The 243536-nt window shown below is 39.3% G+C and overlaps 6 protein-coding genes and 5 long non-coding RNA genes across 19 annotated transcripts; 6 read left to right on the forward strand and 5 right to left on the reverse strand.

Moving 5' to 3' along the window:
- Nucleotides 1–2747: 2747 nt before the first annotated feature.
- On the reverse strand, nucleotides 2748–55950 carry LOC117239068. The gene is made up of 4 exons (XR_004494347.1): nucleotides 55655–55950; nucleotides 7610–7729; nucleotides 7412–7526; nucleotides 2748–2922 (listed from the first exon to the last, which is right to left on the reverse strand). It is a non-coding gene; the product is annotated as an uncharacterized LOC117239068 (long non-coding RNA).
- A 23047-nt stretch (nucleotides 55951–78997) lies between these two features.
- LOC117239065 lies at nucleotides 78998–191352 on the reverse strand. The gene is made up of 5 exons (XR_004494343.1): nucleotides 191228–191352; nucleotides 190998–191140; nucleotides 189935–190072; nucleotides 94044–94130; nucleotides 78998–79125 (listed from the first exon to the last, which is right to left on the reverse strand). It is a non-coding gene; the product is annotated as an uncharacterized LOC117239065 (long non-coding RNA).
- Nucleotides 103449–103800, forward strand: LOC117239070. The gene is made up of 2 exons (XR_004494349.1): nucleotides 103449–103533; nucleotides 103635–103800. It is a non-coding gene; the product is annotated as an uncharacterized LOC117239070 (long non-coding RNA).
- On the forward strand, nucleotides 110091–114470 carry LOC117239064. Its single transcript, XR_004494342.1, has 4 exons — nucleotides 110091–111081; nucleotides 111157–111315; nucleotides 112413–112727; nucleotides 113203–114470. It is a non-coding gene; the product is annotated as an uncharacterized LOC117239064 (long non-coding RNA).
- A 172-nt stretch (nucleotides 191353–191524) lies between the features above and the next one.
- LOC117239067 lies at nucleotides 191525–194491 on the forward strand. 2 transcript variants are annotated; one of them, XR_004494346.1, is made up of 3 exons: nucleotides 191525–193815; nucleotides 193890–194049; nucleotides 194104–194491. It is a non-coding gene; the product is annotated as an uncharacterized LOC117239067 (long non-coding RNA). The 2 variants fall into 2 exon arrangements; XR_004494345.1 differs by having other exon boundaries at nucleotides 191525–191821; nucleotides 193659–193815; nucleotides 193890–194491.
- An 8142-nt stretch (nucleotides 194492–202633) lies between these two features.
- LOC117239121 (enolase-phosphatase E1) lies at nucleotides 202634–214020 on the reverse strand. Its single transcript, XM_033504444.1, has 9 exons — nucleotides 213925–214020; nucleotides 213631–213769; nucleotides 212121–213432; nucleotides 207761–207915; nucleotides 207020–207121; nucleotides 205903–206093; nucleotides 205330–205462; nucleotides 205069–205192; nucleotides 202634–204976 (listed from the first exon to the last, which is right to left on the reverse strand). Exons 2-9 carry the CDS (start codon nucleotides 213757–213759, stop codon nucleotides 203430–203432), a joined length of 3693 nt encoding a protein of 1230 aa, XP_033360335.1. The 5' UTR covers nucleotides 213760–213769; nucleotides 213925–214020; the 3' UTR covers nucleotides 202634–203429.
- Nucleotides 214021–214307: 287 nt separating this feature from the next.
- On the forward strand, nucleotides 214308–217755 carry LOC117239116 (gamma-tubulin complex component 4). The gene is made up of 10 exons (XM_033504432.1): nucleotides 214308–214433; nucleotides 214541–214700; nucleotides 214790–214928; nucleotides 215009–215208; nucleotides 215305–215399; nucleotides 215476–215780; nucleotides 215855–216325; nucleotides 216404–216581; nucleotides 216657–216879; nucleotides 216952–217755. Exons 2-10 carry the CDS (start codon nucleotides 214632–214634, stop codon nucleotides 217198–217200), a joined length of 1929 nt encoding a protein of 642 aa, XP_033360323.1. The 5' UTR covers nucleotides 214308–214433; nucleotides 214541–214631; the 3' UTR covers nucleotides 217201–217755.
- On the reverse strand, nucleotides 217621–219678 carry LOC117239120 (vesicle transport protein USE1). 4 transcript variants are annotated; one of them, XM_033504438.1, is made up of 6 exons: nucleotides 219546–219564; nucleotides 218960–219063; nucleotides 218831–218880; nucleotides 218448–218686; nucleotides 218055–218372; nucleotides 217621–217893 (listed from the first exon to the last, which is right to left on the reverse strand). In XM_033504438.1, exons 1-6 carry the CDS (start codon nucleotides 219562–219564, stop codon nucleotides 217853–217855), a joined length of 771 nt encoding a protein of 256 aa, XP_033360329.1. In that variant the 3' UTR covers nucleotides 217621–217852. The 4 variants fall into 4 exon arrangements, with proteins under 4 accessions (XP_033360329.1, XP_033360334.1, XP_033360331.1 ...); XM_033504439.1 differs by lacking the exon at nucleotides 219546–219564 and adding an exon at nucleotides 219229–219333 and having other exon boundaries at nucleotides 217853–217893; XM_033504443.1 differs by lacking the exon at nucleotides 218831–218880 and having other exon boundaries at nucleotides 219546–219678.
- Nucleotides 219538–222511, forward strand: LOC117239119 (sorting nexin-2). The gene is made up of 7 exons (XM_033504437.1): nucleotides 219538–219919; nucleotides 220103–220354; nucleotides 220425–220671; nucleotides 220749–220913; nucleotides 220985–221106; nucleotides 221328–221627; nucleotides 221701–222511. Exons 1-7 carry the CDS (start codon nucleotides 219818–219820, stop codon nucleotides 222046–222048), a joined length of 1536 nt encoding a protein of 511 aa, XP_033360328.1. The 5' UTR covers nucleotides 219538–219817; the 3' UTR covers nucleotides 222049–222511.
- Nucleotides 222512–222811: 300 nt separating this feature from the next.
- LOC117239115 (kinectin) lies at nucleotides 222812–238232 on the forward strand. Of its 2 annotated transcripts, XM_033504430.1 has the most exons (18): nucleotides 222812–223207; nucleotides 223950–224112; nucleotides 224345–224508; nucleotides 226757–226939; nucleotides 227420–227741; nucleotides 228083–228864; nucleotides 229081–229794; nucleotides 229869–230038; nucleotides 230126–230300; nucleotides 230630–230716; nucleotides 230957–231205; nucleotides 231283–231426; nucleotides 231505–231663; nucleotides 231742–231864; nucleotides 232014–232094; nucleotides 233488–233730; nucleotides 235073–235112; nucleotides 237141–238232. In XM_033504430.1, the coding sequence occupies exons 2-18, from the start codon at nucleotides 223965–223967 to the stop codon at nucleotides 237182–237184; spliced, it is 3828 nt and encodes a 1275-aa protein (XP_033360321.1). In that variant the 5' UTR covers nucleotides 222812–223207; nucleotides 223950–223964; the 3' UTR covers nucleotides 237185–238232. The 2 variants fall into 2 exon arrangements, with proteins under 2 accessions (XP_033360321.1, XP_033360322.1); XM_033504431.1 differs by lacking the exons at nucleotides 233488–233730; nucleotides 235073–235112.
- Nucleotides 238233–238785: 553 nt separating this feature from the next.
- On the reverse strand, nucleotides 238786–241908 carry LOC117239117 (integrator complex subunit 11). Of its 4 annotated transcripts, none has more exons than XM_033504436.1 (5): nucleotides 241794–241908; nucleotides 240684–240936; nucleotides 240197–240619; nucleotides 239304–240128; nucleotides 238786–239213 (listed from the first exon to the last, which is right to left on the reverse strand). In XM_033504436.1, exons 2-5 carry the CDS (start codon nucleotides 240930–240932, stop codon nucleotides 238923–238925), a joined length of 1788 nt encoding a protein of 595 aa, XP_033360327.1. In that variant the 5' UTR covers nucleotides 240933–240936; nucleotides 241794–241908; the 3' UTR covers nucleotides 238786–238922. The 4 variants fall into 4 exon arrangements, with proteins under 4 accessions (XP_033360327.1, XP_033360326.1, XP_033360324.1 ...); XM_033504435.1 differs by lacking the exon at nucleotides 241794–241908 and adding an exon at nucleotides 241421–241479; XM_033504433.1 differs by lacking the exon at nucleotides 241794–241908 and adding an exon at nucleotides 241080–241218.
- Nucleotides 241909–243536: the final 1628 nt, after the last annotated feature.

Here is a 243536-nt window from a genome sequence, read left to right on the forward strand (position 1 = left end):
CTATGTACGATGGCTTCAGATGTACAGTTCAGAATGACGCAAGATTTTAGCTGGAACGTTGAGTGTGAATCTCACTATAGCGCGAGGATAGGTTATTAAGTCTTATAATGTATAAACGAAGCGTCAAATATCTTCCTCCTGTACCCTAAGATAGCAAGATTAATACTGGTTAGTATAACTATAAATAGTTCATAGTTGTGACAGATTATTGCCAATATGTTTGGCAACCAGACAGTTTCCCAGTCTCGAGCCTCAGTCTCGAGCCTTTCCAGGTCTTGTGTCTTTTTAGTCTCTTGAGTCTTTATAGCCTCTTGAGTCTTTATAGAGTCTCTTGAGTCTTTATAGTCTCATGAGTCTTTATAGAGTCTCGAGCCCCTCCAAGTCTTGAGTCTTTATAGTCTCATGAGTCTTTATAGTCTCTGGAGCCTTCTCAGGTCTTGAGTTTTTATAGAGTCTCTTGAGTCTTTATAGTCTCCTAAGTCTTTATAGTCTCATGAGTCTTTATAGTCTCTGGAGCCTTTTCAGGTCTTGAGTTTTTATAGAGTCTCTTGAGTCTTTATAGTCTCCTAAGTCTTTATAGTCTCATGAGTCTTTATAGTCTCTCGAGCCTTTCCAAGTCTTGAGTCTTTATAGTCTCTCGAGCCTTTTCAGGTCTTGAGTCTTTATAGTTTCTTGAGTCTTGCTCATCTTGCAGGTCATCCGGAAAATCTTGATCGTCTTTGGTATCTTACAAGTCTCGATCGTGCTGTGTCGTAGAAACGACGATCAGCCACTTTTGTTTCCGTTTATGTTGGAAATGGGCTGTGTGACGTCTTTTTGAAATCGTTCTTCCAGGCACAGAATTTTCTACCTCGCGTCACATTCGCAGCGTCCCAAGTAAATGAACGAAGCAAACAACAAGATACACCGTGTATAGTCGTAGCTGTAGAACCTCGACTGCGGCTAAAAAATCATTTCCACTCTGAGATTCTCAACTCTCAAACTCTTCTTCGTCCCAGGAATATGCAATATCCCGCATCAACACCTCCGAAACGATCGAGACTCGACAGACTGCGGAAGACCCGAGATCGGATCGAGACTTTCGAGCGTCTTGAGGTTCGGCAATGGCGATCGAAACGGTTCGAATTTGCCGGCAATTTCCGATCCCATTGCTAATCAGCTGACCCAATGAATCAGCTAATCGAGCCTCGATCGAACGCGGCGTATTGGTCCGGATGAAAAAAAGCTCGGAGCAGTTGGAATGTGGCAGCGCGCGCGCAAACATTTTAATTGTTGCCTTCCTCTCTGGCCACGTCTGCTCTTTTTCCCGGTGGCCGTCGCGACCAAAAACGCGGACGGATGTCGCGCGGTGAAACGGAGCCCGAATTCACGCACCGGCGAATACTTTCGAAAATGCGTGGCCGCTCAATCAAATCTCGCGAAATTCCTCGGCCGTGCCATAAAGGGATTGCCTCCATTCGCTTCATACCAGCGTGTCCCTGGCAGCCGGCGTTTTGCGAATCGTTCGACCGTCCAGCGCGTCGCCGCGCACGTTCGCTCGCTTTTCGTTCGTCCGACGAAGAATCGTCGCTGGTTCTCGTCGTCAACCATCGCGAAACATAGCAAAAAAGATTGAAACAGGAGAACAACGACGAGAGGGCGACTGCCGCTTGCGACAGTCATTAGACACTCGCCATTAAGTACCGCTACTGATTCTCATCTGCGTAGATTAGGCGATTAAGTTAAGCGAAGAAGGACGCGTCTGCGAATTTCGCCGAGGTCAAGTCGTCGCTGCCAGGTAGCACAAAATTGTCGATCCATATGTTCGTCAAGCGGCAGAATATTCGCATTGAAACTGAATATTATTTTGTTGTTTGAATTTATTTCTGGACCTACACTATGGGTGTGTTTGCACGCTTGCAGCAATCAGGTCGAATCATTACCGGTTTTATGGTCTTTTCAACGTTGTGATAGAAGAACGTTTCTCCGCTGTGAGTTCTTTGCTCAGAGCAGAGTCACTCGAAGTCAGCCCAACTTGATCGCTTAATTTCATTCGTCTTATCGTTCATTCTAGTTAACGCCAACTGGTGTTTTCTAGGATCAGAAATTCCAGGCCTAATTCTAAAAGATTTCTAGATTACCTGGCGAGATCAGATCAGAGGCGAAAGTCGGATCTACGAGCTTCGATCGATCTTTATACAGCTGAGATCGATGGCTGGTTGCTCGTCACCGAGAGTCACTTTTCTCGAGAATAACTTTCGATCGGATGCGGCTATCTGGATTCACAGGGCGGCGGGCAAAGTTGTGCACAGTGACGTACAAAGGAAAGTTTATGAAATAAGAAGTACGAAATGTAGAAGCTGCAACTTCTTCCTTGGCTAATTATTTAGCGTTGCGCGAGCGCTTTCAGCATATTTCCAACAAACTGAAATTTCGAAAAAGAAATTGAAGAATATTTCGCGACAAGCCAACGACCGATTCGCGTTAAAAAGGAATTCTCGACTTACTTGATTTTTTAATTGCTCCAATTCACACAACTTGATCAATCTGAACGAAGCTTTACGATCACCAGCAGTAACAAGCTTGCATCTGCACGTTATTGAAAGCGTCAGCGTTTACCCTTCGACCCTTCGTTTCGTATTTTTTCGTCCCTCGTCGATCGGCGTTCTTTCTCCTTTTTTGTCCCCTTCTTCTTTTATTTCACTCTTTCTCCATTTTGCTTATTCCTGATTGCTTTGTTGGGTTCATTGGGGGCGGAGGGGGGAGGGGCGACTCGAGTGACATAACTCTTGCGGGACTTTTTACAGCGTCCACTTTGAAGCTTGTTTTTCGCCAGTTTCAAGAGGCGTTTTGCGCGATCGCGGCAATTTTTACCGGCAAGTTGTGTCGCACTCTACATTCGCTGGTTAATCAGCCTGATGTGATGCGTATAACGAGACAAATCTACGGATATGCAAATGTTTATTATCGTATTTTTCCTTCCGCATTATCATTTGTGATCGATTAAGCTCTTTTAATTATACGAAGCTTCTTTCCTGCAAAAAATGGATCGCTTCTTTGCCAGAAAGATAGATTACGTTGACAAATGTATCGTAGGATTATTGACATAACGATCACGCTGAAATAGACTATTTAATTACAACGAAATTTTTATTCCACTGGAATTCCACAACTATGTAAACCTCCAGTATATTAAATATAAATTTTATCCATAAATACGCGAGAATTCTCATGTACTCAAATTTCCAGCCCTTTTCCATTACCTGTCCAATGTCATTAAAACCCTCCATCCGCATACCGGGTCGTCCACGAGCAATAGTCTCGCGTAATTTTTCATTTCTCCCACGTTTCTCTCGAAACTTTGCTTTCGATCAAACGAGAGAGGATCAGGGTAAGAAATAGCAACAAATACTATTGCACGATATTCTAGAAACTTGGAAATGTGTTCGAGAATTTTGGAAGATTTTTCCAAACGTGAAACAGCGTACAAATCCGAGCTGACAGAAGATAACACCGTCGCTTGAGAACGAATCTCTGTTTAGCAAGACGATTAACAAACTTCCTTTCCAACGATGATCTTCCAGCCAACGTTTACGTATTTCACGCTAATGGCAAAGCATTACGATTTACACTGAGAACTATAGCGATCTATCTTCCTTCTTCTAACTTACGCGCGAGGAAAAACAGAAAATTGGAACGCCTGAAATACGTGCACACGTGCAATCTATTCGTCACACATCGCCACTGTGTACAGAATTTTACATCTCTATGAACGCGACTGAGTGTTCGAAAGCTAAATAAAGATCACTTCGAATATTTCGCATAATCTTGTATTTGCGCGCGTTCTGTATATTTTTACACCTCTGATTTCCTCGTAAATGGATAGACGCGCGCAGCCTATTGACAGATATCGACGGACAAATCGTAGAGAAAAATACGGAAAACAGCAGACGACAAACTGCAGCTTAAAAACGGTTTGCAAGTCTTCTTTACGAAAGTAACGACAACTGGGATCCGCGTGAAAGGAATACGCAGCTCGCACGCAGCCTCAACACGGCACACGGCCAATAATTATCAAACTAATCAGACTTAATGCGACTGGTTGCGTGACGCAAGTCGAGTTACGCGACGCTTCGAGGAATCGACGATTTCCATCGCACGATGCGACCGCGAAATACATTTTCGCGGTACGATGCCATCGATCAAGGAATTCGCGCGAAAAATGGAAATATCAGCTTGTCCGAAAAGTGTCCTTCTTTCGCTGTTTTTCACAACGATGCAGCTTCGTACAGACGTGAAACCGAGTCTGTGAAATGATCGTACGTAACTCGACGAAATAATATAAAAGAAAGAAAGAAACTTTTCGGACGACCTACTACTCGCCTCGTTAAAAGTAAAATTCCGTACATTTTCTGAGAAGAATATCGAACGATATGTTTCAATCATCGCGAATGAAAAGTTGTAATTATCAGAGTAGAAAGCTTCGACTCGACGTTGTTCCCTATTTCGGTATTATATTTATCGATATTTTTTAATTACAATTATAATACAATTAACCGGCAACATATGTCACGTGAATTTTAATATCCATTGTCCTATCAAAATGGGAAATGTAAGTTACCGTGTAATTGTCCTGTAGTCTTTGTACAGTGCAGACACGTTTGTGAAATCCGCCATTCCAACAACAACAAGCTAATAAATACGCATTTCTGTCTTCGTTTTCCTTTTTCCATTTTCCATCCCTTTTCGTTCGAAAATCTGCCAACGCTTTCCAATTTCCTCGGTATCTTTTCTCAATATCAATTTAAAAAGTGTCACAAATTATTCCAAGTATCGTAATACCGTAATCAACCGCATAATAAAACTAAACGTAAACGCAACTTAAAGTGAACTATGCGAACGACATTTCAGCGCGGAAAGTAGACAACGTTGATAACGTGAAGTTCTCTAATGTTCACGCGTATTGCTATCATAGAAAAAGCTTCGAGTTCTGCATAATTTGATTAATATCCTGCTATCCTGCTATCGTCCGCGAGAATTGATTGTAATTTTAATAAATAAATAAAAAAAAGAATCCTGCTATCGTTGTCCTGCTATCGTTCCAACTTTGATAGAAGAAACCTAAATGCCCTTTGTCGATACATTGAAATCCGAGAAAAAGAGTCTACCGACGAAAAATCTCTGCCAAGCCGTTTCGCGAATGAATGAATTTTGAAATAAGTTGCGATCGCGTGTATCGTCGATTGAAAGTCGCTGAAGGCTTACAATTAGTTTGGTATGGCGAACCGATTCGATCAATGAATTTTCTCGCACGTTAATTTCACATCATCAACCGATTTAGTTAACGAACCTGGCGGAGCGTTAATCGTGCTCATTTTACATGGACGTACACGGAGACAAAGAGCAGGAAAACAAGAGGAACGAATGGAGCCGGAGACAATCGGCACCGCCGGGTTTATTTTAAATCGAACACGAGAAGATATCGCTAGCTGGATGGCTTTTATCGATATTACATATCGATTTTGGCAATGCTTCCTTCGATAGATGTAATTAAGCTCCGTGTAACGCTGTTTCCATTCGCTTTTTCAATCGTATGCTCGCGGTCTTGATAGCCGCTGTACACAGAGAACAAGCAGCTGCATTTGTATTTCGTTTGTCACAAGACGCGTTAACAGCGCTGAGATAGCCAGGCGAGTCGTTTCAAGCGCACAGTCTTTAGCGTAGTATTAAATTGCAAGGTGCGCAATTTTGGAGGGAAAAGACACGCTAAGTTGGAAGATGAGAATTTATGATACAAACCGATCGGTGGAAGATGCAGACGAGATGTTTCTTCGAGTAACTGCCAGTAATATCGTGCACGGAGATTATCGTCGACGACTGGAAAATTGTATTTCCAAGGAATTTTCAGAAACGAATTGAACAATCTTCTCGATGCCGAATATTTGGCCAATCGGCGAGAAGATCTCAAGATGTGCAATTTTTGAATTAGTTTGAAGGAAGCTCGTGCGTGACACGCTGTGTTATAAAGCACAACGTGGCGTAAAGGTATCGCGAAATACAGCGACAGCTTGTAAATGGTGTGCAATTAAAAAGTATGAGCTTTGTATGCGCATTGCGTGGATTGCTATGTGCATCGCATAGATGTAATAAACGTTGGCAGATATTAATAAAAATATGGTCTTTATATGCACACTGTATGTACTATGCAGGTATTTGCAATTGTGTGTACGTGTACGTGTAATATGACGTACCTTTTTCCCCGAGTATCTCTAGTTTCTGTCGTCTATTTCGCCACGTTATACGTCACAGATCGTCCTTGCCGCAAGAAGAAGAAAGAGCCGAATGAAATTTTAATTTTAATTACTCAGGACGATGCGATCTGTAGCTTACGGGAAGATTTCTCTGTCAAAAGCGTTTATTTTAACGGTGACACGAACCTAACGCCATGCGCAGGATTCTAGTGGATGCAGAGCAAGCCATACGGTGGTCTAAGAGCGCGAGATCAGAAAGAAGATATGATGAAATTTTTTTTTTTTTTTATTTATTTGTTGAATTACAATCAATTCTCGCGTTGAGAATTTTCAGTAATTTTTCTGACGTGGCGCAGTGGCATGGCTGTTTATTTACGATAAGTTAATACTTATTATAGATAGGTATAATTTATAAGTATTATAAGTAAGTGCATATGCTTAATTTGGATAATTAAATGTTGAAAATTAGTTTTGAAAAAGGTTTCATTTCGTGCGCCATACTTTAGTAGAATTCGTTTTAGTTTTGGTTTCAGTTCTTTGGATCTATCTACGATGCGCTGTTCCCAGGATCTGAATCATGGGCCAGATATCTGACTGTATGCACCTATGAGGAACAGCGAGTAATTCCAACGATTCCAATGAAAAGCTCTAAGAAATAGATGCACCTTGAAGAAGAAATATGCAAATCCAGTGACAGATATAATACAAGAGTTAACAACAAGTTACAGTACCACGCCAAAATAATAATTTACTCGTAATTCTCAATGAGAATTGATCGTAAAGGGTCTACGAAATAAACAAAAAATATTTCCGAAATAAAAAAACGACCCTCCTTTCGGTCACCTCGAAGAGGATATTCCACTGGAGGTGGCTATGCGCGTATTATTTAGCGATTGAGTTAGAAAAATTTGCCAAATGTCCAGATGGACAAATTGTAAAATACAAAATACTTTCGACTTCGGTAAAAATGTCAAAAATGTGTAAAAAGACTGCGAACTAGAGGAAAATTGAAATATTCCAAGGGATGCACGCTACTCCGCAGTATTGCCAGCAATCAACAAAATAAATTGCTTCTATTTCGGGAAGATAATCCATTGGTAAATAAATAAATAAATGCTGGAAATAAATAAACGAGCTTTTAACAGATACCGTGCTTCAGAGAAACGGATAAAGCGTCTAACCCAGAGATGATCCTCTAATTATCTTGGTCCGCTGACATTTTCAAGCGTCCGCTGCTATCGCGATCAACGTCCCTCGGAGTTTCTGCTCGATGACAGCCCTCCGTCATTGCTTCTTCTTCATCGAAAGATAAGAGCCGCGTAGAATAAATAATATCTGGCCGTGGTTGGCGTTAATGAAACGCTTTCAATGAAACTTACGCGTGCAGGCCGGCTCTCTGTTACTTCTTCGACCAATCAGCGGCTGTTTATTCCGTTGCAAACAAACTTGAACGTGACTCGCGACTACGTCCGCCGTGGATGGTGTGGCAGGATTTTTCCCTGAAACCAAGTTACGTGATATATTTTACGAACAAAGATAAGGGAGAAAAAAAGCTGTACAAACACAGCACAAGAAATAAATTCTTTGTTTGCTATTTATAATGCGAGAAATATTCATTTCGAAATGTTTACCATTTACCAATGGGACAAATTGTAAATGCAAACAACCGAAACAAAGTGACAAGACGACAGAGATTAAAAGAAGCTGCTTTCCCTTTCGTGTCTCGAAAATAAAGACGCGTCAACCCACCGTGTGCGCGTCTTTCGTTCAAAACTCTGTACGAGCTCGCACTTCTTTCTGACCATTTTCCCATTCTTTTTATTGTCTGCGTTTGTGCAACATATCGCACGATAATACCAGCGATATAATTCCAATAATCAAGTGTTGCTACGTATATGTATATCATATGTATCAGCTAATATATTCACAGAGGTTTTCTTAAGCTTTCCCTTTTATTTTCCATATACCGCGCGGCTCGTCCGATGAGAGACATTTGGCGTATCGTTTTAACAGTCACGAAAGGGGAATCTGTTGTTAGAAACAAGTTGCTTAACACGGCAGGAATCGCAGTCCATGTGATTATTAATTATCGTGCGCGATTATTGCGCTGGCGGGCGCAGGATAGCCGTTAACGAACGGTCGTGAAAAATCATACGGGCAAACATATAGAGACGCGGTGCAAATATTACGGAAATTTATTTTTGACGTAAACACCTTTCACGCAAACATTTCGGGAATTTGTTTTCGATAGCAGCGCGGCCCACGACCGACCCCTTTTCCGAGTTCCATATACACACACGGTGAATTCATTTGCCTGCGATAAACTGAATAACTCGATATTTTATTGGGTTCCATGTAACGCAAATTTGTCGAGAGGATCGAGCTGGTCGAGACCTCGACACGCGACCCGTCCAACGGCGAAAAATTGCGCGCCGCCGAAACCCGGAAAATTAGACGATGGAATTAGAGAAGCTTCTTGGACCGTAACCAGGCGCTCGTTTCCGCTTTTCCATTTTTCTCGGCTCTAAACGATTTTCACCAAAGCGTTTCACCTCGCCAGTTAAATATTCCGATACGAGTGCGTATAATACGTTGGCTAGTTTTATCGCAAGCGACAGATCATCCTTTGGTACGTAAAACAAGCGTGAAAGCCCTTGTATCCTTCGATCAGAACGAAACAAACAAAATAAACGATATAACAAGGGGAAGGAAAAAGGAAAATTGTTCCTTTTATTAAATTGGAATTAAAAATCGCGCACGATGACGGCCACGAGGAGCTTCGAAATTACTTGAAGCTCGCTCGACATTTTGATAATTTCTTATTCATCTTTTAAAGTTGCATCAGTTAACTGATAAAACTATACGAAGTTTAATTGATATACTAAAACGTATTTCCATAGGTTTGGAGAAGATTACGTGAATAGAATCGATGGTGATTTTGTTACTCGTTGCACGCTGTATCTCGTTCATCGCTGCTCCTTTTATTCATTTTTTAACGATCTTTCATCCATATGTTTCTATCAAATTCTTATTGCTATCAACATCCGAATGGTTTCATCGATATATTTACGAGTTGATGTTAATAAGTTATTACGATTGGTAATATAATTTGGTTAAAGAATTACCAATAGATTATTTCTAACTTTCTTTTTTCATTTGGTGCACTATTTACAATCAATTCCCATTGAGAATTCTAAATAAAATTCCTAACTTATCGATATCAATTTATAAATATGTCGATAAAATCGCTAAGATATTGATAAAGGAAATAGGAATATCGATATAATAAATATATCGGTAAAATCATTAAGATATTGGTAAAAGGGATATGAATATATGTAAAAATAAGAATGGCAATATAATAAATATATCGATAAAAAAATATTACGATATTTAACATATTGATAGCATCTCTACTTTGTAAGCAAACTGGGTCGTTCAAATGATGCTTGATTTGTTCACTATCTGAATATTCTACCTCTTCTGAGCTTTTAAACGATCTGAAACAATTCCAAGATACCAATCATTGTTTTTAGTTGGTAACTGGTATTTTATGATGGCACGATACTTCCAGTAATGGAACGGACATGATAGTTATTTATGGGATTTCTACGTATGTAACTGTTTAACACCTGGTCTAAAACGAACAGTTACGGTAAATTACATGGAGTGAGCTGCGCGAAGCGTTGCAAAACCGTTGCAAAGTGAGAAAAAGATGGGCTTCTTTTTAATTAAAATGGAACATGGAAAGATTGAGTTCGAGTGAAACAGATGTAAACTCTCGCAGGAACAAAGATATCTCATTGGATAATTTTTTTCTTAAAGTGGCGCATTCTGTTGTTTGGACAGCCGTTAGCGAATAGTAAAATTTATTTGGAAATGTTACGACGCCGTATACACTTTTCGCGCGACATCGAAAAATAACAAAGGCAAATACGCTCTGAATTAAAGATAGTTTTATTAAATGTATATTTGTCAAGTTTTTATTTCCATATACACGTGTCTGTATGTTCGTATCGTTTAATTTCTTTATTCTTGCACGATTTTTACGTTGCATTTTGTTGCAATAGAAAATTCGTGTAGATAAATTTCATCGTCGCTGAGACCAAACAAAATAAACTAATTACGCGCGTCAATCTAATTAATCAGTGCATAAGTAGCGCATTAAATAGGATTTTATTCGAGCAATGGAAATGTGTGAGTTGTAATCATTTTTTTTTTGCCTCGTATGTGTGACTCATAGTATTGAATAACTCAAGAACACGATTCCCTAACTATAGGTGCACGTCGAGCAATACGTTTACACAAAGAGTAACATTGATACTTAATTACTTGAAACTAATATTTATTGCCCTATGCGCGTTTTATTGCAGCACAGCTCGTGATATAAATACGATCATTAAAATGAGCAGCATCAGCGATTTGGAAAGGACGCAATAAATACTCTGGTAAATGTCAAACGCGACTTATACTTCAGCTGCAATAGTAATTTACGAGCTACCGTGTTCCCTATGTGTTAAAACTTATTGTTTTAAACGTTGTCGTAAGAAAAACTGGAAAATGAAATTCTTCTCATGGAGGAAGATAATACGTGAAGATTTTCAACAACATCGCAACAGAATAATACAATAACGCGTTCTAACAGCTGACAAAACTGTACAACACAGATTATTCAGTACAGCATGTAGTTTTGATTGTTTTAAATATTGCAAGAAAAAATTCAGGAAACAACTTTCTTCATGGCAAATGACTAAATGATAAAACAACTTTTACAACGCGGATTGTTCGTCACAGGTTGTTTTCCTTTATTGCTCTAAATATTATCGTAAGAAAGAATTAAATGGATCCAGCAATATGATAACAGAAGGAGCGCATGTCTTGTTTTAAATGTTGTCGTGAGAAAAAATTCAGGAAACAACTTTCTTCCATGGCAAATGACAATATGCGAAGATTCTCGAGAATAAAACAACTTTTACAACGCGGATTGTTCGTCACAGATTGTTTTTCTTTATTGCTCTAAATATTATCGTAAGAAAGAATTAAATGGATCCAGCAATATGATAACAGAAGGAGCGCGTGTCTTGTTTTAAATATTGTCGTAAGAAAAAATTCAGGAAACAACTTTCTTCCATGGCAAATGACAATATGCGAAGATTCTCGAGAATAAAACAACTTTTACAACGCGGATTGTTCATCACAGGTTGTTTTCCTTTATTGCTCTAAATATTATCGTAAGAAAGAATTAAATGGATTCAGCAATATGATAACAGAAAGAGCGCATGTCTTGTTTTAAATGTTGTCGTGAGAAAAAATTCAGGAAACAACTTTCTTCATGGTAAATGACAATATACGAAGATTCTCGAGAATAAAACAACTTTTACAACGCGGATTGTTCGTCACAGTTGTTTTAACTGTTGTTGTTTTGTTGTTGTTGTTGTTTTCCTTTATTGCTCTAAATATTATCGTAAGAAAGAATTAAATGGAAATTCCTTTTAGAAGATAAGCAATATGATAATAGAAGGAGCACATGTCTTAGTTGATCAAACTGTAGAGACCAGCTTGTGCAGCGCAGATTATTCGCTGCAGTGTTTAATTTATTATCACGTGCTTAGAATCGCAGAAACTTCCTCGTACTATAAAACGCGTCGTAAGGGAAACAGAAACAACGAAACTGCGGAGTAAATAGCCATCAATATGCACAATCAGCGTGGATCTCTGCTCGGAATAGCAACTTATCATCCTTTTTATCACTCGTTCTTACTCATACGGAACTATCAATAGTTTTATCGTCGTGCACGCCACACTGAACGATATTTCTGAAATCTTACTAAATCCCATTATATCATTTCGATAGTAAACTGTGAATTAAAAATATATACCATGTAGCTTCGTGTCAGGTTTCGTACCGTATAGATACGAACAAAATTACTATTTGACGAATCAGTAAATTTTGCAAACTGTGTCCCCGAACGAATTGCAAAGTACATGGAAAATAGAGAAAATAAGATGGCTATAAATCATAATTCAAACTCCATGAAACTGGATCGATCGTGTTAATAACGTCATGAGCCAAATAAGCGCGATCGCTCCAATTTCTGTAGATCATTTTGCTAATTGTAATGGTAACGTTTCCCGATACGAAATTTAACTTGTTCTCGCAAATGAACATAAAACGTATTAACAAAATACATCGCGAAATACATCTATTTCAATTTTCCCAAAGATGTTGATTCGTATCAGCAATTACGTTATATCGGCTCGATCTAAGTGCAGATTAATTCTACTGTATCGTATTCTAATTTTACCGTACACGATATATGTTCAACGCGTGCTATTTATTCCAGTTTCATCGTTTTCCTGCTTCGCCTTTTTTTCATTCTTATCGCTTACGAGAGAAACGTTAGCGACGAACGTGAATACACTGCATACGTATATTACGTACGTAACGTTAAAAAAAAAAATAATAAAAAACCAGTTCGTCGCTTGTGTTAGAAGGCTCGCAGTTCTTGGACTTTTTTTCAACAGACAAACCCGGCTGACTGCGTGTAACCGATTATCGCGTAACCTCGCAAACATGTGAAATCACTAATTATGTACTTTCTAGATGGTCGCTAATGGCTTTATCGTTAATGGCGCCGCCTTAAAATAAACTCGTGAATAAATAAACAAAGAGTCGCGGTTTGCCGAATCGACCATAAGCCGCGCGAGCGCTGAGAATTTTTCTGCCAAATGATAACCCCATGTCCAGTCGTGGTGGCGGCCATTTTGTTAACAGACCGTGATATGACGTCACGTGGCCTACATGATAACCTCGCTTTTGCCTTCCAACGATAGCCCGTTTCTTCGCGCTTTCACGCTGATATTTTATTACCAAGCAAGAATCATCGCTTGGAAAACGTCTGATGGACGGAGAAACGGTGGAAAAAATTGCCCGCTCAAGCGGCGAGTTGCTGCGCCACTGGTGATAACCTTGGCGGGAAATTTGAACGCCAAGCGTCGTGATTCCCTCGTAACGTTAAAAATCAAGGATGAAATTCGATTGAAATCGTATTTGGATGTATCGAAGATCGTGTTACGATGAAAATTAGACTCGAAAACTCGGTAAGAGAAAGTTCGAGTTATCGTCGCTTTTCGAGCGGACAGGGACTAGATGGCAGGAATAGGAAAATCAATTGCGCGGCTTTATGAGTGACCATACACGCGACCATTAGTAGTCTAGGATAGCTGAACTGGTTTCTTCGTCTCGTGGATCTGTAAAAATACCTCTTAAACGTATCTACTGGGTGGTAAATATCTTTAAATGGATAGAAACGATTTTGATGTATAATTAAACGATTACATAGTAGAGACAGAATTAATAATTCGTAATAACAAGTATCGTTATCCAGGTATTTTCCGACAGACGAAAATAATTCTCGCATAAAGCAAATGTAATGGAACGATCGGTAAAATGACGAGTAAAAGTAGAATTAACAATTTGTAATGATAATCGATTGCTTGTTAGATGCTCGTTACACGATTTATTACACGAAAATCTGTACACATGTGAAAGAGCTGGCGGAAGTGGCACTAAAAAGATGTTGATATCGCGATCTCGTTACGATCCTCCACAACCTTTGAAACGTGGAAAACGAAGCGCAGAGCGAAATAGAAAAACCGATGAGCTTGTAACTCGAACTAACTATTATTGACTTCGACGATTCGCCTGGGAAACTACTCGAAAACTATCCGTTTCCGTTTCACGAATTCCCGTCGTTTCTGGTCAAATATTAAAACGCGCTAAAATCCCTGAAAAGCGTTCCGGCTCGACGCGGTCCTACGAATACGAAATTATCAGAGGCAAGTAGATGAGATATCGACTTCTCTGTGTCCATCGGCGACTACCTCGCGACTTTTCATAATACGATTCGCCATTTCTGCGTGAATATTACAATTTCACAGCAGTGGCTCGCTGGTCATCCTTAATTGCGAATTTCTTCTCTATCGCAGTTCAATTTCGCATCAAGTACAAGCTTATTGGCGACAACAGAAGAGAATCTGCTATGTATACGTGCGAAATATTAGTATTACATTACACGATATTTATCGAGAAATCTGGCTTTCTTCGTAATTTTATCGACAACATCAGCAAATTTCATTTAACGTCATAGAACCGCTGATATTCGAGATCGATCGCATAAGAGGAAAAAGATCGACACGATTTTTCCTATTCTTCTGCCATTCTTTTCAAGATTATTGTTTTTCTCCGTTCACGTTACCATTCTATTGCTTCTGGTCTATTTCATAATCAAGTTCAATATTCCACAGCCACGTTCCATGTACGTAGGTTCGATGTTAAAGAAAATTAAGTTTCTCGTATATTCGTAAGGTTCGATTCAAACAAACTATGTAACTTCATTGTCGCGTTTCATTGCTTCCAATTGAACGACGACTACCGATACCGATAATATCGATGCTTATAACTTTATTCCCGCTACCGTGTGCATCGATATTCCACCACCTACCTATCAATACGCATCGATGCCAAATAATCGATACGATTCAGTTTGTATCGTCATCGCTCGATCTCGTCCAAGTAAACGTTCCATCCGCGATGCCGCGATGGCGAAGAACTATGAAAATCGATGAGCGACCGTAACTACAAGTGACTATTCGCGGAATCATCGTCCGCCGGTGGAGGAAGGAAGACGGTTGCAGGCAGCAGCTGAAGAATCGAGACCGCTGCGCAGAAACCGCGGCGGCGGTGGCGGCGGCATCGTCGTGGCCTCATCGACCTAACCTACTTTAGCCGAGGGACGCCTGCACGAGGGCGACGGTGGCGCCGTCGCCCGAGGACGTCCGACGGCGACGCCACAAACTGTGTATATCTAACGGCCGTTCTCCAACGTCCTCGTATCAAGCTCCACCTCCTCTTTCTCCTCGCTCTCCTCTCCGCTCTTCCTCTCCAGCTCGCAGTGTCTCTCCTTCTCTTTTTCTTTCTCTTTTTCCTTTTCCTTTGCTCTCGCTCACCTACTCGCGCTCTCACGTTCGCTCGCTCTCTCTCTCCCTCTCTATCTTTCGCTGCTTTTCCTTCGCGCTCCTCGTCCACCCTTCCCTATATATACGTCAGTACGTATGGCCTGGCCGCTTTTTCACCCTAATCGCGACGACCGAAAGCACGGCGACCTTCTTCCCCGTAGCCAACCGAATGGACGACGATTCTCCAGGAAGCGGAGACCAGGAGTTTGCCAACGATCGACGCAAGCCGATGGATGTTCCGGACGGCAGTTTCGCCTGGGTTGGCCAGCGTGGCAACGATTCCATCGACCAGGTGCAAGATCCGCGTTAAGCCAAGATTTTCGCATTGACAATTGGTAGTCTGCGTGGTGTTTGTCGCGCGATTGGATTGGCAGAATTTGGTGAGGCGATTTCAACACTTGAGATAATCGAGGAAATCGTCCGTCTTTCGGTATCTCCAACAATGGATTCTGAAAGTGAATGTTCGAGCACCAGATTGTTACTTTCATCGTTGTTAATAAAATTGTACTATTTGACGAGAAGAACAAGTCGCCATCTGAGGATCCATGAAACCCTAATTTTGCCCCTAAACGATACGCTGTTCGAGACTCTTAAAGACCAAAGCCAAATGGTAAAGACCAAAGCTGAATGGTAAAGACCAAAGCTAAATGGGCATAGCCCGTAGCAGATGATCGGGCCAAACGTAAGTATCACGGGCATAGCCCGTTGTGCGACGATCGGGCCAAATATATAATATATAATAGCTTGTTTACGTTTTCGGTCCAAAATTCTCGAACGTTAATAATTAAATGGCAAGTGGCCAACAATCTTCTATTTCTAATTAATTGCCGTATCAGCCTTCCATCAAACCGATGATAGATACGTAGTATCCAAACTTAATGTTCAAAGAGATATTGCCAGCTGTTTGATCGTAAGATACTTAAGTAGGCAATATACGCGAGCTACTATGAATACTATGCATTGAGCACGTAATTCTGTATCGAGTACTGTACGACGTATCGATTGAGTATATCGTACGTACAACAACAGTAATATTACGTACAACGTATTGGTATTAATTTGTTTTAATAGATTCTTCTCATGGTAGTATTAATATCATTCGACAGACTTAAGAAAAATTAGTTAAAACGAAGTAAAAAGGGAATTAAAATTTGCACGAATTACTATTCGACGAGGGATATTTTCAACTACGTGTTATTCGTTAACTTTACACGAGTACAAAATTCTCACAGATGAATAATCTGTCGCACAATCTGGGTCAATTATCACGCGTTTCGTACAAACTCATCGGATATCCTATACTTACGAGTGCAAGAGTACTCACGTACGTACTTATAATTTATGCCATTCATATTTATCGAGCAATCTGTACGAACTGTAATATTCAAGCAGTCGATGAATCCTGTTAATTCTGACCGATCTTCATTTCGGTCAATTATAATGCTCATGAACCTCGAATAATAGAAACTTAGCGACCAAACTCTGTAATTTCATGCGACTATGCATTTTCAAACTTCTTTCAGCATCTCATTAAAGAATCGATGGATCTTGTTAATTCCAACCAGTCGATTATAACACTCATCGAACCCGAGAATAAAGCAAACTTAATTTTAAAACAGGATAACAAAATCAAAGCTTCCTATAAATTGCGTCTAATCTCCGTCTCGATCAATCGACATACTCGTTAACTTGTGACCAATTAAAATATACTCGACGATCTCGAGACTCGATCGTGAAAGAGGATGAGCCGAACGCGACGAGTTCACGAATTTCCTCGAATATTTCCTTCTAGTCCTACGCTACAGTAATAAATCCTTTTCTTTTCTGTTTCTTCTTTTTTGTGTGTGTGTGTGTGTGTGTGTGTGTGCGTTATCGAGAGTAGAATAGTCCAAGTAGAATGGCGTCGCTTCGGTCTGCGACGTTCCACGTTACGTAATACGGTCGGGTCTGCGTGAAAATCTCTGCCAAGAACAAAGAACATTGACTCGTTGGCTGGCTCGTATCTTCAACGCCACACGTATCGAACTGGACAGGCTCTCGGTTATTTAGACGTCCAACGACGAGCGTACAAGTTCACGGAAGTTTCGCTTCACGGCGCGGATAGCATGCAGACTGATCAACCTGCGGCGTTCCTGCTTTACCCCGCGTCATTCTCCGCTTCCAGCACATTAAATACGACGAAACGAACCGCTGACTCACAGTGAATCACCGATCCTAGGCCTTGCGGCTGCGAGGGGATGATCCGCGGACATTCCGCGCGCATCGCAGGAATTAACAGAGCTCATAGATAACTGATAAAACACGATGAAATGGAACGAAGTACATAATACGTAGCGTAGACGTGATACTTGTTCGTTCTATGGCTTTCTCTGTTATTCTTTCTTCGGATTCAGAAGCGTTTGTCTGGATGAATGATCGTACGTGTTAGGAACGTTAGGGAACTCTCATTTGACTGTTACAGGTAAAAGGTGGGCCCCCGGAATCATCAGAAATGGCACTGCGTTTGTTGCTAGTTATCGATAGGATTGTTATATATTTTTTCTTCTTATCGTATGTGATTATCATTTCGTTGCGATTATGGGGAAAATATAGCACATTTATTATTGCTTAGTCCGTGCCCTTCGGCTTTGGCTTCTTATATGTCTACCTCCGCTCTTATCCACTTTACTATATCGCACTTCCTTAATTATTCCGTCTCTAAAACTATGGCAACTTTTGGGCTTTTGCCTCCTTGCTGTGCTTATCGTCGTTCCTCTCCGTCTTGTATTGCCTTTCTCTTCTCTATTATCGTTTTTAGTTCCATTAGTCCTTCTGCAGTCTCGTTTAGTATTTTTTCTGTGTCCTTTGGTCCTCCCGTTATTTCGCATTCTTCTATTACATGTCTCAGATCTTCTTCTTTCCTTTTGCATACCCTGCACCTTTTTTCTTCCTCTTCTTTCCAGCATTCCCTTGCTTTGGTCTTGTTTGCACATCCGAATCTTGCTAATATCTTTCCGTCCTTCCACTTCATCCTCCCTTCTAAGTATTTTGGTGACTCTTCTTTGGCGATTTTTCTGTAGTGTTTGTTATATTTGGATTCCCTTATCCTTTCCCCCCTCTCTTCTGCTTCTCTCTTTCTTCTTTCTTCTTTCTTCTATAATTTGGTCCGCTGTCATCCTACCTTGCTCTTCTCTTGCTTCCAGCTGTGTCCCTCCATTTCTCACCTCTTCTAGTCCCTTCTTTCTCTTTCTTGCCATTTTCCCTTCTTGGCTATTTCCCTAGTTTCTCTCTCTTTCCTTTATGCACTGCTTCACTCGTTCCTTTTCTCACTCTATGGCTTTCCCTTCATACCTTGCTGCTCTTCTTAATGATTTTTCTTTCCATTCTGTTAGCTTGCATTTTTCTATCGATATATAATTAAGATATAGCACATATTTACCGAGGAGAAACGCCATCCAGCGGTATGCGGGACGAAGAAAGAAGATGAGAAACGTAGACGATAAATCAGACGAGAAAACAAAATGGATAAAGATAATTGAGAACATTTATTACGAGTAACAACTGCTGGCAACGATCAAGTCCGTTTTAGAATCGTAGAAAATATCAATTTTGTTATCAAGCTCGTCGACCGACATACGCACTCGATTAACAGGATTAAATTTACCGTAAGAGGCACGCTGCTGTACAAAAAGCGTAAATGGAAGGTCCGCGAGGAGCATAGATTTTAAACTATTCGAGCATTCCCGCACGATTTATGCCACCATTAAAGACGTTAAGAAAAAAGCAAGATGTCACACATATGGTGCGCCTTTGCTCCACGGTTAACAAGTTCAAAGTAGAAGGAATAGTCGTACGCGTATAGTTTTTCAAGTGAAAAGACACGAGACGAATCATATCAATCGCTCTAATGGCTTATCAGCAGATGATGAGAAGGTTCGTGTGTTTAAGTGTAAGCTTAACACATTTGAATATATTTTTTGGATGAACAGACCAGTACATAGCGTGCAAAATATGAAATTGAATTAAACGAGTCTACTTGTTATTAACATTGCTTTTAAATTAATTTATATTACTACGAGTTGTTAAATAAACACTTCAAGTTTTATGATCTCTTCACGTTGATATGATAAACAGACAGCAAGTGTAGGTAAAGCAAACGTAAACGTAAATTTACGTACATCTTCGTAAACATCCGTAATCTACTAATTGTCTAATTTCATTGATTCCAACTGATCGCATTATTGCGTGAAAACTATCGCTAACAAGTCATGACTTCCGTAATAGCAAGAACAAATTTCAATGCAGCTTCCGTTCCTTCAGTTCTACCAACGTGAACGTGAATTTACATACGTCTTGATAAACATCCGCGATCTATCAATTGGCTAATTTCATTGATTCCAACTGATCGCGTTATTGCGTGGAAACAATTGCTAACAAGTCATAACTTCCGTAATAGTAAAAACAAATTTCAATGGAGCTTTTATTCTACCAACGTAAACGTAAATTTACGTACATCTTAGTAAACATCCGCAATCTATCAATTGTCTAATTTCATTGATTCCAACTGATCGCATTATTATGTGAAAACTATCGCTAACAAGTCACGACTTCCGTAATAGCAAGAACAAATTTCAATGGAGCTTTAATTCTACCAACGTAAACGTAAATTTACGTACATCTTCGTAAACATCCGCAATCTATCAATTGGCTAATTTCATTGATTCCAACTGATCGCGTTATTGCGTGGAAACTATTGCTAACAAGTCACAGCTTCCGTAATAGTAAAAGCAAATTTCAATGGAGCTTTAATTCTACCAACGTAAACGTAAATTTACGTACATCTTCGTAAACATCCGCAATCTATCAATTGGCTAATTTCATTGATTCCAACTGATCGCGTTATTGCGTGGAAACTATTGCTAACAAGTCACAGCTTCCGTAATAGTAAAAGCAAATTTCAATGGAGCTTTAATTCTACCAACGTAAACGTAAATTTACGTACATCTTCGTAAACATCCGCAATCTATCAATTGGCTAATTTCATTGATTCCAACTGATCGCGTTATTGCGTGGAAACTATTGCTAACAAGTCACAGCTTCCGTAATAGTAAAAGCAAATTTCAATGGAGCTTTAATTCTACCAACGTAAACGTAAATTTACGTACATCTTCGTAAACATCCGCAATCTATCAATTGGCTAATTTCATTGATTCCAACTGATCGCGTTATTGCGTGGAAACTATTGCTAACAAGTCACAGCTTCCGTAATAGTAAAAGCAAATTTCAATGGAGCTTTAATTCTACCAACGTAAACGTAAATTTACGTACATCTTCGTAAACATCCGCAATCTATCAATTGGCTAATTTCATTGATTCCAACTGATGTCATTATTGCGTGGAAACAATTGCTAACAAGTCATAACTTCCGTAATAGCAAGAACAAATTTCAATGCAGCTTCCGTTTCTTCAGTTCTACCAACGTGAACGTGAATTTACATACGTCTTGATAAACATCCGCGATCTGCTAATTATCTAATCGCAATCTACCAGGCTGGTTGGGAAAAAAAACAAGCAAAAATTGTTAACAAGTCACAGCTCTTTCGTAATATCGAGAAGAAATCTCCGTTCGGTTTCCGTTTCTTCGATTCCACCAACGTAAACGTGAATCTACATACGTCTTGATAAACATCCGCCGCAATCTGCTAATTATCTAATCGCCTGATCCCCAAGCGATCGCAATTTATCGAACCAGTTGGCGGCAGCAACGAAAAATTGCCAACGAGTCGCAGCTTCCGTAATATTCATAACTATCTTCAACAAATGCAACAACATCTCGTCGTAATTAGCGGATATCACGCGCGATATCGATAACAGGTGTCGAAACAGGTAGCTGCACCGAGAAATCGAGATTCCAGAACGGCGATCTCGGTCAGTCCTGTCGTATCTTTCTACCACGGGCATTAAGTTGCGCTGCGACTGGCCAGTTAGAAAACGCGCGATCCAGGCGCGCCTTCTCTTGCAGCTAACGCTTGAGTCATACCGTGAATCACATACTCCACGATCTATACACATCCGGCGGTGTGCCGTACGCTCGCAACGGTTTCTCAGGCGAGTTAATTTCAGTCGGTATCGCCAGAGTATTTTATAGAGAGCATTAGCGTTCACTGTTCGACCAACGTACGTGTTTTTCCTCTTTCGTTGGTTCGTGTCAGAGCGACGAACGGTGGTTCGATCGTTCGACGTTCTTGTACCAGCGTGAACGTTACTACGAGTCCCGTTACCGCTATTTTTTTCTTTTCTTTTTTCTTTAGGGGCCTTCCAAAGAAACGTTTCGGTCACGGTCGAAAGTGGAGGAATCGAGGAACGTTCAAAAGAGAAAGAGTTTTTACGTGTCTATGCCTTGTTTGGTTTGGTTCGTTTTAGTTTTCCGATTTATCGCTAGTTCGAGATCCTTTGATTCGTCGATAGCTACGACGACGAAAATCGTCAATTTCATTCGGTGTAATAAATGAATGTACTGTGTATAGATAAATGTAATGCGTGAAATCTTTTATTCCTGATGTTCTTATTACAAATCCTAATTGTTTCAGGGTCGACAGAGAATTTTGTGGAAATCTATGTCAAAGTTTGCTGTAAAAGTGAGAAAGTGGTCGTGAGAAAAGAACTGATCTGAGCGAATTGGCAAAAGAAAAGCGGTTGTCTCGCTGATCGCGGTTGCTAATTCCAACAAAATTAAAAATGCAGATACAGATATTTTTTCAATTCAAATATAAGAAACCTTTTTTCTAAACTCCGGTCTTAATAAACATTATTAAGAAGAAAAATTGAATTCTAAAAAGTATAACTGTTCGTTAGGTTTCCGTTTCTGGGGGAAAATAAGCGTTGTATTGGCAAAGATTGGTACAATTGCAATATATAAAAATGGGTTTATTCCTCGATAAAACTATTCCTTCGTTTCTCGTTGATCGATAATAGTTTCGTAGAGGTCAGCGACTATTTTTAATTTCGAATATATCTCAGCTTTCTGTATTCGATTCATCGCTAACTTGATTTTAAATTGCTTAAATTCAAGTAACGTGAAACGCTTTTGTCAGCGCGAGGCTAATTAACCAGAATCGATATTCTAAAATATTACAGGATATTACAATATTACTATATATTAAATTATTTTATCGTACGTGCCCTGTCTCTCTATCTATTCCACGTTAAACCAGATTTCATTTGAAATTTCATCGCTTTCCAGTCTTTCGGTTGCGAGCGACGAATTGAACAATTGCGATCGATCGAGCAAATTAGCCAGGTGAAATGAAAAAGCACGTTGGTGAACAAATAAATTCCAACCTTCACGCCTATTCCTTAACACATTCTCAAGAAATCGAGAAGTACAATCATCTGGAAATTTAGTTTTACGTTTATAAACCAGTACACAGCCAAGAGTGAAACATTTCTAAGCCATCAGACTGAAACAAACAGATACGATATAATATTCCGAAGAAAGAAATCTGCTAGAAAATGAAATTTCTTCGGCATAAAATTCTCTCGTCGCTCCTTTTCTCTTTTTCTGTCTAACAGTTCCCTCGATGCAATTAAACGCAAACAACAAACTGTTAGTTGTTCGCGTCGCCAGTGAATCATCGTTCGTAGCAGTGGACGTAAAGCGGGCAAATTGTTCAAGCGTTTTTCTAGGCGACTCGATCAACGTTGTTGGCTAACGCGTGTCAAGAATAATAACCGCGTTTAGGGGCACGTTACGTTGGACGTGATTTCGCGCAGAAATTCGGCGCGTGAAAGCAAGACCGCCTAAATTTAGAAAGTAGCCGGAGAACAGGCTTCTAGCTGGCTGCTAAGCTAGAGCAACTTTCATCGCAGAGCCAGCAGCTCCGTAGCACTCGGGATGTTTCCTTCTCGACAAGTCTACGCTACACGACTTGTGTTTTAAACGTTGATTATTATCCTTGGGAAAAATAAGACGTTCGACGAGACACATTTCTCTGGTGAACATTCCAAAACGCACGAGCCGCTTTTTTCTTTCGACTGTGAGAGTATCTGCGACGTAAAACAGCGTATTAAAATTGTAGAGTACAGACTTTTCGAATATAACGAAAAAATGTTATAAGAACGAAGTAAAAACAATGTTGAGAAATTGTCGCAAATGAGTCGTAAGAATTTTCCTCTTTTTTTCTTTTTACCATAAGATCCTTTTCCGAGAACTCGAATTAGAATCTAAGTTGTATGTTTGCGCGTTCAGGAAAATGAAAAACCCTAACGATCCGTGTGTGTGTGTTATTCAACAGCGTGAAATTTGTACTGTCGAACGTGCATAATAACATGGTAGTTGTGAAACGGAGTACGTGATAGGAGAAGGATTATTTTTATAAATACGAATATTGAAGTTTCCTAATTATAGAGCTATCGATGTAAAACGAGTCCCAAGAGAGTTGAATTTTAATTCTCGACAGCATTTTAGAAATTCGCAACTTTGTTCCTCTCCTGTCATCCTCCTCTCTCTCCCTCTCTCTCTCTCTCTTTAGATTTCTATCGATAATTGCGTAATTAATAATTATCGTTTAATAGGAGAAGTTGTTTATAATTAAAGGAGTAAATGATTTTCCTAATAGATCGTTTAGAGAATACACTGAAATGCTTGTAATTGGTTTAAAATTAGCTGCGAAATAATTGCTGGTTAGACGAATTACGATAAATCGTTCGTCAACTGTACGCGTTTACCTGGAATTATTAACTTAAGCTGTTCGATAGCGTGAAATTTGCGCCGTCGAATGTGGATAATAACACGGCAGAATATCCTGAATAGAAAAATTATTCTATTTGAAATTACGAGGAAGCGTGGATTTAAACGACTATAGATAAAGCTACTTTCAATGTTTGATATAATATATGCCGTATAATATTGTATGTATTTTAATATATAATCGTTGAATAATTAAAAAAAAATTAATTCTCATTCAAACGTCTACTCTTTTAACTCTTTAAGTTTCGTATGAATCAGCTTTTTAATAAGGAACAATTTTACAAAATACACGCTATTCCTTCTAAATCAGTAGCCCGTGTATCGCTATGATGCACATCTTTGCGAGAGATCTTAATTAACGTATTACCATATATAAGAAGTTAATTTCAAAAAATAACTTCAAAGCGTGGGTAACAATTAGTATAATAATAGTTTATCGGAAAAATTACAGTTTATCGCTTATCGATTGCATACTGCAACGCGGATTAAAATCGCTTTCCTTCAAAGAGAAACACAAAATCAATGCAACCACAGCGTAACATCGTATTTATTATATCACGCTTATCAGGTAAATACATTCTTTCTTTTTTTTTTCACGTCGAAAATGAATGGTACGGTGTATTTTTCAAAGACAAGATTCTCCAGGCGATGTAATCAAACGATTATATAAAATTGAAATTTATCGTGGCGACGAAAGAAGCATCAAATATTCGATTTGAAATCGTTATATCGTAGCTGTGTTAAGAACTCAGTGCGATAAGACATATTGACGTGAAAAATAGCCGTAAAAAAATTTCGCACTTTCGTCCCACCTACGCGTCCAACTCTTTTATAAAACATTGAACAAGGAAAAATTGACATCTAAATATTGGAGAGGTCTCGCTCGTTGGGAATAGAAAATCGACGGTAAATCATACTACTTTTTCCTTTTTTTTCCCCACCGACCATTGCATTCGACTTTCAACGACCACCGAAACGTCGGTATCACATAACAGTACCGCAATTTTTTCTTTCTTTCTGCCTCCTCTTTCTTCTTTTTTCCCGCCAGTTTTATTTACGATTCGCTCTTTATTTCTATTCTTTTTCATTCAATTCTCCAGCAAGAGAAATATTTCGCCCGGATATGCTTGTACATTTTTTTCTAGCGATACGAATTATGAATCATCTTCGTGGAAATTTTAAACAGATTTTAGCAGCGTGGACACGTGCATTAAATTCTAACGTATGGAATTCCCAGCTTTCAATAAGCTGCACACGCTCCATCTTAAATTCGTCTGTACGTGTAACTTTCGCCAGCAAGTTAGGCAATTAAAATCAAATACGAAGAATCCTCAGCCTGAGAACGACGAACAAAATGATGTACGAAGAAGCAGAGAGATATTTCTTGCGAGAAGAAATGTTTGGAAGATTTGGCGACAAAATATTATTGCCATTTATTATGCGATAATATAATAAGGGCGGATCCGATAAAAGCGAATAGAACGATCGGTACAAGCGTGAAAATTACTAAATTTCCCTGCTGCTAGCTCGATGGCACGCTAAACGACTCGCTGTCCACCAATAGACAGATAATAAATTATTAATCACGCGGTGACGCAGAGGAGCGTGCCGCTTTGTTCCTGACAGATTCGCGATATTAAAATCCTACTCGAGTGTCTTTTTCATCAGATTAAATTTCCATCAATGCCTGGTGCTCGAAAGTCTGGTCGCGCGACACGCTGATTTATTATGCTCGAGTACAACTCGCCGGACCACGATGAAAATCGCTTCATTTCGCTCGTTAGAAAAAGAATCGACCAGCACGTTCTATTATCTGTTACTGTCCACTTTTACGTCTCGTTAGGCTATCAAAATTCTAGAGGAAAAAGGAAACACAGAAAGCGAATGGACGAGCGATTTTCTGCGCGAGCAACATCGCTTCGTTTGACAAATGCCAACGTAAGTCGAAATGAATAACGACGCCACGTGTGTATAATGTAACGTGATTGTAACGCGAATGAGGACTGAGAGTTGTCATTAACAGATCGTCAATTTTTATTAAGCTGTTTATTAAACTTAGGCGGATCGGTGAAAGCAAATTTAGCAGGACAAAAATCTGCTAAACGAAATTTTCTTAAAGTATGTACGTGGCAGGAAAATTATTGCATTAACGGCGTTGATCCGGACCATTTCATTTCTTCGAGTATTACGTTTCTACAGGGTGGTTGGTAAAACTGGTGGTACAAGCGGAAAGGGGGCGATTCTACGCGAAAAAAGGAGTCGAAAAAATGGAATAAAAATTTTTCGTTCGAGGCTTTGTTTTCGAGAAAATCGACTTTGAATTTTCGCTCGGTACGAGTGCGGTACGTTATTTAAATAAAATTAAATTAAAATTAATTAAAATAAAATTAAAATTAAAAGAAGAAAAAAGTTTTATTTCATATTTTCGACTTCTTTTTTCACGTAGCATCACCCCCTTTCCGCTTGTACCAACCACCCTGTATATCCAAGTATTTACCGATCAGATTCATCTATTTCGTTGGAATTGTAATAAAATTTTATGGTAAATTGAATAATGTATTAATCAATTACCTCTATCAGTTGTCACATTCCTAGATAACATCGTGGTCAATAATGTTCGTACATTATTCATTTACCTTACGATGTCACGTCTGTGTACGATAGAAGATATGTAGCAAAATAAATATCGTAGATGTAAACAGCTGATGTGTATTCATTACTTATAACGTTTGCCTACACGTTCCATTCATCAGCTGTATATTAAATATCTCGGACAATTTCCTGTAATTAGTTAATCCACTTTTCCGACCTATATCGTTTATTAATAAAACGAATCGATAATTTAGAAAATGTCAAGATTATGCAAAACGGCAGACACTATTGAAAAAATTAACTCGACATGCGATACGATCAACTGACTCATTCGAATTAATATTTCAAGTATTCAAATTCTTCTTTATCTCTTCCTTGCTATTTGAAAATCTCTTCATCTACGTTTCAAGTAGCAAAAATCTTCCTAAGCAATAATAATCGACTTCTTTCAAAATGATCAATCGACGATACTTTGCTACCATGTTATTCGTTTCTCAGAAATGATAGGAAAACAGCAATTTCCTCGCTCGACGATCAAAGCACTCGACTGCGTTTATATAATGTGGTGTTCCTTAATTTTTTTATCGATATTCAACATCTTTCGATTAATATGAAAAATTTATTCCAACGATCGTGTCCTATTCCCCAATTCTTAATCAATATTTTTCCACAAATTGTAACGCAGACAAAAAAGAGGAAAAATTGCTTCGACCATCGACTAGAAACAATTATGTTACAGTTTGTGGGAGGGAAAAATAAAAGGAGAGGGGAGCCGACTAAATAGCTGACGCGCGTAGCTCTGTTCTCATCATACGAGGAAGCTAAATAGACTATCAGTACGGCGCATCGTTCGCGAATAGAGATGCTACATGATAACGTAACCAACAGTGGCACTAACGGTAATGGTAATTTATCGATAACGTTGCCACCCCATTGTTATTCGACACGTAGGTTAGCGTGCGTGCACCTACACGCCAAAACACATACGCTGGGTTCACACGCGTTCACGTCCACCCATGTATACGCGGCCCATCAATATTAATACCGTTTGTTAACGTGTTTTCTATCTTATCAATTACAGGAGTTAACAATTTCCAGCCTGTGCCTGCTCCTTCCTAACTGGACGTTGCATTTTTTATGCGTTGGCAATTTTGGTAATCGCTACGACGAAAATTGAAGATCACTGTGATACAGAGATATCGCGTTTCGCCAACAGCCAACGATATTGTTAGAGATCATTTATCTGGTAGATTGGCTTTGAAAATTTTATTTCCAGGCTTATCTTTTCACCGAGTGTAGCTCGCCTCCAAGTATGTTAACACGTCATTGGTGTTACGTCCCTGCGACCATCGTTGTTTTTTTAAATTTCCTCTTTTTATTTGGCAGAATTTTTACGATCGATTCTCATTGAGAATTACAACTTGCGCTAGAAGAGTTTACAGTATGTTCGATTCTAGTTGAATCTGACGCTCAAATCCGAAGGATAACGTCTTTTTAGTCCTTCAATTCTTTAATCGTGCCAAGTAATTGGGAAACTAATGGATTTTGGTGGCTGTGAACTTTCATATTATATCTGTCATTGAATTTGCATGTTTCTTCCTTAATTAGTTATTTATTAGACGACATAAATACGTTAAATTAAGAACTCTGTTACTCTAGCAACTACTATAGGCAATACTTTACAGACAGTTTCAAAGGGACCAACTAATTCTTCAGAGAAATAGAAACACGACGTTTTCTATTCTATTCGCGAGACCTTTTCAGCCTCTTGGAAGAAAATGATTACAGCAATAAAGTAAACTAAGATTTCAAGTTTCTTTCAAGATTCCAAGCCGAAAAAAGTCGACAAACCCTACCAATCATATTCTTCCCTTCATAGTCTTCATCTCTAGCGCTTGTAATATTCTCGCTTAACCGTATCCCGAGTGTTGCACGATTCACAGAGACCATGGCATGCGTCTATGCTGCATACCGATGACATTCACCGACGCGTAGAGGCGGCCGTGACGCCTAAAGAGTTAAATTCTCCGAGCGATTCCTATCGTCTTTCTACGGTGGCTGACGTGTACGCGGTTAGGCGAGCCGCTCGTTACCAGTAGCGTGCTTTCCATCATCAATCCGGCTGATTTGCGCGGATTCAAAGTGGCTACCGCTGGGTGCAAAGCAGCCGAGAGTGGCGCGGGCGCATCGCCAAGAGAAAACGAGCGTCCGCTTGGCTTTTTACGGGTGCAGGTACCGCGTGCGTATCGATTCGAGCCCTCGAGGATCGTTTTGTCTGTGTTGGCCGATAGCGCGGCTCGTAATGACCGTGGTATGCCAGCCGGAGGACTTGTCGGTGAGGCTTGCAAGGTCCCGACCTTGCACGACAAAGAAGATGAAGAAGGAGGCGAAGAAGAAGAAGAAGAAGAAGAGGAGACACTCGTGGCGGGGTTATACCTCGTGGCAGCTCGTGGAATAGCTAGAGGAATCGATCGTCCGTGAAAAGGATCCCTTTCGAGCAGGGGAGTGCTCGGCAAACGAACCGGCACGGTGAGTTTCCCATGGCGCTCTTTCTGCCGGCCGAAGATGGCGCTGGCTCTTTTATTAAAAATAAATTATCAAGACGAGCATCGGCCAGAGGAGGAGGGCGGAGGGAGGGAGGCAGGAGGCAGGCAGGCGGGAGCTGTTAGTTGAGGTTGGTGCGTGCAGGGAGAACGGCGAAGCCGATGCGAACGACGACGACGAAGAGGAGGAAAAAGAGAGAATCGCGAGGATAGAGGGCAACGGTGGAGAGAAGGTGGTGGAGGAAGCAGAAGTAAGGAGGAGAAGGAGCCACGGCACGAAGGACGAGAGGCAAGAGCATCCTTTGGAACCGGTCCTTCCTCTCCGCTGGTCGCCACGCCGTGCACAGGAAAGCAGAACGCAGGATGCCGCGAGATGCGAGAGCCAGCGAGTCCGCGCCGTTCGAAAAGTTTGACGCGAAACGAAAGGCAATTGGATTTTCCAAGTGTTTTCCAGAGAACTTCATCGGAAACGATTTGACGCAACTTCGGTAACCGAGGCAGGCAAATTTGATAGATCTTGCGATTACTGCGACCACTGTTACGAGCAAAGTATCGTCTTGGAAAATGCTTTACAGAATTCTGCAGCGCTGTGTTGGTAAAGTTTGTTGCGTTAATTCGTTGGCTTATCGAAGAAAGGGGGAGCTTCGGAAAATTCGACCGAGGAATCTCACGAGTCGTCGAAATATTTCGCACGATTCCATATACAGCAGTTTATCACGTTTTCCCCTGTCCATTTGCTGGGCGCGTTAGAAGAAGAGACTCGGCAAAGCAACTGAGATAAAGAAACTCGTTTGACTTTACGATCGATGATAATCGCAATCGGGTAGGAGTGTCAGGTTGCGAAAATATTTTACACGTTCTATGTAGAGCAACGTACGTTAGTAGCTTCTTCTTCATTGGCGGAAGGGGCAAAAAAGATTCCTTTTCAGAAATCGTAAAATCCAGTCGCATTCCCGTGGCGACACGGCGATATCCGTAAATCTCGAAATCGTTTAACTGGTCGAATAAAACCTTCTGGCGAGTTTCATTGCGTACGCTGATCAAGCTGCCTGCCTGCCTGCACCTTCCGCTGCAATTTAACGAACCCGGCTACGCCCTGCAGTCGCGTTCGAATAATAATCCCGCGTTCTAACGTGAAATAACAATATATAACGCTCGTTGGACAGAGAATCGTCGTTTCAAGAAACGGAGACACTATTTCCAGCGCTCATATTCTCCAGGGCTGCGTATCGTCGCACAATTTCAGAATCTTCCCAGTATGTGGCGTTACGATCGTCCTTCGCGCGGAGAACAGCGTTCGCGCGTTGCGCCGTAGACGCGCCTTTCCATGGCCTTTTCCCCGTCTTTGTCATGCAAACGTTCGCCGATGCGAGCTGCAGGCACCGCGAGCGAGCGAACGAGCGAGCAAAGCCGAAAGAAGAAGAAGAAGAGGAGAAGGACCGACGACGACGACGACGACGACAACGACGACGGCGACGACGGCGACGACGACGACGATGAGGAGGAACAGTGGAGCCAGCCAGTCAGGCATCTTTGGTTCTTTTGCTTCTTCTCGCCGGTCTCTCCGTCTTTCTCATTGCCAGCGTGTCACTTCGTCTCTTTCCCATCCCGTCTGCATTTCGCTCTTCTCGTATCTACACGCGCGCCTCTCTTCGTCCTTAGCGAGCGCAAAGTCACACACAGGCTACGAGTCGTCTCTCACGTGCATTTCTCACGTCTCACTCGCTCCCACCAAGTAACAAGAGAGTGGAGAGGAGAGAGGAGAGAGGGAGGAGGCGAGTAGTATGCCTGGGAGCCTTCTTTCTCATGGCCTGATGCCAGTGTCGACTATCCTCGTCCCACCAAACAACCGATGACCTGCCAACCTTGTCTCGTTATAGAGTCCGTGTCTCTTCTCTCTCCGCGACCACTTTTTCCTCCCCCGCCACCATCTCTCCGCTCTGCAGCAGCTACCATCGCCAGTGATGCCAGCGTCGTCATCGTCGTCATCGTCGTCGCTGTCGTCGTTGCTGCGCCTCTCTCAAGCCCGCTTGCTCTCTTCGACGCCGATGATTGCGCGTTTCTCTCGTCTTTGTCGTTTTTTCCCTTCCTCCTTTTCTTTCCTCGCTTGTCCTTCCCCTACCATGGGCCACGGCGATCGCGCGCGTCACAGCTTTTCGTTCTCTTCTCCCGCGCGCCACGTTCCAGCGTGGTTCGTCCGCGTTCAGCGTGTTCACCGGCCGCTCCTTCTCGCTCCGACGGCCAGCCAGTGTTGTTTTTAAAGTGGCTAACTGTAAACTTCGCTTCGTGGCGCGCGTGCACACGCAGCCACCGGCCGAGCATCACGTACAGCCGCTTAGTTATGCCTTTGCCCCTGACCATTGCACCGGCGACCTTAACGAGTACAAAGTGCGAGAGGGAAGAGCGTAGTACCTCCGCTGCGTTCGTTCCACGTTCGTTATTGCGCCGCTACGCGGCCGTCGTCCAGTTCCGCGCAACTTTCTGGCCTTGTTTATATCACTAGCGCCACTTGTTACCAGTTATCCTTAATTCCAAACAGTAAACTCGAACGTGTCGTTGTTTCTTCCTTCGACGAAATCGCCGGGCACCGCAATGCATGTCAGAGAAAATTTCCCGAAAGTCGACGAATATAAATGGAAAATTCTGATCGCAGATACAAAACAGAGTCCCCTTGATGGTAAAATTTTGTTTATTTATTTAAATTTTACAATTTGTCCAGTAGGACATTTGGTAAAGTATTATAGCTTAGTGGTATAATAATATAGCACGTGGGTGGCTACCACCGGCGGGGTAGCATCTTCGTGTTTGTTAGGTTATACCCTTTGTTAGTTGATGGTAAAATAGCAAAGTTTCAAATTATCGAATCTACATTTTCAACATTTTGCGATCTCTGTCCTATACACTGTGTGACATTCGAATGTATAATAGTTCAATTTCAATATCAATCTTGTCGAAAGTTAGAAAATAGTTAGCAGAAGCTTGTAATACATCACTTTGACGTACTTGTTAGTTCTCCCGAGTTATCCCGAGAATAAATCATGATACTTTAGGATTATGAAAATTCCTCTATCAGTCGTATTTCGCGTTACCAGTGTCAGACATAGATACGTATTTCGATCGTAATATCGTGTAACTTGGAAATTCCATATACTCGTGTATTATATATATATTTTTTTATATATATATATATTATTTCGTGCGCACCGAGCAACCTATTTTATAGCAGCTATAAATTCTCGTGCCTCCCATCGTAACGAGAAACCTGCGTAGCCATAATTTTTTCCCTCGTGAACACACACACACACAAAAAAAAAAAAAAAATCGCAGTTGTAGAACGTTAAGTATTTATTTCGCGGTGACTTTGCAGCCAGAGATCAAATTTATGAAACGCGCGCATGTTCACAGGTGCGCGTTAACGTGTCTATGATATTTCATTTTCGTCTTGTTATTAGTAGGCTGAATTGACAGAGTTTTCTAAATTCCTCGTTGTTCTACGATATCGAGGGCCCGCGTTGTTTTTCGAGATTAGCCTTGTTGTATCCTAAAGTCCTGTGTTTCACACGTACATTGCTCAAGGAATGAAACGCTATCCGCGCAACTGCGCATGCGACCTGCACCTTCCTCTACTCGCGCACAGCTTCTTTCGCGTCTCCTTCGAACGTTCAGCACTTTTCTCGCCGAGCTTTTTCGTTTTTCCACTTTTTACCGTAATTTTTGTCACGTGTCTGTGCGTCCTACAACTTGGCGAACGTATTTTGATATGGTTGCTCGACCGAGATCTTCGTTTTATGGAACGGGTTAATTAAAAGGCACGAAACGATTACTTAGACGGAGTTTATCTTTCGATCGAGTCTTTACTTTGATTTCCAGCGCGGCACACAAATTATTTCTCAGTATAATTGTAAACTGTGACAAGGAAGACAGCTACTTTATCGTAGTTCGGAAAACGTTTGCTAAAATAAAAGAAAATACTAATCGCATTTGCGTGACAGCGTATCTTATCTTCTCCCTAAATGATATTATTTTGAAAAACGTGTTTCTCTTTCGTGAAAAATATTATACGATCGCTACAAAAATTGTCAAAGATCTTCAAATCAGAATCGAAGACTATAAATTTTACGATTGCCAGAATCTTGGCGATATTAATGGGAATATTAATTAGAATGAAAACCCGCGATGGAACGAATATACATCTACCTATCTCTCTTTTTATCATCATTTACGCGTAGCATAGCCTTGCTTACGAAAGTCCTCCAACACTTGCAGAAACTTTCTATACACATATTATGTGTTCTCTTAAATTTCATTACACGCGACTACCGTGCTTGTATTGGCAAAAGTGTACACAGAAATGACCAGAAACATATATTTCATAAAAAAATTAGTACGCAGTGCGAATGACCTTCGACGAGTGGCAAGAAGAACGATTCTGTTAAACAACAGATGATTCTTCCAATTTCTGCTAGACAATATCTTCCATGCTGATTCTCTGATTATTTCGAATAGAATGTCAAACTACGTACAATACGCGCGCAAATGTTCAACCACCTACATTCGTGAGTCACTGCGTGCCTTTAGATCTACGTTACAGATTGGCCATCTACTACTAGTGTTCAAAAGAAAACGGATGAAAAGAAACCTAAGGCTGTACACAGAGACGAAAAAACCTTGCTCCCTCCTTGTCCGTCTCTTTCGCCAGCTCTTTGTGTTCTCCTCGTCAGGCGCGTGGCATGCGTTCATCCTTCTCTGATAGCCGGTAAATTGCCTTCCATCTCAATGAGCCTGTCCTTCGGTATCCTCGCTTCTGTCGCTCGCTCCTCTTTCTTCCTGCGGTTGCCTCTCGTTGCCTACCGCTACACGGCGAACACGTTCCCCCGTTCGCGTGCGTTTCTGCCGTTGCCTGGGCGATTTGCCCGGCATGCACACGGCCTCCGGAGTATACACGAGCACAGTATTTACGCACGCATGCACGCATTCCCGCAGTCGCTGCAACAATTCCAGCCATTCGAGCGGGAAAACACTAAGATTCGAACGCGATAAGCGAACTCGCAGTCCGTAGGGGCATCAGCATCGACAGAAACCAACAACATATCGTACACGAGCGTTGCTCGCTCTGCTCTCATCGTTCGTCTGTCTTCTTGCTCGTTCGGAAAAGAAAGAAAGAAAGAAAGAAAGCAATTCTCCCGTGATGCATGCAGCGGTACAAAAAATATTGCCACGCGCGTTTATTTCCCAATGAGAAAGCTTACTTTGTCGTATTCTACGTAGCAAATTTTCCCAGTCGTGTGCAGATGAATGGTAGGAAATTTGACATACTTGCACGGCCAATTAATTAGCAGGGATACGATGTAACATTGAATTTCGCATTTCTGCTGGAAATATCCTCGCCAATGCGACTGAGTAGAAGCAAGTGCAGCTTACAGAGAGTCGTTTCGCGTATTAGAAATCGTAACGAGATTTGTGGATGTGTATTCCTGCGTATGGTACATCGATGTTTTAAATCTAAAATAAATAGGTAAAAATCTAAATAGCAGGCTAGTTACGAAATGCAGCTCGACGAAGTGTCGATTGATTGTTCCATCTTTTCATAGGGATACGCGGTCGACTAATCGACGATATTCATCCTGACAATATGAGTGGGAGCAACGAGAAGACTTTGGCGCCAGAGAAATCTCGATGCAACCGGAACCGTTTAAACGCTGCATCGTCCATTTGCGCTTCTGCATGTAATAACTTAATGCCATGTTGCATCCTGTCGTAATTCACATGGTTAGAGTTGTTGCAGCGGCGGTCACACCGAAACTTTTCACACGAATGGGGTCTGAAGCGCTTAGCACCTGATTAGGGTTATGCATAGCTTCGACAAAGTGAGATTTTTGACAGCTTTAAAGCGAGAGACAGAGGATTTCGTAAGATACTTGGTTAATCGTAACGTGACAGAGACTTGGTTGCAGTTAATTAAATGAAGGGCTTGTGCTTGTATGGCGACGTTAATTTAATCGGCTTTAATTGAAGTCTTCTTCTTCTTATCGATGGTGTTCGCGTGATTGTACGTAGATAAATCAGGGAATGAAAAAATTTACAGAATGATCGATATTTTCAAATTTGCGATGGGAGACTTGAATTAAAAAATTATATTTCCAATATTTTTGTATAGTTTCGTAAAGTCAATCAGACCTACGTATGTATAGTTTGTAATAACTGGAATTATATTTTCCCAGTTTAACTTGTAATTAGATCGGATTTTTGTAGCTGCAAATTCATATCGCTATGAACACAAGCGAAATACCTGGACAGAAATTTGTTTCACCTGCTGAATATTGTAACAAGGACCGTACCTTAAATATTTGATATATTTCTGCATATTATATCTATGCGTACTGTCTATTTCTGAATCTTTAAATTTCCCATAAAAGTTTAAAAATCCACGGTTTACGTATAACGAGTGTCAGCTTCATTTCGTAATTACGTTCGTCCGTGCGTTTCCTAAACAACAATATACCGAGTGTGCCACGATTTATCGACGATAGTACAAGATCTTATAAACTCTACGTACGGTCGTTGTATCTCGAACAAAAAATTAATCACATTACGAAGGAGCATTCTTAATTTACCTTGTTTCAACCTTCGAAAATATATATTCATTTATCCTCTTTGAAATCAATTTTTTTCTTCGTTAATAACATAGCATAGTAGTGTGTGTTATGATATATCCAAATTAAAAAAAAAAGAACATGATCTTTAAAATGACGTGTGCCACGATAGTACAAAATCTTATAAATGAGACTGCACGTATCATTTAAAAAATCATGTCGAACCCATGTTTTCTTCCTAATTTAAATATATCATAACACTACTATGCTATGTTATTAATAAAAAAAAAATTAACTTCGAAGAGGATGAATGAATATATATTTTCGAAGGATAAAATAAGGCAAATTAGCAATGCTCCTTCGTAATGTGTTAATAATTTTTTGTTCAAGACAGAGCAATCGTACGCAGGGTTAATAAGATGGATCTGGTATCGTACTTGCGTCACGGATTATATTAAAGTCATTTCATTTAATCCAGTTTTTGTGGCTACTAAGTTGCAAGCTTTTGTTTGAGAAATGTATATCATGCAAATTTTGCGCGTCGCTCTTTGCAATTTGTTTCGGGGATTACCGCCATGTACTCTTTTCACTTTAATATATAAAAGCGGTAGGGCACAGACGCTGCTTTGTAGAATTTTACATTTTTATTATAGAATTACATATCACAGGACGAAACAACTGACTTTACTAGCTAAAATATTTCGCCCCTTTTGTTACTGAAATATCACGCGATGCACTTTTTATTTACCATATATTTGCACTCGAAACAAAGTGGTTTCGCGTGCTATGCTTTCACGAAACTTGTAACAATATTTCTCCAAAGTTCCGCTCATCGTTTCGTCGCTCTTGCTTCGACGAAAGGGCGACCATGCGTGAGCTAAGGTGTACGAGTAATAAAACCGAGATGTTTGTTTCTGAAATAATAGCTCTTCAAACATTTACTTCGAAACTATAATACTTTATGCCGTTCGAATTTTCCCCGGAAACATCTTTATGTAATGCAATGAGAGAAAGATTGCAAAGTATACGCTTCAACTTGAAGATTCAGCTAGTAAAAGGAAGTTGCACTACTTCAATGAAAAAGAAAAAATATAGATAATACAGTGCATCTTTATATATTCGTTCTTTACGCACGCGAAAGAATGTAAAATTCTTTTCTGCTTTAACTTCTTACGCTTCGAAACAATTTTCAAACTATCTCGTATGATTTGTACATTTGTCTCCGTTCGTTAGTCTAGTTCTTTTGATAGAAGAATAGAAAATGGTACAAAAAATGGTACAAAAAATGGTACAAAAAATGGTACAGAAAATGGTACAGAAAATGGTACAGAAAATTGGAAATCATCGAAGCTATGGATTCTTCGAGAGGACCATTGCTCGTACTCTGGCAAAACACGACCAAGAATCGTAACAGGCCACAGAAAACTCGCTCACCAGTAGATCTTGAGCGAAGAAGAAGTGTCAATTAATGGGAAGTTCACCTAACAGTGGAATACACCATCGTTCATTACAGAAGGTACATCGTCATTCGTCACAGAAGCCATTCCGGACAAGACGAAACTTGGGAGACAGTTTAAAAGGCGTTGAATCAGCCCAAAATCTACTAGGCGTAACAAATACGTGGGACCCACTTCATGAATCGACAGAAGGCAGAGATACAATGAAAGATATTCGCGCGAACGTGTATTCTGTTCGACTTTGTCTCAAAATTAGCCATTTTTCCCGGCAAAATTATATTTATAACTCCGAGGGAGGAATTGATAGCAATTGCCGCAAGTGGATGAAAAAAAAGAAGAGAAAGATAAGAGAGAAAAAGAACGTGGGTGGAATGGAATTTGGAATGCAACAAGAGGAACCTCTATACCTCAAACACGACTCAGGACTTCTACCTGCCGATACATGGAAAATGCATGAACAGAAGAGATAAGGTCTTATTGTTCCGACTAAGAACCGGCCAAAATCATCCATGACCACATCCTCGACGAAATAAACCGACCTTCTGCGAAAATCAGCTGCTAACAACCATCGCACATCACAGTCGAAGCTGGGTAACTGGAACCTCGAGGGAAGAGCTGAGATCCTCGAGTTATCGAGCTTTCGACGTACTGAAATTTCCGAGTGGAAGAGGAGGTTTGGCAAGGGAAAATTCGGCGTACGGAATCTTCGTACAAATGCACAATAATATTCGCCTTAAGCTTTCTCTTGAAGCTCGTTTTATTCGACACACGTAAATGCGAAAGTTAAAGACGCGAGAGACGTTGACGATTATTATAGACGACGGGAAACGATTAGCTTGTTAGCTTGTTTTACGTTATTCGAGACAATCGCAGCGGTTAAAAGAGAGCAGGCAATATCGAACGAATTGTACGTAACGTCACGCTAACGGCCAGCAACATCTAAGAAATACTATTCAATTAGTCAAAGACTTTGTTGGATGGCCAACTCCTCGTTCTTGCTGCAACAGACGTCCTAGACTTAGCCTGCAACAAATATCATAGACTCGTGCTGCAACAAACATCATAGACTCATCCTACAACAAACATAGACTCATGCTGCAACAAACATCGCAGACTTATCCTGCAACAAACGTCACAGACTCATACTGCAAGAAACGTCATAGACTCATGCTGCAACAAACATCATAGACTTATCCTACAACAAACATCATAGACTCATGCTGCAACAAATATCATAGACTCATGCTGCAACAAATATCATAGACTTATCCTACAACAAACATCATAGACTCATACTGCAAGAAACATCATAGACTCATGCTGCAACAAACATCACAGACTTATCCTGCAACAAACGTCACAAGACTCATACTGCAAGAAACATCATAGACTCATGCTGCAACAAATATCATAGACTCGTTCTGCAACAAACATCATAGACTTATCCTACAACAAATATCATAGACTCATGCTGCAACAAATATCATAGACTCATGCTGCGACAAATATCATAGACTCATGCTGCAACAAATATCATAGACTCATGCTGCAACAAATATCACAGACTCATGCTGCAACAAATATCACAGAGTCATGCTGCAACAAATATCATAGACTCATGCTGCAACAAATATCATAGACTCATGCTGGAATAAATATCACAGACTCATGCTGAAACAATCATAGACTCGTGCTGCGACAAACATCACAGACTTATCCCGCAACAAACGCCCTAATCTCTGTTTCTCCTTCCTGAATGATCCTGAACTACGACCCTTTATCCCGTCATTGCTCCCTGACGATTGTCCTCGTCGTACTATCATCGATTAGGCTACGAGAACCACTTCTCGGTAATACACTGAGTTCTGCCTAGTCGGTAGCAGCTCACAGTTGCCCGTTACGAATAAAACCTCCAACTTTCCAACTCGTTGTCAAATTTCCATCAGCCGGAATCCAACAACTTGAACCTACTTAACTCGTCGCTAACGACCAAGGGATCGACTGGACGGAAAGCTCAGAAGGAAAGAGAACGTGTATCGTCCACTTGGAGTCAAAGCTATGACTCGTGTTGTACCATCGCCGTACTCTGGCAATGTTAACCTGTTGGCAGCAACGCGAGAGGCTGAGCGCACGTCGTTTCACGGGACGCAGGAAAAATGCTAACGGGGCTGATAGGACCGAAAGTTTGGTGTAACGGCGCGACTGAGAACAGTAAAACCGTGGTCGGTAGTACGAGGCTCCTCTCGGCAGCGCGGCGCCAACAGATAAATTTACCCTCTCTGCTCTTTCCCCTCTACTCGCTCGTCCGCCACGTACACGCACATATCTACACAGATCAAGCACCCCGATCACTCCCTCCTCTTCCTCTTTTCTAGCTGCTGCAAGACTCGTTCCTCCGTTGCCTCTTTCACGAGACCGGAGTCGCTCCATCCTCGTCCGCCGTCTCTTCGAGGTTCTCGCTCTTCGGTGAGTCGCGCGCGACCGCCTCGCCTTTCCTCCCTCTCGCGCCACGCGATTCTTTCCTCGTCGCGCCCGTTAACCCAAGGAAATATCTCCGCCGACTCTCCTTTCACATACCACCGACAGCAGTCGAAGGCCTCCGCCGCGTTTATGCGCTCTTTGTGGCAGCGACACGCCGCTCGTCGCGGCGGGAAAAGCGCCACGCGGCTGCTCCTTTCGAACGTTCCGCCGCGTTCGCCGCGGAACCCTGTTCCTCATCGCCGCGAAATTCGAAATGGAGAACGCTGTTGATACTGCGTCACGAAAGCCATCGCCATTTTGCCTCAAATATAGTGGGAAAATTATAGTTTGTCTTTGATCGTTCGCATAAACCGGACACGCACCGATATATAGAAAACGACTTTTACGGCAGGTGAATTATTCATCGACGAAACCCGTGTTTTTCGCACTAACGTTTAGCTAATTCTTCGTAGTAGAAAGGTTCGATTTCAAAGGAAAAACGGCGCAAACGATGACCAACGTTGTCTGTTCTCTGGCAAACATGGCACAGTGCACACGACTCAGCTACTCGTCAGCTTCTGCGAAACGGATCGAGATGGAACGTACTTTGTTTGACTTCCTGGTAGCTGTAGTAAGCCATAGAGGAGAAAAGAGACGGTGAAAATTCGCGAAGTAGTTTCTGCGTGGCGCGAGCAGACGGAGGGAAATTGGAAAAATTAATATTTTCCAGTGCGCTGCTAATTACCTACATTTGCCCCACTGTTTCATCTCCTTTTCATTCAATGTACGAACACACAGACCTTCTAACGTTTCACAACATAATAAATAAATAATTAATAATTAAGAAATAATCATAATGGATAAGCAAATAAGAAATTAGAATCGAATGAAGAATAACGTGGCGATAGTTGTTCGAATAACGTTGAACAGTGTCTGAAAGTAACGGTGCGCACTTTGTTAGAGAATGGTTTCGTTCTGTACAGTAAACTGCAATGGAATGCATTCGCCTGAACAATGTAGAGATTTAATTATTGCATTCACGAAACATAATGTTGAACATCGGTAGCACGCGGAAGTAACGTCTCGGCGAAACAATAGTTGAGATCATAGTGTTGATTCTAATCGTAGCCTGTTCTAAATTTAGCCCATCTTTCGTTAGTAACGAAGCTGGTTAATATCGATCATCGGATTTCATTGATTTATACGCAAGATTATATTCGCCGACGCGAGAAATAAATATTGACACGGGATATCAAATTAACGAAGCAATAGAAAAATAAAGAAGAATTCCAAACGATTATTACGGTATTCTTTGCCAAGTCAAATTTCCAATATCGCGGATCTACTTGTCGGCATTACGGTTGCAATATAACAGAAAAACTGTTCATAAATATTCATAAATATTTGGACGTGTGTTACTTTCGTACGAAATGTAAATTAAATAAATTGTTGACGAAGCGACTGATCGGTCAGAATTCCTCTACACGTGCAAGACGGCCATTTGAAGAAATAATATAATTTTGTCGAGACACTGTTCGTATTTTTATAGTAATTTTTACAGTGAAATATGTTAATTAATAAATAAATAAATTATGGTAATTACTTGTCGCAGATTTCTAATCCAAATCCCATAGGGAAGGTTCCATTGGATTCGATTAGGCGAAAAATATCCATTGAAAATCGTTTGCTATGAGATGAGAATCTTGAAACAGTAATCAACTTCCTAATGATTTTCGTAAATGATTTCAATCCCAGAGAAGAACTGTCAGTTTTCAAGGCACATTATCGATATTATTAGTAGCTTATCGATATTATCAGATACGACGATATTTCTAGAAAATAACTTTCCAACGAGTTTTCATATCTATCGCGGTGTTTGTAAGCGTCTTAAACGTTTATGAATGGGATTATACATGCGTCCATCATTTTAATTACAAATGTTTGTTTACGAGTGTCAATTTGCAAAGCAGCTTTATAAATATTTACCAGCAATTGACGTAGCTTATCGATATTCTTGAGAAATCTTCGCACAAATAACGTAAACCTAAGCGATTTTCCAGATTTACCAAAGCCTTTATTACCGTCCTAATATTTATGAATGGGCACGAGTAGAAGCGCATCGATCATTTTAATTACAAAGCGTAAATGTTAGTTCACGTTATCAATATTTATCGTGCATCGGCGTACCTTATCGGAATTCTTAGCAACGACATTCTAATGATTTTCCAGATTCAACTGCGATCTGCGTAACGCGCGATTGATTTTAATTAGAAAGAAACCAACGCATAGGATCGTTACATTATACGAATATCTGTCATGCATTCGTCGCGTATCTTATCGGCTCGATATCTTCATCTGTGAAACGTTTAACAGGTGAAAAAGCAGCCGGTAAATTGTACTGCTATCGAACGTCAACTAATTAATACCGGCGTTTATGGTTTATGCGATAAAACGCGTGTTTTATTTGATCTCGCATTGACACAACAAATCGATGACTGCCGTACACTTAGCGAAATTTACCGAGAATTAGCTTCGCCATCGACCACGCTTTGTTTGCCATTTATTATACCGCCAACGCCATCAAATAGGCGATGATAATTCCTGCATCGGATAGTTCGTCGCTGTTCTAGCAATCTTTTCTTAAATGTTTGATCGCTGCACACGCTGCTTTACTTATTGGTAGTTAAACAAATTTAGAAAGAGATAAGGAAAGAGAACAGAGATTGTGCAAAGAATAATATTATTTTGATTTATATACCTAGAGAGAGATTTAATTGTAGTCATAAATCTTGAATTTCTTGGCGACGTGTAGGTAAGAAATAACTTTCCATTCAATTTTTCGATTAAATTTTGTCTAATAGAATATTTAGTGCGTTGTCTTATTATTGATAGTGATTGGATGTGATATATATATAGAACACAGTTTCGTGGCAAGATTAATCGAATATGATGTAATTTTTAATCATTTAGGTAAATTACTTGATAATTTACTATTAAACTATTAATTTACTCTTTTCAAAGTTTGCAACTTTCTCGCTGTGCTGAAATCTGCAGTTAAAGAGAGGAAGCTGAGAAACTAGTGAAAATTAGCCAATAACGAGTTATTCGGCACAATTATCATCGAAGAAGAAACGTTCTTTTGATATTCTCCTCTGTGCGATTTTTTCCCGAAATTAAATGCAAATAAAAATTGGGACAAACAGAAATAGGAAATAGAAAAATTCGAAAGAACCAGAAGAGATAAAAAATTAAGAAACCTCGACAGCTTCTACAAGGCAATTAAAAAGAAAAGAAAAGAAAATACCAATGACATATTTTCCAAGGAAAAAAAAATAAGAAACAAGCGACGTAAACAAGAAATAAAGATTTTTCTAACTGCAGGCCAGAAGATCCGAAGAAATCAAATGGAAATGAAGAAAGAAGCGGCAGTGCGTAGGCGTCAGAGTCGCGCTACGTGAAACTAAGCGAGGCAGAGAGAAAAGTGAAAAACGCCGACGGTTTCTCATTCCCACGAGGCAGCCTGAATCAAAAAGAAATCGAGCAGAACTGGACCGCGGAGGGAGAAGACAATATTTAATTGCATCGCGGGACAATGAATCATACTTCATGCGATATGTTTCGCCAGAGCCTATCAGATTAGATGTTCCCATCGCGCATTTAAATAATCAAAGTTGCGCGGATCTCCTCTTACGCAATCTCGTCCACGTTTTTGACAGCTTCTCTCAATTTATATCATTTTCTTTCCTTTCTTGTTTATCATCCACGTGGAAAAAAAGAGATCGGGAGAAAGTTGTGACAGGACGTGCGTCAGAAATTAGAAATTTTACCGAAAAGAATCTCCGAATCTTCTCGTCGGTTTCTTTATAGGCGAAATGATTTTCAAGCAACGAGAGAAATATTTTCGAGGCTAATTAAAGAACCATAGGAATTTTTGATATTAATGTTCTTAGTTGTTTCTGGTATGATTTAGTATAATAAAATCTGAAAATTTTATGCTTCCGAGGCTGGGACATTGGGATGTAAATTTCTATGCAACGATTAAATTATAAATTTTATATAAATTTCTACACGATGGTACAGAGTGTAATATTTAAGTTTAATGTCTATTTTATATAAAGTAAATGTATGTGTATTAAAATAAATTTGATAAATGAAATAAATTTCAATATTGTGTATGGTACTCCGTAACAATAGTTGAAAATAGTATTAGATAATGTTGTAAGTAAAATGTTGGTACAGTGAAGAATGTTGATACTTAAATCAAAGTTGATAAGCCGCTCAAGTAAACAGAAAGTTGCGCTAATTTTCCCTATGAATGAAAGTGGAACGGTAGCAAGTGGCGATGTTTTCAGAGGGCTCACTTTCTGCTTCGTTCAACCTCAAATATCACCGATTTTTCTACGATCGTAAATGATACCAACTTTTCTGTGACCGCAAATAGAAGAACCACAAGTGGAGCAATGCGCTCTCAACACACGAGTACAGCTCAGTTATCTCGACGAGACTGTTCTAACTTTTGCTTCTCCAAAAACGTTAACTACCAAACTGTGGCGAAACTTACGAAAAGTGAGCTCGATCACGGTTCCCATACTTTTAGTTTCAACTGAGTTTTCTAGATTTACAGACATTTAATTTTGACAAATTCTATTCAAACACACAATTCGAAGACACAGCTGCAACACATAATTGTAAGATAAAATTCTAAGAAAGAACTCGAAGACAAAATTGGGAAGCTGAGCTCTAAGACAAAACTGGAAGGCAGAACTCGAAGACAAAATTGGAAAGCAGAATTCAAAGATAAAATTCTAAGACAGAACTCGAAGACAAAATTGGAAAGCAGAACTCAAAGATAAAATTCTAAGACAGAACTCGAAGACGGAACTCGAAGACGGAACTCGAAGACGGAACTCGAAGACAGAACTTGAAGATAAAATTCTAAGACAGAACTCGAAGACAGAATTCGAAGACGGAACTCGAAGACGGAACTCGAAGACAGAACTTGAAGATAAAATTCGAAGACAGAACTCGAAGACAGAACTCGAAGACAGAACTCGAAGACAGAACTCGAAGACAGAACTCGACGACAGAACTCGACGACAGAACTCGAGGACAGAACTCGAGGACAGAACTCGAGGACAGAACTCGAGGACAGAACTCGAGGACAGAACTCGAGGACAGAACTCGACGACAGAACTCGACGACAGAACTCGACGACAGAACTCGAAGACAGAACTCGAAGACAGAACTCGACGACAGAACTCGACGACAGAACTCGAGGACGTCTGCAATGATGCAGAAGAGTTGATATTCCTGTTGGTCAATTCTTGGCGTGAGGAATGTTGGCTGGTGGAAAGAAGGTGGGACGAAGGTAACAGAATTGCTGCGGAAGGAAGAGATTTATTGAAGAAGTTTAATAGGTTAATGAAGACTGTTTGTAGATTAAACTTCTTTATTAAATCTAACGACGTATGCGCGCGTAACGAAAATAATCCTCCGCTCTTTTACGACGAATAATTTGAAAGAAATCTGTCTCGTTACTGTTCCGCATCGTCGTACTCTGGCAAATTTGTATAAAATCATTTTTCCAATTTCTGACGCAAACAGTTTCACGCGAACGTACAATACCTGCGTGAAGCATCTCTGAAATTCTTTGCTCGTTGCTCGAGTTATTCACAACGGTTCGTGCAATTACCAAAATTATTTTCGCTCGCGAATTTCTCGAAGAAAACGCTCCGTCGAAGAACGATCGCGGTTTTAAATTGTAAATCGATGTAACGGAGCAAAGGACGCCGCGATCGTATCAAACATCCTCGGCGCACAACAGCTAATTTTACCATCGAATTAATTGTATGTATATCGGAAGAATAATTCGCGCAACGATAATTCCTGTACGAAACAAAACAAGTCGCTGCTAAGCCCCTGCGATTTCGGCATTTATCACATATGGCCAAACCAATACCACTGATGCGTTATTAAATCAGACACCAAAATCCTGCTTTAAATCTATTGCAAATGTACCGTCTCTTTTGTTCCATCCGAGCCGAATTCGATTATTGCGAGCGCGTCCTCCGACTCGCTGTATTACAAAACAATCAACCAACATTTCCTACGATTCTTTTTGCCAATGGCTTGTGAGCGACTCTGACAAAAATGAGCAACTGTTTCTCACGTTACAACTCCGTTACCAGCGCGGTTACAGGAAAAAGGTCAAAGGATGAAGAGAAGAATGCGTTTTCATTTCTTTTTTTTTTTTCTTTTTCTCCAAGTTCAATGGCGCCTGTACGATCAACAGTTGCGTTATTATCTTTCCAGGTGGAAAGGTATCCGTTTTCTAAGCAATGAGTCGCCGATCGAGTGCCCGCGTTGTTTAACGACAATTAAAAAAAAAAAAAAACGCGATAAAATAAACAGGGGGCTATGGACGAAATCGGAGCCATGTAAATACACAGAGAAGAATAAGATAAAATATACGGAAATACGTAAAGCACGCGGATCAAGTGACGCTTAACGAATGAAACAAATCAGCGTTCAGCTTCTCTCTCTTTTTTTTTCTCGGCCCGACAAAAATAAGGAATCGTATAAACATCCGCGGATCGTCGGATTTACAAGTTAACACCTGTTACTGGATTTACACGGTCGCCTATGCTTTTGCAGCGTGCTGCTTCTTTCGCCGCTTTCTCGTCACAGTGAAATCAGCAATATTTTTACACACCGGTGCCGGATAAACGGAGAACGAAAACGAAGCGGATAGCCGTGCAGCAGGGAAACGTGGCCGGCAAAGGTTAGCCGTAAAGGCGTAGAGCGAGGGAATTTGCTCCGCGTGGGCGTCGGATCTGCGTCAGCGAGCTCGAATCGGCGTCGCAACGCTACCTCGTTACGTCGAAAGACGGATAAACGGCAGCGTTATGTCCAATCAGAATCGCGACGTCGAGCCAGACGAGCGTGCAAAGGATGAGGAGGAGGACGAGGACGACGACGACGACGACGAGCTGAAAGGTGCAGCTCCGAGAAGCGGAAACCGGACGATTGGTGTCGTGAAGCGCGCCAAAGGAAAGTCGCCATGTTAAAATATAATGCAAGGAATATAATGGGACGAATATCGAAGCGTGAGAATCTTTGGGCCGAGAGAATGCGGCGGAGAAAAGTGGTTTACACGGCGGATCGATTTCTCCATTAAACCTATCCAATGTTACAGTCATATTGTGGAAATTTCATCGCCGATTCACCGGATACTATCTTTCTTCGTCTCTCTATCAGTGATAACAATTTTATTGCCACGTTTTATCGTTGCTCGACCATGTCTAAGGAACACGCGCGGTACCGAGCTCCGCGTCATTCGATCGTCCGCTGTATGGATTTTTACAGAGACACGTATTGTCCACGAATACGTCTAAAGAACCTCGTACATTCGCTAATATAATTTATACACGATCGGGGAAATTAATACGAAGCGTGTAACATTATAAATTTACGTTGGAAATCTCGTAGGTGGAAACGTATTACGCTGTGCGTGAAAATCGCCGGTCCAATGATCGATGACGCGATGTAGATAAATACGACAATAATAGTAACGCTTTGATATACAAACAAACACACTAATACAGTACATCGAGGTGGTGCAGAAAAATATCAGGTCGTCCGGAAAGTGTCTTTCTTTTACAGACTCGACTTTTACAACAAACATGGATAATATAAAACGAAAAATATTGTGAATCTACTGTTTTCTTATAAAACGAAAGGAACTTTTCCTAAATATAAGAAATAAAAATGATCGCGGTGAATCTGGAGAAACAATCGCTTCGTTAACCCTTCACGGGGCTTGTTCCATTCGCCAAAAAATATTTTCTATCAAACCACGTCGACCGTCTGTCGGATTCGAAATTTGTATCGAAATTTTCCCACCAATTGCAAGTATAAAAATATCGTTGTAAAATGAATACATGCTTTTATCTATTGTTCTATTTGTCCATTGTAAGGTGGACGACATTGTTGTATAAATTGCCACGTTATATATTATTGTAATGGTTTGATAAAATGACTGACGCTTGTTATCGAGAGGGAATTATTTGTTCACCGGAATTATAAATTAAGCGCTGACAGCAACGATTCTACAAAGCGGATGTACCGTGCGTATAATTGTAAATAACGCAAGTGTTGCGAATTTCATTTAACCTCTACCAATACCGAATCCTATTGTATTTTATCCAGCTCCTACGTTTTTCACCGTGTTTTCGTGTACGTATTTTCCAACGATAAACAATCCAATAATTAAATAATTATTTCAACAATTAAATCATATTCGAGTAATTAAATATTTACTCGTTCGGCCTCGTTGTTCGAATAAAAACTTGTCTCTTATCGTTCGACCAAGCTACAGAAAATGAATTTATTCGTTGCCGTGATAACTTCGTTTCTACGTTAATATTTTTAGTATATGAAGCTTCGTTAATTTCAGCCTCCCAAGTTCCATCCATTAACATCGAGGTTAATACGAGTTTTAAACGTTCGTCCGTCCGACTCTTCCTTTTCTTAATCCAACAGCTTAAAAATCAACGTGTTAATGTCGTTCTTTCTCTTTCTAAATATGTCAAATTAATCTCATCGTTGGTTTAACAAATTCTTTGACTCTTCGCGCGAGATCTAACAGTTCCCACACGACTTGGACAAACATCGTTGAAAATCGTGTTCCCTCAATTAATGGGAACGATCGATTTATTTATGTAGAGCGTCGAATTTCTATTAATTTTCAAATGGCGCTCGCTTTGAGAATTCACCACGTTCGCAACAATAGCCAGGATCGAATTGGGGGGAAAAAAAAGGAGAAAAAGAATGGGCTACGATAAACTCAAATACACTGAGCGATGTTTTCGTACGGCTGGAAATTGAAACGCGAGCAAACGGGGGGAAAAAAATGGAAATGATCGTTAAAATTTTCGACACGGAGGGATGATCGCTGATTTTCTATTACTTCCACCTTCTAATCGAGATAATTTCCTCTAAACCGAATGCAACTTTGTTAGCGTAGAAAATAAAAATTCGCCGGGCCAGCTACGAGCCGAGTGTACCGTTCGATATTTTCGAAAAGCCACGTTGCCACGGACAATAGAGAAAAACAATACGCATGGAATAATATTTCCAACGTTATTTTTATACAAGTTTACGCTCCAATCGGTATTCTACTCAAAAAGCTTCGCGATACATTATGATTTTTCGATCATGTTCATTGGCTGTGATATCGGTGCGTGCTACGTGTTGATCCAAAATATTCGAACAAATATAAAACAGATATTACACGCGTGGTCGAAAAGCGGAAGAAGAGAAGAAACAGCTGAAAAATGATTAGTTTCGTACGAAGAGATAAATATAAAATAAGCTAGCGTAACGGAAGGAAATTAATTTGAAAAATACATCGCCAATGGCGAATACGCAGGTACGCGAAAATATTACGTCAGTTTCATAGAAACACTTTGCGCGATTTTATTTTACATCCGTAGAAAGAGACACGAAGGAAATTTATTTTATTCCCTTATTCGTTTAAGCGGTTGATACGATTCCTTTTTTCTATTAATTGCAAAACAATATTTGATACGTTCATCAGGGGGAAAAAATACTTTTTAACAATACGACTCGTTATTTTTCTACATTGCAGTGATACTCGCTGAACTGAATTTAATAAAGTGCGCTCGCACCCTACGCACTTTCCACGTGAATTTGTTCGAAACAAAGCAGCATGGAAATGAACCTTGCCGCCGCGTTTCTGTCATATTTTTTCCACGGAAATCGCTTATCCCTTTGTACCGCCGGGTATATCGAGCATATTCAGATGACAATGGCAAGAAGCAAAGATTAGACGTGATCCTATTTATAGTAACTGCATGTATTATACTTTGCGAATGATCGATACTGGAGGATCATCGAAAGAGAAAGTAGAGGAATAAACGACAAGAGGAAACAAAGGAAAAGAAAACGTCCTTCGGTACTGTCTACTTACGCTGTGAAAAAAGGTGTAAACAATAGGCAGCTTAAAAGAAATTCATAAAAATGTTTACATCGTCGAAGGTGAGCGCAAGACTCGTACAACATACAACAAAGAACGAGGAGAAAGACAGATGATAGAGAAGAAAAAAAAACAAAATAACATTTGTATTTCAAGACTATTTACCTGCGTCGCGGAAGAAGTGCCTACCGTGTGACCAATTTTTTATTTAATTTGTACTTTACAGTTTGTCCATTTGGACAATTTGGTAAATTTTTCTAGCGTATAACCAACTTGTTAGATTTTTTAAATTTCTATTTATTAGACTTATGGGTATTCGAAGTGCCTACCGTGTAACCAATTTTTTATTTAATTTGTACTTTACAATTTTTCCATTCGGACAATTTGGTGAATTTTTCTAGCGTATAACCAACTTGTTAGAGTTTTTAAATTTCTATTTTTTAGACTTATTGGTATTCGAAGTGCCTACCGTGTAACCAATTTTTCATTTAATTTGTACTTTACAATTTTTCCATTCGGACAATTTGGTGAATTTTTCTAGTATATTACCAACTTGTTAGAGTTTTTAAATTTCTATTTATTAGACTTATGGGTATTCGAAGTGCCTACCGTGTGACCAATTTTTTATTTAATTTGTACTTTAAAGTTCGTCCATTCGGACAATTTGGTACATTTTTCTAGCATATAACCAACTTGTTAGATTTTTTAAATTTCTATTTATTAGACTTATGGGTATTCGAAGTGCCTACCGTGTGACCAATTTTTTATTTAATTTGTACTTTACAGTTTGTCCATTCGGACAATTTGGTGAATTTTTCTAGCATATAACCAACTTGTTAGATTTTTTTAAATTTCTATTTATTAGACTTATTGTTATTCGAAGTGCCTACCGTGTAACCAATTTTTCATTTAATTTGTACTTTACAATTTTTCCATTCGGACAATTTGGTGAATTTTTCTAGCGTATAACCAACTTGTTAGATTTTTTAAATTTCTATTTATTAGACTTATTGGTATTCGAGGTGTTTTAAAAAAAGGAAAAATTCCCAAACGTCAGTCGCTTTTATCGTTGGTACGCGAGGATCTGCTGCCCTCGAACGAATGGAATTTAACATAAGAAAAGAGGTGGTTCCATTATCCGAACATTCTTGTCCCCCGTTAGTTCCACTAATTATGGAAGGCTCTACTATATTTCCAAGTTAACAGCGAGTCTTTACATTTTCTTGAAACTTAGAAAGCCTCGCCACGATAAAAACACGGGATTACCATAAACGAGGCGGTAAAAAATAAGCCGGCAGACGTAACAAGGTTGAAACGACGGCCGAATGACAGTCATTTGCGTAATTCTTTCTTAGACAACGGCGAGTACGTTGAACGAGGAAATTTCGAGTAGCAGCGTCGTTCTTCGAGCATCCATCGTCTGCAACATGTGCTTGCGCTGGCCAAGCCAAGTGTATACGGTGCCAGGTGAACGGTGCAACGATCGTCGAGAAAGTAACCGGTGATTCTGGCTCTTGCGTAACGAGTTTCATGGACTCGCGAACGCGCGCCAACGGAGCCGAGCTTTTTCAAAAAGCTTGCGTAACGCGCGTCTAAGAAAACGTTACCCAACCGCCGGCAATTCCTATCGTCGCGATCCGCCTCGAAATCGCTTTTCTCGCAACGATTCCATCAAATCGACCAACGGCCTCTGTGTCTTGGCACAGGACCATTTTACCTCGTCGATCAATCGAGAAAACAATTTTCCCGCCGTACGAAACGTCTTACGCGGGCCAAATGAATTTCAAACGAATTTCGCACGTTGTACAGGAAAATCGTAATAAAAGCAAAGTCACTTGACGCGGTACAGATACCGTGACAGATGTAAAGCACAGTTCGTTCGATACGACCAACGAGGCGTATTGTCGTGGTCGTCGCGTTTCGCTTTCTCGCCAGGAATCCGACGATCTTGTCGAGTCGCACAAGAACACGTGTCCCGTGCACCTGTATCACGCTATGTACTGTATAGTCCATCAACTATTTCACCACGTCTGCTGTCCTCTCGCGTTTACTCCGCTCCCCGTGTAACGTTGTTACGTGGTTGGTCCCGGATCAAGGAGCTTAGCTTGTTGCTCTTCTTGTAACAAGAGTTTGGTTTATCCTGGACACCGCGGTATTTCCATTCTCGTTCATAAGCGTTGCGGAATCTGCTGGCTTCACGGAACGTGTGATCATCGAGCTGGCATTGTTGTCCTCGGAACGATCGTAGTTCAATGGTTTTCAATTTTAATGGAAGAGCGCGAGCGAAAAATGGGCCACTGCGGGTATCGTCCGGAAATAAAATTTCCTTTTGCTTGAGAACGCTGTTTACGTGAAGTACGCTATGCTGCGGATTTTTATGCAAATTCGTATCTCTCAGAATGTAATTGGACGTAAAGGTAAAGAATCTTGATAGAAAATTGTCTTGTTTGTTGGATAGTTAGAACGCGAGATATTTTGCATATTTGATATTTTTTATGCGCATTTTCGAATTCTTTTAAAATGCGGGAAAATCAATGGCACAATTATGGGAACAATTCGCGCAGTATTTCTATGTTACGCGATCAGTTCTCTAAATTAGGCGAGTAGCATGTGCCCCAGTCGTGTGCGGAGAGATAAATCTGCTTCAATTATTCTATCAAATAAGAAAATCTGCACTGCCACTTACTACGACATTCTTAAGAAAACTACGTAACGGGCTTGCATCGTCTCTTAAAATACGAAATTCTTTTTATCGCCGGTCAACGAGTCTTCGAAACATTCAAATTCGAATATTGCAGAGCTTCGCGAGATAGTACGGTGGTACGCTTAACACGTTTCGTTCAATAAATAACATTATTTACTAAACGAAATATTATTTTCCAAAGACACTTCAGTTTTGTACGCTTGTACTTTTCAATTTATCGATTACTTACTGACCTTACTCACTGTGTGAAACGTAAAGTGGAAAATAAAATTCAGAAACTATCGTAGTCGTTAATTAACGATCTAATCAAGCTACCGAGGATGTCTATGAATTTTAGTGGAAATTTAAATGTGTGTGGAAAAACAAAATATCTGAACTGAAATATTTATTGAAATATTTATTGAAATATTCACAGACTGAGAAGAATTTCTGTTCAGGTTTGTCCACTTAAATTTAACTCTTTAAGCTTCATTAATTTCCTAATATTCGTGTTCTGATAATCATAAACGAGGGTGCAATTTTCATGTATACGTACATGAAAATAATTCTCTAATTCCATATTAATAGAAAAATTAAAATTAAATCCTAGACCAGACGAATCTTCCTGTTGCTTCTTCTTACTTTTCCCTACCTTTTGTTATAGCCTTGGTATAGTAGAAAGAAATATAAAGAAATTGTGCATTTTCTATGTCTACCCGTGTCATTAAACGAGCTCAATAGGCAAATGATTATACTTGTCGTAAAAATCTTAACAAATTCTAAACTGTAAATATTGAATACATAATTTATTGTATATTAATATTCTATACAAATATTAAATATATATAGCTTATATATTAATTGTATATGAATATTAAATATTAAAATTGTACGTAAATATCAAATATATAAATTAATTTTCAGAATAACGAACTTGAGAAAATTCATTTTTATTTAGATATACCAACAGAATTAAACAAAATTCTGTAAATCTTCGAAAAATAATCTACAACCCTGTAGAAACATTTGCCTAAGAAACTATCCATTTGAAATCACATTGTATTAGCCAAAAGGATTTTTAATCCGTGACGATAATAATTTCTTCAAGCATCTAATTTATTTATCGATCGATCGAAAAGAGCGAATCGATTATAAACTTAAAACCGAGCGTGCTTTACTTTCCTGAATAATGAATATCAGTATTTGGAATTGAAATATTAACGAGTACTCTTCGTCAGGAAATCTCATGTCATTGTCTACCGTTAGAATCGAATTATTAAATTTCTATCATCATTTGCATACGACGAGTATCGACATTGAAATTCTGATTTTAATACGGTCGCGTGTTATGTCAAACGATGGATTTTTACGACCAGATATCTCGCAGTCGATAAAAAGATAGGCGAAAGGTGGAGAACACGAAAAGTCACGTTTTCTATATTTTTATTTTTTTTTTTTTTTTAAGCGAAATAGTTTTAAAATACAATAATACGTCGTCGATCAATCGTACGATATGAAAATTGTCTTTTTATTTCATTTCGAAGCTAAACGCGACTCTTTTCATTCGCTTTAACGCTCTTACAATATTTCTCGTATTAAATAACATTCAAACGCTGCTTGTCTTAACGATTATGCTTTTTACTTAATCTCCGGTTTTAATTAGAAATCGAGAAAACACTGGCATCTTCGAATGGAGAACAGTAAATCAAGACGAACGTGCTCGTTCATGTTTTCTCCTCCTGTGATCTTCGAACGCAAAAATTTATTACGAATTTTGCTCATCGAAACGTAACTAAGCTCGCGGTATTCGACAAAAATTGTCGCGCTAAACGAATTCTAAAAATCTACTGTAGAACTCCACTTATCTGAATTGTATTCGCTGCAACAAAATTTCAGTTCGCCGATTGAACGAACCGTTGATTGAATTCAGTGACAGTGGCGACCGAGCAAATACGAGAAACAGCCGTAAACTCGACTAATCGTATTGTGAAAACTCTCCTTTCCATTTTCTATAAGTTTCTATAACGTTCGATACAGAACTGGAGAATATTAAGTTGTCTGAAAAGTTTCTTTCCTTTCATAAGACGATAATAGACGAACAATAATTTGTGTTTTATATTATTTTATTGAATTACGTATCATCCATTTTCGTTCTATTTCTATTATTATTTTCCTGCATAATTCAATAAACTAATATAAAACTAAAAACAACGTGCGTCTATTATTTCCCTATAAGACGAAAGGAACTTATCGGACAACCTACTACTATCAATAAAATTTAAGAAACACCATAAAAAGACACCTCGGAATTTCTTTGGAATTTCCAGTAACAACGAACTCCTATTAAATTGTCTGAAAAGTTTCTTTCGATTCATAAGACGATAATAGACGAACAATAATTTGTGTTTTATATTATTTTATTGAATTACGTATCATCCATTTTCGTTCTATTTCTATTATTATTTTCCTGCATAATTCAATAAACTAATATAAAACTAAAAACAACGTGCGTCTATTATTTCCCTATAAAACGAAAGAAACTTATCGGACAACCTACTACTATCAATAAAATTTAAGAAACACCATAAAAAAGACACCTCGGAATTTCTTTGGAATTTCCAGTAACAACAAACTCCTATTATCATCGAAATATAAACGAAAAACATAGTCGATAAATGGACAGGATCAGTTTGGATACAGTGGCTGCTGTATAGCGCAGTTTCTATAACGCGACAAGAGATATTGCGGCTACTGTTTTCATAAAATAGATAATTTCATATAATAAATAAAATAATATTCATAGAATAGATTTATTCGAACGATTGAAAACAAAAAGAACACGTTGCAACGAATAATAAAGATCGTAAAAGTATTACCCGATTTGAACAAATTCAAACGACAAATTTGTATAAATTACACTGTTGTTAAAATTCAAACGACAAATTTGCATAATTACGCTGTTATTAAATTTCAATGAAACAAATAAATAAATAAATAAATAAAAGATTCTTCGCACGCATTGAAAATACGTTTCTATTTTAATCGGCTAAAGTACATACGCCATTTATTTCTAAAATACTATTCGATGAAGCATAGGAAAGAAAATTTGGCATAGTAACGATCGTTGCAAACGCGTTATTTTACATTTCGCACGTCACAGGGAAAAAAATTCCAGTACAACGCAATTTCCCGTAACGCGAATTCGTGTACGACGTATTAATCGCGTTCTACGACGATCTACTGTGTTTCTCGTGCGTGCGTTCGTCCACGGAAACGGACAAATGCAGTTTCGTTTTACGACGTATTCGACGTGAATTAACGCGATATTAATTATAAATGTTAATACGACTTACCAACCGAGGCTCGTTTCCAGCGCAGGAACACGGTGGTGCAGGGATGCTCGTCCGTGGGCCGCAGCTCTTGAAACGTAAGGCACTGAATTGGTAAAACGGCTAATAGGAAGGTAAAACGACGCAACGTATCGTTTAGAAGAAATTTCGCGACGAATATTCGTAACGCGACTGCGAGAACGTGTTACCGAAACCGAAGGTGAAACTCGACTGGCTCGTGCCCTACAGACAAACGAGTAGGACGATCGCGTCGAATTTTCACGACTTTGAACGACACGTACCGCTTCCCTGTTTACACTGTACGATTTACGTCTAATTGCTCTTTCAAAATGAAAACAAACTGTGTACCTGCTACAAAGGCGACGCGGCTCGCGTCCTACACGACGGACGATCCACTGACCCTCGACACGGACGTTGTTTTATATTTTTTTTTTTTTGGACGCAGCGGATTACGAAATTTCGATTTCAATGGAAGACGTTTGCGGTGGACGGGAAATCGGAGAAAATGCGAAGCACAGCGGAAGAGAGTATAAAATCTTCGAGTTATCCAGCTTTCTATCGTAATTTCCGAGTAAAGGAGCTTCAGCGAACGGAAACTCGACGTACAGAAGCCTCGTACAAATACATTCGGTTTAAAGCTTCCTCTTGGAACTCGTTTTACGCGACGAAAGTTAAAGACGCGAGAGACGATGGCAATTACGCGTTCGATCGACGAAAAACCATTAGCTTGCGTGAAAAACCATCTCCTTTAGGCTGTCGGAAAAGTGTCTTTCTTTCGCAGACGTGTGTTTTACGACAATGCAACTTCGTACAAACGAGAAACCAAGTCTGTGAAACGTCGCGGTGCAATTCGACAAAATAATATAAAATACATTGTGCTTCTATTATTTGCTCGTAAAACGAAAGAAACTTTTCGGACAACCTACGTTTCGAGATGCAGAGTCAGTAGACTTAGAAAGCATTAGAAATCTGCAGTTACGATGAAACAAACGAGAATATAAGAGAAAATAAACGAAGCATCGATAATATTAGAGAATTTATTTTCGAATCTTATTCTACGGATAAGAAAGATATTTCTAATACAATTAATGCGACGTGCCCGAATGAAAATATTGAAAATAATGAAAATTCTTGCGTCGATACGAACTTTGAGGAGCCTGTGGGTGACAAGTGCGATAATAATATTGGCAAATATGTTAATAAGGAAGATGTTGCTTGCAAATCTGACAAAGTATCATGAGAAATCAGGTCGAGAAGCAGTGTAATAATTTATATAAATTAACAGAGGGAAAATATGTGTGTACCATTGCAAAAAATAAATATATCGTTCAAGATTCTGAATTACAAGACAATATCGATGTTCTGTCGTTGTTGGCGAGTGTTTCACAGCGTATACCACTTACGAAGCTCAACTTCGACTCGCAGAAGCCTGGCCATTCGAAATTGCAGTCTAAAATAAATAATTCCAGTTGAACCGAGTCTTCCTCCGATCTCTGCAGCGTTTCGCAGCATAATTTTACAAAGGTTTTCGAGTTACGCAGTTTCCAGTTGCCTGGCGTATTTTTATCAATAGCTTTCGTCCAGAGTGTTTACGTTCCGCGATATTGTACCTTCGCGAGCGTCGATCCAGCCCCGTTCAAACAAAGTGAAAACGACCGAGCTCCGCGCGTAACGGGGGACGCGTAAGTCCCAGTAAACAGAGTAGAACACAGATGAAAGAATCGACTCTGTATCGAGGCGAACCCGCAGACCCCGAGAAATCCGTTTCCAAAAAACAATCGCGATGCTGACCGCGGACAACAACGTGTTGTTGTTTATCGCCACAGTTATCGCCTGTGGTTACGTTTTCCGCTCGTTTCTCTGTTTCTTCTCGCCCGGGAAACAGAGACAGTGGCTGAGAATAACGAGAAGATCGAGAGAGAAATTGGAAAATAGCGAGACCGGAAGAGAAAAGGGCGAGGAAGGGATACGACGATGACAAACGGCGACGTTGACGAGCACCGGGATTCCTCGAGCTAACTACAGACTGTCACACTCGCGTATAACACGCTATTGCCCGCACACCTGTGTCTATAGCTGTATTTATGTGCACACGAGGGAACACGTGTTAGGGGACGACGCTCTACATAATAATCTGGCCGCACACACGTAGCCAGGCTTTGCTGCCTTTGTACGCAACGTTGGCTATGCAACAGCAAATACGCGGATAACGCGGTTACGAACAGCGGACGAAGATGACGCGGCTCTCTTTAAAATTCAACCTGGCCGCCCGTACACGCCGCTCTTCGTCTATTATTGCTCGTATTTGCGCGTATTTATGCGGCTATGCGCCGACCCGTGTGCAGCTGAATTCGCTCACCTGTTTGCTCCGCGTCCGCGTCGTTGCGTGTGCGTATGCAAAGCAGGTGAACACGATGATTCTCTGTGGGAAAAGTAAAGCGCGTGGCGCGACTGCACGGTGGAAATTAGACTGACGATTCTTAGCAGGTTAATTATTGGCTCGCTTGGCGGCCAGAGTTGTGGATTAGTCGAGGTGGCGTTTAATACGTCGACTGGCACGCGTCTTTTCAAAGAAATCTCCGTCAGGCTCGAGCGGCGGTTTCAAGAATCTTTCGTTTCGTTTGTTCGCAAGGTTAAAACCACTAGCTATGGTTGAGTATATTGAAAGGAAGTATAGATTATTCTGACCAAATGGTTTCCTATGCCACGACAATTAGAAAAGGAATCAAATGGTACGGAAAACTTGGCATTCGATTCTTTCTGGCAATTTCTGTTGCAACCGCTTCGACGGTTTACAAAATTGCAACAAGGAGAAATATAAATATTAGAGTATTTAGACAATTGTTAGTTGGAAAATTATTTGGCTTGTCTGAAAATACAAAAAATGATTCCGGAAGGAGCATTAGACGCGCGTGCAAACTACGTTATGCGAATAAAAGACGTCGAATGGGCCGAACAAAGGCACGAAAGAATTTGAAGAAAACAACGACTCATTGTCCAACCTCCTATAGAATTCTTTAAAGTTTTACGTTCTAAATAAATTTTTTAATAAACCATTTTCGTATTTTTATTTTATAACCATTCAACTATTGTTACAATTAACTATTAATTAACAATTTAATAGAAGTGCTAGAGTAATAGAATTATATGTAATGTAAGGGCATTATAATAAATAATAAATAAATAATAAAATAATTAACAATTTATTATTATGGAATATCTTTTCAAATACCTACGACGATCTTTGCTGTCACCTGAATACCGGTGTCCAGGCGGTCAACGTATCGAAGGGTGGAAGGAGGGTAAAAAGGTGGATGATTTGGAAGAAACGTTTAAAGGGAAGGTAACGAAAACGACTGGGGGAAAATAACGTTCGAGACGAGCATAGGGAAGAAATATGATTACGAAGGTAGGTGTTGTTTTAAATAAACTTTCCGCCAGCCACGATTTGTGAACTCTTCACGAATGACAGAATGTGGTATTTAATTTTTAGTTTCATTTGTTTAGTGCACGTGACATTATAATGTTAGGATATCAGGCAGAATAAAGCTACGGCTAAATGCTGTTTCTGCATGCAACCATTTTTTACAGGAGAATTTATTTTATCTACTCCTAGAATTATAATAATAACGCGCAATTACGTTTAATAATAGTAATTTAATTATAATATATTCATTATAATAACAATGGGACTGAGGAAAATGTTACGATAAAATATAACCGAGCATTTTTCTTATTAAGCACGTCTGTTTATGTAATAATTGCGAAATAAAACGTTACGAGGAAAATATCGAATTTAGAGTAATTCATCCTCTTATTGCATCTATCAAGTTCGATGTATTTTTTATGAAATTCAAAGGAATTCCATCGCCTGATTTATCATCCTCGTTGCATTTTTATAATTACAAGCTTCCAATTGAAACTGGGTTATAAAACGTGCAAATGTTACACGATCGTTTCGTTGTTATTTTAACGGGACATCTCGACGGGACATTTCGCCAACTAATTTTTATTTCCAACTTTTCGTTCGCAAAATGTTTGACAAAAGAGATATTAAATTATTCTACGAGAGAAAATTCCCATCTGCCAGACGTCGTATCGTAACTTTCAATTGTCTTGGTGGAATTGTAATTCGTAATACGTCGATGATAAAGAACGATCGATCATCGCACGTGGTAAAACCCATCTTCGAGAGTAAAATCACAGTGCCAGGGATATCTGGCGTCCCGACCAGCGCAAGTTAATTTCGAGATACAGGGCAGCAATTAAAAGTAATAGTACACCTACTTCATCAAATTTCCCTAATGATATCAGAGATATGAGATTAAATTTATGGCATATTATATCAGTGCACATATTAAAAGCAATTATTTAATGTAACGATCGTTATTTATTGTCGTTTAAATGTTCGAAATTGGTCGAATGGAAAATAATTTCCCAAGCATAAAGATAATCCCATAGCGTTCTGTATGGCATGTTTGACATTATTTGAAACAATTCACGGCGAATGTTTTGATAAAAAAAAAAAAAAAGAGAGAAAAAAGAGGAAAGAGAAGGGGAGAGAAAAAAAACCATGAAAATGGAGTTGCGAGCATTGTTCAGACGCTAAAAAACGGATTTAATTTTATGGAAATGTGTGTAGTCTAATTGAAGAGATGGTATTGAGAATCGTAAATTGCTTTTTAATCGACGAGTTTCATGAAACATTTCAGGTGAAATATGAATTGTCATTTAATGCGCATCACTTTAATAAGTTATACAGGTTTATACACATACTTCGGTTGATTTAAAAATAATAATAAAACAAAACGGCAAACCGAAATAAATGCTTCGTTCGTTTCATCACTTTCATTTAGGGATTAAACGAAATTGATAGTGACGAGTAAACTTTCCAGTCCCTCCGCCCTTCCATATTATTTTACCTTTTATTTTACAAAATATTTAAAATTCATGACAGTAAACGATAAAGAGTTTCCAATATCGAGAAGTTCGTAGCGAAAATAAATTAATCCCAAATATTTAAACGATGCGCTTTGTAACTCTGCATAATCACAGCACGGTAAAAATACTCTGACAACTTTCCTCTATGAGTTCCCCACCGAATAGAAGTATAACGTACAAACGAACGTCAAAATCAATCGCAAGCTTAATATGAAAACATAGTATCCGTCACGAGCAACGTCTACTCCGAAGCGTAAGAATCTTCGTTTGAAGAAATCGTACTTGTCCAAGTCCTATATATTCTCATGCACTGCCGATTTTGTTTGGTGCAAGAATCGGACGATTCCAGTGCCAATCCCAAATAATTCTTCGACTGATCGCGAGCGACCAAGGTTCCGCTAGATAACGTCGTACCACTCGGCTATTTTGCAACTTTATGTAAGAAAAAAAATACCAGCGGAGAGCTGAGACGTTGGCCGAAGTTGCCGATAAAAATCTTCGTCTCCCAGCAAATACTCGTGGGCGAAAAAAAATGTTGAATTCGCCCTACTCCCTTTACATCTGCATATCCCCGTAACGAACCAAGTTACAGACACGTTTCTTTGGGCAGCAGCTCGTACTGTCGTGCCAAACTTCTACCGCGCAGTTCTCTTGCACGAATTTCGAAAAGCAACGCGAGGAGGGCCGAAAGCCTGTGGATTTTCCGCGGTTTCAATTGTTCGAACGTGGAGCGGCAAAAAGCTGCCGCCTGAAACAGCTCGTGTCCCGTGGACCGACACTTGCCACAAATTCCCAGCTACTTAGTGCACTTGTCATTCAGAGACACGCGGCGAAACATTTACTTTCCCCCCGTTGCATACATCGGCCTGTGCACACAAAGCGCGTGCTTGCGCATGGTACACACGTAAAAGTATGCACGTACGTCGGCAAGGTCGCCGTACAGTGTGCCAGAAGTGCTAGACACGTGGTTTATCGTGCACCTTGATCAATGGGCGAATGAATCAGCCGAATCGCGTCTAAACTCGCTAATCCACGCTATCGGACCAAGCTACTCGCAGCACAGTCTGCGAAACGAGGCAATTTGTCGTTCGAAGAGCATCGGTTTACGCTGTGACAGGATTCGCGAAAGGAATTGGATAACGAAAATTTGAACAACGCATTTTTCCGAATTACATCAGCTACGTGTACGCTGGGAATATTGTTTAGTATAAAAGTAGCATCGTTTTTCCCTCGATTGTTTCCTCTGATTTTCGATTGGCGCCTCTGACTGTGTGCAGCGACCTGTGTGTACACCAACAGGTATATTCGCGGTTAGAAAACGAGAACAGCAGAGGAGAATGTTGTTTTCCTTTTGCCTCTTGTCTCTCTCTTTTGCTTTCTCGCTCGCTCGCTCGCTCTCTCATCGTCGTTTATCGAATCGGGGAATCTGGACAAATTGAACGCGGAACGAGAGAGGCGGATAACTTGATGACGCTGGGATTGTGAGTTACGACGACAAAGAAAAGCGTACGCCACGTGGATCGCTGTATTGGCGATAAATTGAACCAGTTCGGCAATGAACATGCGACAATGCGGATTGTTTTCGTCGATATATCGAATTACGTGGAAATCTGAAGTTTACGATGTCGTTACGACAAGTGTCTCTCCCTTTTCTTTTATCTTTGCTGAGATTAACTTCGGGTAACGTCGAGCCTCGACGAGCAGGTGTCCCTATACGATTTTCACATCAACTTCTTTCTTTATTCATTTATTCACGTTTATCTGAATTCACTGTGGTTCGATTAATTGGCTTCTTAATTGCTTGAATTTTGTTATGTATTTACACGCCAGTTCTTCTTATATTTTTAACGAGAGTTGTATTTTGGGAGAAGAGAACCACTTGTTACATAAAACACCGTTAAAGTGGCTTTCTATCGGCAAAGGATATTAACCTACTCGTTCCCAAGTGAAACATGTTAATCCCGTTGCACTGAGCAAACGCTTTAAAAGCTGCAATTAGCCTGATAGATTTCTGCGTTAAAAGTGTCAATTCGCTGACAACACCAACCGCAAAAAGTGTATGCATCGATCGTTAAAAATGTCGCCTAAGCTATTCCACTAATATCGAAACACCAAACTCTATCGACTCATTAGCTCGTTAACGTTGCACAGTGCAACTTGAAAAGGCCGCGAATTAGGCGCTGCAAGGCCGACTGAAATTCAGCCACTGAACCAAGGTACATGCAAACTCGTACATTGAACGTTTCTGAGCTGTTTCTGCTTTTCCACCGTGTCCTACCATCTTCTCGAGTTTGCAATCGTTCACGGCCCTGTCCCAAACGACTATCGTGAAAATCGAGTGCCTAGAAGCCTGCTAAAAAATGTCAAAAACAAATTGCGAGTGGCGAATGAACCTTAAAACGAGGCTGAGAGACAAGGTCGAGCGTTACAATGGACGCAGCGGCGTCAAAGCACGTAAATCAGAGAAACACAACGTCGACATGAAAATAAAAGTCGTAGCGCGTCCGTGCAAGCTCCGCAGCTTCCTATCGTTGGAGAAATCAATCAAACGAGCGCGATCGAACGATATCGCCTTTGCTCTGTCGCTCTTTCCGTTTCCCCTGGAAAAAAGAAAAAGAAGAAAAAGGAGACCGGTCTCCGGTGCGTCTCTATTTGTTTCACGCTGATTGATCGAGGGATCGACAGCTCGATTCTCGGACGAGGTCGCCGGGAAGAGCGGCACGTGGCGCGTTAAATATGGTAAACGAACGACGTGACAGCCACCGCGCGAGGTCCAGTTTCCTTCTCTTTTTCCCCCCTTCCCCCTGCCCTTTCGTTTTACACGTGCAACGACACCGCAAAGCGCATTCCCCGACCTGATGGCGGATATTCCGCGCGTCACGCGACTCGCTTCTTGCAACGCACGTTCGTCAAGCGCCGATCATCGATCTATCACCGTGTCCCGTTCGTCAATCGGACGAATCGACTCGGTCACGCGCGCTCCTAAGAAACGTGATTGACCGAGTCCCTTTTCCCTACTTTTATCGACGTTTCTGTGGCGTAATGCAGTATCGCCGTTAAAAACTGCGAGTACTCGATACCTGTGCGTGCGTGTGAACGTTTGATGATCGTAGCGGAGATCGAATAGCGAGTCGATGAACTAAATGATCGCGCAGTTTGTCGATACCAGTTAATGACAAAATCAGCAATCACTCGATTGCCAGCCCAATATTATACCGCAAGTAGGGTTTCTTATTGTTATTCAATTTGTACTTTACAATTTGCCCAACTGGACATTTGGTAAATTAGATGTTCGTTGATTTTGGCCTGCAGATGCCGCGAACTGATGGACGTTTAGCATCTTGTCGCATGGTGAAGTCATGGCGATGCAGATTACTGGAAAGACGGGAGGATCTGGTGTAGCATCGTGTGGAAATTGGACTTTAATTGTCGCTTCAACGGTGACTAAATTTTTCGTAAATACAACAGGGACTAGGGCGATGAAACGAGCACCAGGGATCGACGTCAACGCGCGACAGAATCTCGCGGAGAATTCTCCAAATTCTTGCAAATTTCACTGACTTGCGGACGAAATCCCATCCGCGATACTCTCCGTTGCGAACAAATATATTCGCAACGATACGAATATCGAAGCTGAACAATAAAAAAAAAAGAAAAAAGGAAAAGGAAGAAAAACGAACGAACGAAGATAAAATTGAACAAACTATCGCCTGTAAATAAATATCCAAGCGGAAACGCTGTAGGTAGCGGATGTTCGTTAACGCAAAGTGCGAAACTGATATTACAGGTTCTCCGGTAATCGAAAGAGCGGGGAAAAAAGGGTGGAAAAACACGTAAAAACGTGGTTAGTAGGTCGGCGTTGGCGCAGCTATTCAGTCGTTATTCCTTTTAGCCGCTGGAAGCGCCAACGTCCTTCCGCGTGATTACGGAATTTCACCTGTTGCCGGCTATTACTTCTGCCGCGGATTACGTAACAATTATTACGACAATCGATTACCATTTTATCGAGGCCAATGGATGAATACTGAAATCGATATAAACCAGATAGGAACGGGGATCACCTTTTCGTCTTGCGTTTATCGTCGCCGGCCTCGATTCATAGTTTAACGACGTGCAACTGTGCAAGTTCGATTCGTAAATCAGTTGGTCGATTGCTCCTCGAACGATGATCGTAATGATAAAACTTTCTTGAAGCAATGAAATTTAACACCTCGTAATAAACTCGCTGACTCGCCTGTTAATTTCGCGTTTAATTGATTCGCTTTCCGCTGGTACGCTGGTAAGTCGACGATCGTGATTTTCCAGGAATACCAATAACAATAATTTTGGAAAAATGAGAGAGCGTTTTACTTGGACATACAGAATCGTGAGATGGCACCCCGCTGGGCATCGTCATACGCATGTTATGTGAATCGATCTATAATACCATATGAGAGTTTAATATGCATAGAACAAGTGTCTTTCAATTCGAGAGAAAGACTAACACGTAGGATTTTGTAAATAGTGAAACCAAAGCAAAGTAATGGTAATAGTATGTGTGTATATACAGGGTGATTGGTAACTGGTGGTACAAGCGGAAAGGGGGTGATTCTACGCGAAAAAACAAGTGGAAAATATAGAATAAAAATTTTTCGTTCGACGCTTTGTTTTCGAGAAAATCGACTTTGAATTTTCGGTCGGTACGCGTGCACTTTATCGCGTCTGGTTATAGCGGATCTCACTGTAGATCGTTGTCTCGATGGATATTATCGCAATTTAATTTTTGTAATAATAAACTTTATGATTGCTTCGTATTATTTCATTATGTATTCCTAATTTTCCGTTATTAAACTGCGATAATATCCATCGAGACAACGATCTACAGTGAGATCCGTTACAACGAGACGCGATAAAGTGCACGCGTACCGACCGAAAATTCAAAGTCGATTTTCTCAGAAACAAAGCCTCGAACGAAAAATTGTTATTCTATATTTTCCACTTGTTTTTTCGCGTAGAATCACCCCCTTTCCGCTTGTACCACCAGTTACCAACCACCCTGTATAAAATAACAACAGAAGATGGAACAAAAGTTGTTCATCGAAGGTTTAGTTTTCGAGAAAATCGAGTTGGAAATTTGTCGAGTATACTTGAACATGGCTAACGAGTAATAACGTAGATCATGTTATTGTGCAAGTATACTCGATCAATTTTCAAGCTCCATCTTCTCGTAAACTAAGCCTTGAACGAACGAATCTTATTGCACATTTTGTCGTTACTTTTCATGAGAAATCACCTGGCGCCTGCTCGTACCTGTTAATCCACATGAAAAATATTTCCATACTAAGCAGGTTAAAGTTCCAAACTCGAGCAAACGTTTACAAGCAAGCGTGCTGCATGGCAAATGGCGATTCTCAATTCGGCAATGAAAACTACCGCCGATGCGAAAGATCGTTTAAACGAGAAATGAGTGGCGAGGCGTGGCGTTATAAACAAGCTATTTGCATATTGTGCGAGTATTATGCAACGATGACGCGGTTTGTCAGGCTTCTGTTTACCGGCGAGAAACGAGTATACTACGCGAGTACGTAACGTGATTATTACGTTAAAACGTGGAAACGTAATTATAGACGCGTAATGAGCAATCGACTGGTTGCGATGATCCTATTTAAGGAGACAAACGTGTCAGGCATGTGAACCAACAGATATCCATAAAAAATATTTCCATCATTACGATTCTACGAGCACCAGATTTCTTAGCGTGATAGGCGTAATGACTGCTATCTGTCATTCTATAAGACTCGGCTGTCGTCAGGTATTCTGCCGGCAAACGCGTCATTAATCCGATTCGATCGATCGATAAGGTGAAGAGGTAGCCGCACGTGGCACGACAAACATGTCCAACTATTCGAATAGGTGAAATCATCGCGACTTGTCGTTAACCTTCTGCTGTCTTGCCAGTCAGTAAGCCGCTGGAGAAACCTACCAGAGCCTTAGAACGACGTTTAGAGCTACGAATTCTTCGATCAAAGAGCGAAATATGATTTGTCGTGTACGGTGGCCTTCAATGATTACAAATTATCGATTTCTTTAACGAAATTCACTCTGATCTTGTCCTAGCTCTCCACATGGAATGGCAAAGGTCTTCACCTTCGCCAACTTAGGCGAACACTACGTGAGTGTCGTAATTTTCTGATTTTTATTTCTCAATATTTTGCAAAATATTCAGAAACTAAAAACCTCTAGTCGCGTATATCCTATGGTTGGCCTAAATGAAATTCGTGAAAATACCGTGAAGTAACATTGTGAAAGACGATCCCAGCACTCGTATAATGACAATAAACAGTTAGAAGAATGGAAATGAGAAAAAATCACGTTCGTACTTGTAGATCATCTATTTATACCGCGAGATTCTCTAGTTGCACGTGACCAGCGGTTGTTCTAAAATAAATTCATAGGAATCACTTGCTTCTGGCGCTGCTACACGAGAATCGCTCCTTAAGAATCCTGTTGAGCGAAGGTCAAGCTTGCTCGATTGTTTCTCCGTATACAGTGGATACGTAGGCTATTAATCCGGTTTACGATCGATCGATCGATCGATCCGGATCGAGGTAGTCGACAAGAGGCGCACGTGCCAGGTTAAATATGGCAAATGACTCAATCGGAGCTGCAGGTCGCGATGTTTGCCGCGTTTTTTTATCTTTGCCCAGCATGTCGTGTCTGGCACGTTGACTGAATCGCCACACGCTGGTTTATGCCTGCAATATCCCATATCTGCTATTTCCAGATGCGTTTCCATACTAGAAACAGCGAGTTTTATTTTGCCGTTGAAGTTAAACCGACGTTCGGTCGTTTAATAGTTTTTCCTTTTTGTTTCGATCGCGTTTCGAAATATTTTTTAATCGAATACGAAAGGAAATTCTTTGCCCTGGAAATTGGTAACTGGCGGAGTAGCGCGAAATTTGAGAAACACGAAGCTTTATTTTACTATCGAAGTTACACGTATGGATAAAATCCGAATGCTCGGCAGCGTTTTATTTGTCACAGCCAGCATCCTGATTTATAGTTTCGCAGTTTATAGTTCCTTCTCGCTTGGATTTTCAAAATATATCGCGATGTTTATAGTTGAATTAGTACGTTCATCGTAAGATGATGGTATCGTACGATATCCTTTTCGAAAAATTTCATCGGTTTTCGGATTTCTTTGCACGGCGTACAGACCAACAAGAAGATAATTATTTTGAGAGGCGCAAAGAATTTTCCGGCGATGTACCAAACTCGTGTTTCACTCGCGTTAATTGGCCAGCAAATACGAATCTTTATCCTTCGCACTTCGCCGCTAATACAATTCCACGTTCGGACTTGTATAGCTAAGATTTAAAGATTCCATGACGAAACTGTTCCGCAGACAAAATTTACTATACTGATTACTTCTATTATAATATTAATAGTGTTATTAGCATAAGGACGTTAATAGTACCATCGCAATGCTATTACACGTAACCACTGCAAATAACAATCTTCCTACCCTTCATCTGGTACTAAATAATAATAAAATATTTATTTAATTTCCTCTGCGTTTAGATCTGGGAATTCCTTAGACCTGGGAATTAACGAAAAATATGATTAGAAATTATCGATTTCTTTAAAAAATTTACTCTGTTCTTGTCCTATCTCTTTACATGGAATGGCAAAGGTGTTCACGAAGGTGAACACCTTATTAAATTTTCTTTTTTTTCATTGGAAAATGGTGCGAATTTTAATCTGTGAGAATTTTAATCTTGGCGAGTCAGAAATTATCGATATTTTTTGGAAATTTATTCTAAAATTTAGCTAAAGCGCTTAGTAACTTTTTTCCATGAAAAGTGGCGCGAATTTTCACTCGCGATAGTCCGTAAAAATTGGAAACGATCCGTTTCATTTGCGGATGCGTTCTGTTCTCACATTCTTTACTTTACCTTCGCGAGTTTCGCGAGAAACGTAACGTAGATCTCCACTCGTGTCAGCCTCTGGTACTTCAAAATTATCGATTTCTGCTGTCGGTTTTTCAAGCCGAACCGACGTTCTTTTACCATCGCCAGTCCCTTTCGATCATTTTCGCGCGGATTTTCACACGTAACAGTAATTAGCGATTTCGTTGGAAGATGCGCGTTCTGCTGGCTTCTTTTTACACAAAAACAAACGCCCTTGTCCGTACGAGTGTGTTGCGCTTTCTTTGCGCGTCCAGACAATTCCATTCGCAAGCGAAAATGTGTTACCGTCTATAAACGGCGCGGTTTAGCTCGTGCACCTCGCATTCCCGAACTGGACTGCACGCGGATTCTATAAGGTTACGCCCTTTTTGCCACGATTTGCTCGGCTTGTTGGCACGTGAACACGCTTCTTGCCGGCGGCTTAGACAAGCTGACCGTGTTGCAAGGCGTCGGATTAAACGGCTGGTTCTTTCCACCCGAGATGAAGACGTTCCACCGAGCTCGATCATAGAACTCGACGTTGAAACCTCTAGGAATGCACGCGACACGATCTAACTGGTTGAGAGTTTGATAGAGCAGGATGCACGAGGAACAGACACTTCTTATATCGTCGTCTCCTTTTTACTCCGCTTTTGTAACCTGTCTTACAGCTGTAAATACATCGATGTCAGTTTTTCGTTCATCGTCGGCTTGTCGCAAGCATCAGACGATTAAGAAATATTCGTTTCTCGGCGTGTTCATTTCGCACGGAATATTTGCAGTGTAAATTCTCATTGATGGCCATATAAAACACGATTAAGCTAGAAAAATTTACCGAATGTCTGGACAAATTGTAGAGTACAAATTAAATAATAAAAGAAGAATATAAAACAGAAAACATGTGCTCAGTGTCTGACGAGTATACTCGTCATTGCTAACTTTTCGCAGCGCTTTTCAGACAAGTCGCGACAGCTAACTTAGCTGCAGTCGTTTCGCAATAAGAAAAATATATAAAAGTCAAAACACGTGCTCAGTGTTTGACGAGTATACTCGTCATCGCTAACTTTTCGCCACGCTTTTCAGATAAGTTGCAACAGCTAACTCAGCTGCAGTCGTTTCGCAATAAGAAAAATATATAAAAGTCAAAACACGTGCTCAGTGTTTGTCGAGTATACTCGTCATCGCTAACTTTTGCCACGCTTTTCAGACAAGTTGCAACAGCTAACTTAGCCGCAGTCATTCAGCAATAAGAAAAATATATAAAACACAAAACACGTGCTCCGTGTTTGACGAGTATACTCGTCATCGCTAACTTTTCGCCGCGCTTTTCAGACAAATAGCAACAGCTAACTCAGCTGCAGTCGTTTCGCAATAAAAGAAATATATAAAACACGTGCTGAGTGTTTGACGAGTATACTCGTCATCGCTAACTTTTCCCACGCTTTTCAGACAAATCGCAACAGCTAACTCAGCTGCAGTCGTTTCGCAATAAAAGAAATATATAAAACACGTGCTCCGTGTTTGACGAGTATACTCGTCATCGCTAACTTTTTGCCACGCTTTTCAGACAAATAGCAACAGCTAACTCAGCTGCAGTCGTTTCGCAATAAAAGAAATATATAAAACACGTGCTCCGTGTTTGACGAGTATACTCGTCATTGCTAACTTTTCGCCACGCTTTTCAGACAAATCGCAACAGCTAACTCAGCTGCAGTCGTTTCGCAATAAATTGCACGAATCCTCGAGCGTATCAAGTGACTGGCCGACAAAACTGCACGAATTGCCCAGTCGAACGTGACCCACATGCCAGCAATATCGCTGCTAACAAATACGCAAACACCTTGACAATCGGTGATGGAAGAAGAGCGCCAGGGGAATGGCAGGGCAAGCGAGGGTAATTATGCGAGTACGCACCCCTAGCAAACAACGTGCACGTCGGACGATATATGGGCGTAACGTGAAACTGATACAGCGCGTATTCCTGATAAATTGCGCGTAATTACGGCCGCTTATGTAAACAGACGGTAGATCGCGTGAAATCGCCGCGCGTTAAGGGCGAACCGTGGAAACTGGTATCGAGGAAAGAGAAAAGGAACGAAAGAGAGTGGAGAATGGGGAAAGTTGTCGGTTGACGTACTATGCCACGAGCATGTTGCATGCTTGTTCCTCTTTTAATTGATGCCGCGGGCAGCAACAGGACCCACGGGCACACGTTTGAAATTGAAACGCTGAACGAACCAGCTATAATTCACTCGACTGTAATAACGCCTGGCCTGTTCTTGCCCTACACGCGTATTCCTCTCTTTTCTCTTGTCACGATGCGACTTGTTACTATAGCGCAAGGCGATCTTCGTGAATTCGTATGTTCGTGAAAAACAGCTTAGTTTCTACGTAACGTTAAATTCTCCAAACATTGAAATAACTTGCATTCTAAGCGAAGGTACTCGGATATTTGGAGACTTGAAAGGCAAGAAAAGAATATACGTATAATAGAAAATGACAAAGACGAGAACTATGAACGTTGTCCGTGCGGATAGACGTTCTCGAACACGGTACGTGGTGCACGAGGAACGTAGGTAGCATCGACCAGTCCCGTTTACACGTACGCACGGCGAAAAAGCCGGCCAAGCTTCGTTATCCATTCATAAATCCCATTAAAACCATTGAGAGCGGGCTCCGCGTGGCTGACCTTCCTCCCTTCTTGCCACCTCTCGTGCGGCCACCCCCGGCTGCAGGGTCCGACACCGCCCCCTTGTCGTCCCGACACGCTTAACACCTCGCGATCCCAGCCAGAACATAATTAAGTCATTACACGTTCGTTTTACACGGTCGTAGCTCATTTTTCTTGCGGCACGCGGACCAAATCACCGATTTTATTCATGAGATGTTAACAGGTTCTTGCGCCTCTTTTTCGCTCCTGCGCACTTTTCGCTGGCTGGCCGTCACTCCACTGTCTCGCTCACTGTGTTAAACGTTCCACGCGCGAGCATTTTTCCCGCCGCTGTCAACGTTTTTCCTCGCTGGACACGCTACCGGTCGCGCGGAACGATTCGCTAGATTTTCGAAGCTTAGAGGGACGATCCCGCGCTGACTTTTACTCCGTTGGCACACGATTAAACGCTAAGCCCGTTGGTTACAAAATTTAATCGAACATCGTATTTCGTATCTCTGTTGTTCGCCTAACTTTATGTAAATTCCTGTATTTTCCGATTAATGAACTTCTCGATTTTTGTTGATTACGTTAGCGTTAAAAAGTGTTTGTAAATGTAACCTTTGGAAGTTGAAAATTGCGGGCTAAGGAGCAGGTTTAAAGGTTTTTTTTTTATTATTTAATTTCTACTTTGCAATTTGTCCAGCTGGACACTTGGCAAATTTTTCTAGTTTAATTTAAATAAAAGCGCAGATAGAAGGCGAATTCCCTCGCCATCTTAACGACACGTTTACACTACGCGATTTGTATTAATTCGTTTCGCGTTTCAAGCCAATGTTTTTTTTTTATTTAATTGTTTACATTCACAATTTGTCCAGTTTGGTAGAATTTTTTAGCTGTTAGATTATCATGTGGGTGGCTACACCCAATGTTTGTGAGGTCTGCTGGGTGTTTCCTTTTCAGTCTTCTATTCACAAGCCAATGTGACTTGAAATTAACGAGAAACGATAATTCTTCCTTAGAAGCCGATTTCACGGTGGAGGGGACCAATGGGTCAGTTTGGACCATTTATCGACTGGCAAGAATTATCGTCCGCTAGTTTCTAATTTTTTTAATTAAACAATAAACACAAACAAATTTGAACGACAACTTTGATTAAAACGAAGCTTGTCGGATGAAATCCGCTTGTGATAAAACAAACAGGTCCCTCGCACCTGTTCCGTTGAAATTAATCGCACGTTGAAATTAAACTCTCTTCTCTTTAATCTTCTTTTCAAGGTATAAGAAGAATATATTTTATTAAAGATATTCAACCGGCCAGGTGTGTAAAGTCTAACTCAGCAGGAAGCTCATATAATCAAAGCGCCGAGTCCCGGAAGGGACGAAGGGGCGCAAGGTCAAGTGCAATAAAACAGAGAATGCCAAATATAGCGGCGGGTAGGAATACAAAAGAACAGTGGATAAAGCGGAATATCTGGAGGAGGAAGGAGGAAGAGGCAGCCAGAGGCTAATTGCGAGATTTGCAGCAGGAGAAAATGAAAGGTGTTTCACGTTAGTTTAGACGTAGACGCTTTAAGACGCTATAGCAGTTACGGTACACCATGGTTTAGGCCGTTTCATGTCCCTCGAAATACAATATTCCAAGTGAGAAAAAAAACATTCAGATACTTGCGGTGTTTAACAAATAAGAATTAAGAAAAATGAATAAGAAGAGGTTAATTAAGAAAGAAGAGAACAAGCGGCAGAAATAGAAGCAGAAACGCGCGGCTGACGGAAGTTGCAACACCGATAGCTCAAATAATTGCTCGCCGTCATAGTACTCGACCAAACGCGTCGGAGTCTGGTTAAACATAGTATCAATTCACGTAGCACGCGGGCACAATTATGTCATTACCCGCTGTCGATGTTTAATCTTGTCAGCTAATCGAATCGATCCGTAATCGAGTCTTTCCTCCCTCGATTCCCCGCTTCCGGCCAGAAGCTCGCGCCAAACATTCCACTAGAAGTTCGTGCGAACCATCAATGAATCTCCGTTTAATTAACTAGCTATTACCGGCACTGGTATCGCAAGAGGAATGGAAAAAGAAAGAAACCGAGTCGAGTGGGAAATAAGAAAGCAGTTTTTTCGGACACGCCATTGCCATATGCGGGGATTTTTATTCCTTTTGTTTCGTTGATTTTCATCGAAGATACAAATAAACGCGACGAGTCTGATTAATACGGCAACTTTCGACAGTTTCGTGTTTTTGATTTTTTTAAAGACCTGGTTGTAGGAGATTTTTATTTCGGAATAAAAGCAGACACAATTTTTAAATCCTCCACGCGCCCCATATGGAGTTTTATATTTAGCGAAACTCGACGTGCTATTTTATCGTGGTTTTAATAGTTTTTCAAACACGGAATAAATTAGTGACAACGTATTGAAATTTAGTTCACTGGGAATGTACCGATATATGTATTTTAACAAATGGCTTATACCAGAGGAAAATATGAAAATAGGAAAAATGTGATAAAGTTATAAATAGGTTTGAAAATATTTCGCTAAACAGATGAAACTCGCTGGAACGAAGTGTGGAGAACTCGATACAACTGAACGGCATAAAACAATACAGGGAAACTTCATCGATATAAAACGACTGCGTCACGCGAAACTTTTACTTTCAGTGGCACACGACCATTACTCCGCTCACGCATTTTCCACGTATGTACTTTTTCTACATGCTTCTTTACTCGCTTGGAACGAACTGTGCAAATATTTCCTTTCAAAGTCCGCGTTCAAGGTCTGCATGTGAAATCTTCGAAATTCTTCAACTTTTCGAATCGATATTTTTCGACATTCGCGACACGTGTATTACCAATACACAGACAAGAACAACTGTACGCTGAACGAAAGAATTTAATATTTAACAATTACACAGAGACTGGCTCAAAATGCTCAAAATCCCTTTCAATAAATAAAATATAATAAAAAATCCTTTGATAAATCTGAATGGGATTACCATCGAAGTAAACGTCGACGGTTAAGAGAGAAAATAGGGGGGAAAAAGTAGTGGAAATAGGAAGAACAAGAGCGAGATTTTGTATTTGATTGTGCAATTATTAAAATCAAACGAATGCGTCTGATAAGATTAACGTGCGGTTAAACAAGTCGATGAAACAAGACGAAGCATTTAATTGAGTCGCGTGAAGCACAAAGTTTTTTCTTTTTTTTTTTTATTTAGTTGTTTACATTCACAATTTGTCCGATTCGGACATTTGCTAGAATTTTTTGAATGTTTGATTATCGTGGCTACCCCCAGCGGGGTACCATCTTCGTGAAGCACAAAGTATCTTCAAAAATATGCAGAAGGTTCGAGACGAAAATTAGAGACGGACTATGCTGAGATTTATTTACCACGAGGCGACCTTGCAAAGCCTCGACTTCGCCATAAAACGTACAAATAAAATATACAAACGCGATCCTTCGATACACAGCTGACGGTGAAAGAAAACTCGGTCACTGGTTAAAAACATTTACCGGAAAATTCCCAGCATTGCGGAAGCGACGAAAATGACGAGACAAAGACAGACCCCGCGCTGAGACGCGTTCGACCTCGAGGACGATCGTGGAATGTGCGAAACTCGTAGTGAGACACAGCGCGACAAATGCCCGACAGTCAAAACTCAATGACTCGTTATAAACATTTGCTGGAAAATCAGCACGTTACAGAAGCGGCGGTGATTCATCAGCACGAGTCAATAGCACTGGCGCTTCGTCAAATATTTATGTTGATTCGTTACGCGATCGGGCCACGTGTTTTCGTGCGATCGCGAAAGAACCGAGGAATAATAACGAGCACGGGAATAAATGGGATGCGGGAAGGGGCGGAGGAAGGCAAGCCAACGACGGGACGGTTATTAATCACGCGGCCCGGCAATCAAATGTATGTAAATATAATCAAACAATGTAATGACTGTTTTGCTCATGAAATATTTATTACGTTCGACGTTCAGCACCTGTGGCAGGCGGTGTAATTAAGTTGCCGGCGTGCGCCAGGCGTCACCGGCTTTTTCATTTAGAACCGTAAAACCGCGACTTTTCGCATTGAACCGGCTCAGCGATTCTGTTATTTCTCAGTCGGTCACCGCAGACGAGCTTTGGCCGTTCCACGCAACTAGCTCAACGTCCGCCAACATCAACGTGGAAATCGAGTCGTTGGAGCATCGTACGCGATTTCCATCGCCGAACCTTCGAGCAACCTGCTGACCCCAGCGATCAAGTCGACGTCTTTTCTCTTGGTTAATCGTCGAGCGAATCGTCGCCAGCGACTGGAGGCGACTGGAGTCTCTCGAAGCAAACGCGATACATTTTTCCATGGGAATTGTCGTAATTATCGTGGATTACGTGTGACGGAAGATGAAGAAGGCTGGAACTCGCCGCTGTAATTCCGCTCCATCGGATATTCCACGAAGACAGGTAGCACAGATCAATGGGAATGCGCGCGTATGCGTACTATCCGCACACGAGTGCAGTTCTCAAGGACGCGAGGCACCAAGTGTAGGGGTGCAGACAGGGTGCGAGCGAAAGAAAAGGAGAAAGAGAGAGAGAGAGAGAAGCAGGACATTTGCTAGGAAACGAGGTGAACCGTTGAACTGCAGGTGTGTTCTGGCGTTGACGTACTCGCAAAGCTCGTCGGTACACAAAAGTCGACCCATTTTCCATCCTTTCTCCCCTCCAGCCCTCCGTCCTCCTCTTTACGGCTGATGCATCCTCTCTCTCTCTCTGTCTCTGTCTCTGTCTCTCCTTCTCTGCCCCTCTTGTTCTCCCACTCACCCTCTAAATCGTTCTCTCTTCTCCCTCTTTTATCTTTTTTTTTCTTTTTTTTTTCGTTGGTTCATTCCCTACCTACCCAACGCTACGAGCCGTCACACTTGTTGCACGACAGAAAGGGAGAGGAAGGGGTTGAGAGCGGAGGAGAAAGAGGGAGGAAGGTGTGTAAGGCCGTGTATATAAACGACGTCCGCAAGCCCGCGATTGATATCGAACTGATATTCAAGTTCGTCTGTGTGCCAGTTGCTACGTGTTCTGGAAATTGTTGCAGCGCTGTTCATTGTCAAGGTTCGCTGCCCCTAACCTTCTAGCCTCTTACCGAATAAGCTGCCTAAGCCGAAGTGCTGCCTGTTGACGTCTGAACGTTTCTTTCGATTCGCGCCGCTTAGTTAGACATTGAAGGTCTTGGGCTCTTGTTTCTGTACCTTTTTTGGACAAATTCTATCGCCTGATAGTCTGTAAATTATATACACGTGGAGTTCCTTTCCTTGAAAGAATATTTTTTCCTTCAAAGAATTATTTTTCGAACTTTGGACATATTTTTCTTGGCTTAAATGAACTTGAGGTCTGAGAAAATTCAAGGATTCTTGTCAAGGTCGTTAGATCATCGCACAAACGTCCCTGGACAGTTTTCTATAGAAATGAAAAGTGGAAGGTTTTGTCAAACGCGAGATTTAATTTGCCGAGTTGCCGAGGAAGGTTTAACTAGGCGCTATGTTAACGATACATTGGATTTTCCAGAACGATAAATTAGTTGCAAGTTTGCGGAGTAGTTGAGAACACAGAATCCGATTCTCTTAAAAACAACGTTCCTATTGTTCACGAAAACCTGGTGTTTATCGTTTTTAAAACGCGCTACGACTATCGAAGTTCGATGGCTAAGTAGCTGATTTTGAGTCATCGTTCAGCTTTAACATCCGCGCAATCTCATCCCAGCCACACACAGTCTAACCTAAGTACCTGCCATAAATCCACCGAAAAGCAGAACAGCGTCAGGCTAACTGCCTTAAAAATATGGACAACGTTGTAACTGCGAGCCGAGAAATTACAATAATCCGGGCTAAGGGAAGTTGTCAGCGTGTTCTTAGACAGAAAATTTATGACCGCCACTCGAGTAGGCTTACCACGAGGGGCAACGACGCATAGAGCGTCGTTCAAGTTCCCCTTATGCATATAAGAAACATTTTATTCATTTATTTGGAAGAATTTTACAATCGATTCTCGAATATAAGAAACACAGAAAAACTTCTACTTACTCTAAATATTCTGTTTTTCGCCCTAGTATCAAACATACATAGTAATTATTTATTATTATTCACGTTATAGTACCAGAATTGTTTACTTATAATTCTCAATGAGGATTTATTGTAAATAGTCTGCCAAATAATAAAAACAAAAACATTGTCGTGAACGAACTCGCGTTTTCCCAATGAATCTAATTCAAACATTAGATTACATTAGATTCTATTTTACCAAATGTCCTACTGGATAAATTGTAAAATTTAAATAAATAAATAAAAAAAAACATTAGATTCAGCTAGAATCAAACATACGATAATTATTTATTATTATTCACGTTATAGTACTAGAATAATTTACTTATAATTCTCAATGAGGATTTATTGTAAATAGTCTGCCAAATAACAAAAACAAAAACATTGTCGTAAACGAACTCACGTTTTCCCAATGAATCTAATCCAAACATTAGATTACATTTGATTCAGCTATAATCAAACATACGATAATTATTTACTATTATTCACGTTATAGTACCAGAATTGTTCTTATAATTCTCAATGAGGATTTATTGTAAATAGTCTGCCAAATAATAAAAACAAAAACATTGTCGTGAACGAACTCGCGTTTTCCCAATGAATCTAATCCAAACATTAGATTACATTAGATTCACTTAGTATCAAACATACATAGTAATTATTTATTATTATTCACGTTATAGTACCACGCCAGTAAATAACAAAAACAAAAATATTGTGAACGAACTCGCGTTTTCCCAACGAATCTAATCCAAACATTAGATTACATTAGATTCACCTAGTATCAAACATACATAGTAATTATTTATTATTATTCACGTTATAGTACCACGCCAAAATAATTTACTTATAATGCTCAATGAGGATTTATTGTAAATAGTCTGCCAAATAATAAAAACAAAAACATTGTCGTGAACGAACTCACGTTTTCCCAATGAATCTAATCCAAACATTAGATTACATTTGATTCAGCTAGAATCAAACATACGATAATTATTTATTATTATTCACGTTATAGTACCAGAATAATTTACTTATAATTCTCAATGAGAATTGATTGTAAAATACTCCCAAATAAAAAAAAAAAGAACGATAGATCTTATTGAGTTTGATTGTCATAAAAATTTCCTGTAACTCGAATTCTACAGCGAAAAATGTCTCCAAACTGTGATACTGAAGATATATTAATCGCTTAACGTACAAAGACGTCTGGCAGACGGCGTATATCATTTTAAAGGTGGACGTTTAGACGATGCCAAGAATTGTACATAATTTTACGTTGGCCTACATTAAATGGTATTTTTAGTACGCGTAGAGTCTTATTTCGCTTGCGTGTCAACCGGTTAATAATACATTTTTTTATTTAAGCTTTCATCTCGACTTTCTCCATAGAAATATGCTGAAGATATTGTTTTTTTTTTAATATTTATTAAAATTACAATCAATTCTCGCGTTGAGAAGAAGATATTGTTGCAATGATTTTCGGCTGGAAAACGTCTGAACCGTCCATACAACGTTGTGCGTATAGTAATTGATATTGCTAAACGTAAACTTTATATGTAGTTTTTTTAACTATACCAAAAAGTCTACGCGATTAATCGAATAACGTTGCTTGTACCGGATGGCCTTGGACAGTTCAGAGAACAGGATTCGTTCGAAGATCAACGTGGCAGTGACTTGAAAGGAACAAACAAGATTATACGCGGTCATAAAAATTCCCATGTCGATCGAGGAAACAGAAAAAAGGTTGGTCGCGAGAGGAAATGACAAATTAAACAAGCTAATACAAACCTTGTACGCTGCAGATATAGCGAGACCTGTGAAACGCAAAAAGCATCCAGCGGACCTCACACACAGGCGCGCGCATCGCTCTGAAATAAAAAACAAAAACTAAATTAGAGAAACACGCGCCATTAACAAAACAACATTAGAGAAACTCACTGGAGGACTGCTGGCACTGTTAATTCAAAAACCTTCCATTTTCTACCCTGCTCGACAAATTAATTACAAAACGTACCAAATTCCCTCCTCGAAAAAGAAATTGAGAAAGAAACGCGAAAATTTCCACGCTAAGCTCGCTGATAAAAATATTTCACAATATCATCACTGACACTTTCTTCCCGATCCCATGGTATTTCTTCTTAAAAATATATCAAAAAATTACCTACTGGTATTTTCCTCGGCAACACGCCACGGTAAAAAAATATACTAAAATCTAGAGCTTGCGAGTACGTTAGAAAAGAAGAGAAAAAAAGCGAAGATTTGCACGTGAAACTCGTGGAGAAAAATATTGCGCAAAGGTAATTGCTAATCCAATCATCGACGGTGTTTCCTTCTCGTACTTTCGCGTGTTTCTAGCGCATCCTTTGAACCTATCGAACCTATCGGACAACCTATGTATACAAATTGCATCGGCGATGGAACCGGCGTTCTTTAAAGACAGCCACGCCGCAATATAAATCAAAGTAAGTGCGTTCGACTCGTGGACAGAATGGCCGGAAGGTAGGTACATAAAACGGGAGCAGGGGAGTGGCAAAAGGATAGAAATAAAGCGAGAGAAATAAAAGACCGTTGATACATGCACGTACGTAGGTACTCGCGAGAGAAGGAACGTCGGCCGCTTCTCGGCCCCGTCTGACGGCCAAATCGAGCAGCAAGAGACGCGCCAGCACGTGCTTCTGCCGCGTTACGAACCTTCCCAGGAATGCGGTCTGCAAACATACAGGTTAAGGGACTCGTGCGAGCCGGCCGAGCTCGTAAATCACTCAACGATCGTAATCGCCGGGTTCCGCGTATACATTCGCTAAACATCGTGTTGCTTTCGGGGCGAACGTGTGTGCGAGACACTGTTCCGTTTACCGGCGTAAGAAATCACTCGGGGACCACACAGACACGCGCGCGCCTCCTCTTCTGCTTCGAGAGTTGCGGAAGGTAATGGGCTCGCGTCATTCAGCGTCACGTCCATGGATTCTCTCAACTTTCTCGATCAGCGTGAAACGTGTTGCATCGTTTGTCTGGTCGCGGCACTCGGTTCACCCGGTGACTCACTCGCTCGTTGTTCCATTTTATTGCGTACGCGAGACCCAACCGAGGCAACGGCCACGGAATTTCTTCAAGGAGAAACCGTTCCGTGCAAGTGGCTCGGATTTCCTGGCAGACGTAGGATTTGTGGCAGCGAGATTTCCAACCTCTTCTTCCTCTTCGAACATGTACTTTCAGTCGTTGCTTTAAAGTCGTTCCTTGCTGGTTGGTCTAGTGCGTGCGAATTGCTTCGTTTTGTTTCGTTCGACCCAGTCTGTTGCTCTTTCGACACGACGATGCCGACTAATTTGTAGCGGAGCATGAGTCATAGGGCGATCTGGACCGAGAGTGACTCATGTTGTTGTTTTGCCTCCGAGTATCAACGCTGCTTCGATGCACGAGATTTAAAAGTAAACAAACTCCGGGCAAAACAATATCGCCGCTACGTGCAATCGCCAACCGGAGTCAAATTACCGGTACTCCCCCCCCCCCTCCTCTTCCAGTAAAAAATAGACGAACATGGTCTCTAGGACGATCATTATCCAGTATCATTATAGCGAGTAGCACTGAGATTTTTAAATGTATCTGACTATCACAAGTATTCGGTTGTTTCGTCAACATTTTGTTTAAATCAACACGTTTAATGTCCATCGTCGTTCGTGCACTTCGCGAAATTTAATAGCATCGTTTGCGCCCGATGTTATTCTTCTGTTTGATAATTGGAATATTGAATAAATAATGAGAGAATAAATATGTGATAAAATTGGTATATTCAATTTCAAACGGAAAGTGACATTGTTTCGAGAAGTATAAGAAACATTCAACCACATTTCAACGTCTAACACGAGTATTTTAACATTTGACTGGCAATTGTTATCGTCTACATATGTACAAGACGTGCATGGGGAAATTAAAATATTGCTATTATTGTTACAGCAATATTACTATATTTCTCGACACTCTCTTCGACTTGCAATTCCTTTATCAAACAGCACGATAATACACTAAGCTCATCCATCGAAACGTCTCGATCAAACTCGGTCAAACTTAAAAACTTTCGCAGAAAGAAGACTAAAAAGAAAACACCGCACTGACCTCGGTAAAGAAATAAAATAGTCAAACTCGAAGATGGTATCCCGCTGGGGATAACCATCCGCGTGTTATTTAGCAATTAAGCTTGAAAAATTTACCAAATGTCCAGCTGGACATATTGTAAAGTACAAATTAATATAGCAAATTCTACGTCAACATCTTCGTCTCCACGACTACGTCCCTGGCCCTCGAACCTGAAATTCCTCCACCTTTGACACGGAGATAAATACGCTAAGCTCATCCATCGAAAAGTCTCCATCAAACTGCAGCAAACATAAAAAATCGCCCTGGCGCAGAATAGCAAATCCTACGTCAACATCCTCGTTTCCACGACTATTGCGTGTCTCGGCTCGGCCTTGAACTTGGAATTCCTCCATCCATAGCGCATCACGATAAAGCAGCGCAGGTTACCAAGGCATGCCAGTGTCCTCTATGGCGGTCTCGTAAGCAGCAAACACAAAGTGAGCCGTTGCTGCACCCGCACGGATTCGCGATGTTTACAAACGCGAGCGGAAAGGATGAGGGCAGACGGGTCTGTTTAAAGGGCGGGCTAAACGGAGGGATGAAAGCGGTTAGACAAAGACGGAGAAAGAGGAATGTGGAGCGGGGAATCCGTGGGACGGCAAGAGTACAGCGGATTGCGAGCGGAGGTGGAGGAGATGGTTTGAGGAGGATGAGGCGAAGGAGTACGGGGCCAGAAGACGTGCAGTTAGACGCGGAACGGAACTGCAACGGAGCAGAAATGTTATCATAAGCGTGGTGAACTTGACCTACTCCATCGAGTGGTCTCCTACAACCACCACCAGCACGATGATATGAAGTTACGGGCCGCTCGTGCGAACCCGTAACACGATAACAGCTGTTGCATACCTCTCGATTCGCGGGACAGCAAAAGTTTCGACGATCGCGTGCCACTCTCATGTACACACACCGTCGCACGCAGACAACGCGGACGCGTACACGCGTCTCTACAGACAGACAGAGAGAGAAAGAGTCCACGTTCCTGCTCTCCCTCTCGTTCTCTTTGCCTCTTTTTTTTTTACTCTCTTTCTCTTTCTCCGTCGCGCTTTCTCCGGTTTTTTCCCAGCTCCCAGCAGACACGTTCGCGCGTACGCGAGACACTTGGCGTATACGGCCAGCATCCAGAAGCGAGTATTCCATCCACGTCGATCACACGAGAAACCGCACGTGCCCCGTAAGGATCGGCCGATAGAGGGGCAGAAAAAAGTGGTTGTTTGGAACTGGGGCTGAAGGATCTCGACACGCCTAACCTGAGCGAACGTGGCTACCACGCTGGCTGACTTGAACGCGAACGTACGTAGAACGGCGTGTCGGTGATGGCGTTGCGTAAACGTCGATGGCGCGCCTCGATTTGTCTCAATTTGTCGCTAGTCGGAAATTTGTCGAGAGGTTAATTGAAGTCTGAAAACTGTTTAAAATATTGATCGCGTGCTGGCGTGTTTGATTACGGATGATTGATGACGTCTGCCGTAAGTGCGGCATGCTAGCGGTTTTTTCTCGAAGTTATTTACACGAAGTAACTGTAGTTACTCTGTACAGGGCTTATGAACTTTCCATTGGATTCTTCTTTTTGCTCGTCAAATATTTCCAAACAGGACAGCGTTCTTTCGTAGCTTTTTGTCGCTGCTTTACGAGCGTAGCAATTGTTTCGAGAGTTTCAACAGAGAGTTGACGACCTTGCAAAAGAGGGAAATTATCATGTTGATAATAGTTTTTCTAAATGAATATTTATTACCGCAGTAGAAATAAAAGGTAGCGTTTGCCATTGAAAAAATACGGCTGGCTATACAAATATCCGAGAATCATTCACAGGGACATCGAGAACGCAAGATCTATTTGCGTAAATCGAGATACGCGTCGCGTTACGAATAAAGAAGATCTAACTTCTTTCATGGAAGCTGCGTGAAAGTGGGACGAACCTAAGTTCTTTGGCTTTTCAATATCTTTCGTTAAAAGTACTACGTTCTTTTAGGAAATATCCTTTTTGGAACTCGTTTAACGGAGAAAGTTCTAAATTAATATTTGCAGCGATTACAAAGCACAGTTGACCCAATTAAAATTTCACCTGCTATAATAGAAATTTGTAAAGAGCTACAGCATGTTATTTACAGCGTTGATCGAGTTATGGCGGGATAAATTTAGAAGGATGATAGCGGCGAAGTAAAACGTAAAAATCCTCCTACACATTAAATCAGACTCGCGTCCTGAGGAACCCGCAGGGACAAAGATAAATCCCACTAATGGATTTCCTCCCATTCTATTTCCTTTCTCCTTTCATTCTACTCGCCGCTACTCTTTTGTATAACGACGACGATGCAATTTTCGTACGTTCTGAAATAATTTCCCACGTGTTCTACTCTTGTGACTGATCATCTCTGGTGATTGACGATCAAGTTTGAGAGGTACGTTAGCGCGAGAAGCAACTCGAATCATCGAGTTCCATTATTTACCTGTCTCTTCTGTTCGTTTTAACGAACGACTTCACCTGCCGACTAACTTACGCGTAACAAATACAAATACAAAATGTTGGTCAACCACCAAGTCTTGCAACTACCATCGCGTGATAGCAGGATAATCGTTGCATCTGGAGGAGGAAGTGCGATCGTACACGAAGTGCAACAACCTGTTATACAAAGCGTGCGCGAACTAACGTCAGTGACATGACTCATTGTACGATGGCCCGAGAGCGAAAGAAAGCGAAAGCTGGAAGACAGATTGAGATCGTGGAACGAGTAAAAAAGTAAAAGTGAAACTGCTGGACCCAAGGAGACCTGCAGGGACCTGAGACAAGGCTCGGGTTCTCCTTTAAAGAGGAAGGGCAGAAAAAGACGAGACAAGAGAAAAGAAGGATATCTCAATAAGACATCGATTGCTCATTAGTAACACGAGAACGATTCCCTGCTCTCCTTCAGCGCTTTATCCGCCGCGTATACAAAGAGTCGCACTTCTTTATCGTTCAGCAAGATCCTCTTTCGAACGGGGCAAACTTGACCCGGTAAAAATCGCTTTTATCGCCGCAGCTACGTACGTTCGCCAACATTCGTATTTCTTGGTAATTGGAACTTGGACGAAAATGGAGAAGATGATGAAACCAGAATGTTTTGTAGCAAGCTTTAGCGCTCAACTAATGTCACATCGTTGAACGTTGAAGACAGTGAGAAGGACGCGACTTAATTACGAAATGAAACAGCAGTGATCGTTTTGACGTGGACCTGGTTGAATTTGAAAACTGCTCCTCTGTAAAAGAACACAGAGAAGAATAGAAAGAGGAAGCTGGTTTCCAAGAAAACTGGCTGAAAATCCTCCACACGCTAACACTCGTAATCCACCTGTGCCTGCAATTGGAACCAGCCAATCCTCAGAAGAGACGTAGCAACCTGACTTTCCACTAAAATCATCAGAATCATGTAGACGAAATAATATTATCCAGCTAATAGCCAAATCTTCAGAAGCAACCTGCTTTTCGATGGACCCGTGAAAGCTGATACAGGAAAATTCGCAGCTATTAGAGACTCGCATGATCCTCTTAATGGGAATCGGTTAATCTCGAGAGGAGACGTGGCAAAGCTGAGGAACAAGAAGCTGCTGTGCGAATAAACTCGGTGAAAATCCTATATACATCGAGACTCATAGGTTAGAGTCTACTTAGCCGTGTAATCGGAAGCAGCGGATCTTGAGGAGGAAGCCAGTAAAGATCGGGAACAGGACGTGCAACAAGGAAGTCGTACGCGAAAGGGCAGATCGCCGTCGATGTTTACAGGCAGCAGGAGCGATAAGCGGACCGGATTCCTGCAGCGCGCTGCCATCGCGATAAGCCCTTTACCTTCTCTCCGTCTCTTTCTCTTCTCCTGGTTGCTCTTTTTCCCGGCAGCCGGCACGTTCTCTCTATCTCTGTCCGTGCTGTGGTGGCGCGGTCGTGCCGCGAATCTGGAGCACCAGGTATCCGCTAACGAACCGTGCAAACGTGTCAGCCGGTGCTCGTACCGGGCGCACACAGTGTCGCGTGCACACGGAAGTGCATATAAAGCATACACGGACACACGCGTGCACCGGCGTGGTCTCGACGGTAGTTTACCTCGAACCAGGCAAGTTCACCTACATTCGCGTGGGGTGCTGCGCCGCAGAGGGAGAAGATTAAAGAGGGATACTCGGCCGGAGGTAGAAAGAGAACGAGGCAACGAGCTGAATGAACGGCCGACAGAGGGAAGAAGAGAGAGCAAAGGGAAGAGCGAGGGATGGGCAGGGTGGCGACAGGGGGGAATTTAAACCGGCATTCGAAACTTCGCAAACCCCTTATAGCGACCTCGCCTACCTGTTATCTCGATCAACCATCGATCGGTGGTTACTAACGAAAGAACGACTTTAGTCGTCCTTCCTGCCTCCCCCTCACCCTCCTGCTTCTCCTTTCTCTCGTCCTTCTTCCGCGTTCCTCGTCTTTCCGCGTTTCACCGTCTTCCTCGTTTCCAAACAGCCGCCTCCGTCTTACCCAGCGCTTTGAACTTGACCCAGTGAACGAAGAGGGGAACCCGCAGTACAGGACTACTGGAATATTTCAGTTCCAACGGGCCGTACCGTACCGCCACCCTTACGAACCAGCTCTGCCTTGCCAGGTACGCCACGTGTGACACGAACCCCAAGATATCGAACGACTTTTAACCCGTCGATGGAATCTTTCTGACTCGATCGAGCGTCTACTCTCAGTCAGCGAAGCGAAGGATTATTCCGCTTGTGTATCGGCTTTCAGCTCGCTGCTGGCTCCTTCTAAACTGCCGTTTAGCTTCGCTAGACTACCGGCGGATTCATGAAATTTAGAAATTCTCGTTCTTCCAAGTTTCACGGCTACAGCATTGGGTAGGTTCGTTTGAAACTACTAGGGAACATTTCAAAGTGGTGGGAAATAATTCATGGAAAATAATTAATGGAAGTGGCGGTTGCGAATCTCGTTTCCACTCTGTGGACGTTTAGCGGACTGTGTTCGTGCGCTTCTCAAAGATCTAAGGACGTGAACGTTTGCCGAGTACGAAACAATACTCGAAGAAATATGAATTTCCACGAACATCATTCGCACGAGCTACTGATTGCTACTCGTTCGACGAAAATGAATAATTCCAAGCGATATGACGCCGCGTTTAAACTCGATAGGACTGCGAAAGGGTTAGGCAAGGGTTGCTTCGAGTCTCCGCGAAACTTTGGCAGGCTGGAAGTTTCGTTATGAGATACACAGCTCGTTGGAATGATTTAGAGTCGTATTATCGTAGATTTTGGGCGAACGAGGGGAGATATGGTGACTGTGCACGAAACTGTGTCTTGGAAGTAGGCCAGCTGGGACAAGCGTATGAATCCTTAATACCTCGGTAGAATGATCCGACACGTACTAGATTTCATTATTATTTCACACGCTATGCGGTAACTTTAAATTATTATCAATTGTTTTCAACTTATCTCGGCGTATTTGTTGCCAGATTCATAGCAATTGCCTAACTTTCTTTGGCGATAGACAAAAGAACGGTACGTTTAACAAGTTTCGTTGAATCGTAGATTTTCTAACTTACCATGTTTGTACATTCCTCGAGGGCTCTCCTTTTCAAGAAGGAAACACTCGTTTGGTACTCTGGCGAGAACGTTTTCCACCGCTGTCGGATATACTTGGCAAAGATACTTTGCCGGAAAGAAAATGCTCGGGTCAAGGAGACGAGATGTAGGACGCGACTAGGCTGAGTGGTGAGGAGGGTTTAGACATTGAAGATAACAGCAAGTTAGTTTTTAACTATGAAGAATGCTACAGCCTGTAACGGACTGTACTGTACCACTGCCACATTTAATGGTCACCGTTTCGAGTGCAGTTTAACTTTCTTATTCTGTAACGAAAGGAAATATAGGCGACTTTTTCATAGTGTTCTACTATTCAGCAAGATAACAGCCTGTGCAATCTCAGTTGAAAACACTGTATAACGCGTTAACCGTTCCACAATTTTATCAGATGTTGTTCGATCGACACGTGATGAAACGTAGCTTCTGACGACCAGACGAAGGTGACATAACTTCCGCTGAATCTCCTTTTCAGCAGATTTCTCAGGAGAGAAAGCTTATTATGCGTTAACGTAGCTCAGACATCTGCTGCACCTTCCTTTTTTCGATAATAACCGAAGAAAACACTGCAAGTGCAAGGAAACAGATTTTTCACGAGGAAGAGACGACTTCAACCGATCAATCGACATTAACCGTCAACCGGCACTAGTTGGTGGATCAAATCGCGTGTGAGAAGGTACATTGTTCTCTAGGCTTGTTCCATTTTTGCACTCACTGCATTGTTTCTGATCCTGACAGAGCCGTTCAGTAATTATCTTTCAATTCGCCACTTATTTATCCTGTTTGATCCGACCTACTAAGAGTCAGCCACATCAAATGGAAAGATGGAATAGAACGTCGACTACCTGTTTGCCCATCGATCTGCCCATCGGAGTTGGCCGCAAAATTCCAAACGCACGAACAACCAACTACGCCAGGCTGTCCTTGTTCGTAGCGAGCGGCGTCTCTCGTTTCGCTCGAACGGTTAGGATCTCGCGTGGCCGGCAATCGTCTTCCTCGCGGCATCCTTGTTGCACGAGAAGGTGCGCGTCCGCCCAGTCCAGTCGCATTCCCGCTCGTTTCTTCCGTCTTTGTTGCGCCAGCTACCTGCTGGCTAAGTTGTTCGCGGCGATAAACAAAGGAAAATACCGGGGCTGGCTGAGCGCTGGGCGCGGAGAGCGGCGGGTGAAAGACGAAGAAAAATAGCGACGGTGAGCCAGAGGGATGGCACGTGGAGGTCGGTGAACGTGGCCAGACGGTGAGCAGAGGGAAAGGGTATTTGTGTTGGCGAAGGCAAGGGGATGACGCGGCGGTAGCGAGTCGAGGAAGCTTCGTTGGATATCCATGCTTCTTGGTGGTCGTGATTGCGCGTTAGTCGTGGTGGTATTACCGCAAGAGGACGTTAGGAGAGAAAGATGCCGAGGGAGGAGGGAAAGAGAGGGTGTAATCGGCCGACATAACGGCCAAGCCTGGTGGCTAGACCGGGAGGCAACGAGGAAGAGAGAAAATAGAGGCACGTCAATGGGCGAACACGAGAGGGCCCGCCGTGAATGTGTGAATGAAGAAAGAGAAGCTGGGATCAGGCGGGGATGAATGGGTGCATCTTAGCAACGCCGCCAGTCAGCTGATATCCCAGCCTGACATCTCTTTTAGGGAATCCCGCAGCCGCCGCATCTTGAATTTCAAATTAGCGGAAACTTACCCTCGTGTTTACGCGGGCGGCCTCTTCCTAGCGAATGATAGCGTTGTCAGCGAGAAAGCAGGAATCGCGCGTTCACGATGCTGCGATCGACGACCCGACGACTTTTATTTTTATCGCGCCGACGTTGGTCCTTTAGGAACGTCGTCCCCTTAGAAAGAGGCAGCTACGAGATGGATGGCTAAATGTCGTTCAAGTCGAATATCCCATGAAAACGGATGATAATGTTCGAGTTAATGACGTTAGATATGGTCGATGTTGCGATCGTCGACCTTAGCGATTTTTACTTTTATCGTACCGCGAACGTCATCCTCTGAAGAGAAAGAAAGTACGAGATGGTCGATTAAATATAATACAAACCAGTTATTTAACCAGTTAATTGGGTCAACGATATCGATCAATGTATAAGTTAATGACGTTATACAACGATCCTTATCTTCGCCGTATCGATATATATAAGAGCGTCCACGATCGCAGTTTTTGAAGAGGCAGCTACATGATCGATCGATAGATGAACGTAATCTCACCGACCTATTTCTAGTGGATGACTGAAAATTGATTCCGCAAAGAGGATTGCCAAGATGTAAATTCTAATTGACGACGCTAACAATCTCCTACAGAGAACTGAACCACAGAACGACGAGTACGATTCGAAGGACGTGTGTCTACGAAGAAATTGAATTGCGTTAGGATTCGAGCAGTTGCAATGACTGGGATGCTAAACGTTACCGCAACACCATAACGTGATACCTGCAAGCACAAAACAAAACCGCAACCGCTGAAATTCACGCAGTCGATTCAACAAGCACGTCGAACTACACAAACGATGCCCGACCCTCCGCTAGACATAAAGTCGATCTTAAAACGCTCGTAAAACTTCACCGACCATTCAAGCTGCACGCGCACAAAGAATATCCAAGAGAGAGAGAGAGAGAGAGAGAGAGCGGATCGGTTATCGCAGCTGATCCTTCGCAAAACGATCACGCCTGGTGACGTAGTGGAACGATCGTGGCAGTCGCCTTTAAACAGGGCCATTGACCCTTCGCCGTAGGACCACGCGAGGAAAGGTCGTAGTAGCGGGAAACGATCCGTTCCATTCACGAACGCTCTAAGAGAGGCATTATCTCCCTACGACCCTGAAATTCCCGCTGCCCTCTGCCGCTCTTCGTCCTTGCGCGTCTGTACACTGATACGACGCCGTAGCAAAGCAACCCCTCGCGTTCCTCGTCTCGCAGCCGATGAGTGGCGGCGCCTCCTCGCCTCAGCCCCGACATCTTCCTCTCTATCTTACTTTATCGCCTGTAGGCGCCTGGCGCTTCTTTACGCCAGCGTGTGAAGCGTTAATAGCTGCTGTGAACCTGACCCAGCCGACGTGCCACACCAACACAAGCGAGCACCCTTTGCAAACCACTACAGAGAAAACGCTAGTTGTACGAGAGCCGCGTCATTACGGGCCGTGGCAGCCGAGCGTACGTCGTTACTGACGCCAGCCACTTCATTAACGAGCTGAAACTCGTGCAATTGGTGCAGTTTCTCAACTACCAGGCCGGCTATATCGACCACGCACGCTCTCTGCCGCCCGTTTTCCCTTTCTATTTCTCGTCCCCTACGACTCCCGTGAAAGGGGATTAGCCTGTCCGACGAAGATCAACCTGCTAATTAATCTGTCCGCTTCACCGGGCAGACTGTTTTTCTGCACTTTACCCGCACATGGTAGAAGGTCGAGATGGTGCGTGGTGATTTGACGCAGGGCCAGGACCCAGCGATTTGACCTACTGACCGAGATGAACGAGGGATACTTTTAACAGGGAGTGTGTTCTTTCGTTTCTCTTGCACATGGGCTAAATCTACATGGGATTCAAGGAGGATGAAAACGCATCTAATTGGAACTGATTCGATCTCGTTGATCCTTACTAACCGTCGTTGGACACACGAGTAGCCTTCTTCGGAGGCGAATTTATTAGGACGCGGGGCAAGCAATTGTTTCTTACTTTCCACTTGTGCAGCGTGTAGTTGCGAATGAGATAGGAATGATAATATTGGAAAGAGGACGGAGCGCAACACCGAGCATAAACTGCGACAAGTTAATTTAATATTCGCACGGTTTAATGATCTTCATTTATCTGATAACGAAGAAGCGACGAGACTGTTGCCCCGTATAACAAAATATATAAAAAGAATGTGAAAGGGAAAACATGCGAAGCGAAGTAGAAGAAATATTCTCCGAGGCAGAGCCGCAGAGCAGAGAGCAGAAGCTTTCCGAAACTTTCGCCAAGGAAGCGCGCTATGAAAAGCGCGCTGGGAACCCGAAGGGCGACACGCGATGATCACCGTGAAACTTACAAATTTAAAACACCCGATTGTCCTGGCTCGAAACATCGCAAAGCCTCGATCCGCTCGAGGAAAGCCGCCTCCTCCGACGAGGAACAAAACGAAGCGACGCGAACGAACCTCGATTTGCCCGAGCTCCTCTGTCCCTCTCTCTTGCTGCACGTTGGAACGCGAAAGCTCGCGTAAATCCCCTTCTGAATGCGGCGGCAACCCAGTTTATCGGCCGTAGGCGCCACAGGCGCTTCTTTATGCCGGCGTGCGAAACGTGAATGGCTTCCGTGAACCTGAACCCGACCGACAAACCACCGTCGCCGCCAATGTCAACGGGACAGGCCGCCGTTAACCAATGTCAATACACCGGCGACGTGTGTCACTAACATGGACGAATCGGCACACGGACGACGTCGCAGGCGGCCGCGGCGTTCGTGGATTTGTTTAGCTTATACGGTGGCCTCGCTCTACAGCTTCGTGCGATACATCCGTGTAATACATACTTACACATGGCCCTGTTCCCCGCCACAGAGAGGCGAAAGGCTTCTGTTTAATGCACGAGCGGTTGGGCGCGTGCCAGTTCTTTCTAGGGTCGATCCGTGTACGAGAAGAAAGATAAAGAGAGACAGGCAAAGGGAGAGGAAGAGAGAGAGAGGGAGGACGGGGAGTAGGTGGATTCCGAGTTAGACGAGTGGAAGCCAGACCTGATGGAGAGAAGCACGGGACACATAGCTAACGACCAGACCTGTTTTCTTTGACGCGCTATCTGTCACGTTTGATTACGATCGTAAATCTCGCGCTCTCATTACAAGCGCTGCCCACGCGGCCTCACAGAAACGACACGTTAGAGTTCGTTTGGATCTCGCCTGATGAGCTCTGCTGCCTTTCCTATAGCTGGCGTTCTTCTATCTGGACTAGGCGAGCATTTTCGAACGTTTTCGAAACGTAGGAAAGTAGATTCTTGGAATTTCCATCAATATGATGGAAACACGTCAGTAAGGTAGAGTTATCTTTGTGTCAAGTTCATTTATATAACTCAGGTTGCTATGTGGTATCGGAACAGGTGTATCGTAAACTACGTTTGGCTACCACGTGCTCGTTCCAAACCGTAACGTTTCCTTGGCTCACTTAGGTGCTTCGGATCTACGGGTCACGTGACTCGCTGTTCAACGAATAATTTCCATCGTGTACCTATTTTAATAGTTTGTTTTTATCATGTAGCTCGTATTCTCGACCAAAAATAAAAGTACCAGAAACAGACACGAACTTTACCGAGTGAGCGAAACGACCCAACCGTCGCAGACCCGAAGCTTCGAGAAGACCTGCATCGCTGTCCACTTTTTGAAACCTGCAAACCTTCCTCCGGTCGTTCCTACGTTCCCAATCCGTAGATTAGGAGCAGGCAACTCGATTTCCCTCGTTTCTTGATAAGCTTGACAAGCAGCACGCACGCTGCTCTCTTCGCAGGCACACGCGAAGGTAAAAGTAGACTTACTTACGGGCAGGCGAGCGTTCCACGTGTTCTGTGTGTGCGCGAGCACGTTCCAGCGCGGCGGCTAAATAAACGGTAGAAGAATCCGTGCGCAAATCGCGGCCGCTGCGAAGGTTTTGTCCCGCGGCGTACCTTTCTCTGTCTCTGTGAAGTGGCGCGTGCCGGTGTTCACCAGCCAAGGAACGAGCACCGCGCGCGTCTGGTTTCCGATGGCGTGACCGAGGGGCCGAGATTTTCATTGAGGAACAATAGGCACATGACACCTGCTGAGAGCAAGCCTAGACCTAGATTACGACAATAATGCCTGGCTTCAGCCGGCCAAGCGGATGGAGCACGAACACAAGCGTCATGGAACGAAGAAAGACGGGGCCACGTGGTGAAGCAAAAGGGAGTCTGAAGGTGGACGAAGAGGTACCGTGTTGGCGGAACAGAAAGAGACGGAAACCGCCTGGCACGAGTCTAGGCACTGGGGCAATGTCACACCTAAGCTATTATTCTCATTCACCGCAGCCAGACTTACGGCAGACTAATAACCTGTCACCAACTGCCGCCACGGTTGCGACCAAGCCTCCTTCCGTTTCCTTCGTCTCTCTGTCTCTCTCTGTCTCTCTCTCTTTCTCTCTCCTTGTCTCTCTGCGTCACTCTTTAACGTGTTACTGGCGACCCTCTTCTTTCTTCCTGCTTTTCATTATTCTATCTTGCTCTAATGGGATCCGTGTTGGTAGCCTGTGCGCGTGTACACGTCAACGTGCCGCTTTCCTCCCCCGCAGGCACGACACCGTCGAACCGTTCTCTTTTACAGCGGCACGAGCCACGGTCCCGACTATTTATGTAAACGTCAACTAACCTGAGGCAACCCTGAAGCAGGGCTATTAACTCGGCCGCGTGCCGCCGCAGACGCGTGGTTTCCCTGCTGATGAGGCGGTCGAGCGCGGTTTCCGGCAAGAAAAATCACATTCCCGTTTGCTTTGTGCCGCTTCGTCCTCGCGACTCCGTGCGAGCGACAAAGGTAGACAGATAGACATTTATGACTGTTCGGATGCTTCCATGTTATTGGGAATGAAGAGTTCCTCTCTTTTTTCTTTTTCTTTTCGAGGGAAGATTGCAGAGGAAGAACGTGGCGAGTCGAATTTCAAAATTCGGTACTTTGTCGGTGTGAAAACTATATTCGATTGTAATTGTAGCGCCAGCCACTTTTTAAAAGTTCGTACTCATGACACGTCAATTACCATTCACGTGTACCATTATTTATTTAAAATTATTATTATTATCAATTATTATACACGTGGAAGACGAAGGCTGGTGTGAGAACAACGCAGGTGTATTTTTCCTTTCGGTATCCTACACAGCGGTGCATTCGAGAAGCAAAAAGCCGAATCAAACTTCTTGTGTCGTAGCTAGACGGATATTTACGCGGATTAATATTCCCATCCACGCGATTAAAAGAGTAGATGTTATAACCGACAAAAAACTGGTACACCTTGCGCGTGTTACATCGTGTGTCTTTGAATTTTGCGCAAAAATCCGCACACCTAATTACAACCACGAGCAAATAAGGAAAATAAAAATCGTACCTGACTTCGCATAGTCGCAGGTTGTCGCTGCTCGCTCGTGGGCTGCCGGTGAACTGTCTTGGAGTTTCAAGGATTGTCCGAAGGAATCTGAAAAGTTTGGAAAATGGTCAGTGTATAAAGTTCGTTAGAGAATGGTATAGATAGGTTGGAGGGAAGTTTGAGATCGATGATGGGAACGTAGGGAAAAAATTGGTATAGCGAAGAAGGTTGGAAGTTGGGCAAGTTAAATTGCTTTAAGTTGGGCTCGTTTTATTCAAAGACCAATCTCATCCTCGAAGGCACTGTCGCGCTCCAAGAAAATTTCACCTAAAGATAACGACCGGTTTCGTAAGATCCCTCGCAATTTCATACTTGTTAGTAACTGCAGCTCCTTTGCGTTAAACGTTTCGTTCCAACTCTACCGACTCTTCGATTGTTCAACCAAACGTGGTAATGAAACTAATTCCCTGTCTGAGCGTGGGTCTGGTGGTTGGGAATCCACGTAAAACAATAGGTCCAGCACGTAATTCGTCAGGAACCGGCTAACTGCGAAGAATCACGCATACAACAGAGGCAAAAGGAGTCTCTCCAAATAGAAAACGACCGCGTATCCAGCGGCCACGAGATAAAGCACTGCCAAATAGCCGGTAGATCGAGCGTAATCCTTGGCCGGCCCATTCAGCCAGCCATTCAGTCATCAATTTAGCCCGGCAAGTTGCGTTCACGCTCGAAATCCCTCTAACGTATCAGCCTGGCCAAAAAGAAGACAGGTGACGGTCGTGCGAGTTATAACGGGGCATCGAGCCGGTTAAAAGCGAACTGACCTCGCGCAACCCTGAAGCGAGAACAAGCTATTAACGCGGCGTATGCCATTCATTCTTGCCTGGTTCCCCGATCGTTCGTCTCTGTCCCACCGTTTACGCCGTCTCGTTTTCTCCTTTGCCCTGTTACGGTATACGTACACACACGGAAAACGACTGGCTGTGTCGTGGCTGATGGCCTAATAGTACATAGTTCGAAGCCATTCACGAGCCAATGAACGGCTGGCGGAGATGGTTGCAGGGGAATGGCACCTTTTGTGCAACTGCTTTCTGTTCGTGTTCCTGTCACCGTGATAGCAGAACGTGGTACAGTCGGTAGGAAAAATACGGCAAGGTCGTGAACCGGACCCTTCGCTGCGCTATGACGACGTTTCGTGAGAGCGTCGATGGTGTTGATATTAGTAGAATTATGCAGTGGGCGAGGAAACCGCGCCAGGATTAAAGGCTTTCTGTGACAGACAGCGATTTTATGTCGCGATTCAGACGCGATACCTCTGCGTGGCAAGATTATAAGAAGAGTTTCAAATAGTTATAAGAAGAGTGGAATATCGAGGTCTGAATGTGTCACGTAATTTACTTGAAACCATTGTAGTTTCAAGTCAAATTAGAACAGCAGCGCATATTTTCCAGCAAACTACGAAGCTTCTACCTACAGGAACATTTTACAAAGAACGGTACGAAGAATATATAGAAATAAAATCTCGTTATTCGTTTTAAATTGCACGATATTTGCCGGCGCGCTTCGATATGCACGCGTGTACACATTCTGATAGCGCGAAGGCTATCTAAGAGACGATTAACAATTTCATCTTGTGAACGTGGCAGAAAAACTGACAAAACAGCGTTTGCCTGGCTTCTGCGTGTCGACAGATTTACTCGGCAAATTCGAACGTCACGTACATTGAAATGTCAGGCTAATTTTACCGCTCATTGGCCGACATCGTGTTCGTTTCATCGACTATACACAGCGAACGAAAACGAAGAAAGAAAAGAGAACGAGCGGAGCTGATCGAGCACATGTACGTGACAAAGCGATGTTGGCGGAAAGGAGACTAAAGGTTGGATAGATTAAAGGGAAAGAGAGGGTAGAAAGGGTGAGAACGCGATAAAGAGAGGGAGGTGAAGGACGAGCAGCCGCGTGGCGTGGGAGAATCTGTGTAATTCGCCACGTGGTCGAGCACCCTGGGTCGTACCGATGTTACGGCTGCTTGATCGTCTATAATACCAGCGCAATCACTTTGCACGCCCTCCAGGTCGATATTTTTACCGCCGCCGGTTGATTTATGGTCGTCACGGTGTCTCGTGAGAGTTCGACCAGTGAAACGATTCGCATAACGACTCGTCAACGAACAAATGTCAAATATTTCACTAATCGACAGCAAATATCTCTCTGTTTAATTTTGAAACGCGTGAAACGTCAATCCCCGTCCTCTTTTCTCTCCGAGTTTCCCCGCTGCGTATACTTTTCTACTTGATTTTTCCGCATAGTTGACAGTCTTTAACAAAATGAATTTGTATTTCTCAGCTGTTCCTCGGATGATAGACTTGAACCTAGTGCTACGCTTCAAGCCACCTCTATACGTGCGGTATAGCTCATTAAGCCAACAGCTACCTGCCTACGTCTATCTGCACGAAGGTGTACGATTCTGTGCGCAAGTCTGTGTACCCAGTCACCTGTACGCGTGTGCCAATATACTTTCCTTCGCATCTGGAAAACTGTGACTTTGCCGCGCTCATAGAGCTTACAGGATCACGATCATTGCGGTCTTCGAGGGTTAAAGCCTACTCTACGTCCCCGTAACGCAAGTGCCAAGTTCTACGTGTTCCACGAAACGCACGCAGACTCCAAGCTGTTGGCCAAGTAACAACTGAACGAAGAGAATTTCCCTTTGTGCTACGAATTCCCTAAAAAAGGTATCCACCACGAGGTGAACCATGTTGGAGCCTCAACTCCAGGAGCCTTCCCTCCTGACGATCTCTTCGAACCAAACAGAAGCTGCCAGTCGAAAGACCAGCCTAGAAGATCGAAGTCGCTGAGTTTTGGCCAGCTGACGAGAGGACAGTGTCCTGAAAGGACAACTGGCACGTGGCTCGGGCTGCGGAGATCGATCTTCGGATTAGACTGGTCGGTCGCGTGAGACAAGGCACGGCGACCGGATCGAGAGGTCCAAAGAAAGAAGGGAAGACGAGAGAAACCCGAGGAAGAGGAAGAAGGAGGACAGCGAGGATGTAAGAGCACAAGACAGCGCGGAACAGGAAGAGCAGGACGAAGGAGGACGGGAGGGAAAAGAGGGTCGGACGACGGTGTACACGGTGGACGTGTTGCACGTCTCCGGCGTGCACCTGCCTCTCTGCTCTCTCTGTTCTTTGGAACGGCGCGTGATATAAAGTGGCTGAGAGGAAACGTCGCGGCGCCAGAGGCAGCCCGACGACTAAAGGGAAACGAGCGGGATGGGGTGGACGGGCGGATGGGTGTGCGGGGGGCGAGGGGATGGAAAGGGAGGGATCGGGAAACTATTGACCACGTTGGGAAGCCGTTTAACCCCCACGGGAGGACGTGCACCGCGCTTACACACATACACAGAGAGAGGAGCGAGCGAGAGAGTCGCACAGGCAGACACACAATGGTCTCACGCACACGCAGCCCGTGTATACGTACACGTGTGAAACGAACGACGAGAGGCGGAGGCAGGAAGGGAAAGCATAAACGGTTCCACACAAGGAAGTTCATTCATGACTACGGAACTTTGGTAGGTGTGAGGTCTGCACGGACACGACCTAACGCCCAGTCACATCGTATTCGAGAGTACGCGCGTAGTACGCCGCCCTTTCTCTCTCTCTCTCTCTCTCTTTTTCACTCTTTGTACGTTCTCTCGCTCTTTCGCTACTTGGACTTGGTGTGCAGCGTCGTCGTAAGCAGCCCAAGGATAAAGAACCACTACGAAGGAAGATGGAAACAGGTAGCTGAGAGAGAAGGTACGGATGACATTGTTGTAAGGCGATAAGATAGAGAGCAGGCACGTTCAGAGCACCTGCATGCGAGCAAATCGCTGATCGGTATCGGAGGTCGAAAGTGAAATTCGCGTGTGTAATTATCGCGCGCCAGGTTACACGCGACCTGCCGACAGTTGAGAGCAGACGAGGATCGGGTTCGCTGGTTTCTTCCAGCTTGCGATAAGATAGACCAGATACCTGTTCCGCTCGTGTAGGCCACCGTAGGCTTGTTTCCTTCTAAGCGATTTACCTCGTCGTCTCTTACAGAATTCGGTCACGAACGATTCTTAGACCAGTCCAAGTTTGACAGCAAATTATTCAAACTATTGGTGGCGCTAAGTCTCGGCTTTTCATTGTCCGAGCTGCTTCGAAATTTTGAAACCAACACTACGGCAGCGTAAATGGTGGAGTATCGCGAGACCAGTTGGTTAATCAAACTTTCCATCGATCGAGTAATTAATTAATTAGACCTGGACACGTGTACGATATTACACGATCAAAAGTTTCCTATTATTTTATCGCACCTTTTACGCAAAAGGCCATTACATCACCTCAAGATTACAAAATTAAGTAAATCGTTCGCACTAACAGCTGCAGTGCTATAGTTTTCCTAGCAGAATTTCCTATCGTTCTATACATCAAACTACAGAAAGTTGTGTCGCACAATAGAGCTGACTATACCCTGCAGAGTTCAAGATCGAATTCTCAGGTAAACCAATGCTGTTCACTTAATTTCCCGTGAATCGTGTGGTGTATCGTTGCTCTTAAATTATACGTCATACGCAAGATTATGGTCTTAAAAGATTATCGTCGACTTGCTAAGAGAGGAGGAAAATAAATAAGAAGTGCAGGTGTATTTATGGGGAGAAAGAAATCACTCGTGAAGGCACTTTCGTTTTAAATTGAACCGATAAACGACTTCTACAAGCCGATCGTTTTTTCCCACTTCATAGACACTCACTTTCGTTTATTCAAACAACTCGAAGGAATATTTTTTCCTTTCCTTCGTAGAGTGGCTCTGTCAGGTACCGTGATACGATCGTTGTAATTGTCCTATCTAATTACGTTCAGAATGATTTGCGACTAGTAGATTCTAATAGAGAATCATCATCCATACGAGATAGCACGTAGAACAAAAATGACAAAAGCTTGTCTCAGTAAACGAAACATTGTTAGAGATAGTATTTTCTGTACTTTGGCGTATCTTAGTCGGTTAATTAAGTAATTCGATGTATAAAAAGGTGAAGTCGCTATCGTAAGTGTTTGTACAGGTGAGTCGTACGATTGCTTTTTTGGCAAAAATCATCGCCAAGGGTTGAGATAAGTTGCGATAAGATAGGGAGCATCCGCTTACGTTTCTTCGCTGTAAGTCTGAAGTGAAGTGAAATTGAGCGAATTATCGATTAATAAACATTGAATATCAAATAATACGATGCATAATTTTTATTAAAAATAATTTGACCTGTGTAACTTTCCACCTGAGGATTTCGGTAAAATTTGTGACCAGAAACGTAAGTAGTATTCTGATACGCTGTTGTAACTCTAAACTTCGTCCTGGCATTTTCTCCTTGTTTTGCTCCAAGAAAGGACAGCAACAAATTGTTAAAAAGATTTTAAAAAACAGCCTGCGATTTTTATTTATTATCGTTGGCTAAAACTTGTGTCTCACTTACGTTCTTCGGTCTCGTGCCTCGTTTTCTCTCAAAAGGCTAACCAGTCGACCGCGCTTTTCGCAAATTTCCCAATATCGTTGGGTGCCATCTAATTGACATCGAATTTCAAACTTACACAAATTACGTGCTTGCACGATTTCCATTCGATCGCGGCGAGAAACCAACGTAAATAAAGATAAACCGCGAGGTACGCGTGACAATTACAAACTTGCTAAACAAAGCGGTTTATCGAAAAACGAAGTTGTTCGTTAAAAAGTACAAGGCACAAAGGAACGCAGCTGGTGACTGAAACGGAGCGAGCTGAATTTCTGGCCCGAGACTCTAAGCTTAATGTTGGAAAATCGTTTCCATACATTAGAATAAATAACGACGACACAATGGAAATTATAATTGCCGGTGAATCGAGCGGCTCTGTTGGATTCCACGTTAATGTAATTTACATGATATTGCAGTTCGTTGAGGTAAACCATCGGGCGTAGATGAATTAATCGATTTATTTTAATTTACGCGCTTTGTTCATTGAAATGTTACGCGAAATACTGCACACGACGCTGTTTTACTATGCCGCTGAATGAATAACGCGAAAGTCGGGTCGAGGAGACACCGTGAAACGATCGTTAGAAACGAAGCAATTAGATCGATAAACGATGTAAATGTAACAATTGTAAATGTGTAAAATTGGAATGTGTAAAAATTGCATTGCGAATGCGGTGCAGCTTTTAGACCGCTGTTGCGAGGTAAAATCAACAAAGACGAAAGAACGATGTACGAATAAATAAATAAATTTCAATATTCTTCCACTCGCCATGAGATGATACATCGATGGAAATTGAAAAATGAGACACGCACTCTGAAACGAGTATCGTGTACCGAGTACTTAGGAAAGTTCTAAGGAGATAAGGAAGCGCTTAGTCAGACGCGATCGCTGTTTCTACTTGAATCTCTATCAATATATTGCCTTTTTCCTTGGTTTTACTTTCTTCTTGAGAGGAGCTAATAACGTTGCTGAAAACTCAAGTTGGGCTAACGATGCTGCTGTCTGATCGAGCAATTCCTTATCTCCTTAAAACTTCCATAAATATGCTACTCCTTCAGACGCTTATTTACGTACGCGTGTATTTCATTCGTCTATTGTCCGAAATTCCGACGCGATTTAAGGATCGTTTTATCGAGGTAATCTTATCGATATAATGTACAAAATTTGATTAAAGTGATATACACTTGGCAGGGAAAAATGACTGGGAAAGTTAGAAACGTCAGAAGAGAGATTCGCAGGAGAATGGCGCAGGAACTTGTGCAAGCACTTCTGTACACGAAGGAAACGATAAATTTATTATTCGCGTCACAAGGACCGACATAATCGTCGTCCTAACTCGAATAACGAAAATCTTCTGACTACACGCGCGATGAGTCGACCGAGTCTCGACTCAGTGGCCTGGACATTATCAAACGTAGGATGAACGAGCGAGAAAATTAACAGGCAAGTTCATACTTTTCCACGACGAAAAGCACAGCTTTGACGGAAGATTTATTTCCTTGCGAAGTTCGAAGAAGCAGAAAATGCCTGCTTCCTCCTTCTTCGATTTTGCCTGAGTGGTGTAGACGATTTCCTGAATTTTCGTTGCAACATTGCCACGAACGTAAAAGTACGTTCTCGATAAGTCAGTAATTATTCACGGCACTCTATATAATAGCGCGTAACATGGACAAAGTACAGGATTAACAAGCCAAACGTTGAACCAAACGACCCATAAAGATACACGAGATAGCATAAAATGGCCGTTAAATCGCGACACGGCGAGCAAATTGTTTGAAGCGTAGCAGCTTTTTCAGATGATCGCCAAGTCGATGAAGGTATCCCTGTCTGTATCCCTGTTGCCTGCACGCGTTGCCGTCGTCGCGCTCTTCATCGTGCGACAGCCGCCTACCTAACGCCCTGTTACGATTCGCCGATTAACGATAATTGTGCCGTTACGGTGTTTCAGTGGCTCAAAGCGCGTGCAACGGCGTCCTGCCTCTCCTCTTTGCGTCCTCGTCCCTCTCTGTTTCACTCTTGCTCTATCGTTCACCAGGAGCACGCGGCCCAGGCGTTGATTACTGGGCGGCACAGCGACGTCGGCTAATAGCCCCACTAACTACCCGGAGCCCTGATTGTTAGGTTACGATCACGGTCTTTGAAACTCGCCCCACGCATAATAACTACCAGCTAGCAACGGGGATGAACCGTGCTTGGGCTTGCGGCTGCTCGAATCACACGCTGCTAAGACGAGACGCAGCGCACTTTGGCGAAAGAATCTCGTGGAAAAGGGGAAACATTGGCGTAATAATCTTCCAGGCTGTTGCAAAGGTTCCCTTCGTTTTGCAAGAAAATAATAGCAAACTTAAAGAGCGAATAAGACACGCGGACGAAACACGTAGAACAGCGCGCGTTTGTGTCTGCAAGGAGCAGGTAGAAAAGCGAATCGATAGTATTATTATTTGTAGAGGGAAGGGTAGTAAAGAGCGCTGGAAGGGGCGACCAGTGGAACGAAGTCGACAGGTTTGTTTTGTTGCAGCGTGCTTGAGAGCAGTTCGAGAGCCTTCACTGGCCATCGAGAGTTTGTAGCCAGGCGAACAACCGTTTAAACTCCGCTTGGATATCACTGACCTGCCCCCATATCGTAGCGACGTCACCTCGACAAACTGTTGGCCCACATGTACCGCCAGTTACGGGCTTCGTTCTCGCCCTTTCATCTCTTCGGCTTATCGACGTTTTACGCTGGCATTCCCTCCATTTATTTCGCAGCCTCGCGCCGTTACCAACGTCGCTGCGCGCTTGTTTCGTCGCCAAACGGATTGCCGACCGAAGCTCTCGCGTTGTCTTCTTATCGCCGCAACGTGAAACGACCTTCCCCTTCTGTCCTGTCCTGTCGTCCTGCGAGCGCACGCGAATCGATAGGCCTGCACTGTCTGACGAGATTCGCGAAAGTTGGTTACTCCAACTTGTATTTTCATGTTTCAAAAAAGTGACTCCATTTCTATGGATTTCGAGCTGGTCCTGGTGCATACGACACAGCGCAATCGGTCAAAGGCCAGGACAGTTGAACTGACCTGCGAACTCAATCAGCGGAAAAGTCATCGAGTTTACGTTACAGTTACAGACGGTTTTAGTTATGATCCTAAGTGTCGTATATATCATTCTCCGTGCTTATTGTAACATTAATCTTGAAATTTAAAAAAGAATCCGTGTTCGTTCGTTCTAGTTCAGCAGCGTGTCAAAAGCTGCTACAATTTGTTTATACGGCAGAAATATCCTGCATAGATTTACCATAATTACAACGCTATATTCGATACTATCCATTATTTATGGTTTAATCCAATAACGCGCGATACTAAGGAAGATACAACGCAGAGAAATCGACACAAGTTACGCAACAGTTGCACGGAAGGAAAATTCTTGCGCGATTTTTCGCTGGTCTACTCGAATTACCGGAAATATAGCGAAGCTGGCTCCGTATTACAGCAACCCTTTTCCATTATTACTATTCGGTCGAACGTTTCGTCGATGCTTCCTGTCCCGCGATTCGGCCAATGGAATTTTAATGTCAATATTTGCGAGCACGCAGGATGCTGCGTAGTTCGTAGGGAGTTATGTTGCGCCGATGCGTGTGTAAATAATTACGAGAGGCAACTAAAATATTTGCAACGCTTGAACGGTCTATTGTTGGCGGTTTGCTGATCATACTTTGCCTACCACTGTCGATGCTCGTCTATTTGAAAATCTCCTGCGAAAAGTGTGGTCGCGTTTGCTCTAACGACACGCTCCTTTGTTCTTCAACGATTCTAATGATAACTCGTTAGCATCGTCGTACAGTACATCGAATATTTCGTGAACAGTTAAACGTTGTATAGATTTGCCAGCCATTGTACGAAACGTCTGTATTTTACGCAACGCCGGTGCAGATATTCGAGAGACAGCGGTTGGCGAAGGAACAGGGACAATCGACGTTCAGCAACAATGGAAGGAGAGCCGGCCAGACAGAGGTAAATGCCCCGGAAGCTCGTACGTCGCAGAATCCGACGGCAGTTTCCGCGAATCCTTTATTTCTCGGAAGTTTATGATTCAAGTTACGGCGATCCAACAGGGGAAGAAGAATGACTGGCGAAGTTATATGGCGGTCGAAACTACGCTGTCGGGAAAGGGGACAAGTTCAAGCGGCAAGGTCAAGTCCCACGCCACCCACCAGCAAGATTTATTATAGTTTCCATACCGTGTCACACGTTGACCCAGTTTGAAAAAAAAAAAAAAAAGGGGGAGAAAAATGTACTCCGTGGCGACTGTGTCGAACGACATGGCTCGTGATCCGACGATTTATTTCCGGTCGCGTGCGTTCCGAACGCGATGGATTGATTGCCTTCAGGATTTCGTTAACGAGTTCCACCAACTCACCAACTCGCGCCTTCTGCTTGTGTGCGGACACGGGAAAAAATGGAAAATCGAACTCGTCGCTGGTGTACGACGATGGTGGGCTCGTCGATGAATTTTTTCAAACGTTTTTCATCTTTTTCATCTAACTGGCCGATTTGATAACGATGGAAATATTCTTCGCGGAACTACGTACTTAAAATCCTAGTTGCCGATATCGCGACCATTGTTCTGTGAATTTCTATCGAACGAAATCTATGGAACGTTCATCGAATTAATTTCGGAAGCATAAGAGAGAGAGTTGAATCTCCTGCGCGAGATATAAACATTCCCTTCGTTCGCCTCATCCACTTGCTTCGGAGAAGTAGGAAGCTTTCTTCGAGTACAACCCAACCACCTGTTATACGGACAGGAATATACAAATCAACGAAACAATTGCGTGAAATCTTCCAAGACGACCAGGAAACCGTTCTACTCTCCTCCTCCCACTGCTCGTATGAAACACAAAAGCGCACACAGTGGAAACCTGTCCGTGTAGCAAATCTCGTACCTGCTCGAACCCTCTCACACTCCTCGCCATCCTCGGCAAACAATTCCGCATCGGCAAAATTTCCACATCCTCGAGCCGTATCTCGTCTCCTGCTGTACTCGTCCGCGTCCTGAATCCTCTCAGCGAACACCTTGGGCCAGTGGACGGTGCATAGGCTTTGCCAGCGCGTAGGAAGCTGGCGGCCAACGTGTGATCGCGTCCTGAAGGACCTGTTGCTCTGACCGGTGGTCGGATCGGAGGGTGTTGGTGTTTGCCTGGCAGTTAGAAACAAATGGCCCCTGGTACGCAACAGAGACGGCCATAAAGCGGCGGCGGTTAGAAGCGGAGGAGTCGGTGTTGGTGGAGCAGGAGGGAGATGAGGAGACGGAGAAGCTGCAGGAGGTGGGGAAACGGTGTGGCAGGCTCGCAGGTCGGGGGTCGTGGGCGCGAGTACATCTACCCTTTGTTAATTCGGGCTTAATGGAGGCGGAGGGGCCTGGAAGAAGGAGAGTGTTGCCTCTGCGAGCAAAGCAGACAATGGGGTCACTAGGATGTTTCGTGCCAAGTTTTCATCGCCGGACAAGTTTAGACCGCGGCGTACCGCCGACCACGGCCTTGCTTGTGCTCCTTATTCCAGCTGGACGTGCACGAAGCGAAGGATAAAGAGAGAGAGAGAGACGAAAAGGAAGATGGAGCAAAGGGAACGATAGCCGGAGCGAGATCGAACCGATAGGATCGTACGGCTTCGAACACACGGCGTGTTTTCGCGGCCGAGACAGACCTGGCGTGCTTTGGCGAAGCCGACTCGTACATTATGGATGCGGCAGCGAGCCGTGTTTTACGTAATCGGCGCGTGCCACCGGTAATGCGCGGAATGCGCGCGTAATCGCGGCGTATCGTGGAGAAAGGAAGGAGCTTTGTTTGGCAACGCTGTTTGCCAACATATTTTCTGATGAATACGCCCGTTTGAAAAACTCCGCCGACCGATAAACGCCGATCAGAACGACCTTCCTATTATGACTGCGCGTATCGCGCGCTCTTGACCTACGACCAAGTCCATTATGTTCCTCTGCAAGTTCGAATCTGCCGATCGACCGTGTTCCTTTTATCGCGTGATTCGTAGTATGGGAACAGCGGTAGATCGAACCGAAAGGAGGCAAAGATTTTGACCATTCGAAGCTGCTGGACTATAAATCGTTGGAATGGACTTCTTGCAGCTTCGTGGTGGCGCGGATGGCGCTTCTATTTATGGGAATTTGTATTGTCCTTTCTTTTTCCCTCTAGGGCTTGTAATGGTCCCAATTCGGGAGGAAATGATTCAACTTGAGCAGGAATATAAGAAGGATAAACAACAATTAGAAGGAAGATATCTTATCTCTTTAAACATGTCGCAGATCTCCTCAGAGATCAAGCATGGCAAACGTACAGTTAAATGATTTCCCATATTGATGAAAAGAAGTGGTGCCATTATAAAGTGTACAAGCAAATTAACTGTATGTTTGTTTGTTATTCTCTGTGAAATTTTACTACAGCGAAAGAGTAGGAGTAACTGTGACAGTAATAACAACAGCGGTTGGCCTTGCGTATAAAAATTGCTTTCATAACCAACTACAAAGCGCACAGTTATCGAAAAATATTTATAACGTCGTCAGCTGTCTGTTCTTCCCTTTCTGCCCAAGTTAACCCATTTTAGAAGCGACCGAAACTAATGAAAAACGAAATAGAATATCGAACAGAAGAACAGCTCGGTCCGACCTAAGGCCTCTTTTCCCACTTGCGACTAATCGCGACCACAAAATCCATTGTCGAATGTGACACAATTTCCATTCGCGTTTCCGCGACACATGGCGATTTATCAGACGCGTGCAACTACCAAGTACATGGAATAATAATCGCCCACGACTGAACGTCATTTTGCAGACAGAGGTGCGACAACTTCTGACTGACGGCGTTCCAGTATGTAACAGTGTTAACTTGCAACGATGCTAGATACCATTATATAGTAATAACATATAACAATACCTAACATTATAATTTATAACATCTTCGATATAACACAATTAATATAACAATGAGAAATTGTTCGTGAAGCTACACGTACGTTTGCCAATGCTCGACAGAAAGGCAAGATCGAATCATTCACGTTGTTCCTCAGTTTCACCTGAAATCTTTTTCCTCGCAGCTGACTACTTTTTCCGCGCAAATGGTTCATCAACCTTTTACAGGCAACGATCGATCGGTGTGTTAAAAACTGTACGGTTCCGTTAAAAAGAAGCAAGAAGCTGGGGAAGAGTGGGGGACAGACCTGAAGCAGCAGCAGCAGGTTAACACCTGAAGAAAACTGAATCGTCAAGCTTGCCCCGGATCCGGCTGACGGGACCAGGAATACCGCAACGACAGAGACTCGTTTTGAGCGGAGAAGCTGTCGAAACTCACGTCACGGACGTATTGACTAGGAAATCCGACGTAGGAGGAGTCGGAGGCGAGCGATGAGAGGGTGAGCCAGTAAACCGGGACTCGACCTCGCTCCGCATCTATGCCGCACACATCGAACCGAATGCTGCACGGCTGTGTGCATATCGGTGTGCAATACATCGAGCAGCGGCAAACTCGCAGTGCGAGCGAGCGAGAGAGAAAGAGAGAGAGAGAGAAGAAGGATGACGGCGGAGGATGAGGATGAGGTTGGAGGAGGTTGAGGGTGGAGGAGGCCCTCCAACCTCGTTTTCGCTTTCGTTCGGCCGCTAGAGCTCACGTGGCACATATTCACATATTCATCTCTACGCCCCTGCCTTCATCCCCTTGGCGGATACACACGGAAACGTAGCACGTGAGCCGATGTTCGTACGCGTACGTGTGTGTACATGTGAAACGCACACGACCGAGGAACGTGACGGTATTTCACGTGGATGCGAGAGAGGCTCAGCTGTGCCGTGACGTATAATCCCCGACGTGGCCCTAGCGAAACTTATTCGGCCACGTGCTTTCGAAACTTGGAGCCGACGCGCGGCGTGTGCGTACGCACGGACCACCGGGTTCCCACGCGATCCCGCTCGCTACCCGTCGCGAAATCGGGATGCACCGTTGACCTTGCGGCTATTGCCGCACCGCACGATCTACGATTTACGAGGCCGCCGCTGCGCACCGAAATAGTTGGCGGTATTACCGTTTTCAATGGGTCGAGGTATCGCATGGGCTTTAAGAACGAACATCGAACAGGTGCGGCGCTTGTGGATTTTTACGTGTCCAAGAACAACGCTGCGAATTTTTTAGGGAAATCAGGTAATCTAATAATTAGGCAAGAAACGACAGGTGCGTGCCAACAGCCGATAATCCTGGCTTTTCTCAACTTTCGAGAAATATTCCAACAGAATGGAAAGACGCGATTCCATCGAAGAAGCTACGCGATCTTGCGACGGCCGAGATACAGAGCCAATCTGCAACGTGCATCCAGTGTAGGACTGTGGTGCAGGACGCAAAATAGCCGTTTCGCGAAAATCCCCGAAGCGTGTCATTCGAGCTTTAGGGAACCTGTTGCTCACCTCTGCCTGCATCGTCTCTCACCTACCACCCTACTTTCCTTTTACACTACCCAGCCCTGTCTTCGGTTCTGTACACCAGCGATCGCGTGTACGTGTGTACAAGCAGCGACAACAACCACTTTGCGAGTACTCCGAGATCCGACCCAGAAGTGAAAGCAAGGAAGGAGGAAAGACGGAACGCACGCCACTGTCTTATGGTAAAGTTCGCGGGTTGCACCAAGGGTCCAACGGGGATTAAGTGGCGGGGCGCCACTTGTCAGGCTGGCCGTATCTACATCTGTTCCCTGTCTATTGTCTAGATTTATTCTGTTACATCGGGTGCGTGGAAAAGTTTCAGTCTTTTCTTTTCTTCAGCAATTTCCTTCTACTTGTACAGAGTAGACGCAATGGTCCTAATGCCGTGCCCATTTCGCGCGGCTTCTCGCCAGCCAGAAATGCCATTGCCACGTTCTCTGCTGTCCGACTAAACTGCGAATTTTAATCCTTCGAAATGCATCCACGTCGTTCGTTCAGACATGGGAAGAGACGAAGTTTGGCGGAATTAAGATGAACATGGAAAAATGGTAGAATGCTTCGCACTAATTGCTGATCTGAAACGCTCATAGAGGAACAGACGATAGCAGCGGAAAGTAAAAGCGAATAACTCAAAGCTCGCGATAAATCGGTGCACGCGCTCTTTATATTGAGAAATATGCAAAATATCGCGAATAAACCTTCGTTCACAGACCTGAGAAGAGACGGTTTGGCAGAAGTTGAAAAGTGGGAAGATATTTTGTATTAATTGCGGGCCTAATTAAAGTCATAGAAATGCGGATATTATCTGCTGCTAACTACTACATAGGAAAAGGCTGGAATCGTGGAAAAGATCGGCACACGACGCTCTTGGTGTTAAAGAATATCCAAAATATTGCGAGTCTCGGTCTTTCGAAGTTGTTCATTCAGTGCTATTTGGAAGAAAACGTATAAAGTAGCCAAGATGGAGGTAACTTTTGTCTGGTTTGCGAGAAATACGGAGGCGAAGATGGTTTTAATGCGGATAGAGCGAAATAAAGATTTCATCGGGGCGCACTCGGCTGGCGGAAAAAGAAGGAAAGCGGATAATTCAGGGAAATCAGGCTGTGGCAAAATGTTAACCGGGCCAAACACAAACGGTGCTCGTCCCAGTAGTACTTCTTTTCAGCCGCAAATGCCGAGTACCATGTAGACGTTGACAATAGAAGCGGGCGCACAAAGGCCAGCAGTTCAACTAGAAAACTTCTTTCATCCTCCTCGAAATCAGCGAGCGTTGAATCGCAAATCGTCGCATTAAGACGAGCCGCGACATTTCCACGAGAGCAATCTCAGCGTACCACGCGCCGTGTGAAGAGTTCAATTTGTGCCAGGGGCAAAGATCCGATTCACCTCGACTCGTCGTCTACCATCGAACTAGCGTGTACATTTTCAAAGAGCGAACGCAGGGGGAATTAAAGAGACCGATTCATTCATCTGCAGCTTGGAAATTGCTTATCAGAAAATGGATTTCAATTACGAAAGAATATCAGGAAACAACCAAGTTACAGGAAAATCGATGCTTATTCGAATTCAGCCCACTCGAGTTTGACCAACCTAACTACAAAAGAACGTTTAATAGAAGATACGAAGAAGAAAAAAGAAAGAAAGAAGGGGAAACGTAGGAACGCGCGCGTGTGTGTATCGTACGAAAAAAGATGGAAAACAATATCGGAAAGTGGAAATAACATTGCGTTACAGAGCGACCTTGTCCTTTTCAAAGCAACCGATGGTCCAATGTATATCAACTTGGAGCTTGAAAGCCAAATAAAATAAGAAACTCGCGTTAGAAAAGTAGATCGGTCACAGGTCGGATGATTCTGCTATTTGGCATAAACTTTCTCCTTCTTTTTTCAGTGATAACGATGCTACGCGTTCGGCTGCCAATCGTTCAACTGAATCGAGCCCGAATATTCCATCGGAATATTTCCACGAAGACAATGTGGCCTGAAAGTTTCAGTTCTCGTTCTTCCCCGAAGAAGTAGACCGCAGTGTCTACGAAACTTGGGGTCAAAATGCAGAAGCAGAACCGGGAGATCAAAAATCAAAATATCTCAACATCGTGGCAGTTGGAAGTGGAAAATTCAGTTTGCCATCGAAAAGTGCAAATTTAAATTTCCCATGCAGGCGGCGGAGCCTGAAAATCCTCGGAATTCGGACCTGTCCTGAATCGGTGGAAGTAGACCGCAGTGTGCACGATGCTTTGACGCAAAATGCAAAAGCGAGACGAGATCGTTGGTCCCGAGAAGTCGATAATATCAAGACAAACCGAACAGAGTTAGAAAATATCGCACGGCCCATCCTGCGGCTGACGTTTCCACCGAAAAAGCGGGGTCGGGCGATGGCCGGAAGAGGGGTCACCGTAGCAATGACAAGGCAACGAGCGACCTTGGGAGCCTTCCCACGGACACGGCTAACCCGTACGGCGAGCGTGCAGGGGGGAACGAACGCAAACAACGAAGCAACACGGCAGCGTGAGCACAGTCGTCACCGGCGGTAACCTACATTTACCATGGAAGAGAGGAGAGCAAGCGAGCCGCTTCTACGTGTACGTGCACGAGCAACAGCCCGAAGGCGGTCGAGGGACCATTTGCTGCGGCATCCACTTGCGCGGTTATGAATGGAGAAACTTCTGGTCTCGTGGGCTCGCGTAAACGTTAACACGCCGTCCGTACACGCGAGGGTCGGCCCGCCACGAAGAAAGGGCTCCGGTTTATATTCTCTGCGAGGCTCGTGCAACTGCGAGATCCGCCAGGCCAAAGGAACGGAAACTGAAGAAGGATACAACGAACAGAGGGAAGGTGAATGCGAGCGGCGAGGACCGCAAGATCAGCAGCCATCCGCAGCGCGCTGCTGTTGTACGCCAAGCATAGCTCGGCTTCTCGCTCGCTCTCGCGTCTTCTCTTCGTCTTACCCTCTGCCCATTCCGCAAGCGTTTATCCGACGTGTACATAAATATCCGGTCGACTACTCTGTGTACACGAAGAAGAGCGAACGAACGGCGATCCCGGCCGTCTTCCCTCGTGGCAGGGCCTCGTGTACGTGCATAAGTACGTGGCCCAAGTAGGAGATGAAGCAACCGTGCACCGTGTTCCTCCATAAATATACTTTGCTTACATTCGTAGGTTCTTGCGGATGAGAGAGCCGGGCTGGCGAGAGTGGCCGGTAGCTGCGAGAGTACACGCCGCCAAGCAGCGGCGAAGAGGGGAAAGAGGCAGACAGATGAGGAACGTGTACACGTACATGAAAACCACCAACACGCAGAACAATGGAGTAAGCAACAGGTACGTGTATGTACCTACACACGTATATAGACAGGCTGGCGCATTTTCCACGTGGGCCTGTGCGCTCGTACATATTCGTACATAAGCTGGGCTCACCCTACGCTAGGTAGCTCGATGCGCCTTCTCTTTCTCTCCTTCTCTGCGTCTTATGCCTGCTGTTCCGCTTCCTCCCACCCTTCCACACCCTTCTCACACAATCTTTTCACCCTTTTTATCGCTCGACCCTGTTCCCTACGCGCGCTGTCTCGTTCTATCCGTCTCTCCACGTCGGTCTATCTTCCTATGTGTGGCTCAAGGCCGTTCTTCTTCGCTCCACGTGGATGAATCGCAAATGGCGGCTTGTCGCCAGTGGACGCGTGTCAAATCGAGCGGAAGCGACCAGGCCAACGCCAAAGGTTCTTCCGCGTTCCTGCCGCGGCTCGCGAGACCCGCTAGGTGCCAGGCAAACGGACACGACTCCGTTGTTGGGCAGAAAGAGAACGGCTCGTGGTCACGCGACAGCAAAGGACGACCATGGCGATACGTTGACCGCTCGACAGCTGAGCTTCCGTGACGCGTAAGCCATGCACTTGCGAGGCTGTGAACCATGGACAGACAATAGAAGAGATACCGTAGCTAGGCACGTTCGCCACGAACCTACTGTTGTTCCAAACGTGGGCGAATCTCGCGGCCACCTTGCAACTGTAGCTTCTGCAGCTACGTCGTTCGAAAATAGAATTCGAGAACGCAAGTAAGTCGATGGGAAGGTACCGCAAACGAAGCGTTGCGTCAACGCTTTAATGGGTTGGTCCTTGGCTCTTGCGACCTCGTTGGACACTTTGAGAAGCAAGCGATGACGAGTATACTGTGACGAATTCTTCTTGACGAATATACGTTTCTTCGTGACGAATATACTCGTCAGAGGTAGCTAACTGGCTGTTATCGACTGACCTTCCCACTGTGTATGGGACTCCATAACTTGACAAGTCATTTATCGTCGCGTACGTACATTCTCCTCAGAGTTCCAACGACGAGAATTGAATCCAAGATACTTTTATCGATAATTTTAATTAACGTTAACGAAAGCTTCTTGAAGGACAACTGTTTTCTTCTCGCAGATACTGCTTGCTCCACGAACTACGTATGAGCCACCCTATAGAAGATCGAATTGGCAGAGAACTAGAGAGATGGATGGAGGAGGAGATTCGCATGGACGTATCGTAGTACGGCATAAAGATGATAGAACCGAATACCGAGCGCATACCAGCAGTTTGACGTCTGTCTGCCAGCATAACCATCACGGAATTCCGCCTGGTGTTCTTGACCTATTAGCTGCAGGGTTGCAACCTGACCGTTTCACTTTCTCTGCTTGCGCAGCACTGAATGGAAAATTCGAGACCGAACTGTGAATGAGAAGAATACGGTTCCTACAGGTAGGCTGACGCGTCATTTACTTATTTATTTATTTATCTACCTATTAAAGCGGACGTATAAGTACGCGTAATATGAAACGCACATAGAAATTAAGTCCACGAAACTACGTACTAGCAAACAGTAGATAGCAAACTAATATAAATCAAATAAGAGACAGCAATTCTTAATCGATGACCGAATTGAGAAGAAATATCAATCGAAGTTTACTATTATGCCATTGACATTCGTATGGTAGCATACAGCGTTTCATGGGGTGCGCATAAAGGAAATCATAATATCGCAGACGTCTCGCAGAGGCGTTCGATTCGAGGCACTCGACGATTCAATGGCAATCGACAAGGCCATCGAACACTCTGCAGGCGAACAAACTGCCACGAATCTTCCCTGCGTTCTTATCGCGACGCGAACATTAGCTTGGAAAGGATCGAACGAAAGGAAATTTTCATACAGTCGATGATATTCTTACGTTTTCAGCGACGATAATGCAACAGCCGTGATCAGCTGGTGACGAACGAAAGCAACGGCGAAGGATCTGGCTGGCGCGCAGGACGTTCACACGTTCGATGCGAATTCGCGAAACTTCGATTTGAAAATAGCAAAGCAACTTTCACCGAGCATCGGCACGCACGGCATGATAACATGTTATGACGACACGGCGTGTTTACCCGGCGCTCGCTCAACGCCAATGTAACGATATAAGCCATTCGTTCTGTTCCTGAAGGCATTACGCGCCACTATAGGCGTCGTAATATCGTTGTTTGCGGATTGACCGCGTTTTACCATTCGGCTAATTAATTCCATTAACTCGCTGCGGGGTGGAATAAAAGCGCGCGTATCGGCGCCCGGCAACGGAATTGTAACGCGGCCACGCGCACCACACTATTCCGTGTGTATCGAATTAATGAAGTTGGTAATCAGCGTTGCCAGATTCTGACTTTCGTACGCCGATGGGGACGAGGCGGGAGGAGGTGCCTCTCCCTCCCTCCTCCGGCGTTCTCGCCCGACAAAAGTTAATTACTGCGGCCAGATACATGGGCGTGGGCGTGATTAATTATCGCGGCGGAGCGACGAACTCGCACCTTTGCCGGCATACGCAGAAATTTATGGAACATGTGCTTTGCGCTGTTTGGGAAATAATACCTGGTTTAATTACGAGACCGGTGTGCACGCGCGTCTGCAATTATGGGGAAATAAAATGACGATAACGAACGAGCAGATCATTACAATAGACGTACGTCGATGCGACGCGATTCCGCTACCAATATCCCGCTTTTCCTTTTCTCTTCTGTTTCCTCTTTTTGCCTATCGTTGCTTCCTTTTTTCGGCCACATTTGTACGCGTCTGTGGATAGCACAGGCGCCCGTTGAAGCGGATCGAGAGCAAGCAATAACGTCGCGGCGAACGATTAACGTTATTCTCACGTGGTCAAAGTTTCGTCTATGGAATTCGCGATAATTGCATTAATCGTGGTAATTAATAGGGCGACACGTCCCGCAGCTTCGATATCGTCTGATAATCGACACCCTGTCACCGTAGCGATAAGCGAGCAGCGACCCGACCAACGCTCTTCGACTTAAGGAGCAAGCAGCGAGACGATGCGCGTTGTTGCGTATCGAAGGAACGTACATCGACGAACTGTAAACAAATCGACTGCGAATAGTGACGAAAGGTGGAGCTGTTTGAGTTTCAGTGGAATGTTTCAGCGATCTACGTTTCGTATTCGGCTGTTTAGTTTGTAATTTGTGATGTCTTATTGTATGTGTCTAAATATGATATGTACAGTGAAGTGATTGGTTTCAAAATTTAATTTACAATTGTACGTTCATTGTTACAGGTTTCTTCAATTTGGCAAACTTTATGTAAATTCTTACATCATCCGACTAGTCGATTTCTCGATTTCTGTTAATACAGGAATTTGCATAAAGTCGGACGAACGAAAGAAATAGCGACGAATGTACAGTTTTAAATAAAACTTCCAAGCTGGTCGTTTCGCCAGGTCTGATAAGGTTTGATTACGCAAGTTGCGAGAAAATTTTCTAATTTAACGAGCATCGGAATTATTTTAACGTCCAAGGGAATTATTTTTTACGTAGTCTGTGATAGAAAAGCAGTGTTCGATGGTTAACTGATTTTCGAACGTGAGAAATTGAATCATCCTGTCTTTTGTCAATAAGAAACACGTATGGACATTGGAGAAAATAAAAGATTGGAGTTGTAACTTCTCTTCCCAACGTCGACTTCGAAGATCGCGTAAAACGCTTGCTCCATGCAAATCGATATCTAACGTTTACTTACAATGTGCAATTATTATTAACGTAATAAATAGTGCATAATATAAGTACGTATTGTCGCGACTTATGAGAAGAAATATGCTAATAAGTTAGCTGCTGTGTAATTGCCTGACTATGTTAATGTGCGATATTCAGGAAACAATAGAACTTACGCAAATTTATTATTAATTTAATAATCTCGCGTTACATGAATTCCAAACGCACTATTCGATAATATGCTGCCGGGGATATTTTAATAAATAATTCCTATATGTAATAAACTATTCAGAAAAAGCCATCGCCTACGCCAGTTTATTATCTCTTTGATAATTCCTCGTTACATCGATTTAATTCGCTAGGTATCTGACGTTTTATCATTTAACTGAATTAGCACCGAAGCCTGCAACATATTCTACAAAAGATATTTTAACAACTAACGAGAAGATATTTAATAATAAACCAAGCAGCAAATGCTTCCTGTCTGACTTAACACCCGGACAAACCATCGCCTACGTTCCATTTCATTTAAAATTCTACATTCGCAATGTTGTTCCTTTCGTTCGTCCAACTTCACGCAGATTCTTGTATTGGCTTGGCAACTAAGTGATTGCGGGTTTTGTCATTAAGTGGTATCGACAAAACCCGCAATCACTTAGTTGCCAATATCAACAAAAGCTGAGAAACCGACTAATTGAGAATTATAAATAAATTATCCTCGATAATAATAAATAATTATCGTATGTTTGATCGTAGCTGAATCCAATGATTAAATCTAGAGGGTGTCCTTTTAGTCTGCGGATCTGATCCATCGTGTCGAGTAATTGGATAATTAGTAAGTTTCGGTGCTTGTTAATTCCTACGTTATGTCTATTACTCAATTTGCATATTTCTTCTTTAACTGTGGGTATCTCAAGGTCGCGATGTATCGTTTCGTTAGTAACATAGCAAGGTGCACCTTTTAAGAATCTTAGAGTTTTTGATCCGAATCGTCGAAGGATTTCCACGTTGGAATTAGTAGGTTTTCATATGGCTAATAATACAGCAATTTACGTGAAGTTACAGCTACAAAATAAATAACGACGAACGCAGAATTTTGGATGAAATTTGGAAACTGGTCGCCTGACCAGACCTGGTGACGTTGGCTACTGTTAAATCATGCGAGATCGCCGATCACTATCCCAGATGTTTGTATCCGGCATCGAACACGATATTACCTACACGTAGGTGTATCGACGATGTTCTGAAACAGCGGTGCGTTTATGTACTCACTGGCAGACTGTAAGTACGCAGTACTGTTATGCGTTGGCATGCGTGACGCAACAGGAAGGTGCGATCCGACGTGGACTTCCCTGTGCCGCGTTGGAATTATATTTGGAACATCGTATCGTCCTGTACATCGCCGACGTTTCAGATAAGCAAACGCATTCTAAAAGACATTTTTTCGCTGCCGTTAGCCAGGTGGCATTCGCCCGAGGAATGAGTTATGCTACTTGGGGGCCAGCATTATTACGCGGGTATAATGAGCGTAATTGTACGAAATATGCGCAGCAAGGGATGGAAAACAAATATTAAGTTACATATTTAGAAAGTTCGTAGCGTGTCTAAGGTAGCGGATATTAAATTCTCCTTTATGTTTCACTACGATAGAAGAGCATCGTTTATTAGGATATTTTATCAGACAGAGGAACGCAAGACGCCCGAATGGGTCGTTTTTCTCATTGAAAGATAAATATTCAGCAAGCAAACGTTCGATATGGAAGAGAAATTGTCAAGAGACAGAGAAAAGAGAATTTTTTGGTTTTTTTTTTTTTTTTTAATAAACGTTGAACCTCGACTGGAATATTCTTCTATTCGCAAGATTGTCGTTTATTCTGGTTGTTGTGAATTTTGTTCGTGCCACGCAATCGAATACGTTAGAAATCTGGGGCGAATGTGTCTCTATTAAAAAATGGAGAAAAGATTTCCGGCAGAATGACGAGGCTATTCAACGGAAGAATGAAATGCTAATCCCACGAACGTGCGTTGCTTCTGAATTTTCCTTCGATCTCGCTTTCAACTTCCCGATCAACCCGATGTATTAATTTAATTTATCGATTCACTTGCCTTATCGATCTTCAGGAAACGTCTTTCCAAATTTATACACCGAACTTCCCGAAAGAATTCTAAGAAATGTTTCTAGTTTTTCCTAGAGACCTACACAAAAGGGAAGAAAGGAATTTTTCTATTACCATCAAAAATATTTCCAATCTTTGACTTAATAAATAATTGTCAAACATAGACAACGAGCATTGCAGAATTTGCTCAGATTTTTTGAAGACTCGGAACATCGACGAAGCTAATATTGAACGTAAATAATCCAACGAGAATGGTTTCGAAAATTTCTAGCATATACTGGGTGTTACTAATATACGGAACAAACCGCAAATGTAAGTTTGGGAAACACAGCATAGCTGAACGTATAAACGAAGAATATCGATGTTGTAATTATTTTATTAATTCCGTATATCAACTTTGCGTCTTCGAAGCACCGAATTTAGAAATTGTTTTATCCAAAACAATATTTAATATACAGGGTGGTTGGTAACTGGTGGTACAAGCGGAAAGGGGGTGAATTCTACGTGAAAAAAGAAGTCGAAAATATAGAATAAAAATTTGAAAATTTAAAAACTTTAAAAATTAGAAAAATAACGTTAATCGAGACAACGATCTACAGTGAGATCCGTTACAACGAGACGCGATAAAGTGGACGCGTACCGAGCGTAAATTCAAAGTCGATTTTCTCGAAAACAAAGCCTCGAACGAAAAATTGTTATTCTATATTTTCGACGTCTTTTTTCGCGTAGAATCACCCCCTTTCCGCTTGTACCACCAGTTACCAACCACCCTATATATACATATAATAATAGAATATAAAATATAAATAATAATACACATAATAAAATGCAATTTTACAAAACGCATCACGAGAAGCTTCCAAGACAAATGTATCAACATTACGCGTTATCCTGATCGTCGTTATAATCTTACGCTTGCAGAGCGACAGAAGATGATTTAAATGATCGATCCTTTCGCATGGTTATTGGCGTGTAATAGTTTCGTAGGAAATAAAATGTCGTTTAGTATGCAGTTCGTAATGAGAAATTGTATAATATGAAATATGGATCGTCTATGGTTCTAACCGTATAAATATTTATTAGTTATGGCAGTGTTATCACTATGGTCACGCTTTTAACCCCGTTACGGTGCTCAACTTTACTTTGCGTGCGAAGGTGATTCGCATGCATGTAAATGTTATCTTCGCGTTGTTCACTGCGATGAACGGCGGGTTCTAGCGCAAATAAAAGAAATATGAATCGTATCGAACAGCGGATGATATAATTTCGCGCGAATATACAATCGATGGGGAAAAATGACGAGTTTCTAAAAGTCGAAGCAGAATAGAAAATTTGTCTACGCACTGTCTACGTACTGGTCGTAAGATGAAACAATTTCATCCTCTTTAATTAGCCGCGGTACTTAAATAGCTAATTAATTAGCCGGTAATTAAGCATCGCAAAAGGATAATTTCTCTTTTATCCGGCGAGATCTCGTTTTAAATGAAACTTTCCATTGATTCGAGTATTCGAAATAAACCTGTTGCTAATCTCTCCGCGTGTCCTCGTTAACGTAAATAATTGAGCGTGATATTACACGGTATAATAGATCTCCTTACCCTCAGTCGTACGTCTGCTTGCGCGTTACAAACGCGTAGAAATTACCAGTCGAATAGGAAAATATATCGGCTGATCTGCCAGCAATGCTTTTCGCGGAAGCTCGACGAAGGTTAAACTCGTTCCCTAAATCCGTCGGAAGCGAAAAGGCAATGAGAAGGTGAACGCTTGTCCGGCGGTCAGTGTACAACGGCGAATCGAAGAATTGCCATAAAAGACACGCTGTAGGATTCGTAGCCTGAGGAATTTGCTATTGTACCCTCTGTTGCGATTCTGTCCTGCTTCTGTCGTCCTGTTTCTTAAAACTCTATAATTTTCACTGCTTTAATACTTTTCTTGAACTATCAATATTATATAGCAGCGTTCTATATCCAATTAATAATAATAGTAGGATACATTGGATTGAAATTAATACGTACAGTACATTGAGAAAATTAGTTTTAACTTATTAACTACGAAAATAGGAATAGGGAAGTATGAAAGAAAGTAGGAAACTAAGAAGTATGTTTTCATGCGGTCATAAAATTTGCTGGGGTATAAAGCCAGGTATAATTCCTTAAGAAATTTTGGAAACATTGAGAGGGGTGCAAACCCTTGGAGGCGGAGCAAAAGACATTTTTGCAATGTCCGTCTGTTGCGATTCTGTCCTGCTTCTGTCGTCCTCTTTCTTACAACTCTATAATTTTCACTGCTTTAATACTTTTCTTGAACTATCAATATTATATAGCAGCGTTCTATATCCAATTAATAATAATAGTAGGATACACTGAATTGAAATTAATACGTACAGTACATTGAGAAAATTAGTTTTAACTTATTAACTACGAAAATAGGAATAGGGAAGTATGAAAGAAAATAGGAAACTAAGAACTATGTTTTCATGCGGTCATAAAATTTGCTCGGGTATAAAGCCAGGTATAATTCCTTAGGAAATTTTGAGAACATTTAGGGGGGTGCAAACCCTTGGAGGCGGAGCAAAAGACACTTTTGCAATGTCCGTCTGTTGCGATTCTGCCCTGCTTCTGTCGTCCTGTTTCTTAAAAACTCTATAATTTTCACTGCTCTAATACTTTCTTGAACTATCAATATTATATAGCAGCGTTCTATATCCAATTAATAATAATAGTAGGATACATTGGATTGAAATTAATACGTACAGTACATTGAGAAAATTAGTTTTAACTTATTAACTACGAAAATAGGAATAGGGAAGTATGAAAGAAAATAGGAAACTAAGAAGTATGTTTTCATGCGGTCATAAAGTGTCATAAAGTGAGGGTACAGTAGCCGCTTAGAAAACTCCCATAACGAATCCAAAATTCCATTCTCTCGTTAGACTGGTTTGCCAAGGTCGCCGGGAATTCTTCCCTAACAAGCCAGCGTAATTAAAGGAATAATCTTTAATTAAAGTAAAACACCAAACAATAAAATTAATCATCGCGTTATCTTCTTACGAGAGTTCGTAATTATATTAACGCAATTAACGAACCCCTGGCGTTCCTCGAGCGAGACGCGCGCTTATGCGTGTTCGACGGCCGAGGGAGCGTCGGGACGCGTCGCAGCCGAGCGGACAGCTCGCCGCCAGCGTCGAGCAGCTGCGTGAAACAGCCGGCTGGACGAGCCTCGTGTGTACACATATACTTCAGGTATAAGTGCATTAACGTTCTTCCTGTTGCACTTCGTTTTGCCCCGCGTTCCTCTCGCTCCGTCTACTTCGCCCTCTCTCCGCATCAATCGACGATTGATTGGCAAGACGAGATAAGAATCTGCAATTTGGCTGTACAAGAAGCAGGCTTGTTGCTGCAGCAGAGCCAAGGTTACTCGAGTGTCGAATAATTATCGACCGACGCGATACCGAATGTGTACAAGGACGCGTGCACGTGGACGTAGGTTGAAATAATTAGAGGGTTGGCTGGTCGTACGAGTTGATCGAGCACCGATGCGTTTGATATCTTAGGACCAACTATTTCAAGCCATTTAAAGGCCTAACGATGATTTATCGTAGCGCGTTACGGATACTGCAATTCTGTGTTCACAGTCTGTAGATTTCAATTCTGTAGATTTGTAGAAAGGTGGAAGATACGACGACCAGGGAAATGTTAAAGTTCTAACGCGAATGCTACCACATTTGCTGTTTTATTCCGAGTATCTGATTTTCTCATTGATTTTGACTGTTAGAATGGAAACTGTATTTAACCGGATACTGCGTTTAATATCATCGACAGATCAGAGGTCGAGAAGGCTCGCTCGTTTCGAGGGAAGAAAAATTACTTCGCAGTCTTAGGAGAAACAGCCGCGCATAGAAATAGAGCAGAATATGAGGCTCTTCTGACTTGCAACTATCAAGCTAGCTGTTAGGAATAAAAAGGAGAATTAGTTGGTATAAAACATTCCTCGCTGCTTCCTTCCAGATTAACACGCCATAAAACCTCCCAATTCCAGCACCTAATTAACGCCAAATATTAACATACGTATTTCCCTCATTTGAGAAGACCTCTCGGCCGCTGGATGTTACAGCGAAACGTCGCAATTAAAATAACGATAATTAATCCTTTATCTGATTTCCGTATCCCTTTCTGCTTGCTTGCGCAAACTTCTCACTGGCTGTTGCTTCTGCAAGCGTAAATATGCGATATCGATGGAAAAGCCAGAAGACAAATATTAACAAAAAGCACGGAAAGCGTATTGTGCGAAGATTATACGACAGCACGCGGAACATTCGACAGTTTGAAAAATTTGAGATTGCAAGAAACGAAGGATCGACCGTGCGAGTCTGTGGAAACAGCCGCTCGAAAGCGTACAAAGGACGAGCATACCGGAAACAGCTATAGTGTCGTGCCATCCGTGCTATAGCGTGGGCAAAAGGCAAACGACAGAGTGGGGCCTGATGTTGGAAGAGGCCCACCACATGTACGTCTGCACAGCTGTCCCTTCGTGTGCACTCTCAGCCAACGTTTCGCTTTCCGCCAGAGGCTAGGATTCTTGCTTCTTACTTGCCCTTCGTTTTTCTTCAAATTCGCGAAATTCTGTTCACGGTTAGCGGAACTGCGTGCAACGACGATACTAATTGCGCACAGTGCACGTACGTATTTTTCATACACATCGTATGGCGGGTTGTGTATTTTTAAAATAGCGTACCGTATGCTATACGCATCGTCTTTGATACAACGTGTTTCTAGCGTAGCGTGTGTTCAATGTAATTTAACATAAATACATGGCAACAGAATTGATTACAGAAGAACGTAGATGCGTTAATTGCGTTTATGTTTTTTGCTTCCCTCAATGAAAAGCAAAGATTCATAAAGTGTTGGATTTCTCAGACCTTTTCATCGCCCTGTATATTACGCGTACCAAACGACCGACGCGTAAACGAAAGATGAATTGTATTACGAAGATCGTGGTGTAGATTGAAATACAAGTCGATGGATCTCGTATCTCTTGCACTTTCTACTATCAGTACGTTCTTCAAGTACACGATAACAGGTGTGGTTTTACGATCCATTTGCTTTATCGATTCCTCCATTAAAAGATTATAATATAGATGATTCCATACGAATGAACACTTTTTACGACTTCAATTTTACTAACTAAATATTTGATTCTTTGCTTAGACAGGAACGAAAAAGTTCGATATCACGTCCCTTAAAGCGGATCTACTTCTCGCTCGGGTAATTAAGTGACTCTTGTACCGGCCACTATCGGACATCTATGAGAATAAAAAGCCAATATCTTGCCCTCGTCGTGTCCTCGTGCGATGCAAAAAAAGGAAAAAAGAAAAATCGTAACAGCTACACTCTGCCATACACTTGTCCCTAAACGATCTGGTAAAACAAGAATCTTAACACGCCCTTAATACGTACACTGTGATTGACGAAAAAAATAAACTCTACGACTTTGGGCGTTTCCAATTTTACAGTCCTCTCCGTGTGCAAGCTTTTTCGTTGGCAAAAGTATTTAACGTATCTTCGGTCGATTTGAAAGTAAACACCAGGTACATTTTTAATTATTCGTCGCGCGTCTCACAATGAGAATATTCTTTCGTATTTTCCTCGAGCTTAAGAAATGTACGAAAAACAATATCTTGTGCCTACGTAGATTGAACAATTTTTACTTCAACTTTCCAGGATCATTAGATTAGATGAATATTTATTATTCACGTTATAGTAGCACGCCAGAATAATTTATTTATAATTCTCAATGAGAATTGATCGTAAGATTCTTCCAAATAAAAAACAAAAATGTTTTTCCAGGAGATGTATAACCCCGCAAAATGTGTACATCTCTTTATATACAAAAAACACCCTATATATATATACAGGATGTTTGATAACTAGTGGTACAAGCGGAAAGGGGGTGATTCTACGCGAAAAAAGAAGTCGAAAATATAGAATAAAAGTTTTTCGTGCGAGGCTTTGTTTTCGAGAAAATCGACTTTGAATTTTAGCTGGGTACGCGTGCACTTTATCGCGTCTCGTTATAACGGATCTCACTGTAGATCGTTGTCTCGATGAAGAAATTAAAAAAAGAAAGAAAATAATTTTTATTCTATATTTTCGATTTCTTTTTTTCGCGTAGAATCACCCCCTTTCCACTTGTACCACCCTGTATATATATTTAAACGAGTATCCTTAATGAAAGTTGAAAAAGCTGGAAGAACGCGTGGCTTCGCGGCGTCTAGCTCGGTTAGAGATCAAGGCAAAGTGAAAGAGACAACTCGTGCTAACTCGTATGTGGAGCACATAACCGTGGAGGAATAAAAAGAAGCAGCGAAAAAGCAACTGTGTGTGCATTAAGCTGCGACAAGTTTGCATGGGTCGCGTCAACGGCTAAGAGACATCCTTGTCACTTTCTTCTCTCTCGTATGCTGGTCCGCCCGCAAAATTCAACTCGAGTGCATTCCACCTATCTCGGCTTGTTCACGCTTATTTACTGGACGGTGATTGCTGTTCTCGAAGAACAGTTTCGCGATAACCGCGAACGTCCTCGCTGTGCTTAGATCAACGCACTATAGCGGCCGTCTCGCTATAAATAACGAGGCCACGGTAAAAAGCACAAAACTGAAACGAGTTCAGTGGAACATCGCGCAGAAGAAGCCGTGAAAAAGTTTGTAGTCGAAGGTTTAGACTGGCGATGTTAAAGAAAACGATCGACCAACACGGCGTAAGGAAATAATAAAGGAAACGATCGACAAAACGAATTCATGGTTGAACGTATTTTTACGATTTCAACGATCATAAAGTGTGCAACATCGACGTTCCATCGTCGCTTATTTTTAAATTGTTTTCACCGATTAGATATCGTTTATTGCCGGGTAATCGATGAATTCTGCGCGGACGTATCGCGCTCTCCAACGAAATTGATAAGGACAGAATGGAAATTTTATTGGCTAGAAATAAAAATAAAAAGGAACGACGAAGACGCGAACGAATCTTCCAACTATTTCCGCTGTAATCAGAATCGGAAATGAGAACCCAGAGACATCTCGAAAGTGTTTCCCTTATTTCTATATATTTCAAGATTCTTCCTACTTGCAAGAAGGCGATGCCTCGTGAAAATGAAATTATTAGATTGAGAACGTAGGCAACTAGCGGCAGTTCCGAGGGAATCGATTCAGAAATATATCCCGGCGTCGGAAACATAATTAGCATGTCAGTGGCGTGTTTCATACAGCGCCTCGCACTATTTTCGTATTCTCATGTACGTCGAGCCCAGGTGCCTTACGACGGTCCTCTTTGGGGAACTTTCCGCGTTCACCGAATCGCGGTCGGTAAACAGTTCCCTTCACGGATGCATATGCGCGCACTATGAGCCCAATTCCGCCAGAAACGATTGGTTCCCTCTTCGACATCCTGACGTATCGCCGATATTGCAGCTACCTTCTATTCCCAGCTTTTCTCGCGATCCCACGATTTTGTTTGCAGTATAGATCTCGCCTGTGCGAGCGAGACAGAAAGCACGAATTTATACGAGGCTCGTGCGTCTCTCTCGCTCTTTCTCATTCCCGCGCAAACGCTCCCACTATATATTATGTCCATCCTATTCTCTCGTTACGCCATGTCTCTTCTATTTCTCTATATACTTCTATTTTCACCGCTGCTTTATTTCTCGTTGTATTTTATCATGTGTACCGTGTTTGCAGCGGTAATAGAGTTTTATTTGTGCGTGGAATCGAAAAGTATTAAACAGCGGCCATTAATGGCCACACGCATTCGATTCACCGTCCTATTGAGCCATACATTGATACGCGATGCTCTTTAAATTGTCCTCAATGATACAACAGGCATCGAATGCTCTTCGATTTTTAATGATTTTAAAGATACACGAGAAACAAAAGCAACGAGAGACCTTGCAATTTTGAATAAATCGTAAGATACTCTCTTCAAAACTCTGAGATAAAATGTTATCGAATGGATAGATCTCGAAACGGAAAATGTAGTAGTGCTGAACCGAAGTAATCCGGAGTATGCTATTGAGAACGGCCGCTAGACTTTCCGAACCGTTTGAAAATTTAATGTACGAACTGTAATTATATTTGGCGTCAGCTTACATCGATTTCCGAGAGAAGTACGGAAAATTCGTAGCTTCTCTTGAGATCGGTAGAGCTCTGATGTTATATCTGCCCGGTAGTTTGCAATAGAGAATTTCTCGTTCCAAGTAATTTACCGAAATACGTATTTTATATCAAAGAAAAACTACATTCAAATACAAGAGTCCCAATAATGTTGAATTAGAGCGGAATTTCGTATCTCTTCCGCCATTTTGTCATAACCTACATCGTATATTATATACTACATTCTTAACGTAAAGAAAAGAATCTACGATACGTAAGACCAGTTTAGAAGTACGTTCGCGTGAAAAGACGATGGTTACGTAGAATCGTTACGAAAAGAATTACGTTAAAATTGTAGAAGCGTGAAGAAGAGATACCGTAAATATAAAAGAAAAGGTTGCTTAATCTAACCGTGAGCAGCGCCGAAATTTCGTCGTAGGCGTTCCGCAGCCCAGTATGTTCGTTGTTACAAAACGTCGGCCTTCGGCCGCTCCCACCAAGTCAGATTTCAGTCCAGAGTTCTCTCCTCGTGTGCCTTGGTTTCGTCATCGGCGCAGACAACGAGCTCCCGGGGCTCGCTCGCACGAAATTCTAAACACCGCCGCGATATAACAAAACCACTGGCCACTGGCCACGAGAACGTCTTCATCTAAAACTATTCTCGCGTCTCTGCTTTATCGGCTGCTGATATCGCACCGCCTTGGCACTTAAGCTCCATTTTCCAGCGGTATTATTTCCAAGTACTAAAAATAGGATAAATATACCTTTTCGTTTAAAGTTTCGACACTACCGTACTAGGATACTCGTCCCAGTTATTTCGACTACATTAAGGCAAAAGATATTTAAAGTCATCAGGCCGATGAATTTATAATGTCATTTTATGTATTTCAAAAATTACGTATACATGCCTCGTTACGAAGAATACTCGTGAATTCGCAGAGCAACTATTTTCGATAGCGATATATATATTCATTTCATCGTGGTAGATTCGGGACTGCGATTTTCATTTCAGAGGAATCGTTAACGTTGCATCCATCGATTCGTAATTCGAATTGATTTCTGGGCTGCTCGATACGCGTTGTTTTCGGCACGTGTTCCACGAAAGTGGACTCGGTTGGCAAACACGTCGCCGTCAGCGTATCTCCGACGTCGCGCCGTGACACCGTGGGCAAACGACGCCTGGTCTGGTATTCATACAGAATCGAGTTACAAAACCGAGTTGTAAAAGCTCTACATTGACGTTGTCTTATATCACGTAGCCGACGCAAAGCGTAGCGCACCAGTACCATCAGCAGCAACAGCGCTGCTACCCGGTGCTGAGTCACTGCTGCGTTGCCGATACACATCCACGCTATTGCTGGTGGCACGGTCGTGTAGCGTTGCCACGTTTCGTGCCTTCCCTCCCTTCACACCACGCCCCTTCGTCCAACACGATAGGCGTCTATCCCCACTCCTGGCCCTCGAACGATAAAGAGGAAAACAGGAATAAAACAAAGACGGAGAGACCGTGCCGATGGAACTACCGTAGAGAAAGAAGGAGAGCGGCGAGCCAAGCGCAAGCCAAAAAGAGACAGAAATAAAGAGAAAGAGGGACAATGCGAGAGCAGAGAAGGACGAAAGAGGCGTCGCACCGCGCGTTCAAATTTCATTGCGTCAAGCTCACGGTACTCTCGCGTCTGCTTAGCGCGGAATTCAGAGAAAACGTCGGTAATGGAGTTTCGTGAGATAAACGGCAGCAGCGACGCCAGCGCGGCACGGTGTTGGCCCTGGTACCGGATAGGGTTACCAACGGGGCAACCAAAACATTTTCCAACAATGAAAATCCACCCTCCTTCGATCCTCCCTTAGACACGCGTTGCAAATGTATATTCCTTTATATATAATATATATATATTCCTTATATTATCTACTAGATATAGCGTTTAACAGAGAACGTTCGACTTGTCCGCTTTGTTTTTCCTTTCGAGTCGAAGTCGTTGCGGCGAGTCAACAATCCTCGAATCTCCAAAGGCGCGAAAACAATCCATCCATCAGGGGTGTTTACGGTACCGCACTCGGTCTTCTTTCAGCGGAGGTTGGCTGGCAAGAGCGACCAGACTCCGGCACCAGAGTCCGTTTTGCGCTCTGATTGCTAACCCCGTGGTTCTTAAATCACCGGTGATCCCGATTTAAGCTCCGACCGCGTGAATTATTTTTCGCGTTCAAGGGAGCAACCCGAGCTCGCTGTTTATACATCACCGTAGGCGTATGTACTATCGCGGCTCGTATAAAACACCACTAAACAACGCGTTTCCTTTCTTCCGCCGGCTTTAAATTGTATACGTAACGGTAAATATAATGATCTTTTTCCAGTACACGCACGGTAAAACGCAGAATAGGTTCGCGCGAGCTTCTGCGTTTAATGCAGAAATCTAATCGACCGTTCGATCGTGCCTATCAGATAACGGGCAATGGTAGTAATGGATGGGCTTCGGTAAGCCGTGAGAATGCCAGTATCGAACAAAAACGTCCGCCGCGATTACAATTACCGTTCGTTCGTTAGACGCTCCAATTCCCTACGTTTCTAACGATTGGCCTTACGTCAACTAGACGGCACTTTGCAAAAGATGAACGCAAGGTATTTATATCGCGTGTTTTCGATGCAATCTTTTCACCGAGTCCCACGAACAGCGAGAAGATGTTAGTTTCGTTGGGAGATTGGAAAAACGTGAATTAACCACGTTGGTTGGGTTCGATTCGGAAGAAGCCGAACGACTCGAAGCTCACAAGCTCATTCACCGCGCAGAGGCGATATAGACGATAACAAATTCTGAGCCGAGTTTGGGAAACGACGTCTGCGGCTACTGAACGGTCAATTTCCCACCGTAGTTGATTTTGTACAGTACCTTATTTCTAAGCGAGTTACCAATTTTACTCTCGTTGTCAACCTGTGCGTATTTTGTGTCGCGTATAGTAACCAGTAATTATTATTTGCACGCTGATAATGTTCTAATCAATTTTCCGATGGCCCATGTGTATATGGCATTGCTCTTTCGTTTATCCCGACAATATTTAACGTATCGACGAGGTTTGGCGGAAAAATCGGCCAATATCGTAAATAATAGAAAGGCCAGTATCAGCATATTTTTCGGAACAATTGGGGAAGCTGGCTGGCGTGTCCTTGGAAACTCCACGCAAAAATAGTGTCACCGATACGTAGTGCTTCTTGGAATTAAAAGAGAATGCCAGGCGATTTTCCGAGAAAACGATGCATCGGAGAGTGGCTGCACGGCCGGGAACGTGGCATGGAAAAGAGGAAGCTGACGTGGAAATAAAAAGGACGACAAACGAAAAGGGGAGACGAGCGAGAAGCAAGGACGGCGCGGCGACCGAGAGACAGAGAGAGCGAGAGAGACAGAGAGAGAAGGAGGGAAAATACGTGAGAGAGTTGTGAAACGGGAACGCCGTGCGCATCGCAATGCAAATGCAACTGACCCGATAAAGCTGCATTGGGTCATAGAAAGGGAAAATACAACCTACAAACGTGGGGCTGCCGCCAAAATACGATTTTTATAGCCTCTGGGCGCCACGCTCTTCTCTTCTGTCTCTCACAGTGACGTCCGCCGCCGACCAACGCTACCCTTCGGCATCCCACGCACACCCCCGCGTTTATGTTCACCATCTACGTTCATCCTCGTTCTGCCCCTTCGACTTGCTCGCCCGATCTTCGCCACGAAGATCTTCTCCTCGAGTACGAGAATGGAAACTCGAATCCCCGAAGCTCTACCTTCGCCGTATTCCTGTCCATGCTGTTACATACAACTACGCGTACGCGCGTGTGTGGAAGAACTTATTTTTCGACTAATAAAGACAGTAATTTAGATGCGGTGCGATTGATCGCGTTGGAAAGTTTGCCTATCATAGACGACGCTGCTCGAACGAAAATGGCAATGGAAATGGTCCAAGACCGCTGATTTCCCTCTGCTTAAGTTTCATTGACCGTATTAGCTTCCATTACACAGTGGAATTTATTTTGCAATTAATAAAAAAAAAAATGGAGAAAAAGATCTAGTTAGACCTGATCAGATTCGGTGAAATCTGATTATTGGATTCGTTTCGATCGATCGTGTTGGACGTTTCTTACTCGCTGTTCGAACGAGAATGGAGATTCTAATACGCGAATCATCCTCGTCTTTCTTTGCCGTCACTCTGTTCCCAGTGATAAGTAGAATTTCGTTTGGAATTAATAAAAAGACGGACTTACACTCGTTTAGGTTCGTAGCAGCGAAACGACTTGCCGAGGAATCTCGTTGCTTAGCCGCTTTGCTAATTGCATTGTTCTTGAGCCGCGAGAAAACCACTCCGCACGTATCACCGGCTTTGATGCGGCCCAAGAATTCTTAAATGTTCGTCGAGAAGCTAACTGTTGCACATTTCCCTTTTTTCCTCCGCTTAAATTCTAAGACTCTACGCGAGATCCTCGTCTCTTCCGAGGGCGTGTTCCACGTCGTTTGCTTTTCTACCGCGATCTTTCTCTTTACCCGTACGATCATTTCCGAGTAAAAATCGGCTCGTCTTTAAAAACTGGTTGTATGGTTTCAGGCTCGTGACAGAAATCAACGTTACGTCTCAATTAATTCCGAGAGCGAAGGGATGGTAGCTCGCAGCGTGGAATACCGACAAACGACAATACTAAATTCGCATTCTCAACGAGAAAACTGTACGTTGCCTTCTAATCGCAACGAACAAGTATCCAGCGACGTCCTTAAATCTCGTTGCTCGATTTTACTTACCGAGTCGATGATAACCGAGCGGCTGGTAAACAGAGACGCGTGAAATATACGCGCGACAAACACGTTCGCAATATCAAATTTCTCGCCATAGAATATCCAGATATCTGCTATCACGTTCGATGAAACAACGATGAAATAAAACCGGGAGAAAGAAGCGAGAAATTAAAGAGACCAGGCAGACGTATTATTATTTCGCAAAGAATTAACGAACGACCGGATGGCGTTGAATTTTAGGGGAAATCAAATGTTTCATTACGGTGAAATTTTGAATGGCACAAAGTCAAAACAGGTAATGGCGGTAACATAGCACGGTTGCACGGCGGCAAGTGGGGCATAATAAATTTAGGTATCGATCGAGCGGGAAGAGCGCGCGGATCTCTCGACCGGCGCACACCAACGCGCAATATTGTTGCACGTGAAAATAACAAGACCGCGTTTTCAAATTATGGACAATCTCGCGGAATTCACTTTTATGAGTTAGACGTGATCAATAGTCGCGCCGGATGCGGCGGGGATCCGACGACGAAACGTTACGGCTGATTGTATCTATACCACCCCCCTACATAAACCTAATTAAATTCGAAACAAACTTTACCCAGAGTGCCGGTATTAGTTTCTAGTGCGTTTTAATTAAATGCATTCCGTCCGCGAACGATCGCGCGAATTCGAAAAAATGATCGGACGCGCGTCTTCCTCCTGCCTTTTCTCAAAAATCCCCCTTAATTTTCGAATCGCGTTTTCTTCTCTTCGTCGTCCGTTTCCGTCACCAACCACGCGGTAGTTTGCAAGACAGTCTCGTTATATCGAGCCTGTTCGTTCGTTTCTTCGTTTCGTGGCACCATTGGCATCGTGGAAGAGACACATCACAGAAACAAACAGTAAGTTGAGAAAAATAATTAAGTAGATCGAGGAAATGGTACTTGCGCTTTTCTGCTTATCAAGTTGATCGATGCGCCTTGCAGGCAGCTCGTATCCTTGTGAAATATAAAATGTTATCGCCGTAATTACCCTTTCGTTGCTATTAGTTTATTGCTATTTTGTTATTATTTCAGGTTGCGACAAGAGGATGGCAAAGAGGAATTTGTCGTACAATTTGTCGACAAACCAGTAACTGAGACAATACCATTTTATAGAACAGAGGCGAGTTAGTGGACAAGTTTTCACCGAGATTTTCCATCGATTTTTCAGCAAACTTGAAACACGCGAATGTCCAGTTCTCGCGCGGTTTCGCAGTACGGAAATCTAAATTACCGCATGCCCCTTGCACCGAAATCAGTGTATGAACACGTGGTTCACTGGCGATCGGTCGGGGTAGAAAGTGCTTACGGGGGTGAGAGTGTAGAGTGAGCGGAGAATGGGGTGCATGGACATCGGCCGGACATCGGAATGGGAAACGGGTTAGCCGAATGACCGGCGGTCAGAATTATAGGGGCGGTGAATTGCGAATACTCGGCGTCTCCATGCCAAAAACAATGCACGCAGTAAAACGGTAAATGGAGAAACGACCTTATAAATGTCTGGCCGATTAAACGCCCATCGGGTTTATTCGCAAAGATCACGTTATAAGTGGCGTTCGAAGGAAACGCGAGAGAACTGTGCGTGTGTATGCGGCTGTCACGATTAACCGAGATGTCGTAGGAAAAACTGAACCGTGCAACGAGAACGATATACTGCGGGAGCAGTGATAAGTAACGCGCGTAAATTCATATTTTTAGGAATTCAGATAACGAAATCTGGACAGACGATCGTCGTTTTGTAACGAACGTTTTAACGAGTACTGTACCCTGCATGCTTTGTACTTCGTATGCTAATGTATCGACTCTTTTTATACTGATACGTCGTATATTTTGTACAGTTTTATCCTTCGTACGTAAAGCGTCTATAAGATGTAGCGTTCGTTGAAATAGCTGTGACAGGACGATAGTTTGGTCGAATTTCGTTTTTTTAATTAACTCATTCGTGGAGATTTGAATGTGCTTAAGCGTACTTTGTATACCGGGTATGTTTGTGTGTTAGGCGCATTCCCAGTTTCTTGTGAAGGTAAATACAAATTTGTAGCCTAATGACAAGCAACGAGACGATACGTCGGAAGAGATTTCTCTGTGGCAAGCAGATACGTTTAAACAATTCTGCATTTTTATATTTTATATTATATCGTATTGTAATATTAGACGTTCTAATTCTGTCTAATTTCGATTATACTGTGTGCTATCAAATTGTTTAAAGCCTTAAAAATAAATTGGCAAGAAGATAATTTAGACAATTCTACGGTTGATAAGAATCGTGCAATTATTTTATATTACACCATATTGTAATATTAGGCGTTCTAACTTTGTCTAATTTCGATTATATCGTACGCTATCAAATTGATTAAAGCCCTATGAACAAATTGGCAAGAAGATAATTTAAACAATTCTACGGTTGATAAGAATCGTGCAATTATTTTATATTACACCATATTGTAATATTAGGCGTTCTAACTTTGTCTAATTTCCATTATATCGTACGCTATCAAATTCTTCAAAGCCTTAAGAACAAAGTGGCAAGAAGATAATTTAAACAATTCTATGGTTAATAAGGATAGTGCATATGTTTTATACTATATCATATTGTAATATTCAAGGTACTAATTCTGTCTAATTTTTATTATACCGTACGCTATCAAATTCTTCAAAGCCTTAACAACAAAGTGGCAAGAAGATAATTTAAACAATTCTACGGTTGATAAGAATCGTGCAATTATTTTATATTACACCATATTGTAATATTAGGCGTTCTAACTTTGTCTAATTTCCATTATATCGTACGCTATCAAATTGTTTAAAGCCTTAAGAACAAAGTGGCAAGAAGATAATTTAAACAATTCTATGGTTAATAAGGATAGTGCATATGTTTTATACTATATCATATTGTAATATTCAAGGTACTAATTCTGTCTAATTTTTATTATACCGTACGCTATCAAATTCTTCAAAGCCTTAACAACAAAGTGGCAAGAAGATAATTTAAACAATTCTACGGTTGATAAGGATCGTGCAATTATTTTATATTATACTATATTGTAATATTAGGCGTTCTAACTTTGTCTAATTTCGATTATATCGTATGCTATCAAATTGATTAAAGCCCTAAGAACAAAGTGGCAAGAAGATAATTTAAACAATTCTACGATTGATGAGGATCGTGCAATTATTTTATATTATATCACATTGTAATATTAGACGTTCTAATTCTGTCTAATTTTTATTATACCATACGCTATCAAATTCTTCAAAGCCTTAACAACAAAGTGGCAAGAAGATAATTTAAACAATTCTATGGTTAATAAGGATAGTGCATATGTTTTATACTATATCATATTGTAATATTCAAGGTACTAATTCTGTCTAATTTTTATTATACCGTACGCTATCAAATTCTTCAAAGCCTTAACAACAAAGTGGCAAGAAGATAATTTAAACAATTCTACGGTTGATAAGGATCGTGCAATTATTTTATATTATACCATAGTGTAATATTAGGCGTTCTAATTCTGTCTAATTTCGATTATATCATATGCTATCAAATTCTTTAAAGCCTTAAGAACAAAGTGGCAAGAAGATAATTTAAACAACCCTAACGATCGTGCATATATTTTATACTATATCATATTGTAATATTAGACGTTCTAATTCTGTCTAATTTTTATTATACCATACGCTATCAAATTCTTCAAAGCCTTAACAACAAAGTGGCAAGAAGATAATTTAAACAATTCTATGGTTAATAAGGATAGTGCATATGTTTTATACTATATCATATTGTAATATTCAAGGTACTAATTCTGTCTAATTTCGATTATATTATATGCTATCAAATTCTTCAAAGCCTTAAGAACAAAGTGGCAAGAAGATAATTTAAACAACCCTAACGATCGTGCCTATATTTTATACTATATCATATTGTAATATTAGGCGTTCTAATTCTGTCTAATTTCGATTATATCAAATTTTCTAAAGCCTTAAGAACAAAGCGGAATTGTACGTGGGAAGATGCTTAGAATCGCGAAGGCGAATCGATGATTGAAAAAGGAGAGGAAATATTTGTCGAAATGTCGGTTACCGTCGAATTCGTCTGTAACAAACGAACTGCATATTCCTCCCCTGCATTTACATAAAATTTCAAGGCGCGGGGATGTAGAAAAAGCGCGCGCAACGTGTGGAAATATAAGAAATATTCAAACTGGGATAGTAAAATAAATCTTTACGCAGTCTCGCTGCTTTCCACTCCGGTTAATGAAAACATCAAATTCCGCAAAAATTCGCAGCCCGCTAATAAGTTTTCTATAAAAATACGCCAAAGTGGAAACACGTTTCCAGGCTGACGAATACGTTCTAACGGCGGATTTTACGCGTAAGGAAAAACATAATACACTGGCGAAAGAAACGCATCTTGTTGGCGCGCTTCTCGAATCGCGCATTTCGGTAATCGATATATACGAAAGGTGCGCGCGAGCGGCCGAATCGCTTTTAGTCTCATTTAAAATGCATCGCAGTATACCAGCCTCCTCGTCCCTTTCTCCTCGCGTACGTACGCTAGCGAGCGTTTTCCTTACATTCGCGCGAGTATTTCAAATGCTGTGGCGTTCGTGCGTTTGAAAAACGTCGAATCGAACTCGTCAAGTTTCACGCGATACGTCGGAAACGTTTTCTGTCTTATCCGCGTATTTCGATAGTTGGCTATTTTTAACGCGTGTTTATCGATACTTTCCAATTAGTTTCGACGATAACAGCTCCCTACTTAGTCTACGTTCTGTCTATTTTTACCTTCGTCGCTTGTTTACGAGCCGTAAAAAAAACGATGCCAATTTCATCGCCTCGTACTATCTAGTTCGATCTAAAATAATTTCCAGATGATAGTTCATCTACCTGCTATCTATCGGTAGGCAAAGGAGTTCGGCTTTTTACTCGCATGGATCTGAAAATCATTGTACATTGGATAGAAATATCGGTGATGAGATAAAATTCCAAGCGACAAATTGAACCACGTTTTAACTGGATTACGTTAAAAAAAAAATTCTCGATAACTTGATGTTCGTTCGTTAAGGTCTTACGTTATTTACTAGACTACTAGATTTCCTATTTAATTATATAGAAAATTTCAGTTTCTTAATTGCCCGGTGCGAGAAGTCACGGGAAATTGTTCCAAAGGACGAACTTCTTCGAAAATATTTCTTCTTCGTACGATCGATATATTTCTTCTCCGCCCTGGGCAATGATTAAACATGATAAACATGGAATGGTAGTGAGGGCGAGGTATTAATAGCGTCACCTTGGAAGGCCAGCGTTTCCTTCGACAGCAATGTCAGGTTACGTAAGGTGAGAAGAGTAGGACAACAAAAGGGTGAAAGGGCTAATAATACGTGGAATTAATTTTAGCCTGCCACGACGAGATACGAGTCGCATTGTTAATTGCCAGGGAACCTGGAGAGCCTCCATTAATCAACGGTCCATTCAAGGTATAACCAATGAGGTATCGACGGGCCACCATAAATCGTTACATCGCCGCGGCACCGGCGAGAGGAAAGAGCGACCGATCGACCGGACCCGTGGCGCGACTTTCGATAAAATCGTCGTGCTGAAAATACGCGAAAGTCGAAATAGAAGCGGCGTATCGATCGACGAAGGGTGCTCGAGCGAATCTACGAAATGTCGAAGGTCGTAGCTGACTGGGCGACGCCGTTCCTCCTCCGACCGATCGTTTGCCAGAACAACGAAAAACCACGCAGTTTCCCGATCTCGTTTTCATCGGCCACTCACGACCATTTCCTTCCATGCACGCGTCCGGACACGCTGTTTACGGTTTCCACGTGGCGCCACGCCCCAACCCACCGCGCGCGCCACTTGCCAAAGTCCACGGAGTCCCGGCAAAGTTTCCTAATCGTAGGCCGGGGAATCCCCGACTCACCCACCCCACGGTGTCCCTGTCCTTGCAGATCAGCCGAGAGACGCGCGGCCGGAACAATCGTTGACCAAATTCTCTCGCCGCCTGGAAACCGGAGCCTCCCCTTTAAGCGTCTTTGCTTTAGACCCATCTACCCTTTCAACCATAGACTTTTCCAGAGCTGGCGCTTCCTTCGAAATCGTGGCTGATAACGTTCTCTCTCTGGCAGGAAGAAAGTTTCGCAGCCATTCGCGATACCAAGCGGAATGTTACGAAGTAACGTTCTCGCGGAGTATTTTTGCGCAGTCGAAACGTTCGCGTTATCCTTCTACGTTTAATCGACGCCTACGGACAAGTAGACGATTTATCGATCGCCTGGCGCGATCTACTTTCTAAATCGAGAGCGATCTTCGTGGAATAGAGGAAACTTATTTGCGGATGTGAGGAGACAACGTTTTGTCGCTTGTTTGCGTACGATCGTTTCCAGAAACGGTCCTTTCCACGACTGTCCTCGTCCCAGATCGGAACCGATGATTCTGCTCGTCGAATTTTGCGGGTTTTTCAGCCACCGATGAGAACACGCTGGAAGACTTCGCTTCTGTTCTCATACGAACGATATATTTTCTGGAAAAAGAATATCAGTGGAGACAAATCTGGCAGCAAATCTTAGAAACGAATTACGATCGAGCGTTTAATCGCGTCTACGAACATCGATCGTCTCGTGGAATCATTTCGGAACAATCTAGCCGTTCGGTCTCCTTTCTTCGAAATGATGTCCTTCAGAAAATAAAGGAAATTTCCCAGGCATTGGTGACATCAAGCAAACTTCGTGGCCAGCCTCCGTACGAGTCTAACGTGATTTTCAAAAATACTCTTCCTAGAAACATTTTTCAAATCGTTGCCGACGGCGTTCCTCGCATAATCGACAGGATTGCCCGGTCTTGCTAAATACCAGAGGAGATCGAAGTTTGCGCGATAATCGCGCAGACGACAGAACCTACACCCTGTAGGTGAGATCTGCCGCCGGAAATAACACGCTGCTTTTTCAGAAACGAAGAAAAACCGCCGACTGTTCCTCGCCGCACGACAGATCGTTATCGAACGTTGATCGACGCGTACGAACATCGGCGTTGTTCGATCGAAGCAGGAAGACACGTTGCGCGTGCGAAAATAGCATCCATCTCGTACGATTGCACGCAATCGCGGCCGCGGTTGGTCCGTGGCGTACGGAGATAAAAGCAGGGGAAAAGGGAGGACGCGGATACGGGGGCCCATGGAAACCGCGAGAAATCATAGCCGCTTCTCACCCCGTTCGTCGTTGCACAAAACGAAACGGTTCTCTCGGCTTGCCGCTAATCTCGCGGCCGATCCGATCGGGGATGAGCACGTACCTGTAGGAAAAAAGGAAGGAAAAAGCGGAGGACACGGGGGAGCAGGCAGAGACAGGTTGGAACGGTGGAGGGGATGGAAAAAAAGACGGCGAATGGTAGCAGTAACTCGGTGTACATTCGGCGAGACAAACTTGATCAATGGCCCCGGACGAGCAGAGTCGCGAGGAGGATACGTGTGCGAGGCACACGGAAGCGTGGCGCATTGTACGAAAAGCGAGCGTGGTATTAATAACAATTCTCACATCTGGTCGAACAAACGTACATGCCATACACGAAAGGGGTTGATCGGGTGTACGTGCGTATAAAATATACATAGAATTTCGTCTGTAAACGTATACAGGGACACCAGCGGCGATACCGGCGGAGAGAAGGAAGAAAAGAGGGGAAAAAAAAGGAAGGGAAGAAGCAGGGGGTTAGAAAAGGGGGAGGAAAAAGGAGGAAGGCGGAAAGGAAAGGAAAGGAAAAAAACGCAGCGAAGCGCGTGATCGTCGGAGTTTTCTCCTGGTGGTCCCCTGACGGCCACGTGGGAGGGAGACAGCGAAAGAGGGGAAAGGACAGGGTGGAAAAAAACGAGGGAGAATAGCAGCGCCACCAGCGCCAACCATCATCCCCTTCTTCTTTCTCTATCGTTGGTGCGCAGAGAGGCAGCGGTGGCTGCAGCGCGTACGTACATTTATTCGAAAGTTCACAAACACGCGGCCAACTTGCACTCTGCTAATAAGTCATCGGTGTTCGTTCGTTCGTCGTCAACCACCACCCAGTAGCGCGCCGCAGCCCCCACTACGGGGGGTCGCGTTGCCTCTCGACCGACCCACCCCCGGTTCTACTTCCCCTCGTTCCTCCTCCACCTCCTTCCGTTTCCCCTCGTTCCACTTCGGCTCGGTTCTACTTCGCCCACCCCCGTTTCCCTTCCCAACCCTCTACGTGTACGTAGAACCTTCCAACCGTGTTCGTTCGTGTACCGTATCCTCTAGTCTATGTGTGTGTGTGTGTGTGTGTGTATGTGGATGTACGTCGGTGCGCTCGCGTTTTACGCGAATTCCACCCATCCCCTGTCGAATTCAAACCGACTCACACGCACGCTCGCGCACACCAGCAACGGCGCTTTCAAGCACACGCTAAACTACGCTGCGGTGCGTTCGTGTGCGATACACGGCCGTGTAAGTTAAACCCGTATTTCTCGCGTGTACGTGCAGAGGCATTCGCGTGTGCCTGACGCGCACAGCCTCGCTCCGAAATCCCATCTAACTATAGAGACGCGCTGCTCCCTTCGTGTACACGCTTACACGTGTACGTGTAGAGGCAAGTTTTTGTAGGCACACCGAGACGAAAAAGCTGACGACCACGAGCGAGCGGCGCGTATGTGCGCGATCGCGATCGCGATAAAGCTTCGCGAAAGCGTATACGGTGGCGCAGCCAAGTTTCACCAATACCGGCAGAACGCTATAGCAAAACATGTATACACGGACAGATACGGTGATGGTACTGGGGCGCTGTTCGTCCTGCTTTAGACAACGCCGGATTGCTCCGCCTCGCTCTGACCGGGTTACGCTTGCAAGCACGCTAGCTCCGTTCTCCTCGGCTCTCTCGCGCCTTCTGTCTTCCCACTCCCCTGCAGCCGCTTCAATTTCTATCTATATCGCCGTCTCCGTCGCTTCGCCTCCGGTTTTTTGCCCGTCTCTGTCGAGAAGGAGCGGTCGGTCGAAAACTGGGAAACCGTGGGTCGCAGCGCTCCCAGCAAGAAGAAGAGACGTAGCTGTGACGACGCGTGGTCGCGGCGAGTAGCGGCGCGCGTTGCGCCGTACTTAAATTACATGATTAAAGGCACTTTAATTAGTTATTCGACGAGAGGGAAATTTATCGTCGAAGCAGTTCGTACTGGTTTTCGCGCGGTTTAATTTCGCCTCGAGCCGGGGATAATCAACGCGACCGCGCCGGTGTTCCACTGTAATTCGGTCGGAGGAACGAGTCGCAGAACGCCGCCACTCGCTTTCAAATATTCGCGTAGACCGGACGATTTTACGCGCGGCAAAATCGATAGGGAAATTTCCACGGAAATTTCATCGCGTTACGCAGCTGGTATTTATAGCGCGCGTAAAGCAGATCGCACGAGACGAGCAACTCGGCAATCCCAGTACGAAACTCGATGGGGAAAATCGATTTACCGGACCGATCGAGAGGAACGCTCGGCTATGGCGACGCACACGCGAGACGGATTACGTCGGATCCGAATTTCCGAATCGAAGATCAGCACGGGCTATACAGGCAGGCGAAAAACGAAGGGAAAGTCGCGAAACTTAATCAGACGCGCGGTGATGCGCCAGACGAACGAGCGGCTCGTCCTGCACCGGAACAGGATATTTCCCATCGCGCAAGAACGAAAGAGAGAGAACGTTTTTCGTGTCGTGTACGCACACGGCCGAGTATTAAAGAGGCAAGAAACGCCTAGTTCTCCCACGCGAGGCAAAGGATCGGTGCGGAGGGTGTGCAGCAAGGGGAGAAAAAGAAAAATGACGGAGAAAAAAAGGTGATCACGTTCGTTTCTCGCGGTCTGCACGCGCGCTGCCTTTCGCGGACCGACTTTCGACGATTCCATACACACGTAACTACCAGCTGTATCTCTCTCTCTCTCTCTCTCTCTGTTCCGCTCTCAGCGCGTTGCTCTCCTTCTTCGTCGTGGCTACGGTGAAAGCAGTGCCGGTGAAAGGTGATTGTGGCACATCCCGCGTGCCGGCACCACGCGTGTCTTTCCCCGTGCCCATTTTAATACCAAAATAGATTCCTCCGCCTTCTTCTTGCTCTCGCGCGAGAGCACGCGATCGATCGACGATCTATTTTTCTGCATGTGCGCGCGTGTACTGTGGGAGCGCGACGGGGTGGAAGGCAACGCGTCGGCGGGGCGTTGCGACGAAGAAAATAACGGAGAATCTTGTACGTCGTCGTCGGCGTCATCGTCGTCGTCATCGACGGTTGCTCGTTGTCCAGAGTCCAGGCTGGCGTAATCCGGCCTGCATCAGACTCCCCTTTGCCACCCACGTCCAACTCTCGGTCGTCTGCGTCGCACCCTGCACGTTCTCGTTCTCCGTCTCGCTCCATAATTCAGTCGACGCTGCGATTGGTCGACGTCGGCCGCTGACGTCACGCGAAAACCGGCAGGATAATAAGGAACGAGGGGAGGTCGGGCGGCAGCCACTGGAGAAGATACGAAAGGGATGCGAGAAGAGAGAGAGAGAGAGAGAGGAAACGAGAGGGAATGAGAGATGCAGACGCCGAAGGGGGGTCGGGAAACGGTGGTAGTCAGGCTGCCACAAAAATACCCTGTCAGATAGAAACTGGCGCCCAAGCCTGGCGGACGCTACCAGCGCCGCTCTGCTACCGACGCTACTTGCACGATACCATCACGCTGATACCGCCTTCGTCTCTTCACCCTCCGCGCTTCCACGACCCAGCTACCGCGTCCGCCCCCGTATCTTTCTCTTGCCACCCGGTATATTTCCTATATTTCATCGGTTTTCTCTCGCCACTCCGCCGGTGACCAACGTGCTCCTTCCAACCCCCACGTGCCACGTTTCTTTGCTCGTCCGCTCTATTCTACGCTCTGGTTGCCCTCCTCGGCTACGAGAATCCCTCGTCGAAGCTTCGCGGAACGTTCGCTGGGAAAGATCAAGGGAGAGAGATAGCGGAGCCGCCGCCTCTCGTAATTTCCTCGTTATTCGTTTATGAAATTTAAATGGAAGAGCTCGGGGAGACGAGATGGTGGTGGTGGTGGTGGTGGTGGTGGTGGTGATGGTGGAGGAGGTGGAAAGCAGGTCGCCGAGGATCGGCGAGGAGGAAGGTCGCGAAGGGAAAACGTGGATACGATGGAAACGCCGCGAAGGAGCCGCTGATGTCAGGTCGAAGGATCGATTTTCAAGGAAGATGGCGTCCTACGGTGGCCGCTCCACCCTCCCAGCTACCCTCACCCTCGCTCTCTGCCACCCACACGTGCGCGCACGTTAAAGCGTACACGTAAAGAGACACACTTACACAAGCCCTGCTCTCTCGTCGCCACCCCTCGCCCTCTTGGAACTCAACGGTCGATGAAGTGGAGTTCTCCTCTCCTGCCTCTCCTCCTCCTTTCTCTCGCTCGCCCTCGCGCTTTCTATTCGCTCTCTCTCTCTCTCTCTCTCTATCTCTGTCTGTCTTACGCTCGCTCGTACACACGCGCACATACATGGACACATAGATACATAGACGCACACAGGGACACGCGCTCTCTCCGCTACTGTTTCTGCTCGCTCACCTACTCGGTACTTTCGAAAAATAAAGAGAGATAAGGAAGAGAGATAGGGAAACGTAGGGCTGTTAAAGAAGAGCCGGAGATAGGCGATGGAAGACGGCCGGGGTTCATTATGCTTCTTGAATCGTAAACAAACAAACAACCGCGACCTGGCAGGATCCGCTCTGTTTCCGAGTGCAGAATCGCGAGCAAGGATCGCGAAGACCGCAATCAGTCGCGATTCTACGCCAACCGACGAAAGGGAGGAAAGACGAGGGGACGGGGTGGCACACGTTCGAAATTATACGCGGCTGAAATATCCATCGCGATGGAAAACAATCCAAGATGAAGTTGACCCGGAAATTTACTCAAATAGCAACTCGGTATCTTTAGTTTGAACAGCGCTCGCCCCGTTCTCTCTGCCGGGCCACTATATATATAACCAGCCAGGCCAGAATCTCCACCGTGAAGCTTTCCAAAGATATACCGGCAATTAAAGCTTTGCGCCTGCGAGTCCGCTCTGCCGCAGGACCAACCTACCTCAAAACTCAAAACTAGAACGATACGCTAAGGTAAGTTATTTGAGCGAGGAACACTTTGCGTGGAATAATCTTGCTTGCGTGTTACGAGACCACGTCGTTGCTCCGTGTAACGAAGAGAAAGAACGAGCAAACGTCGTTCGTTTCGAGTCCAACGGCACGATGTTTCGCGACAAATTGCTCTGGCAGGAAAAAATATCAAACACGAGGCAATGATTCGAGTAACTTTATGCTACGGTTATTCCAGCCTCATTCCTATATTATGGAATACCGTTGCTTTTTAACGTACCAAAGACCAGGCACGAGGAAACGTCGTACACTTTAGGCCCAACAGAGAAAAGTATCAGGACAGCCAGGCCCAACGAAGAAAAGCGCTAGGAGAAACAACAAACATCAGGGGCAATCGGTCGAATGATACGGTAGGCTCGTTTGAGTCAACGAGTTGTACTTTGTGTGGAATAATTCTACTCGTGTATTATGAGGCACAGTTGCTCTTTGGATATGACAAAGAAAAAGAAGGAAAAGATATTATCAGCAGTGGGGATCGGTCGAATGAGCCTACGGTAGGCTCTTTTGAGTCAAAGAGTTGTACTTTGTGTGGAATAATTCAACTCGTGTATTATGAGGCACAGTTGCTCTTTGAATATAACAAAGAAAAAGAAGGAAAAGATATTATCAGCAGTGGGGATCGATCGAATGAGCCTACGGTAGGCTCGTTTGAGTCAACGAGTTGTACTTTGTGTGGAATAATTCAACTCGTGTATTATGAGGCACAGTTGCTCTTTGGATATGACAAAGAGAAAGAAGGAGAAAATATTATCAGCAGTGGGGATCGGTCGAATGATCCTACGGTAGGCTCGTTTGAGTCAAAGAGTTGTACTTTGTGTGGAATAATTCAACTCGTGTATTATGAGGCACAGTTGCTCTTTGGATATAACAAAGAGAAAGAAGGAGAAAATATTATCAGCAGTGTGGATCGGTCGAATGAGCCTACGGTAGGCTCTTTTGAGTCAAAGAGTTGTACTTTGTGTGGAATAATTCAACTCGTGTATTATGAGGCACCGTTGCTCTTTGAATATAACAAAGAAAAAGAAGGAAAAGATATTATCAGCAGTGGGGATCGATCGAATGATCCTACGGTAGGCTCGTTTGAGTCAACGAGTTGTACTTTGTGTGGAATAATTCAACTTGTGTATTATGAGGCACCGTTGCTCTTTGAATATAACAAAGAAAAAGAAGGAAAAGATATTATCAGCAGTGGGGATCGGTCGAATGAGCCTACGGTAGACTCTTTTGAGTCAAAGAGTTGTACTTTGTGTGGAATAATTCAACTCGTGTATTATGAGGCACAGCAATGGGGATCGGTCGAATGATACGGTAGGCTCGTTTGAGTCAAAGAGTTGTACTTTGTGTGGAATAATTCAACTCGTGTATTATGAGGCACAGTTGCTCTTTGGATATGACAAAGAGAAAGAAGGAGAAAATATTATCAGCAGTGGGGATCGGTCGAATGATCCTACGGTAGGCTCTTTTGAGTCAAAGAGTTGTACTTTGTGTGGAATAATTCAACTCGTGTATTATGAGGCACAGTTGCTCTTTGAATATAACAAAGAAAAAGAAGGAAAAGATATTATCAGCAGTGGGGATCGATCGAATGAGCCTACGGTAGGCTCGTTTGAGTCAAAGAGTTGTACTTTGTGTGGAATAATTCAACTCGTGTATTATGAGGCACCGTTGCTCTTTGGATATGACAAAGAAAATATTGTATACTTTAGGTGCGACAGAAGAAAGTATGGCAAGAAACAAGTGCAACAAGGAAAGGTATCAAACACGAGGGAATGATTCGAACAATTGTACAGTGGATTATTTGAATCAGCGAGAAGACGTAACACGTAGACACTGATGGGGGCAAAATAGAAACTGAGTTCAAGAAAGAAGATATTTCTTTCAGTTTCTTTCGTCGATCCATTTCACTGTCCTGCGACGTTATTTTTTAGCAACAATATTTCTTAAGAAATGACGTCTACAAAGCAATCACGAAGATGGATAAGCGAAAATGTAGGCCAAACTCATGCGAACGTCTGCAGTGTTTGGTAGCCGCTCAAAGGTATAGAGATACCAAACATTAGAAGAAATAAACGTATTAAATAGATCGCATGGTGAAAGGAAAGAGACGGGGGTATCGACACTGCTATATGTACATTTTCTTTCACCTGTCTTTACGATAATTCATTATCGACGTCATTTTTCAGTAATGCGTTACGACATACGGATATAAAAATATGGATATTGTGGGAAACTAACAGGAGGATCGTGGTAATAAATCGACGAAAGAGACTGAAGCGAATTAATTATGCGACAACCGCGAATACGTAAGTGAGCGGATACTTGTGAACGAAAGTGTACACACGTGCCGCTAAATTAACATAACTAAATTGACACTGAGAATATTAACATCGAGCAAACTTCTTCCCTCTTTCACGATGACAAACTACGTCCCCGTGAAAAATGCCAGTTAAACTGTCGATGTAAACGATATACAGATGCCATAACGTGCTACTCACAATTATTTCGTTCCACTGTATCGAGCATCACGCGTTGTACATACACCAAAGCGGCACATTGTAATCCAATTAACACTAACCTTGACCAGGCCCGGTTTCAAAATTTAATTGAAAATCGTACGTCCGTCGTTATTTCTTCCGTTCGTCCGACTTCGTGTAACATCGAGAAACTGATCAGTCGGATAACGCAAGAATTTACATAAAGTTAGAGGAAGGAAAGAAACAACGATCGACTCTAAATTAATAAAACGAAATTAACTGAATTCTGAATTAAATTCTCGGGCTGTTCATTTAACCTGGTAAAGTTAACGTTAATCGATAAAGATATATAAATATAAGTGACATAATTCATCGTAACCGGCCTAACAGGAAACGCGGATCGCCGGAAGATGGTTCATAAGCGAATTTGGCGAGTTACTCGGCTCAAACAACCCCGTCTCAGCCTGTCACGCGTGATACTCTCGAGCGTCGTTGCTGCCTCCGAGCTTCTAACGCGTAGCGCCAGCAACGTGCAAGTACGACGAAGGTGCGAGCAACCAGCAGCCAGATCGATCGATCGTATTTGTTTATTAACCTATCGGCCGTTTCCATTGAATTATTAGGCTTTGGCGGATACGACGCGCGTAGGAGAGGACATTACGTCCAGATAAATTTTGTGGGTTAGCGGTTACGCCGAGGGACATAACTTTTTCACAGCGAAAGCTGGCGTGCACGCGACGCGAAATACACCGCAGGGGAAAGGCAGAAGTAGCGTTGCTGACCGAGCGGCTGGCGATCGGCCATAGGGACAGGCACGGGCTGTTAGGGCGAGTAACGCGGGCGCGTGCGCGCAGCGGGGGCCGCCGCCGCCGCTCGAAACTTCAAACGTGCCACGTCGGCGCCGAAATTGCAGCATTATTACGAAGTTGAATTCGACCGCAGGAATAATTACGCGCGGCCGCCGCCGCACAGATTAATATTTCCATTCGATTTAGAGGCGATTCGCCATATATTTCAATCCGCGATTAATGACTTTCGCTATCCTGTTCGGCCGCGCCTCATTACGAGTAATCATTCTGTGTACCGGCGTGTCGCTCCGGTTCGTTAGCGGTTCGCGGATTCTTTCGAGGAATAAACGCAGCGTCACCGCGTCCGCTCGTTTCTCGCCGAACAACGACGGAGCCTGCGAGGCCGCCTCGGAATTGAAGAACATTCCGCCACCGATCGTTCTCCACAGGCAGCGTAGTTTTGCGTTGGCAGATAAAGCGCGGCATGAAGCCGACGATGCGGCGCGCGCTTTTCGCGTGACACGTTCTCGTTGCGTAACGTCCGCGCGCTCGTCCGCCATCGAATTTCCGTAATTAATTAGCGCGATCGATAGCGGAGAAATTCGAAAAATTGGAATTTCCAGCGGAACGTCAGCGAGAAAAATATCGGCGCGGAGATATTGGCAAGCAAGAGTGGCCGCACGGGCTGAAATTCAATTTGGCTTTTAAGTAGACGATAGTTTAACACAAAGGACGAGGAACGGCGGTTACGAATCGATGTAATTAAATCATAGCTGGGGAAAAATAGAAAAAGAGGGGGGCGAGGGGAACGAGGGGAGAGAATGCAGGTCGAAATATTGGACGGAATATCGCGCAGCAAAATTCTGGCCGCAGCTAGGCAACCATTTTCATCGATCGCCAGCGGCCGAGGGGGTGTGAAAAGGGGTCGGCCATTTTGTTTATCGTGCGCTAATGTCGAATGACCGCTAAAAGTGAATAACAGTTGCTTTTCCTACCCTTCAGTCAAACGTTAACGCCACTCTTCCGCCAGTAAATACGTTCGAATCTAATTCGTCGCAGGAAACCTTATCGACAACTGCTCGCGGACTGATGGATCACGACAAATATTTATTTCCAAAGAACCATCCTACGAACGTGTACGTATTTATATATTTTCCTGATCGAGTAGATGGCCCAGAGTTTTCCACGCAACCGAGACGAGCGTAAATCGAACGACGCCGAACACACGATCGATGAAGGGGTAACCGCTGTTCTGATTTTCCTCGCCGCGTTTCAGAAGCCACAGCGGCGATCTTAATCCTTCCACGATCCTGCAGTCTTCGTATTTCAATCTTTTGCTCGTTTCAGTAAGCGGGAAGAGAGGCTCGATCTTCTAAGAAGATAGTCGCGCGCGAAAATAAGGATTTTCCCGCGTCTGGTTCGGGAAGCAAAGACGTGGCTCGAACTCGATCACCACCTTGCATAATTGCAGGCTTTTCTTCGTCTCGACGATTACGTCTTTGCGATTTTTCCGATGATACGTACGATTAAACACGGTTCGCAATAACCTGCTACCCAAGCAATATCAAAGCACCGAAGCAAGCTACGAAAGCGGCGATATCGAATAATCGGCGGATGAAAAGCCCTGACTACGGAAAGGCAGAGCTTTCGTTCGCGTTACGTCATAGAAGCAACACCGCGACTCGTAATTAGCGTGGGTGGGCCTTGGCTGTGATGCTCCGTACGCGAGCAACACTCGCGTAAGAGCGTGACTGCGTCATCGTGTTACGTGGCGAATTATAAAGAATGGGAAAAGGAAGAAGGGGTGGAAAAACGGTGGAGCGCGTTTTCAGACGCTGTCGCTTTTATCGTCGGAATCGGCGCGGCGAAGGAACAAGCTCGTGGAAAGCGTGACAGGTGTTGGGCGCGGGAACAGCAGCGAGTCGATGATCAATGCGATGTTCGTTGGTGGGCATCCAGAAGCGGCGGCCAGTCCATTAATCATTGATTAAAGTTAACGAGCTATGCTCCGCGCTGTAGACGCAGGAAAATTTGACGAATTACGAAGATCAATATGCAACGTGCCTGATCAATTATCAGACAACTCGCACGCGGCCAACCGTCTTCCAAGCTTCGCGTTCGTGCGATCGTGACCGCCAAAATCGTCGATTTCTCGTCTCATTCGGCGATAAAATCACGCGAGCTTCCGTTCGATCGTCACCAAGAGGAAGAAGAAGAAGAAGAAGCTCCGTGAAATCGAACGTTGTAATTCACCGAGGAGGATTCCTGACCATCAGTCAGCTGGCACAGCAGCGTCGCTGCTCCTCCTAATTAATGTTAATGTCTGGCGTTTCGGCGCGGTGCGTCGTCCAGGAAAACACGTCGACGGGCAGCCAACCAAACGGTGAGGAACGGGGCAAAAGTGCAGTTGGGATTGTTAGCCCGCAGTTTCAAGAGCGGCGGCCTCGCGATTGGTCGGCTTTTTGCGCGGGAATCGATCCTACGTTTTCAGGGGATGCCCCGCCTGTGTAACGAGGGAGAGGAGCAATGAACTTCCGGTGCAGGCCAGCTGCCATTGGACGGTTCCGCGTGCTGCTACAACGTCATTGGAGCGTCCTGGAACAGCGGCAGTTCGAATGTGACGGCCAAGGATGAAGCTTTCGGTGACGCAGGCTGCGAGCCGAGTTCGCGTCGCCTTCCAATCTACGACGAAAACAGATTCCGCCAACTGGGACGAGCGTTTGGCGCGTTAAAACTTGCATAATACGATTATTCTATTGTTCTATCGAACATTATGACGCGAAGGTCACGCAAGACAGCATACGTTCTTCTTGACTTTTTTAATTCAGTTAAAAACCTGCTAGTAGAAAGGAGAACATAGTTTGGACGAATAAAGTTTCCGTACTATGCCCACCAATATTTTTGGAGATACCAAGTGGATGGAAAATAGACGTTTGGCCCGAGAATCAAGCAATCGACCATCTGCTAAATTTTAACGCTGCTTGCCTGGTCTGGTCGCTTTACTAAAAATAGAGCGACCAGGTGGAACAGCCTGACAGGTTTTATGCTTGTTGATGTAACTACTTCAAGAAAAACTCTACATCTTTATTTATGTATATCCGTGACCTAGAAATCGCTATCACGCAGGAATATTCTAAATAAGGAAAGGCCCGTATTATCGTATCCTTGAATATACATTATGTTTTGGGTTGCAAGGTCTAGGAACAAAGGGACTGATAAACAGATTTCTATTTACGTTGCTCGTAGCCTCTGGCTAAAGCTGTAAGGCTAACCTTTTTGGTAATGTCCTTTTGCTAGAAATATCTGAACGTGCTCCCTATCGATTCCATTGTTTTGTAACACCATGATAATGAGGACCTTTATTTATTTCAATATATTTTTCCATTACAAGTTCCTCCACTCGTCCTTCTACCAGTCAACCTACCTCAACCTACCAAGTCTGCCTCAACCTCAACAATATCAATGGAACAATTAGGACAAATAACGTTTTGATATTATGACCAGGAATATTCTAAATAGAGAAAGGTCCGTATTATCGTATCCTTGAATATACATTATGTTTTGGGTTGCAAGGTCTAGGAACAAAGGGACTGATAAACAGATTTCTATTTACGTTGCTTGTAGCCTCTGGCTAAAGCTGTAAGGTTAACCTTTTTGGTAATGTCCTTTTGCTAGAAATATCTGAACGTGCTCCCTATCGATTCCACTGTTTTGTAACACCAAGATAATGAGGACCTGGATCAGCATAAACTTATACCTTTATTTATTTCAATATATTTTTCCATTACAAGTTCCTCCACTCGTCCTTCTACCAGTCAACCTACCTCAACCTACCAAGTCTGCCTCAACCTCAACAATATCAATGGAACAATTAGGACAAATAACGTTTTGATATTATGACCAGGAATATTCTAAATAGAGAAAGGTCCGTATTATCGTATCCTTGAATATACATTATGTTTTGGGTTGCAAGGTCTAGGAACAAAGGGACTGATAAACAGATTTCTATTTACGTTGCTTGTAGCCTCTGGCTAAAGCTGTAAGGTTAACCTTTTTGGTAATGTCCTTTTGCTAGAAATATCTGAACGTGCTCCCTATCGATTCCACTGTTTTGTAACACCAAGATAATGAGGACCTGGATCAGCATAAACTTATACCTTTATTTATTTCAACATATTTTTCCATTACAAGTTCCTCCACTCGTCCTTCTACCAGTCAACCTACCTCAACCTACCAAGTCTGCCTCAACCTCAACAATATCAATGGAACAATTAGGACAAATAAGGTTTTGGTACTACGGCCAGGAATATTTCTGGAAATGTACACGTTTAGCCGGAAATTCGAATAAAGCGACAATTTTTGATAGCGAGGATCTGGCAAGCTGCAAAACGTTCATAAAATGAAGTGGAAAAGACCTATGATTTATTATGTTCTTCCTCCATAGTGGCGAAGAAACTGTACCATTGGTAACTTTACGTTGAATCGAAATAGAGAAATCCGTGTGTTTCTGGATATTGGCAGCAGAAAGAAAGGAATCTTTAAAATTAGTCGGAAGAGGAGGAGAGTGGGAGGTAAAAATGAAGGAGAAGCGCATGCGGACGCTACTGTTAAGCGTCTTTGTTACGCTGAATATGCGTATTAATTCAGTAATTGTACATATTAGTAAATGAGCTTATTCGATGTATGCACATACTAATCGACCAATAAATGTGAATAAATTTACAATAGTTTCATAAATGCGAATACATTTACAAGCGTCTAGTAAATGCGAGCAAAGTTGCGATTAGATAGATATTTTTACATCTAATTGACACTTTTGCCAATACGAATGACCACAGCCAATACAAACATTTCACGTTCTCATTGCTACGTTTTTACCTGAACCTTCGTTTTCGACAAATACGTTTGCTAATGTAGCAAATTGAACGTGCTGAGTCAAAATATGCCTCGTATTTCGCAGATATAAAATCATTCTAAACTGCGATAACAAACAAATCTGCTACGATACATCGAAAAAGCCAACAAGTTTCTCGCAGGAAAAAATCGCGCCAAGTGAAAAAGAGTGAAAAACAGGAAATACGTTTCCACCGCGGGAATGTCTACGACACTTTCACCACGCATCCGATGATTTCACGTTGTTCGACTCTCCCGACGACCCTCCATTAACGTCACCATACATCGTCGAAGAGAAAACCTGGTCGTTCACGAGGAGGGTTGCGAGAGAAAGAGAAAGAGAAAGAGGAGAATCCCCTTCTTTCCAGCCGATCGTTCCGTTTACCAACGTCACGGACAAAGATGACCCCCGTTGCCACTTTAAATACCAGACGCCTCCTTAGGAATCACCTGTTGACTGCATTTCCTTGCCGCAAGGAAATTACAGACACAGCGATCTCGTGCGAGGGCAGTGAAACTCGAGCGGAAAAACTTTTCCAACGATCGTCGATCCGTTTACCCAAGCGCGGCTACTTACACGAGTCGCTTCTTAACCTACCTATCTACCGTTTCTTCACCGTTTTTCCTGCTTCTTCGCCCGTTTTGTCTATCGTCCATTCTGCTTGCTCTCTCTCTCTCTCTCTCTTCTTCTCTATCTATCTATCCTTGTCCTGGTTGGTCTCGTCGAACCGCGGCTTCTTTCGCTCTTCAACGTTGGCCAGAGCGACGTGGCTGTCTCTGTTCGACCCTTTTAATGCCGCGTTTCAACGAAGAAAACTTCATGCTCCGTGTAAAGTGGCATAATTAACTTGCCGTGGCGACTTCTTAATTGCGGAGGAGGAAAAGTTCAAGGACCGAGCCGCGTGTATTTTGCAGCGGATCGCGCGAAAGCCCGCGGTAAGAGCCGAAGGGGCAGAGAAGGGGCAGCAGAGGGGGGAAAAGCGAGCAGCAGAAATCGCGTCAACACCGGTGATTAATACGATAACGAGGAAAGGAATAAGGGAAAAGATGTTTACCGACCAACGACGCCGACTTCTGCTCCGTTCTTAGCCGGACGTTAAATGATTACATTGGCAATTACAGCGGAATTACTGTAAGCTCAGATTTCACGATTCTCTTGTCCGATTTTGATAGAAAACTTCCTCACACGCGCGTCCACACCCCTCGAGCTAACGATACGCTGTTCTACGAGGCTGACTTTTCCGCCAATTAACCCCCGCACGAGACGTTCCGGTCTTTCGAGTCGTTCACGTTGAATATGTTCCCAGTTACGATACAATCATCCTCGTCTTCCTTACACTTCGTACAACTCCACTAGGAAAGGAGGATATTTACGACCTTCGCTAGCCATAGCTTGAAACGTCCATCTGCATGGGTAGATCATGGGAGACTTGATAATTCCAATTGTGTTATTTAATTTTAAAGAGTCTTCCAAAGTTTCAATTTAGTTTAGTTTCATTCTAATTGGATTCTACTTTTGTTTTACCAATATCTTCCTGAAAGAGACTTTCTCATTTTCCTTACATTTTGTAGAATTCCTAGAAGAGGAGGATATTTATAATCTTCACTAGCCATAGCTTGAAACGTCCATCTGCATGGGTAGATCATGGGAGACTTGATAATTCCAATTGTGTTATTTAATTTTAAAGTGGCTAGCCATAGCTTGAAACGTCCATCTGCATCAGTAGATCATGGGAGACTTGATAATTACAATTGTCTTATTTAATTTTAAAGAGTCTTCCAAAGTTTCAATTTAGTTTAGTTTCATTCCAATTGGATTCTACTTTTGTTTTACCAATATCTTCCTGAAAGAGACTTTCTCATTTTCCTTACATTTTGTAGAATTCCTAGAAGAGCAGGATATTTACAATTTTCACTAGCCATAGCTTGAAACGCCCATCTGTATCAGTAAATGATCTAGGAGACTATAATAATTTGAATTGAGTATCTTCATTTCCAAATTTGTTTGTTATTTTGCTTCCAATCGTCGAATATTTAATTGTCTACCTCATATTCTATATTTTAGAAGCAATTACTCGCATCTGTCTTATTTAATATGAAACATATGAATTAGTGTAGAGAAGCAAAGAGACAAGAATGGAAGAGGTTGGAAGAATACGAAAGTTGGAAAAACTATTTATCATTGATAATACTCATGAATATTTCTAGTAAGAAATTATATACAATATCGCAACATGTCACATTTATGCGATTGCTATTTCAACCACGTTGAAGTACAACTAATCTGTACCTGTCTAATCTGCAGGTGAGACAAAATAATGTAAACACAACTTTTATATATATTTTACGATACTATACATACATATACGACGCACACACGATACGCAAAATGTACTTACTGTAATTTACTGCAATTATTTAATGTAATTAAGATAAAATACCGCCATGCAAATTATTACAGTCGCCTCGATAACTCAAAACTCAACGATATCAATTAGGAGTTAAGTTATACACGGTGTGTCTAGATTTCTCTTGATTCTCTTCAGGGTATTGGTCGGAATGGCTGGTATATTTCAAGCACCGCGTAGCCAGGCTTCGAAATGCAAACGAAACATATAGTTATCGATTAAACCAGCTCGCCACGTCCAGTTACAAATCACTCACGCGACCGTGTGTATAATGAGCCACGCTGTGGGCAAACTACGCTCGTCGCTCGACTTATGTTTATTCCGTTAGCTGCGACGGTTACATCATAAACTCACGTAGGACGAAGCAGAACGAAGGGGAGAAACACGAAGATGGAAGAACGACGAGGAACAGCGAAGGTAAGAAAGGGGTAGGAGAAATTAACGAGAAAGTTGATTCGCTTATCTGGAAACGTGATACGGAACGATATTTTTCAACATTTTTCATTTCTTTTTTTTTTTTTTTTTTTTTAAACGCCAGTCACGATACCATGCGACGTATAATACAATTCCTATTATTATGGCGTATCCCGTGTAAATACGTCTATTTTCGTAAGGGCGAGGGCCATTCTTAGCCTCGTACAGAACTTGATAATTGACACGGATTATCTGGCAGGCGATCGGAGCCAATGAAAACTTGGTACACGTGCAAAACAACGATCGAGAACACGATGCACAAGGGGTGGTGCAAGTAGCTCGGAAAAATCAAATCGTAACTTTATTTCGGCTAATTCGTGCTTGATCTTAGCTTGGATAATATCGTTACAAAGTTGAAATTCTCCGTATTGTTTGTTATTATGGTACTTGGGTTTAAAAAATCACGTTCGTTTACGGTTTTGCGATATTTTTCTAGTCAGCTAAGATGGAAGAACATTTTGTAGCTATTTTACACGCGGATATGTTCGAACGTTAATATGCCGAAAGATAGAAATATTGGCGCAAAAGGAGGATGGAAAACACGACGCAAAGGCTGGTAGAAGTAGCTTGGAAAAATTAAATAAAACCTTTATTCCAGGTAATTTATGCTTGATTCTACCTTGGATAATTTTATTACGAAGTTCAAGTTCTCCCTCCACATTCCTTCTTTTATTATTAATACACGTACTACGCCTGGACGAAAAAAAGATCACTTTTACGGTTTAATTATATTTTTGTTGTTAATTAAGACGAAGGAACAGTTTCTAGGGATTTTAAGCGTAGATACGTCAAATATTAATGCAAGAACAGAGATTTAATATTAGAGGCGATTTCAATTTTCCAGAAAATTATTTCCATCCTACATATGTGTACTATACCGTGCTTCTCAAAATTAAATAAAAATCGTCTACCCTTTACTTTCCCGTTTCTCATCGCACAGTAGCCAGTGGCTGTACGAACTTGCGAACAAAATTATGTTATACAGCTTGTCACAAACCGATGACTAAATATCGGCGCGGTTTTCTTCAGTTTTCAGACGTCGAATAAGACATTTTGCATAAACAAGTACCTTAACAATTTTCAGTTTGATACTTTTAAAAATTCATGGAATAATTTCTCGCAGGAAAATACAAAAATCGAGGTTCGTGCTTGCGGACAATTTATTTCACGGAAGACCGTGACATTGCCATGAAGTGCCATTATAGTCGGCGGGAAAACACTTTTGCAGCCCTTCGCTGCTCACAAATTGGGAATCCAGGGCGCAGAGTTAGGCAATCGGTGCCGGATTGAATCCGCAGCCCTCGGATAATACGACCGCGTCGCTGTATAAATTCCTCTTCGTCTCGCATCTCGAGAGTCAGCAATGTACCGTTGGATCGCCACGGCGGAATAAGAAGACCAGCGATTAGGAGCCGGTGGCATCGCGAGATTCGCAGTTCGCCTTGTCTCGTAATCGAAATCCACCCCACGTGGCTCATCGAATTGCCGATTTTTCGAGGCTAATCCTTCCGCAGGAAATGGGACGTGGTTGACGATCCGGGCTTCCAACAGGATCGCAGCGACACTTAATCCTCTTGCACGGAGAATAAAAGGATAGGGGAGTGTGTGTTTTTGTGTTTGCGCGTGTGTCTGTCTGTCTGTCTACGGGTTTATCTGCTGTCTGCCATCTTCTCACATTATAATTGCGCGTTGCGAAATTTTTACGTAAGCACACGGACGAAATCGTTCTGTCGCAGCCGACCATTTCACGGAGTTTGTATCAGAGACGCAAAATGACGTCTCTTTGCAAGCGAACGACTCAGCAAAAATGAACTTTCATTTAGACGGAGCCGATTCGTCGATAAATCCGAAAGAAATTTAGAAAGCAAGCCAAACGATTAAGAAATGTTCGTTTCCAATTGCTCCGGTTTCGAGTAACTGTGTTACGAACGATTGCGATGTTTTTCGGCTACCAGTGACTATATCATCGATGATAGTAATTGCTACAGATAACTGGAATTTTCCTCGGTTACCTCGCTAACCATTGTCTATAGGGCGAATTTTTATTTTTCATAATAATAGGCACTGTGTTTGTTTGGCTGCCGCTAACCAACGTTGATTCGACAAGGATTTTTCCCGGTTACATGTTCATCGGTGTTCATTGACAACGTAGGAAAGATCAATTACAAAAGCTGTGTATTTTATAAACGAAAAAAACGACATGAAAATATAGGAAAGAGAGAAGAGAATAAGAGACATCGTAGTGGAATATTAAGGCGAGATAAAACTGTCGTAGTGCAATTACATCTTCTTCTTTGTTTTATTTATCTTAATCCGTTGTTTCACGTATTTTCGTATCGTTGTTCCGCTTAATAAAATATAGAAGTTTTCTAATTAACTGGCTTCACGTTGTCAACGAATACGTATGCTAACCATCGGTAATGTTAATAATAATCGACAACGGTCGACTGCAGAACGAGAAAAAATTTTTGCCATCGATAATGGTTATCGGTGAACAAAATAAAATTCCAGTCATCGTTACTGCGGTAAGCAAAAAAGATTTCGGTCATTTATATTGGTTACTGGTAACCGAAATCAAATTCCCGTCATCGATAATGGTTATTCGTAACCAAAATAAAATTCCCGTCATCGATAACGATTACCGGTAATCAAAAAGGCTTTAATCATTTATGACGGTTATTCGCAAGTAAAATTTCCTTAATTAAGGATAATTAACTCTTGTACCATAATTTTTGAAATTTATCTTATGGCGGTTACACTGCCTGTTTTGTATTCCTCTTTTGTCCTCGTCTATTTATTTATTTGTTTATTTATTTATGTGTTTAGCGTTTAATAAAATCATTAACGAGAAAAAAAGCAAAATAAACGCGGGAACATGGATAATTTATTATTATAGTGTTTGCAGGATTAAATAGTATTTATTATTTAATTACATGAAGTCTAGGAGCTTTGTTTGTTTATGAAATTTGTTCCGTATTCCTCTTTCGTCCTCGTCTATTTATTTATTTGTTTATTTATTTATATGTTTAGCATTTGATAAGATCAATAGCGAGAAAAAAAAGAAAAATAAACGCGGGAACATGGATAATTTATTATTATAGTATTTGCAGGATTAAATAGTATTTATTATTTAATTACATGAAGTCGAGGAGCTTTGTTTGTTTATGAAATTTGTTTCGTATTCCTCTTTCGTCCTCGTCTATTTATTTATTTATTTATATGTTTAGCGTTTAATAAAATCATTAACGAGAAAAAAAAGCAAAATAAACGCGGGAACAGAGGTAATTTATTATTATAGTATTTGCAGGATTAAATAGTATTTATTAGTTAATTACATGAAGTCTAGGATCTTTGTTTGTTTATGAAATTTGTTTCGTATTCCTCTTTCGTCCTCGTCTATTTATTTATTTATTTATATGTTTAGCATTTGATAAGATCAATAGCGAGAAAAAAAAGAAAAATAAACGCGGGAACATGGATAATTTATTATTATAGTATTTGCAGGATTAAATAGTATTTATTATTTAATTACATGAAGTCGAGGAGCTTTGTTTGTTTATGAAATTTGTTTCGTATTCCTCTTTCGTCCTCGTCTATTTATTTATTTATTTATATGTTTAGCGTTTAATAAAATCATTAACGAGAAAAAAAAGCAAAATAAACGCGGGAACAGAGGTAATTTATTATTATAGTATTTGCAGGATTAAATAGTATTTATTAGTTAATTACATGAAGTCTAGGATCTTTGTTTGTTTATGAAATTTGTTTCGTATTCCTCTTTCGTCCTCGTCTATTTATTTATTTATTTATATGTTTAGCATTTGATAAGATCAATAGCGAGAAAAAAAAGAAAAATAAACGCGGGAACATGGATAATTTATTATTATAGTATTTGCAGGATTAAATGATATTTATTAGTTAATTACACAAAATCAAGGAGCTTCATTTATTTAGAAAACAATTATATCAACAACATATACAAGTGTACATATATATACACTTCTTGCGTACAAAGTGCAGAACTAATTTCTTTCATATTTTTCCTAAACTGAAAATAAACTAATTCCTCGACAACAGCTTCTTGCTGTATATGTGCCCAGTACAATAAGCTTGAACAACCTTACAGAAAACACCTACAGGCGTAGGTGAAAAATGTATTTATTCTAAAATTGTTATATCAAATCGTCGAATGTTATTATTTTAATGCGCGTGTTACAGAGGAAAGCTGATGAAAAACGCTGGGTTGCGTCTGTTTTCAACACGTTTGCCAAACGAATTTTTCGGTCTTTGCGTCGATACCGCGCATCATCGTAGTTCGCCACGTTCACTGCGTTTCTACGTTCCCTTTGAACCCGACTTAATTTCTGTTACAGGGGTATTACGCCGAGGCCATTAACTCGCCTCGTGTAACTATTAACTTCCGGCGGATCTGAATGCCACACACATTTATAATAATTCTTCTGCGCTAAAAATGACTGCCAAGTAACGAATCAATGTTGCGTTTATACGTACACCTACACGTACGCATATACGCGAGAATAAATCTGGCTTCTACGTGACTAAGTGACTCGCTGTAGGAAGCGCGTGCATTTATCAAAATGATAGCGCGCCGAAGGATGGGCGCGCCAACGTTCTTCGAATTTCTCAATCAGCGTAAAGAGCTCGATGAAGCCCGACGAAGAACGAAAAGTCTGCCGGAGGGCCGATATTTTCAATTTTTCGGAAAAGATCGAGTCGCTGTTCCCTGTCGTACGAATAATTGTGCCATTAAAGGGTTGGATTTAAAACGCTTAAAAGTTGGTTGTGTCAAGGCAGTGATCAAGTTTTGGTAAACATAGAAATAGGGAATTCTGCTTTTAAAAAGCTGAACTCGCCATTAACAATAGAACCACCGATAGTCAATACGAAGCTATTTCTACCAAAAGCAGTGAAAATCACTGGTCTTTAAAAAATACCTAACAATGGAATTTTTTTATATTTATTGGTTTATTACTTTCTTACGGAAGCAATTCCATGTTATGTAGTACATTTTTGGTATTTTTAATCCATCTGGGACCATGATCCCTAAACGAGGATTGACACATTTGTACAAAAATTGTAGAACCAGTCGTTTTGACTGCTGTGGCGTTTCCAGCGTTAGCATCTAGCGATCCAGCGATCGATCCGGAATTCTCCTGATAACTGATACGCGGTGGAAATTAGAAAAACGTGTGTCAAGTTGTAGACAACGAGGAAACTGGTTAATTGGGGCCCGATAAACAGAGTGCAGGACTCCTGTACACTTTGACAAGTACCAGTCATTTCGACTGCTATTGGTACAAGTAGCCTTGATACAAATGTAACAAATTTGAATTTAGTTTGAAAATAAATTAAATTAATTAATAAATTAAATTTGAGAATAAATTTGTAAACCCAGTCGATTGGACTGGTGTGGTAGTTCTAGTGTTAAACATCGTGCAAGATGTCAAGAGATCGTTCGTCCCTGTAATTCGAAAACTAATTCGACAATATTTGGCGAACAGCAAAATATCGTATTTTGTACAGAAACTTTGCTGTTTTCTTCCGTGTTTTCGCGAGAATCGTATTATTGGAAGAATTTAAATTCAACAACGATCAGATCGATTTCGATTCTTAAAACAGTACAGCAACAGCTTTAGCCCAGAAATTCGAACGAATTACACAGATTACCATACAAACATGATTTTTATCCCACACAATATAGGCTTTTCATTTTCTATTCTTATCGCGAGAAATAAAAATTTCTGCTTTGGTCACGGCTCCTATATTTCTCTAATTTTCTTGCTTCCAAAAATTGTTAAATAGATTCTTCTTGTAATGGATTCTAAAATAGACTGCTGCATGCAGCACTCTGCAGTCATTGAAATTTTATATTCCGTAGACTGTAATAAAATTCATTCTTTATATTCCATTTATACGTCTCTATCCTACAGCTATTTAAATCCTTCGCGGTTCATCAATTATTATAGGTACATTTTACTTATAATTACAGTTATTTACACGTTTATTATTCTTCCTTTTGTTCATCCAACTGTAAATTCTTACATTATCCGATCAATTAGTTTCTCAATTTTCGTTAATAGAAGAATCTACATAAAGTCAGACGAACGAAGGAAATAAAAAAGGATGAACGTGGAATTTTAAATTAAATTTCGAATGTTATTATTTCATTGTTGAATTAATCGCCGACTAAAAATACTCATACGTTACGGAGTATCTTTAATGGATGTAAAATATTTGCACGAACTTCTGCCAGATTACAACCAACCTTCCCATTCTACCGTGAACCCTTTGGGAGACAAACAGTCCATATAACTGGAGTTCATGCAGTTTACTGATTTACTATCTGCGATTTCTCATTCAAATAATAAAACGTTCGCATAGGCAAAGTAAGGAGATTGAATCAACAGGACTTTGCTTAGTTTGGAGGCCGACTAAGAGGTCGAATAAAAAATCCAGGATGCTGGAAACATACGAAATGTTGAGATTTTTCGAATGGAATATCAGAAACGTTTATTTCCAAAAGAAGATATTCTGTTGCAACAAATTTTCGCCGAAGGATCAAAAGAAGCTTGAAAAGTGCTGCTCCGAAAATGTCAAGTTTCCCTCTCGCATTTCCATGTCCGATTCAAATTCCACAGATTTGAAGTTCCTCCGGCTGCTTTCAGATATCGTCGCATCCAACGGCCGATTAAAATCTCGAGGAATAAAATAGTTTCAAGCGGTGGAACTAATTGTACGTTTACGGCGCAACTACAATTTCGTTAGTTTCAGGTTGCCCTAGCGAGAATTTTTAATTTCCGCGCGGCAAAAAATTCCAATCTGCCTGTTCCGCGAGATCGCAATCGCAGAAATTTCCAAAACCTCCGACAAACGCGCTCTACGAAAATTCGCAGAAGGGAAATTTCTATCCGCTAGATTTTTCGTTTCTCGTCGAACCTAGAAAACGTGGTTCGCATAGTCCGGATGACTTGGAGGCGCGGTCACCGGGTCCCCTTCGGCTCGTTGTGTCTAAAAATGAAGCAACTGGTCCTGCCACGTTCTGAAATAGGCCGATTCCTAGGACAGCTGCGGGCTACAGAATGCAGCATAGAAGCGGACATAGAACGAGAAAGGAAGAATAAAGTAAAAGAGAGAGAGAGAGAGGGGAAGGTAGAGGGAAAGAGGAGGTGAAAAAGAAGGAGAAGAGGAGATTCACCGTTAGAATCGAAACGATACGCGACCACGGTGGTCCAGCGATACGATTCCACTACCAATCACACGATTTAGGGTCGTCGAAAGTGCTCGAAATTTCCGTGGTCGCGCCTAACGTACGTACGCGACAGGATACTTCGATATTCTTTCGCAAGCGGCGACTTTTCGTTATCGTCCGTAAGAAAAGCCATTACAAGCGACCGGTTCTTCGAAACGAAACAAGAAGTGCAAGTTGCGGCGGATCAACCGGCCACAGAACGATACGGCGAGGACAATTAGTAGCCTTGCGAGGATGTTGCTCGTTCGTTTCGGGATCGAGATAAGATTTAACATCTGAACTATGTATATACAGGGTGGTTGGAAACTGGTGGTACAAGCGGAAAGGGGGTGGTTCTATGCGAAATAAAATTTTTTTTTTTTAATTTCTCCATCGAGACAACGATTTTCGACTTCTTTTTCTCGACACCCTGTATATATATACAGATCGAATAACACGTAAAAGGGGGTTAGGACGCGATTCCGTATGAAAAAATAAGAAAATAAGGTGGAATAAAATTTTCTCGGTTTCAACTTAGTTTTCGAGAAAATCGAGTTCGAAAGCCTGTGGAATAAGCTCAAGTATATGAAATATATGAACATGGCTAATTACCGAGTGGATACGAGCAATAGGATATCATCGTAGAAGCGAAAACAAGCAACAAATATAAGATAGAATTTTTCCGTTTACGACTTTATCTTCGAGAAAATTCGACACTCGAACGTGTTCGGTTGAGAATCGATCTGCTACTTGCACGCCTATGATAAATTGTCAAATTTATTTTTTCGAAAGCGAGGAGTCTTGAGAAAAAATTCTATTCCACGTTCTCGCCTTATTTTTACGATGTAGAGTGACGTGCTGTCGATCATTTAGTCCCGTCCAGTCCAGGTTTCGTCATGTTCGCGTATACTTGATAAATATTCAAAGTCGATTTTCTAGAGAATTAAGCCGACGATGGAAACACCTTATTCTATACCTTTTCCCTATTTTTCCACAAGCATAATTGCATATTAGTTGGTTCATTTATTTGCATAATAATAATAATTATTCGCTACATACGTTGTCAACAATTAATTAATTCTTTTTTTAATAACGTTGACCACAAATGGTCAACGAGACTTTGAACTTAACAGCCTGTATTTTATAAGAAAAATTCTACTCAAAAATCATTTTGGATTTCAATCAAAAAATGATAATAATAATGATGATATAATTAAAAAGAAAATGAAACGTTCGACTTCTATTGTGCTCGGTATTTACTTCGCCCCGATGAATTATTCAAAAGTTGTTTTAGTTGGTATAATTTGTCAGAAGTTAGTAATCTAGGATAACATTGAAATCCATTAACGCAAGACCTATGTCGGTCAGCTTCGCGCTGCTATCTGTACTAATTCATCTTATTGTTCGAAAAGTTACTTTTACCTGAGCAATCCATCATGTGGCAACGTCTCAGGTACCAACGATTCAACAGTGCGTGGCTATATCAATTGTAAGAAAAATCTACGTCCCTCGTTGCCACATTACACGCTGTTGTTTTCAAGTTAGAGTTTGCCAATTATCCGGCGAAAATGAACTGTCTAATTCTGCGTATCGCAGCCTGACGATCTAATCCATTAAATACGAGTGTCCATTTCAACTACCTGAAAAATCCACAAAGAAAGGAGAGCAAATCCCAGGTGACCTGAAGTCATAACTTTGCCAATTATCAGGAGGAAATCAATTTTTAAATTCTGAATGTTAAAAGAAAGACGATGACGGTCTGACCTGGTCTGAGACCCAAACCGATGATCTAACCAATTAAACATGTAAGTCGCTTAAAGCCGGCTGAAAAATTCAAGGAAAAAGAGGATGCACCTGAACGAACAGGAAACGAGAAAGCAGATTGACAGCCTCGACCTGTAATTTGGAAATTATTGGAACAAAAGGAATTTTGTAATTTTCTATACATCGAAAGAAGGACGTTAAGGATCGACGGAAAAGGAAGATGCATCTAAAGCTGAGACAAACGCGGAGATCAACGATGCCATCCACGCGGTGCAAGGACCGAAATATCAAAAAGTGAATATAGGCTTTTCGACGAAAAAGATACCAGTGACCTTGAGATTAAAAAGAACGCATTTGCGGTATAAATAGCATGCCGCTAGAACGTGTGCAACTTTCTTCTAAGAAGCTTTTCATACGAAGAATGCAGATGTTCAAGAGATTCTGAGGATCCTAAAGCTACCTTAAAGTAAGAAATCCGCAAAAGGAGCGATAGGCCAAGAAGGACACGTGATAGCACGGAGATGTCAGACGCGCAAGGACCGAAATCCCAGGTGACCTCTGGGTGGAGCCCATTTTTCTACTCGCACGGTGACGAGAGATGCACAGGCGGACACGGTGTTTCTGGTTCATGGTCGAGTCACAAAGTGGCCGGTTTAACTTTTAAATGGAGTGCAGGGCGAGGCAGTGGCGGACCCGAGGAAGGGATAGGCAACAGAGAACGAAGCTACCAGGCAGAGGGAAAACTGTGCGACTCGAACTCGGTGCAAGTAGGCATGGCTTCCTGTTGGCAGCCGATGCGTGACGCCCACACCAGTCATCTAGCTTCTTGCAAACGCGCCGGCGAAACCACCGGCCTCTGGCATTTCTCCTGTCCACTGACGGGATCATCGAAGGCACGCTGACGCGTCCTGAGATCGGTTCTTCGTCCACGCGTAACGCTTGTGCCGGTCTACGTCCTGTTTCTGTCGATGCTACATCCTCGTGAAAACGTATGGAACCGTTAACGGTGGCGCGGCATTTCCGTACGGTAGGTGCGGTTCAGCAACAGTCGTGCGACCGTTTTACTGTTAGACCAGGCCACCACGTTGTAATTATCAATCGTTCGCGTTTATTTTTCGCGGGCAAAAAACTGTTTCCTCCGATACGCGGCCGGCTACCTCGTCAGCCTGGAATTATTTCGATCCGCCGGTCAGATAATGTTTAATTTTAATTTTTAATTCGAACACGCCGGGTTCAGCGATGCTGCGCTCTCTCGACTGGAACGCACGCCAGCCCGTGAATCCAAGCAAATTGGAAATATACTTTCGTACGGCGGAAGAGTCGTTCGGAGGACCGCGCTTGAAGATCGCTCGCTCGCAAATGTTGGCCGGTTGCACGCGCAATGATAACTTGACGATTCCTTTCGAAGAATGGCACTCACGGTCTTTGTATCGTTCTTTTTCCTGCAATTCTAATTCACACGGGGTCTCTGTGAGCAGATTACGCGCCACTATGTTACGTGATCGATCGTCAGATATTTTTTTTTTTATTTATCGATATTTGAACTTTTTTTCTCAACAGATTGGGATTACAACAGGGTCGTAGAAGACGAGGGGCAATACGAGTAACGTAAGACGCGCGTAAATCTGTGCAGGTTGATATTAATGCGGATTATCAGGATAAATGCAGGTAGCTGTACTGATATCGTGTATCGTAATTTAATTTTCTACTGTCTCCTCGTTCTTTCTCCTGCAATTCTAATTCACACGGGTCTCTGTGAGCAGATTAATACCACTATGTTACGTGATCGATCGTCAGATATTTTTTCTTTATTTATCGATATTTGAATATATAGACCTTTGAAGGTTGATATTAATGCGGATTATCAGGATAAATAAATTAGGATAAAAATAAAATCAAGATAGATTCACACAGGTCTCTGTGAGCGGATTAATGCCACTATGTTACGTGATCGATCGTCAGATATTTTTTCCTTATTTATCGATATTTGAACTTTTTTTTCAACAGATTAGAATTACAACAGGATCGTAGAAGACGAGGGGCAATACGAGTAACGTAAGACGCGCGTAGATCTGTGCAGGCTGATATTAATGCGGATTATCAGGATAAATAAATTGGGATAAAAATAAAATCAGGATAAATGCAGGTAGTTGTACTATGTAATATCGTTATTGTACTGGTATCGTGTATCGGTATTGTAATTTAATTTTCTACTCTTTCCTCGTTTTTCCTCCAGCAATTATAACTCACACAGGTCTCTGTGAGGAGATTACGTGCCACTATATTACACTATACTACGTGATCGAATATCAGATATTTTCCAACAGATTATAATTACAACAGGGTTGTAGTAGATAACGGGTAATACGAGTAATATAAGACGCATGTAGATCTATACAGGTTGATATTAATGTGCATTATGAGGATAAATGCAGGTGCTTGCATGTATAGCTAATAGAGTTTACCTTAAGTTATAATTATCATTATGCTTTAACGTGCACGTGTTTTTGTATATGCGCACGTTTTACGATTATTGTTCTGATTTATTTTCTATGTGCAACTGCGAGTGACCGCAGAGCTGTAAGGCAGGTCAAAATACACGATACGATTATGATTCTAATTACTCATTATGTTCTTATGATTAGTTTACTAGTATACTTTCTCAACTATCCTTCATACTATGCTTCTTGTATCATCTGTATAGTCGCAAGATAGTAGCTGCACATATTTTACAAGAATGAAACGCTGTATGCCTGTGTGCCACATTGTTACGCCACTTTGTGCTCGCTTATCTGCTATATTTCTTACACTATACATTTACAACATTACATAACACGTCGTTGCTCTTGAGTCAACGGAAGACTCACGCCTTGTGCCTTGCTTTTGTGCCTTGGAATACCAACGTTGTTTTCGTTTGCTAGATACCATCGCCGTTGTTTTTGATCGCCAACCGGAGTTACATCTGAACTTTTCATAACAACACCGGTCGATACAAATAAACGAACCTGTTCTCTAGGACAGTTATTATAGCGAGTCAGATAGTCGAACAGAGGAGCGTACGGTCGAACGGTAGCATTGAGCGAGCAACGACTACGACATACACTATCTCTGCACTTGTACTTGCGATGATTTTAATATAATCGACTATTATCATTTTCATATCACTCGTCTCTTTAATAAATCAACCAACACGTTTAATATCCATCTGACTGTCATACAATTTTTAAGGAATTAAATGAGGTTACAGGGCTACTACGATACGTTTGCACGATAAGATATTCGCACGAATGAAATATAATTTGCAGAATTTGTTAATTCATTTAGTTCTCTGACTCGATCGTTTGCACTTGGTTTATTTTAATATGCATTTTCGTTGGGAATTTGATGGATCCTTTGGAAGGAGAAATATTTTATTCGATATCCTAGTTAGTGGCCGGTTAACCGAATTTCTGCGGATTAAATTCACTTATCTAAACGTGAACTCCTATTATTTGAATGAGAAATTGTAGGTAGCAGGCAGAGTCAGTAAACTTTCATTATATGAATTCTAGTTACAACGAACAGCATAACCGAACGAATTATTCTCGAATATATCAAGCCACTGGCGAATAACGAAATGCTACTGATTTGAAACAATTGAATTCTACTTAATTAATTTTCATAGCAAAAGGAAATAGTTCGTAGAAATCTTATGATTGTTTGGTATTCACTATAATAGAATCTATATATCGTTATAATATAATAATAATAATAATAAATGACGAAAATATTAGAACATGTGAACGTTCATATTTAGAGATATACATACAAGAAAATTTGATGAAAATTCGGAAATTTACATAGAAATTACAAGACATTTATCACATTCTAAAATACCAATTGCACGTTACAATTGCATATTTAAAAATATTTAAAATGTTACATTAGTGGGCCTCAATATTTAGCGCTAATTATACGTTCAAATTATTCATTTAAAAATACAAATACAAATTTGAAAATTTACATAGAAATTACAAGACATTTGTCGCATTCTAAACAACCAATTGCACGTTACAATTGCATATTTAGAAATATTTAAAACGTTACATTAGTGGGCCTCGATATTTAGCGCTAATTATACGTTCAAATTATTCACTTAAAAATACAAATACAAATTTGAAAATGTACGTAGAAATTACAAGACATTTGTCGCATTCTAAACAACCAATTGCACGTTCCAATTGCATATTTAGAAATATTTAAAACGTTACATTAGTGGGCCTCGATATTTAGCGCTAATTATACGTTCAAATTATTCACTTAAAAATACAAATACAAATTTGAAAATGTACGTAGAAATTACAAGACATTTGTCGCATTCTAAACAACCAATTGCACGTTCCAATTGCATATTTAGAAATATTTAAAACGTTACATTAGTGGGCCTCGATATTTAGCGCTAATTATACGTTCAAATTATTCACTTAAAAATACAAATACAAATTTGAAAATGTACGTAGAAATTACAAGACATTTGTCGCATTCTAAACAACCAATTGCACGTTACAATTGCATATTTAGAAATATTTAAAACGTTACATTAGTGGGCCTCGATATTTAGCGCTAATTATACGTTCAAATTATTCACTTAAAAATACAAATACAAATTTGAAAATGTACGTAGAAATTACAAGACATTTGTCGCATTCTAAACAACCAATTGCACGTTACAATTGCATATTTAGAAATATTTAAAACGTTACATTAGTGGGCCTCGATATTTAGCGCTAATTATACGTTCAAATTATTCATTTAAAAATACAAATTTGAAAATGTACGTAGAAATTACAAGACATTTGTCGCATCCTGTACAGACAATTACGCGTTCCAATTACACGTTTAAAATGTATAGATAGAGATTGGAAATAAATTCAAGAACGAACGTAAAAAGCACAAGCTGCCTGTTGTAAACGTGCAATGAATGTGAGTCGCAAGATTATTTAAACAATTCAACATACGTTACAGTAACAAGCCTCAACGTTTAGAACCAATTAAGACAACTATGTTAAGGCTCTATACTACTTTTTTATCAGGTATACGACCACAGTAAACGCCTTGTAAGTTTCATAAACATTTGCAAATCGCAGAGAATGAAATTGATAAGAAATGGAATTTAAAAAAGTTTCGTATAATACGCGCAATAGGAAATGTATAATAACAATAAATAATACGTATAATAATATTGCATGACACAAGTTGGAACACGTTCACGAGTCACCGCGCGAATTCATGCGAACGTTTTGCTTCCTATGTTCGGATAAATAAAATCCTAATATCTGCGAATTATCGCCATATTATTCAAATTACAGTGAATAAAAAGTAATGACATTATTAGGAACAGGTCCGAAGCGATGAGTATCGTGTGGAACAGTGAGCCGCGTGTTTTGAAAATTGGCCGGAAGTGGCGGCGCCTCGGCACCTTCGAGCGAAACGCTGAAAAGAGCATAACGCGAGGGCAGAAGCCGTGGGAGAAAAGCAGGATGAAACGAGTGGCCGACCTTGAAACGTATCGTACGAGTTCCGTGTAAATGGACGATCTGTGCCCGGCCGAGCCAAATAAGCGGTTTCGAGGTATCGATTTTAATTTAACATTAACGAGCTCGTTCATTAAACTTTTGATAATGCATTGCTCGATAAATTTCGCCAGGTGAACTCTCGCCCTCGTAACAAATACGCGGGGTCACTATTACGCGCCAGCTATAATTATAAAATACTTTTCGAAACGCGGGAATATTTCCGCTACAACTTTTCCGCGTTAACCTCGAACAACGAAATTAAATTCTCGTTAACGCCGTGGATACAGCTCGATCAATTAATCCCGATTAATAAAAGAATAATAGACGAAAATGAGCGTTTTATTCGACGAATTTCATCGACTAGAATTGTCGCGAAGAATTATTACGATCGATGAAACGAATCGCGTCAGTGTAAATCATTGCCATTAGAAATTGTTCTCAGACAAGGATGAGAAATGTGCTGGCGTGTGTGTGTGTGAATTTAAAAAAAAAAATGGGATTGCCATGAAATTTTAAACGTGGAACAGAGAACTGTGATAAAGAAGGTCGGAGAAGAAACTGTGAATCGCTTCGACTACGAAATAAATGTATCAATTATTTCGTGGATAAGAAATGGAATTTACGCAATGAAATTTTCAACGATAAATAAACGAACGACGAATTAAACGAACGCAGTGCTTCGAAAAAAGTAACTGGACCTCGCTTCGATTATGGATTCGATTGCCGTTAATTGCACGCCAGATATTTCTCACGGCGACAAGAAGTAACATTAATGGAAATAAAATTGCACATATAAATGTATAAATAATCTGGCTAATATATAAAGCGAAAAACTTGGCGTCGACCGTGGACTTAGTCGGCTAACGATCAAATCGGTGAACCGTTTTGCACCTCGTATTCACGCGCAATGGCCCGTTCGTGAGACCGACGACACCGGAAGTCGTCGACCATTCGTACGACAAGGTGGAGACTCGTGGAAAGTTAACGAGCGTGCCACGACGTCGCTCCATCTCCTCGCGTAGATTTATCGTAGATTTCCGAGTTACAAGGCAATTCGCGCTCACGCGTGCTGCAATAATAAACATAGTTATTTGGCGAGTAGCGATAGCAACAATAACAGTAGAAACAGCAGCAGCAATAATAACACTTTGAATTTCACGAGCGATGGTATTAACAATTACAATGGTAAAAATAACGACGATCGTCGTAACGAATAACTGATAACTTGCCTGTAACGAGCGTCGTTGTTATAATTGCGAAATGAAGATACGATAATAAAGGAATAGAATACGAAGAAATTGCAAGTGGCGTTTATGATAATTTCCGTATAGTTGCGATATTTTCGTTCGACGATAAACGGCAGCGCGTACGTTCTTGTAAGATAAATCCGTCCAAATCTCACATTTGTCGCTATGATTTCTAAGGGAAAATAAATTGGGAAATTTAGTTCGCTTTCTTACTCGTTACGCATCGATTTTCCATATCGACCTTGTAGTTTCAAGTGTGACACATTATTCTAATTTTAATCGCCACTTAATCTATCATTAAGTAGCTTAAACTTTCATAACAAGTTGAGCCGAGATTAAATGTAACATTGAATACGATAACATATTTCTAAGTATTAGTTAAGTACCAGTTAAATGCCACATTCTTAAGATTAACCTACAACTTCTGAAAATGTACGCCACGTCCTTTCGCCTGGCTGTGAAAATAAATAGAGCCACAGAGACACACACACACATATATGTCGGGTTATCATTAGAGTTAAGGGCGTTTAACGAATGTTCCCGTGAATCGGCCATCCTTGTTACGTGCTATAAATGATATCTTACTGATACAAACGTAATTACTGCAGAGTTTAACGAGTCATAGCGGTGATGAGATAATCGGGATGTTGATGACGATGAATTTAGATTCGATAGCGAATCCACGGTCAACGGGACGACGAATGCGATTTCTGCCACAGCCTGAGTCGAACTCGACCTACCGATCCACGACTCGGCTGTGTCTCAACGTACTTGTTCCCCAGCACGAGTAGAACTTGTCTGACTGACCCTCAGTCCAAGTGGAACTGCCCTTGTGTACTCCTCCCCGTACCTTTCTGTACCCCTCGGGTCAATCTTTGTTTTTAAGGAGAGCTATTTAATTGCTCCGTACCTCTGTTAGGTACAGTGACCGTGGCTACGTTCAGCGACCAGTTATGTCACTTCGAGTCAAAGCCCACTGTCATAAATCTGGGGCACCCATGCTCGCATTAAATCATAAACAACTATTTCTCGGTTTTATTGTTTAAGCACAGCTATGATAAGAAGTCTGGACTATAGTATCGGGGGGACCTTGCCAAATATCCCAAAAGAAAGGCCCCGATGTGCCTTCATCCGCGACGTATGTGTCGGAGTCAGGTTGGAATTTTGGGGCGTACGATGAACCTTTGCTTACTTTACGGATGTAGCTAATGTTTATCGGTACAAATGTGGACACTGCAAGAGGCTGTGAGTAATAGCGGCGATAGGATGGTCGAGATGATGGTGACAACGAATTCAGGTTCGATAACAAATCCACGGTCCACGGAATGACGAGTGCAAACGTGATACACGATTCGGCTAACTTTCTCAATCAACAATTCGTCCAACGACTAACTAACTCGTAATCCAAATGAAACTGCCCTTATATATTCCTGTCCCCACTTCTCAATCTTTGTTTTTAAGGAGAGTCATACAATCATTCCATACCTCTGTCAGGTACACGTCTCTCCCGTGACCCTGGCTACGTCTAGTGACCCGCTATGTCACCTTGAACCCGAACCCATCGTGATAAAGCCAGATTCGAACATTAGAACTATTTCTTATTTTTATTACTTAAGTGTAGCTATAGTAAAAGTCTGGACTAGGGTATTGGGGTTTCTTCCAACATTCCGTTCAGGAAATCCCCATGTTCTTTCATCTCCGACATATATAATCCGTAAAATTGTTATCATTCGCTGTACCCATAGACTACGACGTGAAATCTGACAATTTTTTAGAATTATAGATCTCGTTAGATATTCCTGCAAGCCGGTTGAAAATTTCATTTTGCAGCGGAAATATCGGCCATAAAACTCGCAGCGATCATGCACCTTTTGCTCCATCGCGTGAATAATACAACCTCGTGGAACAGCGAGCCTTTGTTTTTTCAAATCACGCGTGAATATCGTTTTGTAGCGCTAGTTAAACGTTGCAGCGAAAACCACAGGCAATGAAATACGTAAAGAGCACAGCGTGTACTCGCGCGTCCAATAAACTGTATGTAAAATTGCTGTACGTGCTGCGTTATTTATTTCGCACGATTATAGACGTAATTGTACGGTAGTAAATACGAGCGCTTGTTGAAAAAGCAAAGAAGCGGGTTGGCGCGGCTCTGTGCAAGGGGCGGAAAAGAAAGCGATACTCGACGATCACTTGCAGGAGCAACCTTGAAAACTTCGCTTCGGAGAAACCACCGTGGAAAAGTCACGGGAACGTTGCACGGGGTTAACGGGGGACGAAGAGAAAAGTAATTATTGCTATACAATGCACGGATCTTTGATCTCTTTGGATAGGAAACCGTAACAACCAGGTAAAACTGTACGCCAAAGTATTTGGAGATTTAGCATGGCAAGCTTTATGCTCGTATCGTGTGCTTTATGTTGAATACTTTGAAATTTCCTTGCGACTGGCTTGATCCTATTGGTAAAGTTTGAAAACGATGTAAAATTGTTTACGTAGAAATTGCAAGGTATTTATTGCACATGTATATTTGATAAAAAATTAGTATACCGAGTGAACGGCAGTTTTAAGCAGCTCGTAACAGATCAATGAAATTTGAAAAATTCGTAAAAGGTTTCTAGAAGCGAGCCTATGTATATCAGGTCTATCCTGAGAGCTGATATTATATTCCACTTCAGGTTCTTCTTTTTCAGATTAATCAGCAGTTCTTTTGTACGTGCGATTGATGTAAGTGAGAGTGTTTGCCGTTAGAAGCTGCTCCTTCTGTCAGAGTTCTCTTGTATTGTTTAGCGTGAATGAAATCAAGTAAATTAATTATTATTGAAAAGAAAGAAGAAAATAGACCTACAGTCTTAAGTACACGGATTTGTACGGGTCTCTCGTACTTGTGGAAAAGCAGCGACACGCGATCTTCGACAGACGCGTCGTCGTATAAAGAGAACCCGGTTGCAAAGTAACACTGAACGCCATCATCGTGGCGAAACAAAGCGGCTCCGCGGCACAAAGACTATTTCATCCGTCTGTGAAGAAATGTCAAACACGTCGGTTGTCTAAAGGCAACTGGAAAACGAAAGGGTAAGATAGAGAAAAATCGCGGTCTGTGTATTCATAGACGCGGCTCGAAAGAGACAGTGGCGGAAGAAAAACGGAAGGTGAAAGAGGAAGCGAAACGTGAGAAGCCGAGGAGGAAAGGGAAAGCGAAGGAAATGAAATAATCTGACGGCACAAAGCAGACAAGAAGAATCACTCGAGGTGACTTAACTCTCGAAAAGTTTGAACTTCCAACGAAAACCCTTTAACCAAGTGAAAATGACGGATGTAGAAAAAGAGGAGGCAGAGTAAATTTCAATTTCCACGGCGCAACATCGTGTCTCTTTGTCGAATGTTCGAAAGAGGATTCGGGACAGCGTTGTCGCGTTTCGTTTAAAAACAAAGTAAGAGAAGGAGAAAAAAGAAGAGGAGAAAGAAAAGCGGATCGGTGTTTCACCTCACCTTTCTCCGCTAATTACAAAATTAAAGGACCAAAGAGACTGCTCGCGCCGCATGAATGAAACCCCTAATTTACCGGGCAACAGTCGCTTCAAGGTTACAAACGTTTGAAACAGAAACGCGGCGGTAAAAGCTGCGCTGAATGCTCCGTGCATCGTGGGGGGGGGAGGGGCAGGGGAGAAGCGTAAAAAGCACGGCGACGCCGTCATCGTCGCCGTAAGAAGAGAAAAAGCAGGAGAACAGAGAATTAAAATAGTGGCGCCACCAAAGAACAAGATACAAAACCGGCGTGGATGAAGGGAACGAAAAGGGAGGAGAGCCAGTGACACGGTACCGGTAAAAGAAACGAAACGATCGTGATACGCGTCTAGCGAAAGGGGTGACGCGAGTAAAAGCGGCCACAGCGAGCAACAAAGAGGAACAGAGAGGAGCGAAGAGAGAAGAAGAGATGGAAAGATACGTTGGAAAGTGAAAAATAAAAGCGTCCTTCAGCCGTCTAATTATTTTAATTTGCATCGGATAATGAACGCTGCAATTAAAAATAATAAAAAAGACCTGTTCACCCCTCGCGTCCCACGTTGCCTGCTCGCAATGTGCAAAGAGAATGTAAACACGGATGAACGAAGGCTGACGCGCGACAACCAGCCAGAGAAGAGAGGGGAAAAGGAAACGGGAGAAAAAGGTGGAACGAAACGAGGCGAAAATCGGGCTGACATCGAGTCCTGCGTGATAGGGTTAATGAGTCAACGGGTCAATTACACGGCGTCGATTGTAAAGCGCGTTCGAAATACAGCGGAGTCTCGGCTATCCGATTGCCGTTTAGCCCAAGTTCCGTATTTTATCGTAACTTCACTTTGCTTCTTTTTCCTTTTTCGCCATGTTTTCACGAAAAGCACGAAAGCGTAAATAGTTGAATATTTGCGAAAGCAGTTAATCAAACTTTCGACGACCATCCATAACGAATTAAACTAAAACAGCCAAACGTGGAAACGTTTTCTACGATTTCATTGCACGATTTACGAACAACGATACCGTTTTCCGTGCGTGTGCCAGATAAGTGGCATCCACGACACGTGGAATGATGGAGGTGCCAGTGCGAGGACGAAAAAGCAAGACGAAAGAAAGAAAAAAGATCGGACGTATTGAAATTGTTGTTTGGTCATCGTCGATCGAACGGCTCGCTTCTACGATGTTCTCGTTACCTATAGGAACGACGAACACCTTGAAGCGCAATCTCGTAGAAAGGATTTCTTTCCTTAATTTCAATATGAGCTTTCTTCCGCCAGCTACGGCACGATAATGGGCGAAACGAAAGAAACGTTAATTCCATTGGCCTAATCCGATGTTATCGATGAGAATAAAAAGCCCGGCGAGTGACTTTGCCGCGGTGGAATTTCTCGGCGAGCACCGCGCGCTTCTTCCCTTTCTCGCGTGCCCCGTTCCCAACCGACCGGATCCTCGAATAATTGTGATTCTAAAATGTAGTCAGTCTTTCGCGAGTATCTTCAGAAAATGCACGCCTTCTCATACTCTATTAAGAATATTATTTCCTTCCGTGGAATCGTTCTTCCGCCACCACTGCCCGAGGACGCGAAAGACCAGAGTGGAAGAAGCATCCCCCGATTCAACTTCTATCCAACCACGTGCGTCTCTGTCTTGCTCCCTGCGGCACCGTTTCCATCCTTCTTCCACCCTCTTTCTTCTCGTTTCGCCTGTTTTTCCTCGCCTCTAGCCGATCTCTGTCGCGCTCACGACCGGCGCAAGCCAGCCTCGATCTCTTCCTCTTCCGCCTCTGTCTCGTGTTCTTTGCCACCGCGCCGTTTGCTCCTTCTCTCTCTTTCTTCATTTTTCTCTCCGTCTGCTTCCCTTCGGCTCGCCCTAGCCGCCCTCGTGCGCCCGGCGCACACGCGGAAGGGGAAATTTTCTCTCCTCGAGTTTTCTCCTCTGCTCGCTAAGCTCCGCTGATATTACCCGACGAGGAAATTTCGCGATATTCCTTGGCGAGAGATTTATAGAAAAATTAATTATGCAACTTGGAATCCTCTTGCCCCGGACGGCCGGTTTGCACGCGAGCCGAGAAGAGAAGGCGAAAGCGAAGCAGCCGGTAGACGCGCCACGCGTGCACACTTCCAATCGCCGATCCTCTCGCGTTTCTATCGATTTTCCTACGTTTCAGTCGTTGACCGCCTGAGTAGCGGCCAACGCGACAAAACGCTTCCGCGTCACGAATCCTTTTTTCGCGGCCGTCGTATCGATCTCTTGGAAAAATAAAAACGGGCTGTTCTAATGCTTAGTCTTACGTGTATTAACCCCGTTGATGATGGATAGTCTCGGCGAAAAGAGAAGAACGAAAAGCCGAATGAAAGTCGGCAGCAGCTACCGATCCTACGAAAGGGACGCGTCACTTGCGTCTCTCACGTGTTTGTTCGTTCAAGTACGACCAGCGTTTCTGGCGTTTTAGATGTCTCTAATGAAAATATAAATTCATGAGAATAGGCGCCAGTTGATGTATTAATCGTTGGTAGGGTAAGATCAAGATTGTGAGAGAATTAATTTAGGCGAAGCTAATGAATTTAGGGCCAAGGTAGAGATAAGCTTTGTGTAATAATGTTTATAGAGCAGCTAACATTATGTGCGTTATGTATGTATAAGTGGTACATGTGTGTTTGGGTTACGATCTTATTAAATGGAATAAAACGTCTATATACACATGGATTTTATTGTATTTATATTCTGTGATACCGTACGATGCGCGGTATTTGTACGGAAGCGAACGTAGTAATCCCATAGGGAAGGCAATAAAAATTATTATAAATTTATAACGAAATATATTTCCATATATTTTCGTAAGTTTTTATTCGAAAATAGTGTTCGATATTTGTCGCTACTTTTGCACGTTCGTAAACATTAATATCCTTCGATGATTTATTCGGTTTTCCTAATTGTTCGCGTACAGTTTCACTAAAAGTTTGCCGGACACTTGTACAAGGCAAGCAGATATCAAGAAAACGATGAGAAGGGAATAATCGCGGGATCTATAACTGGCACGATCACGACATATTCGCGCAACTAGCGTCGAGCATCGTGTATTATCTCGAACATGTTCAAAGATCTGTTAAAACAATCAATGTCCGATTCTCAACCTTAGAACCGATACGCGCAAGAAAGAGGGCGGAGATCTCGCTAGAGCCAGGCGAATTATGCGCTGAAAACGTTTAATGGAAGATAAAAGCTGGCATAAAAGCCTGACGTAAATAATCAACAACGAAGATACGCAAATTACGCGCATTGTTTCATACGACTATGCACTTTCGCTGTGGACAATAATTTCCTTCGAACTGCATCTTTCAGATTAATCGAGATACACCAAAAGGAGCCTCGTGCGTGTGTCATTGTTATTTCCAGATTATTTCAATCTTGACATTTTCACAAATTCACAATTATTGGAAAAATATCAGGCGTTTGTTCTCGCCCAAATCGTACAGGAAACAATCAATTTATTACAAAGCTGCCATAGACGAATCTTTCAACAAGCTCGATCAAATTGCAGGGATAAAAGCTGCAAATTACAAGAGCACCAGTACTTTGCTTGATCGTTTATGCGTCGAATTCTATATCGTTCTACGAACAGAGCGAATAAAATTATTACGGGCGCCGTGTAGAAAGTTTCCTATAGGCTGACGCTCCGATTCTATCGAGAAAATCGGGAAATCGGGAGAAACAGGATCCACTGAAAGGGAATAAGCGAGTTTTCGAGTTATTTCAGTAGGTAGAGACCTTTCTGGAAACGCGCGAGGCACACCGACTCCGCCAAACTAAAAACCTACAAGTGGCACGAAAGCTCGCGATTAATAACAATTTATGTGGCAAATTCTGCGCTGTCGTACGAACGACACGCGTTAACAATCGAGTCGCTGTGTCAGAGAAACGACACGCCTTTCTAGAAGCAGCGTACGAACCACCTCGGTTCTACCGATAAAAGCTGAAACTCGTGCAGAGAAACACCTGATCGATAATTTACATAGCGGATAGTTCATTCGTATGGCAGATTGCGCGATATTCTGCGTACGGTGTAGAAACGAGACACGTGAGCAGCCCGCTGCCAAGTCCTAAGGGAACGTTACCGAAGAGGAGACACCGCGAAATGGCAGATTGGCGAGCACCGGCGAAGACTGTGCCCGGTAATGAGATGAACGAGCACGCGGATCGCGGGAATTTCAAGAAAGATACAGGATAAACCTGGACAATGCGGAAAATTACAAGGAGCCGTTGCACGCGGATAACAATGCCGCCGGTGGAGCCCTAAATGCCCAGGCCCTTTTCCGCTGACGAGGTTGCCTAGTTATTGCCCCGGAGAAGATGCGCCCGATGCATAGATTACGCGCGGCATGCGACGCGCTCGTACGTGATGCGCCGCAATTTCGGGCAAACGGGTTTATTCTGATACGACGTCGTTCAGACACGCCAGACGAAATTAGTCCAACGTTCGTAAACGCCGAGCCCCCGAGAGAATTTACAAGAGTTACAAGGACTCGCTCTCCTTCCGGATAATAAGGAACTTTATCCTGTCGCAGACTTTCATTGCGCACGCCCCTCGCTTACGACGTTTGCGCGAGAACGTATCCTGGTTGACACGTGCAAGAGTAGACAGGTCTTTCATCCTTTGTCTTTTCGTTTGTCTTTCTTTCTTCCTTTTGGTGATTCCTTTGGCCAAGAGCTTCGCTTTTATAGAGTTCGTTTAAGTTGCTCGTTCGATAGGCTTTCTTGAAAGTTGAAAGAAGTCGAATCAATTTTCAGGGGGGTTTTTTTACGAGTTTGTTCGCGTTGACGGATTGCGAATTTAGCGTTGCGGTTGTTCCACGAAAGAGGATTGCGTGGCTTTCACTTGGAAGCTAATGAAAAACTGGTCCAATGTGCTCCCATTCGAGTTTTTCGAATTTTTCTCAAACGTTCTACGATAATATTACTTTTAGATCCTGATCGACCGAAGTAGTTGGTAGATCACCTCTTCCTTCTCTATATTGTCTTCTCTCTCCTCCATTATTTCCTCCTGCGCTCGATGCTCCTCCGTTTTTCTGCCCTCTTCGTGCTCTGTTTCTTCTAAATTTTCCATAAAGTGATTCTTCTTCATTTATTTTATACCCTCTCTTCTTCTATATTTGTTTATGTATTTCCACGCTTCTTGTTCCGTTTTGATCCTGTTGATTTTCTCCATTTCTTCTTCTTCGTGTCTTTCCTTTCTTCTTTTCCTCTACGAGCGCTTCTCTACTGCATTTTCCTTTCATAAACTTTGTCATCTCCCTTTTCCTCTCGTTCCACTCCTTGTCGTACCACACTTTCCTTATCTTCCTTATTCCTTCCACAATTTCCTTATCTTCACTTTCTTCCTTGGCATCGCTTCGTTTATCTTCTTCATTTCTGTCCACATTTCTTCTACTGTTCTTCCATCGCAGGTCCGATTTTTACGTTCCTCCAAGCATTTTTCCACACTTTCGTTTGTCCATTCCCTTTTCTCCTTCTCTTCTTCTTTCTTTTCCCCGTTTCCTCGTACTTCTATTTCTAACGGCATGTGGTCCGACTCTGTTCTTTTTCCTACTTTCGTGTCAATTATTTCTTCTGATCGACCGAAGCAAATCGATCAGAAATTACCATGCAATTCGCGTAATTTGGATTTGGAAATATCCTACCACTTCTGATTGCTCCGTTTCTTTTATATCTCGGCCATCGAATTCCATTTATATTCGTCAATGGCAAGGAAATGATTTATCGAGCGATTTATATACGATCATGTAGCAGCATGACGCGAGCAACTTTTTCCTATCGTTCAATTAATTACTCGATAAATATCCATTGCTTCGGACGTTGGACTAACAGCCTGAGCAATTATTACGAGCTATATATGGAATTAATTGTTAGTAAGAAATGTCTCGTATCAATAAATTCATCGGATCACGCTGTTCCATTAACATCACCTCGCCAGCCGAAATTAGCACCTGCACTCGAGAGGCTATTTCATACGCTGAACCGGCTAATACGCGATGGTATGTATCAATGACGTTTTACGCTGCTTAATGACTGTATTACGCTGTAGCGTTAGCTCAAGAGATGCGCATCGATAGAGAGAAAGTGACGCGGATATGGCAGAAGCTAACGGGCCCGTTTCGTCACAAATTAGCGTCGTAAACGCGCGCCTTGATATTTCATTTGCAACAATGTCGCGTGAAATAAACTCGCAGGGAAGACGCTTGAAACGTGTGCTCGTATTTGCGTAATGCAGAGCTTAAGCTTTCGATGGCGAAATAATTCGTAAAGTTTACGTAAATAAAGAAAGCATCGGGTCCAAGGTAGTTGACTGTAAGCAATTGATAAGACGATAAAACAAATAAATTTTCTAATACCAGGCAGTCCAACTATCGATGAGCTTATCAAGCAACGAAGTAACGTGTGAATGTTAGATAATGAAAAAGCTCGTGTGCAGAAGATTTTCGATCGGAACGACCAATTAATAGGATGATAAAAAAAGCAGATTTCTGTCGTTCGTACTTCCGTAGTTTCGTAATTCCGGGCTCGAAATAGTAACGAGTTTATCAAGCAGCGAAATAATGTGTCAGAGTTACGTAAACGAAGGAAATTGCCATGTCCAAGAGATTGTCAATTCTAACGACGAGTCGAGTCTAGCCAATTAATAGGATGAAAAAACGCGAACAAGTTTGTGCAGTTTGTACCGTTCGTATTTCCGTAATTCCGTGCTGCGACTGTTAACGAGTGAAATAACATAGGAAGGTTATGCGAATAAAGAAATTACTATACGCAAGATGTTCTTCGATTCCAACGACTCTGGACTCGACTCTGGTCAATTTTAATACGACGACAGACGCTGAAGAAATTCTGCTTTTTATTTCAGTCGCCAAGTATTCTTCAGACCCGCTAGATTCAATTAGTTATCTAAATTAAGTAATATTCACTTATTTATAATACTTATAAATTATCTATAATAAGTATTAACTTATTATAAATAATTAGCCACGTCATTGCGCCATGCCAGAAAAAATTACTGAAAATTCTCAATGCGAGGATTGATTGTAAATTTTAATAAATAAAAAAAAAAAGTATTCTTCAGATGTGAGAGGTCACGTTTGACCCGTTTGTCAGCCTATATCAGTTTATTGCATCGACCATTTTAAAGAATTCCACGAGATGTAAAATAATTTAATTTCTTATTTGTTTCTTCCAGACAAATAATTTTTTCTTTTCTCCTCTGTTATAGAGAATGTATGAAGTATTAACTTATTATAAATAATTAGCCACGTCACTGCGCCACGCCGGAAAAAATTACTGAAAATTCTCAATGCGAGGATTGATTGTACATTTTAATAAATAAAAAAAAAAGTATTCTTCAGATGTGAGAGATCACGTTTGACCCGTTTGTCAGCCTATATCAGTTTATTACATCGACCATTTTAAAGAATTCCACGAGATATAAAATAATTTAATTTCTTATTTGTTTCTTCCAAACAAATAATTTTTTCTTTCCTCCTCTGTTATAAAGAACGTAAGACGCGATGTTTGCGAAGTAACATTGTCTACCAATCTTTTTTTTTTTTTTATTTAGTTGTTTACATTCACAATTTGTCCGATTTGGACATCTGGTAGAATTTTTTGGCTGTTTGGTTATCATGTGGGTGGCTATACCATCTTCGTGTTCGTTAGGTTGTATCCCTTATGAGATCTGCTGGGTGTTTCCTTTTTAGTCTTCTTTTCTATGCTCGATGCGTCGATCGTTTCCGCTGCCAGCCGGTTCGGCTGCGTTGCTATTCTCACCGATCGTTTCGAACAGTAAATTTTCGATAGACTCCACGAAGAATTCGGATGTCATTTACTGCACCTACGACCAGTCCTCTGAAGCAGGGCAAATGGATCAGACGATCTAACAGCAAAGTGGAATAACATGATAATCGAACGATTTAAATTCGGCGAAATCGAGCGAAAGGTTGCGTCGATGGAAGATTAACAGCGGACGAATTACGAAAAGCGCGGGAAAAGCCGAGCATCGGGAAACTCGGTAGTAGAGGAAAAAAATTGAGTAACACAGATTAAAGGCGGAGACTGGATTCTCGTTGTAGTCGTACCACGTCGACGGTGCTTAAAAAGCGCCCCCTCGGCGCCGCGCGAGAATACAAACGCGACAAAAAACTCCCCCTCGAGAAGCTCCTCGGGATTCCCAACAGTCGCCCTAAAACCGACCACCCTAAAAGGGCATCCCTCCGCCCTTCTAACTTCCTGCCTGGCCGCCACTGCTGCTTTACCGACGTAGGGGACCCGATCGAGGAAACTTTTCCGTAGAACAGGCTACCTTCGTCCGATGTCACGATCACCAGCAGGTCGAAGGGTAGAACCGGCTTCTCGCAAAAATTACGCTACCCTTTTCCATCTTCGGTTAGTTCTTCTTTATTTAGTTGCCAGCTAGTAGCGAGTCAGCTTCGGCGTCTTTGCAGTCTTTCGAAATTAATTCGAAGGAAGAATATCGTTATCTTTCGTTATTCACGATGAGAAAAGTTGTACGAGTACGGCAGAGAGTTAGATGGGAAGGGTGGACGATATTATTGGCGGAAAATTGAGGAGTTAAAGTGGCCTCTATGAAAATTTAAAGGTTTCTTCCTTTTTTTTTTTTCTTTTTCGCATTCTTTTCGAGAGATGCCGCGGTCTCGTCGCCTTACATCAACCGCTCGTTGTTCCTTAATTAAATTGACTTTTTGACTACGATGCAATTACCGCGTCGTGAATAAAGCCGGAAAGAAAATTCTCTGACCCAGAAAGCGTTGCTGAAAAATTGCCGTGGTTAAGCATGACGAAGAACCGCCATTTCTTTTCTTTTCTCTAACCTTTTCTTTTTTTTTTCCACTCCCGCCCTCCTCCTCCTGCTCCTCCTCTTTCCCGCTTCTTTTTTTCCTCGCCCTGTTTTCGCAGATTAAAAGTAAATTTCGGATTTACGCGTGCCCACCGGCATCCGGAAACCGCTCGATCCGAATATTACAGTCGGTTTAATGAGAATTTACGATAACAAACCTGACTGTAAAAATCGATCGCGGTTCCAGCTATCGTACCGGTTCCACTCGAAATGGAGAGTGAAATGCCCGTTTCGAATCATTTTCATTGGCTCTTTGATAAACGCTGGCGACCTGAGCTTCGAAAAATAAGAGAAATGGAACTAAGGCTGAATGTTACGTAAGCGAAAACTCCGTCCTGAGTACGTAATTCCTGCTAAATTATAAGTTTCTTCTCGCTTCGTTTTTTTTTTCTTTTTTTTTTTAAATCCAACATATACGCTGGATATTAACATTTCTTTTCAAGCAGCAACATCCCGTGTTACGATCGATAAAGTGTTTTCGGCACACGCGTATATCTGGAATTGGACCGGCCGCATTTCGTATTCATTGCGTGGAATGAGCATTAATGGGGAAAAAATAATAATTCATCAAAAGTGCGGACAGGTTTTCGTGCTAACGACCTCCAGTCACGAATCCAGCATTCCTGCGTAATGAATCAAGATGGTGACACAAAGTGGCGGCACCCTACTGACCCTAATGCGTACGATCGCGTTAAAAAGAATAAAACGCCGGGAAGAAGGAGACAAAGAGCTGTGTAACAATTGGCAAATTTTGCTATTGCTCCTCGATATTTCTATATAAAAGACAAAAATATAGATATACAGCTACGCGAGAGGATCTCTTAGTCTGGCGAAGAATGCGATAACAGAGGCACTACTAGCAGGAAAATAATTAGCCGATAAAAATTGCTGCAGAATAACACGGTAAGACGAGATCGTGCAGTTTTCGATAGGAAACAGATAAGAAAGTTATTTACAAAAGATATTTGCTGGAGTTGTAGGGAAACGGTGGATTAGCAATTACGTACACGTATCAATTCACACGATCTTCTGATCTACATCCCGTTAAAGTTATCTGGGATAAATTAAACAGGAAGCTAATAGCAGATTGATTGATTATTATTATTCATTTCTCTAAGATTTCGATAATTCCTTAGGAATCTTTAATCTTGCTCGTTAATCCGCCTTCACGTCGTTCGGTTTTCAGCTGCAGCTTTATCGTAGGATATGATAGTTTGCAACAACAAGTGTCGATGTTCGAAGATATTTCTAGAAAACAAGGTGTTTCTTATAAAAAGCCATAAGAATATTGTTCCTCCGTTTGTCACGAACAAACATGTTCGATTGTTTTCTTTTTTCTAGTTTCTTAAGGCACAAATACCAAGCAACACATTACGTAAAAAACAGGTAATCGCTACGTAATAGGATGACACGTGTGATTTTTTCGCCAGGAGCCGCGTCCTACTTGTCGCTTGGCGCGAGAACGTTTGCACAATGATAAGCAAGTCCATTTCTGTATCATCGCTAAGTGTCCTAACTTTCCGATGATACGATAGACGATAGGCGATCGTTTAACACTGCACATTAGTTTACACCAGTGAATATTCCTTAGCCGTCTGAACGATGAAACGAAACAACTATTACATAATATCCACGTCATGTAACACCTACGCTCTTCATATTTGAACACTACTGCCGTGAAATCGCGTTGTTATTTTAAATATTGCATCGCTGGCTACACACGCAACCGCTAGAATGCGGATTTTTCTGCGTTTGCAGGAGATTCGAAAGCGAAAAATTCTGCAAAACGCGTGTGTATGAAATACCCAAAAGCATAGTGTTTTCCACGATACGATACGATACTTTGATATAATAATTTTATAATAGTTGATCGATGGAACGCAATTTTCTACCGAGATCCTATTTGTTTAATTATATTCTCAAAATGAATTCGTATAAAAATGTCTGATTATTATGTTTCGGATGTTGGATGTAGTATATTCTGTAGAAAATTTGGAAATGTTAGCCAATTGTTTGGAACGGTTAAAAAATTCTACCAAGTGTCCAAATTGGGCAAATTGTGAATGAAAAGAATTAAATAAAAAAAAAAATTGTTTAGTTGCGTAGGATATTTTTGAAATTAGTTAATTTCGATTCGTTAGACGAATGAAACTGATACGTGAAATTAAAAAATTGTTAGGAAATTAGTTTCAGGTGAATTGTTTGGTTACATAAAGTTACATTTGGTTTTAAATGTTAGTGTATTTACATGTATTGATTCAGGTGTATATGCGTTTAATACGTCTCTTACGAAATTAGAAATTCTCTGTTAAATAATCGTTAGTTACTTGAAGCACGTTAATAAATCATTTTGCTTCTTGCACAATTTACGTGCTTTTATTTTGGAGAAATAGCTGTATTTATATCATTCGTATAAATTAACCAAAATGTGCTGTTCAAGACCGAAGCTGGAGTATTTGAACAACAGAAACATTTATCTTATTATTATACTAAGCCACGTCACCGTAAATCAGGCACAGATTAAACCTTGATTCTACGACCTTCTACTATTTCAAAATATATTTAATATTACACGTCTTAGCTGCACTATATATATTTAAAGCTACAACCTTGTAATGAAACATCGATATAAGACAAGAACGAAGGATTGGCTACTGAACGGGAAATAAAAATGATTTACAATATCGCGCGTTAACGAGGCAACAAACAACGAAGAGATTAGAACTAGTCAGATAAATTAGTCGCGTAAATAGAACATTTAGACGAATTGGGTAGAAAAGGACAAATAAAGAATAATTTACAATAGAGCTCGTTATTAATGAACATGAAACACAATGACGAAGAGATTAGAACGAGTCACGTAAATATAAGGAGCGAAGAATCGGCTACGAAACAAGAAATAAAAAATAATTTACAATTCACGTTAATGAACGCATAAAACGAATAAAGGAGAGATAAGAAGTAACCGCGTATAAACATAACAGCGATGAATTGGATAAAAAACAAGAAATAAAAACTGATTTACGACGGTGTTCATTAATGTAGAAACAAATGACGAAGAGATTAGAAATATGTTAGTCACATAAATTTCTCTGTTCGTTCCAATCGCTTCGCTACGTTCTTTCCACCTGCATTTCCAAGACGGACGAACGAAGAAGAAAAATCGGACGAGAAGGCTTAAATATATTCAGCTACGTGTACACGTGAAACGTCTTTTGAGTCGAAGCTCAGGGTCGACCACACCGGATACGGGGACACAAAGTTTCGACTCTACCAATTCCACAGGCTAAAGGAATTTCGAAGGCCCTTTCGGGATAATGGGCCATGGGACCGAGGGTTCAGACCTGTTTGAACCCGGCTCTCTGAACTTAGGCTACAAATACCACTGGGCGCCAATATTTCGAAGTAAACTCGACCCTTACACTTCAGGTAGGTCGCACAACCTTTCGACCAAGCTTAGGCCCGTTCAACCACGAAATCGTAGACTTCGCCGATCAATGACCAAACTTTCCAAGAACTACGATTGTAAAGCTGTAAAATGTTTGAAAGCGAAGGAAAAATATCTACTTTATTACCAATACATATCTGTTCCTGCTAGAACGAATAATCTTTAATTGATCAGAAGGACTTGAAGAAAGAAGAATATCTACTTTGTCATCGATATTTATTTCACCATTAAATCGATGAATAGTTGTTTCTGTTAAAATGAATAGTTTTTAATTGGCCAAAAAGGCGAGAATGCTTGAACTTGAAGGAAGAACACTTTGTTATCAATTCGATGAATATTTCTTCCTGTTAAAATGAATAGTTTTTAATTGACCAAAAAACTTGAAAAGTTTGAACCTGAAGAAAGAAGATCTGCCTTGCCTTTGTCGATAATCTACTTTCTTATTGATCCAATGAATATTTCTTTGCCAGGATGAATATTATTTATCGATCAGGAAGCTGAAAATGTTATAACTTGAAGAAATGTCAACGATACCCATTTTATCATTAAACCGATGAATGATGTCGGAATGAATAATTTTTAATTGACCAAAAAGGTGAAGGTACTTGAACTTGAAGGAAGAAAACTTTGTTATTAATCCGATGAACATTTATTTCTGCTAGAACGAGTAATTTCTAATTCGTCAAAGAGTGGAAGATTGGTCGCTAATACTAAGAAACGCTTATTCCTGCAAAGCCGCCATCGATAAAAATTATCTGTCGAAGGAGAAATTCTGTTCGCACCGAGGATGAAAGAATTAAAAATAAACTACAAAAGAAGAGACGGATATGGTAAAAAGTATTTATAAAAGGTATTTTTTTAACAGAGAAAAATTGACAAAAAGATGACAAATGACAGTTTCTTCCATCCGTGTTATATCTACAATTGTTATCTGCTTTGTTGTAACATTCAAGGCTAATGTTTCTAAAAATGTATCGTCGTTTCTGAACAAGGGAAAAAATGTGCTATACTTGAAATCGATTTTCGCTATTCCAAGGGAGAAATCAAAGTTCGCCTGCGGAGAAGAGGTCGTCTCCTTTTAAAGGGTCATGAGGTCACATTAAAGTCGAGCTCGTGTTACGCACACCCTTTTCGTCCTATCTACGCACACGTAGCTTAAAAATGCGGACGAGTCGGAATAAGGTCGACTTCAGCAAACAAGTGCAACCCTCGGTGACAATAGAATCCTTTAAGACCGCGGTTAAGCCACCTTGCACCTACAAAACGGGGTACAAAGGCTTCCGTAACTAGCTAAAAAGCCAGACGCCTTTTCTTTCAAGTACAATGCTTTGACCCCGTACGTTGCTCGGTTCACCGATAGAGTCAGTCGATTCACCAGCACAACCATCGCACGCACAACCATCGTGTTAGCGTTGTATTCGATAACTGTATGGATTATCGACACGTATATTAGCGTGCCAGTGTTAGGAGATTGTTTTAATCAACTAGTTGATCCAACGTGTCATGATTGTTTTCACCGAACATTTAGTGACTGTACATTCGAGTGTAATTTGTGTTAAAGTTTAGTATAACGCAGAGACTTATCATTTGTTATGATGAAATTGTAATCAAGTTCGTACTAATATGGTTAGAAAGTATATTACGAGTGAAACGATAAACTGTTTTTTCGTTTCTATGAAATTTGATATATTACAAAGGACATGGTAATTGTGCCGTTGCTGCGTTTTTATACATTTATAAAACTGCTTAGGCAATTGTGAAACATCTTTTAGCATATTACAAAGTTAAGTCGCGAGATATATGAAATATTCGTCAGAGTGCAGCTCTGTAATATTTATGATAAAAGTTTTATTTGCCTGCAATGTTTCCATTTTAACAGAAATAAGGATCGAAATATGACATCCCTTCGTGGGTGGGACATGCAACATTAACAACAGAAAGTTCTGCATTTCTCCCCGTAGTAACATTCATACGCAGGTTTCGTAAAAGCTGAATGAAATTCCATTATACGCTTCGGGCTAATCTTCAATTACCCGCCATCCTTTTCGCTACTTAAATAATTTATCAAAAGGCAAGCTATAGAATATGTCTTTTGGAAAATGTATAAAATACAGGAAATTTATAAAAACCAGATCTCTCGGATTTGTCCTACGGCCACCAAGTTCAAAGCTTTGTGATTTCGCTGGTAAGAATACAATTATTTAAATTAATCAAACCGTGAACTCCTCGGTTAACGAAATCCTGTCTAGAAAGTAGGAAATACTTTTTTACTCGAGTCGCGAGTATTTCGTGAATCGTAACTCGACACTTTCTAATTAATAAACAAAGAGACACGAAGACATCGCAAATTAATTTTCACTACTTGATACAAACACGACTGAAGAAATAGAAGCTGAAGGAGGATTTTTCATCGCTTCATCCAGATATCACAACGCCATACTTTGGATATCGTAGCTATTTTGCTGTTGTATCTTTGAATTTCCCACGAATATATAAACGATTATTCAAAGAAATTCAAAATATACAAACGACGTTAATTTGGTCTTGTCGTATAAGCAGGTCAACAGGCGTAGCATTATTTGCACTGCGTGACAGCATTAAAAATGCAAAAAGATGGACGTGGCCTCGCCACGTCCAGTCGACGAGAGGAAATTATCATGAACGTTGCGTCAGTGTCGGATCAAAGTTCGAATTTCCACCATCGAATAACAGATCGAACTGTCTTCGATTCGCTCGCGTAAACTCTGCAAGCAAATACAGGCGCATTAGCAATTAACGTCGCGATATAACGCCAGCGCAACACATAAGCCTTCGGGTTAATTAGGTGAATATCGAATTCAGCTGCACACGCGTCTGTCAAAATTCCTCTTACATAAACTCCAACTGTACGTTTTCGTGGAGACAGAAATTTCGCCAGCGGAAGCCCCAAGCTAAACTACCGTATGTCGCAAACAGTGCAGCGGGGCTAAGATTTAATTCGCCGAAAGCGCGGAGGTGCGGGTCATTAACGTAATGGTAAAATCATCCGCGGATCTCCGCTTAATCTTTCCAGTTGTAAAATCCTCACGTTCCTCGTCATCGATGTAACGCTGCAGAACGACCGCCAGAGACATCGTAGAACATCATCGCGAACTGTCGACGTCCCGTGGCGGAACGACGAGGACGAGAATTCTCTGCCTCGTCGCATCGTCCGAGTGCATCGGAACGTCCACTTAAAAATAGAACGCGCGGTCTTGATTCAATTTCAGAAGCCCGAATTACATCTGCCCGGATAAATTTGCGGTCGATCCGTTCTCGAAATCAATTAATAACGATCCCACCAAGTCATCCTGCGAAATATATCGCCGCAAAATCGTGATTAGCTTCGGTTAATAATCCACGGCCATTATGTATTTAATCCTCTGCTCGAGATAGTTCAAAGAATTATTAACCCGCGTATGGGTGTCGCTTGATAAATTATCGAGCATTTTACAGCGTAATGTAATAAATAAAACAAAGTATTTAACTGGTAGATAGGGAGGACGGCGAGTATATTCGTCATTCGCCGTATCGATCTGTTTTCGACGTAATAATTTCTTCATTCGAGGATTCATAATATTTTTAGGTATTTCTGTTAACGATAAATCACGTCATGGTTAAATGTGGAAAGGGTAAATTGACTTAAGTGAAATTGATTTATCTTTGTTACTTTTTTGTTTCGTGATTATGCAAGTTTCTAATTAAGGAATAATCTGGTTAATAGGTTAAGAGAAGAAAAATATTTCCTTCCGCGAAATTTCCAATTAACTTGAAGATTTTGATATTTGAACTTATTTAGTAAAAACGGGGGGGGTGAATCGAGCGACGCCTGTGTTTCCAAAAATGGCCAATTTTCCACCTTCCGCCTCAACCTCGAATCGAAATCCAATGACGAATTTCGATAACGTTCAAACAGCACTATAATTCCGTGAGAGTAAAAGAGAATCCATTTCGTATAATTTTACGTGTAAACTGTAATATACTATAATATTGCCTTTCGTATATAAAATATATATGAACCCGTTTTTCGTATTCCATTATCGTGCACGTATATCGTTTGTATAGAGCGACATAAAGGTAAAAAGATATTTTCTATTCGAACGTTATAACGTTAATTAATTAAAATGTCACTATACTATATTTTTAAAATGATATTTGCCGAGAAAATTATTTCCGTTTCACGAAGCTGGTTGCCTGTGAAAATGTGCGCCGGTATTTATACGGCGACCCGAGTTTACCAGGCAACGTACAACACCTCAGACGAATGGAGAGGAGAAATGCGCGCGGCTGCAGCGAAAAACACTGCAAGGACGCACGCCGGATGCTCATCCGTACATGCTGGCCGACATTCAACAAGTGACTGACACTGATGTCGCGCGAACGATATCCTACATCCTCTACCCTACGAACCGACAGGGTTGCATCGACAGGAACGCGGAGCGGGGTCGATCGTTTTTTCCCGAAAGGTCAAGAACGAATGAAAAAAAAGTTGTGTTCTTTCGCTATTTCTATGCGCCGGCCCGCCAAACGAACAGAATAACGAGCGCACTAAAATACTTGAAATAGCCGGCGTTGAACCGCATAGTCGCGTAACCTCAATATCAGCAACAGTAAAACAACTTTTAGACGTTCCTCGTAAAATGTAATAGAACGCTTCGAAATCGTTTAATAACCCCTTCCCAATTGTGAACTCGATTAAAACGTCCGCTTTCGTACAAAACATGCAAAATCACACAAGATTGTTCGGGGCAGATGTTAATTAACGACGTGAAAAGAACGTACTCATATATTCGTAGGAAAGAAAAAAATGAAATTCGAATGTCTGTCGTTGTTGTGGTTCTTGTTATTAATTCGGTGAATATGGTTGGATGTACGATTATCGAAAAAAAAAAAAAAAAAGGAAGGGAGAAAGAATGAATTCCGTAGCGGATTTCAATAACAATCAAAACACGGACGTAACAAACGAGATGCGACGGGTTTAATAATTTACCAATTGAAAGTGCAATTACTCACCGTGCTCGCCGATAATTTCAAGTGACTGAAGGGCCCGTGAGACATACGGAGTGTATCTCAAGGGTTAATTCTGGCCGGTATACCGTTGCCGAGATTTCCAGCCGATCAATCATTGACTGGTTACGCCAATGCAGCCACCTATAAAGCCACCAAAAATTAACGTGAAGCGATAATTGCCGCACCTATTCCTCGAAATATGTATACGCGATCAGCCTTGTTCATGCCTCTCCGCGATCTCTGCACTTACGAGTGAGTTCGTGCATATCGGCGTGAACGCCGTGAAACTGCGTCGTTACTTTCCGGTTATGACTCAAATAATTAATAAAACTAAATTTTCATTCTACCTAATTAAATTCAAATTTCATTACGCTGAAAGTTTCGTTTGAACACGGACAACGTGCCTCCTATTCTAGCAACGTCTAGTAACGCGGATTAACCTAAATGCCATATTTTTTCGTTTACTAGTTCAAGTATGAAATAACTTTTACTTTTTCTTGCATGCGTTTCTTAATACTGTACATAAATTTCATTGAATGAATATATACATCGACTATAATTTCATTACAGACGCATAATGATACTGATCGACGTCATGAAATAAATAAATATATATGTGTGTATAATGCGATAAAGAGAAAGAGGCAAACACAATGGCACGTTCGAAATAAACGATTAGCTACGGAATTTTCTGACGATAAATTCAAGTTCATTGCGTATTAAATAAAAAATACGTTTATTTAATAATCACCGTAAGAAGCTTTATATTAAAAAATTAAGATCCAATTCATGTATTAAAAATAAGAAGATAATGTATCTGATTATTATCGTAATAAAGATAAACTAATGGTTATGCACAGCAAGTAAACATGTACGCTATTCTATTGATTGTTATTGTTTAAAATGAGACGACTTTATATAGTGTTAATTGTAAAAAGTAGATTAACACAAAGATGAAATACATTTGATATAATCATCGGTCGTTTTTAAAATATATATATCTACACAGAATAAGAACATGTATGGTAGGTACGCGGTATTTATAATTAACGATCGAACAACATACTCGCCATCAGTAGTTCTCTGTGTTCGTTAATGTACGCTGATTTCCGCTGTAACTTCTTTATCTAACCTTCAAACCGGTTGGCCATCGTTCATCGTTATGTTGAAAAATTGCATAGTCGAATTGATTAACGAAGAAGAACAAAGCTGCTACGACAAATACAAGTTCTTCTCAAACTGTTCAATTAGACATATCGAATCGAATATCGAGAATTATATTACAAATAACCTAACCTCGAAACGCATTCATTTACTCCTGCGCACCATCGACCATCAGACGATGGCGCTGTTTCTGCAATTCTTGACAAGCACATATATATTTCTTCCGCGTCGCCACAATTTCGAAATTGTACGTTTTCTTTGTCGTTTGAATCAACGTACGGCGCAAATTGAGGATGTTCAAGGAACTTTGAAAAATATCGCTTCATAATTATATCTTTGGAACGCAGCTTTCGATTCTCGAACTCGCTTTGTATATCGAACGATATCATTGGTGGAGTTCAGGTAATGGCGGCGCTCGCTGCACGGGGCCCATAGGCGCGTAAATATCAGCACGGATGAGCGCCAACGAGCAAAGTAAAGAACTGGCTTTACTCTCTACTCATCTCGAAACAGAAGAGAAAGAGGGATAGAGAAGGAAACTAGTGACAAAGAACGAAAAAGAGGGGCTAGCAAATAGAAAAAGAGAAAATCGAGGGGCCGTCATAATTCCTTGAATTGAACGGCGGGTTATTCTCCACCAAGGTTACACCGACGTAGAGGTTGAACGAAGCAAGCGGGCCAAGCAAGCAGGCTAGCAACCTAGCAGGCAGACTAGCATGCAAGCAAGTAAGTAAACGAGCAAGGCAGTCAGGCAAGCCAGGCAAGCAGACAGGCAAGTTGGCTGGCAGTGAGACGCAGAGAGAAAAGCGAAAGAGGGGGCACATGACGAGTAGGATGAGAAGAGGTTGGGTAAGAGAGGAAGGAGGAAGGTAGGGAATCGATAGAACGACAAGGACGGTGCGCGAGTATATACCGCAGCACGGCAGCATCAGGCGTCGTCGGCGGTATATGGAGTTGGATCAGACGGATGGAGAGAGAGGAGGGTAAAAACGTTTCGAGGCGTCCCTGTCTGGCGGCGCCACCGTTGCGTCGCTGTAGAAACGTGGTACCAATGCTGCTGATGGTATATGTGTGTGAGTTAGCGGTAACGATATAGAATAAGGGAATGTTAGTGGTAGTAGGAGTACGGTGGGGGAAACGTCAGGCTGGCAGGCTCGTGGGAGAGAGAAGTGAACGGCGGACAACGAGAGCTCATGGGGCGACAAGGAAGGGGATTGGTCGAAGCGTCGGTACGGCTGGGGGGAGGAAGGAGGGCAACACGATCAGGTCGGCAGGCGGGTGAGAGAAGGAAGAATAGAGAGAGAAGGGGAGAGAGAGAGAGATGGAGGAAGAAACGTTGATGTCGAGCAGCGAGGTGAGCGAAACAGAATGAGGAGGGGAGTGGACGGGCGGTTGGTCGACAGCATGGGAGAGGGTCAGAGGGGTAAGGGGAGGTAGAGCCGACTTTATGCAGCTGCGGGACGATAACAACGATGGGCTACAGGACCGCCGCTATAGCTGGGGAAATGCCAAATGGGCTACAGGACTGTGCCGGCCTAGCTGTACGTTCGCTCGCTCGTAGTGGCATGGCGGACGGGCGGTAGAGAGAAGCAGGCAGGAAAGGCGGGAAGGAGAAAGGGATTTCAAGCGGTCGTCTCTTCTCGTCTGCCTCTGCGCTCTACCTACCTATGTATACCTACCTACCTACCCGGCCCGGGTGCTCTCTCCGGGTACTCTTCTCTCCACTGCCTGGAACGTACCGTCCTGGCCATACCTAACCTCTACTGTTTTCTGCGGCTAGCGCCCTTGCTGATGTTCCTCAACATCGGAGCACGTAGCCGCTTACGCAGACTTCGATGTCATTCATCTTGAGCGAGGTCGATTATTGTTCTCTTTCGGGTACCTTATGTCCGCACGAGTATGATGTCACGCAGTACTTAGGAGCACAGCAGCCTCTGTTAAAAACCATAGAAAAATGTTGAAAATTATTTCTCTTCACTTAATTGGTTGAATTTGTCAAAAATTTTATATTAGTTTATAATAAGTTTAATTGTTCGAAAATGGACAACATTTTCGAACGAATACGTATAACTTTTTGAAACAAAATATCTGTGCCAATGTTCAGACTAAGGTTATGTAGAGTACGTACTAATATTTTGCTATGTATGTTTTATATCGTTGAAATGGGAGTAATTTTCCTCTTCATTTAAAAGAAACGACATTCGTTACTTAAAATAAAATTTCTCTTATAATTAGTAATACCAACGAAATTTTAGAATCGTATAATAAACGTTATATTAATAAACACCAAGAGAAGTTGAGTTCACGGTTTTATAAAGCATATTATGACTTCTATGTAGCACAAAGAATACAAGCAATAACGTAGATGGTACGTGAGGAATGGGGGAATTGTATATACATATACAAGTGAAACGGGAGTGTATTCTTTATATATATGTTATATATATACATATATATATATATAAAGAATACACGACCCGTAAAAATCCATATTTAAAACACCAGGACTTCACCTTCATGAGAGAAATTAATAATTCGTCCCTTTTCTTTTTTTGCTTCACAGTTTTATACCAGCCTGTCCAGAGTTCTATCTGGGAAATTTAGATTTCGTTGGAATTTCAAAAAACCATCCGAATCGATAATTCACTGTTAGAGACGAAAGACTAATTTTTTCAAATGATCGTACCTAATTCACTCATCGTTGCCAGGCACGAGAAAAAGTAACGTTCGATTAATGCAATACAAGAGAAATCTAACTTTATCATGTGTTTGAATTTGCCGCTGATTGCTGTAGGTGGATATATAGAGGCGCGAGAACAGCATGCTTTCGACAATCGTCAACGAGATACGTCGGTCCACGCAATGACGTCAGAGGCTGGTCCAATCCTGTCGAATACGTCCGTGGCCCGATCTCACCCTATTGAGCGAGAGAGAAAGGAAGATGCGGTGTGTACGTATATAAGGTAAGCTAGACAAAGATGGAATGGCAGGTATATAGATATCGACAGGGAGGAAAGAGACAGAGAAAGAGAGTCGCAGAGGGACGCAAGAGCCAGCAAATAAGAGCACAGTCCGACAAATAGAAGGAGAAGACAGTTCGAGTTCCGCTCTCCTGCTCTTACGAGACGTTGTGCACGCTGATTCAAGCCTTGCGATATTGTTGCCAGAATTGTTCGTTATAATTTACAATGTTCAGAATATTCCTGATGTGATCGTTGAGACAAATCCTGATTTTCTATGACATATGACACGCTCGAGCACAAATACATATAAGTATTTTTCATACATGACAAATTATTTTTCATGCAAAAGAACGAAAGAGGTTATGCGACAACGATTGAGAGAAGAAAGTATCAAAACACCTACATATTTTCTATTCTATTCAAATGTCTAAACTAGAAGTTTATTAAATGTTATAGCTTTAACAGACACGATTGATGACGTAAAATAATTTTAACTGTGTTTTATATTTTTACCGTTCACAAATTACGAAAGAGATTCAATGCTAGCTTGATGTTAGAGTTAGAATTTAAAATTTCCAGTAAAAATCCCGTCTTTCGAACTTCATTGCATATTTATCGACTAGCAGTAATAAATGGACTTACAAATTAGTTCTCTCTACAAAATTGTTTATTGCCACTGCGAACTAAAACGGTCAATTACTAAAAGACAGATACGTGCATACTCAAACAGAAAACGATACAAGTGTTTCATTCGAAAATTAAACGTGTGAAGTTATTAGCAATAAATTATGATAGTAAAGTAAAATTATTAATGCGCACCTCATGTACACATGATATTTCCAAAAGTTTTGTATTATTATTGAAATTATTGAACTTAATTGTCAAAATTAAAAATTTAGTATCTGTTTTTTTGGTATTATAGTAATACCGTGTTTATGAAATGAGATATTATTTCATTTTTCAAATTATTAATTAGAAGTTAGTAAAATATTCAAATTTGCAGTAACCTCAATATTATAAATTCAATATTGAATTCAAAACTTTCAATAAAGCCTTCATATGTTTAAAATACTTGTATATCATGAAAGTTAGGCATTATTATATAAACTTTTAGAGAGCTTTAGAAAGGGAGATTTAGAAAAGTTTTCTACATTTTATTATTTGAATGTTTTTTTATGTGATTAATAACTCCATATTTAACATTATTATATCTTTTCCAAACTACAAATATAAATAAAAACATATAGTATAACACGAATTGCAATATTTATTATATAAACGAAGTTGAAATAATTTTAAATATAGAATAAATATAATCATCGGGAAAACTGATAAATATAATGTTAATTTTAATATTAATGAGTACATAAATGCAAAGACATAATAAATTGTTAAAAAGTATATTATAATATAAATTAATAAAAATTTCATGGTTCGTAGATTGATTAAACTCAACATAAAATTAAAATCTATAAATATACGAAATTAGCAATTATATGTATATACATATAATGTAAAACTTATTGTAACAATATATACTATTATTAGCTAAAGAAAATAACGATAAACTATTAAGATTGCTAAAAAACATTGCTAATTTATGTTGTATTTAAATTATACATGAAAATTTATTTTTAATAATAATAATAATGCACGTTTAGTTTTTTTGTTTCGTCAATTAAGATCAATAATTTCTATAATAATGTAATTAAAGAAGTATTCTTAGTGAGCATATACATATGTATATATAAAACACAAGGGAGCAGTGAGAAAGTAGGTTTGGCATAGCCTACGAATAGGAATTTCTGATGTTCTAAAAGAAGCTTACATAAATATTGAAATCTGAAATATTTATCTAAATATCTTTGTGTGTTACACAAAAAAATGGGAATAATAAAAATTAAACGCACATTACGTGCAAAAATGAAAGTAAATATTATTTTACATAAGAGTTTAAACTCCAGTTATAAGCTTAGTTCGAATTGCAGTCGCTAGGCAGCGCATGCGCATATACATCTATCTTTCCCACTGAAAGTTTTTATGCAAAGGGAAAAATTGAAATTTTACGTATAAAAATCAAAATATTCTATCTTGAGTTACTAACCGCTGACAGTACTAATAGTGTATAATTATTTGCAACAGAATTCTTTCTCACATTACATATTATGTTGGAAAAGTACGAAAATAATTAGATACAATATCGATTAATACATTAACACATACATATATAGGTAACTATATTAATAAAGGAACAAAATTGTATTAAATCGTTATGTTACTACTTACAACTTATTTTCTGAAAATGAACGAACATTTTCCTTTTCCTCGCTGTTATACCGTTCAGCAATTTAATAAATATTAATTAATCAATGAAATTAATCTTTTCCAAACTTCAACATATTCACTTTTATACAGGTCATAATGTTCAAACAATCTACACTAAACCAAACATTAAAATAATTTAGAAATATACTTATTTCATGGGTAATCAATTGCAATTATTGTTGATTAATTTTAAAATACTGCACATAAGAACTTAGTATAAAATGTTGTAAACCAAGCATATAATTTCAACTTATTAATTTTTTAAAAATTGTATACTGATATAGATTTGTAAAATTTATGCAGGTACTAAAACAGTGTTAGCAGTGCCATCTGTTGATACCATAAAAAAGTATAACGGTTATAGAAAGAGTCGATAATTTAAATTTATACGTATCTTTTTACTCTATACATATTTATTAAAATTAAATCCATAAATAGAATTAAGAAATATGAAAAAGATAATAAACAGTAAAAAGGATATAAATTATTTATCAATTATTAATCAAATTATGTTATTATTAATCAAATTAAAAAAATATGTTTTAAATTACTTATTTTTAATAATAATAAAATTTAGAAATCACTTTAACCAATTTTTTTATATTGTACACATCACTGTAAAACGAAAATAAAATATTTAGACGCTATACCTTTAGAGATAAAAAATACTGCAGAATTTTATTAAGGTTCAGATGAGGAAATATATCAGGGGATATGTAAAAACACTGAAAACGAATTTTCATTATTTTATTTAAAAAGACATTCGTCGTACAATATATGTATAACAATTCATCTTTGGTGTAGACTATCTAACACAGAAACGCGTAAATTTTAATCAAAATCTCTATGCTTCTATCGACGAAGCATGTACAAAAAAACCTTTATTTTAAAAAACCGTCTAAAAATTCACTTCACCATATTATGAGTATTATGATATTTGTCAACACTTAGAATCACGTCTCAGTATTCCTGACACAGATGAAATAAGTAAATTATCTCTGTTCCCAATGTAACTAAAACACAAAGAAAAGGAAAAAATATTTGTATACACTTGTACTTTGAAAAACTAAAGGAGAAATTAAGAAAAGTTATCGTTAAAACCATTCTCAAGTATTAAACGGTCGTGGTTTCATCTTAGGATTAGATTTTACATTCGTGATAACTGGTGCCTGGGACAGAAACTGCATACACTGCATAGCAGCATGGAAATATAAATCAACATAGAAGGGCACGTTTTACCGCAAAAAGGTGTACAAAGAATAAGAGGGCGCAATTAGGTGCAATATTCGCGAAGAGAAATCATTAAATTTTAGATAATGCCGAGATAACATGTAGCAAAGCATAGCATTGAAAAGGAAGCTTATGTATTACTTGTAGCGTACGAGAAAAAGGTTTTAAAACGAACACTTAGTTGAGGCTAGGTACGCGAACTTTTTTGTACCGGTGAAAGACCTTACACTTACTTCGCGTGTAGTAAAGGCTTTCAAACAGAAGCGACTATAAAACAGTTTTTTATTCCCTTCGCATAGCATACGTTTTGTAAGAGAAAGTTTAAACGCTTGCAGCCTTTAATTTTATATAAACAAACCTCTAGTAGAGAACGTTTTGACTCGTTTATTATTTTCTAAACATGCACTCTTAAAGCGTTGATATATGTGGAAAAAGAGATAGATAAATAAAGGAATAAAATTTATTTGTTGTAAAAGAAATTTATATAGAAATTAAATAATAGAGAAATAAATATGACACAATTTAATCGGTAAATGAGTATATATTTGAAAAAATGTATTAAGAAAAGTATTATAGGATAATACGTATAATCAAACGCATAAAGTTTAAATTACACGAAGAAGTCAATTAAAATATCACAAAAAACATGTACATATATGCATGTAAAGGTAGCAAGAACATTTCAAAGTTACTAGTATTCTTTTTAATAGAATTTATATTTCTTCTTTTTAATACAAGTAGAAAAAGTATAGCATGATATATTAGAGCGTATTGAAAAATCTTTATAAATTATTTATTTAGAAAGGAAGTCTCTTATTGACACAGATTATTTGGATTTTTAAATTTCTTTAATCTTTAATGTCCTTCAATTCGTAATTTTAAATCAGTGTACCTTCAATATTAAATATTGAACCATTGCATGGACACTGAAACCTTCTGTATATTCTTACATGAAACATAAAACATCTTACAAGATGATTTGCATTTCCCAGTAAAAAATGGTATTTCAGCATTTTATACAAGAGAAAAGTGTCGTAGAAAAAGCAATATCTCATACGTTCGAACAATATGTATTTCAAGTACCAAATATTCGATACATCTTGTTCTTAACATTATGTCGAGGAAAAAAAAAGAATCGTATCCAGACAATATTATTGCTTCAACGGAAATTATCGTTAAAATGACGGAGACTTTTTACATCTCGATCTACTGAATTAGTTGGTTGAAAATTGATGCTCCGGTGCGCATAGTAGAATGACTAGCACTCAGGATCGATCGGGTGAAAATGCTGCTGCACCTAACATTATCGACTAGCTGAGGACAAGAGTAGCACGAACCAATTCGAGGAAACAATACCGAGAGCGGATTAGTTTTCAATCATGTACATCGATATACTTTAATCGCAATTCTTTTATCTTTTTATGACGTTCCTTTAACTCTATGTTGCGGACGCTAATCTTTTTTTTTTTTTTCTTTCTTTATCCCATTATATTTAATGTAATAATATTACCACGAGAATATATACACCTAAACAAAATTTACAGTATGAAGAATATAAGGATGAGTACGCTCTGATTTCGATTCGATATCACGGTTATCCTTTCTCTTTTAAAATAAGTTTGCTCGCGCAAATTCGAAGCCTTCGTTAGGAACAATGAAATAAAAGTTGAACGCTCGGATTCTAATTGCAAAATTCATTTATTTTGCTCTACGAATGCAGTCAAGAGTTCAGAGAGAACAGAATCCTCAATCCTTTTCTTTTCCTGTACAGTGCATACCGTTCCGGAGTCAGTAATGTGTTACTCTTCGTTCAATAAAATGTGTGTTAAGATCCGATGATCGTCGAACTTGATACGATGAAATAGAACTGAGTTTTGTGCCCCTGCCATGTAATACACACACGCACGCACACATACATATTACCACGCATACGTTAATTGTTTAGAGAACACTGGAAAATAGTAATTTTTCTACAGATGATCTCGTGTAATAAAGAAGAAAAGGAAAAGTATTCAAAATACTTGACTGAGAAAGAAAAGCAACGGAGCAGTCTCTTAGAGGATACGAGTCTTTAAGGATCTCCGTCGAAGGTTATCGTTAAAAAGTATCAATTAAGTCCGTACATTCTCTCCTACACTTATATTGACATGTTACATAAAATAGCCAATGAATTACAAATAATAATCGCTAATCGATACGAAGCTATTGTTTATTAGTATTCCCTATCTTCGGTACTTAATGTATCTCGGTATCTAAGGTATTTTGAAAGGACGACAAATCTTATGCATACAATTTAAGTAGCTGTACCACTTGTAAGCCGCAAGAAAACGTATTCTTGATGGATATCACGTTCTTCGGTTCGCTTACAAGATCTACAACCATTATTACATACGAGTTCAACTGATAAAATGTGTCACGAGTAAAAATAATATCTATATATAGATATTTACATATAAATACCGTTTTTACTACATTACAGTATACATATATATACACTATACATGTACATATACATACACATGTATAAGCGACACATTCATTTCATTTCTAACAAAATACAAAGCATCAACGTTTTATTAGTGATTTACGACTGATTTGACGAATATCCGATATTATATCACGAAAAGATAATAAATAACAAGGCAGTGTACGACGGCCATGCGACCATATGCGAATAATAACACAATAAAGCTGCGATGACATACATCTTAGAGCGTGGTCGCATCAAGTCGAGTATCAAACGTTGATTGAAGGTCTCTAAGTTGACAAGTCACAGTAAAAAAAATGTCAACGTTAAACTTACAAACGCTTCTTAATTTAACGCTTTGCGGTTCATAGTCACATTGAAAAAAAAAAAAAAACAAATGATTTATTCCATTGCATTTTACATGATCAATAGATTACATTCTCATTTGTCGTATCGCGCGTTATCCAATTAGTTTTATCAGAATACTTCAAGTTCGACGCCTGTAAATAATACTTATAAATCAAACCGCAAAGAGTTAACGATCCCTAAACTTAGAACATCAACGGCGCTATTTTACGTTAATTGAACATGATCGTGTACGTTTGAAGAGAAAATACTAAGGTTCGTTGAAATCGAGCACTCGAATAAAAATGAAACACAAAGCAAGTAAAGAGCAATCTCATACGTCGCAAATTATCAATATGTACTTCGGTTCTTCCGACTATCGACGCAAGAACAAGAATGGATGATATGGGGATGATGATATCTGATGATGCCGTGAAAGTCAGCCGAGAAGAACTTCATACATATTGTCAGTTAGCGTCCAAAGATTTTAATTTTATCGTACTGATTGGCAGAGTCAGTTCACATTTTCAAACACGATATTAATAGACATAATATAAAAATATAAGGTATTTACCGAAAGAACAATTAAAAAACACGTTATGGCAAAATGTCGGCAGTTTACAGTCGTTAACGCTTCGGGGCTGTTAACATCGAGCTTTTTAGTATTTTTATTAATTATCGTTAACAGAGGTGACCCTAAAAATTTCAATAAAATCGTTCAATCGTTGCGGTTGAGCATTTTCGGGCACACTTATGTTATCGATTATGCATTCGATGAATTTGCAATCGTACTAGATTTTATAATATCAATTGGAAATTTTCCTTATATATCTGACTTAAGGATAAGTTATTGTGTAGGATCAAATCGAACATCGGCAACGGTCTTATCCGCTCTGATATATCCTCGGATATATTTCATCGTGAAACGAGGACTATCAAGCATACAAGATTCAAATTCCGTTTCAGGTAATAAATGGAGATCATTATTTTTTAACAATCTCTATTCTCTTTCTATCAATTCATGGTGAATCGTGCAACGCCAAAAAAAAAAAAAAAATTTATTGAGTATTGAAATGGTTTTTGTTGTAAGGACACCTTATAAATAAATGCGAGGTCTGTCAAGTGTCCTGTAAAATATGCATTCGTTTAAAGTCTCACAATCGTTTAAGGTTCAAAGTCTCATAATCGTTACTGACTATATGTGCACTTATAGATAACAAGTCTAGAACACGCTGACGTCGCAATTCGTTTATTTCATTTATTCGCTTTTGTGGGTCGCTGAGCTTTTCTAGCATAGCCGCTGGCGAAAAAGGGAAACGAACCAAAATCAAAAAACAGAAAAGAGAAAATACGGAAGCTTCGATTGCTTACTATACTGTCTACAGTCTACAGTCTTCACAGTGTCTTCAATCAGGCAGGATGTATATTAATTTCAATAAAAATATTAGTATTAGTACGATAATCTGCCAAAGGAATTATTACAGGTGATTAACAAATGAATTGTTTTAAATTCCCTATGTCTATCAGCATATCGTTAAATCACAGTCAATTTTGCAGGAATGGATAATAAATAAATAATCGAGTTCTTGTCAAATTCGGAAAATAATTTACGAATCCTAAAAAGAAAGAAAAGAAACTGTCGGGAAAAAAGCGGTCATTTCATAGAAAAAATGTTCACATTATCAATCCGTAGGAATAAATGAATAAATTTTCAAACCGAAGTGTTTTTCCTTCTAATCGGATTGTTCTATATTAAATACATTTTATATAACTAATAAAATAATGAATACGTGCAATACACCATGTTACAGTCACATCATTGACCATATACGAATGTCATGATTTTTATAGGACATTAATAAATGCAACACAAAACTTCCAATCGCTCAAAATCAACTTAATATCGATAAAATGTTAATTATGATACACAATATAAAATACAGAAATACGCAATGCATATAGGCCAACATCATTCTAAGCTAGAAGTATATGTTTCGATAAATAAATGTCAAAAAAGGCAAAAAAAAAAAAGAGAAAAAGATAGGAATATGATATTACGTTATAGTAACTCGCACAACGCGAAAAAATATATCTAATATAGTCGAATAAAATTCATTGTAAAACACAGTTTATCGATAGTAAGTGTAGACTTATGATTCAAAGATCACTGTGTTACTATCAGTTTATAAAATTAAGTACACAAGAGAGTATGCAAAAATTATATCGTATAGTCTAAAGCCAGCGACTTTTCGAGGCATTACCAATTCAGTCTTAAAATCATATATAATCAAAGTTCCCTGATTGTTGTTAGAAACTAAAACAGTGATCAGATCTTTAAACATTATATGTATAATTATAGAAAAATCTTCAAACTGATGAATTAGTTCATTTGGCACAAAGTACATTCGGTATTTTAGCATACTCCAACTATGATGAATTTGCTATCCTATAAATGTTCATACCGTAACATTTCGTTTAGGCAATACAAAAGAAGGATACACATCGTAAAATCTAATAGAAAACAAAAAATCAAAAATACTTTTTAGTCTTGCTACAGCGAATGACATTTTCGATTATCTCTGGGTCGATTTAAATTAAGAATAATCTGTCTACTATAAAAAATACATTTATGTAGACAAACCAAAAATGGCAGAATAAAGTATAACGAAATAAATTAAGCAAGTGAAATAGGAACTGAGTGTTCGTGAATTTTTAAAGAATTTTCTATTTAACATAATCGACAAGCATGCAATATATCAAACTGTAACATTAGAAAAGATAATCGAACGTGAAACACGCTGTATATGTCGCATCATCGTCTTCCTTCACATTTGTTGAAGAAATAGAAATCTTATGAACTGTATTTTAAATTAACGTATTACATCTTTAACGTCGTACGATTTATGTAAGGTGTAGGGAGCCAACTTTTCAGTTTATATCTGCGGATAAGTATTGTGGGTTGGGGTTATGTATGAAGGACTTCTTAAAATGTATAAGAACAAGATTAAGACGTCGCAGCTACAACTACAGGGGGAACAACGTCAGGTTCGCCGGCACCATCGGCTACTGCAGAATCAACGACCTTTTTAACTTTTATAGATTCTGCACTAGTCTCAGAGGAACTCTCTGGTTCACCATTTTGCGCAGATGTACTACCGCTCGTTGACGAATTAACATTTTCATTCGATGACCCCTCGTTTAGTCCATTTCTCTGTAATTTATCATCTGACAGTGGTACATCTGTATCTCCGTTTTGTGTTGTACCATTTAATTTTTTCTTTTCAGAATCCACTGTATTCGTTTCTTTTGTTTCATCCGCTACAGCTTCTTCTTTCGTTGGTTTCTCTGTCAATTCCTGTTTTGATGCTTCTGCACTTACTTGTTTTTCTGCATCGTTTGCGGACGTTGCTGTTTCCTCTGTTTCTTTCGTTTTAGGGGATTTTACGTTAGTCAATTCTGTTTCTGTTTCAGATTTTGTTTCTTTAGCTACTTCTGTTGTATTTTTAATTTCAGTATTTGTATCTGCTTTGCTACTAGTAGCTTCTGGCTCTGTTATCGTTGGCGCAGTAATTTTTTCTACACTTGTCAATGGTACATTACCATTTTCTGCAGGTTTTTCTTCTGTCTTAGTGGGTTCCTGCGCAGGTTTTACCGAAGATTCATTTTCTGATGCTTTAGTTTCTGTTATACTAGGAGTAATTACAACTTTTTCAGTGGATTCCTCTTTCGTTTCTTTTTCTGGTTTATTAGCACATTCTTCTGATTTTTCGTTTATACTGTTACTATCTTTCTCTTTTGATGCAGTTTCAGCAGGTTTTACCTCTGATACTTTCATGTCATCAGATTTAGTTTCTTTAGCAGTATTTGACGATTCTTCAGTCTTATTCTCTGTAATAGAAACTTCTTCAGACTTTGATTTAGGCTCACTCATTCCAACGTCCAAGGGGTCATTTGCAGTAGGAGTTGCCTCTGGGATAGATTCTACAGACTTCTCTGTATCTATTGGCTTTTCGACTTTTTCAGAAATCGCAGATTTCTCATCATCTTTTGAAGGTATTGCTACTGATTCGGCGTTGCTACTCACGTCAGCTTGCACATTTTCGGAAGTGTCTAGTTTTGTACTCACCTCTGATGGCTGAAGTTCTACCTTTCCAGCCGTATTTTCCAGTTTTTCAGCATTTGGCGCATCTTTTGTATCAATAACCATTGGCTCTTCCATTTTCACGTCTGTGACTGGAGCTTCCTTTTGTTGCTGATCTTTTATACATTCTTTTGCTTCTTCTTGAACAACTTCTTTTGTTTCTACTTTATCGGTCATTTCAACATCTTCGGAAGTATCCATTGGTTCACTAACATCAGATGTACTCTTACTTTTACTTTCTTGAACTTCTGTAGTTTCTAACTTTTGTCGTTTTGTAGAAGTTTGAAATGTTAAATCTAAGAATGACTTAATAGTTGTGAAAGCCACTCTTTCTTCATCAGTAAGAGGAGCATTGCCTTCACGCAGTACTATAACCGTTGATAAGCCTGCTTCTTTTGCAGCAGCAGCTTCTATAATAGAAAAACATAAGAATTAGTATCTATTCATGAGTATCACTGTGGTTTGTAAATGCTAATATATCACGATATACATAGTTACTAACCTTTGACAACATCAGTTAAGAAAATTACGCTTGATGGTTCAGCTCCAATTTTATTTAATATATTTTTATAACTACTTGATTCTTGTTTTGCACCTACTTCAGTATCAAAATAACCACTGAAATACTAAAACACACACAACAATATATTGTTGTACTTTATATAAACTATATAATAAAATATAATATAAATAATTTATTACATTCAACGCTCATATAGTTATAAGTACTGGCATCTATGACAGGTAAACTATAATAAAGTACCTTAAGTAAGTCACCATGTATGGAATGTCCAAATAGAAGTTTTTGTGCTTCAACACTACCACTTGAATAAATATAGACTTTTTTACCATCACTCGTCCATGATTCTAGTGCTTTGGGTACATCTTCATAAACACTATACAAATAATTCATTTATCATTTCATGAATCATTTTTAATTGTTCATTATGTTATAAATTGTTTATCATAATTGTAGTGATATATTTATGCCAAACTGAAGTGAGCCCTTACACAACATATTCACCTCACTACATATGGTGTTTATATAGCTATATATCATTATTTATCTTTAAACTCTTTTTAGATATATAGCATTTTCCTTTGATATTAATTAAAATATAACAGTTAGCAATAAATTACGAAATATATTCAGGGATATCTATAGTAGGCTTACAGATAAACTTTTTATAAGCATACTATTGAAAATATATCATATTTCATAATCACATATATCATAATCACATCTTTTACATGTACTAATTTTAAATATTGAATTTTGGAACCTGAAAGTGTTTTTGTTGTAAATTCTAATGAGAAGAAACTATCAGAAACTCACTGTGCTTTAATTGTTCCAGAATTATAAGCTTCATGCCACATGTGCCCCTGTAATTGTTTCAGTGCTCCAGTTTTCCTGTCGCCATCCATTTGCCATAATATATTTTTTGCAAGTGATTTTCTCTCTTCTTCTGCATTAGTACCAGTAATTGGTACAAAACCATCAATTTTATCTTCTTCATCTTTTTTTGCCTACAATCAAAATATTGAATACTTAAACACAATGCTTTCTTTATTAACAAAATCACACACGTGAAATTTATTTTAAATAATAAATAAATATTATTATAAATATATCTTTAAAAATATAATTATTTTTAAAATATATAACCAAATAATTATAAAATAATTATCCCAATTTATATTTTTTTAAAATTGTATTTTTTATTTATAATAAACATTCTTGTATTTAATTCTATTTTTGTTTTAAATTTCTTTTTACTATATTATTTATATTTACCTTAGACATATGTGATAACATTACAATAAATTTATTATAAGTAAATGAACTTTAGAATGTAAAATAATATGAAATAACATGTAATAATATAAAACTTCAATAATTAGAAAAGTAAAATGTGTATGTTAAATGAAATTCTAAAAGAATAATCAAATAACAATAAACAAATGAATATTCAATGATTGGATTTAAAGAAAATTATATTTATATAATTTGAAGAATAAATATAGTACTAAAAATTTATTTAGCTCCAATCTCAAGCTTTATAAATGTGCAATCTGGGTATCAATCTTCTGGGACAAAGAATGTTCCCAGGTCAATGTCTAGCAGCAAGCAGCTGCCTCTTACCTGTCATGCTATTGGTCACTCTCTAAAATACATCACTAAAAGTTGAAGCACTAAATTTACTGTACTGAATTAAGATTTTAACAACAAAAGAAAGATATTTAAAACATAAATAAAAGAGTAGTATAACATATATATATATAATATATATATATATATAGATATATACATTTACTATAAACAATCCATCTCATTCAAGTATCATAATTCTTTATATTATCCTCAAATATTTTAATATTTCAATATTGATTAATAAAACGGTTATTTTTACATACAATATTTATGTTAATATTCAATTGTTTCCAATATTTACCTGCTCCTTTAATTTTTCAAAGTCTTGTTTGAATTCTTCATCCTCCCATTTAGTTTCAATATATTTCTTTAAATTTTCTCGCACGTAAGGAAAAAGTGTGTCCTGAAAGGAAGGTAAACGTGAATGTAGTGTGTGCTCGTCGATCGAATTAACTGTGCGATGCGCCGTTACGGTTTCCGTTATTTTGAAAAATCGCATGTGTAATTATGTTACGCACAGTAATGCTTTCGTAGCTAAATAATCCACGTTTCGAATATGCAGAATTTTCTAAATGTTTATTTAGTTTGTTTTCATTTACAACATGTTAAAAGTAACAACCTCAACATTTCGCAAAAAAAAAAAAGAACATTAACAGTAAAAGTAAACAAATATAAAAATGTTAATGTTCGAAATAAGAAAGTTCGACATGATTTATATGATATTTTATTCGCTTTAGATTAGACGAAAGCATCTATTGCCTGCCATGAAACTCGCTGTCTCACGAACAGGGAACCTGAAACTGGATTTCAGCCGGCATAGTAAATGCTGAGAGAGAACACACACATACAATACGCGCGAAACTATAATCCACAAATTTTTTTTCGTACAATGACTCCATGATAACATTCGGAAATTTCTCTGCGAGATATTAGCTGTGTGGAAAATTTTAATCATTAGGTAATGTCAGAGAATGTGTTGGAGAACCGGTGAAATGCGAGAACTGTAGGGCGCGTTCTGCCTCACGGCCATAGTCTTTGTTACCTTCACGAAGCTTATGCTCGTCGTGGTGCCTTCGATGTCAATTAAGATCACCGTTTCCGACAATAAAGTTTCCTCTTGATCCTGAGTACGTTTTTCCCCGGCCATTTTTACGATTGACTCGCCTTCGACCGTAGGATAAATAACAAATATATCACCTCAGTACGTTCAAGCACGGTGTATATGTCGACGCGTTCTTGTTGAGAGCCGGCGAGTGAATTCGTTCCTCGTTCTGCGCCGGTGTGTGTGCGAAGCTGCCTCTCCCTTCACCCCTACTTGTGCTGAGCAACCAGGATCGTATTTATCACGCTTATTCTCGATTGCATTACCATTAAACTCCCTATTATTTTTTCCATTAAATAGTTACAATTTTTACAGCTGTACATAAACTTTCATAATATTTTAGTTGTTTAGACATCAAACATTATTTTTACCGCCTTTGCATTCGCTATTACTATATTAATTCTATGAAATTATCATTCTACTTCTATGGCAAATTGTTTATTATACGGTATTTAAATTTACGATTATAGAAGTATAATTCGAATGTAATTTGCAAATATAATGTTTATATTTAGTAATGCAATGGTAAAGTTGAATTTTATATGTTTTTGTTCGAATTAAAAACTTTTTGATAGGATTATTAGTTTGATCTCAATAAAAAATTATTATCACTACATGCAATGTTGTTTTGTTACGAAATGGATGTTTAAACATATAATCTGAGACAATAAATTACTGAAATAAGAAAGATATTTTTTAAAATGTTAAAGGGATCTCAGGCGATTGATACATTCCTGAATCTGCTACGAAAATTCTAGATTGGTGTTGGTGAATATGTACTTGCAGAAAAGAGCATGTGTTACGTATGTGTGAATCGCTCACTTCCTTCAGCCAATGAACGAAGCTGGTTTGCGTCTGTGCGATCGTAGCACGTCATTATTGCTCCGCAAAAATTGTTTTGATGAATAGCCATTTAATAAATGTAGACTTTCAAAAAATTTTCTATTAGAAGCTTTCTAAAATTTAAGTATATTCTCCACGATTTACTTTTCAAGTAAAGTAAACCATGATTACAGTAAAAAAGCAGGATAAATATTGACTCGCTCGAACGGTTTCCGATATTACTCCGCGTAAAAGTAGTTCCTCATGTGTTATTTTTGTTGATTTTCCAAAAAATTAAGGAAATTTGAATGATATTTACAAGCAATACGAAATACTATGTACGATTCTTTTATATTTGCTGAAAATGCAGATTTTCCTACATCAAAAAGTTAAATGCCTTGTTATGTACGATTGCAAGTACAAAGTAACACAGCTGGTAAATTCGACCACCTGATTTTTGCGAGACAGCGCCGCATCGGACACTGAGGCGCAACCATTTAAATTTTGACATTTGTCTCAGCTGCACGTGTCTACCTTGACTGTATCTACATATGAGAACAACGTGCACACTACTACTGTTAAAAATTGTTATGCGTTTTCTTTTCTTTTTTATTGCTCCATCCACTTATGTTATGATATTATATATTTCATTGTAAATATATAAATATTTGAAAAAATGATATTAAATATAAATATAAATATTTAAGCAGCACTTTAATTTTTGTAATATGATAATAAAGATGTTGCAATGTATAAAAGTCTCAAATCTTATTATTTTAATTCAACAATTATAAATAAAATTATTACATTATTAAATATTTTTTGGAACATAGAAATTATATTTTATACTAATTAATAAGGTTGCATGGAAAATATTATACTACAAAAAAATTAAAAATATAAATGCTTATTTGGTTTTTATTATAAAATTTTTTTAATAATTTATTCACAGCAATAAGAAGTAATTACATGTCATATATACAGTATGTTTAGAAAATGTTAACTATGTACATGTATAATAAATTACATATAATTCTTTATTGTAAATATATTCAATGTAATTACAGTATTATAGAAAATTGTACTAATGTTATAAATACATAACTGAATGTATGTATGTGTGGAATAAAACTGAAATAATGCACAATAAAGACTACTTTGCAATGATTTTTCAATATTTTATTTTTGTAATGCTGTTTATATCTATGAGTTTTTTCATATACATACATATAAGTTATATTGCTTTACTAAAGTAAAAAATGATATGTTAAATACGTCAAATAGTTTTAATATTTTTAACTGTCTTGATGTTGTGAAACACGTTTATGACATATTCAATATTAAATCCTTAATAACATTAAAATTAGTAAGCATTCCTGTAGTTACAGTGGTATCTTGAGTAATTAGAATTTATTTATTTTGGAATCTTCATATTTCTTCTACATTTGAAGTTTTAACAATAGTTTATTTTCAAATACTAAAATTTAATTTTCAATGTTTTTATAGATAATTTCAGGTACTATGTTTGCAACACATTGCAGTATATGCTGTTTATGTTTCATACTTAATTACTCTATAAGATATTATATACATAATGAAGGACTAATTTGAAAAAGTAGTATAATACACATATTATTATCATTATAAACCAAATAATTATAAATTTACTTGAGTGCTATTAAGATCATTCTAAATTAGAAATATTATAGTAAATATATCTTACAAAAACAAAAAAAAAAAAATGAAGTACATTACAAACATATACAAAAGTTGAAAAATATTTCTAGAAACATGATATTAATTTTATACAAGCAAAGAAAAAATTATTTTCTTTGAGGAAGCTTTGTATAAAATTGTATAAGTTTTTGTGTAAAATGCTAATAAGCTTTTGTATTAAAATATTTAATAACAAGTAGTTTAATAAAATATAGTATTTATAGCAATACTATTTAATATAGTATTTATTATGCAGTTGTTTAATATGAATGTATTTATTTCATGAAATAATAATTCAATGATTAAAATATACAATGAAATATTTTAATACATTATTTAGTAGCAAGTTACATGTCATTTTTTTATGGAAGGAAGATAAAGAAATTCCTGCTTTTAATTATTTAAGTAAAATAAAATTGATGAAAATAATTTAAATTGTAATGAAACAGTAAAAAATTAGATGTTAGTCCACATTCTTAGTCAGCTCTTTTAATTTTAAATTGCATTTATAAATATATAAAATAATTAAAATAAATACATTTTTGTAAATAAAATAATCTACTAATTATAATTAATCAGTGCAATTTTAATTTAGAAATTTAATTTAGTTTCACTGTATTTTTGTTTGAATTGTATGTAGATCATATCTACTTAGATTTTATATTTTGTAATTTTTTTAGTTTCTCTCCCAGATGTTTATTTAAATGTATTCTAATTTCTTGTTGATTATTACATTTTTTTCCACATTCTGGACACTCTGGATCTCCTTCTCCGTGTTCTCTCTTTCGATGTTTAGATCGATTATTATAGGTAGAAAATGATTCACCACAATCTGGACATTGATAAGGTTGTTCACCAGTATGTTTTCTACGGTGATAATCTCTGGAGTCTTTTCTTCTAAAACTCATATTACAATATTCACAGACAAATGGTTTTTTTCCAGTATGTAATAATACATGATTATATAAAGATTTAGTGTCATTAAATCCTTTTTCACATTGAGCACATTTATAACGTCTTTCACCATCATGTTTACTTTTAATATGATTTACTAAAAGTTGTTTTACTCTATATGTTGCATTACATATGTCACACTGATAAATAGGGTCTACTCTTCCTTCATGTACTCTCTCTTTATGTGCTTTTAAAGACATTTGATGTTTAAATTTCTCGTGACATTCTGCACATTCATACCATGGTTTTTGTTTTATTAAAATTGGATCCTGATTATTTATTTCATGAATTTGTACCATATGATATTTTAACATACGGTAGGTTGGAAAATCTTCTACGCAAATTGGACATGTAAATAATTGTGGTAATGTTACACTTTTATCATTTTTCCAATGCTTCTCTAAATGTTCATTCATATTTTGCTTTTTACTAAATGACTTATTACATACGTTACAAATATACCTGTTATGAGAAAAATGAATTTTTCTATGAAGCTTTAAAGCGTTTGTAGTTCTACATCGTTGACCACAGATATCACATTGATATGGTCTCTCACCTGTATGAATTCGATGATGTTCTTTTAATCTAGCTTTTAACTGAAATGACTTACCACATAGTTCACAAATGTGAGGTCTTGCCCCTTTATGAACAAAGAGGTAATGTTCATATAAAGAATTTTCTGCTCTAAAATCTTTTCCACAAGTACTACAAATGAATTCATTCATATTTTCATTATGCCTCATTTCATGAAATTCTAGTCTTTCTTTTCGTACAAAATGTTTAGGACACTTAGAACAATGATATTGACGTGGAGAAATAACTTTTGTCTCATTTCCATCTATCATTAAAGAAAGTGTAGAATCTTCACAAGTAGCACATGTAACTAAGTCATTAATAGCATCTGGATCTAAGTCTGAAATTAGTTTACCACAAAGATTACAATTTATAGATACTTTCTCCTGTTTTGTTGTTGCTATAGCTTTTTGTATGACATCTTCACTAATATCATCTTCACTAGTACCAACTTGTATTTGTTTTACACCAGAATGTTTATAATTTTTTTGATGCCCATTCAATCTAGTTCGTTTTGTAAATAATTTTCCACACTCTACACAAATATAACGTTGTAAACTCTTGTGTGTGTGAAAATAATGATCCCATAATAAGTTTTCATTACTTGTTTCTTTATCACATAATGTACATTCATATTTATCTGTTTTACCTAGCTTGTGTCTTTCCATGTGAAATTCATATTTTAAGTGTGAAAGATAGCGAGCACCACATAATTTACATACATATTTTAAACAAGATTTATATATATCATTTTCATCTTGTATATCATTTTGTTCAAGCATAGTGTCTTGTGATGTTATACATGTATCTTTCTCACTTTTATAATCAGTCTCACTGTCTAGCCAATAGGTATTATCACTCTCAGGTTCATTTTTCACTAATGGATCTGCAGAATTATAAACATAATCCATTAAATTATTAGACACATGTGATATTTCTTGTACTTTTGATATTTTTGAGAGATGAACAGAATTAGATTCCTTAAGATCTTCTCTTGTGTCTTTTTCTACTTCAATTTTTGTGTTTTGTTTGCTAGATAATGCATCAATACAATTTAAATTTTCCTCTTTGTAGTAGTTTGTTGAGATTAATACAGGTAATGTTAGGCTTACTTCTTGATTAGGCATATTTTCAATATCTTCAGTAATTGTTGTTTTGTTTCCATGTTTTAAATGTATATTATTTATAGTATTATTAAGATGTACTACATTTTTATGTATTTGTATATTCTTTTTCTTTATATGTTTGTTTTCAGAATGATTTACCATAGCTAATGAGATTTGGAAGGTATAATCACAGCCTTGAGGATTACTAACTAATAAAATCATTAAATCTACATTACAATTTGGACATGTATATATAGCATCACTATGAATTTGTGAAAAGTCTGTTACTTCTTTAGATAGATCAAAGAAGGATTCTATTTGTGATACATTTTCTAATCTTTTAGAATATTCCAATACTTCTTGAATAAATTTGTAGTAAAAAGTAATTTTGTCATAACATGACAAACATACATATTTTGAGCCATTATCATCAATAGATATCTGTAAAAGTCATTTAAGGTAATATTAATTCAAAACCTTTTCATATGATATATTAATAATGTAATAATATATATTTTCTTATATAAAACAGATAAATTATTAAGATATTTTAATAATCATTAAGTTTAAATAAAATGTTCAGATTTTAAACTACAATTAATACTTTTAATTTCTATCACGTATTGTATATTAACGTACTGAAATTGGCAATGTTTCCTTTATTTTATGTATTAAATCTGTTGATCCTTCAAAGATACTTTTATGCTTTCCTTTTACAAGATTTACACCACATAAACGACATATTAATGTATCCTTTGAAGTATCCATAATTAGATCTCTGAAAAATTTATTATTAAATATAATTTATGTAAAGATTAAAAATGTATAATATATTGCATATATTAATATTTTTCCATATCTTAATAAATCATTGAGTAATTAGTTGAAATTTATAAAAAATATATTGTATTCACTAAAATATACCACACTTACACATAGTTTTGATGATTTGTTTATTTGAGGTTATTATATCTTTATGCAGGTGTAATTACCTGCATTAATTAAAACATAATTCTTTTGTTATAAATAGTATATATCTTATTAAGCTTTGTTTTAGAGATTTTAGATATTGCTTAGTATTATAATTATATTATTAGAATTACAACATTAGCAAATATTTTTCTCAATAGTAACTTAAATTTTTATATATACTATATAAATGACGTTTGGCAAGTTGTTTATCTTTAACTCTATCATACTATACAAATCTTCATGCAAACCAATAATTACTAAATACACATTTTCAAATGGAGGTTACATGAAAAGATGGTCTTTAAGTTATGATTCATGTACATACGTATGTAGAATGTATATATACATCATTTGAAACAAATATTTGAAAGAAAATAAAAGCACGTCAGTGAAATGTACAAAATGTATTAGTGGTAAAAGTTAATTCTATAATGAAAAATTTAATAGAAACAAGATGGATAGATAAAAGAGTATAAATTTTCTTATTTATAATGCGTTCAATATTTTCTGTCATTTTTATATATCAAAACAATAAGTTTTGGCAAATGAATTGACAGGTTACATGCTTAATTTGCAGTTTATATACTATTTTCACTAACTCATATGCAACATAATTTGTTGCTAATTTGAGAGAGTAATATTTCATCCAATTAAAAAATATCAATAAAATGTTGCATGAAATATTAATGTCATTATGGGGATGTTCAACCAATGCTTTGCAAATATTGGAATCAGATGTAATTATAATATAATATTTATTGATATTGTAATTCATTTTGAATTATATATACAGTTTATTTGTGTTTTTTAAATGTGCTGTTTTCAGACTGTAGATCTTGAAAAATATTTACATCCTGGTGAACGTGTATTACTTAAAGAAATATTGGATGTAGTTGAACAATGTAATATTATTAGGAATTTCATTCAAGAATATACCACATCTGATGACTTAAATTCTACTCAAAGTATTACAATTTAGCAATTAGAAAATTTATCTCATTATATATTAATTTATAAATCATTAATTCTTAAATATAAATTGTAGATTTACAAGATGTTCCTCGTGGTTTATACTTACAAGCTCTTTGTGAAGGAATAGATGAATCTTTGGAACCATTTCGTAAGGAGATTGTTGATTTAGAAGATGTAGTTCTTCGTGATAGTTATACTCCATTGTCACTAATACTTTGTCGTATCCAAAAATATATTTGTCTATTTTCTGTTTTAAATTCTATCATAAGAGAGGTAAATAAAGAATATTAGTATAAAATAATATAATATAATATCATATAAAATGATATATAACATACTTAAAAAATTAATTATTTTAATTTATTCCAGATTCGCACACAAAAAATTCATGGCTGTAAACTATTGCAATGTTTGCATCAAAATATGTATACTGGTATTCCTGATGTTAGATCTGCAATAGAAAAGTAAGTATTATATTACATTATTTTGTTTTCTACTATTTTACATATTTACTTTTGCCAATTACTTCATTTCATTTAGAATGTCTCACTGTGTGCATACAGTTTTTTATAAACATTTAACTAGCTGGCTTTTATATGGCCATATAGAAGATATGTACAATGAATTTTTTATTCAAAAAATATCTGAGAGGGAAAACAGTTTGATATTAGTAGACAATAAGGATAATTTTGATAAAATAAATACAAAATTTACTGCAGATATGTGGAATTATGACGTTCAAATTGATCTACTTCCCTCTTACATAAGACCATCTTTAGCAACTAAAATCTTAACTATAGGGCAAACTATTATAATGTTTGGAAATGACCCAAGACAGAAAAAAGGTAATTTATATTTAAAAAATTTTTAATTGCTTAAAACATGAAATGAAACCACTAACTTGTTTACCTATTAACAGATTTTGCTATAGTTGATCAAACTGAAACTTCTATATGGGGAGAAAAAGAATATGAATATTTTCTTAAACTTCAAAATTTACAAAAAAAACATATTTTTAATATTGTTGAATTTGAACGTACAATCGATGAATTGAAACAATGTATAACAGAACTTTTATGGCGAGTTGCTGTTGAAGAAGCACAACTTGTGCAACAACTTAAATTAGTAAAAGATTTCTTTCTTATGGGACGTGGAGATTTGTTTCTTGAGTTTATTAGACTTACGGCTCATATATTAAATAAATCTCCAACACAGCATACCTCTAGGGATATTAATTTAGCTTTCCAAATGGCCTTAAGGAAAATGCATTTAAATGATGAAAATGCCATGGATAGTTTTAATTTTATAGTTCCAGTTCCACCACATGAAAATGAAGATATTGAGGTAGAAGGTACAGAATTTACTGAAAAGGAACGTGAAGATCCAATTGGTAAGATATTTTCTTATTTAATGATATATTTTTTAAGTGGACAAATCTTCCGATAATATAGTATTGATATTATTATAGAAAGACGTGGGTGGGGTATGATTACTTTAAAGTACAAAGTCATATGGCCATTACATTTGTTATTTAATCCATCAGCTTTAAATGATTACAATACATTATTCAAATTTTTGCTAAGGGTTAAAAAAACACAAATTGATTTATGGAACCTTTGGAGTGAGCATATGTATTATAAAAACATGTAAGATATGATTCTAATATTTTATACATAAACAATCTGATTTTTATCAAATATTAATAGTTTTCATTATTACAGTGATATTGGTGTAATTCAACTAAGAAATAATTTAATTTTCATTATTGATAATTTACAATATTACTTACAAGTTGATGTATTAGAAAGTCAATATACTATAATGGAAACAAATATGAAAAGTACCCGAAATTTTGAAGATGTACAAAAAGCACACTGTATTTTCTTGGCTAATGTTATGTCACAAACATTTTTATTAGGGAGTTCAACAGAAAGAAAAAATCCTGTACGTTATATTTTAATTTAAATAATTTTTTAATTTTTATCTATCAATTCATTCAATAAATATTTTTGATAGGTCAACAAATTAATAAAACTCTTATTGCGACTTTGTGATGATTTTATCTTACAAGCATCTATGTGGGAAGTAGGTAATTTGCTTTTAACAGAACAAGAAGAGCTTAAAACATTATCTGATACTCTTGATAGTTTAATGGGTTGGTTAACCAAAACATTGAATAGAGTACGTGCACAACCAAGTGGAGAGCATTTAGCTCAATTATTGTTGAGATTGGATTTCAATAGATGGTTCAGTAAAAAAATATAAAGAAGATTTATTTGAGTATCAGTAAATAATGGAGAAACATATGATGTATCTATGGTATTTTGTTTTAAAATTATTCTTTGCATAAATTTATCTATTATGTATATATTGAACTTATCTTTTTTTTTATTTAAAGTACTAGTCCTTTTTTGACAGTGAAAAGTACAGTTATGTAAAACTCCAATTTTGAGCTTAATTTAATAGGAATATATTAGAAAAGAAAAAATAATATCTTTAAATGAATGTAACACATAACAAGTATTGAAATAAATTTTTCATTCAATTGTTTATTGAAAATAAATTATTACTTATTATGATAATTAAATATATTAAAAGTGAATAATTTAACTTAAACTTCAGCCAGACTATTGAGTACATTCAGTGATATCAATGGAAGGATAAATAATTGTAATTCTCATAGAGGAAATTAAAAATTTTATATTTTTATTCTCATTTACCATATTGATGACTAAGTGTAGTCAACACATATACACATAGATGAAAATTCATCATGAAAAATATATACAGATATTCTTATGATAAGAATAACAATATTAATGATTTTATTTGAATTGAAGATATTCACATTTGTACATAGCCTCATTCTCATGTACCCAAGTCAGTTGTGGATATATATATAAATGTATTTACAAATTTAAATACTTTTCTTTGCAACTTTTATAAATAATACCATATCTGAAAAATAATTTTATTATTGTATAAATTCTTATCATATTTCATACAAGTACATTATAAATGTATTTCATAAAAATTAATAACTACAAAATTATGCTATGATATTTCAATATTATGAATACTATAGCATAAATAGAGTTACATTATGCACTAATACTTACTGAAAAATACAACTAAAACAAATGCGATCATCACCCACATCCAGCACCGCCAATATGATTGTGTTTGTTCTTGCAGTTTTAGTGATTCTGTTTTTAATTTACTTGTATTAACATCAGTTAATTTATCAGATTTTTCAAGTAAACCAATATCTTTTTTTATAATGGCATTTGCTGCTAAAGCATGTTCTTTTATGCTACTAGTCATGGAAAGCATATTCTCAGCAATTTTTTCTTGAATATTTCTATTATATTTTAAAATTGCACCTAAATCATCATCATGCATGTTTGTACTAGTTAATCTTTGTCTTATACCATCTTCTAATGTCCCCAGAAAAAAAAGATGATTATTATAGTTGTAAATTATCTTTTTTACAAATAGTGATATTGATATACCTTTATCACTATGGAATAATTCAGCACGCAATTCTCTATTATATTTTGCTGAAGTTTTTTGATGTATCTGGGTTGTTATATTTGGACCTATTGAATCATTAAACGTTGTAGAACTTTTTGGTAACATTTGTACAGCTGCAACTCTATCTACTGGACTTGTAAGTTTAGTTGTATTTACTAATCCTTTCAGGAAATCTATTCGTTTAATGTAACCCATCATGGTATCCTTAGATGGTTTACTGAAAAAGTATTAAATTTTAATAATTTTATAATAATTTCAAGTACATTAAGTTGTCATGTTGCTCATATGGCGCACATTGCTTAAAATTGAAATCTTTGTTAATAAATATATATTTTTATTAAAAAATAAAATAGAATTGTACCGTGGTAATGTTTGTAATTGTTTGATCATATCATCCAAAGCAAGGATGTACTGAAATGATTAATACATTTGTTTTGAATAAATTATATTAATTTTAAATAATTAATCATTATTTAAATTATTTTTTAACCTTTTCAAGCTTCCAATCCTTATGAGGATCATCTTTTGCCATGAATTCACATCTTGTTAAAAGTCGCCTGATATCAATTTCTTCTCTGGACATTTGATTCATTTCTGGTAATTAATAAACAGTTATAAAAGAAATTCATAAATAAGTACTATATATAAACATATAACGTTTTTCCAAGTTAATCCTTTTTACTTCGAGATTAAAGATTACATATGTAAAATATATACAGAAAGCAGAAGTAACCACAAACTGATACAAAAGCACCACACATTATGTATCTATGTCATTTGCACACTGTTTTACACGTTTACAAAATCCTCCTAGAAACATCTATCTAAATTATTTATTAAATTAATATATTATGCATTGAGAATGTTTAATAGTTTGTAAATTTTTAATCGTCGGTTTTTTAAAATATTACAGTACACCTGGCTACACGTATTATTTCGAAAGTAATTAGTACACTATTAACGCAATATGTACATATTCTTTGTTATCATTTTTAAATATGCCGCTACAAATTCATAACTAGACGATAACAATTTATTGTGAACGAAACGGTACATAATGCATTTTTTGATCCTACTGCAACTAACTGACTTCATCAGTAGACGCCTTTATAATAACATAATTGTTAATTTGTTCTATGTATATTACATATTACAGGTGTGAGAATTCTATACTAAGGCGCGCGGAATGTGTAGTAAAGATAAGTTAGAAAGTTTATAATACACGAATATAGATAGGCACTTTGAGAAATACGATAGTCACAGATAGCGATTGACGTTGGCATACGGCATACATCACTTGGGGGGCCGATCCCAGTACATTTCTCGGTAGATTGACAGAATCGCTAAGATGGCTGATATAAAAGAATCTCCGCCGCTATTTGATACTAATGACGTGAAAGTTGATGATTTAGACGACGACGATGAAGATATTTTTGCATCAGCAGTACAGGTAGTTTTTATATTGTTTTCAGACATGTGCGTAAAAATTTCACAACCTATGTATTAGGTTCACAAGTTTATTTCTGTTGTATTAAATGTAATATTTGTAATTTGTTACTAAAATATAATAAGATCGTTTGTAATAATTTGAAACATTTCTTGTAAGATAAAATTTAATATTGTTTAAACATAGGATCAAAGTCAATTAGAAGATTCACCTCCTTACAACGGAGTATCAACTATTCAAACAGAATTACCAAAGTTAACTTTACGAGATGCACCAGAAGAAAATTCATTTTCATCGGTATCAAGTCCTGCACCAGGACCATTAAGTTCACCTTTGGGACCAATGAGTACTGACATAGGTGATCTCCATGATGTTCCCATAAACGATAATACAGATGTACTTTCAACAAATGTTATACAGACTCAGTCACCTGATGTGGTATATTTTAGATTATTAAATGTTAATAACAACAAGTTAAAAAGTATATGTTATAGTTTATATTTTACAGGTATCGACAGATTCTTCTGATGTTTTCTTAAAAATTACTGTAACTTCTCCTCAAAAAATAGGAGATGGAATGGGTGCTTATGTTGCTTACAAAGTTGAGACAGAAACAAATATGCCAATATTTAGAAAGAGAAATTTCAGTGTTATTAGACGCTTCAGTGATTTTCTTGGCCTTCATGACAAATTAACAGATAAATATCTTAGAAATGGCAGAATAATTCCTCCTGCTCCAGAGAAGAGTGTTATTGGTATTGATAGATATTTTGAAGTCATATTATTTTTATCATACTATTCAGTAAAATAAATGAAATAATTATGTGATTAGGGACAACTAAGATTAAAATGTCTGGCGACAAGAATCAAGAACAAAATTCCAGTTCTACAGAATTTATTGAAAAACGCAGAGCAGCACTTGAAAGATATTTGAATAGAACTGCAGCTCATCCAGTGCTTAGTGTTGATCCTGATTTTAGAGAATTTTTAGAAGCTGGTAAATCGTAGTATAAAATAAAATAACTTTTTAAATGCAATCATACTTATAACTGTGTATATCTTAAACAGATATGGAATTACCTAAAGCTACTAATACATCTGCACTTAGTGGTAAAGGAGTAATGAGGCTGTTTAACAAAGTTGGAGAAACTGTTAACAAGATAACATATAAAATGGATGAAACTGATAAAGTAAAATTAAAAAATGTTTAATAACTTATATTTGCAATATATATATAAAATATATATATATATATATATATATGTATATATGTGTGTGTATATATATTATATATATATATAATAAATATTTCGTATCATTTATTTTATTAATTATATCGAAAATTTTTAGTAATTAAATTTATAAAACATATTCGTGTTAAGCAGTATTTTTCATTTTTCTTATTTTTCAGTGGTTTGAAGAAAAGACATCACAAATTGATTCTCTTGATGTTCAACTGCGTGCATTACATTCTGCTGTTGATACCTTAACTAATCAGAGAAGAGAATTAGCAACATGTACTGGTGCAACAGCAAGATCCATTGCAGTTCTTGGTCATGGCGAACCAGGAGCATCTCTTGGAAGGGCATTAGCTCAGTTAGCTGAGACATTGGAAAAAGTAGAAGCGATCAGAAGAGCGCAAAGTAATAGCGATCTGTATCAGTTTGGAGAAATGTTAAGAGATTATGTTGCATTGATTGGAGCAATAAAGGTTAATAATTTATTTACATATAAATGTTGCGCATTCCAACATTTTAGATATTTTAAAATATTACCAATTTTAGGATGTATTTCATGAAAGAGTAAAGGTTTTTCAAAATTGGCAACATGCTCAAATGATGTTAAATAAAAAAAGGGAACAGAAAGCACGATTAGAACAATCTGGAAGAACTGACAAAACGAGCCAAGCTGCTACTGAAGTAATAGAATGGGAAGCAAAAGTTGATAGAGGGCAAGAAGAATTTGACAATATTTCGAAGATAATTAAAAAAGAAGTTGAACGATTTGAATTAGTGAGAGTGGAAGACTTTAAGAAACAATTAACAGAATATTTGGAAACCATGTTACAATACCAAAACCAACTTATTAAATATTGGGAAAGCTTTTTGCCTGAAGCACGAGCAGTGGCATGAACATTCCTGAAGTAATATTGAAACTTTTTCTTATTATAAGGAAAAGCAAAATCTATAAATGAAAAGTTTCGTGCAATTTTTTAAAGCAAACTTTTAATGAGTGATAAATAACGTTTTATGGAAAACGTACATTTATCGATTTGCGGTACAATAATAATGTTTGCATAATAATGAAAGAATTATCATCTTATGGCAATATTTGGAAAATTCATAAACAATAATTTCGAAATACTGCCAATAATGCTTTTATACATGGAAAAGCAACAAAAAACGTGGCATATTTCATTCAAATTCTTTTATGTCGATTATTCCTGAGTATCATGCGTTTACAGTCTTCTTACTATTAGTTTATATTAGAGATATAAAGCGCATAATACTGTTTGTTAAGAAATGTTATATGATAATAAAAATCGATTAAGATTGTATAAATAGAGAACATTAAATATCTATTTGTTAAAACAAAGATTTTTCACATTATTTTCAGGATAGTATATAGGCATTCCAATAAAATTTTTATTAAATTTAATATAATTATAATATATATACTTTGATAAGTGTGGGATAAAGATATCATATTTTTCTATATGTTAAAAAGTTAACTATAAATTACAATAAAATTAAATCGTTAAATAATATCTATCCCTATTTTATTTATTAAAAACATTTCATTGATATTTAGTAATAAATATTTTTTTGACTATACGTAAAACACATTTAGAAGACTACAGAGAACGAGAGAACTTATCAAATGCTGTTTTTATAAAGTTGGCCAACTTGTTTTAGTATGCAAAATTGGTATAGTGTCACGAATGTGTTAACTCTTTCGTATGTCGTACAGTGCGTTAGTGATCATGAATTAAATTAGGTTATCAATTATTTATTGTGGTTAATTGTCATTGACAATTAACAAAATTCATGCATGAATATTGTTCTCGTTTGTACGAGTGTTTTGCATACGTGGCAGAGGTTGCCACCAATCAGAAAACGGGAGTTTTGATAGGCGTGGCTTCGAACACGTACACTTGTCTGTGCCTTCGGCAGCCATAATCTTGAGAAGTCGTGTGTGAATTCTTGTCGTGATTCTCTGTAGACAAACAGAGTTCGTTGTTCATTTTACATTCCTCAGTAGGAGCGATCTACTGAATTTTCGGTGAGCAGTGTAAGTTTAGTGAGTTTATTAGTTCTATTGTTTTAACGAAATATTAGTACAATATAAATCATTTTGCCGGTTCTACCCGATTCGTGGTTTAACATTAAGGAACTTGACTCATCTTCAATGATTATGTCGTCGACCTGCTTGTCATCCATATGTCATGTTTACCATACTTTTCTCCAAAATTTTCATCTAACAAATAATCCCATTATAAAACACTTTACATATACGCACATGCACGCATCGAATATACACTTACGTTACGCGCACCCGCACAATATATATATGCATATATGTATATACAATTATATGTTATATATATATATGTGTGTATATACACAATATCATTTATTTTTTTACTCTATATTATTACGTGCCATAAAATGATACATATATTTTACGGAAAAGTATATTTAATATAAATGTAGAATTAGATTTGTTACTAATTTATAGAGTTTGTAATGGAAATCTTTTTTATTGAATTAAAGAATACGTGTGTTTAAATATACTACATGTATCATGTACAAAGTACTATTGTACATATCAATAGTACTCAAAGAAAGTTAACTAGAAGATAATATTTCAAATAAACTATGATAAGATTGTGTAACATCATGCAAGAAATCAAGAACACTTTAGTTAACTGCTCATAGTTAATCTTTTCTTATTATATACAAATTAATTAATGAAATCTTAAATTATTATTATATAAATTGATTATTATCATATAAATACTTTACTATTACAGGTAAAAATATATAAAATGGATGTCCAAACAGGATTGGTATATGTAGCAGTAGTAGTCATTTCTGCAGCAGTTATTGTTTTAGTATCAATGTTTGGTATAAAAGAGAAATCTTATGAAGAAGCAATAGCAGAACAAAGAAAACTTCCTGATGATCTTTTGTTAAGTATGTATAATTCTATCATAATATGATATAAAGATGTCAAACAAATAATTTGGTTTGTCAATTATTGAAAAAGGTATTTGTAGTATCTTATTGATTAAATGAATTATATTAAACATGTTTTAATATTATTATGGATAATTCTTGGCACTTAACTTAAATTATTATATTGGAAGTTAGTATGAAACACTTTTATAAATGAATATGGTAATAGTTGTATTAATATTCATTCTAGATAAAAAAGATAAAAGTAAAGAAAAGAAACATAAAAATAAGGCAGGAAAGAAAGTAAAAGAGAAGAAAGAAGAAAAGGAAGAAAAGGAAGATAAAGAAGAGAAACCAGAGCATGTACAATTTGAGGAAAATCCACAAATTTTACCATTAGAGCCATTACTTCGTGTAAGTACATTTATTAAGTATATGATTACCTTTCTTCAAACTTTCAGTTGATCTAAATAACTTTTGTAGAAATATTTGTTTAACTTATGCACAGAGTGTCCTGCAACATCGGAGAACTGCTCAGTTGTGGATTCTGCTGTTTATATACTTTTTTTATAGTTTTCATGTGCAGGATCCACCATCAAAGCGATTCCCCAATGTTGTGTGAGACCTTGTATTTACATTATTTGTTCAAAAAATAAGTAAAACTATCAGAACCAATTAAAACTGCTTACTTAAAAATACATTTGACATTATATTTGTTAATAAAATAAGTTAAATAATTATCAAATTATTAATTTTCTAAGAAACTTCAATTAGAATAATTGTATTGTTTATCTTTTTTTGTCTAATAAGATATAAAAATTGATCTGTCTTTTAAAAAAAATGTATTGTTTAATGTTAATTGAAGTATATAACAAATATAGTTTAACAACAAGATTGAAGTTCGTTTCTCTAATTTTTAAATATTTATTGTATATTTATGCGTGAATCGTCATGCATATTTATAAAATAAAGATATACACATGCGCTTTTTTATTCTTGAGTTTTCATACATTTCATGCATGAAATATGGTATGCTTACATATTGTATGTCACACTTACATATATGTCATTTAAGGTCTTTCTATTCATGATGTATCATATTTCTGGCTAGGTGTCATCCAAACCATAAGGACTAATTATAATATTTTAATGTAACTGTTCAATAACATGCAACATCTTTTTACATTTGTACATCACTTTATCTGAATTAATACATTTATGTTTTACATAGTTTAAGATAACAATCTTAATTTAATCTCAATTTAATCAGTGAAATTTTGTTAAAAACGCCCAAAAAATGTAGTTTGTCTCTTTCTATTATCTTCCATCTTAGTTTTTTAATTACTATAGTAATTTTTAAAAATGTACTAATGTGAAATAACTGCACACTCCTATATCAATGTAAAAAATCCAGTTAATAATGTTTTCCCTCTAGAGTCAAATAAATCGTATATACATTATATTAAAATGGACATTTGCTCTTTTAAAGAGATAATTTCACTTTTTGTTTGCAGAAAATTTGTATAAAATTAAATTTATTTAATTAGCGTATGGAGAAATAAAGTTTTGTAATAAAAAAACAATTTACAAGCAAGTTGTAGTATTTTAAAAACAAATGATTAGTGTTTGTTATACATATAGTAATATGCATTTTTAAAAATATGTTTACATAATTAAAATTTTCTACATAGCAACTTCGTTCTAATTTTATAATTTTTTAATTCTTTATAAATGTATGTAATATAATTAAAATTATGCCATGGTAAGTTAATTTAAATTCTAATGTTGAGTATGTAATGAAACATCTTATCTTGTATTAAAATAACCTCAGGAAACATTCAATATATTTAAAAACTGAAAAGTACAATAAGAATTTATGAATTTTTATATAGATTTACATTAAAAATGAAATAAAATACCAATATAACATGAGACAAGTTATTTAAAGCAAAAGTTTGTTTTTTTTGTATATTGCTCATTGATAAACAGTTCTAGGACCTCAAGATTAATTTCTATAAATAACTGTTCCACACATGATAATATCTTATTTTTATTGCTACTTTATCATGTAGATGAAAATTAAGAGAAATAACAAAAAGATATAAAATCCAATTGAATAAAAAATACTCTTTTAATGATACATTTATATTTTTTAATTATACATTTCTAGAAATTTGAAAATGCTATTATTGAATAACTAATATTTTCACAATTATATTAAAATTTAGTAGTGGTGAAGAGTATTAACTGTTTTTTCATATTAATATCTTTTTCTTTTTAAATTGTGAATGATGTAGTGGCTTTATCAATTTCAGGTATATATGTTTGGCAAGAAATCAAAATAAATACAATTTCAAGGTGAAAAATGCATCTGTAATATTTATATATAAGTAAACTAAAAGATACTATTATTTTTTTGTAAAAAATATTTTATCTATTGATAAAAACCATAATGATTAAAAAAACTATAAATTTTTAGCTCCTTTATATATACATATATACACAATAACTAACCAATATAAATAATTCTATATGTCCATTTTGATATAATGTAAAATTATTATTATATACCTGTTATTATAAAAGTGAAAGTGCATTGCCTTCACTACTTTTAATTAGTTCAATACATGGGAAACATTTTATATATACATTGAAATCATAGGAGGGTAGCAAAGGAAGTAAGAAGAAAGGCAAGCATGAAAAGGTAAAGCCAATTCTTGTAAATAAAGATGAGCCATTGGTTATTGTGACTGAATTAAGTCCTTCACAACCCCTCTCAACAGAGGTTAATCATTTTGACCTCATTCAACCAAAGGACGACCTCGAACTCATACGGAGTCATAGTGTGAGTGAACTGCTTTTGGTAGAATATTTTATCTCATATGTGTTCCATTCATGTTTTCATATTTTGCATAACTTGCTGCTTCTTTAACACTAAAGCTATATATAGTGCTTCTTTTGTATTGTTAAAGCATTTTTCAAATTTACCTACGCCTTCAGATTTTAAACTGATTTTAGTTTGATAAATTAATAATATTAAAAAAATTTTAATAAAAAAAGTTTTCATAAATTGAGTTTAAATGTAAACTTTTAAGTTGATATTATACACGATATAATTGTTTATTAATATTTTCGCTGCAATATCAAGTTCTTCTAACTATTTATTTTCTTTTTGTTGTGTGTTCTGTCTGTATGTTTTTTTATGAAATTTTATTAACACATGATTTAATACAAAATTAACTATTATATCTTTAATCTTTAGAATCGTCCCATACACAAGTTTAAATACATATCCTAGTATATTTTAATATGGTTTGTTCAACAGAAAGAAAATTTACAACAAATTGGTCAGTCTGAATCAATTATAAATAAATCTCCAAAGGAAACTCCAACAAAAGTAAAGAAGAATGTGAAAGATTCAGTAAAAAAGAAGGATGACAATATTAAGGAAGAGAAAAAAGAAACAATTAATAATACCAATACATCAGCAGTAGCTAATAAAGATTCTGTAAAAGAAATTAAAGAACAAAAAGAAACTCCAGTTAGAGATGTAAAAGAAATTATAAAAGAAACTGTAATTTCTACTCAATCAACAAATAAAGAATCTAAAAAAGCAAAGAAAAAGAATGATATTCTAGCACAAATTGGTAAGTTAATATATTAGTTAATTCAATTTCTATATTAACTTCTTTAAATGAATTTAAAAAATCTATATATGTGTTTTACTTAATGTCTTTTCATTAATTTTTATAATTTATTTTTTATTTAATATATTTATACTACATAAAACAAAATTATATATACATACAGCCATATTTCTTTTAGTATAATGTTTAATATTTCTTAAATTAAAGATGATTAATTAAGCTTATGTTATCAACTGAATAAGGTGATTCCATATATTAAACTATCTTATCAAGACATTTTTATTATCAAGTGCTTATGATATATATATCTTTTTTAATTTTTGACTCCTTTTTTACTTTAGGTGGAGATAAGGATGCTGTCAATGTATCTTTATTAATGCCTTTAGTTCAGAAAGCTGAACTTAGCCGTTCTGAAATACAAATTCTTATTGACCAACTTTTAAATAAACAAATGGATAATCCTTCAGAACATTCAGAATGGACAGAAGGTCGCGCAGATCCAGTTATTAAATTAAAAAAGCAACTTGCAGAAAAGGAAAAAGCTTTAGCCGATGAACATGAAGCAAATATTGCATTTCAAAATAAATTGAAAGAGTTACGTGCTGAGTTGAATTCTGAAAGGTCTAGATTATCAGCTAATGTAAGACAATTAGAAGAAGCATTGAATGCTAAAGTTACAGAAACTCAAACTCTACATACACGAATGCAACATATCTTGGAAAGTCATGCTGCTGAAAAACAAGGATTTACTAGACAAATTGAACAATTGCAAACTAAAGTAAATGAAAATGCTGCAATTATTCATAAGATGCAAGAGGATCAAGGACAAACTCAAGGTCATATGCAACAAGAGTTGATTGCACAACGTAAACAAATGGAAGTACAATTTGCACAAATGCGTGATAATGAAAATGCATTAAAAGCACAATTAGCTCAAAAACATGTAGAAGTACAAGAATTACAAAGTGAGTTGCAAGCAACTTGTGAGAGTAGCACTGCTGAAATAGAAATGTTACGGCAACAATTAGGACTTATGCAAGGTCAATTGATGCATTCAGAAGGACAATTACAACATTTCAAGGAAGCTGGAGATAGATTGCAAGATGTTGCTAGGCAGCTTGAGGTAAGAAGAAATTGATACAAGGCTTAATATGTCAATTTTTTCAAATAGATAATTAAAAAAATTCCAGAAGGGAAGATCATAGATGTGGGTTGTTATTTGTACAATAAGCTTCTTCCTTCTCATTTTTTGTTGATAAAAATAAAGATAAATAATAATTTTTACATTATACAAAGCGTTAATAAATTGCTAATAAAATATTTATATTTATTTGTTTAGGATTCCCATCGTGCACAAGCTGATTTAGATCACAGACTAAAAAGCGCTCATCGTCATGAACAGGAACTTCAAAAACAAGTGAATTCATTGCAAAGTGAATTAAATTCTGTAAAAACAGAAGCTAATGATGCTTCAGCATTAAAAACAGAATTGAATAAAGCTCAGTCTGAATTAGTGAAATTAAAATCTGAGCTGTCAGTATCAATGAATGAAGTGAAATATGAGGCAGCTGAAATTACAGCTCTTAAAGTGACACTTGTTGACAGAGAGGAAGAACTGAAAGTATTTCAAGAAAAGCTTATTAACAAAGACAAGGATCTAGAAACATGTAAAGAAGAACTTAACAATGTACGAACTGAACTAAAGCAGTCAACAGAAAATATAACACAGTTGGAAACACAGTTAGAGGCAGTACAGAAGAATTTAGATACTGTACAAGACGAACTTAACAAGACAACAAAAAGTCTAGAAATAGCACAAGGCGACGTTAATACTAATCAATCGAACATGGAGAAGTTAGAGGAACAGTTAAAGCAGTCCCGAAATGAATTAGAAGAAACACGTGCTGAACTTAAAGCTGCAAATGAAAGAACAAATGAAATGAACGTGTTAAAGGCAGAAATAAGTAGGTTACAGAAACATGATCAGCGATCAAGTGAAACTCAGTTACTGATTACACGACTGCAGGAAGAAAATGATAAACTTTCTATACAGGTATCATTTATTTAAATATCAACATAAATGTAAATTATATTTCGTTGAAAATATACAGATTATTTTTCTTTCAGCACACAATTCTCGCAGATTTGGAAAAGAGACTTAAGCAATTACAAGAAGATAATGAATCACTGGCTTCTCGATTAGCAGCAACTACTGAACGTCCAGCTGCAGAAGGCCGTGAAAATGGAATTGATGATAATGTTCAAAAGAATGTACAACTTGTAGAACAAACCAATTTGTATGTATAAGTCTATTCTAAAACACTTAATTTAGTATATTTTGATTCTTGATGATCAATCTTTCTTATATCAATTATATCTTAAAGGTTGGCCCAAAAGGAGAGTCAATTGAATGCTTTAAGAACTGAATTAACACATAAAGAAGTGGAACTGAATCAATTAAATACTCAGATTGATGCATTACGAAGTGATGTAAACAATCAACGTACTCTTGCTGCCCATTTAAATAATGAATTGGAAGCACAAAGGTCCAAAAATAATGTAAGTTATAATATGTATAGATAATCTTTTTCCAGTATATTTATTTAAGATATATATACATGTATATATATGTGTGTATATATATGTTAATACTACCAACACGTAAGTGGTTAAATTGTTATATAAATATACAGTTAAATTTTTATATAAAAATATTTTTTTATATTTATGTATTTTTGCAATCAATTTTTATTGCTTCCATCACTTTGCCAACCTCCTCTTAATTTTGAAATTTCAAAAGAATTCTTTAAATATATTTGTCAGTCGTTTATATGAAATATCTATCTCAAAGTTTTACACTGATCTTCATTTCTTTATGGTTGGAACAGGAATTACGTGTAAAAAACTGGAAAGTGATGGAAGCTCTTTCCGCCGCCGAATTGCGTGCTAAATCTAATAATGGGAAGAACTTTGATGTAAGTCCCCATTTTACCTATCTTAATCTTTATTCTTTTCTTTCTAAATTTAGAACTGATCTGTTTGTTTTTAATATTTTATATATGTATAATTGAATAAATTATAATTTCTCACCTACGCTCTCACCCCTTTTTCCCTCCACACTCTCTCTAAAATATGAATATCATACATGTATATTCATTCATTTTTTCTCTTTAATAAAATAGATTAAATTTAAATGAATAACAATTAATTTTTAGGAAATTACACAAAAAGTAAAAGCAGAAGAAGAAAAGTTAACAAAGGCTTTATTAGAAAGGATATTCCCAGAAATAAAAGTATCTGAAAAATCACATGAACTATGGCTCAAAGTTTTTGAAGAAAAGGTGAATACAGTTTTTACTGAATTGAAGAAAAAGAATACTACTGATAATCATTCAGAATTAGAAAAACAAAACAAAAATTTACAAGATATGGTTTCGCATTACAAACAAATTATTGATGATACAGTAAGTTTCTATTGCATTTGTAATATGTTCTTGTTAAATTTTTACTTCGATTGTATTTATCAAAAATGTATCTACAGGAAGGTATGCTTAATAAGCTGCAAAGTCATGTAGAATCAGAGGAAACAAGGTGGGAGTCACAGCTTCGACAGAAAGAAAGTGAGGTAGCAGGTCTTAGAATTGAATTGAATGAACTCATGAGTAAATTAAATATAAATGAAAAGGTAAGCTCTGTAAAAATATAAAAATGCATTTATCTTTAATATTTTGAAATGTAAGTAAATAATTTCATATGTTTGTAGTTACAAGATAAGGTAGTAGAATTGGAAACCAGACTAAAAGAAGCTGAATCTTTTAAAGAACAAGCTAATGCTGAATTATCGACACATAGATCCACACCAAAATCGGTTTTGAGTGAAGTAGATACTCATGATTTAGGTACATTAGAAAAGCTTCAAGAGGTAAATCAATAAAGAAATAAATTATTACTTGGATATGCTGAATAATATGTCATAAAGCTATTGTTACATTAATTATAGGAAAAAGCACGATTGTCAGAAGAACTTCAAATAGAATGTAACAAAAGAGCAGCGGTAGATGCAGAATTGGATAAATTACGATGTGTAGTTACACAACTTCATCAAAAAATGTCACAACTTAAGGTATTATATATGTAATGTATATGCATATGTATATGAACAATTTGAATGTTACATATTTTTGAAATCAAATTATAAAATATTGACATTAATTATAAAGTATTATATACTTTTAAATTGTAAATATTATCAAGGATTTCTGTTAATTTTAGAGTGAAGTTTATGGTGGTTGTAGCAGTTCAGAACAGCCAATATTAAATGGACCGCCAGCTTCTGAATGTTCTAATTCCGAGGTTAGTATACATTGATTTTAAATGTTTCATAAGTGTCATAATTAATTTTTGTCCAGTGCCTTTTGTATAAAAAAGTTAAAAAGCTTATGTTATAGCTGTAATGACAAATATTATGGCTATAATGCGAAAATGTGAAAAACTACATAATGCTGCAAAATTCTGACGTGATGTATCAATTATAATTAATTTGTGAAATTAATTACTAACAACAGACCTTTTGTGTTTTGCTGTTATTGTACTATATGTAATGATTATATGGTAACAATTTATATATAGATATTATTTTGTAAAAGTCAATTAAATACTTAACCGTTTCAGTGGAAAGTAAACATTTTCTATTATGAAGTTTTCTTCAATTGAAACATGGAATTTACTTGATGTAATATGATTCTAGTAATTGGGGTTAGGTTGTCTTTTACAAAGTATTATCTACGAAAAATTCGTTGTTTATTAGATACGTAATATAGGCAATCAAATTGATAAATTAATGGGGAATACATAACATTGTATTGAATATAGTTAAATCATATTAAATTTTATTTTATTAATACTAGCAGCAAGAGAAAAAGCCCAAATATATATATAATTGTAGACCTTTGAATTTGGCTGCTAAATTTTACAAATTCAACAAACTCAAATGTGGTATTATTGCCTGCACATATTAATTTAATTCATATATACACATAATTTCATTTAATATATTATACATATTAAACTCATATATGCTAATTATTCAATGATACCACAATTTATACCTATATAATACTTTTGTGCATTTAATGAAATTTCGATATTATACGATCGCTAACAACAACGATTAATTTGCTAATGTTGCTTATTAGCAACTACTATTACTATTTTATAGATATTTTGTGTATAGTTTTGTATTTAGAAAAATGATATCAAAAATTTACATTTTTGATTTAATACAAACATGAAATTGTTTTCAGAAAAGGAAATATTACTTTGTCAACCTATAATTATATAGTTCTTATAGAAAAAGAGTTATACATTTATAAATAATACATACATTTTACTACATTTATTCATGTGCCAAAATGTAAATTTTTTTTAGTAGTATAAAAAGATATCTGCTTTCGAATTCCATCATTTTTCTAAATGCAAAGAAATTTTATGGATCATATATTATTTTGAAATAATATAAGAAAAATATGTGAATTATTCTAATAAAATATAAAAAGTTGAAGTTTTTATCAAACAGATATGTATCAGCAATTTGATTGTTGTGTATCATTTGATGTTTGAACCATCTCTATTAACAGAACGACAATTTTGAAAATTTTTCTTTGCTTGATACATTAAAAAATTTGATAAATTGTCGTTACCTAATGTAATGTGTGGTGAGTTAAATAATTATATATCTGAAATGCAGCTCCCACTAGCAACACAGACTCTGATAGCTGCATTAGAAAATATTCTTCTCAAGAATACAGAGTTCGCAAATTGTTCCATAACCAAGCCTATCAATTTGGTTCAGTCTCAACAAGAAATTGACAACAGCCCCCTTACTACAAAATACTCCTCCAAATCTTGTCATATGACAGATCACAACACACAGGCTAGCTGGAATCCATTGATGGGCCAGCAGCATAAAAAGCACAAGAAAAAAAGGAAGGTAAACTCCAAAACTGTGAAAAGAGGAACAAATATTACTGGCTCTGTTACTGTATAGGTGCACTTCAGTTAGTTATTAAAATATGAAACATTTTTATTTGGGCTCAGTATTACAATGAATGTTATTTCAATTAGTATTATGTGTTTTATTAGTCCTAATTATTACATTCATTACAAACGCTTACTCTTTGCATTGTAATTGAATGTTCTATAATATTGCAATATAAATTACATAATATATAATTTTTAAACGTCTGCTGCAACATTTAGAAATATTCAATACTAGAAACAATTTTTTGATATTATATACGTAAGATAATAACAATTCCTTGTGATAATCCTGAGACCTGTGTTATTATTTTATTATAATATTACAGAGTATCATTTGGTAGTCTATAATTTAAACAGTATTTTGTAGTAGATCTATTCTTCATGTATCTCAATAATTTCATTGTTACATACTTTATTGTGGCTGTTCATATAAGCATTGAGAGCAACCATTTACAAGTGATCTGTAGTTATACACAAAACGATGAATTTATATATACATATAAAATTGTGTTTTATAATCATACATATTAACACTTATTATATATTGGTTTTATGTATAGTAAAATAGTATTCTGCACAATTTATTAAGAGTTATTTAAATATGATTTATGTTTGATCAATGTATGTATATGTATATATACACACACACATATATATATATTGGCTTTAAATTATTAATTTCATATGATTTAAAAATGAAAGATTAAAATGGCAGTACTAATGACAGTAAAACTTTACATTTTGCTACACTTGTATGTAGTGAATTTGTTTATGAAATGTGTACAAACACATAATATCTATAATATTTAATAAGCTACGATATTCGTGATATATCTATCGAAAGTGTATGCTAGCAGCATTTTATTTATCATATATGCATTTTGTTTTAGTTTATTTCGTTCTAAAAGGAGGAAATGCGAATAGCGTATGTATTGCAGCAAGCATCCTACCTAATTTTGTACAACAATGTTTTCTAAAAGTGAAAATAAATTATTTTTTAGGAAATTATCTATTATGAAATCATTTAGTATTGCAAAACAAGTTTCAAGAATCATTGGCAATTTTAGTTTGGAAAACTCGATGCAAACTGTAATAACATACTTGTCCCATTGTCCCAGTGTTTGTTTCATAGAAGATAAAAAAGTATTTAAGATTTGCTTAAAATAGCGGTTATTATTAAAACAGCAGCGATTCATCGTGACTCCACGATTAATAAGAACATTTGCTTTGACGTACGAAATCTCATGCTATAACGATGAATAACAATTTTGTTATTTTGATTGTTCTGACAGTCCACTAAGAAACCCATGGCAAAACGGCGCAGATTCGCAGGTATGCAAATCAAAGTATGAGATTCTGGAACTTTTCCTTCTTTTGAAAGGGTTGATGGTAGACTGCTATTAGCAGTTTATGCCAGGTCTTACTACAATAGTCTATTTAAAAATATTAATTTACGTTGCACCACACATTATTTTTTGTAGTATTAAATGTTATGTTCTTTTTTTAATGGGCACTATTTTATTATTTGCTTACAATTAGTAGCATTTCTACAACCAAGGAATAACAAACATAATTACTCAATAATTGAGTTATTTATAATATGTTAGACAGGCTGATATTTTATAATATATTTAATATTATTTTTTTTTATTAGAAATTTATTGGTTATGCTTTTTGTTAATTTCTATAAAATATAATAGTCATAATTCAGATGTTAGAAAAAAATTTTTGAAATTTCTAAGAATTGCAAATTTATTCTTATACTATTAGCTAGATATCTCTGGTTACACATAAATATTTAATTACATGTAACATAAATAAAATTTTATCACATATTGTGTAATATCTTTTGTATTATATTTGTACATATTTCATTTGATAAATTTTCAAATTTCTTAAAGATATTTTCGTTAATGATTTTTTATTATTAGCTGTTTTAAGTTATGAGCTATCATAATGTGTGTGTCCCCTGAAATATGTTGCACAGTGTTTAGATCTCATTAGCTTTATACTTTATTTGATCATGCAGTTTGAATGTCTTGCATCTTGTCTGTCCCAATATGTTGTTAAGGGAGATCAATTTCATATATTTTTATTTCCAATTACATCAAATTTTACATATTATGAAACTTATTACATTATGGTACAGTGTTATTTGTACTGATGTAAAATATAATCATGTGTCCATCAAATTATTTTAGAATATATCAATGCCGTATGGATAGTAAGGAAACTAATTGATTTGTCTAATATCAACTATTCACTTCTAGAAAGCGCAATATTTTTTATATAGATATAGAAAAGTTGTACAAAGACGAACAAAAGTTTATAACATTGCCGGTGCGGAAAGGAGCGATGCGAAGATGATGGGTATCAAAGAACATGCATAGCTACATGTGGATCAATTTTTATGAACACAAACACTGGGGTAAAGGGCACACTATAAAGAAATTTTATGTTTGCTCTATCAAATTGATTATGTGATTTTTCATTAATTTGAATCATAAATAGTTATTCATTATAGTTTTCCATCATTGTTATATTTTATTTTCATAATTTGCATCGCTTTTGCTCTTATATGTTTAATTAACTTTTTTTACAGATGGTAAACACATTATTGGACATAACATAGCATTTTTTTTTAGCAGCCACAATGTTTAGTAAGAAACATGCTTATATTAATAGATAACAAATACTATTAGTATTATTTTGCTATATAGTTAAGTTTATGCTGTTTGATTTAAATTTTCTAATATTAAATTAATGTAAGAGAATAATTAAAAAAATACTAGTTTCTTTATTTTGAAATTTTTACTTTTTCTAAAAGTTCAAACAGCATGAATGTTATTCAAGCTTTTTAAGTGATCTGTTTATATATTTTTTGCTTGCAGTAATATATATATATATATATATGTATTTGTGTAATCCTCACATGTGCAATTAATATTTTATTAGCTAACTAAGATATTTAATATTGCTTTTGTGTACGGTGATGGATTCTATTCAATACAATTTTAATATTGCGTGCTAATTTATTAGCATATGCTGCTAAAAAGGGTATGTGTAGTAATGTATAAAAATGTATCATATAAGTAACATATAAAATTAAAATATAAATAAGCACGCAAAAAGTAATTAGATATATTGTTTTAGTTTTTATTTCCAGTAGATATATTGTCATCTATCTATTCATATTATATATACAATAAAATTAATGACATTAAAATCAATAATGAATCAGAAAAGTGAATTGATTGTTTTGTATCTGCTGGAAGAAAATACAATTATTTTCAATTTTTATCTATATAAATTTTTTTCAAGCATAGGATAATATGATAAACCTTTTAATGTATTTTTCAGGGTGGTTCAAGAAAAAAATAACTTTAAAGAACAAGCTGCGTTAACGCAGCACGACACCAGATAATTGATAAAGAAAATACACGAGAAATTACATATGCTCCAATACTACATAAACATCAATAGTAAATTTTGCTATTGAGAAGACTAATATCACGATGGAAATATGATGAATAATGTTTCTTATGGAAAGAATATATTATTTTATTATATGGAAAGAAATATAAATAACGAACTTTGTAGTTAGACACTAAGAAATAATGAAACTGCTGTTTGTCACAATTACACAATTAATAGATATAAAAAAAGCATAATTAAAAAATTATTAAAATCATGCAATGTAAATTGCAGAACAACAGTAATTATTGTTTAAATATTATTTCTGTTACATAAAGCATGTTCATCAGGCGTGTTTGAAGCCTTCATAGTTTATTTAAAATTTATTATTCATAAAATCATTTATAGAATAAAATGTACGTACATATGTATAAATGTACGCCTAATGGAACGCACGAATTCTAATTTTGAGTAGGTAACGCAAGTATTTTTACGTAAATTTTTTTAAATTAATAGCGTGCAATTAGCAGAGTCTTAGATTATTTTCATATTGTTAAAGAATTTGTATACAAAGCTGAGATCGTTAATGAATTGATGTGCAATAAACATGTTCGTGCGATCATTAGTATAAAAGTATATAGATGGAATTCAATACGTGGCTTGTTAACGCAAATTCACGAACACGTAATTAATTTCGTAAAATATGAGACAAATTTAATAAATCAACTCTAATGAACTTATAAATCAATAATTCAAAAATGTGTTCGAACAGGATGTTTTGAATATATTAAAATATAACGAAGTATACAAATTATATTAACAAATTTATGTTTTAAATAATTTGTAAGTACGAAATTTGAACAATGACAAGGAATAGACCGTATGTAAATGGGGCATTTAAAAGAGCGTTTGTTAATGTTTTTATGTGTTAGTTTATTTTACAAAACAATATAATTTTTATTATGATCTACGTTACAAGATATGAAATAGGTGATAATACTCTATTTATAATATATTAAACACTTGTTTCTTAAAGTATCATTGTTTCGTTTATTTACAAAATTGTATAAGGTTTAACACACATAGTACTTATTTATATTTTACATTTAGTAAAATACGTAATAAGATTATTGTTTTATTTCACGTTACGCAATATACAAATTTCAATAATAATTTGTAATTATAGTGAACGATGTAAATTATTTATTCACATTTTATAACAATCCCAGGTTTCAGGGTAAAATACCTTCAATCAAATAATTTTAACCAAATACCTGCTATAATGGTTATTCAATATATTTCTTCAGTTTTTGATAATATCATAAAAAATGCAGTAATAGTATTTTTTTTGATGGTATTTAGCTTAAAGTACGAAAAGGAGTAAAAAATGGTATTTATTTTATATAAGTAATTAGATAATCCATATACGATACTACAATGAAAAAATATTTTTAATCTATCAATATTCACAATTATAATAGTACAATACAACATGATAAAATACAATACAATATAACGCAATTATTCTAATGCATTTTTTAAAATGAATTAATGACTTAATCTGTGATGAATAAGTATATAAAACACATAGAATTTATAATTTATACCTATATACACTTTATTAACCATAGCAGTATCACAGGTTACAAAAAGTCTTAAGATCCATTATGTACCAATTAAGTAATTGATTATTTTTGTTTCTAATACATGTAATCATCAGATCATTGCTTAATTTAGCATAGTTTGTAAAAATCCTAGAATGTAACTACCTAAATCTTCATCTTGATTTGTCCATGAAACATACACGCTTTTTTGATCATCTTCATCGCCTTCTACTTTTACTAAAACAGATTCGACAGATATTGATCCATCTGTTAATTGAACTGTCCAGCCTGGTAATCTCTCTTTCAGTGGTTGTAATAATTTTAAAGTCGTTGAATGTGCTGGACCAGGGTCCCTTACTTGTACAGTGGATGTAAATCGTACTATGTGTTTAGTTATACCTGCAGCTTTTGTCACCTTAAAACAAATTTTTAATTATTTATTATGTATAGCTTAACAAATATACAAGTATATATTATCGATAATTGAACGGAACGTGATAATTACTTCATCTGCGTCCACAAGACATACTCCATCTTCTCGTAACATTAAAACACTGTGAAGTAATCTTCGTCGTTTAGGATCTGGTGGCAAAGCCGAATATCTTTTGGCTTCAGACTTTAATAATGCTAAAGAAGCGTCTACTGGCACTTTGGCGATGGTTGTGATAACACAAGTTTCTCCATTTGCAGGATTGTAACAATTTGTTCCAAATTCTTGTTTTATTTTTTCTTTTAAAAACTCCATTTTAGCAAATTCTCCATGTACAAGCATAACATTTTTTGGCTCACAATATTGTATTAATTGCATAATACCTTTTGCATCTGCATGTGCAGAGAAAGACATATACTCTACTGCCATTTTGACTTCGACAATCTGTCTGTTTTCAAATTCAATTCTTCTAGAACCATTTAAAACTTTATGTCCAACAGTACCTTGAACGCAAAATCCAGGCATAATAACCATATTTGCTTCGTTTGGAGCCCATTTCTTAAAAATTTGTAAAGATAATCCTGCATGCAACATGCCTGGTGTAGCAAATACTACCATGGCTCCAGGATTATCAATATATGCTTTATCAAATGGTTTTATATGTTTAAAATCAAACATATTTCTTTGCACAAAAGTTTTCTTAATTTTTTGATTAGTCCAAGTAATAAACATTTTATAATAATTATTCGCTTTTTCAGTTAATCCTAAAGCAAAATATACAGGAACTTTTAAATTCATTCGCTCCCAATATGTTTCTAATAATATGCATAATTCTTGTGCACGTCCAAGAGCAAATACAGGAATTAATACTTTGCCACCTCTATCTATGCATTCATGAACCTAAAAGATAAATTTATAAGTTTCATGTAAAATCTAATACACGTGTAGTATTAATAATATCAACATACTTTCTTTAAGAAGTCTCTTTCTCTACATCTTTTAGAATCTCTGATAGTTGTTGCATATGTTGACTCTGATATTAATAAGTCTGGTCTACATTTATCTATCCAAGCAGCACCTAAATGCCTATCAGGAGTCATATTGTAATCCCCAGTATAAACGATTGATTGTGAGCCAACTCGAATCCAAAACATTGCAGCACCAAGTACATGTCCTGCATAATATGCTTTTATTTCCAGTTCCGAATCAACCATCACAGATTGATGCAATGTAACAGCAATGACCTTTTTCATACAGTCTTTTATCATTTGTGACGTAAAGAAGTTGCTTTCTCCTTTACGTTCTACTGCAACTTTTCTCATATCTTCGAGTAAGATTGGTGCAATGGCTTTTGTTGGATGTGTCATATAAATTGGTCCAGTATATCCTACCTGTAAATGCAATCATTTCGTCAAAGATCATGTTTTAATATGTAACTTTTATGATCTATATTACCATCTCTGTAAAGTATGGGAGGGCACCACAATGATCTAAATGAAAATGTGATATAATCACACAGTCTATGTAATTAGTCGTTGGTCCTTCTGGGATTATGTATGAAAAATCTGGGAATCGTCTTTCATCATTGAATCCCATGTGCATGCCACAATCCAACATAATGTTCTTTCCACCCATTGATACAAGAATGCAGCTCCTTCCAACATCTTGACCAGCTCCCAAAGGGGTTACTTTGATATCTGGCATTTCTCTAAATAATGTATCTCAATTAAAATAACCTATTTACTTCATTTATTTATATAACATTATCATATAATAGAAAAATATCTATTATAATAAGGAAAATTAGTTTCGTAAAAATAGAGAAAATTTTCTATCATTATAATTACCTACAATATCAGTCCTTTGACTGATAGGCTGTTTAAAAGATTTATTTGATATGTTATCAAAAACGATCAATTCACAGATATTAATTAATCATCTTTCATTTCGTTGCTATTTTTGTATAATGAAGAACAAACCGAGTATCAGTCCTTGTTGCTTCATGTTATTAACCTATATTTTTACCGTCTCTTTACCGCAGACAACATAGAGAATGCAAGTGACTGATAGAATACGACCAATATAGTAGCGGCCTAAATTAAAACTAAAATCTTCTATGAAATTACAAATAAAATATAGAGAGGATATTCTATAATCGCAGAAGAAGTGTAGACTTTTATTCTTATACATACTTCTGCTTTAAAAAATTGCGATATAATCTATAAATAACTTAAGCATAAATTATGCCCGATAAGTAATCAATTAATATAACCGTACCGTTCGTATTACCAATTTAATACAGTACACATAATTTTATAAAAATAGATATATAGAATATACATATATATCGGACTAATACTACGACTTATAAGATTTGTTCATTTGCATTTTTTCACGTTGTGGAAAGTATCTAATAAACTTTAGTTGTAAAATTCTGTTTTTGATAAAGATTGTTTTGAAAGACATGTCCATAACATGTACAAAATTCTACGATATCATTTGTAGATACGTGGTGTTCCTGTTTTACCTATAATAAACATTGATATTTTACGTACAGTTACCTACATGATCGACCGACACTCAAGAATTTTTAAAGTAGCGTTGGGCCTGTATCTTGTCCAACCTTCTTCCACCGGACTGTGGAAACACGTTCCTGCCCCTGGATCGTTAGACGCAGTTTCACCAGTAGCCTCCTGTACGGCTACAGTGAATAACTAAGTAAATTAATATTGCAAAAATGAGGAAGCACTCGTGTTGATTTGGTTTGAGAACTTTCTATTTTGTAGTTACATATGGTAAACTAGAGTTGCAAGATGGAATGAATAATTCACTTTGACAGCCCTTCTGGCTTTTAGAGTCATTTCTTTCTCAGCACACTTTATTGCTAGAATATTTATGATTGAAAATACTGCTCCGGATATGTCGTTCGTTGGTAATGAATTTCTTTTCAGGTGGGATTATACCGTTTACGCGATAAAGTTGTATTATAAATAATACGAGCCTAAAACTTATGGTAAGTTTCAAATTTGTCAAAAAAAGGAAAACAAGTGACGTTTTATATTATTTTAGAAATTCGAGACGCGATAAATTTTAAACACAAACGCAAGACTTGCGGATTTTCCCGATTTCCTAAATCACAACTATCTGGGAAGGTATGGAGGCAGGCTCGTACACAGTTTCAATACTTTATTCATATAATTTCGTAGTTACGGCATTATTTCTATATATTTACATATCTCCAATTTTTTCAAGGGAGCTCGTAATGCGTGCCTGTGCGCGCACTACTATATTATCCGTGTGTACCTGTACGTGTATCTGTATGCGTGTTCACATGTATTCGTGTTTGTTCGATCATGTTTTAGATCAAGTTGTAAAACGTATCGTCGATATCGTTTCATTTTCTCCTGTCGCTGCTTACATTTTGTTCTCGTCCCCTTTACACTCGTGTCCTATAAAACATAGAACGCTACGGCGAAAGAAAGAGAAACTGCGAATTGGTTGCGCGGATCCGTCGTGTTGCATCGTGGCGTCGAAGATCTGCGCGTCTCTAAAGTCGGGAATTCTAACGAAAACGGCACAGGAGGCTTCGCATCGACATGTAAAAAATCTAAATGCATTATTTACGCTACGGCTCGTATTTTATATACTTGGCTCGTGTCCACATTTAAGTTCCCGAAAACGAAAGGGGCTGGCCCTTGCGTGCCGAGCCAGCCAATTGGCTCGATCGCTTTTTCTCTTTCGTCGCAGGAGAACACATGCGTGTGATTACACGTGCATCCACGCGCGCCACGCACCAATGCGTATGTGTATATACCCTTTCCTGTCCGAGGAGGATCGATTTCCGATGTAAGCATTATACGCGCTCGAATCCTATTATACATACACACATACGTATAACAGTATACATGTATACGTGTAAGAATCGGGAGCTTCAGCTTCTTAAAGAACAAAAATATTCAGCGAGGTCGCTGTGATCTTTCGGCATTGCGTAACATTCACCGCACAATATCGTCTGTTTTCCCGTTCTGTCATCCACTTCTTCTTCCCCATTTCACACGGAGTCTGCGTTTTTCTCCGCTCTTCGCTGTCCACGAACAGAGAGAAAGAGAGAGAGAGAGAGAGAGACACGCGACACACACGCACACACAACACAGTTACTTTTCGACTATCTATAGATTGAATCGGTTTAGCACGCCCGAACGTATAATAACTGTACAATTGTAAAATATAATTCCATCTAGCTATAGCGATTCTAGATACACTTGTGTGTCAGCTTATTATTCATTTTTTTTCTTTTTTAATTCTTTT

The sequence above is a fragment of the Bombus vosnesenskii genome, unplaced genomic scaffold, assembly GCF_011952255.1.
Source record: "Bombus vosnesenskii isolate JDL3184/JDL3185 unplaced genomic scaffold, Bvos_JDL3184-5_v1.1 scf7180000013883, whole genome shotgun sequence".
Lineage (NCBI taxonomy): Eukaryota > Metazoa > Arthropoda > Insecta > Hymenoptera > Apidae > Bombus > Bombus vosnesenskii.

Coding starts and splice junctions, on each gene's coding strand:
- LOC117239115 (XM_033504430.1), top strand. CDS start 223,965: ATGGATGTCCAAACAGGATTGGTATATGTAGCAGTAGTAGTCATTTCT. Junction 232,095..233,487: donor CTGAATGTTCTAATTCCGAG/GTTAGTATACAT, acceptor TCTGAAATGCAG/CTCCCACTAGCAACACAGAC. Junction 235,113..237,140: donor AAAACGGCGCAGATTCGCAG/GTATGCAAATCA, acceptor TGTATTTTTCAG/GGTGGTTCAAGAAAAAAATA.
- LOC117239117 (XM_033504436.1), bottom strand. CDS start 240,932: ATGCCAGATATCAAAGTAACCCCTTTGGGAGCTGGTCAAGATGTTGGA. Junction 240,129..240,196: donor AAAGAGACTTCTTAAAGAAA/GTATGTTGATAT, acceptor TTTATCTTTTAG/GTTCATGAATGCATAGATAG. Junction 239,214..239,303: donor GTCTTGTGGACGCAGATGAA/GTAATTATCACG, acceptor ATTTGTTTTAAG/GTGACAAAAGCTGCAGGTAT.
- LOC117239121 (XM_033504444.1), bottom strand. CDS start 213,759: ATGGATACTTCAAAGGATACATTAATATGTCGTTTATGTGGTGTAAAT. Junction 205,463..205,902: donor TCTGGAACAATTAAAGCACA/GTGAGTTTCTGA, acceptor TTATTTGTATAG/TGTTTATGAAGATGTACCCA. Junction 205,193..205,329: donor TACATGGTGACTTACTTAAG/GTACTTTATTAT, acceptor TGTGTGTTTTAG/TATTTCAGTGGTTATTTTGA.
- LOC117239120 (XM_033504438.1), bottom strand. Junction 218,881..218,959: donor AGGATTGGAAGCTTGAAAAG/GTTAAAAAATAA, acceptor TAATCATTTCAG/TACATCCTTGCTTTGGATGA. Junction 218,687..218,830: donor CAATTACAAACATTACCACG/GTACAATTCTAT, acceptor ATACTTTTTCAG/TAAACCATCTAAGGATACCA.
- LOC117239119 (XM_033504437.1), top strand. CDS start 219,818: ATGGCTGATATAAAAGAATCTCCGCCGCTATTTGATACTAATGACGTG. Junction 220,672..220,748: donor TCCAGAGAAGAGTGTTATTG/GTATTGATAGAT, acceptor TTATGTGATTAG/GGACAACTAAGATTAAAATG. Junction 221,628..221,700: donor CATTGATTGGAGCAATAAAG/GTTAATAATTTA, acceptor TACCAATTTTAG/GATGTATTTCATGAAAGAGT.
- LOC117239116 (XM_033504432.1), top strand. CDS start 214,632: ATGTTGCATGAAATATTAATGTCATTATGGGGATGTTCAACCAATGCT. Junction 215,400..215,475: donor GTTAGATCTGCAATAGAAAA/GTAAGTATTATA, acceptor CATTTCATTTAG/AATGTCTCACTGTGTGCATA. Junction 216,326..216,403: donor GGAACGTGAAGATCCAATTG/GTAAGATATTTT, acceptor ATATTATTATAG/AAAGACGTGGGTGGGGTATG.